Below are 286694 nucleotides of genomic sequence, written 5' to 3'. Positions count from 1 at the left end.
CTTAAGACCACCAGCAGGCATCAGCACTGCCTTACTGGAAAAACTACGGGAGGCTGCCAGGCCCCTACTCCATTTCCATCACCTGTGGGCCTTTAACTAACATTATTTTCACTGCCACCAGCAGCTTTTGCCACTGTAGTGACTCATCCCAGAAGTGCTCCCCCACACAATGGCAGCACCCTTTACAGCCTTTACAGAAGGTAGAAAAGTGGCTCAGACGGGAGCCAGGTAGCAGCCATCTTGTATTTCCTAAAATGCAATGCCTGTTCCCTTAGCAACTGTGAAATTTAATGTATTCATCAATCTGGAGCCCAAAGGAGCCCAGGGCAACAAATACACCTCCAATTTCAAAACAAAAACAAGGCACAACTCTGTGGCAACCTTCCCCCAGGCTGGGGCCCTCCAGAGATTTTGGAGCAGATCCACCACCCCCGCCCTCCCCAATAGGCCTTAGGAACAACGTTTCTCAAACTTAGGTCCCCAGCTGTTGTTGGACTACAATTCCCATCATCCCTAGCTAGCAGGACCAGTGGTCAGGGATGATGGGACCCAAGTTTGAGAAACACTGAAAACACCACATTTAGAAATGGACATTCAATGATATCTGTGTAGGGGCCCCTATTCTAAACACATAGAAGAATTCTATTTTCATAGCAATACACTTTCATAGCTGTAACAAGTGCAGAAGGTGGCTGCTAAGCACAACTAGGAAGCCTCATGTAACACCTGTCCTGAGGGAACTACACTGCTTACCTGTTCTTTTCCAGACCCAAATTGTCCTGAACAATGGGGTAAAATGTAAAGGTAAAGGGACCCCTGACCATTAGGTCCAGTCGTAACCGACTCTGGGGTTGCGGCGCTCATCTCGCTTTATTGGCCAAGGGAGCTGGCGTACAGCTTCCGGGTCATGTGGCCAGCATGACTAAGCCGCTTCTGGCGAACCAGAGCAGTGCACGAAAACGCCATTTACCTTCCCGCCGGAGCGGTACCTATTTATCTACTTGCACTTTGACGTGCTTTCGAACTGCTAGGTTGGCAGGAGCAGGGACCGAGCAACGGGAGCTCACCCCGTCACGGGGATTCGAACCGCCAACCTTCTGATTGGCAAGTCCTAGGCTCTGTGGTTTAACCCACAGCGCCACCCATGTCCCGAGCAATGGGGTACCTGGCAGCAAGTAGAACTGATCTATACAATTCCACGGCATATGCTCACCCATAGCATGGTAGGCTAACAAGTCTGAAGTCCAGTCAGGCCAGGTTCCTGCCTCTGCAACCAATCCAGAAAACAGGGCACCTAGCGGTCAGTCCCGCACAAGCACAGTCCCAAAGTGTTCCCTGAACAATCCAAGCCATGATCCAACCAACTGAGTAGACCCAGCACCTCAGCTCTGCTTCCCTGATTGCAGCATCTGAGCTTGATGAGACATGTGACCCTCACCTGTCCTGAGCCTACTCCAGCTGAGGAATCACAGGCTTCCTCCCAGAACTAGTGAGCCCCACCTGGCCAGCTAGGATATCCCAGCTAGGGCACACCCTTGTCTGCCTCAGTCTCCTAAAGCATTGATCCTGCTGCTCCTTAAGCCTCAGAGCCCACCATGTTCAGAGAGACAGGGACCAGAGACTCTGGCTATGGTGATGCGTCCTACTGCTCTAGTTCCTTTGCACTGACCCCCCATCCCCCTCGCCACCCTTTCTACACCAATCTCTCCTCCATCTCCAGCTTGCCCCAGTGTGTCCCAGTCACGGCTACACCCTTCACAGGGATCCTCTTCCTCCTCCCTGCTGTCCTGCCAGTTCATTACACAAGTGAATGTCTTGTCTTTCATAGAATTGTAGAGAATAGCATATAAGAGCCTTCTTGGTAGTGGCCCACAAGTATGGAATTCCCTCCCTCCAGATGTGTGGCGAGTGCCTACATTGTACAGCAGGGGTCAGCAAACCTTTTCAGCAGGGGGCCGGTCCACTGTCCCTCAGACCTTGTTGGGGGCCAGATTAGTTTTTTTTGGGGGGGGGGAATGAATGAATTCCTGAGCCCCACAAATAACCCAGAGATGCATTTTAAATAAAAGGACACATTCTACCCATGTAAAAGCATGCCGATTCCCGGACCACCTGCGGGCCAGATTTAGAAGACGATTGGGCCAGATCTGGCCCACGGGCCTTAGTTTGCCTATCCATGTTGTACAGATTTAGGTAACATGGGGATGGCCTAATGCAGTATTCTACATCTCGTGTAGTTTTGTTTCGTTTTGTGAAGGGCAGATAATAAAAAAAAAACATACTAGATAAATCAGTAAATAAATAGGCATCCACTCACAGAAGAACAGGTGGGAGACAGGTCAATGTCAAAGTCAACCAGATAATATTACTAAAACTGATTAGGGAAATTGGCAGTGTGGAGACACTTATGCATCAGATCTTTGTCATCAAGGGACAAGTGAAACAAGATGCCTTTTTTGCAAAACGGAGTCGTTTTATTTATTTTTTTACTAATGAGACCCACAGCGCACACACATCCAGCCTAACATGTGACAATATGGAAAAAGATTCATGTGGTGCCTTCATCTGCCCCAGATGCAACAAAACATGTTTCTCTACAGCTGCAGCAGGCTCTGTAACCTTCCAGCAATTTGGTTTCACCCCCAAGATGCCAACCAACCAGTCTTGTTTATGAGGCAAGTCCCTCTATCTGACAAATATGATAATGGCAACAATCTTCTTCTAAATTAGACCCATAATGAGAAAGAAAATTATATTAACTCAACTGTTGTGCCATTGCAGTTGTTGCGTATTTTCTCTGGTTCAGATTTCTGTCTATTCATTGGTGTTTCTGTTTGACAGAAGTAAATAACTGAAGTTCACGGTAAATTAAAAATAACAAAAGGGAAATATTGAAACCTCTGGTGTGGTGGATAAAGAGGATTCAATAAAAATGTCAAAATTTCTGGGATATGCTGAGAGCCTCAGGCCCAGGGCAACCAGCTAAGGAAGCTGTTATGTTGAGACAACGGATTGTAAATAAACTCATGTGTGGCTGATATAGTCCTGGCTGTGTTTGAGAAACTGGCCTGTCATTAAGTCCCTTCAATTCTCTCATAGTGACACTTGATCCTCACCATGATTCTATCCTATATTGCTATGTTGCTGAAACCCAGTGACAACAGAAGAGAAATGCCGCTCTTTTTCCTTTGACGTGACCTCAATTAACATACCCAGTTAGAGTTTTAAGCACAGATCTATCTGCTGGTCTCTGAAGCAGTGGTACTCCTGACCCCAGCCGGTCGCGAACTCCCGGCAAACTCTGCATGCCTGGGTTTTTGTATTTGAAATAGTTTCATAAAACAAATTGGCCGCCGAGTGCCTGTGATATTATGGTTTTTCTTGTGGTCACACCAGCTGGGCTGTCATCCGTTTATTATAACAAATTAAGCAGATTCATGGAAAATGAATAATATTCTGTGTTTGTAAAAGAGGCCTTGTCCAAAGACCGTCCAGGCACCTATATACGTAATTTACCACTAAATTACCCACTAAGCCATAGGGCTGAATTATGGGAGGCAGAAAGGACAACCAGCAAATGGGATTGATCTGTTCTCGGTTCTGGGTGATGGCAATCAGATGCCGATACCATAAGGTCATTATACAAATCTGTGGTTGCATTGCATTGGGGATACTGTGCACAGTTCTGGTTGCCTCGCCTCGAAAAGGACATTGAAGAATTGGAAAAGCTTCAGAAAAGGGCAACCAAAATGATTCAGGGGACAGAGGACCTCCCATATGAAGGAAGGTCGCAGCATTTGGGACTTTTTAGTTTAGGGAAAAGGCAAGTAAGAGATGAAACAATAAAAATCTATGGCATGATGCATAGGATCAGTGGCAGAGCGTGCCTCAGTCCATCTCCTATGTACTAAGGCTATTGACCCAGCAGGCATAAGGTCCTTTATGTGCAGTGCAAACAACAATGGCATCTGATGGCTTAGCCTGCTGTCTTAGGTTAGGAGCTGCATTAAGACACCAGCTGGACTACACTGCGACCTGTTCCTGCACACAGTGCTTACAAGGGCCTCTTCTGCAAACTGAATAAAAAACGAATCACTATTTTCTCAGTTGTGCTGAAGCACTACCCCACCCCCTCAGCTCAAACACGTGTGATTTCCACAGCAAGCTGTTTTCGCAGCCGCTTGATGCGTGATGTTTAGCCTGCAACATGATGGTCTCTGGATGGGGGGAAAGTGCACAAACATCACATCTGAGATGCAGCAGAAGTGTTTGTTTTGCTATGATGAACAGATGGATTAGACTGCTTCCATGGCCCTGAATCGCTTTCGAAGCTGAACAGAGCAGAAAACAGATTTCCCCTCTGGTTAAGGTGCTGGTTTGCCCCCTCTAAGAAGTTTCAGAAGTCATCTCATTCCTAGCGCAGGATGGGCAAATCTGTTAATTTTGGTTTCTCTTTGGTCCCATTCACACCGCAGATTTAAAACACTTTAACGCCACTCATGGCTTCCCCAAAGGAGTTAACTGTAGTATAGTAAGGGCACTGGAAACTGTAGCCTCAACTCTTCCCTTGCATCTTCTTCCATTGAGTTTATGCCCTCCTCTGTACACTGAGCATGAAAACCGAAATAACTGAGAGTGGCATCGTTACGAATTTGTGGTTGCCAGACCTCTTTAACCCCTGATTCCAGCAAGTGTTAGAATATAAGCCTGAGTGATGGGCCATTAAGAGAGAACAAAGGAAAGGTAGTGGGCCATTAAGAGGACCAATGAAAGGGGGTTCTGTGCTAGATGACAAATGGGTGGGGCTCCTCCTGCAGCTCTTACATAGTGAGAAGGAGAAAAGTCAGGGTATAAAGAGTTTGTGTAATGTGAACTATAAGTAATGTGATCTATAAATAAAGCTTCAGGCTTGAACCCAAGGCTGTGGCTATGGGAGAAGCAGGAACCTTTTGGGGTGTTGATGCTGCGAACCCCTCCATCGTAGGCTCGGGTTGTATATAGGTGTAGATAAACCATACATGATAAAGACACCAGAGTTTCTGCTGTGCCTCATTTCCAAAAGGAAACAGGGACCTTGGGTGAGTACCCGGAATCTTGCATTGCTCGGAGTTTGGGGCAACGTCAGGGGCGTATGAAGGGGGGCAGTCCACCCTGGGCACCACTCGGGGGGTGACAAGATGGCCCAGCCCCCCTCCCCAGCTGTAGAGCAGCCAAGGGCGTGCACGCAGTTAGTATGGGCGCCGCTCACATGGCCTTTCGCATGGCAACTGTATGGGCTGCCACGCATGTGCAATCCATATGGATGTCATACGTGCGCCGCTGGGTGGTTTGCCCCACCCCTCGGCGTCTCGCCCCGGGTGCTGGAGAGGGTTCCTCCGCCATTGTGCAGCATGTAACAGTATTTATATCCCACCCTTCCTCTAAAGGAGTTCAAGGCAGTGCACCCTTCTTTCAATTTTAATCTCACAACAACCCTGCAAAGTAGGTTAGACTGAGAGATGGCAACTGCCCCAACTTCGCTCGGTGAGCTTCATGGCTGAGTGGAGATTTGAACCCTCGTCTCTCAGGTCCTGTTTCTTCACTCTAGCCACTACAGCACTCTGGATCTTGGTCAGTAGTCACTTAAGTCAGGGAGTCTTGGTCGGGGAGTCATCTTCCTCATCCTCTTTAGGAAATTGGCTTGGGTCACTGTGTGTATAATTTTCAGGTTCCTAATGAATCATTTTTTAAAACCCCAAGGAAAAGGGTTTGAGAATCTTCTGTAGAAGCCTTGCCTAGGTTATCTTGCTGTAAAGCTAACAGGAGAGACTAAAGCTTACCGCAATTTGTCGGGGTGACAGAGTGAATTAACCATTTCTGACTGGGCTCCAGTGCTAAGTTTGTCCTGTCTTGGGTATTGTCTTGGCTCATGCATTTGTTTTAGCTGAACCCAACGCCAGCAGATAACAGATGGTGAATTCCCAACACTTTGTATAAAACTTAGCCGCCCAAAGAAGTAGCAATGGTGCTTCCATTTATTGCTGCAGTAACTTAAGGTCCTATGTCTGCTAAGGAGCAGGAGACGGAAAGAGGCATTGCTGCAGGAAAGCTTAAAAGCATATGCTCTCTCTCTCTCTGTGTGTGGCTTGATAGCTTATCTGCTTCATTAAGTCTAGCTGTTTGTAGAAGGAGATTACCACCCCAGCAGCATGGAGCCAGCAGAGGCTGCAACTCAAAAAATGGCTTGAGTTGAGAGGCGTAGATGTTTGCCTGCATCTCTTTTTACAGTGTGATCCTACCACCTGGACATAATGGGGCCTGACTCTCCCTGTGGACTTCCACCATCAGCAATGACTGTTTTTGTCATTCTTGGACCACTCACAGCCTTATCAATACAGCTTTGCGAACCAATGTTCTGCTTTTGAGAGAGAGGGAGTGGGGGAGGAGAGCTGTTGCTGTTCTGTTAGAAGGCCCTTGAGTGCTGTTGCGTTCAGGTCTTGCTTCTGCGCTCTTCGTAGGAATCTGGTTGGCTGCTGTGAGGTGAGGATGGTGGATCAGATAGCCTATGGCCTAATAATAATAATAATAATAATAATAATAATAATATTTTATTTATATCCCGCCCTCCCCAGCCGAAGCCGGGCTCAGAGCAGCTAAAAACAGTGAAAGTAACACAGTTTACATAAAATCACAATCAATTAATTGAAATACATTCTAAAATCAATTCAGAATCAAATTAATGGCAACCATTGAGCTAGAGTTCTATGAGGATTACCAAAGGAGGGAGTCAGACTGTGCCTTGGCCAAAGGCCTGGTGGAATAGCTCTGTCCTGCAGGCCCTGCGGAAAGATGTCAAGTCCCACAGGGCCCTGGTCTCTTGTGACAGAGCGTTCCACCAGATCGGGGCCACAGCCCAAAAAGCCCTGGCTCTGGTTGAGGCCAGCCTAACCTCCCTGTGGCCTGGGACCTCCAAGATATTTTTGTTTGAAGACCGTGCGACGTACCAGGAGAGGTGGTCCTGTAGGTATGAGGGTCCTAGGCCATATAGGGCTAGCATATATAGCGCCATATAGGGCTCTGCAGCCCTCTGATCCTGCAGAGCTCTTCATATATTAAGATGGGCTGCCGCAGTTTGCTGGCTTACGTATGTTTCCATCTTATTGTGTTTTCTACAACTATTGGGCATGTCAGGTCCAACCCATTTTAACTGGGTATCACATTTTCCATCCAACTCACTTGTGAAAGAGTTCCAGTGGGCATAATCCCTGCCCCCACTTGTCATCCTCACAATAACCCTCTGAGCTGCATTCTCTGTCTTCCCTCATTCCTATGCATAGTTCACTACACTCATTGTTCCTCAAGCTCGGGTCTCTTGCTGTTGTTGGACTACAATTTCTATAAACCCTGACCACTGGTCCTGCTAGCTAGGGATGATGGGAAATGTAGTAGGAGGGTATAAGAGAAAGAGTCAGTCAGTGTAGACAATACTGACCTAGAGGGACTGGTATTTTTACGCTGTCAACTGCCCTGAGATCTACAGACGAAGGGCAATATACAAAATGGTTATTATTATTATTATTATATTATATGGTGGCATCCTAGGTTCCTGGGTTTTATGGCCCCAAAAAGGAGGCAATGGGAAGCTTATATGGGTGAGAAGTGTGATCCTGTAGCGTGGTTGAAGAGGCCGCTGTTGGAGAACTTGCCAACATTTTCTGCAACCTTGTGGGAAACAAGTATACCTAGTCAAAGGTCTCAAGAAAAAGGAGACACACAGACTACTAATTATGGACCAGCTGCTAATTATAGACAGTGATACCATCTTTTAGGCTAGCTAGGCGTCAAGTTAAAAAAAAAAAATCACCCAGAAATCCTGTGAGCATCCCCTGGGGGAGGAGAAGAGGTGTACGATTATTTCTGTTACATCAGAGATGGCTCATATTGCCAGCAGCGAAGAGGAAGGAAACATTGGTTGACAGCCCTCAGATGAACCAGTTCACTGATAGTTTAATGCAAGTCAAATCTGTATCGCTCCCAAGTCCAGACTCAGCATTTCCAGATGTTCGGGAAGTGTATTAACTCAGCTGCCTGTGCTGCAACATGAGTATTAGCACAGATTTCCTTACAGGAAATTAATATGTGGGTTCTTGCAGCTTGCCGGATCCGCTGCCGTTACTAAGGGGCTGCGATGCAAAGCACTCTTCCCTTTGAAAGACCACTGCTAATCCCCTATTAAAGCTTATCGAAGTTGGCGGTAATCACCACAGTTACGGCATCTGCTTTCACGTGGCGGGCTGAAGGCCACGAGTTCAGGTGGTTTTAAAAGGGGATGAAGAAAATGCATTGAGACCCGTCCATGGCTATTGGGAATGACGGCTAGCTAAATGACCCTCCCCGTTCAGAAGCCATATTCCTCTGGATACCAGTTATTATCTGTTATTATTGATTACATTTATATTTCACCTTTTCTCCAAGATACCATATTTTTCGCTCTATAAGATGCACTTTCCCCCTCCTAGAAAGGGGAAATGTATGTGCGTCTTATGGAGCGAATGCAGGCTGCGCAGCTATCCCAGAAGCCAGGAGAGCAAGAGGGATCGGTGCGCACTGATCCCTCTCACTCTCCTGGCTTCAGGGATAGCCACGGAAATCCTCCGGCGTGCAGCGGTATTGCTCCTCCCGCTGCGCTCTGGAGGCTTTCCGTTGCTTTTGCTGAAGCCAGGAAAGCGAGAGGGATCGGTGCGCACCGATCCCTCTTGCTGTTCTGACTTCGCTTCGCTGGAGAGGTGCTGCGCAGAGAGGGAGAGAATATTTTTTTTCTTGTTCTCCCCCTCTAAAACTAGGTGCGTCTTATGGTCGGATGCATCTTATAGAGAGAAAAATACGGTACTCAAGGAGGCGTATATGGTCCTTTCCCCTCCCCATTTTATCCTCACAATAACTCTGTGAGTTAGGTTAGGCTGAGAGATGATGGTTGGCTCAAGGTCACTCACCCAGTTTCCAGACTGTGTGGGGGTTTTGAATCCTGGTCTCCCAGGGCCTAGTCCTGAAGGAGAAAGAGGCCCTGTTCTAATGAAGGAGGAAGAGGCCCTGTTCTTATCTTATCACAACAGCCCTGATGAGACAGGCCCACGTAAGCCCAGGCGGTGATCACGCTCCTCACATGCACAGTACTAACCACAGTCACGAGCTTCCCTGCTGATAAGCACACCCTGAGCATGCGGTGTACATGACTTGGGCACGAGCACAGTCAGTATGTGGGGGGGCTGGACACATGAATGGGATAGGCTCAGGGGGCTGAACAGGGCGGGGAAACCAATGTATAAAAGGCTTTGCATGACCTGTATGTGTGTGCCAGACTTTGGAAGCAATTCCGCTGGTACCTGCTGCGCAGTAACCGAATAAACTTTTTCTCTGTGGAATCACACCCTGGCGTTGCTTAACTCCTTCATGCTCCTGGCGAGGGTACGAGGTGACTGGACCCAGACCCATAGGTAAAGAAGGCTACAGTCCAACACCCTAACCTCTACAGTACACTGCACTGCTACCTCAGTTGTTGAACGGAGGTACATTAGGAAAAAAGCTGTTGCCCTCGTGCCCTACCTGTGGGATTATAATAATAATAATTTTATTATTTGTACCGCACCCATCTGACTGGGTTGCCCCAGCCCCTCTGGGCGGCTTCCAGCGTATATAAAAACATAATAACACAGACACTGTGTTCTGGATTAGCTGCATGCTTGTAATGCTTCAGAAGAACATTTCTATGTATAATTCCAGACACTGCCAGAGGATGCGGGAGCAAGCAGAGGCATGGCTGTGGGTAGTTGCACTGCATAGATGGAGGAGATTCGTCGTGGGTGCCTCTAACTATCCATTCTACCAGTTGCTTCTGCTGTTGCTACACACACCAGAAGGCCTCTCAAAACACATGATGGCTGGTTCAACGGCTGCCACATGAACTGGCTTGAGTAACACTGAAGTCATTTGGATGTCAACATGGATGGGGCTGCCCAGGCATAAGCAGTGAGCTTTTGCCTAAATTTTACCTCCAGTAGAATCTGGCAGAAACACTACCCTGATCTTATCTCCAGCTGAGCAGCCCACTGTGTGCACCTTTTCAACAGAGAAGAACACACTGACCTAGCCAAAATGGTGGAATCATTTTGCTTCCCCAGAGGAACCTGAGAAGGGAACCTTTTTGCAAATTAACCCTCGTTCAACCTTTAGAGAGGGGGGAGCACATTTTCGTGGTATCTACTGTCAAACAGCTGTTCCCCTGCTTTATCAAAGCAGTCTCTGTCCCCAAGTACAGCCTGTTCTGTCAGAAATATCACCTCAGACGCGAGGAAGAGGGTGCTGTCGTAACTAAGAAAGCGTTGCATTACGTCTCTCTTCTAAGATAGGAGATAAGGAGCACAGCAGCAAATGGATTATCTTTTCAACAGCATTGTGAATTAAGAGCAATATTGTTTTCTGTGTAAAGCTCTTGAGCGTGAGCTAAGAACAGCTACTGGTAAGCAACTGAGGCAGATTGGCGTCTGCTGAGGCAGTTTCATATTGCTTTGACATGCTTGTGCATGCCCAAGTTCTTGCAAGGCCTACTGGTTTTTCTGTCACTTTTTAAACTACTAAGATGTGCATCCGGGAAGATTTTAGGTAAGATTCTGCTGCATCTAATTCCACCCGCCCTTCCGGGAATAATTATAGAACACTGTAATTGCTATGCTAGCCATGTGCTGAACACCATTGCTCCATGTCTCATCAGTTCCCTCTAAAATTAACCACTTGATCTGCACAACCCTACATAAGTTGACTCAGGAATAGGGATGGGTGAATCTGTTCATTTCAGTGTCTCATTTTTCCACGTTTCCATATCGATTAACCTTTTTAAAAAATCCTTGTAGAAATCTTTTTCGCATGTTACTGCAAATTTATCAACCCTGCCTGCTAGGCACACTTTACAACCTTTCTCCTTATATAATGCATTTTTGTACACATAACTGGAGAACTGCATTGACAAAATTTAGAGAAGTGTGAATTTTGAAGGTCACTGCATTTTGATAAGTGTACTGTTTTGGGAAGTGCAAATTAAGTAGGGTTTACTCCTACTCAGTATTTTATTGAGTTTTCAAAGTTATTTTGACAGAGATATGTAAGAAAAAAATACTTTCGCAAAACATATCCAGAAATAAAACAATACAAAGTTTCTTCTTTTTTGTTGCCACAAGTAGTGAAGGCAGATAAATACATAGAGAGTCAGACCTGGCAATTGTACAGCAAAGTGGAAATAAAATTAGGTGTTGAACCCACTTGATAACTGTCTCTTAAAATAAAACTACGAAAATGACCACCTGTTTATCTGTTCACAGATGCATTTTAGAACCAAGAACTCGGAGTAACACCTACGGATTTCAAAACATTTGCATAACTAATAAAACTGTGAGCATCCATGGGTTTTTATGTTTGTATAAGAAACAGAATCAAACCATATGGCAAAAAGCAAGGTTTGCTTTTAAATGCGAACTGAATCAAATCCCCCATCTCTACTTGAAGAATAGGTTCCACTGAGTTCAGTGTTCCCTCCTTACCTTGCATGTTTACTCAGAAGTAATTTGCACTATGTTCAAAGGGTCTTTTTCCCCTAGAAAAAGTATGTTTAAAATTGCGGCCAAAAGCATGCTTAGCATTCTAGCTGAACCATCAAATCCTTTGCATGTTTGCAGACAAGTATGTTTCACTGTATTTAGAAAGGCTTACTACCAAATAACTGTATGGAGGGTTCCATTGTGCCTTCTATACTATTCTTCATATTTTATCTAAAGTCACTAGATACCATCATCAGGATATGAACAAATCTATTTAACTCAACAAATGGAAGCTAATTAATGTGTCCACTGTTAGTCCTACTCAGGGCAAACCCACTTAAATTAATGGGCTAAAGTTAGCCATGTTCATGGATTTAAATGGGTCTACTTTAAGTAGGGCCAAGATTGGATATAGTATCACCCACAAGTTATGAATTCCCCGTCATTCCCCCCCATTTGTTTGCTATTGTTTTCAACAACAAAATTCTCCAGGAACTCATCCACAGCTGCTGGGGGGGGGACTCCCTCCCAGTAACAGCTGCCAGAGAAAGAAAGGAGGGTGCTGTTTGCAGGAAAGATGCCAGCTGCAGACAGCTGTGCATCGGTGCTATCTGGACAAGTCAGCTTGCATTTTATCAGTATATACAGCTTCTGTTGGCAAACACTCCCCCTGCTGTCTTAAGAGTTCCACCACTTTTCCATTTGCCACCTGGATGGGGGCAGAAAAGGTTTGGCCTGCAGCCATTCACTTCATTATGAGGTTGTGCCAGCCTGATGCAAAAATGCAGCTCCTGAGCTGTAGGTGTAGCATCCAGAGTCTCGCAGAGCTGAAGGGGAGCAGATGCTGTCCAGGCGCAGGGGACTTTTTTGATTTCAAGGGCCTCATTCCCTTCTGCACAACCTTACAGGGTCCACATGCTTTAGTTGAGATTCCTGCATTGCAGACGGTTGGACTAGATGATGATGATGATGATACTGATACCCCGCCCATCTGGCTGGGTTTCCCCAAACACTCTGGGCAGCTTAGAGTACATAAAAAATTGTAAAATTTACATAGCTGTCATTCACAGGTGACTGCAGTTATTGATCTCAGTTATATATTTATAAATATATAAAATACAGGGCTCATGTGCTGTGCTTAGAAAGCACAAGCCCTGGCAGTTTCCTGCTTGACCCACACTTTCTAAGCATGGGTCCAAGGAGTTTTCTCCTTGCCCCACTTCTTTCCAAGGGAAAACCTGCTCTTTAGCGATCTATCAGAACAAATGGCAATCTGGGGAAAACTCAAAATTCCTGTTAGCTCCGATTGAGCACGAAAGAGCAGGTGACCTTTGGGGTACCTTCAAACTCTAAATTTTATGATTCTCTGCCAATGGTTGGCAAGGGCAGAGAGAGAAAAAAACACTCCTGGAGTGCCTTTACTGATTTGAAATGTGTCTTCAAACTGCGATGCCTTGTTTGTCTGAACGTGAATCTCTGACTTTGCATGGCTTGACTATAACACAGCCTGCATTCATGTCTATTCCATTTTTATGACGTTTCCCCAACTGTTGATTTCTGTATTTGAGCAATGGAAAAGCCACTTCCAGAAATATAGTGGAATGCAGCTCAAGTTTAGCATTCATTTTCATCTTCTTTGCAAACAGATTTTTTTTTTTTGGAAGCAAAGGACATGAAAATGAGCACCAAATTTACACTATATCCCATTCCAGAAATTGCTTTTGCGTCATGTGGAAGCTCAAATGTATAACTTACCAGTTAGGAAGAAGTGATGAAAATAGAATAAACTGCCCCCCCGACCGCAGCCCTAATGTATAAAGTCACATCCAATGCCCTGCTCACTTTTGAATTGCCCAACATGTGCCTGTTATGCAGCCAGAATTTTGCCAGTGAAGGGAACGCAACTCCCAATCTCAGAAAAGGTTCTTCACCCAACTTAAGACAATGATGTCTTTGTGTTTTGGTTTGAGAAGAAAGTTGGTATCCCCTGCACCTTCTGAGGAGATGACAAGAAATACCATTGCTAACCATGAGCAGGACACTCAGGACTAATCTACACTAGTGAGTTATGATGTTATAAATGCGTTATAAAAATGTGACACCAGGTGGCGCTGTAGAGCAGTCAATGGAAAATTGCATATATAACGGGATTTCTTTTCTTAGCTTTTTTAAAAGATCAATGTAGAGCCAGCCTGCGTTCAATCTGCAACACAAAGAGCCCTGCTTCACTTGCCATAGAGCCATAGAATTGTAGAGTTTGAAGGAACCCCAAGAGTCACTTAGCCCAATGTGGGGCTCGAACCCACAAACCTGAAATTAAGAGCCTCATGCTGTGTTGAAGCAGTTTAATGGCACATGCACCAGTAGCATAAAAAATCATTTAAAAAAATCACAGTAGTGAATTATTTGGGGAGTGATCCTCCAGAAAAAGTGGAGGTCCTGGAGGTCCTTCCCAGTTTCTTTCCCAATCCAATTCCCTGCCATCTGCTGCAGAAAAATAATAAAAAAGAAACCAGACTTTTCTCTTTGCTTTTTCTCTCTACACTGCCCCCCCACCAGCTGCATCAGGGAGTGGTGATGAGATCTGGAAAATGGGATGGAAGGGACAATGTGAAGCCAATCCTCCATCCCAGCACCACTGCTGCACCTCATACCTGCTTTGAACTGAAAAAGCAGACTGGGAGACCTGACGACAGATCTCCAGTGTTGCGTTTGTTGCAGCCCTTGGCGTCGCTTCCGAAAGCAAACACATGCTCCTTAGCCAGGTTTGTGGTGCTTAAGAGGCAAGAGGTTACAGCTCTCTCGCCGCCTGCACAACATTCTCCCAGTCTCTGAAAGGAGATGAAGTATCTCACATTGAAAATTATCTTCTCCAGTTTTGGTCCAGCCAGTTTTGGTTTCCTGTGTGTGTGCGCAAGGGGGGGCAGGCAGCTTTACCAACCACACATAACCCTTGTACTGTTTCCCACACTGCACTAAACTGACACCAGTATTTTTCCTCCCGAGTTAAAATATTTGCCACACACGTCTGAGAAACTCCTTGGGAGCATTTGGGCACGAGGAAGATGACACCCCTGGGACAAAATTACCCTAAACTGTGTAATTAAGAATCCTGGGATTTATAATGTTTCCAAGGTCAACTTACATGATCCCTGCTGCTCTCTTTATGTATTTTTCTCTTGGGTGGCAAGTGTTGTGACATTTCAGAAGGCTGGTATTAAGTTTCCCTAAACCATTTTTTCCCTTCCACGTAACATTAAAAGCGGGTGAAGGGATTTCTGCTTCAATTTCTTTGCTTTTTGAAAATCGCATTCTACTAAATATCTACAGCTAGCCTAACATTTAACACAGCTGATGGATTATATGCAAGCCCACCATTTGTTAGGATTCTAAGCCCCCCTTTCTGGCAGGGCCCTTAAAAGAAGCACCATTTAAAGAAATATTTTTATGTATTGAAGGTTCAGGATGTTTTAAAACATTTTATACCTTCTTGCAGCTTCCTAAGCCAAATATTACACTTATTGTAGTGACTGCTGAAATGCGGCTACAAATTACAGAGCTTTTGTTTTAGCACCAGTACAATGCTGTGGAGCCAGCGTTTTTCTTAATTGCCATCTTGTTTTATTAGATGTTTACCGGCCTCTCTCTACCTTAGCTATGGCATCTCTCCCAAGAGACTGCTAGGAACAAACAGCAGTTATTTGCTTTCTCATTATTTCCTAATACTTCAGACACCTGTCTGAGAATTCTCTAAATGGCTGCAGTCCTGAGCTCCTCAGGGATTGCCTGTTCTAGAAGGTTATCGCCCTAGATATTCTGCCAAAACTATGCTGGGTATTCCCTTCTTCCTACGAAATTGAGCAGGGATTAGGCTTTGCTATAGTGCTGGCAGACCAAGGAGAAGCACCAGGCTTTGTTATGAGGAAGCATGCAATAGGGTTGGGAAAGCTTTTTCAGTCACAGGTGAGGGGCAGAGGCAAAAGTGGTTGGAGCAATAGATGGAATATATACTTCTCTTTGTACAGTAGGTTGCATTCTCTCCAGGCAAAACAGTGAGGTTTTGACATGCGTATGTCAATCCAACATAATCATGCTGTATCACCACTGCTGAACTCAAATCTACATGCCCTCTCTCCCTTTAGGAGACTAGGAAGATGCCCAATGTCTTGCTTGCCCCACAGCTCCTATTGATGTTTATGGGCCACCTTGCTTCAAAACTTGTGGGAAGTGATTTGGTTCATTGTAACAATTTTACTTGGAATCACAGCAGCTAGATAATTGGTAGAGTACTTTTTAAAAAATAAAATTAAATTAAAATCACTATTAATTACTTAACACCTCAAATATTCTGTTCAGGTAACAGGAGTACGAAAGAATACACCAGTTGCTGCAGATGTAAAAACGTGCAAATTCACACCTACTGAACCACTAAGAAATTTTGCCTTCATCTTTGTCTATACTAGGACTGGTCTTTTAATTTTGTACATCTCTCACCCCCCAATAATAAAGACAGCTAACCAGATTACTTAGATGACAGTATTAAAACAGAGCATAAAGCATTGACAGATCACAAGACATATCTTTTGTAATTCAGCAGAATCTGGGATGTGCTCAGTAAACTACTTCACATTTTATGTTGCTTTTATTACTAGATTTTGAATGCAGAATATTTTTACAAGAGGGGCTGGGAAAGGAGATATTGGATGAACGTGGCAGAAATCAGAGGGTTTGGAGAAATGAGATATGCAGACACAGGTCTCCAGCCACAAGGACCAGTGCTCCTTTTGGCTGCCCAGCCCTCTACAGGATGTTGTAGAATTAAAAAGAGAAATACGATGGCAGTTAGGAGCTTTTTTCAAAACACCCATTCTCCACAAGCTGACCAGCACCAGCATCTGGACTTGCCACTACTGTACTGATTACCGAAACTTATTGAAACCAGATGAAAATCTGGTATTTTATTTCCCAAGTGCCAGTATGGCAAGACCACTTGCTGTACTTCTGTGCAACCCACACGGAGACATCTGAAAAATCTTGTTTGCGTATCTCCCACTCTCCTTTCAAGACATACTCAAGTGCAGTTTCATTGGACAGCTGTTCTTGCCCTTCTCTGACTCATGTTAGATTGCAAGAATCAGCTACACTCAAATTTGGGAAACCTGTAAATTAGGATTCTATCACTTATGAGACCAGCAACCAACTCAGAACAAAACTAGACATGGCATAGCTTTTCTTATTATTTTAACAACCCTTGCTGGGGGGAGGGGGGGAGAGGCAAATTTGAACCATGGTGCCTTGAGGACTGTTGGTTTTTTAAACTGTCTCCCCATGACATTTTGTTAATTAACTTCCCTCAAAACAGGTTTTCTGTCCTGCAAGGGAAAGCATGTTAGTACGGTATCTGCAAGGTCACTCACTCCCCTGCCTGGCAAATAGCAGGTTCAGGAGGGCAATTTCAATTAGAACAGCATCATGCAAAGGGTGGGGGAGAGAGAGTTTAACCCCTTCTCTGCACCACCTTCTCAATCCAATTAATCCCCCTCTCCATAACTTGACTTTTTATTATTGATTCTTTTAAAGTATCACTGATCCTAGCTACTTATTTCCTGCATCGTGATTAATTGTACTCGCAGAGGGGAGCTACCCGCTTTAAGCATGGTTTCAATTTGCAGTCAAATCCAGAGCTTGTTAGATCCAGTCCTATGATTGTTGACAAGCATGACTTTTACAGAACCTTACAGACCTACAGACCAATCACTCTAGTTGGCAACAGTAAAACTTTGGCCAGGAACTCTGTCATTCCATTGTGTCAAATAGCATTAGACATTATTACACACCACATATGCTTTAATACAAGAGTGATTCCATTTATTACAGGGGAGGGGGTAGTATTAACTGCAATAATACAGTATCAGTTTTTATACAAAAGGCTACTTGGGTTCATGCTGGATAGCCTGCAAGAACCAAAAGGCAAAACCAGCACATCTGGGAAAAGGTCTCCCACCATGACATTTACTGTAAGCGCGGCAAATGTCAACCTTAGTATAACTGAAGTTCTACATAACAGAAGAACCGTTTTAGAGACAGTTTTCATATCAAAATGTTCAGATATTTGTCAGCCAAACACACTCCCAGGATTCCTCAGAACGCCTACTTGGTGCAATAATGGCTGTACCATCTAGTGACCATGGCCTGTATTTTGGTACAGTACTGAGAAAGTTAACATAACTTAGTGTGGTAACTGGTACCAAACTTCTACTCTCTAAGCCACCACTTCCAGAGCCAGAAAGCCATTTTGTTATAGTTCTGCAAAGTAAATACAGTTTGCTCATTTTCTGACACCCAGTTTATTAGTTCCAGATTTTCTGTTTCCTGTTGTTGCAGTGGCAGGCCAGCTTTCAGCTATTATGTTCCATTGGATTATTCCATTTCTGAGCATGCTGCCCAAACAGCAATGTAATTCACTGAACAGTTAAACAAACATATCCATTTAAGATATAGTCACCGCAATGCAGTTCTGTCTGAAGATAACACTATCTATGAAAATCTAGCACAACTCGAATTAAATGCTACCTTAAGGCTCAACCTCGCCTACTACAGAGGCCGCAATAGACACCGCCTTATCAGTAGTAGTACAAAACAAGTCAATATAATGAAATAAAAGGACGAATCTACTTGTCTAAAAGACAATTCACTGTACACATTTTATTTACAGTTTTGTACACTGTCTTAATATGAATGGGACTGCGTTTCTATTCGAGCTGTTCTTAAACCAAAGCAAAATATAACCTAAGGAATACAAAGTGTTAAAATACAGCATAAGATACAAAAAACAGGAATACTATTTCTAGTAAGGAATGTAATTATGGTGTTACATTTTTAAAAATCCACAATTATGTTCAGGAAATCACACAAACATATCACTGATTTGACTTGAAATGCATGAAACTCGTAGCAAAGCTTTGATGTTACAAAATAATTACCAAAGAATGCACAAAATTAATGTTTATTAAACCTTTTGTCATATTCCCAGATAGATCCTTCACCAATGTTACATGAGCAAGAACTGAAATTAGAATATCACTAATGTTATCAGAGAGGGAAACAATAAATTAAATCTAGCAGCCATCAGCATCCATTACAGCAAAGACAATGCTGTATAAAGAAATATTTGCTAGAAAAATGTATGCATCATACTATTCTTTCAAACCAGCAAAACATGTTGCATACAATGCAAAGGTGAAAAAGTAGTAGTTTCTTCCCCTGTAGAAATGGCACTGTTTTTGGGATATATTTAATATAATATTTACTTTCCTAAGAAGCATCACAGAGTGGGCTAGGGAGACCTTTATGGTTTCAGTGGGCAAATTGTACTGAAATTCTTTGATTGGATAAAGGTTACTTCAGCCAAAAATGGGGGAGAAAAACAAACACAGAAGTACAAGACAAAAGCAAATGAGACTTTCACAAATTTAGCAACATTTAGATGGAAATCAGATTTAAATGCAGTCCACTCTGCTTTTATATAGAGGCTTTGGTTCAGCTCCCAAATCTCGATTGCTTGACGCAGTCTCCTATGAAATACTCTGAAGGTGTCTTCTTAAACAACAAACCTATTTTTAGTGGTGGAGCCGCTCTTAGTAGCTGTGTCAGCATGGGACTGATAACCAATCACTATCTTTGGAGGAAGTCCTAACCTTTCTTTGTACACTCTCCTGAGAAATAAAAACATAAAATATCTGTTTAAATAGTATTCAACGGAAGAGAACAAGATGCTAGCTTCACATATGAAAGCTCTCAAATCCAAAAATTTCAGAGAGCTTTATATTATTTTAAATACTAAATTGGCTGTTATAAAAATCTCAAACATCTCAGCAGTCAATTCATACTGTTTTCACATATTCTCCATTTCAACTTTATCTGCCGAATAACTGATGCTACCATCTGACAAATCTAACTGCTCTTCATTATATCCATAATGAATCACCAGGACTCACTATCTTGTAACTTTTTTTAGTAAGCTCTGACTTATCTCTACTTTCAAAGAAAGGCTATTACAGGCTGAATGTCCCTTAAAACCATCTGTCTCCCACTGGCAGCTCACAGCCCACCCCCCCTTAAGGTTGGTAGCAGCTGTGACTTCAGCATCATTTTATTTATCTCATTTAGGCTATTTAAGGAAAAAGGCAGAAATAGATCCAAGGGGGCAGAAAACTCTTTCGCCACTAACAGCTACATTAAGGAAGGAAGTTTGGCAAGTGCAGCTTATCACACAAAGGTGAACGTGCACACCTGCCAAATTTCATCTTCTGCACAACAATTACAGGTGAGAAAGCCCCGATTACATCCTTTGAATAATGGGAAGCTGGTCTCATTTTGTAGGCTGGAGGTCTGGACTGAGATCACTGTCGATTTCAGGGATCTTCAACCTTTTCAGACCCAGGACTCAGTTTTAACAAGCATTCGGGAACCCATTATTTAACCTTTTACCATATTTGCATGGTGACTGTGCTACTGCTGCAACCCACCTTGAATCCGGCCCGTAACCTAGGGGGTCCAGACCCTCCAGCTGGCTTAGATAAAGTTAATTCATTCACTAGCACACGCACAGCTGTAAGTCAGGCATATTGTAGTGCATTTCTCAAAATAGAATCCTATTCCAATACTAATTGCAATGCTTCACAAGCCTACTCAGAGATCCCTTTGTACCATGTAAGGGTGCTTAGGTTTGCAGCCAAAATAATGTTTGATTCTTGACATGACCACAGCTATCTCATAACATTTGCACAAAGTTTTATTGGCTCTGACACAAAACTTCTATTTTTAGAGAAACGTGGCCAGTCTTAACTTTACAGAACACCTTTGATTTATTCAACCCATTCAATAACAGCAATTACAAGTAACTAAGTGTATGTCCAATAGTGGACAATATGCTGTATGCACGATAAATGCAGATGCTTGCAATCACAGTTTTCCTTTCAATAAATACTCATTCCAAAGTCTATGTATTTCCAAATCCATGTTCATGTGGTTTCAATGGATTTAATATACTTTCATAGAATTTAAATATACTCTGAATTAAACCTCCTCATTCTGTAACATGTAGAATATAAAGTCATAGGGTATATTTCATGCTTAAGCAACACTATAATCTCCAATCTTTTGCAACTGAAATTAGTACCCACTGTGAAACTGTCCAGAAACAAACCATTACATCATACTTGTGAAAGAGTAACAGTTTCAGCTGAACATTCCCAAGAGGATGGAGTTGTTTCAATTTCCTTCATTATCCTTGGTATCAATGGAAACAGGCTGCAGATCTATGCACATTTACCTGAGACTAAGTTCCACAGAACAGAGTAAGATTTCTGAGTAAAGATTATGAGAATGTATAAGATTAGGCTGCACATAGTGGAACAGTGTAGGCATCATGATTAGCCATGGTTTACAGTGATGGGAATGAGCTGCAATAAGTTTGGGGCTTATACATTTCCATTCCTTCTCCAGTGTGGCCATGGAGGAGATGGGATGCTCTTGCTTCCATTTGCAATTAACTGCAGTTTAGCATTACATCCATACTCTTAACAGTGGTTAATTATGGTTTTTTTTTGGAAACAAACAAACTTCATATTACATGCTTTGAAATTTGCAAACCATCATCAATATTAGCCAGTTAGTTGGATTTGGACAAAACAAGCTACCTTTCTTTAAAAAACAAAAAAACCCTGAAGTAAAAGCTTTTGATCTTCTCCTTGGAGTAACGCTGGAGGAATTGGAAAGTGTCTGTGCAACATATTGCAACATATTGTTCCTATCACAATAAGCCATGGTTTATAGCAGAGGTGGAAAATCACTTTTGTCCACTGGGCTGGGTCAAGAAGTGGCCACCCCTCTGTGGGCCGTTTCTGACTGTCAGGCAAATCCACCCACTTGTAAATAACCTGTTGTCATGGTGTCAAGAGGACCTGAGTCTGCCAGCCATCAGCAGGACTTGTATTCCGTGCTCAAGCCCTGCTGCAAAGGAACAATTGGGACTATACTCAAAGTCTCTTGATTGTTCCTTTGTCACCATAGCTTTACCAATCCCACACCTTTGTCATAGGGTGTCAGGTGATCAATAGGTTGGCATGGCTGGACTTGTAAGGCTCCTAATTTGACCCACAGATCAGTAATTCCTTCTGCCTGGTTTATAGCGATGTCTGAACCAGCTCCACATGTAGGGTATTCTTAGGAAGACAGTATACTGCAGTTTATTCAGCATAACTTACCCTATATGTGTAACAGCGTCCCTGTTTTCACATTCAGTAGTCCATATTGCTATTTTATCACCCTTGGCTCTAACATTAACAACTGCTCCACATACATCATCGCTGTAGTCATCAAAGGACTCTCCAATAAGGCACAACAGCTATAAAAGAGTAATAGACCATTAAACAATCTAAATAGAAAAAGACAACCAAATGAATGGAAGAAAATGAACACTACATAAGACAAGAAACTCTTCAACACTCCCAAGATAACCAATAATATGAAAGCATTTTCAACTGTCTTTGACAGGAAACCAGAGACCACCACACATCGGCTTTCTGAAGAACAATGCAGGCAATCCCCGATTTGTGCATCCACAGGCTCTTACCTGATGAGATTACCACTAAGATCAACCTGTTGCCAAGTGTTTGTAATAGAGTGAGCCGCAACTTACACCTAATTTACTTATACACAATTTACTTATCACAACCGTACACAGATGAGGGAAAGTAAATAAATATATGGAGAGTGGGGAAAACCTGTTGTTCCTTCTCTCAATTTATTTCCCATACTGGGCAGGTCATGGGTACATTCTAGGGCCCTCCTGCAACTTTCCCAGGGCCCAATAAGTAACCCTTTGCCTTGTGGGGGCAGAGGGTGAGCAGTTCCAAAGGTTCCCATCTTTGTACAATTTTGCCTTTGGGCACGGACCCCAAGAACTGAACCCTTGCATAAGTGGTGGGCCCACTGTACTCTTTCTTGCCCAGATGCAAGTTCGGTCTGTTTCATCTACCATAGATTTAGAATTGAGATAGTTCTTTGTAGTTGTTCAGTTAAGAGCTGGGTGGTATCAGGGTATTGATGGCAATCAGTTCCAAACTCTCAGCATCTTCAATTATATGTTAGAAACCACTGGCAATAAACTGAGCTCCAGATAACACACTGTCAACTTGAAAGGGCAGAGCTACAATTAAGGACCCTTGGATGGAGAAAGAAATCAAATTACTCAGGAGCCAGACCAAATATCCCTACTAGCCATCTAAACTGGTCCACCGCATCAAAAATAACAAGAAGTCCAAATGTAAATGGGCATGGAGATAAAGATGTGGCATTCTCCAAAACCCTGAACACAATGTTAATTTGCCCAAGGCAAATGAGGCCAAAATAATCTATGTAACTGCAACAAGAGGCACCTTCTGACACCCTGGGCCAGAACCATGTCACAAGCAAGTCAGAGACCTGAGTGATTTATCAGAAAACTACCAAACAAATTTGTGTCAAGTCCTATTTACAGATTACTCATACGTAAGGAATGCACATGTTGAAGCAGGAGGCATGTTGGCCCCACCATTGATTTTGTGTCCCATGGCTAGCAACCTCTGAAAAGGAGTCCTGTGCTACTGGGTGCTACATGCAAGCAGCCACTCATGCTAAGGGGCTCCTTTTCGGATATCAAGAGCCAGGGAATGCAAATTTAGGGCTGCGATCCACATACAAAAATGCAAGAGTAAGTCTACAGTAAACTGCAAATTCCTTCCACTTTGTTAAGCCCTCATGTGACAACACAAATCCTCTCAAAACAAAAGCATCCCAACAGGATACAATTTTACTCAGATGATGAACAACTTCCTTTGTTGTCTAAAACAGTGTTTTTCAACCACTGTTCCACGGCACACTAGTGTACCGCGAGATGTTGCCTGGTGTGCCGTGGGAAAAATTGAAAAATCCGAAAGATTTTTTTTAAAAATTCCAATTTTCGCCCACTAGGCGGGCGCCGAACTGTGTCCTGGGTATGGGGGTGGGGTGGGGTTTTTGACCCCACCCTTGGCCAGCAGGGGCGCCAATTGGCGCTCCTCAGGGGGACACCCTCCACTTTTCTGATGTCCGGGCTGTGATTGGTCCAGACTCCAGCCTGGACCTATCACAGTAAGACATCATCTTCCGACTTCCTTCCCGCCCGAGCACAGTTTGCGCAGCAGCGGAGAGAAGAAGACGTCGCGACTCAAGTCACCAGGAGGACCAGAGAAGTTGTCATTCTATTTCTCTTCAGTCTCCACTGAATGCCTTGACTGGGTTAGGGACCCTTATAGCTCAGCATCAGTTGGTGGAAAGGACATAACTGAACTGAGACAAAATCGTGGCTTCAAGCTAAGATTTGCTGATCTACCTTTGGACAGTTTTTGGTTGGATACTGCCAAGGAGTTCCCCCTTCTGGCAAACAAAGCTATTTTGACATTGCTCCCATTTTCCACTACATATCTGTGTGAGATGAGCTTTTCAAGCATGATTGCTATAAAAACTAAATACAGAGAGAGACTGAGAGCTGTTGACGAAGAGCTATGTGTGTGTCTTTCTTCGATTCCAGCCAGAATATCAGCTTTGTGTTCAGCCAAACAGGCCCAGGTTGCGCACTGAATAAAGTATTTTATAATTTTTCATATTTCTGTTTACTTACTATTTCACAATAAAGTAATTATAAAATACTTTCTTTGTGTTTATTTGATTCCTATTCAAGAGAATTACTTTATATACAGTCAATATAGGCACAGAGTTAAATTTTTTAACATTTTCTAATGGTGGTGTGCCTCGTGATTTTTTTCATGAAACAAGTGTGCCTTTGCCCAAAAAAGGTTGAAAAACACTGGTCTAAAAGGTCTACAAATAGGTACAGTCATACCTCGGGTTGAAGTAGCTTCGGGTTGAGCGTTTTTGGGTTGCGCTCCGTGGTGACCCAGAAGTAACGGAATGCGTTACTTCAGGGTTTTGCCGCTCACGCAGACACTCAAAATGACACAGGTTGCGTTCGCTTCAGGATGCAAACGGGGCTCTGGAACGGATCCCATTTGCATCCAGAGGTACCACTGTACTATGACATACTCAGTAGAATTCAGCATGTGTTGTCCTCTTTGTCCTGCAGTTATTCTACCTGTTGCATAGTTTTCAGTGCCATTTGGGGGCGTTTGTTTATGATTGCAAGGGGGAAATCCTATCTATTCCCCTTCATCAAATCAGAATTAGCACTACCACCTCCCCACAACTCCCCGCCTCCCAGGGATTCCATAAGCTTCACAAATACTTGGGGCGGACCATGTTAATGAACCTGGATTCAATGCCTAAGGAACCCATTACACCTTGAGCTACTAGTGATCTAAGCATGACAGACACAGCGTCTGCACAAGTTGTTACACCACCACTCACAGGTACATAGAAGTGGCAACTGATGAGTTCTTCAACATGCCTCCTCCCTTCAGGAATTTTGAAACAGTTCATCTCTCAAAATTAAGCAGGACAAAATAGCACAAAAAACTTACTGTCTCTAGCCAGAAGCGATCAAGGTCACTTCGTCGCTGCTGTTTGTTTAGTGTAATTAGCCACCGTCCTCCTCGTTTATTCTTCTCATCTTCCCACATGGGCTCAATACCATCCTAAAAAGTGCAATTTCAGCAGAAAACAATAAATCTAGATAATGCACAATGCAATATCACTCCATTTTTAATGCAGCATTTGAGCTCAGCTATTCTCATGGCATTAAGATTTTAAACTCATTTGTCTTAATACCACCTGCAATACAATGGGTTGTACCCAACTAAATTATCCTGTTGGTGCAAGAAATTCCAACTGCCTAACAGGACCCCTCTGTTCTGAGGCTTTCCCCAATTAACTGCAGTAGACTGGGGTGGGGAGAGAAAGGCCTCTTGCTTTTGCACTAGTGGAAAGACTTCGTTGGATACTACCAATGTATGGAAAGACTTTCCTACTGCCAGAGAAGTTTCAGGACTAACTAGAAAAAGGATTTCATTTATAGACAGTAGCATGGAAAGAGGCAGTGTGTGGCAAGGCAGCCCAGAGACATTTAAGATTAGCAATTCACACTTAACTCAAACAGCTAAGTTCACTAGTGTGTGCCTGAACACATTATAGAAATCAAGTGTCAAGCTATGAAGGTGCAACAAGGAAATACTAGACTCTGTGGAGGTGGAGTAGTGTGGTTTACATACAGTCTTAAGACATTTTAAGACAGGGGACCCAAAACATTATTCATAATAATTAACAAGCTAATACTTAAGTTTACTCTGCATACCTTAAACAGTGAGTAGTCACAACCGGGCATTAAGTTACTAGAGAGCTGGATATGGTTATATAACCTATTTGGAAAAAGTAAAACACAATTACGAAAATGAACTATCACAAGCAGTGCAGATTTCACCACGATAAATCAGGCTAGCATCTTAAATTTTAAGGTGCTTTAATTAGGAATATAAACTTATTCTCAACAATTAATTTCACGGCATGGGGGGGGGGGAATAATTAAAAATTAAATCCAGTCACATGTGTATAAGGAACGCTGACAATGTAAGACAATTGCTTCTACATTTTTATTACCTGAAATGTTTAGACAAGGGTTGCTAACCTGTGGTTCCCATTGGACTCAACTCCTATCAGCCCCATGGTCAATTGTCAGGGATGAAAGGAGTTGTAGTCCAGCAACATCTGGTGTGTCACAGGTTAGTCATCCTGACTTAATAAGCATAGCTCATAGGAGTCCCCAATACTTGATAGGTACTGTAGCTGACTGTTTATAGTTCTCCTACGTTGGTGTTAATTAGTTTCATAATCAGCTACTTTTTCTATTAAAAAACTCTGAAGGATTTTTAGTCTGTGCCTGCAGAGATTTTCCTGAATTGTGCTTCATCTGTCAATTTTAAAAAATCAAGGTATTTGCCAGATCCCTTTCATTCAACTTACTAGGTTCCCTCTTTTTCCTTATGTCATCCTGCATAATGAACAGAAAGGGGAAAATTCAAATTTCATGTTTAACTGAGTTTTGAAAAATGCAGTATAAACCTTCCCACAGAGGCTCTGAGCTAGTGTACAGGCTGATTTAAAAAGCTACACATTACTATAAAGAAATACTTCAAGAATGAATGAGACCGGCATCTAAGAAGCTTCACTTACGCCCAAAAATCTTCAACAGTATCAAACTTTGAGATCAGACGAAGATTTGCTTGCCAGGTTTTACTTTTGTCATTTTTAAAGAACCAGAGCGCCCACCTGAAAAAATATTGATTTCTTGTTAGGCTACTATGTTTTATTATCCAGTGTCCTATTACGACTAAGAATAGTAAGGACTTAAAAATCATACAGCATAGAAGAAATTTAGGAAAGAAAATTATAGATAGCAAGAATGCCCACAGGTTTAATTTTCAGATCCCACTGAACTGGGCAAGGTACTGAGGCTCTAGATCGCAAAGCTGACGGAGAAAGAATTTGATGGAAGGCCAATATTTATATTTAGATATAATGAATGCTTACCTAAGAAAGAAAGGGGGGGGGGAGATTATAAATACTGTTATTTCCAAAATTCAATCTTCTGAAAACAGAAGAGCTTAGTCATGCTGGCCACATGACCCAGAAGCTGTCTGCGGACAAACGCCGGCTCCCTCGGCCAATAAAGCGAGATGAGTGCCACAACCCCAGAGTCGGCCACGACTGGACCTAAAGGCTTTACCTTTACCTTGTGCAAGTTACCCTCTCTGATCCAAAAGTCAGGGCTGCATGTATAGTGTCTAAAAATGTAAACTCCTGGTGATCAGGTGCATCAAGACTGGATTCAGTCCACCATTGCTGCTGCTTCTCACTAACTGACTGATCAATACCACCTTAGCTTTAAAAAGAAGTGCTTTGTGCACAGTGCAGCTGCTATATATGTACTTCTTTGGATGGGGATACTGCTCTAGGCAAAACTTCAGAAAGCACATAGAATCAACAGACTTGAAGAGTTGCCGAGTATTGTTCTGTGAAGTTATACATTCTACTCAGTCAACCACTCAATATCAATATTCTTATTTCACTAGAGCTATTTGGGGTGTGCTATTTTAAACTACTCTTGAAAATGCAACAGAGCTTCAATACATTCAGAAATATCTGAGCTATCCAAATTAGAATAACCAGGAACAATGTTTTTACAGGGTCACACTGACCTGGGACAAGGAGATTTGATTAGAGAAATTTGGGGGGAAGCAACCTATTTTGGTAATGAGAACCTAACACTACACCAGCACCATCGTATCTTTTACCAGCTGTAACTCATCTTAAAAGTGTCAGGAAATTGCAGCAATGCAGGTCTTTCAGCAAGAGGAAGGGAAAAAATCGTAAAGCAGGATTAACAACGGACTAAAAAAAAGGTAGAATCTCTTGCTCCTAGCAGTTTATCTCCTGAAACAAGAAAATCTGTAAACTGAAGCCACTAAAATTCTAAAAGCACAGATTTCATTACACATTCGTATGTGTTTTAAGCTATGAACACATCATATTCTGATATCTATGTTACAACCCTCTCAGTGCCACATTATATTATTAGTTGTAAACCCACATATTGTAACACTTAAGAGACAATATAGTATTTGCTAAGGGGTAAACAATGGGATCGGATTGTGGTCTATATGCTCTGTATCTGGATTTCCCAGAAGTATCTGACTCGCCCTGCTGGCAACCAACTCTTGGTCTGATCCAGCCAGGCTCTTATGAGAACTGCGTTCTCACCTAAGGCACTGAGTAGGTCAAATGGACATCAATAATTAAAAGACTATTCCCTTAATCATTCACAGTTAAATGAAGTGAAATATAACTTTCAAAAGTTTTATTATCAGTATTATTAATAAATATTTTGTTTATGATGGTTAAGCAGTATAAAAGATTCAGGTAGGTAGCCGTGTTGGTCTGACACAGTCGAAATAAAAATAATAAAAAATAAAAAATAATCCAGTAGTACCTTATAGACCAATTAAGTTTGTTCTGATATCTGAAGTAGTGTGCATGCACACGAAGGCTTATACCAGAACAAACTTAGTTGGTCTATAAGCAGTATAAAAGTCTTCTTAAACAAAACAAAGGCAGTCCTCAGAACGCAGCCCATATTTTAAAAGTTGAAAAGATTACTTCAGAAAAGGTTAAAGCAGATTCTAACTTGGTTCAAATGAAATACGTGCGAGAGCAGCCTAGAACCTTTGAAAGCTTTCTAGGAAGGTAGAAGTGTTACCTGCAATGCTGAGGTATTGCAATTCAAGTTATGAGAAAGGAGATTCCGACTAAATATCAGGAATAATTTTCTGACTGTAACAGCTGTTTGACAGTGGAACAGACTCCCTTGGGACTCTCCTTACATGGAGATTCTTAAGCTCGATGGCCACCAGTCATGGTTGGACTAGATGACTCTTGAGGTCCCTTCCAACTCTACAATTCTAGGATTATATGAAATGTTGTGGGCATCCATCTGTCTTAAGAGACAATGGAATGTCCTTCTGGGGCGAAGTCAAACCCCTGGAAAATCACAGCACCTGCTGTGGCTGCATAGACTAGAAACTCATAACTGGTTTTCCAGTGTTCTTTTTGCTGCTTTAACAGTACTGAAGTGTCCTCTCCAGGGCTGCCCCTCTTCCGTCCTGTTTGAAACAAGAGCTATTTATCATGCAGCAATACTGCTGTTCAAAGCTCTACACCAGGGGTCTGGAACCTCCTGCCCACAGAACTCCTAATTTGAACCACAGGGCCATTCTTCCCCAGCCATGCTCACTGTACACCATATGACATCATGTGTGGTACAGGTGATGTTGCATCTTCCAAGGGGCAACCAGGAATGTTATTGAAGGTCAGCAGTCAGTCGACTCCCAACTACACCAAATGTAAGCCATGCTCCTGATTATTCCTTTGCATTCGGCACACAAATTATCACCAAATTCAAGCCATGCTGCTGAGGTTAGGTCCATTGTGTGCACTACAAGTCAGATCCCAGCTGCTTTACAATCTTGTTTGCATGGTTGTAAAGGTAGAAGGCTCCCCTTTTACAATTTCTTGAAATACATCCACTTTATACTCGTTTAGTCCATCATAAAGGTTAGATTTTTATTTTCATCCTTTAGTCAAAAATTGCAGTAAAACAAGTTTTCACAGGAATTTGCAAACAATGTTTTAAATGTAATTCATATCTGTAAGTTATAATATTCTATTATATTGTTCAGAGGAAACATGCCTCACCTGTTTTGTAATGGATGCTTAACGTATGGTTCAGGACTGACTACCTCCTGGCTTGCTGGTGTCTCGGTTTTCTCTTCTTCTGAAGTCTGAGGGTTAGAAGTGGTTTCCTATATAAACAAAGTACAAAGTCGACTTGTTGCATGTTTACTATTCTGATAATACTATGTTGCATAGGTTTTCCTTTTTGCAGGGTAAGCACATCCAAATATACTTCCAACTCCTAATAATAATGAATTTGACCATGATTTTGCAAATGTGGACACTGTACTGTACCATTAGAGTTAGAATAGCTTCTTCATGTGGAGGACAAGGGTATTCTTCTCACACAGTTGTAGGTACATAAAAGCAGATTATCAGAATCAGGGCCAGCCCAAGACATTTTGAACCTGAGGAGAACCACAAAATGGGGCCCCTTTCCATGCCAGAGAAGGAAGAATGAGCGAATATCTACATAGGGATTTGCTGCCCCTGTGGATCCTGCCAGCTGAGGCAGGTTACCTTGCCCCATGGGTCGGTTGGCCCTGATCAAAACTACCACTTGGCTCAGGATCTCTATGGATTTCTAAATGTGTGGAAATGTCACTCCACAATGCAACATCAATTTCCTTTACTTAACAAAATCCATACACCAACCAATTATAATAGAACACCCAAGTGGTTTATAAAAAATAAAACATTAAAATTGTAAAAGACAATTACATTTGTTTTGTTTTTTTAAAAGCAAACTATAATTACTATTTCTCAGTGAACATCACATAGTCGGTTCCATTGCAATTAGGCTTCATCCTAACTCTCAAGGAATTTGTCTAGATCCAAAGGGCGACAAGATCTTGAACACTGATACCAGTGTATGACCCTATCTGGTCATAATGTAGTACATACTCCATTTGTATATTGTACAGGGGGTTACATTCCACAGACGGCACATATACACAAAAAAATTGTTTAGTCGAAACACCCCGCTGAAACTGCCCCTGTACAAGCAGTCTTACATTCCAGAGTTGGCGCCTAACAGGTCTTATACACACCCCTTTTCCGCCTTGGTTATTGGGCTCTAGGAGGCTCTCTCACAAACTTTGGCAAGATGTCGCAAGAGTCTCCCAGAGTCCAGTAAGAAAGGAGTAGAGTGTAAAACCTCTTTCCGTGTTAAAAAAACCCTGCACAAAAAGAGCTTTTAAACTCTGCCTTTTATTAATTTGTACAATGTCAACTAAACAGCCACCAACCATGTAAAGTCGTAATTGTATAAGGTGAACATGCCTAATTTGAGAGTCAACTGTAAATTAAATTCGCAATTTCAGTGGTGCCACTGCCGCTCTGCTAGATTTTTAAAAGCTTTGTAACATTTATTTCTTTGTTTTTATTTATTCTTTTTATATCCCACCTTTCTTCCAAGCAGCTCAAGATGGAGTACAGAGTTCTCCATCTCCTCATTTTATCCTCCCAAGAAACCAATGAGGTATCTTAAGTTGAGAGAATGTGACTGGCCCAAGGTCACCCTGTGAGATTCATGACTGAGTGGAGATTCAAACTCTGGGATCCAAGTCCAACATATCACACTGGCTCTCTTAACCACTAAACTGCCCCAACATATGAAAATATGGCGGGATTAAGTAATTATTGGGTTCTGTTATGCCATTTTCTATCCTAATTTGCAAGACTTGACAATATGATGCTGAAAGCTGTTTACTAAACTTAAGACTATACACAGCTACAAGTTCGGACCTTAGTAAATTTGAGACCACACAGAAACAGGAGACACAACGGACTGGATCAATATTAGGCTATTTGATCTTTGTTCCCACTGAAATCAATGTGCAAACTTACTCATAAATAATTTAGGTCCCATTGATTTCAGCCTATCTTAAGTAAGAATCCAGTCCAGTGAGTCAAGAACTCTGGGCAGTCCCAAGAAATGTGGTCTTACTACTAGTTACCACTCCTCAACAAATCAAGATTCTGAACCTGAAAGGAAGCTACTTCTAGAAACTGAAGATGGTTTAAAAAATAAAGGCAATTATGACAATAAAAATTTAAAATTATTTGTGTCAAATAATGCTGCATTGCCAGATAATCCAAGTATCTGTCTGCTGACTAACAATGGTCTTCAAAACTATGCCAATTAAAATTAGTAAACAGAAACAATTTGACACTGCCAGCACAGGTACTGATGAAACACTTATATATCACCTGCATTCTTTGTTGTAATTACATGCTCTAATCTGCCCATCACACTCTTCCTTAAGAATGCCTTTGAACAATCCACATCATATAGTCATAATCTCTTCAGCTAGGAATCCAAGTTACTCATATCCAACTGTGGCAACTAGCAACAAAATTAGTGCTGGTGAATAAAACATTACAGATACAAAACTAAAGACTGAATACTTACCCTTCCAATACTACATGGTCCAAAAAGGTTTTCAATCATGGTGATGAATACCTTGCAAAATACAGTACTTTAAAACAAGCCCCCTTCAAATACCCCACATACAGTTGTGCTTTGGACGATGATGAAAGTGACAAAAATGAGGAACTTGTTAAAACTGGGAAATATCAGAAAATGAGCTTTCAAAAGTGTTTGGGTACTTATGAGTATGAGTTTGGGTACTTAAGATTATTATAATTATGGATCACTCCATAGTTATTCTGTTTCTTTGATGCTTAGGTAGCAGCTTGTATTAATGTGTATGGACTAAGAAAAATAATACATTTTAAAACTATGCCTACTCTTGAAAATTAGGTTAGCAATAGAATACATTTTCCTAAAGGCAACTGCAGAGGGGCATACTGAATTCATGCTACAGCCAGGCAAGACTCAGTCCTTCAAAAGGTTGCTATTCTAAGACACAAGTTTAACTTGCTGCTGCTGCCTATATACAGTGTCAGAACCAATTTACAGGGCTACTTGGCTCATAGCCTGAGTTTCCCCCAGCACAAATGTTGCTAAATGAGCTGTCATAGTCCTCCACCGCACCCCCTCCCCCAAATCCTGCTTTTGAACGTTACCACTCCACCCACATTGGGATAGGTGGCAGTGACAAGCAAAGCAATTTCTTGTTTTGAAATAACGATTTAAGCGATCTTTTGTTCACGACAAATGTGTAAACCTAGGGTGTCGGGTAGGGAGAAAGAAAAAGAAAGCAGACACCAAGGTGTGGGGGTGATTTGTATGGAAGAAGCTCAACTTTGGACCAGTCTTCCGTTAGCAAGCAACAGATTCCCAAGGGCTTTAGGCGAGGTCTGGGGAATCTGAAAGCTTGTTCTTCCTAGCCGATCTTAAGGAGCGCCCCATGGCCACGTTTCCCTTGCGAAATACTGGTGTGAAAGAAGGAAGGCGAGAGCGGCCGGCGTGCGCATACTAGGCCCGGGACCCCCCGAAAAAAGGTGGCGTCTTCTACCTCAAGGACGGGGGCGGCACGAAACGCTCTCGGGGTGCGGAAAGAGAAGCCGGCGACCACTAGGCAAGCCGGCCTCAGCCCCAGCCTAAGAGAGGAATAGGCCGCTGAGGGAAACGTGGGGATGGGGGAGGTGCCACGGCGCCGTGTGGCGCCTAGCAGGGCAAGAATTGACGAGGGAAGGAGAAATAGGGAGGTTTTTGAGCGGGGCGGCCGAAGAGAGAAAGCGGCGGAAGCCTCTGAGCCGGCACGCGACGCCCCCGACCACGCCAAAAACGAAGAAGTTAGGTCCTCGCCCCCCCCCGTAGGACACGCTCTCGCCCGCCTCCCTCCCCTCACACGGGCCCTCTCGGGTCTCCTCTCTCCCCCTCCTCACGCGACCCCTCCCCTGCCGCCCCTCAACGCCCCCGCCCAAGCTGTGACGGCACAATCCCGCTCGTGCTCGGGACCCGCCTAGACCCCCCCCCGCCGCCACGCGCCCCTCCTCTCCTCTCACCCGCCCCCGCCCTCCGGCCCCGCTCGACTACTCCCCTCGAGTCACCTCATCGCACGCGCCGGCACCTTCGGCTCGCCGTACACGCGCGCGCGTCACACAGACACACACACACACATTGCCAGGCCGCCGCCGCCCCTTCCCTTCCTTCCCTCTTTTTTTTACCCCTCCGATAGGATATTCTCCCTCCGCCACGGTCGCCTTCTGGCCCCCGCCAGGCCTTTCCCCGGCCCCTCCGGAAGCCGAGAAGGAAGGCGCTGGGTCGGAGAGGGAGGAAGCGGGAACGAGGACACTCACCGGTTCCACCGTCGCCATCTTAGATCGCTCTGATCGTACAAGCGCGGAGGGGAGGGGAGAGGTAAGAAGGGGGAGGCGGATAACAAATCAGGTTCGAAAGCGATTGGCCGGCGGGGCGTCACGTGGGGGCGACGGCCGTTTTGGCGGCTCGGCGCGTGCGTGCGTGGGGTGGGGGCCGCTGCGGGGAGGGGTCGGTGTCCGAGGCTGGAGGGAAGGTGAAGCGGTGGCTTCTGGGAATTGTAGTCTTCGGTGAAGTTCTTTCCCCCACTTCCTTCCTTCCTTTTCCCCTCCTCCTCCTCCCCGCCTCCCCCTTTCAGGAGAGACAGTCACGTGGGAAAGGCAGACAGGGGCATGTCAGGCTGAGGCGGCGCTGCTCGGAACGGCAAAGTGACCCCTAGAGTCCGAAAGCGGCAACTGCAGAATCTGTCTGCGTCTCGCCACTGAGGCTTGGCCGGACGGGCCGCTTGTTCCCCTTTCTGTCCTCGAGGTGTCAGCATGTGTGATGCAAGCCCCTCCTCATCCCTCAAGTCACCGCCATTCACATCCCCATCCAAAATCTGATTGGTGGGCAACAGACGAGTAATCCACCGGCGCGGCTGCCTCACCATTTCCACACGTGATAAAAATATTCACATTTATCCGACAATTTACCGACCTGCGGCGTCTAATCGGACGAGGCAGCCCGTCTGCCTTGATCTGTGTGCCAGAAACAAGCAAAATGCACTGAAATGCTATAGACAGCTCAGTCGGTAGCACATGAGACTTACTCTCAGGGAAAAGATGCATCGCAGGGGGTTGGACTTCATGGTCCTTTCCTACTCTACATTTCTATGATGGTTATTTTAAGGTGGTTCTTTTCTCAGCCTTAAAACACAAGCCTCCCTAAAACTCAGGAACAGGGATGCTCATCTGCAGAAAGAATATTTTTCCTTCAAGGGGCTGGGGGGAGGAGGGTAGTTGTTGGCAATTCCATGGATATTTCTCCACACTCTGTAATACGTAAACAAATAGTTAAAGAGGAATGCTGGCATCCTTCAGAGATGAGGCACTCTGCTTCACAATCAAAGGCAATCTGTCGTTAAATCGACTTTTTAAAACCTCCTGGCTAGAAGAGAAAAGCATTCTGCAAACTTGGAAGACTTAATCATCAAACCCTTAAAACAATGTGTTCCATTCAGGGGAAAGGCACATAATGGCCATTTAAAACACAAACCAACGTTAGCTACCTGACTTTAGGACAGATTTGTGTAATACAGGAGTGAGACTTACACACCTTCTGCACCATGGTGTAACTTGGTAGGTGGGTTCTTCCACAATTTTAATCACATTTTAAAGTCATCTAAGAGAGTCATCCAAAAGCCTGCCAGAGCTGGCCTGAGGGGCTGTTGAAAGTGACATTAAGGACTTCTAGGGAAGGCCGTTGGAATAGTCTTTAGCCTGCTAGAGGCCTCCAGATATACCTCCAGAAAACTGGAGACATAGAATAGATGCCCTGTTGGCAGTATTCCACTTGGTATGTGAAGCAAAACTGGGGTATGCCAGGGGAATCTAAGGATCCTAATCCCCTTCACTAACACATCCCCCCAACGAGCCCTGAATTACCCTAGCTCTGGAGTCGATGTAGTTAATTCCCTCCCATTGACCACCAGATCCCTTCTCATTAAAAGTTGCTGCTCCAGCTTCTGCCCTGGCCACAGCAAAGTAGCAGGATTTAGGAAGCGGTAGCTCTGCCATTCCGTGACTATAATCAGAGTTATAATCTACAATCACATTATGCTATGTGAAATTTGCCAGTCAATTGCTTTGCATGACACATCAAGCTCTCCATGGCAAAACCAAGCATATGGAAACAATCAGTTGAAATCCCTAAAATGTAACGTTTTGTTTTTATTCATATATTTAAAACATTAAGACTGCCATCTTAATTACATGTATGTAGGAGTAAGACCCATTAGAGTAAGTTCCAGGCAGGTTGGTATGTGAAGAAGAGCTTCTTCGAGCACTTGGGTTTCCAGTCAACTGCTGGAAGGTTGTATCAATTTACTTTGACAGTGCACTGTTGTTAGTCAGGTTCTCATTTTACTGAAGTGGGTGTTGTGTAGTTAGATGGTTTTCAAAACAGACATTAAAATAGGACTCTAAACTTCTAAACACTTATGTAGGAACCAGGGCAGGGCTGAAAACTTACAAGTATTTTCCTGGGGGTGGGGGAAGCTGGACAAATCACAATTCAGCACTTTCCAGCTTTTTGGTAGATGTGCTGAAAATCATGTTTGTCTCCAAAGTGATCATCTGCACTGCTCTGGCTTCCCTTAGTTAAAAAAAAGATATACATTAGTTATTAGGTACTTATTTTCAAATGCCCTTGGGGTGGGAGTAAAATAAGTAATATTCTTTTGCATATTTTAATTTACAAACTTCATCAATATGCTGTCCACTGAAGAATTAAAATCTACAGTGGACCAATAGCTAGAAGTCATGATGTATTAAGTGTTCATAAAGTTATATATTGATTCACTGCAACTGAAAAAAGAAAAAGATACCTGTTTGCGTCTGTCAGAAATTTTCAAGGCATGCTGATTCTCCCACCCCCCTGTATACTAGGCATGCATTTTATGCAACTGCAAGTCGTGGTGATGTTGCTGCAGCATGCGAACATAGTGCCTATTTGACAGCAAAGGTTGCAAGGATTTTAGCTGGGGCAATCAGAATAAGATCCACTATTTGACTTTTGATTCAAAACCCTAAAATGTATTTTATAAATTGACTTTTTATTTCTATTCTTTGTATATTGTATTGTTGTTTTATTGCTATGGCCGATGGCTGACGCAAATAAAAATTCATTCATTCATAGTGCCTGTTTGTACTGGAAGTTTGGAAAGAAGACATTTGTATTATGCAGATCATTGCATGAAGCATTTTGGAGCTGCTAGAATCAATTTAGAAACACTAAGACTAGCTCATGTTGCTGGGGAACAACTGATTTATTCATCGGATTTTCAGGTGAGCAGATGCTGTTGACAAGCTCGGACTGAACCACAATGAAGGATGGGATCTATTCACATACATATTATTATGCAGGCGTCGGGACAAGACAAGCCTAGGAAGAATTGTATTCCATTATTATTGTTGGTAGGGCGAAGCTAAAGTCCCATTGGTTTGAACAGGATTCACAACTAAATCTTTACCAGTATTCAGTGGCACTTTCCCATGCATAAGACAGTGGTGCGATGCAATCTTCTGTAAATTTGCTATCGGGCATTACTGTGTTTAGTGAGGCTTACTCTTAAGTAAGGTTAAGTTTTGTTGGAATGTGCCTACTCGCTTTTGCTGTGAAACTAGTACAAATGAATGTACTGTACACTGTTCACCCAAACTAGACAGTTCTTGTTGCCCCTTGAGCAATTGAACCATGAGTGTTTTATTAGAGCTCCATCACTTTGGAAGGTTTATCAGGAGCATTTGCAGCATTTGTGAAACCCTCGTGTAGTTTGTGGTCATGATCCAATGAGGATTTACATTCACTAAAGCAATAGTGTGTCAGGGTTTATAGTTTCCTCTTCAGCATCTCATCCCTTAAGCCATTTCCATCCTGCACCATAAACTGGTATAATTTTATTGTATCACGCCAGTTTGATTCACGAGACCACTAGGTGGCATACAATTCAAAATCCATAATACAAGCAGTGGCACAAACAAGACGCAACCACAGTCGTTACACAGTGCTTATAGCTGCCCTAAAATCTTTTATTAAAATGAGCCTGGCAGACCTCTTGAGAGGGTGTTCTGGCATGTGGTTGCCACCACAGTGAAGGCCCTGCTTCTAGCAGAAACCAGTCTGGTTTTACATAATGAAGAAATCTAACGCAGAGCCATCCTATAAGATTGTAGTACATGGGAAGGGGGAAGCTTAAAATCTGGACCCTATGAATCTTTATTTAGATAATTCCTTCCAGGTAAACGTTGCCCTGAATTTTTGTTTTACATAATTTGCTTTTATATACTTTCACATGGGTGTTTATTGATTTTAGTTTGCATTTTGTTTAATGTTACTGTTTGTTTTTGATATTGTATATCCCTTAGAAATTTGTAAAATATTAAGCATTTATACATTCTAATAAATAAAGTGAATTGCAGCTGTTTATATTCTGAGTATGCATGTGTGAGAAACGATTTAGAATCATAGAATCATAGAGTTGGAAGAGACCACAAGGGCCATCGAGTCCAACCCCCTGCCAAGCAGGAAACACCATCAGAGCACTCCTGACATATGGTTGTCAAGCCTCTGCTTAAAGACCTCCAAAGAAGGAGACTCCACCACACTCCTTGGCAGCAAATTCCACTGTCAAACAGCTCTTACTGTCAGGAAGTTCTTCCTAATGTTTAGGTGGAATCTTCTTTCTTGTAGTTTGGATCCACTGCTCCGTGTCCGCTTCTCTGGAGCAGCAGAAAACAACCTTTCTCCCTCCTCTGTGTGACATCCTTTTATATATTTGAACATGGCTATCATATCACCCCTTAACCTCCTCTTCTCCAGGCTAAACATGCCCAGCTCCCTTAGCCGTTCCTCATAAGGCATCGTTTCCAGGCCTTTGACCATTTTGGTTGCCCTCTTCTGGACACGTTCGAGTTTGTCAGAGTCCTTCTTGAACTGTGGTGCCCAGAACTGGACACAGTACTCCAGGTGAGGTCTGACCAGAGCAGAATACAGTGGCACTATTACTTCCCTTGATCTAGATGCTATACTCCTATTGATCCAGCCCAGAATTGCATTGGCGTTTTTAGCTGCCGCGTCACACTGTTGGCTCATGTCAAGTTTGTGGTCAACCAAGACTCCTAGATCCTTTTCACATGTACTGCTCTCAAGCCAGGTGTCACCCATCTTGTATTTGTGCCTCTCATTTTTTTTTGCCCAAGTGCAATACTTTACATTTCTCCCTGTTAAAATTCATCTTGTTTGTTTTTGCCCAGTTCTCTAATCTGTCAAGGTCGTTTTGAAGTTTGATCCTGTCCTCTGGGGTGTTAGCCACCCCTCCCAGTTTGGTGTCATCTGCAAATTTGCAGGGGAACTATATAATAAACCTAATTATGAGTGGATCTGAAAACAGATATGCACCTCTGAATCATAGTCTACATATCCATAATTCATGAAATGTGGAAGGAATGGGAGGGGGATGTTGAATACATCCTGTTCTTGATGTACTCCCATTATCCAATGTATTTTTGATTAATCTATTATTAGTGACTAGACAAAAAAAAATAAAGAATATGTTTTATTATGCACATGCCAGCATTCTGTTACAACTGACAAGATGGAGTTTGAATGCCACTACTTTAATTTGGCTTCAAGATACACCCCTTTCTGTGAATTTTCTCTTTATTTTTTCATTTTGTGGAAATTTTTGTGAAAAACTAGAAGAGCATGGCTACGTATATTTCAGGGCTTGGAGCCAAAGCCATTAATATTTTTATTGGAAGATATTATTTGACAGTGCAATTATGTATTTTTGCATTCTTCATGCTTCACAACATTTTCTATACATTACGTTTGCATCTAATCTGTACAACCCATTTGTTTCTTTCTTTATAGTATTTCTTACCTGCCCTTCACCATGAGGTCCCTGGGGTGGTTGCAACAGTATAATATATAATATACTGTTGCAGATATGGAGTAACAGTTTGGGGGGCCAAGGCACCTTTAACAGAGTTAGTCAATGTTAGAAATTAATAAAATGCTAAGAATTTGGGACTTTGAAGGGAAGACACCAGGACAGTAGAAAAATACAGGCTAAGCTCCCTTGCCAGGCCATGGTCTCACCTGAGGTAAAGGTGAAGGTACCCCTGACCGTTAGGTCCAGTCGCAGATGACTTTGGGGTTGTGGCGTTCATCTTGCTTTACTGGCTAAGGGAGCCGGCGTACAGCTTCCGTGTCATGTGGCCAGCCTGACTAAGCCACTTCTGGAGAACCAGAGCAGTGCATGGAAACGCCGTTTACCTTGCCACCAGAGCGGTACCTATTTATCTACTTGCACTTTGACGTGCTTTTGAACTGCTAGGTTGGCAGGAGCTGGGACTGACAGAAACCAACATCAAGTCTGCATCTCAGCAGGCTGGGACAGAGGCACAGAGATGGCGTGCAGGATGCCTTGGACTCCAATACTGTACTGCTGTGGGGAACAAGCCCTTCTTGAGATGTAACGCTCTGAGCTCTTTCCAAAGTAGACCCAGGTGTAAATATGTGTATGATAAACTAATTCATTGCTCCTTGATTCCCGTGGAAATGATCTGGCATGAGCGCTGGGAATCCCCTGGAATTTTGCTACTATTCAGCAGAGATTGGTGGTGGCGCACAACCTTTGTAACAATAATATTAAAACTGCAAACTTAAAATTATATTAACAAGTAAAACAGTTATTTCTCTCTTTCCCCCCTCCACATGTAATTCCTTGTGATTGAAGTAGAATATCTGGATAAAGGGAAATAGTGGAAGACAATGAAGTTCAGCCAAACATTTGCTTCCTTTTTGATGCAATTCAAAAGACAATTTTTAGTGGACAGCACCCTTAGGTCAAGGGTCAGTTTTAAAGTACTGGGGTCCAAAGTGAATGTTAGCATCAAAATGGTGCCGTATCTGGTCTGCTAGTCATGGGTTACCGTTAGCCACCACTGCTGTAAGATGTAACACTTTACTTTCAAAGTAAAGCTATTTAATCAAATCAATCAAAAATTCTATTATGAAATCTTGCATATCTGATTTTCTAAACACCGTTTTGCTGATTTTGTTTTTTAAACACTCGTGCTTTTTGCATTAATAAAACAGCCAAAACAACACTGTTTACAACACGCATGTACACGATCCAGCCAAAACAAAGCACTTTTAATCAAGTGTCAATGATTTTAATGGGAAAGTGCATAATACTGAATATACTGGTGAACATAAAACACAGAGAAATGCATTGCTTTGGGGGAAATTACTTGCAAAACTGCACATTAGCCAAAACTGCACATAAAAACCTGTGCACTAATGTGCTGGTGAAGTTTCTTTTTCTTTTTTAATTGCAAATTGCTGCAAAACGTGAAGAACTGAATATAAGATGGGGCGGGGGGGACACTGAAATGGACAGATCTTACACTGGAAGCTGCGGGGCTCTTTTCTGAAGCTTCATCCCATTGACCTCCCACCCGCTTTGGTCGTTCCTGCCCTCAAATCGGTACAACTCCCACCGCAGCCCTTCTTTTCTCACCACCACCACCGCTACTCCGCCGCCAGAACCTGGAGAAGAAAACAAGTCCAGCAACCCGACCTTTTCTTCCACCATCAAACTTACAAGTTGGAAGGCCCTTTTCGGGGATCCGAAGAGGATCCCTCGTGCTTACATTCGGGAGTGAGAGGCGCCGGGGCGCACACGACTCGGGAGTTCAGCCTCGGAGCTGCGCGTGTCTGTGGAAGGGAAAGGCACTCTGCACATGCCCAGAGGCACGCCCTCAGGATCGCCCCTGGGCTGAATGCACCCGGACACGAAGAAAAGGAGGGAGGCAAATATATATATATTTGCAACCGAGACTGACTGAAATGACGACGGCTCGGCCTACCCCGTCCCACTCCCGCCCTGCTCCAACCACACACCCACACACCCCGCCTTTTGTCGGCCTGCTCCGCTCTCGCCCAGCCGCCGGAGGAAGCGCCTACCCAGAGCGGGCAAGCGAAGGCAGGGCCGGGCCTGGAGCTCCTCCCCGTTTCAGTCAGCGGAGAGTTCCGCCTTTCCCTCCTCCCTTTCCCGGTTTGCCGCCGCCTGGCTGGGCCGCTCTTGTGGCGGCGGCGGCGGTGGCTCCTCCAGCGAGCAGCATGGCGGCCGTGGAGGCCCGGGTGTGCGAGACGTCGGGCTGCAGCAGCGAGGCCAAGCTGCAGTGCCCCACCTGCATCAAGCTGGGCATCCAGGGCTCCTACTTCTGCTCGCAGGTAAGCCCTTGCTGCTGCCCGCGCGCGAGACAGAGGCGCGCGGGCTGCTGCTGCTGCTGCTCCTCCTCCTCCTCCCAGCCCAAGACGCGGGCTGGCCGGCGTTCCCACGTTCCCTACCCGCTGAGGGAAAACACGGCTGCTGCCCGCCTTCCCACAGTTTCCTGGGAGGGGGTTTTTTATGCCCGCGAATGGCTACCAGAGCTCCCGCCGCAGCTCCTCCCGTCCTCCCCGAAAAGCAGGTGGCGCATGAGGGCTGGGCCTGTCCCCAGGCAGCCCGAGCACGTTTTTTACTCGGAAGTAGCTTCCCAGGGGCCTGCTCCCGAGCCCCCTTTGCAAGCAGGACTCTCTCTCTCTCTGCCTCCCAAGTTGGCCTCCTTACGCCCTCCCCCTTGGGTGCCCTGGGAAACGTCTGAACCACACAGACACGGGTTTTATTATTTGCTTGTTTCCATGCTCTCTGGGGGTTTCCTTCCCTCCCCGCCCCCGGCAAAAATAGCGCCCTCCTGTTGTGGCCCTGGGTTTCTTAAACAGGTCGAAATGGAGAGGTGGGGAAGGAGCTGGGTTTGGGGGCCCCCATTCTGGACCAGGGGAGCCTACGGAGCACCGCTGCCTCCCGCTGCAAACAGGCCACAGAAATGCTGAAGCGGTTCTTCCTTTTGTGTGTCCCCCGTTCTGTGTTTCCATGTGCAACAGCTGTTTTTATCTATTTCAGCTCTGTCATCACGATTTGCAGGGCATTTTTCGGAGAGAAAGGGGCTGGGTATGATGGCTGTGTGTGTTTTCCCCCCAGCCTATCTACAAGTAATTGTTTTGGTGCTTCAGACATTTTTTTTTTATTGCAGAGTGGATTTCGCTTCAGGTTTGTGCTTCAGAAAAATATAGAGAACTCTGTTTTTTGGCGGTACTATTCGTGCACAGTGTGTTTCAGCGTGAGGTTTTATCAGAGCCAGGACTCAGTCCTGGAACTATTTTACTTTTTAATTGTCTCACTTAGTCCTAGATCATAATTGAGAAAGGTGACTCTGAGCATGTGTGGGGAACATTACTTTCATCATTTATTTGCATGCATAGGTTTGCAGTTTGTCTGACTTGTGAGGTTTTCGGTCAGTTTGAACTGTGGCACCTTTATTTTTCAGAAGCAAGCCAGTTTTTGCCCATATATGGGTTAGAAGTGTGCTTTGTCTTAGATATCTAGGGTATCTGCCTCATGGGAAATTTAATCACTGAGATTGACACACAGCCTCTTAACTAATATTTCAAAAATTCACACTTGATGATTGGCTTTGACATTGTACTGTGCTAAAAGTTTCATGGGTTAATTATTTAACATGCATCATGTGGAGTTGTTTCTTTGGCCATGTGACACAACTGTCTTCCTGGTTATAGTCATACATATTTGACTTTGCAGATTTTAGTCCTTCGGAGCTAAATTTCTTGGAAAGAATGAAATACGGTGTAGTCTGATGTTGACTGACTGTATTTCCTAATATGCTGATTTCAGGAAACTGTAATTATAAATGCGATAATAATAGATTTTCCCCCTCTTAAAAGAAATGTAGAATGCATGAAGTCTTGCAAACCCCAAATCATTCAGTCTCTCAAACCTCAATGGCATTTCCATTGATTAAAAGAAACACAAACAATATAAAGTGCCCAAAGACACAAACAGTAAAATCTTTTTGTTGTGCCTTGTACCATTATAATTACACACATAGCAAGAGGTGTGATAAAACAATATTTTAAAAGAGAAGTACTTGAGTCCTGGAGATATAGGCTTACTACTTACCACTTAATTTCTGGGGTTAGAAATATATCAGTGTTGTGTTCAGCTATCTCTGAATCTTGATGCTGCAACATAATACTATCCTAGAGTTGAGAGTTCTAAAAAGACAGTTACTGCAACTTAGTGTTGCCATTCTAGTTTCTCAGGCTCCTAAAAGCTCTGAGTGATAACAGCGGTATCTGTTTACAGTGACCTTTAATACATTGAATGGCTGATAGGAATCTTAAGTGTGTTTTGATTTTAAAATGACTAAATTTTGCACCAAAACAACTAAAAGAGCACCAGGTGGAAGAGTAATATTAATAAGATAGAAATGTGAGGACGCAAGTCAGACAATTTATCCAAAGAACATACGAAGTTGGCCTGCTGGATCCAGCACCCTGTTCTCACATTGGCCAAACAAGATGCCTGTGCTCTGGCCAAACAGACAGCGCTCTGCCTACCTGCAGTTCTCAGCAATCCAGAGGCACAATTACTGGTAATTCTCCATTTAGACCATTATTGTCTGCACTGTGACAACAGCTCTCCAAGGTCTCAGGCAGAGACCTTTCTCTTTACTAGTTGACGCTTAGAATTGGGAATACTAGGGATTGGACTGGGACTATTTTTTTTAATCACCAACCAGACAAAAGAAGCAAAACTTGAAAGATGTCTCTCTCTTCACACTACGTGAATGAACATTAAAATGGTAAACATGAGTGTAAAATGATGCAGTTTGGGGCAGAAACCCTCCAGTATCGCATACACGCAGATGGGATCTGAGCTTATACCTTCTATTTGTGTCTGAATAGCTATATAATCAAGGATACTTGTACCTCAGCGTTAGATGTAGGCAGAGTGATATAGCAGCATCATATGCTCCCAGACCAGCTCTTTGAGATTGACTAGATCAGCCTTTGTGAACCTGGTGCCCTCCAGATGTTTTTTGATTATTTCTATCAGCCATAGTCAGCATGGCTGTACTGAAACTGATCTAGTTCATTCAGTGGTGCTTTGAGTTCAGTTTTTCACGTGTCAATTCTCATCCACCTACATGAGACTGATCTGCTCAGTGTCCACGCTTGGAAGGTTGGACTTAGAACCCCAGTCTGCCAGGTCCAACCTGCTATTCAACCCATTGGCTCCGAATGATCGAAGCCTGTGTTTGGAATCATAAACTTTACAAAAACACAAGTCCGTGCTGTAATGTGAAGACTTAGGCTTGTGCAGATCTACTTTGTTTTTATTACTAGAACCCAAAGATCTACCAACCAGAGCCAGTTAGTTATAATGAAAGGACAGGGTGCATCCAAGCACACGATAAATTTTGTTTTCAGTACCAGACCACAGTCATTTACGATATATAGTTAAGTTATTCATATACCACTTTTCAGGCAAACCCCCACAAGCTGTTTGCATTGAGTTATTATAGAATCAAAGAATCGTAGAGTTGGAAGAGGGACCCCAAGGGTCATCGAGTTAATCCCCCTGCAATGCTGGAATCACAACCAAGACATCCATGACAGATGGCCTCCCAACCTCTGCTTAAAACCCCCCAGTGAAGGAGCGTCCACCACCTTCCGAGGGAGTCCGTTCTACTGTCACACAGCTCTTACTGTTGGAGTGATTAAAAATAAAAGTAGCATCATTTCCCCCTTGTAAGGGTAGTTGGCCCATTTGGAAGAGCTGCAAAGTTTGCAGTGGTAACTTACGTTGGATCAGCTCTCGCTGACACAAGAATGCCCATTTACGAATGTTGGGGAACTGGTAGCAATGCCTTCATGAGTTAGACACCACAAGAACAGAAAATCTCATCTCCTAGTAAACGAAGTGGTAGGAGATGACTCATCCCTTGTGTTATGTTTGAAAACAGCCTTCGGAAGGACCTTGAGTTAATCCAATCCAGCATTATTTTTCAGTGGGATAGGGATGAGTTGCATCTGCTCTTTTATATGTAATGTTTTTACTCTTGCTTTTACACTTGTTTTTAATGTGTGTTTTTGTAAGTCTCCCAAGCTTATCTTTCTAATAAATAAAATGATAATACAAAAACAACCCTGCTGCTGTTAAAAGCGGTTCTCTTGTCTTTTAACGCACTGCTGGTAAACAGAAACATAAGCGTTCAGTAGGACTTTTTTTAGGACATGAACGCTTTTTGCGTGTGACTGGTGGACTGTATTCCTGGCACCCACATTATACATGGGTCTGTATTGACCTCCCTGCCACACAATGCAGGAATAGATTGTAGCCACTGTCTTAATATGTTAGGAGCGTAGTCCAAAAAGAGCAAAGAGAACACCCAGCCTTTTTATTAGTTGGTACTGCTTCTGTGTGAAACAGGCTCCACCGCTGCTTCATGTTTAGTTCTGTTAAAGATTGTGGGAGCAGCTTTAAGGATGTTGCCTTATTTCTTACTGGAAATGGTTCTGGCCTGCATAACAATGCTAATATGGTTCCTTCATCGTATCTGGAACTTCAGAGTCCCCCTGATCGCCCACAGTGGGACAGATTCCGTATTTTTCTATAGCAGGGAGGGGATGAGTGTGACAAAAAAAGGAATGTTTTTGAGTAAAGAAAACATGAGTAATTTTGACTATCGCTGTCTTGGCAGCTGAATGATTGTTTTTAAGTTTGTGCGCAGAGGTGGAGATGATGCTTCACAGGCAAATAATGCTTGCTTGTTTTTTGAGGGTGATTAAAAAAGGGGACAAAAAAAAGCCTTTGGCATTATTATTATTATTAATTTATTAAATTTATATGCCACCCTTCATCTGAAGTTCACAAGGCGGTTCCCATGGAAGTGAATTCCCTTAGTTGTCTAAATAAGTTTATGGAGGATAACAGGAGTGGGATGCGCGTCTGTCTCAATTCAAGGGTTGCAGTGTGTGTCAAGTTAATCTGGTGTTTTGTGTGAAGACACCAGTGTGGAAAAGGAGAGGGCCTGGGGGGAAAAAACCAGCCAAAAGGTTCAAATCTGTCTCTCTTTATCAGTAGCTAAATGGTGTCCTTGAGCTAGCTGAAGCTGCTTCTGGAGGTAGCAAATAAACAAAATGGAAAATCTTCCGGTGTCATAAATCCCATTACTTTTCTTACAAGAATGGGAAAATGGGACAGTTTCACCATAACATGATAGCTGCTGGTGAAATAATCACGTTTGCTCTTGGTAATTACATAGCGGGAGATATTCACTTGATTCAACATGGCTTCATGTGCACATTTGACCCCTTTTGGAAGACGGAAAGGTGGGCATGGCGAATGGAAGCATATAAACAATTAGATTTGGTGTCAGTGCTAGATTTGGATTTTGCAGCTGGTATGTGAGGCTCAGGGAGGGGTGGCACCTGCAGACAGGAGAGGAAACGGAAGCATCCATACACAGTCTGCAGAGGGAGTTAAGGGATTGTGGAGCTGGCAGTGGTGCAATCTCCACCCATAATATGGCTGATTACTTGTTTGGTGCTGTGAAAATATTGTTCAGGGTGGATTACCATCAATGTAATAATGGGAAAGCATGGAGTACTAAGAAGGTTCTCCTCACCTGTGCCATTGGTCCTTTTGCCATGGAGTTATTCTTCTGTAATCCTCTGGGAATTGTAGCTCTGTGATGGGAACAGGGGTCTCCTAATAGCTCACAGCACTCTTAACAAACTATGTTCCCCACGATTCTTTGGGGGAACCCATGAACTGTTAAAATGGTATCACAGTGCTTTAAATGTGTGGTGCATATGTGACCTCTCCAATTAACATACTGTGTTTGAACTGAAATTGGATTTCTTAATGATGTAAACATACTCCTGTCTACTTTATAGTCTATGTCTTGTAGCTTGCAGAACTACTTTATATGATTTAAATATATTGCAAAGCATTGCTAACTTTATACCACTTGCCTTTTTCTTTTTTCTTTAAGGAATGTTTTAAGGGAAGCTGGGCTACTCACAAGTTGCTACACAAGAAAGCAAGTAAGAAAATACTTTTGCTTTTATCATACTCTTTTGTTGCCCTGACTTGCACAGAGTTATAGGGGGTGGGGAGGGGAGGGTTGTAAGCCATTAATCCAGCCCCTTGTTCAGTGCAGTTGTTCCATTGTTAAAGCATTCCAGATGGCTTTCCAGCACTTGCTTGAAGACCTTCAGCAACAGAGAGCCTGGCCCCCTTTAGGTAATCTGTCCCACTGTGAACTGCTCTTTCTGTTAAGATGTTTATCTTCATGTTCAACCAAAATCCACTCTCCTGTATCTCAAGACCATTAGATAGGGAGAGAAAAGTTCCGTGAGTGTCAACTTAAGGCCAGTGTGAAGATGGGTGCTCCTTTATTAGGCAGTACTTTTCAAGTCCCTCACAATTTTGGCCCAATTTTCATTAGGCATCGACCTGTTGATTGCGATCAACCAGTTGGACATAGCTTGACTATACCACTTCAAATTGCAGGTATGGACTTGCATGTAATTGCATGCAACTCCATACAGCACACATTCCCTTCACATTCTCTCCAAACAAAAAGCTAGGTGTTGTGGGGGGAAAGGGCTTTCAATTAGCCTTCTCCCTGATGTGCTTCCTTTCTATGTACACTAATCTTTTTTTGTTTATTTTGTTATTTGTTTGGATGGGCATTCAGTTACATGTGAGGCTATATTGTCGGAAGCGGTGTAGCTCAGACGCAGGTTTGAAGCTTTAGTTCCTTTCCCCCCAAAAAACCTTCTGTTTATTTTCCGAGTCTCCCATGCATTCAATCTTACCCAGTGTGAGTGGGTGTGTTACTGGAGTTTTGACTTTTTTGTTTCTTAACCATTGCTGTTCTTCACCGCATCAGAAGTTGCTTCTAAATAGCTGTGAAGGGTGTTGGAATATTATTAATGGCCAATGTGGTTGAGAGAAGCTGATGCAAATAAAAGCACAGAAAGTGAACAGAAAGTCCGTGGCACTCGTGGAAGCCATAAACTTTCAAATAATGGATTTGATCTATGTTCTGGTTGTAGTTGCAATCTTGAAATCTAGGTTAGGTTGCTTATGTATCATATCTTAATCCAGTTTCAGGAGCCTTTTAACAAACCAAAAAAAAAGTAGATTGGATCTGTATTTCAAGGGAAAAGCAAGCTTAAAAAGTCCTATTCTAAAGGAAAAGGAAGAGTTATGAATATACTTCTCTAATTCATTTTTGACAGATATTCCTTCTGGGTTTTTTTATGAAGTTGGTTGTCTTATAATTATAGCATTATTTTGTAATTTTGTTTTGTTGGGTTTTGTTTTTTTTTGCAGAGGATGAAAAAGCGAAGCGGGAGGTTTCTGCCTGGACTGTAGATGGTGACATTAACACAGATCCCTGGGCTGGCTATCGATATACTGGAAAACTTAGGCCACATTATCCACTGGTAAGTAGCTGAAATAACTGAAATGGTGTATCACTTTTAAATCCTGCTGGTGATCAAACTGCAGTAAGAAAATTTCTTAGCAATTATGCTGCCCAGTTGGAAAAATGGTAATAGAACTGTAATTTTGTAAGACACTTACACAATTCCGGTTGTTAGGTTTTCAGGGGACAATATGCAGCAAAAAAAAAAAAAAGTCAAGGCACTATCATAAATTAGAAGACAGCATTAGGAGAGTATAAATTAATCCTATGGAAGGAGGACAAAGGAAAGGAAGGGGGCGGTCAAATCAATTTTAGCTGGATATTCAATAATTTAATAGTCATGTTCTCATGCTCCATTCCCCAGCCCACAGATATCTTTCAGCCTGCAAATGGCTGAGCCTATACTGCTAAGCAGCAGAGCAGTTTGATGTGAGTAGATCTGATTTGGCAACACTTATTGGTCCTCTACTACTAAGAACCTCAAAGTGTGTCGTGGGATTTGGTGCATATAGCTCATTTTGTGTTGGAGAAGGTGGAATGGGGGCAAAGCAGGGAGACAGAATCTCTGTGGCGGTACTGCAGAACCAGAGAGCTTGCGGAATGTATGTATGTGGGACACGAGTTTAAATACAAAGTTGGCTAGCAGGTAACTCTGCTCTTGCCTTTGTGCACTGAATGCTCTGTGGAAGAGGGTTTTCATCCTGTAGTAGTGGGAGATTAAATTCATCTGGTGTTTCAGTTTTTGAAGAAACACTTGATAATAAAGGGTAATCACTCCCCTCTGCAGTAGATCTGATTAATGTAACAACAAGCACAATCATTTTGGGGTTTCCCCAAAAGCAGTGTCTTGTGATTTCTTTGCTCAGAAATTATTATAGTTTATTCAATATCTATACTGCCCTTTGCCAAAGTTTACAAAGTTTACAGGGCAGTTTACAATATAAAAACACAAAAATACAAACCATAATAACAAACAAAAATAATAACTACCTGTTCTTACTATTAAATAAATTCCTCAGTTGGTGGGTTTGCATTATTAAGATATAGTTTCTGAAACCATAGTTTGTTTGTTTGTCCAAACTCTGCTCAGCTTAGCTATGGTTTGTTTACTACCAAAAATCTGACTCTATAATCTGAAGCCATGGTTTTATTGTTGGGGAATAAATCTTGTTTTGTTTGGTGTTTTGTTATGTTATAAGCTCTTGGCTTTAGACAATGGATATCAGATAGGCTATAAATATAAATACATTTAAATCCCAATTGTTCTTTATTTAGATGCCAACAAGACCTGTGCCGAGTTACATTCAAAGGCCGGATTATGCTGATCACCCGCTAGGTAATTGCAGATACAGAACAATTCTCACTTTTCAAACTTGCGTTTGATTTAGGCTATATTAATTTTCTTTCAGAATGGATTTGTCTCAGATGGGTTTATCAAAAGCTAAGCTTATTTTTAGCAACCAGTTCCTTTAGAAAACAAGGCTTCAAAAAGCACTTAAAAACCCCAGTGAAGGTCTCAAACAGTGATGTTTCTTGAATCTCCAAATCTAGCATTGACTCTATGCTCTCACTGGATAGCAGAAATTTAGTATATAGCAGCAGTCCATGCTGTTTCAGCCATAGTTTCTAGCTAGAGAACTGTGTCAAATGAATTGCTTGGGGAAAAGGTAAGTTTGGGGAGAGGTTCCCCCCCCAAAAAACATGTTTGAATGGCAGCTTGATCAGAGTCCATTAAAAGTGGGGTATCACATGGGATATGCAAGGGAACTATAGCCCCCTCAGACATCCCCTTTAATGCTCACCAATACTCTCGGCTTTTTTTTGTTAAATATGTGGAGAGGGTTTGACTTTTTTGAGGGGGCAGTTTCTGTCTGTGTTCAATTTGTTTGGTGTGTGTGTGTAGAGGTGCTGATTGTTTTCTGGGGTGGGAAGTGGTGAAAGCCTGTACACCATTCTTTGTGCTTCCATGAATTCGTGTACAGTGGTACCTCAGGTTACATATGCTTCAGGTTACAGACACTTCAGGTTACAGACTCTGCTAACCCAGAAATAGTACCTTGGGTTAAGAACTTTGCTTCAGGATGAGAACAGAAATCGTGCTCCAGCAGTGCGGCGGTAGCTGGAGGCCCCATTAGCTAAAGTGGTGCTTCAGGTTAAGAACAGTTTCAGGTTAAGAACTTAAGAACGGACCTCCAGAACGAATTAAGTACTTAACCTGAGGTACCACTGTATATGTTGCCCACAACAGTTTCCTAGATTCCTAATGTGCCCCCAGGTCCAAAAAAGTTTGGAGACCCCTAAATAATATATATAAAACATTTATTACTTATACCCTTCCCATCTGACTGGGCCTCCCCAGCCACTCTGGGCAGCTCTCAACAGAATATTAAAAACACGATAAAACATCAAACATTAAAAACTTCCCTAAACAGGGCTGCCTTCAGATGTCTTCTAAAAGTCAGATAGTTGAGTCATGTTGAGTTTCTGCTAGGCTTTTCTTTCACAATGGGGGGTGCAAATATGGTGGGTGGGTAGTCAAAACGTGAGAATGAGGAAGAAGAAAAGTCACTTTCCCAAGTGCTGTTTGGTATGTGGGTTTTGTGTCCCTTTATATCATAAACATCTTGTCATGCATCTCCCTCTGCATACTTTCACCACTAACCCATTGTCAGGCATTTCTCTGCTACTCAAAAGCTAAATGTTAATACTGCCACTCGGGGGGGGGGGGTGTGTGCTGGGTTTTTTGGGGCGTATGTCATTTTACTGCTTCTCTTGAAAAGAGCTATTTCAATTACATTAGCGCAGGTTTCGGGATACGGGAAACTTGCATCCGTTAACTAAAAATTATTATGACTAGGTAATAATTGACGTTTCTCTTTAGGCATGTCTGAATCGGAGCAGGCTCTTAAAGGAACTTCTCAGATAAAAATTCTTTCTGCAGAAGATACAGAAGGGATGCGAATAGTGTGTAGGGTAAGTCTATTTTGGAAGATGTTATAATCCCAACAAATCTTAAGAGGGAATAGTTTTTGCATGCTTGTTTGAGTGAAAAGCACAAATAATTTGAGGTGTACCCAAAAAGGTGAAATCTTACCATATGTAATGAATAATGTTGAGCATGATTTCTGGTAAGGTCCATATCTCAAGAGTTGCCAGAATTGCATGGCTTTGTGTATAACAGTTTTTTAAACTGTACCCTACATTTCATTTTGTTTTGTCAAGATTTGTACGTGAAATTCTGGTTAATGAATATTTTAGCCAGCATGATGACTTTTTAAATTTAGACACTAATCAAATGTTTTATGCATGCTTTAATATGTTCGTTCTGAACACCCCATGCATTTGAATTAGCAGCATTTATAAAATTTCAGAAGAAGCTACTAAAGTTCAGTTAATTTCTTCTGTTTTATATAAATGGTGGTTACAAAAGCTGTGTGATTGCTGAGTGTCTACCACTTATTTTCTGTCTCCTGGGAGAAAGACTTCATGGGGAGGAAATCGCATTTGGTATTGGTCGTCCCTTCTCTTATCACAATAGAATAATAATAATAATAATAATAATAATAATAATATAATTTATTATTTGTACCCCGCCCATCTGGCTGGGTTTCCCCAGCCACTCTGGGCGGCTTCCATAGAAATAAAAAATACAGTAAAATATCACACATTAAAAACTTCCCTGAACAGGGCTGCCTCAAGATGTCTTCTGAATGTCAGGTAGTTATTTATCGCTTTGACATCTGATGGGTGGGCGTTCCACAGGGCGGGCGCCACTACCGAGAAGGCCCTCTGCCTGGTTCCCTGTAGCTTTGCTTCTCGCAATGAGGGAACCGCCAGAAGGCCCTCGGCGCTGGACCTCAGCGTCCGGGCAGAACGATGGGGGTGGAGACGCTCCTTCAGGTATACTGGGCCAAGGCCGTTTAGGGCTTTAAAGGTCAGCACCAACACTTTGAATTGTGCTCGGAAACGTACTGGGAGCCAATGTAGGTCTTTCAAGACCGGTGTTATGTGGTCTCGGCGGCCGCCCCCAGTCATCAGTCTAGCTGCCGCATTCTGGATTAGTTGTAGTTTCCGAGTCACCTTCAAGGGTAGCCCCATGTAGAGCGCATTGCAGTAGTCCAAGCGGGAGATAACTAGAGCATGCACCACTCTGGCGAGACAGTCCGCGGGCAGGTAGGGTCTCAGCCTGCGTACCAGGTGGAGTTGGTAGACAGCTGCCCTGGATACAGAATTGACCTGTGCCTCCATGGACAGCTGTGAGTCCAAAATGACTCCCAGACTGCGCACCTGGTCCTTCAGGGGCACAGTTACCCTATTCAGGACCAGGGAGTCCTCCACACCACAAGAACTTTTGTCCCGGTTCATGGTCTGTCTTGCCCCATCTGTAGCTTTCAATGAATTAGCAGTGTTCTACTGCATACTTTCTGATTGCTGCTATTTCATTCCTCCTCTGGCGTGGGCAGAATAAACAAACCAGAAAGCCTTGCACTTCTTGTAATGTCTGAATGAGGGATCATGGTTTGCCGCTTCCTAGGAAACCACAGTCCGTAAACCAGCAACAAACCATTGCTTAGGGTTGGCTAGTGACTATGGCTTAAGGAGCAGCATGGCAGATCCCTGGTTTGGACATAACAGGATGTCAAGGCCTTCTTCATTTGTTTTTCTTGCTCACTCTAGGGGAGAAGCAAAGTGAGAGCTGTCGGCCAAAGTGTAGTAATTCTCTGCTTGTTCATTGGTAACCTCTGATAAGTCGGAAACCCTGACTTGTTATATGTGAATGTGGCCTCTGTTTTGATGATAACTTCTGCTTCTTTGTCTTGCAGCTTGCTAGAGAGGTATTAGATGTTGCTGCCATGATGGTAAAGCCAGGTGTAACTACTGAAGAAATAGACCACGCTGTTCATCTAGTAAGGATACTTCACTGAGCTTCTGGATTTTTGTTTCTGCTGTGCCTTTATAATTGGTATATTTGGTAACACGCTTCCTTGATCTTCCTGTGCAGTTACAACTATACATACTCCATCGCTCAAAGCACGATTTCCATTTCTTAAAGCAACCTGAGAATGCCAAAGGTTCTCCGGTGTCATTTGCTTCCATATCTGTAGCCTCTGACATTCTCTAATGGGCCCAATATAGTATTGTAAAATGTCCTTCCTTGCCCACCTTCTTTCCTACCAAGTTTGCTCTGTAAACAGTAGTTGTAGGATGTGGCATTCTTCTGCCCTGTATGCAACTCTGGCACATATGCCAGGACATTTCAAGGAGGCTGTAAGCACTAAGGTGCAACTCTACCCATCCTCCCACTGCAGTGGAAATAGTTTTTTAAATTATTAATAGAAGTTATCTCAGCAGGGTTTCAGACTTGCACATTGCTGCATTAAGCGGATGAAATAATTTTAAAGAAAAGTAAAGATTTTAAAAATATGCATAGCATTTAAATGGCGCTGTAGTTCCAGGGGCTTCAGATAAGCTTTTAAAATGTTCTTATAAGGTAAGTCTGTATTATTGTACCTGCATTGAACATAGCTGCCTAATACCAGGTCATATTATAGCCTATGACAGCAGGTCTGGGTCTCAGACAGAGGTCTTTCTACTTCATCCTTTCTTGAAATGGAGATGTTTAGAATTGAACCTGGACCTTTGGTATGCAGAGCTTGTGCTGTGGTCCTTCCCCATGTTGCCTGGTGCTGATAACGCTGAGGTTGCAGGTTCGATCCCTGTATGGGACAGCTGCTGCCAGAGACCAGGCTGAGGAGTGCTGCTCTGATGAGGAATGGTGGGAGCCTCCCCACCCCTCTGCTCCTGACCAAGATCCTGAAGCTGCCCAGGAGCAGTGGGGCAGTATAGATTTGGAACAGTGGTTTGTAGAGGGGCATAGTTCTGAAGGCAAAAGTTGGGAAGAACTGGGTTGGGGAGTGAACAGCAAAGTGAAGACGAACTGGAAGAGAGAGAGAGCCAACAGACTCTCTCTCGCTGGAAAGTGTCCAGCCTATCAGTCCAAGGTCACGTAGAGCAGATAAGGTGGCTAAACAAAAAGCACGGTAGTTGTGAGATCAGGGTGCAAGACGGAAGTGACTGGGGGGGGGGAAGTGGGTGGAAACCTTAATTGGGAGCACCTTCATTCTGAGAATGGCTGCTCTGTTGGTTTTCTGCGATCATTAAAGCCTCTTTAAATGGTAAGGGACTCTTTTCACTTTGTCCTGCTTATCTACGGCCAAAGGGAGGGAGGAAGCCGAGTCCCTGGAGCCTGACAGTTGCATATTTCTGTATTGCAGGGGCTTGGACTAGATGATTCTTAGGTTCCTTCCAACTCTAGAATTTTATGATTCTATGACTTGCCTAAATCTGTCTGGAGTTTGTGGTATGGGGAACATTTGACTTGGAGACTTGTTGGTTCAGAGCTCAGTCCCTTGGCTACCTCAGTGCACCAGCTCCTGAATTCACAGCCAGGGGCAGATTATTCTCAAAAAAACATTTAGATTTCCCCCCCTTGTGGATATGTTACATGGAAGCATGTAATGTGCATATGAGTCAGACAGCTGTTAATGTAGGCTAGAGTAGCAAGCTGTGTTTCACAGGACTGTTTGGTTAAGAAGACCCCCATGTAATCCAGAAGCTTAGCACAGCACTGAAACATTTGGTCTAGGAAAAGGTTACCAGCCCATTCCTAAATAAATTGACTTGGACATAAGTCATGCTGGTTTGGTGGATCATATTTCCATATTGTCACACTTAGGCCCCTTGCCTTTGTCCTAATTCCTTTAGAATAATATGAATATTTCAAAATCTCTTTCAGGCTTGCATTGCCAGAAATTGCTATCCTTCCCCGCTGAATTATTATAATTTTCCTAAGTCTTGCTGCACGTCAGTAAATGAAGTGATCTGCCATGGAATCCCAGACAGGCGACGCTTACAAGAGGGTGATATTGTTAATGGTAAGAAAACCGATTAAGTAATTTTAGTATCCTTTTAAAAACTTGGTATGATGTTTGGAAAGATGCCACTAATGAATAGGACTTATATTTCGATTCCCCCACCCTCCTTGGAAATACAGGTTGGTCTTACTGTTTGTTTGTTTTTTAAATTCTAATGGTGAAACTCATTTCTCTTTCTTAGGTGCATGTAAGTTAAACTGTAAGCTGTGCTGCTGGGGGTGGGTGTGTTCTCCATAAAATATTTCTTTTTTTCTATTATGCAGAATCAAAGCTGCAAATGAATATTCTATATGGGCTGTGTGAGCTGGGCTCAGGCGCACTGATACCTTTTGCGGCCAGTACTGCTATACATCCTGGTGTATGATAGCACAGCGACCTTAAAGTAGATGGAGGAAATGTGTGTGGTGGTGGGGGGGGGGGGGAGGAATTGCAACAGTGCGTTCTAAATATCTTCCAATAGTGGCAGGATATAATTCATTGCATTGCCTGTTGGCTCCCTACCCAAGTACTTTGGCTTTTCAAGTGATTGGTCTTTGCCTTCCTGCACGTCTTCTGAAATCATATTGGAATAAATAATGAGTTGTTCTGGAACTATTGTGGAGTGAGCTCCTTAAAATTTGCCTCCTAAAGTTGGACCCTGCAAAGCTGTGGGTACTAGCCAACAAAATTGTCCCATTAGCCCAAAGACTTCTGCCTGTGCAGTGGGACTTCTTCATGTGTGCTCCTGTCCCTCCCAAAACTGTTTTGAGGCTTTCCCCAGTCTTCTGGAGAAGATTTTGGGGCCGGGGTAGGGCTTGAAGGAGAGGAGGGTTTTGTGTTAATGGAACAACTTCATTGGATGTAACCCTCTGACCTCAAGCCCCATGAAGTTACCTTATACAGTATGCTTGTCTCTTTACATGGAGGTTCAGTTCCAAGGGTTACATATATGCATGAAAATAGCCTATACCCAAGCCCTTGTAAGCTGCCCCACAGTTAGTGGGATGTGGAGAGTGAGAACTGGCACACTGAGCAGGCCTTGCCCAGCAAGCAAGGCAGAGAGCTTAAATGCTCTTTTTGTGCTTGGTAGGGACGCCGGTGGCGCTGTGGGTTAAGCCACAGAGCCTAGGGCTTGCCGATCAGAAGGTCGGTGGTTCGAATCCCTGCGACGGGGTGAGCTCCCATTGCTCAGTCCCTGCTCCTGCCAACCTAGCAGTTTGAAAGCACGTCAAAGTGCAAGTAGATAAATAGGTACCGTTCTGGCGGGAAGGTAAATGGCGTTTCCGTGTGCTGCTCTGGTTCGCCAGAAGCGGCTTAGTCATGCCGGCCACATGACCCGGAAGCTGTACGCCGGCTCCCTCGGCCAGTAAAGTGAGATGAGCGCCGCAACCCCAGAGTCGGTCACGACTGGACCTAATGGTCAGTGGTCCCTTTACCTTTACCTAACCCAAGCAGACCTGGTGCGAAAGAGCTTTTATGCTCTCCATCTTGCTTGGGAGTTGACGTGTGCAGTTTCAACCATCTTGTCTTCAGCCGTGTATGGTTGGAATCGCAGAAGCCAAATGCACGTAAGGTGCAGGCTTATTGTACTGAATCAGACCAGGAGTGTGTCTAGCACAGTGTCCCTTCTGACCAGCAGTGAGACATTTTAAAACAGAAACTGTGGCCAAGTAAACTTATATCTGTCAAGTCTTATGAGAGGTCTTTCTGCACCCCCTTTTTAAAAGCTGGAGTTGATGCAGATTGACCCTGGGACATTCTGCATGTAGAGCAAACGCTCTCACAGTGAGCCTATGGCTCTGCTTTTCCACTCTTTGTTTTCATCCCCAGATCCTAGGGCAGTAAGAGGCCTATAGCTTGTCCCATGAAGTCCACCTGTCTCAAAGTAGAATTGTCTCCACATTAACTCCTACAGTTTACGCACATCATAAACCAGGGCATTGCTGTCAAAAGGATTTTTTTATTGACTACAACCGGTTGTTTTTTGCCTTAAAGTCCCACCTTCCTTCTCCAATATCACAATGTTACCCATTCACTCTGACCTGTCTGCGGATAACACAAGTCGATTTGCTGTGTAATCCTTTGCATGCCTCCTTGGAAGCACTGCGTTCATGGGTGCTTACTCCTAAGAAAGTGTGCATAGCCTTAATGTTGTCAGAAAAGCTTCTTAATATAGCTTCTCATTCTCTCTGTACTTGCTGGTTTTATGGCATCTTTCCTCAATATAATCACATTTCTTTTATAATAATTTTAGGGTCAGAAACATGAAATACAGGAAATGCAATGTTTTCTCTTGTTCTTTACAGTGGACATTACTGTTTATCGTAATGGTTATCATGGGGATCTCAATGAGACATTTTATGTTGGGGAAGTTGACGAGGGTGCAAAGAGGCTAGTCCAGACAACATACGAGTGCCTAATGCAAGCCATTGATGCAGGTAAGGGCTGGCTGGAGCCTATGGCTTCATGTCTCATTTTTTCTTTCTTGTTTTATCTCTGACATGCAACTGATAGATATTCTGGGCGCTGTTTCATTATGGAGTGTGCCTTAATCCAAGGTAATGCACTGTGCCAAATCACTGTCAAAAGCTATACCTTCAGTGCTGCTGAATGGCATACAAAGATCAATCTGGAGTGATTAATTGCAATAAATTACTTGAATACTCAGGCTTGAATAGACACATTTATGGAGATTCAGCTACAAAAGAGGTGGAGCATCAAGTTCAGGATTTCTTTCTGGATATCTTGATAGCTGCAGTCTGTTTATCTTGTCAGATTACAAAGGCGTGATAAATATTAAATAAGCAGAAGTGTTTGAAGGCATACTCTGAAATTTATCAGCTTTAGGCACGCTATAAGCTTTTTGTTTTGATTTTGTGGGATAGTCTGCAAATACTTAGTAGGCCAGACAGTGAGCTTTGACAGTTAAACGCATTAAAAAGCGTAGGTTGCACAGATGACTGGAGTTATTTCCCATGAAATGTTTGGCATTTGCAAAGGTTCATTTCTTTATTATTTTTAGCAGTGAAAGCTAGATTGGAAAAGATTACCAGCATAACTGTCTGAATATCAGAATTTAAATCTTGCATTTCTGAAGTATTAGATTAGAATTCCCTCCCTTAGAATACTTTTCTGCCGTAAGATCTCCTTTGAGGAGTAGTGTTTGCCTGTTGCTGAATGTTCTTGTGCACACAAAGGATCATTTCTCCTGGGCAGAAATACAAATAATAACCTTTGCCTTCATCAATTAGCTGATCCTGTTTGTGTTCATTTTAGTAAAGTAACATATGACTTACTTTGCAGTGAAACCTGGTGTTCGATATAGAGAGCTGGGAAATATTATACAGAAACATGCTCAAGCCAATGGATTTTCCGTAGTTCGGAGCTACTGCGGGCATGGGATTCACAAGCTTTTCCACACAGCTCCCAATGTGCCACATTATGCCAGTAAGTATGGGCAGTTTCTGCTGCTTCTCAGTTGATAGCAATCATTAAGAATTAACTATTCCATGCACTTCCCCAGACTAAAATAATGAATTCCCACATCCTGTGAGCTGTAGCCATAAAGAGCTTTTGGGGTAAGTTTTACAGAGATAGCAGAGGTACATGCTTCACATAGTTCAATTCAGATTGGCACAAGAGTGAAAAGTAGCCTCCTTCTCTAATCATCCTTGTGACAGCGATTATCAGCTTAAATATGCCTTATTATAAGTCAGAAGCAAGGCAGTAAGGCAGCCTTCTCTAACCTGGTGTTCTTCAGATGTTTTGGACTCAAACTCCCATCAACTCCAGCCAACATGTCTGTATTTGTTGGGAGTTGGAGTCAAAGATATATAGTGGGCATTAGGTTAAGGAAGGCTGTAGGAGAGTATTTGCTTTCCATGCAGGGAGCCCCAGTTTCTGTCTCTGCTATTCCCAGTACAAAGGATCTAATGAAACTGCTGCCATTTGAAGCAGACAGAGCTGGGCTAAAGGTCTGCCTGTATGAAGCCGCTATATATTTATTGATATTATTATCATCTCTGTATATTTGAAATGGCATGCAAAGACCACCAGTTCAACAATAAAAGCAGCAGAACAATTAAGGTTGTTGTTGTTTAAAAAAGAAGAAATCTAATAACCTAAGAGCAGAAAAGGACAACTTAAAATAGTGCCATCCCCACTCAAAACCAACAGCAATAAAATTACAAAACAAGTGAGTTGCAGCGGACTTTACTTCTTGTGGAAGGGCAGTCCACAAAGAAACACCACCAGTGAGAAAGGACTCTCCCGAGTTGCCACCCACCTGCTTTTTTTTACCTGGCTGGGGCATGTCCTCTGTGAGACTGACTTCACAATATTGGCTCCACAATTTGGTCTGTGCTCCTGTATAGACCACACATGTATCTCCTCAAATATAGCTAGAGCCTTGGTCTCAGGAATAATGTGAAATCGTGAGCTGTTTAGCTAAACTGTGGATCATTTTAACATCAGACCCTGAGCCTGCTTCGAAACCATGGTTTCTTTTGGATTTACAAACCAGGATCTGAAACCACAGTTATGCGGCTGATTTGCAAACCACAGTTTGTGCTAAATGGGACTGGTTGTGTTCTGAATTGACAAATGACTTTGGGCCCATTACTTCACCTAAAGAGGCTGCTGCTCCATGGAAATGGGGCAGGAGTGAACTTAAGCTGAGCGTTGAGCAGATGGGAAACCAAAGCAGTCAAGCGATGGTTTGCATGTTGTAAATCAGAACTCAAAAAACCATAGTTTGACCTTTCAACACTATGGTTGGCACAAACCACAATTTTGTGTTGCATTCCAATCCAGAGGTAGAAACAAAATTACCATTAAGTTCCCATTACATTTTATCTTGTATCTCTGACCTTCTGCGAACTCTTACACTCTCTTGATCCCTTTTGCCTTTTCAGAAAATAAGGCTGTTGGTGTAATGAAGCCTGGCCATGCGTTTACAATAGAACCAATGATCTGTGAAGGTAATTATGCAGCTGTGGATCTAAGGGATGTTAATTCTGATTGCAGCCATTTTTCTGAATGACTTTTCTTGGTCTCTACTCAGGAAACACCTACAGGGTTAATGCTTCTCAATGCTTTGTGGCTCACCTATAACTTATTTACTACAACAGCAATTTCCTACTGAGCATTGCTAAATAATGTCTTTGCAGCATGTACTGTATTCCTGGCATTACAACTTGTTCATGTGGGCACAAAGGATTATATCACCTGTAAAGTCATCTAAGTGAAATGTTAGCAGTTCTTAACAAGGTCATATGAACAGTCAAATTCTTCCAAAAACATTCGAGGTCCAATTAGACACCAGAAAAGAGCCGCGCTGTTGAGCATCATATTTCTTAAAAGACTTTACTTCAAGAGATTCTGAGGTGGTCTTTGGTTTTCTCAACCTTTTACCTAGTGTCTACCTTTTTGTGTAACAATTACATTTCAGAGCATTTTCAGCCATTGTTAACAGATTTGGTAAGGTAGAATCTCTATTCGCCAACCATTTTGCACAATGCAGACCTTAGTTAAATTAAGGCGATAGTTTGTGCTGTATTATTGATTCTTTTATTGGCCATTCTTTTTATACTGGAATCACTTTGATATGCCTCATAGAAAGTGGTTCATAAAATAAATAACGAATAGACGAATGAATGGAAGCAATATGCTGGGATAGTATATTATGAGTGTCAGCAGGATGCCCTAGTCAACAACAAAAATGGAAGTGAATAGAGGAGGCGCAGGAAGAAAAGACACAGGCATCAAGGCTATTTGTACAAAAGTAAAAAAACAACCCAAAACCTAAAATTGCTGATCAAAGACTCCTTTAAAAAATGTATGACGTCCTCCCTCCTTTAAACAAGAAATTCTAAATTTTTGCATTCTTCTCATTAGGTGGGTGGCAAGATGAGACCTGGCCTGATGGCTGGACTGCTGTGACGCGAGACGGGAAGCGTTCCGCCCAGTTTGAACACACACTTCTGGTCACAGATACTGGGTGTGACATCCTAACCCGCCGGCTGGATAGCATTCGCCCTCACTTCATGACTCAGTGCTAGTGTAGACCAAGCTGCGAAGCCTGAACCCAAGCATCTCTTCTGCTCTGTACTATGTGTTTCACTAAGAGTACAGGCTAAAAGGGGGGGGAATTTATCACCTGTTTTTCTTCTTCTTGACTGTAGGTAGGAGATGCAGCCTTGCATTGAGAGGTTAATGCCGTAGGCTTGAAAAGCAGGGAAGTTTGAGAGCCCCAGTCTGCTCTCCTGCCACCCCAACATTGTTTGAACTTTTCTCTTTTTTTCTTCAAATCATTGTCCTTATGGTACCTCATTTCACCCCCTCAGCCGGGCTTCTGTCACTGCCGCCGCTCTCAGTAGCCACACACAGCTTCTTTTCGTGGTGGATGCAAGGATTCAGAAACAAGCCTTTCTGTTTTTACAATACCTGAGAGTTTAAACTTTTTCTTGTTCCAAAGACAACCCTTCCTTAGCTGTTTAAATGGACTGGGCTTTCATCTGTGTATAATTCAGAGGTGGAATTTTCTACTTGAAAATGTTGAATCGGAATTTTGTTCTGTCTACCCCTCTTCCACCCTGTTGTTACTGTATATGGAAGTATAATATCTGCCTGTTAATTGATGGGCCTGTTTCTCTTTGGCTGGCAATTGCTACAGGTAGTTCTCTGTCTAAGGGGGCTGGGGAGGGACAAAATTACTGAAATGCTGCCCTGTGCAGGTTTTTTTTTTACCAAAACATGGCCTCAAGACGGGTAGTGCTTGGCTGCCAATGATGTTCCAAGGTTCGCTTTGAAGCAGCTAGTTTTTAATTTTAGATAAGGAATGAGATTGAAATGGGGAAGAGTTTCTGTTCTCCTGTGTGCATTCTAAAGAAGGGGATGTCCCAGAAGTCCAAGACCAATCTCTTTAACAGCTTCTTTCTAATCTGCAGTTCATTTATGTGCATGTAACCATGGCCAAGTGGTTGCCTGCCATGCAGACCACTTGGTGCATGGTTTCAGTTAATATTACAGAAATTGTGACATGCTACTTTGCAGGAGCTGGATCAATGGCTCTGTGTTTGGATTGCTACTTCTGTTCTGGATACTCCCATTCTGAGATGGCCAAAAAACCACCTCACTGGATTGAAGGAGAGATTTCACCAAGTAGTCATGAGAATTGGTCTATATCAAGTGTTCGACTCCCCCCCCCCCCCGTGCTAGCGGACTACAACTCCCATCATTCTCTAAATAATAACAATAGTAATAATAATTCCCAACCACTTTAGCCAATGGGGAGGGATGATGGGGATCCAAGACTGAATACTGTGTCTACAGAATAGAGAAAAAGTTGCTGATCCTGTTTTTATTTTGCAGTCTGACCACCTTTTCATGGCTCTTTGTGGAAATTGTGCGATATTCCAGTTAGCCACTGCAGTTGTTTCACCAAAGCAAATTGTTCTAAGCAAAGATAATGCACTTGAAAGAAGCAAAAATTGGCCAGCCCTTGAAATTGCTTGTGTTCTTAGGCCAGGTACAGTACGGTCAATTCTGGCATAATTTATCCTCCCACTTTTTCCAGCGGTAACTTTGTAATACAGATCTGGGAGATACTACTACTGCTGTTGGGGAAGATTTGTTTCGTTGGGCTTAGGCAGTTGCTGCTGAGGCTTCCATTACACAGAGAAAGGTGGTTTTTCAACCACATTTTCTTGCCTAGTGCCCACTCTAACCTTACAATGTTGGGAGTTCAGTAAACTAGTGCAGAGAAATCCGGTCATAAAATCATGGGCACAACATGCCACATTTCTACTCTGGTGTCGGACATCTTGTCAGAAGAATTGCAAGGAGTTCTAAAAGCCCTCAGCATCTTACCCATGTCAACAGCACATAACTTCAGTTCTTTAGACAGCTTAGGGCGGTTGTGAGTAAACTCAACAAGAAATTGAAAGAAATCTTTCCCAGAGTGCCTCAGTTCTTTTTTCTTTCTGAAAGTGTATTGTTGGGACAATGTTTTTCATTCTGTAATGTGTTTAAGAGGCGGTAAAGTGACTCAGAAATGTTACAAGCACTTTCGTGCATGTGCAGAGATTTTAACAAAACAGGCTGCAATATATCTTGAGTGGAGTTAACCAATGTATGCAATACATTTAAGGAGATTAAAAGTCTGGATGGTTGACCCTGGAGTCTATTTTGCCAGTTACTTTTAAGCAGTATAACCTACTTCTCCCTTTTAATCTTCTCCATGATTAAAGGATTGACTTCAGCTCATGGAATTAAACCTAGCGATTCTTCAGGGAAACCATTCAGTGATGATGAAATAGGGTATGTTCAGCCCTGGGCCCAAACTGATCCTACTACATGTGTTTTTTAATGTACATTTTCAATCTGCAAACAAAGTGGAATCAGACATAGTGTTCTTTCCTGAATGGTAGGACAAGCTGGCTCACCCCCGCCCCGCAGTAAGACAAGCTGCCTCCTCCCTCATGAATTGCAAGCAGCTCCATAAAGACTTAACGGTGAGAAAATCAACTGGGCAGGGGAGCGGAATGTTCTACATTTTAATCTTGCAGAGCAAACCAACTTTTTGCATATGCAAAATCTTCCCGCTGGTATAGATGCAGCTCTCTGAATAGCCCAGTTCTACCTTTTTAAATATACAAAATCTTAGCTAGAAGCCTGGTAAGTAATTGCTGAATTGGGGTTTGGCTAGCAAAACAACCCATGAAGGTGAAGGCAGGAATTTTGTGTGTGAGAGTTTTTCCAGCTCACGCAAGCCTAAACCATAGTTATACAGAATAATGAAATGCAGGACTATATGGCAAATGGTGCTATGAAACTAGGATTTATTCAGAGTAGAGCCACTGAAATTAAGGAACATGATTTGGGTCCCTTAAATTTCAGTAGATTAATTTGCACATGTAGATTAATTTACCACCCTCGCAAAAGTGGGGGGGGGGGGGAAGGATGAGATGCAAGTAGAACAGTCTTTCTTCAAAGCTTAAAAGGAGTTAGCAGGAGTTACTGCATTGGGGGGTGGTGGTCTTAAACCCTCCCCATATATTGTGCTAGTATTAATCCAATAAATGGGAAGCTTGGCATTTTTAAAGAGGGCGCTGCTAAACTTGCCTGCCTTCACTTTGCTATGCTCAGGGACGAGCCTGTTTTGGATACTGGATTCTGAAGAATGGGGGACTTCTTGCTGCAGGGCCTTTTCCAGAATTTTTGATAAGACAGAGTACGCAGTTGAAGTAGCCCAGATCAGAGTCCATTTCTCCTGTCAATATTCAATCCTCGTAGACTGAAGTTCTCAAATTGCAGTGGGTGATGTCATAGCAACTGCTTTACAAGAAGCCAGATTTGAAATCGAAACCATCAACTTACCCCTATTATGAGAGTTGTAGCCACTCTGGTTCAGGTGCCATTTCAATATGACATCATAGCTGCATTTTTTTTAAAAAAAGTAAGCTAGTGGGGCAAAGGGGAGACTGCGCTCTGGAGCTCCTGCCACCTGCTATTTCGGGGAGGGGGTACACCTGGCCCCCTGCATAACCCATTTGGCCCCAAGTTTGAAAGCATCTTAGCCACAGACCTGCAAACACTAGCTTCTGTAAGCTGGCAAAAGCTGATCTGTTTCATCTAAAACAAAACCCTTGACATGTCCTGACCTGCAACAAGAGAGTAGCTATTTTTTTACTGGTAGCATGCCTTTCCCACTCTCCACTTAATTCAGTCCAGGTTTGAAATAACACCCTCCAAACTTGCATGCTATAACCTGGATTCATTTAAGAAAAGGGGACAACGCAGCTGTATGCCTATGTAGGAAAAAGGTTTTAATCATATTCTTCTACTCAGGTTAATACGTCCCAATTGCAGGATATTTTAGAACAAAAAGACACTACTTGAGTTCAGTCTAACAGCAGTCAACAAACTGTTTAACTGCAGAGATTTCTGGCACTTAGTGATACAGTAAGACATGAACAGATACTAGCTGTGTCTACGATCAGCGTTTTGTTCACATTGTCAAGAGCAGGTGATGCTTCTAACTGGAACAGCTTTTCCTAAATCATTTTTGACCAACGCATCCTGAATTACTGTTGCACCGAGTTGAACTGCGGTGGAAGTTTTCTTCAGGCTTCTTGAAACTTCAGGACACTTCGGATGCTGCAAGAGTGAAAGCAAAGAGCTCAGATCATGAATTTGATTTGTACTGTCAAACTTGATTTGATCTTATTTAAGAAAACTGGTACAGTATCATGCAGCCTTCTGCAACATGGTGCCACCATTGGTCACACTGATCCTATGGGCAAGGCTTCGAGTAGGAGAGACGCTATTCACTCCTGATGATCATGGGGGCACTGGGGCAGCCACTACAAAACATCACAGGGTTGTTTTGAGGAAAAGAAGACTGCTATATGTTGGCAGGATAAAGGGAGAGAGAAACTTACCAAGGAAAAAGAAATCTTTCTCAATGGTTGCTTTTACAATAAATATGCACCCTCCTGTCCCAAAACATACAATTTAGGTAACTAAAAGGTAACTTCTGAGTAGACATATATGGGGCTGTGCTGTCAGAGATGCTGTCATTCTAAAATCTGTCCCAGCACACAATATATAAAAAGTAAACTTGTTGACAAACAGCAGACAGTACCTACCTCTTTCCAGCATGCATGAGTTCAAAAGCTTCATTAATTTTGTTAAACGGTAAAGTGTGAGTCACAAATTCATCCACTTTTATCTTTTTGGACATGTATTCCGCTACCAGCTTCGGAACACTCTCCACACTCTTCCAACCTGTTAGAAAATGAAATTATTGTGTACCAAATGTGATGTGACACAGCAAGATGGATGAAGCAGCATTACAACAGTAGTACAGTGGTACCTCAGGTTACATACGCTTCAGGTTACAGACTCTGCTAACCCAGAAATAGTGCTTCAGGTTAAGAACTTTGCTTCAGGATGAGAACAGAAATTGTGCTCCGGTGGCGCGGCAGGAGCAGGAGGCCCCATTAGCTAAAGTGGTGCTTCAGGTTAAGAACAGTTTCAGGTTAAGTATGGACCTCCGGAACGAATTAGGTACTTAACCCGAGGTACCACTGTATCTGTGTCAGACAAGGAAATCTTAATGATGCAAGCCTGAAAGAAAACTCTCTTTTCTCTCTCTCTAAGCTAGAAAGGGAGAGTTGTCTCTTGGCTATCCTTGGCATGCTATATTACTGCATTTGTAGTGTGGCTGCAGCAGCAATAAGAAACCTGGAGCCTTTCAGATGTTGCTGGCATGGCCAATGGTCAAGAAAGACTGGAGTTGTAGGGCAGCAAAATCCGGAAGACCACAGGTTCAGCACTCTATGGTGCAGCAGCCTTGGGATTGTCTGTGCACAATACTGAACTGACTACCTGAAATTTGCAGGGCAGTAACAAGCTACCTGCATTAAAATTGCAGCAGACACAGGAATGCTCTCATGTAAGAGCCGGACGTTTGACTTTCAGGTTTGCAAACCAGAACACCTACTTCCGGGTTTGCGACGTTTGAGTTCCAAGTTGTTCGTGAACTAAGCTCTTCGAAAACCAAGGTATGACTGCATGTATAACTTAAAGATACCCTTTACTAATGAAGATAATCATCCAGAAGATACTTAGGAACGTATTGCGTTAAGAAAAATTGTGGAATCTCCTCTAGGCTTTTTCTAAGCAAAAAGTCTACATGGGCAAGTGCAATGTGTCCTTTTAAAAATGGGATATTCTGTTTTGGATTGGCGTATAAGACTGGAACACATGTCTCTTGCAATTTTGATGTCCTCTCTTAATGTCCTGATATATACATGAAAGGGTTATGCCACAAGTTTGCTAGCCTTTTAAGATTCATGGGAAATGCACAAGAACATATTGTGACTGTCCAATGTAAGACAGGTTCATAAACACCCCAGCAAAGTTATACCTCCAAAGGCAGTCCCTTTCCATGTTCGTCCAGTGACTAGCTGGAATGGACGGGTGGCAATTTCTTGACCGGAAGCAGCAACACCAACTATGACACTCACTCCCCAACCTTTGTGGCATGCTTCCAAGGCTGCTCTCTGTGGGACATGAAAGAAAGAAGGAGCAAGTGATACAAACAAAAGAAGTGGATAGGTGGAAGAGAAGCATAGTTCAGTAGCAGAGCACATGCAGACAATCCCAGGTTCAATCCTAGCATCTTCAGGTAGCAGGAGATGGGAAAGAGCTGCTGCCAAGGTAAACAATGCAGAGCTTGATGGACCAGTGGTCTGACTTGGGATAAGGCAACTTCTGGGTGACGCTGTGGGTTTAACCACAGAGCCTAGGACTTGCCGATCAGAAGGTCGGCGGTTTGAATCCCTGCAACAGGGTGAGCTCCCGTTGCTCGGTCCCAGCTCCTGCCAACCTAGCAGTTCGAAAGCATGTCTTTTTTTTTTTTAAAAAGAAAGCATGTCAAAGTGCAAGTAGATAAATAGGTACCGCTCTGGCAGGAAGGTAAACAGCGTTTCTGTGTGCTGCTCTGGTTCGCCAGAAGCGGCTTAGTCATGCTGGCCACATGATCCGGAAGCTGTAAGCTGGCTCCCTCGTCCAATAAAGCGAGATGAGTGCCGCAACCCCAGAATCGGCCACGACTGGACCTAATGATCAGGGGTCCCTTTACCTTTAATGTTCCTGGAGAGATGCTCCAGGAAACAGTATATTTAGAAGGAATGATTGGTAGGCTGCTCAAGAGATCACCAGTTGCAAATATTTAGAGATGCAAATCCAGAACTGGCTATGGATATTGGCTATGGCATCTAAATGCAACCTTCATGGCTGCAGATCAGCACAGAGTACTGGCAGAGGCTTCCCAGTTCTGGAGATGGCGTTGATGGATGCTGGTCTGACTAGACAAAACAGGCCTTCACCAGGCATTTCTGATGACTTTCATTATGCCTTGGCTCCCATCCATGCCCCCCCCCCTCGCCACATTCCAGGCTCCGCGCACCCTAGGGTGCTACCTATGGACAGACACACTTACCATGACACCAACGTTACCGATGCACTCAAATGAGTAATCTACTCCTCCATCTGTCAACTCCACCAGGACCTCCTGAATGGGCTTCTCAAAGTCCTTGGGGCTGATGCACTCTGTGGCCCCAAATTCCTTGGCTTTTGCAAATTTGTCCTTGTTGAGGTCAATCCCGATGATCCGGGATGCACCTGCCACCTTGCAGCCCATGATTACTGCTAGCCCAACTCCACCCAAGCCAAAGACAGCACAAGTAGAGCCAGGCTCCACCTGAAAGAAAGAACACTCACTTGAAGGAGAACAGTTCTTAACATCGAAAAAATAACAGCTCTGTCTGCTGCAATAAACCAGCCTCTGGCAAATGGCTCGTTGAGCTGAGTTAAGTCTGCTCTTAGAATTAACAGCCATCCTACTTTGAACTAGTAACACAAGCTAAAATCATTGCTTGCCTGTCACTGCCCATCTCAGATAAGGAAGACACATGCCTGATAGTTAACTCTTTATTGGCTAGAGAAATACAGCAGCTCCCCCAGTGCTCTGGATACACATTCTCACACACCTGCAGCCTCTAAGCAGCAGTCCACAGGTCTGAGCCCTATGGAGCAACTGCAGCAACAGTGGGGACTCTCCTCCAGCTTATATACCCTCCCCTTGACGGATTGCATGCCCACAGCCTGAGACTTCTCCTGCATGGAAGTCACTGCTGCTCTTCCCTTTTCAAGCCCCTCCTGGTTCTAGGGGACAGCAGGGTGGGAGAAGGTGGGGAGTCTACTGACCTGTCCTTCATCTGAGCTGTACCTTCTTCCCACACGCCTGCCTTCGCCTTGAACTGCCCCGACTCCCCCTGGCTCCTGCCTTGTGGACTGTGCCAAACCCCATAAATCACTGGTCCACTCTCCTGGGTCACTCCCCAGCCCCCTGCCCTGCCTCTGCCACACACTCTTCAGAGCCCTGCCAGTCCATGACACTGGCTCTTCTAACTCACTGGTTGGATCTCCAGCCCCACGGGCTTAATTAGGCATGCAAGGTCTTTTTCGTCAAGCCATACTTAATGCCAGGGTGGTGGGTTTGAGCCCCACATTGGGCAAAAGGTTCCTGTTGGACTAGGTGACCCTCATGGTCCTTTCCAACTTTACAATTGTATGATTCTATACCCACCAGCTGTCAGATGTGGGGTAAGTAAAGACGTCAGAGGGCCGAAAGGGGGCATGCTGACACAGCCAATTAACTGCCCTGTGCACAGTGCTTTGCAAGCCCTGGTGGTCAGCTGATCAGACCCAAATCACAATTGCAAGCAAATGTTACTAACAGTGGTCTCTGCCAAACTGGTGCAAGTGAGCAGATGAGGGCTAAAACCCTTTTCCTCCCCAATGAAGTCTCCCAAGGGGGCGGGGGGGGGGGAATTAGGTTTAAGGGAAGGTTCTGCCGCTTAATTTGTTTTATGAGCTGTTTGCACTGCAAGGAGTGGCAGAAGCAGCAATGGCATGGAGGTGAAAGGCAGTTCATCAGCACCCCAGCAAAGTTATACTGTACCTCCAAAGGTTTAACTTAACTCCTGTTTAAACAAGCTGTGCTTCTAACTTTCAGGACAGGGATGTGGAGCCACAGCTCGGGTATGGGGCGGGGGCGGGAGGGCTGTAACTTCCTGTACTATATTTTCTCTGTTGTGTGTGGATTATATGGCTGGGAGTGGCGGCCGAGACCATATAACACAGGTCCTGAAAGATCTTCATAGGTTCCCAGTACGTTTCCGAGCACAATTCAAAGTGTTGGTGCTGACCTTTAAAGCCCTAAACAGCCTCGGTCCAGTATACCTGAAGGAGCGTCTTCACCCCCATCACCCAGCCCAGACACTGAGGTCCAGCGCTGAGGCGGTTTCCTTGCTGCGAGAAGTGAAGTTACAGGGAACCAGGCAGAGGGCCTTCTCGGTAGTGGCACCTGCCCTGTGGAATGCCCTCCCAGCAAATGTCAAGGCAATAAACAACTATTTTACTTTTAAAAGACAACTGAAGGTGGCCCTGTTTAGGGAAGTTTTTAATGTCTGATGCTGTATTGTTTTTGATATTCAGTTGGAAGCCGCCCAGAGTGGCTGGGGAAACCCAGCCAGATGGGCAGGGTATAAATAATAAATTATTATTATTATTATTATATAACGCTACTCTGTGCTCAAGAGTCAGAAAAAAATCAACAGGAAGTCAGGGACCCCAACCTTTGCAGTGTTCAAGGCTGCTCCATAGCCTGTAGAAACCCCACATCCCAGCAAGCAGACTTTGTCCAAGGGAGCAGAAGCATCTATTTTCGCCAGAGAAATGTCTGCAACAACAGTGTACTCCGAGAAAGTGCTTGTCCCCATGAAGTGGAGAACCTGCTTTCCTTTACACGTGAACCTACTGGTACCATCGGGCATCACTCCTTTTCCTTGGGTGACTCTGCAGAATAAAATCAGAACAGACGTGTTGTTTAGAGAGCACGTATGGTCACACCAAAAAGCAACAGGCCCATCAGAAAAAAGAAAAAAAAATCATATTGGGGCCATACCCATATTAAGCCAACCAGAATATAGTTTCGGGTGCTTTGCAAGACTTGACAATCAGCTGATCGCTGCTGCTTTATGGTGCCTGCAGACTCTCTTGGCTGAGCCAGGTCTTTTCAATGCCACATGTGGCATCACATGTAAAGCAGGTGGGTGTGGTTTGGCCAAAATGGCCTTGCAGGCCAAATGGGGAGATCTGCCACACCTTATTACGTTTCTGCCTATGTGCCAGAGAAATTGAGAAAGGGATACAGTCTCTGTCATTCTACACAAAGCAAGAGACTTCTCCAGATGCCAAGCTCTCTGCAAAGCTCAAAGAATTTGGAAAGAATTTGCGAAGCTTAAATAACTTGCACTTTGTTCTGGGCAACTGGGAGCTGGCGATCACATAGAAATTAGTGTGTGCTTTTGGCCATCTGGCTGTTGCATTTGTGAACCTCTGGCACTGAAGTCCGTGCTCTGTATGACAAAGGAAAAGATTGGGGGAGGGGGAAGAAGGGGAGAAAAGGACCAACCTTATTTTCTGGCAGAGATTAGTTTTAGGGTTTAAACAAAACTTGCATTCTCCACATTGTGGGATGTACAAAGGGATTACTGTGTCTCCTGGAAAATACAAAGAGTTGGTTTTTTATTTTTTAAAAAATGTTTCCAATACTGTTAACTGATAAAAAGCACAGTGTGTTAAAACTAGATGTTCCATTAGAGCATGACATACTAATAATTTTATACAAGTGGCGTGTTTTGTGCTCCCGAATTGTTCCAAGGCAACTTCTGATGCAAAGCAATGGAAATATTTCTGCTGAAGGGTTGGCCGAACTACGATGAGCCTTAGGGTCCTTGCATCTTAAGCAGAATCCCCTTACCTGGTTTGAATTTGGTCACTCCTTCCCCAACACTCTCCACAATCCCTGCTCCTTCATGGCCAAGGATAACAGGAAAACTCCCTTCAGGGTCAGCACCACTTAGAGTATAGGCATCCGTGTGACAAACAGCAGTGGCAATGATCTACAAAGTCATGAAGAACAATCAGATTCAGCAGATTATTCGACAGGCATTGTGTTTTCAGGGCACTGGAGTTGTAGGGCAGCTGAGGGAGAGGCGGCAGGCGGACAGCAGGCAAACACTGTGCTGCCCGAAATGGCAGCGTGGGTCTTGCGCCTGTGCTTCCCCCTCAGCCGCCCTACAGTGGCGAACTGCGTGGAAGCTCCCTGCCCCCAGGGTGTCCACGCGGCTAGCTATGCCTCTGGGTCAAATATCCTAGTCCCTAATGGTTTAGGGCAAGCAATGTTGCAACTATTTCATTACCTTGATACGAACTTCATGAGCTTTAGGTGGTCCAACTTCCACCTCCTCAACGGACAGTGGTTTACCCGCTTCCCAGGCAACAGCTGCCTTGCATTTGATAACCTAAATAAGAAATGGAAACAGTGCACAGCAAGCTTGTATAATGAGCTTCGTTCCTTAGAGGCTGAAGTCACACACTACAGACGCTTCAGAGATGACACCCTGTCGGAACTGGGGGAGCTCAAACTGGACCTTTGCTGGTTAACAGATTGTCAAACAGCTCTCAGAGCTGCTTGTGTAGGCATTTGTGATGGTGGGGGCACCCTATTTGTTTACTTGCATCATTTACAGGCTGCCCCATGGCTAAAAAAGTTATCTCATTGGCTCACATGAAAATAAAAGCAGTTGAAAAATGCGAGCGCAAAAGCTACGGTCTATGAAAGGCCAAACAATGCTAGCATCTGTAGAACCTGAGAGATGAGGCAAAATATACAGGCACAGTTCCTCTCATTTCCATGAAGCAATAGGCCTTCCATGTTTTACCTTTTTCTCCCGCCCATCCCAGGGGAAATTCCTGCAAATACCCAGGCAAGTAGCAGTGATGAGAAGGTCTACCTCCTCAATATGTTTGAACAATAAGTGAAAACTACAGCAAGTTACTAACCCGATAGAAATCAACTCAATGTAATTTGGTGATTATTGAACGTAATCCTGTTTGCTACAAATGGAAGTGGTTGGTACATTTTATCACCTACAGCAGATGGCAACTACATACTGGGCAAGTATTATGAGGCAACCTATTGGTTTTTCTTAATATAATTTATATAATGCAATTCAATTCTTAGCATTTGTTACTAAAAATGTAAAGATAAAACTGATAATGGCTCCTATTATTAGTGTGCCCAAATCCTCTATGCAAAATAGCAACAGATAAACAAAACTCCCAGTGTCACTGAAAAGAAACGCATGCTATTTGTCCTGTGTTGCATGGCTGCAATGTCCTAATTGACCAATTAAGAGTGCAAGAAGAGTAAATGAACTTGTTATACAACTTGTTCATTCCTTCAGTGACAACCTCTTATTAAGCACAAACACTACTGCCATGGATGTTTTAACTTTATTTATTGTATATCCATATTGTACACTTTTGTAATAGAAAAAGTATGTAAAAACTGTAGCAGTAGTGTTCCTGCTAAACATAAGGTTAATGTGTGTTTATGCCAAGGGACCAGTCACAGAAAATTTAACCAGCCCTAAAACTGGTTAGTTTCTCACAGAGCAAAGTTCACAAAGATCATATGCCAAGTAAAATATTTGCATTCTTCAATTTCCCCTTCAGATAGGGAATTTCAAGAGTGAAATATGGAAAAGGTATTAGTAAATGATTTACATATTCTGCATAAAAGGGTTTTGGAAATAACAGTCAAAATGAAGTTTTTATAGGAGGTACTAGTTAGAATCTGGTACAGTGTATTACATGATATGTGTAGCGTAAGAGCAACGCAAAGACTAGTTTTATAACTTATGTAGGCTAAAGGAATCCGGACCATAACGTGGGCCGCCGCCGGAGCCCTAGCGGTTAATCTGTGCCAGTCGCTTTCCCCTGCGTTTTTGTCCCATCTTGACGAATTTCCCTGGGGCGCACCTCTGCAAGTTTACCCCCGAGAGCAAGGGCCGTTGACTTAAGTGGAGCTTACTTCCGAGTAGAGTGCGCACTGGGGCGCGACCTCCAAGTTGGTGCCTTTCTGCCGGCGCCTCGTCGGAAGTAACGAAAACACAAAGGGCGCCCGGGAGCCTAGCTACGCCTCTGCTCGCCCGTTGCAAAAGGCTCTCCCCCCGCCCCCAGACCCCTAAATTGACCCCGACTCGGAAGCTTTCCAAGTTCAGACGTGGGCTTGCAATCCTGCGCGCTTCCCTGGGAGGAAGCCCCACCGAGCGCCGACGAGGAAGCACGCTCGGCCTGCAAGGGAAAAAGCAGCGGCGCGCTCCTTCGCCGTGCCGCGTTGCCTCCCGTTTCCTTTGCACCCGCAGGAGGGGAAAGGCGCCCGCGCTGCTTCCCCGGGGAATGTTCGACGGCTCCAACTTACCCCGCTCGCCATCAGCCGCGCTGCTCCGCCGCCGGCAAGTGCCCCTTTCTCGCCGTCCGCGAAGCAGCTGCCGAGCGACTTGGGGGCATGCGCGCTCCTTCGAGAGCCGCCCTCCAAGCAGGGGCGGGCCGAGGAAATAGGGCGCTGCTCCCTCGTCTCGCTCGTCTTCTTAGGGAGAATTGCAGTGCCCTCTGTCGAAGGATGCTCGTTCAGGATGAATTCCGCTTCAGGAGGCTGCGATTGCAAGCGCAGCTCCTTAGGAGGCGGGGGAAGTCCTGCAGAAATCTGTGGGGCTCGAGCAAACGTTTAGGAAGAATCACCGAAAGGGTAGAGTTGGAAGGGACCACAAAGGTGAAAGGATGACCACAAGGATCATGTAGTCCCAACTCCCCTGCAGTACAGGAATCTTTTCCCCAACGCAGAGCTTGAACCCACGACCCTGAGGTGAAGAGTCTCGTGCTCTCTTGAGCTATCGGGCTGCAAGGTTATTGTCGTTTTGTGGTTATGAATATCTAGGCCTCGGCTTTTCACTTTGGTATTTTCCCTCACAACTCTTGTTTCCATCTGGCCCCTCAACTGACACATCCATGACAGGATTTTGAAACTGGCTAAACTGTCGGAACAGTCAGAAGTACAACCAGAGCAGCTTGGAGATTCAGAGGCAGATTTGTTCCCCAGTAGCTGGACTAGGCCATGGGAGTACAGTGGTACCTTGGGTTACATACGCTTCAGGTTACATATGCTTCAGGTTACAGACTCCGCTAACCCAGAAATATTACCTCAGGTTAAGAAGTTTGCTTCAGGATAAGAACAGAAATTGTGCTCCAGTGGCGCGACAGCAGTGGGAGGCCCCATTAGCTAAAGTGGTGCTTCAGGTTAAGAACAGTTTCAGGTTAAGAACGGACCTCTGGAACAAATTAAGTACTTAAAATACGAGGTACCACTGTATTTTTAGGGACGCGGGTGGCGCTGTGGGTAAAGCCTCAGCGCCTAGGACTTGCCGATCGTCAGGTCGGCGGTTCGAATCCCCGCGGCAGGGTGCGCTCCCGTCACTCGGTCCCAGCGCCTGCCAACCTAGCAGTTCGAAAGCACTCCCGGGTGCAAGTAGATAAATAGGGACCGCTTACTAGCGGGAAGGTAAACGGTGTTTCCGTGTGCTGCGCTGGCTCGCCAGATGCAGCTTGTCACGCTGGCCACGTGACCCGGAAGTGTCTTCGGACAGTGCTGGCCCCCGGCCTCTTAAGCGAGATGGGCGCACAACCCCAGAGTCGGACACGACTGGCCCGTGCGGGCAGGGGTACCTTTACCTTAACCTTACCACTGTATTTGGTTCCATTGGAGGTCTGGAGAATTTGGCCTGAGGTTGACTTCGAGGCTGTTGTAAGCAACTGCGTCTCTTAAATCTTCAGAAACTGTCAGCAAACATCTTCAAGGCCCCAGTGTAAATACCAGTATTCCCTCATGTACATAATATCCCCCTTAATACACTAACAATCTTCATTCATCCTGTCCAGTGTTGGTGTTCATCTCACTCCTAAGCTTACTATACTAGCTACTAGGTTGTTTTGAAAGCATCCCGAGTGAATTGGTGTCGGCGGAATATTAAGGAAGCGTAGATACCTACACCTGTGTTTATACAAAGTGACACCTACACAATCCAGCAGCCCTTAGTTTTCCTTGCTAATGGATGAGGCCTGAATGTCTTTACTTCCAGCTCTCAAAGAGTCCCAGGGCAACTCACAGTTAGACACTGGTGGTTTTTGGAGTGGGTGGGAGTGGAGCAGGCTCCCTATAGCTACTCCTGGTAGTTAGTCCTAGATAGAACAGTAATCTGAGGTAGTGTGGGAAATTAAAATGTAGACTAGATCCAGCTGTCTGGTGCTGCTTGGGGAAATGGTTAAAGCAGGTTTCAGTAGTAAATCCTGCCAAGGCAGCTAGGTGTTCACGTTGGCCCCAAATGCTACAATAACTCTGCCTAGTTACAGAAGTCATATTTCCACTTAATGAACCATGCCTCAACTTTTGGAGAAATATTATTTTGGCATAGAACTTCCTAAAGGCCAAAAGTATATTGTTATAGGATTGTGGTGGTTGAGGTAGCTTGATTGTCACTTTTGGAATTCCCTCTCAGCCAGTAGGTTTATATCCGTAAAACTGGATTCTTTAGAAAGAGAGACTGCTAAAGGGTGAAACCATTATCTGTGGAGTTAATGGCTGCAAACCAAGTTTGTAGTATCTCTTTACATGACTAAAAAATACAGTGGTACCTCGGGTTACAGGCGCTTCAGGTTACAGACGCTTCAGGTTACAGACTCCGCTAACCCAGAAATAGTACCTCGGGTTAAGAACTTTGATTCAGGATGAGAACAGAAATCGTGCAGCGGCGGCGGGAGGCCCCATTAGCTAAAGTGGTACCTCAGGTTAAGAACAGTTTCAAGTTAAGAACGGACCTCCAGAACAAATTAAGTTCTTAATGCGAGGTACCACTATATAGGTGATGGTTCCCACAGAAACTACTAATAGCAATACTTCCAGAAGGTGGGTTAAAAGGGTTAGAATCTTCCCTTCTCCTCTGGTTAAAAGAGATATCATTGGTGTGCAAAGGATAGCAATAGTCCTGGACCAGTCTTGTCTTGAAGTGGGTTAGGAAGAGACAGAGAGGTTTACCTGACTTGCTCTCTGTGCTGAATCCAAAACTATGGCATCGCGGGGCTAAAAACCTAATGGAGGAGCAAATTATGTTAATGTGTTAATGTTGTGAGTCTTATGCTCAAACTGCCTTTGTTTGTAAGTAAAACCATATATCACAAATACACTATCTCCAGTGATCTTCATTCCAAGAAAATGAGCTACCACCACAAAACCTCTTGCTGCTTGGAGATTGGAGTAACAATATTATTCACGTGAATTATTATGTCATTCCATCTTTTTAAAGTTGCCACCTTTTCCCAGGCAGAGTTATTCCACCTTTAACAGCCTCATGTAATTTGGAAATTCAACTCTGCAGTTTTTCTGATCACTTTTCTTTTGTCAGGAAAAGATGCTCCCATTGGATTTGTGTTTCTTGTGTGCCTATTAAATACACAGAGGCTTTTACCAAAAAAAAAAAGGGGGGGGGGAGAAGAGCTAACCTAAATCTTCATGTTATTTCTGATGAATATGGAATATAGAACCAAAATGCAGTTGGCTGTTACTTAAGCTTGGGTATGAGAACATGTCCTGTGCTATGAAAGTTTTAAAATGGCATAAAATTACCATATATTATAATATCAGTTTACTTATTTATTTCTCTGACATCTACTAGTGTTAAAATAACCATAAAATCAAGTTCTTGATTTTTATTTTCAGGATGAAATATTGAGCTTCAGAATCCATACGAAGAAAAAGTTAACGGTAGGTGGCACTATAACATTCTAGATAAATTATATTTCAGTCACTGCAGTGTTATGGCTTTTAGGCTTCCTGAGTTTAGAAAACCTTTCTGTGTTTTGTGTTGTCTGCTGAGGAACTCTTTGCAACTACCACATAAACTCTGAAAATTGCAAAAGATTCTGGGGTGTGTGCTAGGGTGCTCACAACTCTCCTGGGGAGCTAGCTCTACCCATCTCACTCTTCCATTGTCTCCCGAGACAGACGGATGCCAACAGTAGACCCTGGAAGGGTAGAGCAATAGCGGTGAGCAATTAAATGTCTACCACTGCTGTTCTTCTCAGTGAGGAGCCTCTGATAGCCTTTACCTTGGGAAGAATATAATACTGACTTCCAGTAGATTTGTAATGAGAAATGAGTCTTAAGCACTAGGTGTCCGCTTCATATTTAAACCTATGCAGTATAGCAATTTGCCTCCCGGGTGGCGCTGTGGGTTAAACCACAGAGCCTAGGACTTGCCGATCAGAAGGTCGGCGGTTCGAATCCCTGTTGCTCGGTCCCTGCTCCTGCCAACCTAGCAGTTCGAAAGCACCTCAAAGTGCAAGTAGATAAATAGGTACCGCTCCGGCGGGAAGGTAAACGGCGTTTCTGTGTGCTGCTCTGGTTCACCAGAAGCGGCTGAGTCATGCTGGCCACATGACCTGGAAGCTGTATGCCGGCTCCCTCAGCCAATAGAGCGAGATGAGCGCCGCAACCCCAGAGTTGGCCACGACTGGACCTAATGGTCAGGGGTCCCTTTACCTTTACCTTTAATGCTGCTAGTCTACAATTCCCATCACCCCTGATTGTTGGCCATGCCAGTTGGTCCTTCTTAACCCCTTGACAGGGGCCTAATTTTGCTCAGCTGTTTGTTGCAAACAAGCCAGCAACACTTTGAGAATCAGTTTGGTAGGGATGTCAGAAGCTGGTTTGGTTATACTGAGAGGAGTTTAGAAGTGGTACTATGGAAAAAAAACACACAAAATGCCATCACCCTGAAGTGAGGAACTTATTGCAAATGTTTTATTGTGACATCAGATTAAATCTATTGTTTTCACACGATAGCTTTAACAGAAAAGTGATTTTGTACACAAGTGACCCTACACATTTAGAAATGTGATGTGCCAACACAATATTCATATGTAGATATTAATTCATGAGTGACACAACACAACAGGAATTGTCAGTTTTAATAGGGACCTGACAGTACAGGAACTAAAAAAGTTGCTCTAAAGTATTACAGCTATGGCTTAGAGATGTTGAATTCTATGCTCATGTATCACAAAGAAATGCTTTTACAAACAATGTCCAAGGGGATACATTAATCAGAAGTCAGTGGGGCAGATTTGAATAAAGATCACATTTTGTTGGGCTTCTAGTCCTCCGGCGTTTGTACTGGGTTCTTAATAAACCAATACAGTTCGGTTGCTGCAAAACAGGTAAAAAGCAAGAGGGGGAAATGTATGTGTTCATTAGCAAAAGGGACTATACTAAGCATCTGTTACTGGCCTATTTCTGGTGATGCAGTTAGGCTGGTTGCACACCAGGGGTTTAGTAGGTAGAGCAGTTGTTTTGCAGGTTCAATCCCCAGCAGCCCCATCCTTTATATGCCCAGCTGAAGAGGGCACAGAGTCCTCTCCCCAAGACTGCTGATTCCTTATGTGTCTGTGGTGCTGTTTTTGCTAAATAAGCAACAAAACTTAAGAGTGCGACCATAGGAAATAAAGGGAGTGATACACATGTATGTGTGAATTTGCCCCAAGAGTTTCGGGTTTGTTGTAATGCCTTACCTTTTCCCTTGACGCATAAGATCAAATGCTTCGTTGATTTTATCAAAAGGCAAAGTATAAGATACAAGTGCATCCAGGCTGAATTTCCCTGCCATGTAATCCAACACCAGGTTTGGTACAGAATCCACACCCTTCCAGCCTGTGAGGGGGGAAAACAAACAGATTCAAAACTGAATTCCTGATTTTTTTTATATGACACTGTTCGCAAATATGCCAGCATGTTGACTGGGAGATGTCGTACAACAAACCTGTTTTCCCCAAAGACCAGATTTATTGTGTAAGGAAAACTATATGGAAATGCACAGAAAAGTGTGGGATCAAGCTTGCTCTGACACATTATCATTTAACCTCCCTGCAAAAAAATCAGAATGAACGATTTTAAAAAAGCAAGTCATCATGAACTGCCCCCCAACTGCATGGATGATCTGAATGCCTGAATGTTGTTGTGCCAATTTTTCCTCCTGTTTCACCACCCACTTTCCCAGCTCCTGGGGCACACTGCGCATGGGCCCACACTCTAGAATGATGTCGAAACAGGTTTTCATTTATTTCTCAAAAGTGGAACAGGCTGTTCCATTTAACATCCACCAGATATTTGGATTCCAGAAATGGGAGGCAATTCAATAAAAACATTCCAGCTGTTATGTTCTTTGAGGTTGGCTCAGAAAGAAATATCATCCAGATCTGGGAACATTTGAGCAATTGACAATAAATCACAATTATTTTGTACTAATTGCTTTGGCTGCCTTAAAATCCGCAAAACAATTGAATGATTAGTAGGAATTACTGGGACTAAGGCATTTTCTAGTACGGTGGGACAGTAACTAAAATCTGTGTGGCCCCATTCCCCATTAACTTTCTATTTAGTACAAGTCTTGTTGCCTTTCTATTTAGTGTCTCCTTTGCTTAAGAAATCTCTAATGCTCCAGTGAGAGTTTATGTAATCTGAGATAATTCTTTTACTTTCAAAAGACCTTTAAAAGCCACTGAGAAAAAAGCTTGCATGCTCTAGAATGTGCCATCGATGTGCCACTCTTCTGAGACTTCATTCTCTTAAGTCAGGGGTCACCAACCTTTCTGGTGTAGTGGGAAGATTTGGGATCTTGTGAAAGTGACGTGGGCACCACTTACAAAATGCATGCTGTGGAGTGTGGTGCATCACAAAATGACTGCTTTGGGTGTGTGATGTAATGAATGCCACATCAAAAAGAGCAGAAAAAAAGACATAGGGCCACACAATGGTGAGGGAATATTCCCCCATCAGTGGGGACAAAGGAATCTATTTCACCACTACATTTGCTCACAGAGAGAAGCTGTTTGCACCTCTCCTCTGTTCAGAACAGACAGAACAGGGCCTGTGTCCAGTTCTAGTATCCAAAGAAAAGTGGGCATGTTTAAGGTAACATGTTCAATATAGGAGAGGCTGAGCAGGCAAACAGGAACTGAAGAGAAAGAGCAAATAGTCTCGAGTGTTGCAGGTTTTTTTAGCAAACTTTTTGTGGGCATCGCAGGAAGTGCTGGTGGGGACACTGGCTCTCATAGAAACACGTTGCAACCTCTTCTTAAATCATGAATGGGTCAGCATGAGATGACCCAGTGCCAGAAACTGATCCTGATCCTGACACGATCCGTATACGGACCAAAAGGGTTTCAGGCAACATGCTTGTCTGTAGTCCAGTACAAAAATGTAGAGAAATGTAATACAAATAATATAATGTAATATCACAGGGTGGTGAACCTGTGGCCTGCAGGCTGGATCTGGCCTGCCAAACCACTGCAGGTGCCTCACTAGTTCCTGGCAACACCTGTATGTGCAGTCCAGCTCAGCGAAGGAGAAATCACCCTATCACAATTCTGAGCTGAGCAAGAAGATGGGCTGGATTCAGGATTCAAAGCAGCAAGAGGGACAGAACACCTGTAAAATGTGTTTATGACAAGCTACAAGAAAACAAGCTGTGTTCTGTCACCCCTGCTCTTGCAGATAATTAAAGCAGTGCTGCCCATCTTGATCATGGCAATACTGAAAGGGAAAATAAAATAAATCAATTGTGCAAACTTAGAAATAGCTATGCAAGTGTTATTTCAATCCTAGATACTACTTCAATGCCATTTCTGGCATTTATATACTGTTAGGGAAAAACTAACCTCCGAAAAAGGTGGCGTTGATTTTCCGGCCCATTATCAGGTCCAGCGGAGAAACAACGAATCCTTCTTCACCCACAGCCACTCCGACGATTACACAGGTGCCCCAGCCAACAGTGGTACAGCAGAGAGCAGCTTTCTGGAAGGCAAAGGAAACTAACAACCCAGTCCTGCTTATAATTAGGAGCCACAAAGTCAGCTCTGCCCATGAGTTCAAATGGAGTTACAACATTCCCAGTTGACTTTCACTGGCTTCTGCAACATTTAAAGAGAGGGCTTCCAGATGAGTGCTTAGCGTGGAATGGATGCTCTTTATGCATGCTAGTAATAAATATTAGCAGTGTGCACATGATGTTATCAGCATCAAAATAGTAGCCTATATTTGCCCCTTCTTTTACTCTTGATTTACGCTTTCGGAAAGAAATACTATGAATAATAATTAAAAATCTGTTCCCAAAATCCATTTGCAATATTTCATTTGCAAATTAAGTCCCTGTCTGGGGAAGCACCCAGAGTTATATGCTGCAGTTGAATGACCATTTGGCACCAGTGCATTGACAGGTTTCCATTTGCAGAGGTCTTACCATCTCATTAAGGCAAGAAAGTCTTGTCTCTGTGTTGTGTGCATTGCAGAAATATCTCCTGTCACCCACCAGGTATGAAGACCCCCTCTCTCCAGTTTACATGACACTAAGCATAGCCTGTCCCCCTAGCTACATTTTACATAGAGGTCCTGAAGGCATTAGGCAGGTGGAAAGATGGCTCTTTCGAGTGCCAGTATAGTCCAGCTTTACCACACACCTGCTATTTCTGCTTGTTTCTGAACAGTTTACCCAAACCTATGTCCTTACTTAGTTTCCACCAAGTTCTAATGCTGGTCAGCCACGTAGCCACTCTTATATTTACCTATGCCAGGCCCAGTTCAAGATATTTTGGCACTTGAGGTGAATCACAAAATAGTGCCTCCCTTCCTGCCATGGGAGAAGGGGAGTGTGAAGTTCTACATGAGGTGCAAGAAGAGAATAAAGATCTACATTGGGATCTGCTACCCCTGTCAATCCTGCTGCCTGAGGCAGTCGCTTCACCTTGCCTATTTAGTGGGCTGGCCCTGACCTAGGCTTACTATATTCAAATAGGAATATATATTAATATGCTTACAATGATCATATAGGAAGCAAAAACCCAAAAAACTCAAAATCGCATCAGATAGTAAATAAGATGTGACAAATGGGAGAGACAAACTGCTTCCTTTGTTGAGCAGCTGAGTTTTCTATGACACTGTAAACAAAAAGTGAGGTTCCCTAATGGGAACCTGCAAGTCGGACCTTGGTGTGATGTGGTAGTTGCATTAGTCTAGAACTCAGGAGACCTGATCAGCTTTAAAAGACAGACTTATGAGTTCTCTTGAAGAAACTAAGCAAGGCCACATTCATTAGGGATGGATTTTGAGAAAATCTGGGAATTCCTGGTGGAATTTCAGGAAAAGCTTAGATAAAATTGAACAGCTTTCTCATTACAGTTGCTGGATTTTGCTCATCCTTACTTAGAACATAATATTTTAGCTTTCCTGCTTTTATTACCAATCTTTACTGCATTGTAACTTTATTAAGTGAATGCTAAAATACGTACCATTACTTTTATGTTTCCAATGCACTCAATGGCAAAATCTACTCCTCCATCGGTCATTTCAGCTATAACCTCTTGTATGGGGTTCTTGAAATCCTCAGGACTGAGGCAGTCAGTGGCTCCCAGCTCTTTTGCTAATGCAAATTTGCTTTTGTTAATGTCAATCCCAAAGATACGAGATGCTCCAGCTGCTTTGCAGCCCATGATAGCAGAAAGGCCGACCCCTCCCAAACCAAAGACAGCACATGTAGATCCAGGCTCAACCTAGAATAACATGAGAGAAATTCACATGGAACTATTTTTAATATCTGGATTTTCTTTTTTAACAAAGAACCTCTTATCTATTTGGCTGAAACAAAAGTAAACCACAGGGTGGGTGGAATTTCCTCTTCTACACAACTATTAAGGGAGAGAGCCCTGCCCCTTTGTGCATCCCCCATGCAAAAATAAACAAAATCCACCCATATACAAAACTAAATGTAGAGAGGAAATAATTTTCTACTCTGGTCTTCTTGACATGATAGTTCCCTCACCCTGCGACATTCAGTTAGCTGTGCCTCCACTTGCAGTCTGAAGTAAAACTGTTGACACAGCTGTACCACTGCAGAGAGAATTAGGCCCAACTTAATGTAGGATGACCAGCCTCATATAACCAATATGCTTAAGTCTAATACAGTGTTTTTCAACCTTTTTTGGGCAAAGGCACACTTGTTTCATGAAAAAAATCACGAGGCACACCACCATTAGAAAATGTTAAAAATTTTAACTCTGTGCCTATATTGACTATATATAAAGTAATTCTCTTGAATAGGAATCAAATAAACACAAAGAAAGTATTTTATAATTACTTTATTATGAAATAGTAAGTAAACAGAAATATGAAAAATTATAAAATACTTTATTCAGTGCGCAACCTGGGCCTGTTTGGCTGAACACAAAGCTGATATTCTGGCTGGAATCGAAGAAAGACACACACGTAGCTCTTCGTCAACAGCTCTCAGTCTCTCTCTGTATTTAGTTTTTATAGCAATCATGCTTGAAAAACTCATCTCACACAGATATGTAGTGGAAAATGGGAGCAATGTCAAAATAGCTTTGTTTGCCAGAAGGGGGAACTCCTAGGCAGTATCCAACCAAAAACTGTCCAAAGGTAGATCAGCAAATCTTAGCTTGAAACCACGATTTTGTCTCAGTTCAGTTAGTTCCTCCTGCTCCTGTAAAGTCATGTCCTTTCCACCAACTGATGCTGAGCTATAAGGGTCCCTAACCCAGTCAAGGCATTCAGTGGAGACTGAAGAGAAATAAAATGACAACTTCTCTGGTCCTCCTGGTGACTTGAGTCGCGACGTCTTCTTCTCTCCGCTGCTGCGCACACTGTGCTCGGGCGGGAAGGAAGTCGGAAGATGATGTCCTACTGTGATAGGTCCAGGCTGGAGTCTGGACCAATCACAGCCCAGACATAAGAAAAGTGGAGGGTGTCCCTCTGAGGAGCGCCAATCGGCGCGCCTTCTGGCCGAGGGTGGGGTCAAACCCCCCCCATACCCAGGACACGGTCCGGCGCCCGCCTAGTGGGCGAAAAATTGAAATTTTTTAAAAAAAATCTTTCGAATTTTTCAATTTTTCCCACGGCACATCAGGCAACATCTCACGGCACACTAGTGTGCCGCGGAACAGTGATTGAAAAACACTGGTCTAATAAATGCATGAAGAGGTTAATACCATAGAGTAAGCTGTCTAGCCTGCTTAAGCTATGTTGCTTCCTTTTACCTTGGGAATAAATAGATAATCAAGCTTTTGTCTCTGTCCCCCCAGCCTACTTGAGAATTCAGTGTGTGAGGAGGGCTGAGCTGGTTGCTCCAGCTCAGCTTCATGGCTTTCATAAGCCTCTAATGTGTTCCTGTACCAATAGTTTAGGAACTTTCACCACTTTGTAGCTAAGCTACGTTTTACTGCCTTTGCAACTTTTCTGATGGATGTATAGAAGAGCAGATGAATCTGACCTTTGGAGAGTTTGTAAGTAAACACATTTTTTACTTATCAAATGCATGGTCTTTCCCTAAGCTGGGGAAAGTGGAGCACTTTGGAAGGAACTTCTAAATGGGACAGTTTTGGAATTCACTTGGAAGGGCGTATCTTAAAGCGTTTACAGCCTATATTTCCATGCTTTACTTTGCTGCATATTTTGTGATTTTAAATCTCTGCTGGGGTTCTCTCATCAAAGAGTACTTGCCCCAAACTTGGATCTTGTCTTCCGGGAAATTCTTCTCTTTTTTGAATCAGCACTTAAAACTAGTAGTCTGAGCACGTCTTGCTTAGCAAGGGGTTGAAGTAAAAGGCTTTTGGGATCCTGCCAACTGCTTATTTTTGTAAAGATTCTAGTTGGCCTTGACATGGCAAAAATGTTGATACCTCCCCTCCCCCTGTTAATTATTTTTTAAAAAGTAAGACTTGAGCCATCATGAACTCACCTTGGCAGTATTAATAGCAGCCCCATAACCTGTGGAAAAGCCACACCCAATCAAACAGACTTTATCTAGAGGAGCAGCAGGATCAATTTTGGCAAGAGAGCTTTCTACCACAACTGTGTATTCGGAGAAGGTACTGGTTCCCATGAAATGGTATATCTGCTTTCCATTGCACATGAACCTGCTTGTGCCATCAAGCATCAGGTCTTGGTCAGAAATTGGTGTCTTTGCTTTGCTGAAGAAGAAAAAAACAAAAGTGAAGTATGAACATCCATGGGCATCCAGGATTTTAGTTGGGGGGGGCAGGCCTTCTGTTGGTGGGGGCAGGTCTTATGTTGGGGGAGGGTAGAATCTCAGTTACCTATGTATTTTCATTTTTATTGATTGGGGGGCAGCTGCCCCTCCCTGACCCCCCCCGGCTACGGCCATGTTAAGATCCAAATTTGCTTATTTAACTTCTAAGTATAAATACTGTATGCATAAAATTTCTACACACATAGCTCAATCCTCCATCTAGATAAGCAGCAAGCATGATCAGAGTTCAAGGATACATTCCAGGCAGGCAAAAAAATGCTTGAGAAGGAGGTGAAACAGAACCAGTAGCAGGCATGACTGGGGAGAGTATGTAGGTTGGGGAGAGTCCCAAGGACGAGATAGAGAGGTTTGGATGTATCTACACAGATACATCCCCGAAACAATATATACACAAGTGGGGTGGTAGATAGGGCAGAGATGCTGTGCTAGCTTACTGGCAGTTGGGTTACTCTTCCTCACCATGAAGGAAGCGGTAGGGAGGTTGTCACAGTGTAAATATATTGGAAGGCACACTGGATTGGCTCTGGTGCATTTGCACTGTGCTTAGCTCTCTACTGCCTCACTTGCTTTCATTTTCCCTCCTGGTAAGGAACAGGTTTTGGCAATATTTCTACTGATGGCTTTGCAGCTCACTTGCTAGGTAACCTAACCTAGGTTACTTGCATAATAATAATAATAATAATAATAATAATAATAATAATATTTATTACGGCCATAGGCCCATACAGAAAAAAACAAGACATAAATAACAGCTTGTGCACGTGGGTAAAAACAGCCGCTAAAACACCACTGTAACAATAAAATACTATGAGATGGAATGACATACTGCGCCTTAATTAGCTTGTAGTGCTCCTTGGCAACGCTTTTGGGTAAGGACAGCGACCAGAAACCTAGCCACTTTCAGGGTCGTATGGGTATCCTTATCCTGCAAGATTTGGGCAAGGTGGAATTTTGGTGGGGTACCCTCTAGTTTCTGCATGATTGATCCCAACAAATTTGCCCGTGGCCCGTTGAACAAGGGGCAAGTGAACATAATGTGCTGAAGCGACTCCGGCGTCTCCTTATCACATTCGCACATGGCTGAGGCTTGGCCCTTTGAGAATCTATGTCTCAGAACATTGGAGGGAAAAACGTTAAACCTCGCTTTGGTGAAGGCCAGCCTATGGGCAACAGTCGAAAGGGAGGAGAGGTATGATGGAACGCAGTAAGTTAAAGTAATACCAATGTTCTGGGGCGAACAAACACCTCCCCCCAGCGTATAATTTCGCTGTAAATCGATGTCATCCAGTCTTTGGCGGATCAGTCTTTGAGCAGTGATTTGATCTAGTTTTAGGGAATCTAAGGGAGAGATTCCGTAACTCAGGAGTTTGGCATGAATTCTACTAGTCCAAAGGCTGGAGAATTCATCTCGCCATAAGCATTGGACAAGGTAATGGTCTGGTAATCTATGCCACAATGATAACCAATAACTGAAGACTTGCTTCCACAGGCAGGTTTCTAGGGATGCGATCTTCAATTCTAGTCGCATGGCTGCGTTACTTACGCACAGGGGAAGCATTAGGATCCGACGTAGGAATTGGTTTTGCAGAGTCTCAAGAGGAGCAAGATCTGTCATCACGGCCCAGAGCGGGGCAGCATAGGCAAGCGCGGTAACCACTTTTGCCTTGAACACCTTTAGGGCCGAGGGAACATGCAAAGCTCCATCCGAAAAGAAAAATCGGAGGAGCGCATATGACAGAGTTTTGGCCTTATTAAGTAGGTGTTGAATTTGTGCTTTCCACCCCAAATTGTATTGAAAAATAACTCCTAGGTATTGAAATTTTAGGACTTGCTCTATTTTTGCTCCGCCAAGCTTCCATTCGTATAATCTCCGACTTCTGGTGAAAATCAGAATCTTAGATTTAACATGGTTGATGGTTAATTGGTTGAGTTGACAATACGTGGCAAAGATCTTCAGAGCTCTGGTTAGTCCAACACGTGTATAAGATAGAATTACCGCATCGTCCGCATATAAAAGGAGTGGACAGCGGTAATCCGCTAGTCTAGGCGCGTGTGTACTTGGAGATGAGTTGACTAGGGGTGCTCGCATGTCGCTGATGAATAGGTTGAATAGGCAGGGAGCCAGTATACATCCTTGGCGCACTCCCTTGTTTATTGGTATCGAATTTGTGAGGTCGCCCGCAGGAGTAAGTCTCACTCTGGCATGGGTACCTTCGTGGAGCTGACTTATAAGCCATAGGAGTCTTCTATCAATGCCCTGTTTCGCAAGTTTCTCCCAAAGAATATTTCTAGGAACGCTGTCAAAGGCTGCCTTTAGATCTAAGAAGGCAGCACAAAGGTAGCCCCGGGGAGGGGAGGAGTACTTCCGTGCCAGATGGTAAAGAACTATCGCATGATCAGTTGTAGAACGTTTAGTTCTGAACCCTGCTTGTTCATGGCCAATCTGGTTAGTCTCATCTACCCATCGCGATAGTTTAGTCAGCAAAAAGCTGGCATAAATTTTCCCTATGATCGAGAGGAGGCTGATGTTGCGGTAGTTTTCCGGCTCCATTGGAGAACCTTTTTTATGAATTGGTACTATAATGGCCTCCTTCCATATTTTGGGGATGAGACCGGAAGCGTTGATTGCGTCGAAGGTTTTGGCCAAGATGCCAGCCCACCATTTTGGGTGTAGTTTGATGGCTTCAGCAGGGATCAGGTCGGGCCCAGGGGCTTTGCCCGGTTTCAGCTGGGCTATTAGCTTAGCTATTTCGTCAGGATCGGTGGAAGGCCAAATAGGTAGGTGGGAAAACAGATGCATCAGATGGTCGGAGGGGGCATCTGCCTGTGAGAAACATTTCTTCAGGAACAATTCCCATGTCGGTGCTGGGATGACAGCCCTTGGGTATTTCCTCGCCCTTCTATTAATCAAAGACCAGAATTCCCTGGATCTATGTGGCTTTGAAGCAGTAATCAAGGCCTGCCAGCGATTTTGTTGCCACTCACGTTTGGCAATTTTCTGCGTGCGTTTGTAAACTTGCTTGGCTTGTGCATAACTAGCTGGCAGAGTAGATGCATCAGAGGTCTTATATACATTATATATAGCACGAAGGCGCTGTCTTGCTTGTTTGCACTGAGAATTATACCAGGGGGCACCGTAAGTATACTCGTTTCGATTTAATATTTTGGGTGGTAACCTGAAGAAGGACGTAAGATCAGTCGTATGATGGTGGAAGCGTTTCAACACTATGCTATGCTCATCTGAGGCAGAGCCTATGTTGGAATGGGGCCCGAGGATTTCTTTTTGAAAGAATTCCTGATACCTTTGAGCCTGGGTCTCCGACCATTTGATTCCTCTTACTTGGAGAGATTCGTTGGTTACCATCTGGGTCGCATGTCTATGGGCCTCCGACTGCCAGTTCAGGGAAAGCTTGGCTACCAGAGGAAGATGATCACTAGATTGTACATTCTCGATCTTAAAGGTGGAAATACACTTAAGTAGATCACTGGAGACCAACAGGTAATCGAGGACGCTGTTTGATTTGACGCTCAGGTGAGTGAAATCCCCTGGAATATCAGGGAGGCATGTGCCGTTTAGGGGGACCAGATTTAAACGGATGGCCATTTGATAGAGGAGTACTCCAGCCTCATTTGCTCGTTGGTCTTTAGAAGTTCTCCTCATGATATGTTCCAGATCATAATTATCAAGGTTTGGGGTAACCCACCATTTAGCTTTGGTCAGCGAGTCCCAATTTGCTGCTGTGCGGGCGTTAAAATCGCCACCTATTATGGCCGGGGTGTTTGGAAACTTAACATAGCATGAGAGCAAATGCTCTTCTAGCGAGCCCCATTTAGAGCCCAGTTCGGAGGAAGAACCCCCAGGTGGCAAGTAAACATTTGTAACTAGAAGTGAGATCTTTTCCCCCTCAATCAGCCCGGTAAGGGCGTAAGGAGGCAAGGCCTGTACTAAAGTAAATTTAGAATGTAGGTTGAGGGAGATGCCTATTATTAGGCCCCCTTTGGGGCGGCCTCCTTTCTGAGAGGGGCAGGCAGGGAGTTCTAGAAGCTCAAAGCCATTTAGGGCAATTTTCTCTACTTCCCACGATTCTTGGAACAAGATAATATGAAACAGGTTAATATACTCCAAGAATTCTGGGTCAAGTTTTTTTCCCCTCCAGCCCGCAATGTTCCAGCTGAGGACTGATAGGGGGGAGTTCCTGTTGTGACCAATTCGCTGTCATTTCGGGGAGAAATGTGAGTCCTTTGGAGGCAAGGCAGACCCCACAAAAAAGTCAGTTATTTTACTTTGCATGGCAGGCACCTGCTGAAGGTACCTAGTCTTAAAGTTGGTAGTGAGGTATTCTGGCTGGGGCGACAAAACGGGTCTCCCGCTGGCTAACCCAAGGGCGGACACTTCAGTGGGAAACTCCACTGGATTTGCTGAGACTGCCCCACCGCGAGGTCCAAAGGTCGCCGATGAAACCATTTGGTTTATATGTCCGGCTGGGTCTTCAATCAAATCCGGGCCATTTTTTGATGTAGGTGGAGCACTCCCCTGACCTGGTACTGGCGAAGGTACGGGGGATGCTCGGCGTACTGGTACCGTTTGTATGTCGGGTCTATGCCGCTCAGGGGAGTATGAAGACTCCAGTTCCGGCATTGATGGATTAGATGGTAAGGAATTGTTTTGGTGGAAGGAACTCTGAGTTACACTCCTCAGCGGGGGACTCTTGGAGGGCGAGTCAAAATTTATCAAGAGTTGGGATGAGAGGCCAACTTGTGAGGCAAGACCTGGGTCTGCCAAGCGTCGGTGGGTTTTGCCCACAAGAGGGGGAGGCATGGGTTTAGGAGCTGGACTAAGGTAAGGAAGACTTCCTGCTTCCTTAAAACACGACTCCGAAAAGCTGGCAGGGATATCCTGAAAAGTGGGCAGGACTTTTCCGTTCTTCTGGACATGTATGAGCTGATGATTTAGTACTTCTAGTCTATCAATTATTTCTTGTTGTTCTCTCGGTGGAAGGTCGCCAAAGGTGGCTAAAAGCTCTCTTTCCTCCGGCGGGGTCAGAGAATTACTTGCGCCAGTGGGTTTCTTTAAAGCTCGTGGGGGCGTAGGGTAAGTCCAGTTTCGGTACGGGTGGATGTCCTCCGAGAGAGGAGGCTCGATGTCCCGAGGTACTCCTGACCTCTCCGACAGAGTCTGCTCCGTGCCGTGGCCGGCAAGTAGAAGGGGGTGGGTCATGCTATCCATAAAAACTCTTGTTGGGATGATATCATACCTAGCCAAGAGTGATTTCTGCCTGATGATAGCTGAAGGGATCCTTGGAGAGTAAAACGCAAGCATCACTTTCTGTTGCCTGAGGTGTTGGTTCAAAGGTAATACTGCAATAAGATCGCATTGTGAGATTTCTATGTTTAGGAGATTGCTTAGATGCTTTTTAACTCCACTCAGAGTAAGCCACCTTGGTGACCCTGCCCCGATGTTTAGGCAGATTTTCTTAGGTTGCAGGGACAACGCTTGATGTTTCAGTGCAGGATTTGGTTTATATTTAGGGATCACACTTCTTTTTTTGGTTGGAGGTAAGGACCTCTGGCACTTCAAGTCCCCCGTATCTACAGTTGGTTTAAACTCTGACCAGAGGTTATCAATTTTCTGTTCGAGGTTACATAGCTGGGAGGATAGCACATCAATCTTCTTGAATATGCAATTAAGGGTTCTGACCACAAGATGGAGATGTTCCTGTTGTTCTTGTCTTGCGCAGTCCTCAGCTCCAGCGTCCTGCACCACCCTCAATGGGACACTCCCTCTTCCTCCAAGCTTGCCGTCCGTGGTTTTAGTCTGAGGTAAAAATAATTCCTCTGGTGTTGACGTCGTTTCTGGAGACGTTAGAGGGTAGAAACGGTTCTGAGTTTTCACCCCATAGTAGTGTTCAGTGGGGTCACTCCGTTTGCCAGACACGGGGGGGTCGGTTTTTAATTGTTTGGCTCTTGGGGAGGACAGAGCCTCGTCACAATCCCTTAGGCGTTTGCCTTGGCCCATCATTATGAGTCTTTTAAAATAGCAGTGCTTAAAAGGTAATAAAAGGTGGTAGAAATAGAAATACAGCTGGCTGTAAGCTGGCGGAAAACCAGTAAGTCAAAGGCTGCTTCCAAGGCTGCCGGAGAATACAATTATCTGCTCATTAAAGCTGATTTACGATGCAGGCTTTACAATTATCAGCAATGTGAACTCCTGGCATGGGTTCCAGCACTCTGATACAATCTTCAGCAAGAACTTGAAAGGCTGGGTGCCACAACACAGATTTTAGGGAGGATTCGAAATGAACTCCGGCAAATGCGTCTTACCTCGTCGCCATCTTCGACCGGAAACCTCTACTTGCATATATTGCTTGCCTGGTTTATTGAGTTGGCTTCAGCCGGCTCCAGAGTGCACATGTGGGCAAACAATGTGGCAGCTGCAGTAATTGGTGCCTCAAATAAATTTACTTGAAATGTGTACCTGATCCGTTCACAGAGGTTAGTTTTGGGACTCAAGCAGAACTTGCACTGTCCACACTGAGGAAGGTACAGCGGGATAACTTTGTCACCTAAACAAAACAACAAGAACGCATGCAGTATTACATTTATTTCTGTTATGAACTTCGGTACAAGGCAAGCCTTGGGCTCATGAACTCTCCCCTCTCTTCTAGCCTGATCACAAAGCCATGTTCAGATGCTTTTGCTTCCATTCTTGATTAACTGCAGCTTGTCCTGTTGTCTACAGTTGAACAATCTGTGGTGGATCTGATGGTTTGAAATGGTCTAGCTGTGAGTCATGAACCTGTCTTGCTTCAAACAAACCATAGTTAAGATTAACCACAGCTTAAGATTCAAGTGCAATGTTAAACTGGGTAATTCAAAACAGAAGTGAAAGCTTCCTCCTCATACCAACACAAAGGGAAGCATGCTGTTTAGGAGTTTATATTGACAATGGGGAATATTTTCCAGCCTAAGGCCTGTGTTCTTTCACAGAGAACCTCCCAAGGGCCACATGTCAACGTGGGCAGAGCAATAGATACGATTCTTACTATATGACAGCATAATAGGCTACATTTGAGCCATGCAAAATCCAGAAGTTTCTACATTCACACCTTCCAAAAATGTTCAGCTGAAAATTGGGGTGTGTGTCTTTTGGTGCTGCACTGCTCCGCAAGTCAGCTGGCTGCCTCCCCTGCCATAGCCCCTACTTGCCAGCTTCTCGTATAGGCTAGCCCCAGTCAGCAATCTCACTGCACTGTTGGGGGCCAGTTGAAGTTTTGAGATTGTTTTCAAAGGCGAGTTCATGCATGACAACAGGGATGCCAACTTGAATAAAATATTGGGGGGGAGGTACGCCCCACCCCACATAATCGATGACATGACGCAGTGCACGCACACCATTTGAATGGTAATGCACATCAACTTTGCAGGGTCCCCAGTCCCTTCAAATATTTTATTGGGGGAGGGGAAGCCCCCTCAGCCCCTAGGAGTTGGGCTCCTATGCCTGACAATAAAAACACTCCTTTTTTGAACAGCCGTTTAAAGCAATCAAAGCCCTTCACGTGCATTATATAGTTGCAATCCTTACAAAAATTCTGTAAAATGCAGGCAATCCTATAAGGTACTTCCTGTTGCAGTTGCACTCAGACTGAGAGAGTGTGGCGTGCCAGAGGCCATCCAGTGAGGTTTTGGAAGATGCAACATCTGAACCAGGAACTTCCTTTAGCCTACTACAGTTTTAAACTGTTTAATTTTTTTGATTTAATTGTTGTAACTCACCCTGGGACCTTAGAGTGAAGGGAAGGTATTGATTATTTAAAATAACAACAACAACAACACCATCACCACCACCACCTTTCAGGCAGTTGAGCATCTTAAAAAGAGAAATGGGCCAATGGCACGGAGGACAATTTATAATGTATCAGTACCTGGTTTAAATCTAGTCACACCTGGACCAATGCTCTCTACGATTCCAGCTCCCTCATGGCCTAGTATGACAGGGAAAAGGCCCTCTTTAAAACTTGGACTCATGGCATGATCATCTGTGCGGCACACCCCGGTGGCAATAATCTGAAAGAAAGACATAAAACACAAGTTGATAACTTAACTACATGGTGTGGTGGTGATGATGCAGATTCACACTCATTCTCCTTCATAGGCTTCCATATTCACTACTGTCTTTTCCCACTGGCGTGGGAAGCCAGTGTGAGTGTATCGGGGAGAGACCTTTCCAAAATGGCCTCCATGTTGTTGTTTGCTGTAAGTTACAGTTGACATTATTTCAAAGCTATGCTTCTAATGTAAGCTGTGGGGTATAATAAAGATGTTTCTCAGATCTTTGGATGCTCACCTTAACTCGTATTTCATGCTCTTTTGGAGGGGAAACTTCAACTTCCTCAAGGGAAAAGGGTTTCCCTGCTTCCCATACAATGGCAGCCTTGCATTTAATAACCTGGAAAAGAACCCATTGAACTGAAATGTAAGGTTGGTATTAATGACCCCTGAGCTCCCCCGCCCCCACAGCCCTGTTATTTTATAGTTCTAAGATCAGATTCTGCATAAAAAGAGACTGCTAAAGACAAACTTCGCCTAGCAGTTTACCTTTGGCTAGGTGAATGGGCTTTTGCACAACTAAAAAGATGGCAATAGAAGCTAGTAGTTGGAGATCCTTGTGGAAAGTGGCATGTCTTTCTTCAACCCCATCTCCCCTGGCTGGAGGTGATGCCATCAAGTGGTATGTGTGTGTGTAAAAGTAAGAGAACGTATGTTTGGCAGTAACAGAACCAGGTCACTCTGAAAGAGACAGAGGCCTGACTTGTTCTTTGTGAAAACCTGGTGCCTACAGCACTGAGAGTTCCTCTAGAAAGCTAATGGGGGGACAGGACCAGTTGCAATGTGAATGCTGTGAACATTTCATCTTAGCCTGTAAATAAAACCTGTTGCAGAAGTACCATCAGTCTCTGGCTACCTCATTAAAAGGAAACCAACTCCAGGGTTTTTTTTTTAATCTATTTCTATATCTAATCTATATCTATATCTATATCTATATTCCAATTATTAAGCAGGTTGTCAATAAAATAAATAAAAACAGATCCCCTGAAATGTAGTTTTAGGGCTAAGCAATTGAATGGTTTTTACAGCAAGATACTTTGAGGGCCAGTCTTGACATGTGCTTAAATATGTAGCAGACGCCTCCCCACCACCACCACAGTGGTATCAACTGGAGACTTTTTTTCTTAGGTTCCTAGTCATTGGAGAGGAGTCCAATCTCCATTCCATTCAAGGCAAGGGAGAAAAGAGGTAAGCTTCTCCTTCCCATGTGTTGCCTTCACCGTAGGAATCAAGCTCTCTCGTCCCTGTAATTAGCTATGGAAAAACAAGATATGTAGCTGCCTGTTAGGTATGCCTAGGTTGGCCTTCAGTCTCATTTGAGGGGGAAACTATCGTACATTTTTGAAAATTAGCCATGTGAAATGTCTTACATGTGTCGAGACTTCAGAAGAATGTGCTGGGGTCAAATCCAGTCCAAATCTAGTTTTTAGCACTTGCCAAAATTATGTTGGCTGACTCCTATTCCCATTGTTATGTTGGACACATCCCATGAACCAGCTGGACGTGGATTGATTTCTACTGTGTGTGAATTGCCAAGACCATATCAATCCACTCTTAGCTGTATTACAAAATACACAACAATCAGATGATATCCAGATGTGAACAGGGTAGCTGCCTACATATTACTATTATTTGGTTTGATTTATAACATGCACTTCCTCCAAAATGAGGAAAAGGAAATTTCACCCAGAAAGCATAAGTGCATCACCCAAAAAAAGGACACCAATTTGCATTTGTTGATTTATATGGATGCATGCTAATTTAGAAATAGTTACTGTGCTATAAAGAAAAAAATATTTCATCATAGCAGCCCAGGTGCTGCTAAGTGTTGATGGGCAAGTTCAAGACCCCAGTTCTGCCTCCTTAGGGTTCTTTATCTTTAAAGGGTTCTAGGGTTCTTTATCTCTCACTCTGTCTCTGTCTCATTGTTCTGCATGTCTGTGGAAAATACTAGCCATGAAAGCATCTCTGAGCTGGCACTTCTCTTTATTAAGGACACTCATGGGAGGTCAAGCCAGCAATGGTTGCTATCCAAAAATCATCAAGGGGTGTTCACAATCAAGTTTTAAATTTGGAAGTGAAGAGACAGATACTGCAATCTGTATCTGATCTGTGTATGTGTCCTAAGTCATAAGAAATGGTAACTGGGCTGGAGCATCTTCTCAATGGAAATAAACCTTAATAGGTTGTTTTTGTTGTTTTTTAAATAAATGCATAAGAATGCGGAGCTTTCTGGAAGAGGGAGGATGAGAAGAGGGAGGATGAGAAGTATGGGGGGCACTATAATGCTTTATGTGTTGTCTTTGGCCATCCACTAAAGTACTACCCAGATATCAGTCTCCTTTCCCTTCTCTTCCCTCTGCCTGCAAGCAGCTCTGCTGCAGGCCTGTGTTAAGAACCCTACCAGTAAGCTGCAGATAACCCTTTTAATAAACCAGATTACCAACTAATGCACAGGGCCTGAATTCAGTAATCAAGACTGACCAGATATACAGCTTATAAAAGTAGAGCCCTCTAGAGCAGAGCACATCTCCTTTGACTGCATCACTGGGTTGAATGACTAATGAGAGCAAATCAGGGTGAATGTGGGAGAAATGCACATTGCCATCAGTGGTGGACCTTGGGGTCTCAAATTTCAGTAGCTCCCTGTGTGACACCAAAAATTGGCAACCCACTCCTCTCACACTCTATTATAAATAATAGTTGCGGTGTCCCCTGAGGCACTCCTGAGGCTTCATGCCCAGTTACAACCAAGCCAGTTGTGCTCCCCTAAATCCACCTCTGTTGCCGTATAATTTCCATGCAAACAAATTGGAATGAATGCATAATAAAGACTGGCTTTAATCTAACATTTGCAGAAGCTTTGTGCAAGCAAATCACAGGGAATTCTCAATAAATGAGTTATCTGGAGGGTCCCATAACCACCCTGTCCAGCACTAAAGGGAGAAGACAGCAGTGCATGAATCAGCATGGCTGCCAGTGCACACCCGTTTCTTACTTTGCCAGCAGTGCTCATACTTCGTTCCTGGGGAGATCAAGACGAATTCAGCTGGGATCCCTTGGGGTCAGTGGCTCTGTGAAGGAAGCAGCTTGTAGAATCTGTGTCTTGGGAGGGAAGATGTGGCCTAAATATCAGCTGGAATTCCTCTTCTGCCACTCTCTCACTTTACCCTTACCACCTGCTCCCTCTTCCCTCCTACCAATGGAGGTGTTCTTGTTTTTAAGCCCTCTGTCCTCAACCCATTTCCGCAATTATAACTTTATATTTTATTTGTATCTATGCAGCCAACATCCTTTCCTCCTTATACCTAGACTTTCAGCGCATGCAAACATATAATGTTCAGTAGCGTGTCAGTGCAAACAACTCTAGTGACAGGAGAGGCTTTAGCAAAATTAATGGTGACAATGATACCAGCTCTTTACTCTGGAAATGAGAGTGGGGTGTGGGGGAACTGTGCTGAAAATAAAGTCGCTGTAATATGAACCTCACCACTACCCTTTGCTTATACAGTGGTACCTCTAGTTACAAACTTAATTTGTTCCGGAGGTCCGTTCTTAACCTGAAACTGTTCTTAACTACAGGCGTGCTTTCGTTAATGGGGTCTCTTGCGTGTTATGCCACGCCACCGAAACACGATTTACGTTCTCATCCTGAGGCAAAGTTCTCAACTCGAGGTAACTCTTCCAGGTTAGCAGAGTTTGTAACCTGAAGCGTTTGTAACTCGAGGTACCACTGTAATTGGTAATGTAATCCCAGCACTCAGAACTACTTACCTGAATAGCAAGTCTATTTGAGACTGACTTGGAGATCATATTCAACAGTTAGATCAGCTGATCATCACTGATTTTGCCTTTTAAGATTAAGTTTCTTGCTTACTCAAAGCAATGTTAAGCACAGCACTATTAAGAAAGAAGCAACCTATATCTGAATTTTAACCAGAAAAAGTAAAACAAATTGTTCTTAAAAACCCCTCTTACACATCTGTTTTGATTGAACAGTTTTTCTGCTTCCAAAATAGCAGCCAAGAAAGAGTGATCGCACTAAATTCTTGACTCCAAAGTTTGCAAGGGGTAGAAGGACATAATTAATTGGCCCCATGGAGTTCATTTTAAGTCAGATGGTTTTTGTCTACAATTTGATGCATTCTTACATGGGAGTAAGTCCCACTGACCTCATTCATAGTATCATAGGATTGTGCTGTTACTTAGGTAACCAAGTGCATATCTGAAAACAGGGATGGGGAACTTGTGGAGCTCCAGATGTTGAAATATAGCTCCCACCATTCCTTACCACTTGCCACGCATGCTGTCAAGGAATGATGGGAGTTGAAGTCTAACAGCATCTGGAGGGTCATAGGTTCTCCATTTCCTCCAGCAGTGGGGTGGGGGTTGGGAGACTATACTTATCCCCCCCCCCAAGTTTAGCATGTAATTCAGGAGCCGACACTGATCTGCTTGCAAACTCCCTGGACAATTAGGTGGGGTGTAATGGTCAAGGAAGACTGGTCCCAGACAAGCTGAAGTAGACTTGGTGTCATTCCTTATAGTCACTGCCAGCTTTCCAAATCCAACATATGCTACATTTAATGCACTTACAATTCTACTTCCTGCCTTCCCACTCAATGGGGAAAGGTTGGTGGAGGTGGAGTGGAAGGGGCTGTTGTGAGTGGGGACACTCCTCCTATTTATGTTTTAAATTTCCTGTTCAAGGCATAGCATATAGATAGGGCTTAAGTGCTACATTGCAAGAGCACCATCTTGGCTGCAGCAATAATAAGCTGATCTCACTGGTAATTCTCACTCATCTAGGCCTTTAGAGCAGGCTTAGGCAAACTTGGTGCTCCACATGTTTTGGGACTACAATTCCCATCATCCCTGACCACTGGTCCTATTAGTTAGGGATCATGGGAGTTGTAGCCCCAAAACATCTGGAGGGCTGAGTTTGCCTATGCCTGCTTTAGAGCTTCTGAACAACTTAGGAGGATCATAGGGCCATAGAAACAGACCACCCTGAGTCTTCCAGGTGTAGGGCAGTATATAAATTCAATTAATAATAATAATAATACTCAGTGTTTTTTCTAAAAAAAAAAGTATAGGGATACTCTCATTTTGATTCAAGAAAATCACCATTTTATAGCTGAAATTGGGAAAAATAAATAAATGGACAAAAGTAGATTCACAAAATGTTTAGGGGTATGCGTACCCCCTGCATACCCCCAGAAAAAAAGGACTGATAATACCCATCAACTGCTCTGGAAAAAAGGAGTGGAAGCACAGAATGGAAGCATTTGCATGGAAGAAAAAGCATGTGGGTTGTGGAAGGATGTGAGTGATTAAACTTTCTTTTACTTGTTGCCACAGCCACTTTGCACATCAATGGGAAACATGGGCCAGGCAATATTGTGGGGGTTTTTTTCTTGCAAGAAGACAGTGGCCAAAATCTCAGTTCCAACATCTATGGTATTTGCAAATATGTCCCCAAGCAAAATGGAAAGATAGTTTCCTTACCTGGGCCTGCCCTTCTGGAAGTGTCCTGTCACATGCATATATAAGCACAAATAATATTGCAACACGGGGATTAAGCACTAGGACAAAAATATTAATATTCTGCTTCAATAAATATTTGTTGCAAAGGCTGGCTTATCACTGGTCAACATGGTTTTGAATGAGCCACCTGCTTGAATGTTTATTTTCCTACATTTTACTTTCTGGCAGGATTCCTCAGAATATATACGATAATATTGATTTAAATAAAAATATTTTGCAAACTAAAGCTTCTAGTTCGTGCCTGTTGTTGGAGAAGGCCTCTAGCAGATATGAAAATGTGATTAATTTCTTAGGAATTTTCGTTTACGACTAAAGAATCACATACATTCTCACTTTGGCTGAGATTCAGTGCAATGTAGCATCTTGTTGGGGTAATCAGACGTCAATTTAATATTTTTATGTCGCCGCTCATAAGTCCTTTGCTTTACCACTAATTCATTTCCTTTAGCATCTAACTAATAATAATAATAATAATTTTTTATTTATACCCCGCCCTTCCCGGTTTAAAAACTGGGCTCAGGGCAGCTAACAGCAAATATATAAAACATTGATTAAAATGTGACTTAAAGCACTGAAGCACATTCTTTTTGTTCTGTGCTGTGTACTATCTCTGATAAGCCTCTCATTGCCCACCTTATCTGTTTCAACTAACATTGATTTTCATGTTGCTTTATATTATGTTACGTTCCATTTATGACCTTGGGATTAAAGTAATTATGTGGGATATGTTTATGGGCTTCAATTGGTTTCCATAGTATGTTCCTCAGTGAACACGACCTTTTTATCTGACTTGCTCATGCCTTGCGTGTGGACTTCTTGGAGATATCCCTGTAGCCATTGTGGGAAGCAGGAACATTATCGCAAAGGTTACAAAACAAACTCAGTTTTATCTTTAGGTGCCATCACTATTCACTTAGCTTTTAGTTTTGTAAAAGGAGGCCAACATTGCACCTGTCTTTCTGTACAATTGTGAAACACTTTAGCGTTAACAATGGTTTATGTTTCCGTGCTATTGTATTGATTCTAGAGTTTCTTCTCTAATCTGTAGTGACCAAACATTTCATGGCAAAGAGATATCTGCAGCCCAGCAACATTTCAACTTGTTTCAGCAGACCCAGATGACAGCTGGGAAAACAAGACTTTTGGCTTTATTGTCTGTTATAAAGCAAAAAATGGCTTGTTGATGATTTCCCTCAGGAATCCCCCCCCATTTATGGCAGCTTTATATTCAAGTTTATGACCACTTTGAGGAGAGACATATTCACACTAAATGTGTGTGGCGAATGAATGGAATTATTTGCAAAAAGTGACAGGGTTCTTGTTGCTACTATGTTGTATGCTATTTGTTGTCCTGATCACTGCCTAACATCCATTAGACCACCAGGATTTGTGCTCTTCCTAGTTCATAATGAAGGCAATGAAGGAAATCAGGAGAAAGGTATTTGCACTTCCTTTGCAGTCATACCAACTGCTCTGACCACTTGTACTGTTTCCTGCTCCTCACTTCTTCAAGTGGTGAGAAATCTCAGGGATAATACCACAATAAAAGAGGGGGCCTGCTCCCACCAAAGTTGGTGAGCATTTCCATTCAAATAGTATGCGTGCGCCATGTCATGGGCTTACCTCCCCCCCACAATATTTTATTCAAGTTGGTACCCCCAGCTTGAGGGATGGATAAATCTGCCAATTTTGGTTTCCTTCAATTTCTCATGTTTCCAGTTTCAGATTTTTGCAAAATTTCCACTTTTTGCATTTTTAAAAAGTCCACATGAAAGTCCATTAGTATTTCAGTGTACATTTCTTGAAATATAAACATTTTTGCAAGCTACTGCCCCTAATCCCATGCATTTTTGCATTTTGTTTATGTGAATATGTGTGTTTCATTCGTACTCTCCCTAAAGCAGGTATAGGCAACCTTCGGCCCTCCAGATGTTTTGGACTACAATTCCCATCATCCCTGACCACTGGTCCTGTTAGCTAGGGATCATGGGAGTTGTAGGCCAAAACATCTGGAGGGCCGAAGGTTGCCTATGCCTGCCCTAAAGCAATGCAATTTTGTATGTTGTTTTCGCCAGTGTAATCACTTTTATGCATACTTTCCCCTTTTATGCGTAATCCAGCCTTTGTGAACAGAAAGCCCCAGTTTCGGTCTGGTATCTCAAGGCAGGGCCAGGAGAGAACCCTGCCTGTAATCCCGTAGAGCCGCTGTCAAGCAGTGTAAACGATACTGAGCAAGGTGAACCAATGCTCTGTCTCTCTAAGGCAGCTTCCTATGTTCCTATAATCGCTAAACCTGTCATTGGCTCTGGTACCACCTGTCATAGGTGCCATCTCACGCCGAAGATTGTGGGTGCCCACAAAAAGGGCTTCAACTTTGCCCATTGACTTTGGTGGGGCCCAGACCCCACAAATATATTATTGTGGGTGCCAAAGCACCCACGGCCCCCTGGACTTGGCTGCCTCCTGCTGTTGGTCTCTCTGCCTTCTGCCCTATCAGTTCCAGTGGATACTAATCACCAACCATGTAGTTTGGCCCCCAGGGAAGGTCAGTAATGGTGCAGAAAGCAAAATCACCCCACCTAGCTATACAGTTCGTAGTTAGATATATCACAGGAGTGGATTAGACCACACAGAAGAAGAAGCACTTCCCACCTGGCCACGTCAGCTTTGAACTGGCTCATTGTTAAGGATTAAGCAAGTTTACTCTTACTGTTAAAATATACAGTGATCTCATTGCTTTTGCAATAGCTTTGTAGACAAACTGTAGCATGTGTTTTGCTCTCCCTTTTTTCTTCTGAAGTGAAACAAAGAGCCAGGGGTTGGATTTGCAGAGGAATTATCAAAATGTCCCTAGCTAATGTAGCATAAAGCAGTACAGAAGATTGCTTAAACGTTACTATGTACTCTAGGTCACAAATAAGATAAAGCCTCTGTCCTAAAGGATATTAATAATATCCTGGATTATTACAGTCCAAATATGTGGAATAAATACTTGTTTGATACAGGCAGCATATTAGCTGACACAAGAACAGGAAAGCATCAGAGACTGCCTTTAACTTTCTAGGTGCATGATTCTGACTTTACAATACACTGGTACCCCAGAGGTCGAACTGAATCCATTCCGGAAGTCTTTCCCAGCCCTATCAGGAGATGCCAGGGATTGAATTGGGGAGTTTTGCAAAGCAGATGCTGTACCACTGAGCTCAGGCCCTTCCCTCTGTAGTCCCATCCTTCCTTGGCGCAAGTGGCATGGAAACTGCTCCCCTGTGGCAAGAGCCCATGTTGCTGAGGTCAACATTTGAATACATATGGATCCTTCTTACCCAACTGTTGCCTAGTCAAAGAACATCCCTTCCTCAACCACAGGACCACGCAACCAGGTTAAGAATAGAAGCACTGATTTGGGCAGCTAACCAATATGATGTAATGTTTCTTATTGCGTTATACTATTGTTTTAATGCCTATTTTAAAAATCCTGATTTTAAGCCTCCTTTTACAAACCACTAGGCCAAAAGATGAGATTAAAGTAAATTTATTTGTTGCGATTATGCACCAACCATGTACAGTCCTCTGTGTGGTTTATAGATCCAATAATTTCTGGCCGGTTGGAAACCATAATCTATACATGAAGGGGGTTTAGAAAGTTTTTGAGGTCAGCAGTAAGAACTTTTAAACAGAAAACAAATGAAAGTCAGTCCACAACATTTAGATTTGGTGGGAAAACAGTAGTCCATGCATGCTTGCATGCCATGGTTGAGGAAGCCCAATCATATCAGAGCTCAGATGGGTATTTAGAACGGTATGGTAACATGGAATAAAATTATACTGATTTGAGTGCATTTTACATCGTGACATTTTAGGATGCTGTTAAGTTCATATATTGCAACACAGTCATTGTGGAATCTTTCTGACAGTAGCTGCAGCCTATTTTAAAATATTGCATCAGTATAGTTTGAGCTTCTGTTCCCTAAATGACCTCTAAAAATACTACAGCTTTAAAACAAAACATTTCATATCTTTAAATGGAAATAGAACTCTAGCAGAAAGTTACAGTAAATATTTACATACTGTGAGATTATTGCTGGACAAAGATTTTGCTTAAAAAAACGGAAAGCCTTAATGGTTCTTATAGAATGTTTCCTTATATAATTGGAACAGCAAGGCCTGAAATCAGTCACAAGTGTTGCTGCTGCAATGAGAGTAGAAAACCAAGCACTTAAATGAGGGTTGGAGGAGGAATTGGTTTTACGTTTAGAATTTGTAGTTTCTACTCCAGGAGAGCTTGGCCTGCATTGGGTCGTCTCTTGAACTGAAGACCTAATTATGTCTGAGACCGTTATTCATTATGTGTGTGTGGAGAGGGGTTTGATTTAAAAAAAAAAGTGCAAGTAAAACACTTATTTCCCAGTATAAATGGGTCAAGTCTCATGTGGTAGTATATTTCCGCAACATAATGTTGTAAATATTAGTAAGTAACTATATTTATTCAGTTAATTCATTGTTGTATACTTTAGGAAATGTATAGAGTCGCACCTTGGAAGCCAAACAAAATCTGTTCCGGATGTCCATTCGACTTCTAAGATGTTTGACTTCCAAGGCGCGGCTTCCTGCAGCCAATCGGAAGCTGCGGAAGCCTCGCCGGACGTTTGGCTTCCAAATGAACGTTCGCAAACTGAAGCAGTCACTTCCGGGTTTGTGGCACTTGGGAGCCAAAACATTTGACTGCTAAGGTGTTCGTCAAACAAGGTACGACTGTACTTAAAACATAGAAGTATACCCTAAACTTCTGTGATTATGTACACTCCTGTATGTATCTGAGTACATATAATATTACAATATAATAATGAATATTATGTGCAATCATTTTTCATTTTTTGTAGAATTGTAAAAAACAAAACAAAAACTCCCCCTAATTCTTTATTGAGATCAAGTATTAAGACAGAAACTGGAAGGAAATATATTTTGAGGATGAAAAGAGTACCCCATGCTCCTCAGCTAGTCCACTGAGTGTGTCTGTGAAGGGTGTGTGTGTTAAGGGTGACCGTGTGTCATTGTATGTGCATCTGTCTTAAGCAGGGGTCCTCAAACTATGGCGTGCGGGCCGGATCTGGCCCACCAGGGTCCTGAACCTGCCTCTGTCTTTATTTTTTTATAGACGTAAAACCGACTCATCAGCTCAATGGGGCAGCCCCACATTGCAAGCACCCAACCAAAAACGGAGGTCCCTTTGAGGCATGCAAACCAAACCAAATAATAAAATAAAAATAAAGATGCAACAGCAACGGCGGGAATGCAATGCGCACGGCGATGGCGAGGCATCTCCCACCCCACTCAGCCTCCCTCTTCCTCCCAGCTGACAAGATCCTGAGATGCTGCATCCACTGCTGGGAGAGGCGGGGCCTACGAGCCTTCTAGTTCTGACTTGGCGTGACTTTCCTCCTTCTAGTTTCGGCGAAAGGTGCGCCGACCTGGATCCAGCTGCAGCTCCCTTAATTCCCACTCCCAGGCGCAGCCATCCTTGAGTCACGTGCAATTAATGCTTCCCTATGTTCCTCTTAGACTGCGTTTCTCCCTGCCTTGTGAGTGCTGTGGGGGAGGCTCCTCGGAGGCAGCGTACAAAACCCATCAGCACGTAGGTTTCTCCCTTTGCTGCCCCTCCCTGGTGTTTATGTGGGAAGCAGCATGCACAGAAATCATTATGTAAAAAAGAAAAATTGACTCTGAGTGCAGGCCCATACTTCCCATTGAAATACTTATAAGTTTATGTTGATAAAAATCGTTCTTCATTTTAAATATTGTATTGTTTTTCCTGTTTTTGTGTGCACTAGAAATAAAATATGTGCAGTGTGCATAGGAATTCGTTCATTCCCCCCCAAAAAAACCTATAGTCCGGTTCCCAACAGTGTCTGAGGGACAGTGAACTGTCCCCCTGTTTAAAAAATTTGAGGATCCCTGGTCTTAAGGGTGTGTATGAAGAGTATGTGTTAAGGGTGTGTTTAGCCCCATCTAAGTTTGGGTTTGGCTCCACCCATTGCTGGAATGAGCTCCCCAAGAGCTTTCTATCCACATAATCCAACACTTGAAAAAATATTCCTCATGCCTGGTATAGGGGGTCCTCTTACATCAGGAGTTCAGTTGTGTTGTTGGCAAAGGCATAGCACCCAAAACTCTTGATTTTGTGGAGGCAGGCAGAATCCCAGGCCTGGAGTCTAAAATGCTACATTTACCAGGAAGAGAGGGAGCAAATGCCCCATGAAGTGAGCCAGTGGTACTTGCTTCCTAAAGATGAGGAATTCGTGCCCATGAAGCTAGGTGCCAGCAGGAGGGTGAGAGTCAGTTGGGGTAGTCTCCATCCCACCTCCTCCCTTCCTTGGTGCCATTCAGTGACAGATGCTGCCATCACACTAGATGACAGGTGAGGGTAGCCCATAACACAGCGAGCAAGCAAGCAAGCAAGCAAGCAAGCAAAGAACAGATTTGCCCAGTGTGTTCCTTCATCCCTCTCTTACTCACCCAACAAACAAAATGGCAGAACTGACTGTGTATTGACAATAGCTGTGATGGGTGATAAAACATTTCCAGTGGGCTTGCCAATTAACCTTGAGCACATATGTGTTATTGTGTGTGTGTGTGGGGGGGTTGTCAGCTTCCCCTTATAGTATGCGCACAGTAACAAACAAATGCCCAATGCTTTAAGAATGAATTCCATTTTCTCTCTTGTCTGCCACTGTTAAGCTGTTTTTCAATGTCAAAACATACACACTGTAGTGTCAGGAAGTAAGAACTTTCTGATTTCTTACAGAAAGGAAGTAAGAACTTTCCCATTTAGCTGTTGCCATGGCAAAGTGCATAGAGTACATGGCAAGATTAGATCTTTCTCAGGAAAGCTAACAAGAACAGGCATGGTTCCTGTGTTTAAGAGAGGCTCAACTTCTATTGTTTGAGAAACGACAGGAAGGATAAGAGTTCACCAAGAATGGAATGCTTCGCCTGTTAAGCATTAGAATCATAGAATTCTGGAGTTGGAAGGGACTCCAGGGCCATCTAGTTCAACTCCCTACAGTGTAGGAATCCTGCCCACAGCCTTCCCCAAGTGGCTCGAAACACCAACCTTCTGGTTAACAGTGATTGTTCATGCGAAATAGCTAGGGCATCTTTTTCAGTCTTCCTCTGAAATCTTCACCAGAGCCAGTGATTCTGTTTTTCTGAGGTTCGGCTGGCCATCTTCCCCAACTGTGTTGCACACCACCAAATTGCGGTAAGTTGTCTGGAGGTCATGTAGGAGCTTTGCTGCCCCACCCATCTAGGGAAGCAAGAGACATTACAGTGGTACCTCGGGTTAAGTACTTAATTTGTTCCGGAGGTCCACTCTTAACCTGAAACTGTTCTTAACCTGAAGCACCACTTTAGCTAATGGGGCCTCCTCCTGCTGCTGCGCTGCCGGGGCACGAGTTCTGTTCTCATCCTGAAGCAAAGTTCTTAACCTGAAGCACTATTTCTGGGTTAGCGGAGTCTGTAACCTGAAGCGTATGTAACCCGAGGTACCACTATATCATAATTCAAAGACACAGCCTAGTGAAACACTCAAGGAGAATGCAAAGCAGGACTGGTGAGCGGTGTGCCCTGTGTCAGCAGCAGGCAGCATGGTGGGGCAGCAGAGCTCCCCTGACCTCCAGACAACTGTGTCACTGCTTACTGGGGTACGGTGGAGGGGAGAGCAGCATAGTGCAAGCTCACTGGTGGAGCCAATCTGACATTCCTGCTGGGGTGTTTGCACCACACTGACTTCCCCACCACCTTGCCCCTTCACCTCTCCTCCCTGTCAGGTCAGGTGACCACTATTATCCTACCACACTGCCAGCTACTCATCTGGGCAGAGGTTATGTGACTGAGGAGGGTGGTTTCTGAAGGTGGGTCCTCAGGGCCACATAAAGAGGTGGGGGCACATTTGGCCCCCAAACCTGAGTTTCCTCACTCCCATACTGCTACCTGTCTGAATGTATGTTTTCATTTTCCTAAATGAATTTTACTTTTGCTTAATACTTCATTTGTTTTTATCCTGGGTTATTCGGGAGCTCTGAAATTCACCAGTGCCTCCTCCCTCTTGAAAATACATTATTTTTAAATAGAATACAGAACAGAGCTAAAAGCAGGGTGGTTGGAACACCACCCCAAATTTAAAAAGGCACTCGTGGATCTATATCACCTTTAATCCTGGTGGTTTTAAAACCCCTTTCAATGGTGGCAGCCACCCTATGATTAGTGTTGGCATGACAGCTTGTTGGCCTTCAGTAACTTGTAACTGTCAAAGGTCACACCAAACAGGCTCTATGAGAGGCAAATATGCAAAGATGACTTAAACTACCTGGTGAGATTATGCTAACCCATTTTCACAATTGCGGAGCTTGAAGCACTGATACATTTCCATTCATTAGCTGACTTTTATGTCTGAAATCCGTGGATCATATTCAATTAAAAGCTTTAAACTCCCAAACAGTGGCTGTTTTACTTGCCTCTTAAAAGAGTATTTGAAAAATATCTGGCTATGGATAATATTATGTTTCAGGGCTGAATATATCAGGAGCTACAGAGTAAATAATATCCACAGGCCAGTGACGTAAACTAAAAATCAGCCATACAGCTGGCTTATAGTTAGTGAAGATCAAGTTTCAGCTCTGAGCTTGTTAACAAGTTACACAGCTAAATATATACCCAAGCCACTAAAGGAGACATCAGAAATGGGTGGTTGTAAAGGTCTGTTTATTCAGCTATATATGTCCTTTTTTGGCTATTAAAGCCAGTTAGTAAAGTTAGTAACAAAAAGGAAATAGTTTCCATAGTGTAAGTAGCTGTACTCTCCAGATTAGGGATGGGGAAGAAATCTGAATTGGTTTGCATTTCAATGAGAAGCTGCTTCCTTCATACTTTTCGAAGGAAAAGACAATTATCCTTTGAAATTCCCACGTCTCTGAATTTTGCGATGTAGTTCTCCAACCAAGCAATGTGCACTAAAATGCATATATTAGGAGAATATACTTGAAGAAATGCATGTATTAGTCAAAAACTATATACAAAAATGAGTATATTAGGAGGAACACACACTAAAATGCTGATGAATTTTCACGAGTACTTTTTATAAAACGGCGAATTGCTGCAGAGATGTGTGGAATTCAATTTAAAAGTGAGTTTCTCTTTTGAGTTTTCCCTTTTTTCCAAACTGACAGCTTCAGCCACATCTTCTCCAGATGTTATTGGACTACGATTCCCATCATCCTTGACCCCTGGCTATGCTAGGAACAGGCACCCAACAACATCTGGAAGGCGCTGCATGCCCCCCCACTCTTCACTAGCAAGTGCTGTTACTGCTGTTGCTACTCATTCTAAAAGAAAAAGCACATTATACAATTAGCAGATCATGTCTGTGATGCAAAGAAGGAATTTACATGCAGGCAAGTTTCCTCTGAAGTTTCTTTTGAGCCTCTACTCGATTTACAAACTGGCCTTTCTCCTCAAGAGTGGGAGCCACTGCACAGAAAGTTGCAGTCAGTGCCAATGGAGAGGCCTCGCTCTTTTGGCTTGCAAGCGATGGACTCTCTACAGCTAAACTATTGCTGCTTGTTTGCTTTCTGTTGAGCTCTTGGGGAACATTTTAAAAGCCTGCTCTGGGGCACCCATATATCCTAAGATGTCTGAGGAAATGAGCATGCGATTGGGTGCTGCCTACAGAGTTCCTAGTCTAATCGACCAGCCAGGATGGTGTTCATATAGGCCTTGCTGGAAAAAACAAGGATAGTACCTATCAGCTGTTCAGGAAAGGAACAAGGTTGTTCTTCTTGCTCTCTAAGTCAGCTAATAGTGTTATCACCACTCATGCATACCTAGCCCGTCCCAGATGTAATGAGTCCCACTGAGATGAGAAAGAAGCATTGTCAATTGTGCCAAGGAAATGTCTTGTCAAAGGGTCACATTGTAATAACGACCCACCCGCAGGGACAAAAGGTCCAACATAAGAATCTAGGATCATATCCCTGTTGGATCAGACCGAGGGTCCATCTAGTTCAGCAGTTCTCAACCTGTGGGTCCCCAGATGTTGTTGGGCTACAACTCCCATCATCACTGAGCTCTGGCCTTGCTAGCTAGGGGTGATGGGAGTTGTAGTTCAACAATATCTGGGGACCCACAGGTTGAGAAAGGCTGATCTAGTCCAATGTCCTGTTTCACACAACAGCTAACCAGATGCTTCTGGGAGATGCACAAGCATTGGACCTCTCTTGTTGGGGCTCTTCATCAATTATGGTATTGATCTGTTATAGGCTGTACTCAGGGGTGGGTTATACTTGGAGCGATATGGTGTTATTTATAGGGATATACTCACCCTAAATCTGGAGGTTTCATTTAGTTATTATCCTCTGTAGCCCTAGTCAGAGAATTTGTTAGTCCAGCACTGAGTGAAAGGTCTAAAGGGTATTATAAGTGCATAGGCTGCTGTGAATGGGAACCCTGATCATGCAGAAAGGGTCAAGGTCACAAGCAAACTGTATATTTAAAGCACACATAAAGCACATTGTTTCTCCCCAAAAAATCCTGGGAACTCTAGTTTGTTAAGGGGTCTTGGAATTGTAGCTCTGTGAGTCGTGATTGTTAAAGCGGTGTGATAGCGTTTTAAATGTGTAGTGTGTTCACAATGGCTCATTGCAACAGGTGATGGTGAACTGGTTGGAAAGTTCCTAGCTGGACACCAGAGGGCTCCAGCAACATCTTAAAAGCACCTGCACCCTGCATTTGCAGGGCTACAATAATGGATATAAGGGTTACATGTTTCCCCTACATTTGCTTCTCAACTCTTACTGGTTGTAAACCCTCAACCATTTCAATAAAAGCTCAGTTGAATTTGGGGAGGGATGCAAATGATCTGCAGGATGGCAAGCTGTATTCAGCTGTGGCCCCTCTTGCTAGATGCTTCTGGAGGTTTAAAACAACAAAACACAGCGAATACTGAAAGAGAAAAGGGAAAACATTAATATAACTATGAGAAAGCACCCTAGCAAAATTCAGTAGACATCAGGAAATATCATAGCAACAGCCTTGACTCTGCTTGAATACTTTATAGCTAGGGCTGGCCCAAGACATTTTTTGGCCTGAGTCAGAGGACAAGATGGTAGCGCCTCCCTCCCATTCCATGTTCAGAAGCTGACCAGACTGGCTACTGAATCCTATTCTGACACAGATGATGCAACTGCATCCATCATTGTGCCTAAGGACAACAGGCTAGTCCAGGGGATGTAGGTCTGTTCACATTGCACCAAAAATTTCTGTCCTCCAGCATCTTCCCAGTGCTGTGCATCTCCTGGCATCTGCCACCTGAAGCAGCCATCTCACTCTGACTAATGTCAGGGCTGGCTCTGCTTATAGCTCTTAACAGTCTGTATACTGTCATCTGAGGCATTTTAGATTGCTTTGATGAAAGTCAAATTCTGACGTTTCCAAAGCATGTAAAAAGGAACATGAACATTTTCACCTTTCACTCCCCCCCCCCCCGCCATGTGAGATGTGGCAATTTCTTTTGACTTGAAGACTGACATGGAGATGAATGTGTTGGATTTAGATCAGGGAGACCCCAGTTCAAGAGGAATGATATGGCTGGGAGGTTGGCATGATGCAAATGAACCAGCAGGAACACTGAATTGACTCTGCTGGGGTGTTTTCACCACACTGACCTCCCAGCCTCCTCAAACTTCCACCTCACCCCTCAGCTTTTGGGAGGTCAGCCAAGTGCTGCCACTCCACCATTATATCTGCTACTGATTGAAAGGAAGGAAGGGGCAAAGTCTAAAAAATAAAACATAGAACCCATACCTTTTTCCTGTATGTAAAAGCTCAAAGCCTTCGGCAATTTTCTCAAAGGGCAACGTGTGACTTATTAATGCATCCGTATTAAATTTCTTTTTCATGTAATCAGAAACCAGTTGAGGGAGAGCATCTTTTAACTTCCAACCTGGGGTGGGGGGAAATAAAAGAACATTGGATCAGCATGCAAGCTGGATGCTTATTATTTTTAAAGAACAGAAAATGTTGGGGTGTGTGAGCTATAAATTAAATTTTTTTAGAAGATGAGGATAACTCCTGTTTATAAGTTAAGAAAATAAGCTTAATAGAATCAAAGGCCAATGGGATGGAGGTATTTAAGCAGAGGCTGGAGGGCCATCTATCAGGGTTGCTGTGGCTGCAGAGAAGCAGATTTCAGCTAAACATTAGGAGAAACTACCTAGTATAGGGAAGCAGATTGGCTCAGTGGGTGATGGGCTTCCCTAGGCTGGAGGTATTTGAACAGAAGCTGAAAGGCCATCTATCTGGGATGATGTGGCTGTATCCCTCTGCAGATCCTGCACTGAGGAGGGGGTTGGACTCGGTGACCTTCAATGTCCATTCCAGTTCTATGGATTAATGCAGTAGCTGCCATATATCACCAACTTTAACCAATCCACACCTCCAAGCAAGCATCCTATTAATTTCTTTCCTGTGAGGAGCAGAGTTGGGTCGATGGAGAGCTGTGATCCTGCAGGAGGTGCCCCAACAAGCACACAGGTGCCATGGCCCAAATGGCAGGATTTAAGGGCAGTGACCTGTTTGGGATACACAGAAAAACGAGGTCAGAAATGGAAATGGTATTGCAATATAAAAGCATATGGACATAATAGCCTGGTGGATCAGGCTAGTGTCCAACTAGTCCAGCATCCTGTTCTCACAGTGGCTAACTAGATGCCTGTGGTAAGCCCCAAAACAGGACCAGAGTACAGCAATGCTCTTTCCTCCTGCATTTTCCAGCTAGTAGAATTCAGAAGCATATTGCCTTGAACCATGAATCCTCTCTTTGTCCTCAGAATTTCCCACCTAAATCTTTTACTTAGTCCCAAGCAGCTGCATTGCTTATATAAGGAGAGATCACAGATGTGAGCCCTAGGCTGAACAGGAGAGCCAAAAAATGGGGATGTGAGCCCAAGTGATTAGCATCAAAACAGAAAACATACCACAATGTCTGTGCGTCCAATCACTTCAAATGCGTAGTCCACGCCAAGACCTGTCATCTCTACCAGAACCTCATTCATGGGCTTCTTGAAATCTTGAGGAGCAATGCATTCTGTGGCTCCTAACTCTTTGGCCTTAGTAAATTTATCTTTGTTGATGTCAATCCCAATAATCCTGGATGCTCCAGCAACTTTGCAGCCCATGACAACTGACAGACCGACACCTCCCAAGCCAAAGATGGCACAGGTAGAGCCTGGATCAACCTGCAAATTGATAAAAACTGCATTAGGGACTTCCCAGAACACAAGTGATGTAGCAGGATTGAGGATCTGGGAGGAAGGAAGACTGGCAGACTGGAAGAGAAGACCTGGAAGATCACGGTTCAGATATCCATTCTGCCATTAAGCTCACTGGGTCACCTTGGGTGAGTCACTGGGAATATTGTAGGACCTAAACTAGTTGGGGCATATGCCACCTTGAGCTCCTGAAAGGAAAGATGGGATACAAAATATGTCATGGACTGGTTGGATGAAGAGGAATGTTGGGAGGAATTAGCTGGAGAATCACAAAGAGAGGAAGACTCAGAGCCTGGGGTGTGGTGGTGGGACAATGATGAGTGGTCACAGGGAGAAGAGATGGTGTCGGAAGCTGAAGAAGTAACAGGGTTTAGTGAGCTGTGAAAGTTTGTTGCCCAGAGAAGTCCAGAATCAGAGGGAGAAGCTAAAGCTGGGAGGTGACCGGAGATACACCAAGAGGCAGAGATGAATCAGGCTGGTGAAGAGTCATGGGTGTCTCCCCCTCCTGCTGTGACATGCTCCCTCCCCACTTATCTCTCAGAACCAGAAGAGGCATGAAAAGGGAGGAGAAGAGGTTAGGTTCACACAGATACAGTCTCTGATTGCTTGAGGGAAACTCTGGAAAGGGGACTTCTGGGGAGTAAAGCTGGCGAACTAACAATGCCTGGAAAGTAAGATCAAAACACAGTGACCTACCCAAACAACAGCCTTTTGCTGCTTCCTTTTAGAGGTACTGTTGGGAGGCTTGACCCAGTGAGAGCAGGGAAGTTCAAGTAGCATCAGCTGGTTTTTTTTGGAAAAGTGATCTCTGAAGGTGCCTCTCTTCTCCAGCAGGGAGTAAGCAAACTCTTGTTTCACTTATTTGAGAAACAGAAATGTGAATTGATTCTTACCTTGGCACAATTGACTGCGGCTCCATAGCCAGTAGAAAACCCACAGGCAAAGAGGCAGACTTTATCCAGTGGAGCATCATTGTCGATTCTTACAATGGAAACCTCAGGCATAACTGTGTATTCGGAGAATGTGCTCGTCCATAGGAAGTGGTGGATCTGTTTCCCTTTGCAGGTGAACCTGCTGGTCTTATCTGGCATCAAATTTTGAAGAGGTTCACAGAGGCTGTTTGTGAAGATTCAGACTGGTCTGTATCATAAATTGGACTAAATACTAATTTTCCATATTACTAAGAAAAACAAATCTTTAATAGAAGATGCCAGATGAACTTACTGGGACTTGAGGCAGCAGTTAGCTTTAGGACTTAAACAGCAGCCACACTCTCCACACTGGGGAATACAAAGAGGAATGACTTTGTCACCTTGTGGGAAAACAACAAGGACAAGAACAAAGTTTAAGTTCATAGGCTTATTGTTCTATTCAAAGGCCATGAAAAACTTGTAGCAATAGTATTACAGAAATACAGAACATACATGCATAATGTAAGCCAACATCCATGATGTAAGGGAGAGAAGTTACCAGAAACACAAAGAAACTCAAATCCAGCTTGATTTCAGATTAAACCTCCAAATCGCCACAACAATTTATAGTGATTTTATCTAGAGACTTCCGGGTTGGCGCCTCTGGCAATGGCGGATTTCCTCTGATCGGGAGGAATCCGCTCTGTGGAAAACAGGGTCTGAACCGCCACGGCGATGGGGAGACCCATCAAAAACCACAGGCGGGAGAAGCCTGTGGACGTGGGATTCAGCTGGCACCTTTGCGCCCCCCCTACTCGTGGGGAAACCCGGTTTTGGGGATCCGGAGTGACGTGGGGTGAGTGGCGCGGTGCTTTGAATCGACTGCTTCTTTCACGGAGTGAAGCCGCATTGCTGTTGCCGGAGAGCGCTGACTTTTTCCTGTGGATGATTGGATTTTAAACAACTGCCCGTGAGTAGAACGGAAAATAGGATTAAGAAACTTTTTAATTTGGCACTGAAGCGGGAAGGTCTAAACAGGAAGTCCGCCTTCCGCTTTTGTAGATAGATTGAAGCAAAGACACGGCAAGCTAGAGTTTAGAAAGTCGTCTGTAAAGGATCAAATTTTCATCATTTAAAATTACTGAACCCCCCTTGGAAGCAGGAGAAGAGGGGGGAACCCTTTTTAGACTGTTTAAACCTGCAGAAGAGAGAGTAAAGAAAGGCAATTTCCCACCGTCTTGAACCTGGGAGCGGGGTGTCAGGACAGACGCTTTGGGGAAGTTCATTGACTATGGACAAACGTTTTTGACAGATAGTTAAAAGAAGAGAAACATATTGATTCCATTGTTCCCCTTCGCATTTAAAAGGAACAAAATATTGACAAAATATCCGAAAAAGGAAAACTTTGTTGCTAGATCTGCTTTAAAAAAAAAAAAAGATGGATACAAATAGAAATTGTTTCCCCTAGAGGGAGCATTAAAGTCGAACTGGGGAGCTTTGCAGCTGTGATAGATTAAGATCGTGGGACCAGACTTCGACCTTGAACAAGAATGTGCTCAGAGGCTCTGGTGCTTGCCTTTTGCAAAACAAGTGCTTTATTGGAACAGTTACATGAGAAGATGGATTTGATGACTGTTGCGATCGGAAATTTTGGACAGGCAGTGGGTACCTATATAGAACCCACTCAGGAATTAATTCAGGAATGTGCTTTGACAGATCAGATGAGGGAGGAGGTTGTTGCTGGACCTCGGGTGGCAGAGATGGAGGGAGCTGTGGCTCAGCAGGAACATGAGTTGTTGGATTTGACGAACGAACCTGGAAAAAGTCAGATTTGGAGGGATGGAGTCCAGTTTGGCTTGGAGATGGGGGGCTGGATAGACCCCCCTAAGCAGGGAGGTTTTGACCTTTCAAGTCTGGCTTTGGGCCGGGGGGAGCTCGGAGTTGTGGGGGCCTTTAACTTTGGAGGGACCTTGAAACATGCCTTTAAATATCACATGGATTTCAGTGTTGACTATGGAAAAGGGGCTGACTTGTCGAGAAGGGACAAAAATATTGTCAAGCTGGAGTCTCCCCGAGTGAAAGGAGCAGGAGACAAAGTAAGGTACAGGTATAAACATGAAGAAGACCTGCGGAAGGGACATGGAAAAGACTTAAGAGCCTTGGATATAAGGTCACCAGGTTGAAGGACTAGATGGATGGGATAGAAAGGACTGACAAAACCCGAGACCAGGAAGAAGAGATGATGGATGAAGATTGGAAGAAAGTTTTAAAAATTTATTTAGAAAAGTATTGTAAAATTAATGAGTATTAGAAAAATGTTGGAATGAAATTATTTGGCTTTAGCTGAAATGTTAAAAAGAATTATGTAAGAATATGTTATGGTTAAGAGAATTTGGTATAAATAAGATTTAAGTTTTAAGTTTTAGGGTTTTTTATGGTAAGATAAGGTTAAAATAGATTAAGGTAATTTAATGACAGAATATTGTGAAAGATGGAAAGGATTTGCTGAGATAATTAACAACTAGAATACAAAAAAGGGAGGTGTGAGGAGGTCGATAAAATAAGTTAATGATAGTTAAGGATCTGGGAATATGGGATTTGTTTTTTAATTTTTTTGTTTATTTTTGCTTTTTGCTTTTGATGTATTGTGTGTTTTGTTTTTTCTTTTTGACTTTGGTTTTTATTGATTTGTATTGTTTAATTGTTACTTTTATCTACTTTTTTCTTTCTTTTTCTCTTTCTCTTGTTTTTTCCTTCTTTTTTCTTTGTAATTTTAAAATTCTTAATAAATATCATTTTAAAAAAAAATATAGTGATGTTATCTAACCCCCTTTTCCTGATTTATTTGTAGCCAGTACACAGAGGGCTCCTTTGCACTTTAGGAAGCTTTTATTGTCAACCAATAAAGCCAAAGCATTTCTGCCAGGGTGTACTTGCTTGCTTGCTTGGGTGAGAAACACAGTGATATTAACAAGGAATGTTGGAAAAGGATAAATGTATTTCCAGGGTTGGCATTAGTGCCCAAAGGAAATCTGATGGTGGGCAAGGATTCTTAGCATATGCAATCTCTTCTCCCTCCCCCAGCATATTTTTTTTTAAATTGAAGCTTTTTCATAATACAATACAATAAATGAAAACAAGAACAAAAGAAAGAAAAGAAAATGCAAAGTCATCTCTCAAAGGTAGCTCTTAACCCTTATCTCACACAAAAAGGAGCGGACCCTCGCAGCTCTCACCTGGGAGCTTCCCTTTATCCCACCCCCGCCTCCCACCCTGCGTGCTCTTTCCTTGCCTGCCTCTCACATAGGGTCCTTCACCAACCCACAGTAGAGGACACCAAAAGGAAAACAGAAAAGGGGGGGGGGAGCTTGATTTCAGATTGAACCTCCAAATCACCACAACATTTTGGGCCTTGATTGCTGGGGCTGATGTGTAGTCAAGCTATTTACACCATGCTTGCAAATCCTAGTGGTGTCCAATACACAGGCACTTCTGAGTTTCTGATCTGCCCCATCCTTACCTGGCTTTACAGAAGTGACTCCTGGTCCAATACTTTCAACAATTCCAGCTCCTTCGTGACCCACAATAACTGGATAGTCTATGTTTGGGAAAATGCCTTTCAGTACATGATCATCCGTCCTACAGATCCCAGTGGCCACTATCTGCAGGGGGAATGCAAAATATGATTCCAGTACTTTCACTGCTTCCACCTAGCACACATATTCATCAGGAACTGGCACTGAATTTTTTTGTCTCTGTCATAAACATGGGTCTACAGGTGAACAGGAGATCATGCAGATACCCTGTTAATACAAGTGCATCCCCTGATGGAGAAATAGTTTGGAAACAGAGCCCTCAAAGAATCAGGTATTCACAGAGAGGACCAGCTCACATGGGAAGTTTCAGCAAGAATGTTACCCACTTGATCTCGTTCATATTTTACTAACTGTGATGCAAAGGACTAGCCAGAAATACATATTCGGAGGATATGATCTAAAGGCACATGAGGCTACCGCTTTGAAGAAGCTAAGCAGGTCCCGGTATGGTCAAAGCATACCAGGTAAATCATCAGATGGTATTACGATATGGTAAAATTGTGCCTGGGTTGACTTATTTCAGACTGCAGCTGTGGCATGATTCAGGGGCTGGAGTCATATCACTGGATAATCTTTGTATGAAAGATAACAGGGAGAATCTTTCACTGTTAATCTTGTTTGAACTTGCTCGGAGCTTTTGGATATGCATTGCTTCTTACTGCTGTGTAAGTTTCAAATGCAATCACACCAAAACTATTGTTGAAATTCTGCACAAATCTGATTGAGAATTTTGGAGGATCTTTCTTCTTTTGCATGGAGTCCATTCAGTTCTGCCAAGAGCTGCCTTGTCAATAGACACTGGTGAGGAAAGAATAACTTCTGGGTTTTAAGTATAAGTCTTCCAGAACCATTCCTCCACCACTCAAGACTCCCCTATCCAAGCTTTCAGAGTTTAGGCACAAGATCCTCAGCCACTACAACAATGAATGAAAGCACCTTCCCTTTTGGAATAATATATTTTACCTTCACTCGAATTTCATGACTTCTTGGTGGTGCAACCTCCACCTCCTCCACAGAAGGCATTTGGCCAACTTCCCAGATGATTGCAGCTTTGCATTTAATCACCTGTGGAAATGGAGTTAATGAAAACAAGATCAAAGATGAATTTCAAAGGCAGGACAATATGGGAGGAGGCTTTCCCTCAGATATTAGGTCCCAAACCACTGAGGACATAAAATCTAAGCCTTAGCAGAGATCAGTTGTCCTCATCCTGTGCTATTACTTGCCAAAACAGCATGTTTTGCTGCCATTTTACTCTTCTTTTTAGCATCTATGTGACAGTTTTTCGTTCCTTTTAAAAGTAATGGTACATTCACAGTTTTCCTGAGTTCAAATGTGAGATTGGAGGAGAGACACAGTTTGGCCAACTTTCCCCCCACCTACATTCTGTGTGCTGTTTTAAAAGATGATAACAAAACAAACACATCAGAAAACAAGGAGAGTGATTTCCTCGGTCTCCACCTCTGTCCCCTCTGCACCCAACCCCTGCAGTATAACAATTGCATCCAATCTCTGGCTCTGTTTGGATAAATTAATCCAAACTAAACATCTGTATTCCACTGCTGCTGGCAACTACAGGAAAAGGGGAAATAAGAAATGGAATTGGAGTGATATGCAGAGTGTAAGGCCAGCTAAACAGAAAGGAGAAAGTAAGGAACAATAATGTCACAGGAAACGCAAGACATTATGCATTTGCATTTGATCACCTGTGGAAATGGAGCCAATCAAAACAGGTCAGAGATGAATTTCACAGTGTACCTTATAATGATTCAGTTAAGATTGCAACCTTAGAGTTGCTCTAGTCAGCATGGAGTTTGCCACTTGCGCAACCTTGGCCCCAAGGCCTTATTTCAAAATTGCTCTCCAAATTATCAGTTCAGACTGCTGGCAAAAATAATCTCTCCCTCTTCCAACAAGACATTATGTATTTGCTCAGTTTGCAGCCTGGCTCACCCTAACAGCTTGGGGTTCATACAGGGGTTGCCTGGACTATGCTATACCATTGGTCCATCTATTCCAGCGAGAGAGCAGGGCAACTGGCATAATCCAGCAGGCTTGTCTTATGTTCTTAGTTACCACTCTTCAACCCATCCACTTGAATATAGCAATTCTGTCTTCATACAATCCAGTCTGTGCCCTTCACCTCAAAATAGCCACGCAAAATAAACAGATATAGAAGATGCTCAGATAATAGTAACAACAACAACAACAATTTTTATTACCTGCACTACACTAGCAGGTGCCAAGTGTGTTACAACCATCAAAAATGAAAAAGCAGAGATACATGCCAGATACCCTCTGCAATTTCCACACAAAACTTTTTTGCCTCAATCTTACATGTGTTTGCTCAAAGTAAGTCCCATTGTGTTCAATGGGACTTACTTCCTAGTAAGTATGTTTAGGACTGCAGCCTTGCTGTGAACTAGGTTGTACACCCAGAAATGTGTACAAGAGAAGCGCTTGTCTTTGTCACCGTTTCCGTTTTGGTGCAGTTTGCCATATACTACATTATTTGAGTCACTGTTGGCTATTTAACATAATTTATGTATCTGTTGTGGGCTTCAAAAACAACAACATGGCGCCATTGCCACTCTTAAGAGAACAAGGCAGAAGTTCATGGTGAGCTTAGGTAAAGGTAAAGGTAAAGGTACCCCTGCCCGTACGGGCCAGTCTTGACAGACTCTAGGGTTGTGCGCTCATCTCACTCTAGAGGCTGGGAGCCAGCGCTGTCCGCAGACACTTCCGGGTCACGTGGCCAGCGTGACGAAGCTGCTCCGGCGAACCGGCACCAGGGCAGCACACAGAAACGCCGTTTACCTTCCCGCTATAAAGCGGTACCTATTTATCTACTTGCACTTAAGGGTGCTTTCGAACTGCTAGGTGGGCAGGAGCTGGGACCGAACGATGGGAACTCATCCCACCACGGGGATTCGAACCGCCGACCATGCGATCGGCAAGTCCTAGGCGCTGAGGTTTTACCCACAGCACCACCCGCGTCATGCTGAGCTTAGGTACCTCTTTTGTAGAAAAATGGCACTGATCGTTTTCATTGGATTGGAATGGATTATATTCACTGGATTGATTTCCAACCTGGATATGACACAAACTTGCAAACAGTTGCAAATTCTGCTTCCATTTCGGAGAGAATTCTCCGACCTCCCTACTGGATTCTGATTTCATGCTTCACCCTGTTGTTGCTGATGAAATCTCAACAAGTGCTTCGTTCTCGAAGTGTGCTGGTCCAGGGGGGAGGTTACCGTGGGGCGAGGTCCAGGACCTGAGTCGAGGGTCGGCAGACAGTCCTGCACGGGGGAAGCGGGGTCCACAGCGAGGAGCTGGGCAAGGACAGGAACTCTGGGGGAACTGGACTGGGTGCTGGCTGAAACAGCTCTTCAACGACGTTGCTCCCGCAACCTGGGACCGGGCTGACTGGCCTTTATCTTCTCTGAGGCCAGGGCCTCTTCTCAGCCTTCAGGCAGGGCCACCAAAACTCGCGGCTTACCAAATGGGTGGTCCGATACTGCCCAAAGTGTCCCGCTGCTGGGGCATCATGGGTCATCCGGAGAACCTTAGCCCGCAGTGGCCCTGGCTGAATGTACAGGCGACCGTGGTGCAGCAGAAGGCCCTGATGCAAGTCCAGCCCCGGATACTGGGGGCATGACCCTTTGGCCAGTTCCTGAAGTTGTTCCTGGGCCCAAGCGTCGACCCGCTGCTGTTCCCGCCCCCGAGCCTGCAGCGACTCAGCCTCCTGAGTGGCCAGGAACGCAGCCGGTGGTAGGATCGTGGTTGGTACTGCTTGCTGTACCGTGTCTGCGCTGTCTTCAGGTTTCCGGGACAGGGCATCCGCCTTCTGGTTTTGGGAGCTAGGGATGTAGCGGATCCGGAACTGGAACTGGGAAAAGAACAACGCCCACCGGATCTGCCTTTGGTTCAGCTTGCGGGTGGTCTGGAAGTACTCCAGGTTCCGGTGGTCGGTTCTCACCTCCACCGGGTGTCGTGCCCCCTCAAGATGGTGGCGCCAGACCTCAAAGGCCACTTTGATGGCCAGTAGTTCCCGCTCCCACACGGTATAGTTACGCTCCGCCGGAAGGAGCTGGCGGGAATAGAAGGCGCAGGGTAACAGTGGCGCATCAGGTCCGCGCTGCTGGGACAAGACGGCACCGAGAGCCGTGCTGGAGGCGTCAGTCTCTACCACAAAAGGTCGAGAGGGATCAGGATGTTGCAAGATCGGCGCTCTCTGGAAACAGGCTTTCAACCCCTGAAACGCCTCCTCCGCCTCCTTGTCCCAGGAAAATGGCGTCTTGTGGCGCAGAAGCCAGGTCAACGGGGTGGTACGATGAGCATAATCTGCAATGAAGGTCTGGTAATAGTTGGCGAACCCCAGGAATCGCTGTAGGTCCTTGCGGTTCCGAGGTGCTGCCCACTCCCGAACCGCTGCCACCTTCCCAGGATCCATCTGCACACCATCTGGAGAGAGTCGGTGACCCAGGAAGTCCACTGACCGCTGATGGAACTGACACTTGCTGAGCTTCGCATACAGGCGGTGCTCCCGCAAACGCTGCAGCACGGTCCGGACATGACCCTCGTGGATAGCCTTGGAGAAAACCAGAATGTCATCCAAGTACACCACCACGTACTTGTCTAGCATGTCTTGGAACACGTGGTTGATGTACCGTTGGAACACCGCGGGCGCGTTGCACAATCCGAAGGGCATAACCAGGTATTCGAACTGCCCATACCAGGTCCCGAATGCAGTCTTCCACTCATCCCTAGCTCGGATCCAAATTAAATTGTAAGTCCCCCAGAGGTCTAGCTTGGTGAACATCTGCGCCCCTTGCACCCGCTCCAGCAACTCCGAAATAAGGGGCAAGGGGTACCGGTCTGGGATGATAATTTTGTTCAGGGCCCGGTAATCATGGCAAAGGCGAAGCTCCCCACATTTCTTCTTAACGAAGAGCACTGGCGCAGCGGTAGGCGAGGTAGAAGGCCGAATGAACCCACGCTCCAGGTTCTTGCGCAGGAAGTCCTGCAGTGCTTCGCGCTCTGGCTCCGTAAGAGAGTATAAGCGACTCACCGGCAGGGGCGCTCCAGGCTGGAGGTCTACTCCGCAGTCAAAAGACTGATGCGGCGGCAGCTGGTCTGCGGCCCCCGTTTCTCGAACATGTCTTGGTAGTCAGTGGGGAGCGTTGATGCAGCCTCCTCAGTGGGCGCGGCTGCTAGCATCTCGGACCGAGCATGGGGACATGGGTCTGGGAAATGCACAGTCCGATTGACCCAGTCAATCTGAACATTGTGAGCCTCCAGCCAGTCCATCCCGAGCACCAGGGGGAACCGGGGCATGGAGGCAATGTCCAAAGTTCACACCTCCCGGTGCTGCTGGAGACACAAGACCAAGGGCTGGGTCTCCCGAGTGACGGCACCTGAACGCAAGAGCCGTCCATCAATTGCCTCCACCTGTACTGGTTCTAGCTTGTTCTGAAGTGGCACCTGGTGATGAGCAGCAAAGGCAGTGTCCATATAGGAGCGGGTTGCCCCCGAATCTACCAGAGCGTGGGTAAGAATCCAGGGCCCACTTGGAGGGTAAAGACGCACCGGAACCATGAGATGTCGCAGTTCCAGTGGTGTGGGCCCCTCTTGCATGGTTTGGGACCCCAGGTTGCCAGGCCTTTCGGCTACCGAGGTTGGCGGTTTCCCTGCGGCTGGCATCTTCTCGGGACAGGACCGGGCGTAATGTCCACTCCCACCGCAGTACAGACACAGGTTCCCCTCCCGACGCCGCGTCTTCTCCGAGGGGGAGAGGCGAGGTCGCGCAGCCCCAAGCTGCGTTAGCTCGTCCGGCAACTCGGCTGTGGCCGTGGACCTGCTGGGAACGACTGGCGCCAGGAGCCAGGAGTGCTGGCGGTCCCGGGCCTGGCGACGGTCCTCCAACCGATCGTCTATCTGCAGGCTCCGCTGAATGAGGGCGTCCAGCGTGGTGGGACGATCCATCGTGGCCAACTGATCCAGTATCTCGTCCGACAGTCCCTCAAGATACTGTCCCAAAGTGCAGCGTCATTCCAAGACAAGTCCTGCGCCAACAGCCGAAATTCTGTGGCGTAGGTGGTGGCTGTGGACTTGTCCTGTCTCAACCGACGAATCGCCCGATTGGCTTGGCTCTCCTTCAGAGGGTTGCCGAACGCAGTCTCTAAGTGGTTACAAAACCCCACATAGTCTGTTAGCAAAGGAGAGTCTTGCCGAAGCAGTGGCAAAGCCCACTTGGCCGCCTGGTCCTTTAACAAACTGATCAAGAAGTGCATCTTGGTGCGGTTGTCAGGGAAGTTCCAGGCTCACCCCTGAATATACAACTTGGCCTGGGCGAGGAACATGGGAGAGCTGGCCAGGTCCCCATCAAATTTTTCTGGCAAGGCCACTGGGTACTTGCCTGGAGCTGGGGCGTCGGCCCCAGGAGCTGGTAGGGCGTCCAACCGCTGCTGAAGCGCCGTAACCACATCGCTTAGCTGCTGAACGGTGTGGGTAAGGCCTGGTTCTCCTGGGCTAATGCCACCAGCGCAGCTGCCTGGTCAGCCATGGCCTCTGGCTCTTCCCGAACGCACCCCAACCAAGGGGGAGTGCGGGTGTGGTGGGAGCAAACTGTACTGGTCCAGGGGGGAGGTTACCGTGGGGCGAGGTCCAGGACCTGAGTCGAGGGTTGGCAGACAGTCCTCCACGGGCGAAGTGGAGTCCACAGCGAGGAGCTGGGCAAGGACAGGAACTCTGAGGGAACCGGACTGGGTGCTGGCCGAAACAGCTCTTCAACGACGTTGCTCCCGCAACCTGGGACCGGGCTGACTGGCCTTTATCTTCTCTGAGGCCAGGGGCGGTCCCGGCCCCCAGGAGACCTGCCTCTCCTGGCCTTAAGGCGAGCACTCCTCCTGGGAGAAACCAGTTCCCTCCGCCTCTCTGCCCTGAGCCTCTGCAGTTCAGGAGAGGCTGAAGGGTTACTGGACCCAGGGGGAGACTCACCTGTAGGCACTGAGTCCTCAACCACCTCCGGAGCCAGAGTGGATTCACCTGGTGCCTGCTCCTGAGGATCCGGCACAGGTGCAGGTGCTTCAGAATCAAGGCCCTACCCCAGTTCAGCCGGCCCTGGAGACGGGGACTCCTGTGCAGGCTGGGATTCCTCCGGTTCAGCCTTTGAATCAGATTCCTAGGCCATCACACGAAGTTTTCCACAGTGGGATATAGGCACGAATTAGTTTGATACAACAACCCTGAAGCATGGGCATAGCCAGGATTTATGTTGGGGAGGGCAGGCTTTGTTAGAATTCCTGCTCCGTGATTACAGTCATGGAATTGTTGTTTTTCACATGATGTGGTATGTTTTGACTCCACAGAGTGGGAAGTGATGGAGACAGGATGTTTGTGTTACTGTGTTCCGTGAAATGGGACTATTGTCCTTCATTCTCTCTCTCTTTGCTGTCTGATGCTAGAGAGAGAGGGAACCATGTTGCAGTGCTCCGTGTGTGTTTATATGTAAATAAAGTAGATTAGCCAAAATGCTGAGGTCTGTCATGCGAACTGCAAAGACTTTGCAGATCCCTAAGTGTGCCAAGGTCTGTTGGCATCGGTCGCTGTGATTTTTGGGCTGAAGAAAGCTTTTGAAGTTCCCGAACATTCAACCAGGAGGGAGAGAACATGCCAGTTGGGCATGTGTCTCTGCCAGGATCCTACTCGAGTGTAGGACAAGCTCCTGACAGGCTTCATGTTACGGGGGGCAGAACCTCAGTTAGTTAGGTATTTTTATTGATTTACTTCATGGGGGGGGACCTGCCCCCTGACCCCCCTTGGCTATGCTCATGCCCGGAAGTCCTTTGCTGTGTATCTGTTCCCCTCACCAGTTTTGAGCCTTCTGTTTCATGCCCTTAGGCTTCATTCATATTAAAGAAACACAAAAAATGGGAATTTGGGTATTACAGGAGACTGCACTGTCAAGAATCCCACATACATAAAACCAGGGTGGATTTGATTTAAATCACTAGTCAGTAAGACTTGAAAAAAAGTAAGTAAGTAAGACTTTTTGGAAAAAAATCATTGATTTTTATCCACCCTGCATAAAACTGTGTGTAGTTCATGATAAGCTGTGGATTCTTGCATGACTGTTGCACCACAAGCTATTATAAAAGTCTCTCCTCGAAATACAGCTCTTCTGAGCTGTTTAGCACTAACAGCAGCCTTTTCTGAATCTCTGCCTCCAGCATTCAGTTACATAGTTATTGTGGTATGCAGTTAATATACCAGAAGAGTCAAGGTCCACACCCAGTTCTTTCGTTTATAAGGCACTTTATAAGTCTTTTTAATAGTACATAAGCTGCATCATTTAATCCCCATTAAATGAAGAATAGCTTCTGCCATGTATGGGTAAACGTGGGGATTATTCCCAATGTTGAACCTGCAACACCTCAGGTGAGATTTGTAGCCCTGTTTCCAGGTAGTATCCCTTCACAGGTTGCAGGTAGAGGCTTGCTTGACCCCTCCTCTGTACAAAACATTCCTGGCACCTTCAAAACAGGTGTGTAGGGGAGAAACCTAGGCTGGAGAAACTGTTCTCTGCAACATCCAGGGATGGGGAAGGAATTTGATCCTGTTTCCTAATTAGGACTCATTTAACCCAAACACAGCTGTTTGAATTTTGTGCTTTTTTTTTTTCATTTTGCAGTCTGTTTTCCAATCGAAAAAAGGTGTACAAAAATGCAACTATTAGGAGGGAATGTGCATAAAAAGTCATTCATAGATGTGTATGTTTGTGTGTGTGTGTAAAAAATAGTTCACTATATTTGGGCAAATTGTTTGCAAAAAGATTAGTCAAATCTGCATACATAGATGTGTTTATTAGGAAAAAATTGCACTGAAACACTGACAAATTATCATGAGGATTTTTTTTGTAATCACAAATTGCTACATAAATGTGGAGAACTGAATTTCTAGCTCTAGCTCTAGCTCTAGCTCTAGCTCTAGCTCTAGCTCTAGCTCTAGCTCTAGATATACAGTGTACACACACACACACACACACACACACACACACACACACACACACAAAGAGAGAGGGATCAGTAAAGATAAATGTGTTTCTGGTATAATGTCTTAAAGTTTGCAAGGGTGAGAGACATCAGCTCCAAATACAAAACCAGTTGTCATATCTCACTCCTGCAAATTGTTTCCCCCTTACATTGCGCTAGAAGGGCCATGAGGGGGATGCAACACCTGCACTTCATGTTGACATATTTGTTGTAACATGCAAAGCTGTCCAAAGGTTCATGTCTTACTTCTCCCTTTAATATGAAGAACATTGTGTTTCTTTGAAATGGTGCACACTTATATCTCCAGGACACATGAACGTGCATAAAACACTTCATCCGTTTAGAATCAGGAATGTCACAAAGCTCAGAATGGAGATATTTAAGGAGCTCCCTGTAACCTCGGGTTACAGACACTTCAGGTTACAGACGCTTCAGTTTACAGACTCTGCTAACCCAGAAATAGTACCACGGATTAATAACTTTGCTTCAGGATGAGAACAGAAATTGTGCTCTGGCGGCGCAGCGGCAGCAGCAGCGGGAGGCCCCATTAGCTAAAGTGGTACCTCAAGTTAAGAACAGTTTCGGGTTAAGAACGGACCTCCAGAACAAATTAAGTTCTTAACCCGAGGTACCACTGTACTGAGTTGTATGGCAATCTCTCTTGTTATGATACTGCCAGCAGGTATCACATCTGGCTGACTCTGCTCCTTCCTACTCTCCTGCTTGAAATTCTTTTAACAGGGCACCTGAGTCAGATTATGACCTATGGCATAGTACAACTCTAAGCTTTTGCATCACACTTTACAGAGCTTAATTTCCACCGCAGATGGGAGATAAAAATACTGACTTGTAAATCAAACTAGAGAGTATGCTTTCTGAGGCAAAAGGCCAAGAATATTTGCATAATTGAAAAACGGAGTCTTCTTATGCACTGATGCAATTAGATGCAAGACAATGTCAAACAACATATGCTGCTGGGAACACTGTAATTATATACATGCATCATTATACAAATGACAGGTTTCTTATCAAAATAAGTTGGTAAGGTTTGTAAAAATATTTTATCTCTATATATGTAATGGATTATTTAAAAATAGTAACTTGGGTAAAGCTTGTAGATTCCAAACATGAGCCTGCCAGTTGTGGTTGAGGCAACCTTTAAATCCAGAACTTCTTCCTTTATTATTTAACGCCTACACAATACAATGCCAGCTTTTTAGCATTGTCGGGAAAATATAACATCCTGCTCTTTGTCTCCTCCGCGTATATCAAGCAGGCTCATGTTTGGAATCTACAAGTAGGAGATAAGTTTTTCCAGCTTGGTCTTTGCAGCTGTGAAGTGAATTTGCAAAAATAAAAATCAGAGGAGGTGTCTCTGCTTTGGCAATGGGGATGTAGCAACACTTAGCTCTTTCCTCTTCAAAGCAATGTAGCATCTGTGCAAATGCAAACATTAGCATGTTGTGTTTAGATAGATTTAGATAGACTGAGCCATAAAAACAGTCTTCCTTACCTTTCCTGCAGTTGCCATGTGTCTGGATCGTGACTTTCAGTCTTCCCACAAGTTTACTTCTTTACAAAGGACTTCTCTTCTTGCTTATCACTGCTTGCCTAATGCAAGAACATATACACAGAGTACTATTTCCACCACACACACACACACACACAGAATGTGTTATCTATGATAGGCCATCTGGGAAAGGGGAGGGGCCATTTCCAGCTGGCATTCAAAGTTCTTTCCTTGGCAAATATTTAGCTTAAATCAAATCCCCCTAGAGCTGCCATCTAAAGTTAACTATTAAGAGCTAGCACAATATTGGATCCAAAAAGAAAAAGGTCAGCTCAGTTACAGATTTTTTGACTAAGAACTTGTACATACTAGTAAAAATCATTCTGGTCCGTGTTCGCTTTCTCAAATTATTTATATAAAATAGAGCATAATCACACACAGTGCATTTACTCAGATGATAAAAGCCCTTAGGGTCAAAACTGGGAGAGAGAAATTCCATTACAAGTTTTTGAAGAATATCTGTTAGTTTTGTTCTCATGCCAACTCTCTCATGCCATCACGAATCTCTCTCTCTCTCTCTCTCTCTCTCTCTCTCTCTCTCTCTCTCCTTCTCCCTCCCTCCCCCCTATCTATTTCCCATGGCTGTATGTATACAGAGTGAATCACATTTAAGTGGAGGGGATGCCTGTAGTGAATGCAGTTCTTGCACCTCATTTGCAATGCTTCCTCCCACTTGCGTAGTTTCCCCCTTTTCTGACTGGTCTCCAGCTAAAATTTCTAGTGTAGATATAGCCCTGCCCCGCCTGGGCACCTGGACAGAAGCAACTCCTTCCAAATCCCTTTAACAGGATACCCCTGAGCTCTGGAGAGGCAAGCAGATGTCTAAGCTGCCAAAGTTGTGACAATTGCTATGAGGTAGGCAAAACCATCAGAGAAGGCCAATTAGACCGATGGACAAATTCCTGCCCGGCCTTGAATATGGCAACCAGCAAAGTCCATTGCAAGGTCAAGCACAGCACACACAGCACACAAAGCATAACAAATAGGTAGGGTGAGTAGGAGATTTGACCAGAAACTGTGTGGGGTGGTGGAGGCTGGTGGTAATTTATACCCAGAGGGTGGACCAGAGAAAACCTGCTGGCTCAGTCTGTTGTAAACAAAATCTGCCCTTTTTCCCTTATGGGGTATCCAAGAGCCTGTATAGAGTCCTTACGTGGGTTCCCTATTGGTAGGAGAAAATAACAGAGGCCAAACAGAGAATACTGAGAAGCAAAGCGGCTAGTAAGCCTGATCTTTATTGATCTGTTGCAACAGGGTGCTCCCCTCACACGCAGGAAAGGAGGAGGACCCAGAACAAAGGTGTGCCTGCCCTTATATAGACATTTTAAATTCCCTCCCCTGGAGCTCAAGACCACCCCTCCATACATCATACATACCTCACAGAAGGGATAACCCAAGACCACCCCCCACAAACATCATACCTACATCACAGAAAAGGTGGTCCACAACAGAAATTTGAATGTTGTTTTTCCTGTCTCCCAGGTTATCTGATAATGCCTTATCTGATTGCCTTTCCTGGTAGTCTGTCACCCTTTGAAATGGTGATTACTCATTCCTGAGACAATGGGAAGGCTCCCTGACCCCCTCCCTCCTTGCAGAGAAAACATTTGGTCAGCTTGGGAGTCAAAATGGTTTCAGGTCGGTCTTCCTGTGTTGATCTATGTACGTGCTTGGTTGGTACATTCATGAACATTTATTATGTATATATAAGACCTTAAATTTTATTATTAGAAGTTGGGCCCACCCCTCAGGAGGAGCCAGCCTTGCACCCTGCCCGTGACTGGCCAATTTGTGGGCAGGCTACAAATCCGACTTCCTGACTGGCGGGAGAACCCTTTTCGAGGTCACGGCGGCCAGGAAAATCTCCAGAGCAGATGTTAACTGTTGGGTCATGGCAGAGGTGCCGCCTGACGAAAGAGGGTGAGCGAATTTGTGCCAAGGAGATGTCTTGTTGAAGGGCCACATTGTAAGAACAACAGGGGGTAAAAGCAGCCGCACCTTGTATTGTATGCAAGTTACAATAATGTATATAAGGGTTAAATGTTTTCCCTGCATTTGCTTCTCTTGTTGGTTGTAAACCCTCAACCATTTCAATAAAAGCTCAGTTGAATTTTGGAATGGATGCAAATGATTTGCAGGATGGCAAGCTGTATTCAGCTGATGCCCCTCTTACTAGATGCTTGTGGAAGTTTAAAACAACACGGCGAATACTGAGAACGAAATGGGAAAACATTAATGTAAATATAAGAAAGCAACCTAGCAACATTCAATAGACATCAGGAGAGATCATAGCAACAACCTTGACTCTGCTTGGAGACTTTAAAAAAAAAAAAAAAAGGAATCAGGCCTTTATTTATGAAACTGCACAAATTCAGCTACACAGATAAAATAATCACATTGATAGACAGTAAAGTATTTTCTGTTGTATGACTCCCCATTGTATTTTATAAAATTTTCAAAAATTTCACATATACATTCCAATACATAAAACAAAAGAAATAATTATTATCGACTTCTCATCCCATTTTTCACGGTGTTTTTTATTTTACCCCTTAACTCCTTGCTCTTATACAATAACAATAATACAATAATCTCTAATTGCTTGTGGTTCAAATCCTTCTCGCAAATTCATCATACTATAATATTTCTTTAAATAGTCCGAAAAAGGCTTCAGTTCTTCCACAAAACAGTACTCATTCTCTTTTTTTAAGCTGTTTGCTTTGCTGATTCTGCATAGTCCATCGCTTATCCATTCTTCTTTGGTGCGAACCTCTTCTTCCTTCCATTTTTGTGCACAACGAATCCTAGCTGCTGTCGTTACATACATAAACAGCTTAATCATCTTTTTGTAACTTCTGTCCCTATAATCCCTAAGAGAAAAGCATCAGGTTTTTTTTGTATGATCACTTTAAACATCTTTTTTATCTTGCTGTATATCATTTCCCAAAATATCCTCACTTTCTTACAAGTCCACTCTATAAAAAAGATCCATCTACTTGAGGAACCTTCTTATACATTTTAGACTATTTGTTAGGCGTTAGATACCATCTATACATCATTTTTATATAATTCTCTTTTAAAGCATATGAAGCAGTAAATTTCATGTCAATTTTCCACAGCTTTTCCAATATATTCATTTATATATTATGTCCTAAATCTTTAGCCCACTGCATCGTTGCTGACTTAACCCTCAACCATTTCTGTTGAATTTGGAGAGGGATGCAAAGGTACTTATCCAGCTGAGGCCCCTTTTACTAGTTGCTTCTGGAAGTTTAAAACAACAAAATGCAGCGAATACTGAAAGAGAAAAGGCGAAACATTAATATAAGTACAAGAAAGCACCCTGGCAACATTTAGTAGACATCAAAAGAGATCATAGCAATAACCATGACTCTGCTTGGAAAATCTAAAGCTGGTCCAATAGATTTTGTGACCTCAGTCAAAGTACAAGATGGCACCCCCTCCCTCCAATTTGACCAGAAGCTGACCAGACTGATCACTGAATACTATTTTGATTGAGGAATACCATTGTGCCTGAGGAAAACAGGTTAGCCTAGGGGACACGGCATTTCACGTTGCACCAAAATTCATGTCCTCTGCCTAACGATAGGGCCGGCTCTGCTTAAAGTTCTTAAGACATGTGTTGCGATTCTGTATGCTGCCAACTGGAGTATTTTAGATTGGTTTGATCAAAGTCCAATTCTGACATTTCCAAAGCACTCACAGGGTGCCTTTGGACCAGTCACTATTTCCCAACTTAACCTACTGCACAAGGCTGTTGTGAGGGTAAAAATAAACCACAACAATATCATTGGAGGCAGTAGCAGACAGCATGGTGGGGGGGGGGCAACATTCCATGGGCCTCTTAACAGTTGAGTCGCAGCTGCTTACTGAAGCAGTTTCAGCTTAGTGGCAGGTCATCTAATTTGCATGCAGAAAGTTCCAGGTTTTATCCCTAGGTAGGGATGGGAGGGTCCCTACTCTGAAATCCTGGGGGGCTTCTGCCAATCAGTCTAGACCAGGGTTTCCTAAACTTGTGTCTCCAGCTGTTTTGGGACTACAACTCCCATCATTCCCAGCTTACAAGACCAGTGGTCAAGGATGATGGGAAATGTAGTCCAAAAACAGCTAGAGACACAAGTTTGGGAAACCCTGCTCTAGACAGTACAGTGGTACCTCGTGTTACATACGCTTCAGGTTACAGATGCTTCAGGTTACAGACTCCGCTAACCCAGAAATAATACCTTGGGTTAAGAACTTTGCTTCAGGATGAGAACAGAAATCATGCTCCAGCGGTGCGGCAGCAGCAGGAGGCCCCATTAGCTAAAGTGCTGTTTCAGGTTAAGAACGGACCTCCAGAACGAATTAAGTTCTTAACCCGAGGTACCACTGTACTGAGCTAGAAAGACTACTGGTCTGCCTTAGTATAAGGCAGCTTCTTATGTTTTAAGGAGAGGGAGAGGAATGAGATGGCTGGGAAGTTGGCATGATGCAAATGCACTAGTAGAATCACTGGATTGGTTCTGCTGGGGTGTTTTCACCACACTGACCTCCCAGCCTTCTCGACCTTCCGCCTCACCCCATAACTATCGGGAGGTCAGCCAAGTGTTGCCACCCTATCATTCTATCTGCTACTGATTGGAAGAAAGGAAATGTAAGAATGTAAAAATAAAATAAAAAATAGAACACATACCTTTTCCCTGCAAGTAAAAGCTCAAAGCCTTCGGTAATTTTATCAAAAGGCAATGTTTGAGTAATTAATGCATCCATATTAAATTTCTTGTTCATGTAATCAGAAACTAGTTTAGGGACAGCATCTTTTAACTTCCAACCTGGGGCAGGAGAAATAAAAGAACACTGGATTAGTCAGCAAGCTTGATTATGATTATTTCCAAAGAATATAAAATGTTAGGATGTGTGAACTTTATTAAAAAAATTTTTTTAGAAGATGAATATAACTTCTGTTTATGTTAACAATGTAAGATTAGTAGAATCAAAAGCCAATGGGATGGAAAGGAAGGACAGAAAATGCTTTTAAAATAAATAAAGACTGCCCCCAAATTTAGTCTGCATACCTATTATGTCCACCAACACTTTCCCACACTATCCATCAACCTCATATTTGGGTTCCTCACTTGCACAGATTTCAATAGGTCTTCAGACATTGCATTGGCAAGTCACCATATAAATGGGTCTAGGCACCCATTTTGAAACCTCTAGATTTCACTTACATTATTTTGCTGCCCACCAATAAGGATGGCAACTTTCACTGGAGGTTTTTAAGCAGAGGTTGGATGGATGTTTTAGCTGAGTTTCCTGCAGTACAGGAGGTTGGACCCTTGGGGTCCCTTCCAAATCTACAATTCTCTGTTACTCCATTGGGCAGAACTAGGATCAATGGGGGAAATTGCAGGGAAGCAGATTTCAGATAAACATCAGGAGAAACTTCCTGATCACAAGAACTCTTCAACAAGGTCGTAGGACTGACTCAGTAGATGATGGGTTTCCCTGGGCTTGAAGTAGAGGCTATTTAAGTAGAGGCTGCAGGGCCATCTGTCACGGATGCTGTGGCTGAATCCTGCACTGAAGATCCTGCACAGAGCAAGATCTACACTCAGTGACCTTCAGCATGAATTCCCGTTCTATGATTCAGTGCAGGAGCTGCCATGTATCACCAATCCGCACCTCCAACCAAACATCCTGTTAATTTCCTTCCCGTGAGGAGCAGAATAGGTTCGACTGAGAACTGTGCCCCTGCAGGAGGTTCTCCAACCAGCACACAGGTGCCATGGCCCAAATGGCAGGATTTAAGGGCAGTGACCTGTTTGAGACACAAAGAAAAACAAGCTCGGGATAGGAAAAGATAAAGGAACATAAAAGCCAGGGTCCCATCTAGTCCAGCATACTATTCTCACAGTGGCCAACCGGATGCCTTTGGGAAGCCCACAAACAGGACCAGAGTACAGCAGTCTTCTTTCCTTCTGCATTTGCCAGCAAGTAGAATTCAGAAGCATATTTCCTTCAACCATGAAGCCTCCCTCAGTCCTCTGAATTTCCCACCTAAAACTTTTACATAGTCCCAACCAGGTGCACTGCTTAAATAATGAGAGATCAAAGCTGTGAGCCCTGGGCTGAACAGGAGAGCCAAAAAATGGGGATGTGAGCACAAGTGATTAGCACCAAAACAGAAAACATACCACAATGTCAATATTTCCCGTCACTTCAAATGCGTAGTCCACCCCAAGACCTGTCATCTCTACCAGAACCTCATTCAGGGGCTTCTTGAAATCTTGAGGAGCGATGCATTCTGTGGCTCCTAACTCTTTGGCCTTAGTAAATTTATCTTTGTTGATGTCAATCCCAATAATCCTGGATGCTCCAGCAACTTTGCAGCCTATGACAACAGACAGACCGACACCTCCCAAGCCAAAGACAGCACAGGTAGAACCAGGCTCAACCTGCAAATTGATAAAAACTGCATTAGGGACTTCCCAGAACACAAGTGATGTAGCAGGATTGAGGCTCTGGGAGGAAGGAAGACTGGCAGACCGGAAGATAAGAGGCATAGAGAGACAGAACTGTGGTGTAGTGGTTATGGTGTTGGACTAGGACCTGGAAGATCACGGTCCAGATCCCCACGTAGCCATGAAGCTCACTGGGTCACCTTGGGCCAATCACTGTATTAGTCCAACATGGGAATATTGTGAGGCTAAATGTTGGGGGGGACGACACACCATGTATACCACCTTGAGGTCCTGGGAGGAAAGAAGGAATACAAATATAATTAATATAATTAATAACCAATTGGGCAGGAATCATTGAAGAGAATAAGGGACAAACAAGAGAAACAAAAGAATGCAGTTGGGAGGCTGGGATAAGGAACAGCCTCGGATAGGGAAGGAGGACCTGTGTTGCACTTCAACACCCATCACCCCAGGCGACATGGCCATTCAGAATGATGGGAACTGTAGTCCAACAGTGCCTGGATGTGACATGTTCCCCATTGGTGGCCTATGAGGTCGAAACACACTGACTTACCCAACCATCAGCCCCTTGCTGCTGCTTTTCAGAGCTACTATTATGAGGCTGGACCCATTGAGAGCAGGGAAGCTGAAGTAGTATCAGCTATTTTTGCATCTCGGAATTGTTACAGGAAAAGTGATCCCTGAAGGTGCCACTATTCTCCAGCAGGGAGTAAGCACACATTTGTTTCACTTATTTGAGAAGCACAAGGGAATCAATGTGAATTGATTTTCACCTGGGCATAATTGATAGCGGTTCCATAGCCAGTGGAAAATGCACAACCAAAGAGGCAGACTTTCTCTAGTGGAGCATCATTGTGGATTTTTGTGATGGAAGCTTCAGGCACAACCGTGTATTCGGAGAAGGTGCTCATTTGTAGGAAGTGGTGGATCTGTTTCCCTCTGCAGGTGAACCTGCTGGTCTTATCTGGCATCAGATTTTGAATAGGTTCATAGAGGCTGTTGAGGAGATTCAGACTGGTTTGCATAATAAATTGGACTAAATGCTAATTTTCAATATTACTAAGAAACACAAATATTTAATAGAAGATGTCAGATAAACTTACTGGTTCTTGAGGCAACAGTTAGTTTTAGGACTTAAACAGCAGCTGCATTCTCCACACTGGGTAAGACAAAGAGGAATGACTTTGTCACCTTGTGGGAAAACAACAAGGACAAGAACAGTTTAAGTTCAAGTTCATAGGCTTATTGTTCTATTCAAAGGCCATGAAAAACTTGTAGCAATAATATTAATGAAATGCAGAACATACTTCCATAATGTAAGCCAACATCTATGATGTAAGAGAGAGAAGTTACCAGAGACACTAACAAACTCAAATCCAGCTTGATTTCAAATCTCCAAATCACCACAACAATTTTTATTGATTTATACTCTTTTCCCCTGATTATTTTGTAGTGTACAGGGCTACTTTGTGTATTATGAAGCTATGGTTGTCACTCAAAGGAAACAGAAGCATTTCTGCCAGAGTGTACTTGCTTGATTTTGTGAGAAACACAGTGATATTAATAAGGAATATTGCAAGAGGTGTGTCAATAGGGAAGCATATTGTTATTTTTTTTGGGGGGGGTGCTCCTCTAAACCCTAGAAATTAATATATGGTAGGATTTTGATTATTTGGAGTATTGAAGGAAAGATTGCAGACCAGTGGAAAAATCAGGCTAAGATTCCTTTCCAAGCCAGGGTCTCTCCTGGGATAGAGGCATTAACATAACAAAAGGCATTGAAGGCCCATCTAGGAGGAATCTGGGCAGGCAGAAGGTTGCCAGGATAACTTGGTGTGAAGTGACAGGAAAATATAGTTTTTAGCAAGGTGTGCAGGGAAGAAGTGGGTGAACAAAGTCTGGGATCCATCTTGGGCAGACTGGCTGAAGGCTGGCTGAAAGATAAGCCTTTGACTCCAGGGCTGCACTTCTGTGCGATGACAATGCTGTAAGATTTGGACTCCCTCTATGCACTGAAGATGTAAATAGGTGAATAAATCATATTTCTTAAAGCTACAACAATCTCTGCCATGTCTCAATTCTCCAAAGGAACACAGACCCTGGCTGAGGGCCTGGAACCTCCTGGAATCATGCTATCACTCAGCAGGAATAGGGGATGGCATTTGTCCAACATTTGTAACACTATTTTCATGCATACCTTACATTTCTGATGGGTACTTGGAGAAAGAGATTATTTGTAGTATATAATGTGAACAACTCCCACCATCCCTGGCTATTGGCCTTGATTGCTGGGGATGATGAATGTTGTGGTTCAGCAACATCTGGGGCCCCAAAGTTTCCCCATGCCTACATTAGAAGACAATTTGTAGTGAAGCTATTTATGTCATGCTTGCAAATCCCAACGGGGACCAATGCACAAGCACTTCTGAGTTTCTGATCTGCCTCATCCTTACCTGGCTTTACGCAAGTGACTCCTGGTCCAATACTTTCAACAATTCCAGCTCCTTCGTGACCCACAATAACTGGGTAGTCTATGTTAGCAAAAATGCCTTTCACTACATGATAATCCGTCCTACAGATCCCAGTGGCCACTATCTGCAGGGGAAATGGAATATATATTATTTCAGTACTTACTCTGCTTCAACCTGGCGCACATTTTCGTCAAGAACTGGCACTGAATTTTTTTGTCTCTGTCAAAAAAATGGGTCTCCATGTGAACAGATGATCGTGCAGATACCACATTCACACAACTGCAGGTATTCGCAGAGAGGGCCAGCCCACAAGGAAAGTTGCTTACAAGAGTTTCAGCAAGAATATTACCCACTTGATCCAGTTCAGATCTGACCCAAAGGACTAGCCAGAAATACATATAATCTTTGTACGAAAGACAGTAGGGAGAACCTTTCACTTTTATTCTTTTTTGAACTTGCTCAGAAGTATTGGATTTCCTTTCATCTTATTGCTGTGTACGTTTCAACTACAACCTCAACAAACTATAGTTGAAACTCTGCACAAATGTGGCTGAGACTTTTGTGGAATCTTTCTTCTCCTGGCAGGGAAAGAGCCACCTTTGAGTTTTAAGTATAAGTCTTCCAGAACCATTGCCCCACCACTCAAGACTCCCGTATCCAAGTTTTCAGAGTTTAGGCACAAGATCCTCAGCCACGGCAATCGTAATTCACAATGAATGAAAGCACGTTCCCTTTTGGAATAATAAGTTTTACCTTCACTCGAATTTCATGGCTTCTTGGTGGTGCAACCTCCACCTCCTCCACAGAAGGCAATTGGCCAACTTCCCAGATGATTGCGGCTTTGCATTTAATCACCTGTGGAAATGGAGTCAATCAAAACAAGATCAAATATGAATTTCAAAGGCAGGACAATATGGGAGGAGGCTTTCCCTCAGATATTAGGTCCCAAGCCACTGAGGACTTAAAATCTAAGCCCCAGCAGAGATCAGTTGTCCTCATCCTGTGCTATTATTGCCAAAACAGCAGGTTTTGCTGCCATTTTACCCTTCTTGCTGCCATTTTACCCTTCTTGCTGCCATTTTACCCTGTGACAGTTTTTCGTTCCTTTTAAAAGTAATGGTACATTCACTTTTTTCCTGAGTTCAAATGTAAGATTGGGGGAGAGACACAGTCTGGCCAACTTCCCTCCCACCTACACTCTGTGTGCTGTTTTAAAAGATGATAACAAAACAAAACACATCAGAAAACAAGGAGAGTGATTTCCTCGGTCTCCACCTCTGTCCCCTCTGCACCCAACCCCTGCAGTATAACAATTGCATCCAATTCTGGCCACCTCCAATCTCTGGCTCTGTTTGGATAAATTAATCCAAACTAAACATCTGTATCCCACTGCTCCTGGCAACTACAGGAAAAGGGGAAATAAGAAATGGAATTGGAGTGATATGCAGAGCATAAGGCCAGCTAAACAAAAAGGAGAAAGTAAGGAACAATAATGTCACAGGAAACGCAAGACATTATGCATTTGCATTTGATCACCTGTGGAAATGGAGCCAATCAAAACAGGTCAGAGATGAATTTCACAGTGTACCTTATAATGATTCAGTTAAGATTGCAACCTTAGAGTTGCTGTAGTCAGCATGGAGATTGCCACTTTCACTCTACAGCAGGAGTGCGAAACCTTGGCCCCAAGACCTTTTTTCAAAATTGCTCTATAAACTATCAGTTCAGACCGCTGGCAAGAATAATCTCTCCCTCTTTCAATAGCACAAAGGAAGGAGAAGAGAGGGAGGGATGGAGAGGGAGGAGGAGAATAGCCGAAAGAGAGATGGGAAAAAGCTGGTTCTGACCACTTTTGGCTCCGGTCCTGCCCACTGGTAGTATGTGACCCCTGACAGATTACGCCTGAGGGAACGTGGCCCTCAGTTGCCAAAGGTTGCCCATCCCTATCACATGACTTGCAAGTGTCACTAGACCAGCACACCTGTGCTCCCAAAGTCTACTGCCTACAAACACTTTAGTAATGCCCAACCCACACCAACAAGGATGCCATTTGATGCTGTAACAGTTAATGGGGTTCAGTAAACAGTAGCATTCGAATAAATAATATTATGATCATTATTGGACAGGGCTTGTATTTCAGTAACAGAAGACAAGCTTTTAATACAAAAGCTTCCAGGTTCAGTTCTCTGCATCTTCAGTTAAATGTAGAAAAGACCTCCATCAAAGACCTTGGGTTGGACTCGATGGCCCTTGTGGTCTCTTCCAACTCTATGATTCTATGATTCTATGACCTACGAGGGCTTCTTTCAACCAGCTAGTGCCAATTTCCTGATGTTAGTAAATGAAATATCAACTTCAGGTCAATATAATTATTTGAAACTGACAGTCTGCATGACTATGTCAAACCATATACATTTTTTGGGAACACTGTAATTATAACATGCATTGTTATAAAAAAATGGCAGGTTTATTATCAATATAAGTTTGTAAGGTTTTTAAAAATAATTTATTTCTATGTATGTGTCAGGGAACTGACATGGGAGCTAGAGGCAGAGGGAAGGCTCTCAAATGATGCTGGAGAAGGGCCCAGCAGGGAGAGAGGCAGCTCCGCAGATGGGGAAGCAAATCAGCGCAACACCAGGGATAAAGGGGGGCTGATGGGGGAATCGGCGAGAGGGCTCCAGGACTCTTCACTGGACACCAGCGGGGAGAGCACGGGTCCTCCTCTACCCACACCCTCCCTGTGCAGAAGACTTCCGCGCAGAGAGAGTAGGAGGAGACTGGGTGTCAAACAACTTTTATGTTGGAAGAGATTTAAGAAACGCCCACTGACGGATTCTGCTAGCGACTGAGGCAGCCACGAAGTGAAAGGCTGCCCAGACTGAAAGGTTTAGCAAGGCAACAAAGCCAGGAGAGGCGGCAACTTACGCACGAGCAACCCATACTCATTACAGTATGTAATGAATTATTTCAACAACAATAATAACTTGTGTAATGCAATCTAATAGTTGAGGTAACCTTAAAACCCAGAACCTCTTGGTTTATTATTTAATGCCTACACAATGCAATGTCAGCTTTTAGTATTACTGGGGAAATCGAGTGTCCTGCTGTTTGTCTCATTCACTTATATCAAGCAGACTCTTGTTTTGAATGTATAAATAGGAGATAATTTTTTACATCTTGGTCTTTGCAGCTTTGCAATTTGCACAAATAAAATTCAGAGGTTTCTCTCCTCTGGCAATGGGAATGTAGCAAAGCTTAGTTCTTTCCTCTTCAAAGCAATGTAGTAGCTATGCAAAAGCAAACATTAGAATGCAGCGTTCAGATCGACTAGACTGAACCATAAAAACAGTCTTCCTTACCTTTCCTGCAGTCGCCATGTGTCCAGATCTGGCTTTCAGTTTTGCCACAAGCTTGCTCCTTTACAAAGGACTTTTCTTCTTGTTTATCACTCCTTGCCTAAAGCAAGAATGTAGAGATACACAAACAACTATTTCCTCCACCACACACATAATGTGTAATCTATGATAGGCCAGGGTCCATTTCTAGCTGGGATTCAAAGTTCTTTTGTTCCTGGCAAGTATTTAGCTGAAATTAATTCCCCCTGGAGCTACCATTTAAAGTAAACTAACATTACGAGCTAGGACAATATTGGATCTAAAAAGAAAAAGGTCAGTTCAGGTACAGACATTCTGACTAAAAACTTGTACATACAAGTGAAAATCATTCTGGCCCATGTTCTCTTGATCAAATTATTTAGAATAGAGCATAATCACACACAATGCTTTTTACTCAGATGCCAGAGGCACACACTTTTTACTAATGCATAAAGGAGGGAGTGCAGAAGCCGTTAGGGTCGAAAACTGGGAAAGAAATTCTATTACAGGTTATTGAAGAACAGGCAAATCCTCACTTTTGCGTGCTCGCGCATACACACAGCACCAGGAAATAATTAAACAATTTATTTCGTAGCCAGAAATGTCGTGAGACACCTAGAGAATCCTTATGGTTTTCTGCGTGTCCTCCAGCCTCCTGCAGGCTCCAGAGCTCCCAATTCCTGTTGTGGAATTTACCAGAAGGAAACTAGTGTATTTTCTTTTGTGTGTTCTTCTCCTACCCAGTGCAGGTGCCTGAGGGTTATTTGAAGAGCTTAATAAACAGTTGAAGTTCACATTTCAAGTGGTTTTTACAAGGGAAGCCAAAAACTTGAAGATAAGCCTTGATCTGCTTTCTGCCCTATAGGAGAATACGGACTTCCAGATTGCAAAGATCACTGCATTTGGCAGAACAGATGTTGGCCATATAACCACCGGAATTGCTATTATATGTTTATCACATCCACCCTCCAGGGACTTAGGCAGTAAATTGCCTCTCTCCCATGTTATCTTCACAACCTTGTCCTGGAAGGATATTAGGCTGAATGGCAGGGCAGAGTGTAGTGATTGCCTCAGGTGGCAGATGTTGAGGGATGGGGAGCTGACAGAGCAGTGAGAGTCGTGAGCCCTTCCCTGTGATCTTTAAACTAGCTGCTCTCAGGTGTGGTGAACTCAGTCCCATTGTCAATGTTGAAGTAAGGATCAACCAGCCTGGTTGGCTTTTGTATCAAGAACCAATCTGCTATCACTGGTCAAACTCTTGTCTTAGACCCCTCTTTAGCTCTGTGGCCTATGGAAACAACCTTAAATCCCAAGGTCAAAACAAAACATTAGTATGGTTGTCATTAGTGGCTGCGAGAATGACAGTGGCTCAGCTTTGGAAATCTTCTATTCTCCTTTTGCAAAGTTTGGCTCTAGTACTCTCAGAGTAGCTCAGCCACCACTGAGGTGTGCTTTGGGTATGGTATCAATTCATCCATTTATATAAACAAAATTGTGGGAGTGCTCCACCCTCTTGTCACTCACATGTCAATGTGGAGATTTTATCTTGGTGTAGATTAACAAAATTAAAATGTGCTTATGATGTGCTTATATTGATCTGTTTTGTGCTGCAAGTCTGTGTCAGCCCTGCAAACTGCACCAGTGCTTTGGAAAGCGGTTATTTGCTTTTATCCTTTTGTATGTTTTGAGATAAATAAATTTAAAAAGAGAACTAATTTGGACTTAAGGATAGTTCCCCCCCCCCCCCCCCGGACATTCTGGCAACAGATTTTCTGCAGAGCTTTCATTTATCGCCAGCAAAAGACAAATCAACATAACATTCAAATGAAGTGAATGATCAAGTCCGTTTTGAAAAACAATTCCGATTTGGATTTCAAACCGCCTTTGGGCTTCCAAGCATGAATTAACATTTTTCATTGTTTATTCTGCACGATTTCCTCTCATTCATAGATCTTTCATGCTCTTCCACTCAAGAATTCCAAGTGGCGCTGTGGGTTAAACCACAGAGCCTAGGGCTTGCCGATCAGAAGGTTGGCGGTTCAAATCCCCGCAACGGGGTGAGCTCCTGTTGTTCGGTCCCTGCTCCTGCCAACCTAGCAGTTCGAAAGCATGTCAAAGTGCAAGTAGATAAATAGGTACCACTCCGGTGGGAAGGTAAACAGCGTTTCCGTGCGCTGCTCTGGTTCGCCAGAAGCGGCTTAGTCATGCTGGCCACATGACCCGGAAGCTGTACGCCGGCTCCCACGGCCAATAAAGAGAGAGGAGTGCCACAACCCCAGAGTTGTCTGCGACTGGACCTAATGGTCAGGGGTCCCTTTACCTTTACCTTTAGTGGCCCAAACAAACAAGAACTATATCTTTATTCCTTGATCAGCTGTCCTGAAGCAGTGCTTGAAGTGTGAGAAACAAGGAAGTGGGTAGATTTCTTTCAGATCAGATCAAACAAAAGCCTTTGTCAGATGTTTCCACCACCTTTCCATTACCTTCTTGTGAGGAAGGGCAGCAGCGGTACGCTCTCTGGTCTCACCACCTTCCATCAGTTACCACTCTTGCCGATCTCCACATGTTGAAGGCTGAACTTCTGCCGTGAGAAAACCTGCTCTACCAGGTTTAGAAACCATCAGGGTTTTATACTGCAAAAGGAGTCTATGAGTGTATGTGAAGGGAATGCTTGTCTTTTGCCTGATTCTCCTTGTGCTTCTCCCTGTCTTTGCTCCCCTCAAGATCCCCCCAAAATCCTTAGATCAGTTTAACATATGGAAAATAATCTAGCCCAAACCCCTGCAATGCAGGAATATATAGTTGTCTCATACAGGGATCGAACTAATGGTGCATTATCAGCACCATGTTCTAACCAACTGAGCTAAATAGTATTGAATCAGAACGAACTGTGGAAACCTCCTGCACAGGACAAACGTGTCCAGAGGAGGGCAACCAAAATGGTCAAAGGCCTGGAAACGATGCCTTATGAGGAACGGCTAAGGGAGCTGGGCATGTTTAGCCTGGAGAAGAAGAGGTTAAGGGATGATATGATAGCCATGTTCAAATATATAAAAGGATGTCACACAGAGGAGGGAGAAAGGTTGTTTTCTGCTGCTCCAGAGAAGCGGACACGGAGCAATGGATCCAAACTACAAGAAAGAAGATTCCACCTAAACATTAGGAAGAACTTCCTGACAGTAAGAGCTGTTTGACAGTGGAATTTGCTGCCAAGGAGTGTGGTGGAGTCTCCTTCTTTGGAGGTCTTTAAGCAGAGGCTTGACAACCATATGTCAGGAGTGCTCTGATGGTGTTTCCTGCTTGGCAGGGGGTTGGACTCGATGGCCCTTGTGGTCTCTTCCAACTCTATGATTCTATGATTCTAAGTCCGATGCTGTTTACACTTGTACTACTTATTATTGAGATTGTTGGCTGAACTTGGCAGTATATCATGCACCGGTCCTGTGGTGGGCAAAGAGTTGTTGATTTAGTCATAAAATATTGTGCTCTTTACACAGTAGAGACACGGCAGGGGCTAATGTATCAATAAGATAAGGAATATGAGCAGCAATAAAGTATCTTAATATTAATTTAGATAAAATTGATGCACACACCTGTTCTTAATGACTTTGACGCATTTGCTAATGCTTACTAATTATTTACTAATTGTAAGAATTGTATAACAGACTTGGGAGATTTCTCTGTTCAGCTTTTGGGTTTTGACCTGGGGGTACTGTCCTCCTGCAGGAGAATAAAACAAATAATTTCCAGGGTACCTCCTGGAAGCCTTGCTGGTTTGCTTGTGGTCTTGCCTGTTTATTTAAGATAGCTAAAATCCTACCTAGGATGAGCTGAATTTGCGTTGTTGTTGTTTTAAAGTTGCAGAATGATGCAGGAACAGGATACGAGAGTTATGAACAAACCCATAAGAAACAGATCTAGACTGATCTTTCCATCCCTAGATAACAGCTTTCTGTTGGCTAATTTAAATCAGCTCTGGGTGCTCAGAAATTGTATGTTTTGTTTTCTGTGTATGGTTTAGATTTGAGAGCATGATTTGGGATCTCTAAGCATCCAGAGCGAAGTGAAACCAGCTCACTGTCATGAACCTTGCTATATTTGTTTGTACCATTTCCACTCCCATAATAAAATGTATGAAAGGCACTTCATGTCATTTGCCAGCAGTTTTTATAGTGTATTTGTTTTTGTTTATTTTTTAAAAGCAACCACATTTGGAAGAGAGAGAATTCTTTCTGAGATGTTCCAGGCTGAAGGCATTTGGGAAGCTTCAGCTAGCCAGCAACTCAAAACACCAAGACAATACGAATGCTGAAAGAGGAAAAAGTAGGGTTAACTTTGCAAATCCTTTTGCTGAAAAAGCAATGAAGCAGAGTTTATTTTTGGACCCCCATGTGATCATTAATTTTTTGTTCAACATACTGTTGGACAGATGTTGCTGGCAACTTGGAGCTGAGGAAAGGGAGAGAAACATGACTGCAGTCTGCTTCTAGTAGTACAGTATCCAGTATCCAACAGCATTTTGGCGAGGTGGCAAATCTCATCTCATTATGTGGCCACATGCGACAGAGAACTGGCACCTTAGATAGCTGCAGTTACCCTAAGATAAGTGTACTGAGTTTTCATACACCACATAGATATATTTTTATATGTGTTTGTGGTACAGAGCAATCCAAATCCCCTTTGCACCAAGTGTGGTGGGGAGGTGGGGAGGGATAAATTGGGATACCAAGATGAAGGTCTACAAGGCTTGTGTGTCAAGCACGCTGCTTTATGTAAGTGAGCCATAACTTACAACCATCAGCAGAAACCTCGCAATGCCTTACACATGCACTGTGTCAGGAGGATTTGGGGTAAAAAGGTAAAGGTAAAAGACCCCTGGATGGTTAAGTCCAGTCAAAGGCAACTATGGGGTTGTGGCGCTCATCTCACTTTCAGGCCGAGGGAGCCGGCGTTTGTCCAGAGACAGCTTTCTGGGTCATGTGGCATGACTAAACTGCTTCTGGCGCAACGGAATACCGTGACGGAAACCAGAGCGCATGGAAACGCCGTTTACCTTCCCTCTGCAGCGGTACCCATTTATCTACTTGCACTGGCATGCTTTCAAACTGCTAGGTTGGCAGGAGTTGGGACAGAGCAACGGGAGCTTACCCCGTTGCGGGGATTCAAACCGCCGACCTTCAGATTGGCAAGCCCAAGAGGCTCAGTGGTTTAGACCACAGCACCACCAGCATTCCCGGATTTTGGGTACCACATGGCAGGACAGAGTTTAAAACAAAGGTGTGCTCTCCCAAGTCCACATTCCCAGCATGTTTGCACTCCTGTCTCAGAGATGTCTACGCTGGCTTAACCATGTCCACAGAATGGAAGGTGGCTGGATCCCCAAGGGCGTGCTCTATGGGCTTCAGGCACTAGGCCCATTGGCAGACCAACTCTGCATTACATAGATGTCTGTAGACGTGACATGAAGGCTGGTAACATCTACCCCACCATGTGGGAATCCCTTGCAGATGACTGCAGTGCCTGTAGACAAGGCAGTCAGGTTGTGTATCCACAGCAGTTTCCAGAGGAGGAATGAGCTCTGGGAGGAGCAGAGAGAGAAGAAACACCACAGTGCATTTGCAACAGCACAACTGGATGCCTTCATCTACCCCTGCTGCAACTAAACATGTCTCTACAGCCACAGCAGGTGCTGTAACCTTCCAACAATTTGACTTCACCCCCAAAGGTGCATTCTTTCACTGTCTCCTGAGACAGACAGATACCATTCCTCTGCCCACTGCCAAGGCCATTGACGGTGGGCTAATGCCAGCATTACTTTGCTGCTGCAGAACTGTGGTCAGAGCTGGTGAGGCATATTTGACAAGAAGAAACTGAGACTTTAGAGTGCTCACAGAGTTGTTGCAATCACTAGAGCAGGACAAACTTTGTATGCCTCCCTTGGGGGAAGAGATTTATAAAAATGCACCTAACTCAATAGAGCATCTCCCAGACCCCTTCCAGCTCTATAGCTCTAGTAGTATAAGCCAAAGGGGTTCTGGTCTACCTGGGAGGGTTGAGATCAGGGTTTTATTGAAGTAGGTCTTGCAATGTCCAGGTGTGACTTAGCCACATTGTCCTATAAATATCAAAATACTCTTAATTCCCAAGTAGTCATTGGTGCCAATCCCTTCTTCTCAGACAAATCTCCAGGAGGCCAGTTCCTCAGAATGTCAGTGGCTTTAAAGAAAATTCTGCAACAGAAAAAAAAGGAGGAAGAAGTTCTGCAAGTACTAATAAGTCACAAATCTCACCTCTTCCCTGCATGAAGCAAATCAAATCCTTCGCTGATCTTGCTGAATGGCAAGGTGTGGGTTATTAAAGTATCTGGCTTAAATTTCCCCTCCATGTAACTGGATACCAGCTGAGGGATAGAATCTTTCATCTTCCATCCTGGAGAAGCAACAAAACAGCAGTTGGAAGCAGCAATACTTCTGAATACCAGTCGCTGGAAACCACGGGAAGGAAGAGTACTCTTGCATTCAAATGGTTTCCAACAGGCATCCAGTTGGTCACTGTGAGAACAGTGTTGGACGAGACGGCCATTGAGCTCATCTTATGTTATCATGCCAAGCACCACGACCCACACAATGTTTATCACCCAGAATTTTTTTTCATGCCATAAAAATGACTCAGCAATACAAGGCTTGTGATATTCTCAAAGTCTTATAAAGCCAAAGATAGGGCAAGAGGACAGTCAGAAAACACGTGGGTTGCTACTGCCTATTCTTTCAAGAAAATAAAGGGCAGCAACAACCAGTCTTTAAAACAAAATTTGGTTCTGGCAGGAACCCATCCTGCAGCTCCCACTTCTAGTCCAGGAATTCTTACAGATACACAGCTGTAGCTGGTATAGCGAGACTGAGCTACCCTCCAAACACAAAAATTGCTGCAGCTTATCTGGACAGGGCTAGGATGGGACAGGCAGGCAATGGCAAGGGGTGCGTAGGCCGAGTGGAATGATGGCTGAGAAGGAAAGGGTTAAACAGCCTCCCTTCCTGGCCTGGGAAGGTAGTAGTAGGTGGAGAGATTCACATATGCACATGCATTCTTTATTACACCAATTCAACATTTCAGCCCCTTTCCAGGGCCAATTCTAAGTGCAGAGTTTAATTTTTAACACCCTACACGGCTTGTGACTCCAGTATCTAAAGGAATGCCTGTATATGGATTTTTTTAAATATTTAATGTTTTATTCTCTTTTTATACAGTACATATTGGAAGCCACCCAGAGTGGCTGGGACAACCCTGTCAGATGGGCAGGGTACAAATAAAATACTAATACTAATAAGTACGAATCCATGCCCTGAGATCACCATCAGGTGTCGTTGTCTGTGTGTCTCTGCAAAGAAGTGGGGCAACAGTATTTACCTGAACTCCATCTGGTTGTGTCACTGCTTACCGGGAGGTGGAATGAGAAGACAAGGCCAATATGGTGCAAATACACCAGTGGGAATGCTGGATTGTATATACATACATGCTGACCTGATTCCTCCTACTGAACCTCCCAGTAAGCAGCAGTGATGTGACCAGCTGGAGGTCAGGTGAGCTCCGCCACCCTACAATGTCCCCTTCTTTCATGCTTTAAAGATCTTCTATGGAGGCCCTTCTTGCCAATCTGGGTGGAAGCACATTGATCAGCCACCTGGGAAAGGACTTTCTTAGGAGTGGCACATAGACAGAGTTATTAAACAACTTCATAACCTATTTAGGGTTTCACAGTACTAAACACAGAAACTGGGAAATGTCCATACATCCACATGTTTGCTCATTCATGGTGCATCACCATACCTCCAATGAAGCTCCCTTTCAAGGTGCGTCCTGTAAAAAGCAGCATTGGATCGAAGGAGAGCCTAGAGCCTAAAGGAGGCACACCAACCATCACGCAGACTCCGCAGCCCATGTGACAGGACGCTAGAGCAGCTGTCTAATCAAAGTAGGGGAAAAATTAAACAGGTTGCTGTCATGCAAAGGAACATTTTATGATGCACTGCAAAATAGTTAATGCAGAATAATGAAGTAAGGGTTGTTGTTGCTTCGTCATGGGTGTTTATGAGCCATCTCTTTCATCTTACAAATCCTCTTCCCTCCCTCTTCCCTTTGTGTGCTACAATTCCCTTTTTCCTGGTTTGTTGAGCACTAATTGCACATTGAAATTTCTTCCAAACTGGCGAACTATGGTTATCAAATTGCAAATTGGAGCCAGAAATCTTTTGACTAAAAACAATACATACCAACGTATCCAAACACCCAACAACCTCAAATGCATAGTCAACACCGTGACCTGTCATTTCAACCAGCACTTCCTGAATTGGCTTCTTGTAATCCAGAGAATTAAGGCATTCTGTGGCTCCCAGTTCTTTTGCTGTTACAAATTTGTCTTTGTTAATGTCGATCCCAATGATCTGTGAAGCTCCAGCTGCTTTGCATCCCATGACCACAGAAAGACCAACTCCTCCCAAACCGAAGACAGCACAGGAGGAACCTGGCGTGACCTATACAGCCATGGAGAAAAGAGGACAAGGATAAATTCCAGTTGTGGAATAGGGTAATGTAGGCCATATTTCCAATGGAAGAAGCTCATGTCTATTACACAGACCAAAAGAGTCTACCAAGGAACACAAACGGAGCACAGGATTTCTCACCTGGGCTGTATTGAGGGCAGCCCCATAGCCGGTGGAAAATCCACAGCCGAAAAGACAGACTTTATCCAGAGGGGCATCATCATCAATTTTAACAACGGTTGAGTCAGGCATGACTGTATATTCTGAGAAAGTGCTGATCCAAAGGAAGTGGTGAACTAACTTCCCCTGGCAGGTGAATCGGCTGGTTTTGTCTGGCATTAGATTCTGTGGCTCAAGAAGGCTGTTTCAAAGAGATCGGGATTTGTCAATAATAAAAAGCTGTGCTGCATATTGCAGAAATAGAAATACAGGAGAAATTTCCAGAACAACTCACTGGGTTTTTAGGCAACAGTTGGTGTTAGGTTTCAAGCACGATGCACATTCTCCGCACTGAGGCAGACAAAGAGGGATAACTTTGTCTCCTAGAAATAAAAGAGGCATAAAAATATAGTAGATAGAAACAACCTAACAAAGGGAGTCTGCATCCATAACCAGTGCTCAGTGAAGGGAGTGAGCTATGTATCAAAATACTGTGACCACAGCATCACAAGGCTTTTTTTGCTACAACAAAGACTCATCAACAAATGCTCCAGCCTGCTGTCCACTTCAGCAAAGTAAACAAGAAGCCTATTATTCACTCCTTGGAATAAAGTGGCAAAACTTCTTCTGGCACATACAACTTCAGGCTGCAGCAGGTAGTTCTACATCGGGAGTGGGGAACCTACGGCCCTCCAGACATTCTTGGACTCCAAATCCCATCAGCCCCAGCCAGCACAGCCAGTGGCCAGGAATCATGGGAGCTGCTGGAGCAAGGCACCCTCACACCCTCCCATTAGCAGCTGGGCAGTAGGCGCATGGCTTACTCAAGAGAGGAAAGTTGTTTCCATGGGAAGTGGTTTCCATTCCATGCTGGCTTGAGCCAATAGCAGTTGTAGTCCATTAGGACATTAGGTTGGTGGAGGCTGCAATAGGGACTAGGGTGTTAAGTCAGTCCTTTTAAATTGGCACTGCCTGCATATTGACACACATCCTTTACTCAATGTTATTGTTCAGAAAAATTTAATTTAAAAAAGAGTCTACAGTCCAGAGAGGAAGGAGCACTTACGTAGTGGAAACATTCAAAGATTAGTGCTGGTTCACCAGGGATAATCTCAAATACAGTAAGAGTTACTTGAGCAAGCATAGATTTTACCACAACTGTGCATTGTCAAATTATGCTGTGGTGCTTTAGAAATATATTGATAATACATCTAAAATCCTTTTATGTACCTGGCTTCACGCAAGTCACTCCTTCACCTATGCTCTCTACAATTCCAGCTCCTTCGTGCCCAGGAATGACAGGATAATTGACTTTAGGGAAAGAGCCTGTCAGAACATGGTCATCAGTTCCACATATCCCTGTGGCTATTACCTGTAAGAGAAAAAAGTGCATTTCTTTGACATTCCCTGTGCTCTATTCTATATTCTGTTTACTCCAGCCCAGCTTTTGACACCCTGCAACATGTGGTGTCTGCAGCCAACAGGAGTTGTAAACCAAAACACCTGGTGAGCATCAGGATGGTGAAGGATGCTCTACTCCAAAGACTTCTTGGGTTTCCATTTGCAGTGATTTACAGCATAATATTAAGGTTGGAGTTAGGGATAGTGTAATGGAAGTGAAAGGCACCAACTTAATACAGATCAAATTCCTACTGAACATCAAGAAGGACTTTCTAACAGCAGTGGGATGGACTCCCTCAGGAGGTTGTGGGCTCTCCTTCCTTGGAGGTTTTTAAGCAGAGATTGGATGGCCAACTGTTATGAGATTCCTGCATTGCAGGGTGTTGGAATGGGTGACCCTAGGAGTATCTTCCAACCACACAATTCTATGATTCTATGAAATTTGCAATCATTTCAAAGTTATCATGTAAGACACAAAGTGCTATGGTCACTGTGCTCTGTAGGAGAGGACCTGTGATAACACTGCATCAGGAGGTCAGTTCCATACAATGCAGGAATCGGGCCTTTAGAGTGGTGGCACCTTTCTTTTGGAACTCCTTCCCCCTATAAATCAGAAAAACACCAAGTCTATTGCATTTTCAGTGACTATTGTAGACCTTCCTTTTCCAACAAGAATTTTAAGTGATGTTCTTCTATATTTATTCTTATTCCTACTTATATACTGCTTGAAATGATGCAGTCTAAGCAGTGATATACGACTTTATTGTTAAATCACTTGGTGATGTCTTATTGGAAGTGTTGCAAATCAAACAAATAAACACATATATGATCAGCAGCATCAAATTAAACTGGAATGAAAACTCCATACCAGTCTTAAATTTCTCTTAGCTTACCCATCACTACCACTGCTGACTCACAAGTGTAATAAAATCTGTACAACCTTTTCAGAAACAGCTGGAGAAACAGAGCAACAACAGACACAAGTCGTACATTGATAGGAAAAATTATCCACGTAACGGAGGAGCATGGAAAAGGCTACAAACAATTCATCTACCTTAACACGAACTTCGTGAGCTTTTGGAGGGGCAACTTCCACCTCTTCAATAGAAAGCGGCTTCCCTACTGCCCAGGCGACAGCAGCCTTGCATTTTATAGTCTGTAAAAACAAGGGAACAATGAGATACTCAATCCAATCCCAGGGCAGGGCAAAAAGGAGATAGGATTGGATGAAAGTGTATAGTTGCAGGTTGTAGCCTAAATGGAATCTTGTTTGGTGCAGCAGATGGGACTTTGTGAAAGGGAAATCAGAGAGAAGCTGCTGTGGTGGGTTCATCTTCTACTTCAGTGGGGAATGTAAAAGTATAGTGTCCATCTCCAGGGTGTAACCTGGTATCTCAATATAGGCCTAGAACAGAAGCTGGGAGTTGTAGTTAAGCAACATCTGGGAGTCGCAATACTCTTTCTTGCATTTTCTCATTGAGAGCTCTCCGGGGCGGGGGGGAGATGCATTTCTTTGCCACAATAAATACAACCACAAGTACTGTACTGAGACAGACTCTTGCTCCATCTTGCTCACTATCATCTGCTACACCAGGGGACAATGCTCTCCATTTTTTGCCGTACTCAAATTCTCACCAGTCCCAGCCAACAGGGGCAATGGTTAAGGATGATAGGAGATGTAGTCCAATAATATCTGGAGGGCACCATGTTGGCTGCCCTGTACTGCATTGACTGGCAGTTCAGCCTTTGCCATACCGGGATAGTGCAGTTGGTAGAGCATGAGACTCTTAATCTCAGGGTTGTGGGTTTGAGCCCCACGTTGGGCAAAATACTGAAGGGGGTTGGATTTGATGACCCTCGTGGACCCTTACAATTCTGTGATTCTATCCCAGTGTTCTGTAGATCATTTGGACTACAATACAGAGAGCTGTAGTTCGAAACATCTCAAAACCCACTTTCGTTTTTTGTTTAAATTAACTGTTATTCCCCATTTTTAGGCTAAAATAAAACAGCAATATCTGGAGGGCACCATTTTTAGGCTGGGGAAGTTTCTTATAGCTGTCTGCTAAGAAGTCCGGGAATGAAGCCTAAATCCTTGCACATGCAACTTTGTAAGACACATAAAGGTTGCGGTTTAAATGCAATTATTTTTTGATCACGCAATTGGTGATCATACAATTCTGCACGCGGCTACTTTCCCCTTTTCATCCGCTTCCACAGCCAGAACCTGGGAGCAATCAAAGCTTCAAACCATATCGTGACCGGAACCATGAACTGCAAGTGGACGCATGCTTAGTCGGAAGTAAGACCTACTGAGTTTAATGACACTCCTGAGGAGGTGTGCGAAGGCGGGATTGCAACTTTATGAAAGGGTAATCCTTCAGCGCACAATCCGAACCGTGTCTACTCAGAAGTAAGACCTATTGAATTCAGAGGAGCTTACTCCCAGGTAAATAGGGCTTGGATGGGCTTGCAGCCTTTCGATATGAAAGAGAAACTGCTGTCTTCTTACTTTCCCAGGAGTGTCCATGCTCGCGCGTTCCTTTGCGCACAGAAATCCGCTCGCCTCTTTTGCAGAGCGTCTCCGATTCCGAGTTTGGAAAGCGGAAACAACGACTAACCCCGGTCTCTACTTGGGTGCATGTTTCTCGTGGGAACCTTGAGATTCCTTTAGAACAAAAGCGTAGCGGAATGGGGCCACGTCCCTTAAACTGGCCCCTTTGTCTGCCGTAGACCTACCGCCAGGGACTCTGGGGGATGTAGTCTATTGCTTAGCCAGTAGACGCAGACCCAGCACGTTTCCTAAAATGCCTCAAATTTCCCCCAATAGGGAAGCCTATATGAGAAGATGCGCGCCAATGGTGAGAGGTAACAGGCAGAAGGCGGGGACGAATATTTGCGCAGGTTTGCACTCCTGGCCTTTGTTTTGCCAGACACGTGTTATTTTAATCCCTGCACGGTTTTATTATTTTATTGGGAAAGATCCCTCTGTGTTTGCATGCTTCATATATTATCTGTTTCAGCCTGTGTTCCAAGGATAGGTGCTAAAGGAGTTATAAAAATAAAGGATTTTTAAAGTTTGTATCTGCAATATGACACTGTTTTGTGGTGAATAAAATTTGGTGATGGTTTTGTTCACACGCTACACTGAAAACAAGTACAAGCTGTCTCTACATATCCACAAGCCTTTGTGTGAAAAAGTGTCCTATTGTTTGACGTTGCGTGGGATGGGAACAAGAACAAATGCAGACTGGGATCTCTTTTCTAGATCCACACTGAAAACTTGGGCATCAGGGTGGAAATTAGCCCCAAAGCCTCAGCCCCATAACCATTGCAGCAGTGGGGTGCAAATTAGCTTCCTGGCTTGTGTGAATGCATAAACTCTGCTAGCATAAGAAGAGCAGATCACACCAAATACATGCCTAGCCTGACATCCTCTTCCCCAAAGCATCCCAGATGCTTATGGGAATCCCAGCAGCAACACATTAGGGCAATAGGCCTCTGCCTTGGTTGTTCCCCAGTGATGGGAGTTCAGAAGCCTGCTTCCTCTGATCCTGAATTTAGCATGTAGCCATTCTGACAAGTAGCCACTGAGTCTAAATCTTCCATAAATTTGTCTAATCCCTTTTCAAAGCAGTCTATAACCATCCATATAGAAATGAATGCAAAGGAGGCAAACATTTTTTGACAAGGTGTAGCAAGAGGTGGCAGCCTCACTTGGGTAGGTTCTCGTTCTATTTATTATTTTTCCCTGGCAATGAGAGAGGTTTGGTGAGCAAGGCATGGTCTTACTTGGCTCGGTGATCGCAAAAAAAGGCCATTTAAAAATACAGTGGTACCTCGGGTTAAGTACTTAATTCGTTCCGGAGGTCTGTTCTTAACCTGAAACTGTTCTTAACTTGAAGCACCACTTTAGCTCATGGGGCCTCCTGCTGCCGCCGCGCCGCAGGAGCACGATTTCTGTTCTCATCCTGAAGCAAAGTTCTTAACCCGAGGTACTATTTCTGGGTTAGCGGAGTCTGTAACCTGAAGCGTATGTAACTGTCAGGGAACTGACATCGGAGCTAGAGGCGGAGGGAAGGCTCTCAAATGATGCTGGAGAAGGGCCCAGCAGGGAGATAGGCAGCTCCGCAGATGGGGAAGCAAATCAGCGCTACACCAGGGATAAGGAGGGGCTGATGGGGGAATCGGCGAGAGGGCTCCAGGACTCTTCACCGGACACCAGCGGGGAGAGCACGGGTCCCCCGCTACCCACGCCCACCCTGCGCAGAAGACTTCCGCGCAGAGAGAGTAGGAGGAGACTGGGTGTCAAACAACTTTTATGTTGGAAAAGATTTAAGAAACGCCCACTGACGGATTCTGCTAGCGACTGAGGCAGCCACGAAGTGAAGGGCTGCCCAGACAGAAAGGTTTAGCAAGGCAACAAAGCCTGGAGAGGCGGCAACTTACGCACGAGCAACCCATACACATCACAGTAACCTTAGGTACCACTGTAAAAGAAAGTTGATTTGTTGTACTATGGTGTGGCGATCACACAGGGCCCCCAGACGTTTGACGGTCTATTGACCCTGTGCCACCACTGTGATTGCTTTCTTCGCTGCCACCACCCCGCTTCTCACGGTGACACACGGCGTCCAGACAGTTGTTAACATTAACAAATAATCAAGTTTATTTTTAAATGCAGGAACAAGCGTATAGTTTCAGTTAATATTTCTCTTGTCAGTTTCTTAATCTTAGTTCCTAACAACTTCAAACTGATTATTCCCAACTATCTATCTGACTCCACCTAACAATTCCTCTCACTCTCTCACAATACAACTCTACCAACCCACTGCCTATTCCTCCCTCTTCCTTCTCCAACTCCCAAACCTCAACTCCCAACTCCCAAACCTCAACTTTTACTCCCTCCTTGCATTCTCACTGGCCAATCACATCACACACATTTTAACCCTTTCCTTATGACCCATCCTAGGAGGCAAACGCCACATTGGGTGACAGAGGGATTTCATTCATGGGACAAACAAATTGATGCTGATAATCAGCCCTAGAAAATGAGTGGCAATGCCAAGTATATTTGGTGACTCCATCTTGCTCCATCTATAGGAAAACTCGCAGCTGCAAGGCACCAGGGAGTGGGATTGTATTTCTATGCAAATTGTGGGAGCATGGATATGAATTGGGGCCATAGTAGAGAGCAAATGGTTAATGTCCCCTTGGCCACATATTAGGGTTCCAAACCAGATGGGTATCCCTAGAAGAGCAACTTGAATGGGGAAAAAAATCCAGTTCTTTATCGAGTATGAATTATTGCCAAGTTTGGCCCTCAGAGTATTACACAATTTTTGCAAATTCTCAGAATGCTTAAAATACAACACACACAGAGAGAAACATATGTTTCTGATCAACCCCTGAGTTCTCTTGCTCCTTTTTTGGGTGGAGGGTGCTGTGAGGGGAAAGATGGTTCTCCAGAAGAAACATACTTTTCCTCAGAAACAGAAAGAAAAACACACCATTTTGGTCACAAATGATTATGGGGTTGAGTATCTTGATTACTTTCACCTTGAGGGAAGGAGCTGCATATATTCTTATGGATTGGGTGCCAATAAGAAATACTATACATTGTGAACCGACAAGCTGGAATGATAACATCAACATTGCAAAGCGTATTGTATTTTTCTTGTTAGTTAGGAAGTTGAACCGCCTCAAAAGAGCAAATATTAATGCAAACAAAGCAAGGCCATTTGTATGGATCCTGGCAAGAACAAATATGACTAGAGGGTGAGGCTTATTCCAAACTGAGCAAGAGGTGTAATAACTGTAGGAAGGCTAAGGCAAACTTCATGTGAACTGTTCCTTAAGCCAGAGATGGGGAACAAATGACCCCTCAGATGTTGTGGGAACACAACTCCAAACTATAGAGTTTGGGTGTAATCTTCGACACCTCCCTTTCCATGGAGGCGCAGATTGCAGCTACAACAAAGGCGGCATTTTTCCATCTCCGCCAAGCTAAGCAGTTGGCTCCTTACTTCTCTCGCCCTGACCTAGCCACTGTGATCCACGCGACGGTCACCTCCAGACTGGATTATTGTAACTCGCTCTACGTGGGGCTGCCCTTGAGACTGACCCAGAAACTCCAGCGGGTGCAGAATGCTGCAGCGAGACTCCTTACGGGGTCTTCGCTGCGAGATCACATTCACCCGGTGCTATACCAGCTGCACTGGCTCCCGGTGGAGTACAGGATCAGGTTTAAGGTGCTGGTTTTAACCTTTAAAGCCCTATACGGCCTAGGACCCTCGTACCTACGGGACCGCCTCTCCTGGTATGCCCCACAGAGAAACTTACGGTCTTCAAATAAAAACATCTTGAAGGTCCCAGGCCATAGAGAAGTTAGGCTGGCCTCAACTAGAGCCAGGGCTTTTTCGGCCGTGGCTCCGATCTGGTGGAACACTCTGTCACAAGAGACCAGGGCCCTGCGGGACTTGACATCTTTCCGCAGGGCCTGCAAGACAGAGCTGTTCTACCAGGCCTTTGGCCAGGGCACAGCCTGACTCCCTCCCTCGGCAGTCTTCGCGGAGCTCTGGCCCAATGGTTGCCAGTGGCTTGAATTAATTAATTTTATAATGAATGATTTTAGAGTGTTGTTTGTGCTGTACTTTTGTACTGTTTTATTGTTGTTAGCCGCCCTGAGCCTGGCTTCGGCTGGGGAGGGCGGGATATAAATAAAATTTATTATTATTATTATTATTATTATTATTATTATTATTATCATTCTTCACAAGGGCTGGGGGAGAAATTTTAAGTTCATATTTAAAGCCAAGTGTATCAATTTGATATATTTTGAAATTCACATTTACCCAAATTTTGTGATAAGCTCTACAACCTACCAATGCCTGCAAGAATGCATATTGCAAGTCTGGGGTAATAGAGTTTAGGGGGTGCAAGAGCACTTATAATGGCTAGAGTTAGTGAATGTTAGCAATTGCTAAATGGTAGAATTTAGATGACCCTAAAGACCCTGATGCTGGGAAAGATGGAGGGCACAAGGAGAAGGGGACGACAGAGGACGAGATGGTTGGATAGTGTTCTCGAAGCTACTAGCATGAGTTTGACCAAACTGCGGGAGGCAGTGGAAGACAGGAGTGCCTGGCGTGTTCTGGTCCATGGGGTCACGAAGAGTTGCACATGACTAAACGACGAAACAACAGAATTTAGATAATATTGGGAGTATTGAAGAGAAGATGTCAGGCCAGTGGAAAAAAATACAAGCTAAACTCCCCTTCCAAGCCAGGGCCTCACCCAGCATAAAAACAACACAGGGGCACACATTCCCAACATCCCTAGCCGTGCTTGGCCCTGCCTGCTTCACCCTGGACCTTTGTGTGTTCATCATGAAGGTCTGAAAGAAGATTCTAAGGACATTCAGCTAAATACCCTTAAAAACATTCCTATGATCAGCACTCCTGACAATGTGAGACTCCAGAACATGTGGGGAAAATGCTAAGGGCATTTAGCTGAATGTGCTTACTCTCCTTTCAGAATGTCGGGGTATAGAAGTTATGCCCTTACGCATTTGGGTAGGTGTCTGAAGAGACTCTATACAATAGGGTTTGAAATAGTTACATTTCCTAACCAATGAAGCACATCTCATGAGACCTTCGGGTATAGGGCGGTATAGAAAATAAATAAATAACATAAATAAATAATATAGGCCTCACTAAAGTTTTTTTTAAAAAACCTTTTGATAGGTTTTAGGATTATCTCAGTTATTTCTTACTGTTTATACTTTTATTTAAATATGCAAAGATGACAAGCAGCGTCCCTTCCAACTCTATGATTCTGTGAAAGGTGCCTGGAGAAACAGAAATATTAGTGATGGAAGTCCACTGGAATTCATAACTATTTTTATTAGGTGTTTATGATATAATCCATACAGTTTACCACTCCTTGCAATATAAGGCACCAAGCACACCCACCCTGGAATTTAAGCAGCAAAAAACTTGTATTATTTTGCCATTGCCAGAATTTCATATCAGAACATACAAAAATTACAGCAATTTTCCTTAAGGAGTTCTCAGGAAATTGATATCATTTGTGCATCACCGAGAAACCTCCATATCCTATATTTATTAACAATGTAAAACGGTACCAAATTTATTTCTGTAAAGAGATTTCAAGCATGTATACTCCACTGGGTTGAGTGTGACTTTCTCCCAAATATATATAAGACAGCTGCCTAAACTGTCCAACCTCTCACCTTTGAAATACATGATAATAATTATTTGTGTTGTTGCTTCATTAAACAGGATATTGATAGTTTGAATCGCAACCTAAGATTGTGTTTATGGTAGTTTTCTTCTGTTGCATTTGGAGGAAAAACGTGATGGTCTTGGGATAGACCTACGTGTTGATAATGGAGCATTGCCAGTGATGACATTGCAGAGTCCAGTCATTTTCACATATGTCCTACCAGGCAATGTGGCAATCTGAGCTTGCAAAGGTCATTGTCTTGTATTCTTCCTCCTCACCATGGACTTTAAAACACCAGGACACTGCGAATACTGAAACAATAAGAAACAGTTTTAAATGGAAGGGTGATAATATCTGTTAGATTTTTAATGTTAGTAGGCTAATATTTCAGTAGGTTTAAGATCTTGCCACAACTTTCTAAGGAAAGGCTTGATCTGGTTGATATTAAGGGAAGGTGATCTTTTAAGCACCATCCATTCATCTGTTTATTACCCACCTTCTGCCATCGTGTTCCAGGTGGGTTACGACGTTTTCAAATTCAGTATTAACACAATTAACACAACTTACAGTCAGAGGAGCAGAAAAAGGAAGAGTAGATAGCATACACAGTGAGTAATTTTCAGAGTAGGGGGTGGAGAGGGAAGTCTGAACCTGTACAGAAATAGGAAACCTTTTTTATAGTTAACATTTTATTAGAAGGATTTCATTTATAAAGGAATAAAGTGATAAAAGAAAAAGAGAAGAAAAGGGTGTGAAAAAGAGGACATACGAACCCTGGTGATAAGCCTATAAAAGTGTTTCCGAGAAAAAGAATTGCACAAGAAAAAACACGACAAGTCGATTCTATTCATTTATGCCATCACAGGAAGCTGAATACAAATGCATATTTCTCCCTAACAGAAGCATCAAGGTAAATAGTTTGTTGATGTAATTTAATTGCCCCATCCAAAACAGTATCAATTTCAGTTTATAAATCAATTGTTGCTCAGCCTAATGGGATGCAGATCGACCACAGTTGTGGTGCAAGTCTTGCTTGTGAACATCCATATTTGCATGGATGTACATTGCATTGTTTCTTCATGGGTTTCATTGTCCCATTTAGTTATTCATTTTCATTCTTTGAGGTGTCCATTTCCCCATTTTGTCTTCTGTTTCTTTGTACATAAATAGCTTGTGCAACTTTCAGTACTAGAATCTAACCATGATCAAGTCTTCTTGGCCTTGTGCTGCTTGGAGCCAATCTGAGTGGAAGGAGTTGAGCCAGCCACTGAGGATTAGCTCCTAGGGTCATTCTGGAGAAGGTGGATGAGAACAACACCCAAGAGCAGTTGCTCTATATGCTCCCAAGCTATGCAGTTGTCTTCGGTTTCAAGACAGTGATGTGCAAGTTCTGTTGTGGATAATGGAACTTCAAGGGCAACATAGCTTGAGTCACTCCAGAGGAGGATTGTGTAATCATATAATGACTATGGCTATGACTCTCAGAAAGGTACCCTGCCTCTTCCACTACACTTTGAGGGGTGGGGGTGGGGAAAGGTCTTACCTTTTTCCTGAACGCAGCAGTTCAAAGCCCTCGTTGATTTTATCAAAAGACAAAGTGTGGGTAATTAGTGGATCCAGAGCAAACTTCCCGCCCATGAAATCTGAAACCAGCTTGGGGACAGCTTGTTTGCTTTTCCATCCTGAAAACAGTAAGTGCACAGTGAAGATATGGTACTCTAATTATAATGCCATAAAAAAGGAGCAAGATGTTGGTTAAAGGTCTGGCAGTCCCACAAATTTATAGCCTGAAACCGTCTTTGAACTTGGGTTATGCAATGAGATTGGCCTTGATGTTATGACAGATCTGTGGGTGGGAGGGAAATAGAGGAGATAGTAACGTAGTAATTATGGGACAAGAGCTTGTGTGGAAAGCCTACAGAGGGCCAAACTGTATGAGATCTTAAATGTATTTTCACATGGTAAGAGCATGATTTTTTTTTTAAATCTAAATTGCATTGCTGGGGGTGGGGAAATAATGAACAAATCAAGGTGTTTCTCTAAATTTGTGTTATGCCATGCTCTCAATGACAGACGTTTTATGGCACAACCCGCTGCCACCCCAAGCTATTTTGTGACGGGTGCCCTCAACACTCTCTCAGAATTTGAAATGTGCCCTTTTGATAGGAAGCTAGTAGGCCCATACCTCCAAATATAGATCCTTTCCAAGTGCGCCCCGTGAAGATAAGCATTGGAGGGAAGGTAATTTCAGAAGCTGAAGGGGGCACTCCAACAATCACGCTGGTCCCATAATTCATGTGGCAGGAAGCCAAGGCAGCAGTCTGGGGGAAATCCAAAGGCATGACTCTTGAATCAAGCCAAGGAGAAATACCATCCATGATCACCTCCCATGACGCAGTCAGAACTCTCAAAGATTTTTCTGTTGAAAGCATATTAATAGCAGTGGAAGAAAACATCCCTGTCTTTTCTTCCTCCCATGTCCAGCTACATACACACTCTGAAAAGCCTGTTTGGATGGTTAGGGCCTTCTGAAGAATGTGGGAAGGGATTTTGGGGGTGGGCTTATGTGGGAGAGAAGAATCACCCAAAAGGATCATTCTCACCCCTCCATTAGCGCCTCATGCCTGAGTCCCATCTCACATTATTCCATAAGTTACCTGATCAATGGGTGGAGGATGTTTAAAACTCTGACATGTTCTACTGTCTCAGAACCCAAGGCCCATGCTGCAACAGATTATCGGATCACAACCCAGTGAAAAATAGGAACCACTGAAGAACGGGAATGCAGGAAATTCCATCTTCCCTTTTCAAAATAGGACAGTAAAATTCTGTCTTCATGCATGTACCATGGTGTCTGTGCGCCCAATCACTTCGAATGAATAGTCAACACCTTCACCATCTGTCAAGCCATACAACACTTCATTGATGGGCTTCTTGAAATCCATAGGGTTGACACACTCTGTAGCTCCCATCTCTTTAGCTTTGGGAAATTTATCCTTGTTGATGTCGACCCCGATGATTCGGGAAGCTCCAGCTGCTTTGCAGCCCATGACAGTTGAGAGGCCAACTCCTCCCAGACCAAAAACGGCACAGGTTGAACCAGGCTCCACCTGAAATCATAGAATTGTAGAGTTGGAAGAGACCATCTAATCCAACCCCCTGCACTACTTGTCTCTCTCTTTCGGTATATGATGGCAAGGGTGTTCCCCTGGGCAATTGGTTGTGGATGGGATTGCTCCTTGATGTTCAAAGCATTCAAGAGAGAGGTGGGATGCTGGAGAACTACGTCTGTAGCAAGAACATGAGTGCAGGTCATGAGTTTACATCCAGTGGATTGGTGGGTATTTGGTGGCTTTGCTATTTTATATTGTTTTGATTCATTTACAGTATTGACTGTGCTTTCACCTGGTTCTGTGCCAGAGCCCCAGAGCCCACCTGTCCTCCTCTTTTTGTCTAGACCTGCCACAAATTCCTCACACTGAATATGAGCATTACCAATGTTTAATCCTTACCTTTGCACTGTTGATGGCAGCACCATAGCCAGTAGAAAACCCACAGCCAATCAGACACACTTTTTCTGCAGGAGCTGCAGCATCAATTTTGACCACCGCAGACTCATGCACCACGGTGTATTCTGTGAAGGTGCTTGTGCCGAGAAAGGTGTGGAGCTGCTGGCCTTTGTAAGTGAACCTGCTGGTGCCATCGTGCATTAATCCAGAGGCGGTAAGGCTAAAAGATGAAGAAAGGAAAATCGTGCTTTGGGTTGTGTTTTTTTTTTAACCCAACATATGCACTGCTGGTGTTTCTAATACTGTTGCAAATAACAACTTCAACTCACTCGCCCATTTTGCACAGATTGCCTCTGGGATGTTTGCATGTGCTGCATTCTCCACATTGTGGGGCAAAGAGTGGGATGACTTTGTCTCCTGGGAATGATGAAAATACCATCATTAGCCTGCTTAAAATATTCAGGAAATGCTTTGTTGGGGGCGGGGGACAGTACAAAATTGGGGGGAGGGTTTGAGGAGGGTCAGTTGGAGGTAGGAAGTGAGAAATGTCCCTATTTTCATCTGAGCAATGTTGGAGGGAATGTCATGAACATTGCAGACTATGGGGTGGCATCACAGGAGTGTCAGTCCGTCCCTTGCTCCGTGACCCAGTGCCCCTGCCGTCTGCCACATCGGCAATCTGGGGCAAACCGCGGGTCATCGAGACAGTCCTCCCCTGCCCTGGGGAGGCTGCCAGGGCTAATTACCCCCATATCAGCCCTGAATTATCAGAATGGCTGAATTCCGATCGTGTGGGATCCGCCATTTTCCACCGCCAGAAACAGAAAGCCCCACCAGACCCTAAAGACCCTCTTGGGCAGGCATCCCCAAACCCAGACCTCCAGATGTTTTGGGACTACAATTTCCATCATCCCTGACCACTGGTCCTGTTAGCTAGGGATCATGAGGGTTGTAGTCCCAAAACGTCTGGAGAGCTAAGTTCGGGGGTACCTGCCCTTGGACATTCAAATCAGTAGAAGGGGCCCTTTCGGTAGTTCCTCTTTCATCAACATTTTGGGGTATTGGCAGTATAGCAGTCCTGGTCTTTGGCACCTGAGAATAGGGACTACCCTATTCTCTTGACTGCAATTTGTTTTAAATTAATATTGCAAGTTTAAGTAGTTGTGAACCACCCTGGCAAGTGATAGTAGTAGTAGTAGTAATATCAGCAGTTAAGTAAAAAATAACTTTGCTGACTCCTATTCAGAAATGTCTAGTAATTGATTCCAAATTCTGGCATTTACATTAAAAATCTAGTCATTGGCCCAGAGCTGACCGCCCTTCCCTAAAGAAAACACTTTCTCGGTCATTCTTCCACCAGTTGGTTGGCTCTCCTAGTTTCGTTTGATCCTTGTTGACCAATGCTGTGAGTTGATATTTTCTGGTTGCACTGTGCTTTACCTTACCTGGTTTCACACAGGTAACTCCTTCCCCAACGCTCTCCACAACACCAGCTGCCTCATGACCAAGAATAACGGGGAATTTTACCTGCATTGCCCCACTCAGCCCATGGTCATCGGAGCGACAGACTCCAGACGCCAAAATCTGGTTTAAAGGGGAAAGTTTTTTATTTTATATTATTTTTTAAAATTCAGTTCATGAATTGCTTCCCATAAGATATCTCAAAATGATATCTAAAAACATAAATAATAGAAACAATTACAAACAGATCAACCTATACAAATATTTAAAACAATCAAATATAATTTCATGTGTGAAAACAATTTCACATCTACAATTTCACATCTACCATATTTTTCCGTATATAAGACACCCCCATGTATGAGACGACCCCTATTTTTTGAGCCCAAAATTAAGAAATAATTAATTGCAACATTCTGTGTATAAGATGACCCCCAATTTTAAACTTAAAAAATCTGGGGGGAAATATAGTCTTATACACGGAAAAATACAGTAATTCAGACTTAGTTAAAGATCTCCACTTGACAGGATGGGGTGGGTTTTTTTGGAAAAAGGAAGTCTCTAATTGACACCCATCATCCAATAGCAAAACTAACAAGGCAGCTTTTAAGTTTCACCTTAGTCCTAGAAACACCCCTCTCATGATATTGCTCACAATCCCTCTCCTGCAGCAACTTGCAGGGGTTCAAAACTCTCCCACATTTCCACATCAGTTTGCAGGTTTTTGTTTTAAAGTACTCATGAAAATTCATCAGGATTTCAGTGCAAATTTCTCCTAATATAAACATGTTTGCATGCAATTTTGCCTAATATGCAACAGTGCAAAGCAACGTTGTCTAATATCAAGCATATTTGTATATTATATTCATTAATACTGGCATTTTTGTGCACATTTTACACCACTATATGAATTTTTACACTTATTACTTGGCATTGCAAAAGTTGGAGAAGTGCGAATTTTGAAAAATGGGTGTGTTTTGGTTCTCATAGGAACACAGGAATCTGCCTTAAACTACAATTATGACAATTAATCCAGAATGCAGCTTCCAGACTGGTGACTGGGAGCGGCCTCCAGGACCGTATAACACTGGTCTTTAAAGATCTACAATGACTCCCCGTGTGTTTCCAAGCACAATTCAAAGTGTTAGTGTTGACCTTTGTTGTGATTTTAATATTCTGTTGCAAGGCACCCAGAGTGGCTGGGGCAACCCAGTCAGATGGGTGGGGTACAAGTTGTTGTTGTTGTTGTTGTTGTTAATTATACTGAGTCAGACCATTGGTCCATCTAGCTCAGCATTTTCCACACTGACTGAAAGCAGCTCTCCAGAGAGTCAGACTAGGGACTCTCCCACACCTGCCTGGAGATACCAGTGATTCATCTTCAGACTTTTTCAAGCAAAACAGCTGTTCCTCCAGGGCTGCAGCCCTTCCCCATTCTCATATTGTTTTTGAAAGCATAAATTAGGTAGATTTATCTTTAAGTGCAAACTGAATCAAATTTCTCCATCCCTAGTGCAGATACTAACAATCTGCAGAAATGCCATTTTTGGTTTGTCTCTCTTACCTTAATCCGAACTTCATGTGCCTTAGGTGGGGCAACTTCTATTTCCACAATACTAAATGGTTTCTTGACTTCCCAGACAACAGCAGCTTTGCACTTAATGACCTGAGATAATAGAATATCATACAAAACATGAAAACAATTTACAGTGACAGCTCTGATTTCAATGTCCTGTTAAATAATAAAAGAGCATATACTATTTTTTACACGCAGCTAACATTGCAATCCTGTGCAAGTTTAATATTTAATATGCGCCCCAATACCAGTGCAACTTTTCTAGTAAATGAGGTGCTGGAACTCACCATGAATGCCTCCTTTGTTCTCTTACAATGGCAATGGCACCCATCTGAGAAGTGCCGGAATTGAGTTCTGGTGAGTTCCAGCTGAAAAAAAGCCCTACCTATAGCCAAATTCTTCAGGGTGGCTTACAATTAACCTATTTTTATTTTTTGTATTTATGCATCTTGGGGCTGAAATAGCAACTTTAAAAGAAATCATCTACTTACTTTCCCTGCAGTGCTCATGATGTTGAGCTTTGTAATATACTGTATCTGCTTCCTCTGTGTCGTTTCAGAACTTCTAGTCTGTTCTCCTAGAAGTACAAAGGTTCTGCTGCAAATATTTGGCTTATCTTTCAAATAAAGTTAATCCTTCCCTAGTTCAATGCCAAGAAATGTGGCCACTCCTCTACGTTCAGTTTGATTCCACCTGCAATTTCACAACTTTGAAGGAAGTAGGTTAAGAGTCCTCAGCTGCGGTACATTTAGATTGCACTCAAGAAAATAAGTCTGTGAAGGGTGGGAATTGTAGAGATGCATTGTGTGAGCCACATGCCCCCATCACCCATGACCATCCTTGACATAAACACACGGGACATGTTGCTTGGGTCAAATATTGGCACAACTTTATTGATTACACATGGAGGGTTTGGTCAGGCATTGGGAAAACCAGTTTAAGTGCCAGCCCGCCTGTATATCAGTGGGCTCAACTCAAGGCAAAGAGGCTCCTAATGACACACATCAAGTACGAACCTGCCTGGGCTTCAGAACAGAAGCCACTCCTTCCAGATCCCTTTGCAGGGTTTCCCAAACTTGGGTCTCTAGCTGTTTTGGGACCACAATTCCCATCATCCCTGACCACTAGTTCCTACTAGCTAGGGATGGTGGAAGCTGTAGTGCAACAGTAGCTGGAGGCTCAAGTTTGGGAAACACTGCTTTAATGGAATATCGGTTTGCACTTGAGAAGCAAGCAGAGGGTACAACCTCCCCTCCACCAAAAACTATGGTTTACCCAATGCCTTAACTGCCACCCAAGCCAATAGGGTTTGCCATCACACCATTACATCTGCAACCAAGCCTTGAAGCCTTCTGAGATGTCAGTGAGCCATGCATTATTGCTAGATTCAGATAGATGCACCCCATTGTGCCTAAACAGTGGCTCCTTCTCAAATGTGATGTTCAGGTGCTAAATTACCCTTCCGCCCATAGCCTCTACTTTGCGCCCGACTGCGTGGTTCGCCTTTTTGTAGCCTTGTCAGTTTTTGCAGGAGCTGGAATATTCCACCACTAATGCTGTTCAAGAAGTTCCAACCAGCAAATAGCCATTAGTGAGTACAGGGATTTAAGGGAACCCTGGTCATTGCATATGATCCAAATAAGATCTGTGCCCTTTAACATCAGGGGGAATGACTTTTCCAGCCTAGCCTTGTCCCTGAAATTCCGGTTTTCCAAGTGCAGGGAATATCTTGTGCGGAGGAAGATTCAAGCAAGCCGCAACCTGTGAAGTGGTGCTGCCTGGAAACAAACTTCACCTGTGGTGTTAGAGAGGTAGAAGTGGGCTCAACCTTAGGAATCATTTCCACAATTACCCACACATAGCAAAAAGGTATCCAGGTACCTTTCTTCATTTCATGGGCTGTAAATGGCACAACTTAAAATAGGATTGTGGATTCAGAAGGGCCCCAAAGCACCATCTGGTCTATGTAAAACCTGTCAGATGAAAGAGAAAATTGAGCGTGGGCCTTTATTAATGGCATTTTATGATGGCATTGATATCAAGTATTATTTTCTGTGCCTGCTAAAAACATTCTTGTTTAAACAAGCCTGCCCAGATGCTTAGAAAGTTGATGTGGATTTTAACCACCCTTAGTAGGTTAACTTTTTGCATATTTTAAACTACTGTTGTAAAGATTTCTCAAAGTTATTGTTTTATCTTTGAGGTTTTGTTTCATTTTATCAAGCAATGTATAAATTTGTTTTCAAGTAGTATATAAATTTAATGGAAATGACATTAGTAATTTTGCTATATTAACTGCAGGCTGCAGCAAAGATTCAGAAGAAGCTGCTTTCAGAGAAAGACAGCTCTGAAGAGCTGTGTTTCAAACTTTTATGTTAGCTCGTATCACAATAACCGTGCAAGAAATCAGTTTATTCTAGGAGGAGGTGTGGGGAAAGAGGAGACCTATCCACATATGGTAGGAATGCAGTTACAGATAGGTAGCCGTGTTGGTCTGCCATAGTCAAAATAAAAAAATTCCTTCCAGTAGCACCTTAAAGACCAACTAAGTTAGTTCTTGGTATGAGCTTTCGTGTGCATGCACACTTCTTCAGATACACATGGAATGGTAGGAATGCAGATTTCCTGCAGCTATTGCTGGACAAGCACCCAGTTCTAGCATTACTAAATATTGGGCAACCTGCGGGCCTTCAGTTGCTTCAATGGAAACTGGTATCCCTCAGCAGGCTGAATGGACGTGGAAAGCTACTGGAAGATGAAGGGCTTTTCGGTGAAAGGCTGGCTTGATAAGATATGGGTTATAGCCTCCTTGGAGCACTGGGTGTGTCAAAACAGAGTCATTAAAGGTAATAAACTTAATGGAGTAGGATAGCCCTTTCCTTCGTATGCAAATAGAGATGGACATTTGATTCAGCCTCCATTAACACAAATTACATTAGGGAGGATGGAACACTATTTGAGAAATACATACTTAGAGATTTCCTGAGAATAGTGCATGAACACAATCTTTGAACAAAATACTTTTATTTCTGTACGATGAATGGCAAATGTGTGCTTTGTACGTCCTGTTTTCTTCTTTCATGCTTTACTTTGTGAAAACGGCAATTTTTTTTAAATTAAGAGCAGAGAAACAATCCTTTTTCATATGATTTTAAAAAATAGAAATCAAAGCAAAATATTAAAACCTTGATTCAGAAAAACAGCTTTTGTGTGAAGAGACTCGCTTCCTAAATCAGGAACTAGATGCAGATGATGCAGACACATTTGTCTTGTACGAGGTATTCAGTACGTCCTCCAACCCATTTACACTGTACAATGTGGTTATGGGGTGCCTTTTTGTCCCTAATGCACAGCAGATAAAGAACTGGATTCCCAGCCATTGACACAGGATGTGTCCATGCTGCTTTTTATAACTGTGCTATTATTATTATTATTATTATTATTATTACTATTACTATTAAAAAATGTGTGTGAGAGAGTAAGAGAGAGAGAGACAGAGAGCACGCAGCTGTAAACTAATAATTCAAAAGACCTTTAGAACAGAACAAAGAGATGACAGCTGTACTTGCATTTGAATCTAAATTAGCACCAGCATGCAAAACAAAACAAAGCAAAAAAAAACCAACGGGGGTGGAGGGAGACACAGAGCTTGCAAATCACATTTTCTTGCTTAAGGGCACTAATGTTTAACAGGAGGTGGATTGTTGAGATTTCTTGTGACTTGGCTGAGCCGAAAGTTCTTCACGACAAAGGATAGTGGGATAAAGGGCACTTCCATAATGTTACTACTTTTGGATGGGATTGAATCACATCCTTGAATATCCTGGCTGTGGATCCAACTTTTTGCAGTAAGGAAGGTGATGGAGAAATGCAACAGAGACTGCAGATTAACACTTGCTTGATGCAATGTTATCTAATCTCTCCACAAACAAATCAGGCTGAATGCTCATTAGTTTGTCCAGATTAAGGTGGTTGGGGGTCTTGGTGCAATACCCCCCAAGCCCCCTTCCTCCCAAAAAAGGAATGCATTAAATAAGGTATCACAAAAAAAAAGTATTGTAGTATCTCATAGTCCTTAACTCTTTCTTTGCGTTAGAGCACAGTGGGTGTTTTGGGCACCGCAATCTCACAAAATCTTGCGCCGCAAAAGTGTGCATCGGAAACGACAATATTAGTGAAAAGAACATACAGAAATGCCTTGTATTGTTATATTATATTGCTTGCAAAAATGTGCATCACTCAAAACTGCAAACAAAAAAGTGTGACTAGCAGATAAGACAAACTACAAAGAATTTGGCTGCCATTGTGGTACAAAGGAAACACCATGCTTTCCAGATTTGTCAATGGGATTACGGAGGTGTCCTGATGTAGGAAATGAGTATCTTCACTCAAAAGCTGTTTTCCTGGATCAAGGTTTTAATATTTTGCTTTGATTTCTATTTTAAAAAATCATATGAAAAAGGGTTGTTTCTCTGCTCTTAATTTTTTTAAAAAATTGATGTTTTCTCAAAGTAATAGTAATAATAATTTCTCAGTGTTGGCACCCGCCCTGTGGAACACCCTCCCACCAGATGTCAAAGAGAAAAATAACTACCAAACTTTTAGAAGACATCTGAAGGCAGCCCTGTTTAGGGAAGCTTTTAATGTTTAATAGGTTATTGTATTTTACTGTTTTGTTGGAAGCCGCCCAGAGTGGCTGGGGAAACCCAGCCAGATGATCGGGGCACAAATAATAATTTATTTATTCATTTATTTATTTATTCATACCCTGCCCATCTGGCTGAGTTTCCCCAGCCACTCTGGGTGGCTCCCAATCGAGTGTTAAAAAGAAGACAGCATTAAATATTAAAAACTTCCCTAAACAGGGCTGCCTTCATATGTCTTTTAAAAATAGGATAGCTGCTTACTTCCTTGACATCTGATGGGATGGTGTTCCACAGGGTGGGCGCCACTACCGAGAAAGCCCTCTGCCTGGTTCCCTGTAACCTCACTTCTCGCAATGAGGGAACCGGCAGAAGGCCCTTGGCGCTGGATCTCAGTGTCCGCGCTGAATGATAGGGGTGGAGACGCTCCTTCAGGTTATACAGTACTGAGGCTGTTTAGGGCTTTAAAGGTCAGCACCAACACTTTGAATTGTTCTCGGAAATGTACTGGGAGCCAATGCAGATCTCTCAGGACCGGTGTTATATGGTTCTGGTAGCCACTCCCAGTCACCAGTCTAGCTGCTACATTCTGGATTAATTGCAGTTTCCAGGTCACCTTCAAAGGTAGCCCCACGTAGAGCGCACTGCAGTAGCCCAAGCGGGAGATAACTAGAGCTTGCACCACTCTGGCGAGACAGTCTGCGGGCAGGTAGGGTCTCAGCCTGTATACCATCCTCCAACTGCCTCCAGGCACTCACACCGGACATTCACTGCCTTCACTGGTTCTGATTTAAAGTAAAGCATGAAACAAGAAAACAGGACGTACAAAGCACACATTTCCTATTCATCGTACAGAAATAAAAGTATTTTGTCCAAAGATTGTGTTCATGCACTATTCTCAGGAGATTTCCAAGTATGTATTTCTCAAATAGCGTTCCATCCTCCCTAATGTAATTTGTGTTAATGGAGGCTGCATAAAGTGTCCATCTCTATTTGCATATGAAGGATAGGGCTATCCTACTCCATTATCACCTTTAATGACTGTTTTGACACACCCAGTGCTCCAAGGATGCTATAACCCATATCTTATCAAGCCAGCCTTTCACTGAAAAGCCCTTCATCTTCCAGTAGCTTTCCACTTCCATTCAGCCTGCTGAGGGCTACCAGTTTCCAATGAAGCAACTGAGGGTCCCCAGGTTGCCCAATATTTAGTAATGCTAGAACTGGGTGCTCTTTCCCCACACCTCCTCCCGTAATGTACTCCTCTTGAAATGCACAGGTTTACCCTGTGCAATTTGATCAGGAACCAATGCCATCTCTCTATTGCCTTAAAGGTTGCTTCCTTTCCGTAGGCCGCCCAGAGTGGCAAGGGAGTGGCAAGGGAAACCCAGCCACATAGGATTAGTATTATTATTATTATTCCTAGATTATGACTGACATAGTTTATAACAGTGTTTTGCCTAAGTTTTACCCCACATAGCATTCCAGGGGCGGACTTTGGTCTTTAAAATTTCATCGGTGCCCAGTGTGAGGCCAACTACATTATAGTTGAGATACCTTGCAACACCCAGTGCAGCAGAACCGTCACGATGCCCTAAATCTGCCTCTGCTGGGTGTCTTCTGAAATATTCTGCCCCTTCAGAGAGCCCTAGCAGAGATATTTGCTTTATAATGAGAGGAAAGGTTTGCTAAACACATCTAGCACTGTCACCCTGAATACCTAATAAAGCCTTATATTTCAGGCAAATATTAAACCCATTGCCCTTGACTGATTTCTAAAGCATATTGACATTCAAGTAAAATCAATGATTTGTCAGTACGCCTTTCAACCGATGTCAGCGACTGGGCTAGGCGACTGGAGCACTTTCAGAGACCTTCCAATCCTGGAAAGCAGGTCCCAGTGCACTGGACCCACAACTGTGCATTGTGAGCACCGGACTCATGCAGAGTATAAATAACGCGGAAGCTAGCTGTGAAACATAACTCCTTTTATTTCTAATAGTTACTAGAAACTAAAGAACTGGCTTGCATGAATGTTACATCTCCCACTCAGCCATCTAGTCACTACATAGATAAGACTCTCTCCACACACAGAGTCAGGCAGTTACTCAGGAGCGGAAGAGTAGAAGAGCACTTTCCGCCCCCTCCTTTCTCAAAACATCAGATCAGGAGATTCTGTCAATAGGAGGGGTGAAAATATCAACATGATTAAGCCCGGCATTTAGCCAGTGGCTATTTAGCTTTGCCATTGATAGATAGACTGGTAGTAGTTTTGTACCCACCAATTCTTAGGAATCTCTGCAGAGAGATTTCAAGCTACTGATTTACAGTATGTATATTCCACTGGGTTCAGTGTGACTTTCTCCCAAATATATATAAGACAACTGCATAAACTACCCAACCTCTCACCTTTGAAATACATGATAATAATTATTTGTGTTGTTGCTTGATTAAACAGGATATTGATATTTTGAATCACAACATGAGATTGTGTTTATGGTAATTTTCTTCTGTTGCATTTGGAGGAAAAACGTGACGGTCTTGGGATAGACGTACGTGTTGATAAAGGAGCATTGCCAGTGACAACATTGCAGAGTCCAGTCATTTCACATATGTCCTACTAGGCAATGTGGCAATCTGAGCTTGCAAAGGTCATTGTCTTGTATTCTTCCTCCTCACCATGGACTTTAAAATACCAGGACACTGCGAATACTGAAACAATAAGAAACAGTTTTAAATGGAAGGGTGATAATACCTATTAGATTTTTAATGTTAATAGGCTAATATTTCAGTAGGTTTAAGATTTTGCCACAACTTTCTAAGGAAAGGCTTGATCTGGTTGATATTAAGGGAAAATGATCTTTTAAGCATCATCCATTCATTCTGTTTATTACCCACCTTCTGCCATCGCGTTCCAGGTGGGTTACAACGTTTTCAAATTCAATATTAACACAATTAACACAACTTACAGTCAGAGGAGCAGAAATAGGAAAAGTATATAGCATACACAGTGAGTAATTTTCAGAGGGGGGGTGGAGAGGGAAGTCTGAACTTGTACAGAAATAGGAAACCTTCTTTATAGTTAACATTTTATTAGAAGAATTTCATTTATAAAGGAATAAAGTCATAAAAGAAAAAGAGAAGAATAGGGTGTGAAAAAGAGGAAATAAGAAGCCATGTGATAAGCTTATAAAAGTGATTCCAAGAAAAAGAATTGCACAAGAAAAAGCCCAACAAGTTGATTCTATTCATTTATGCCATCACAGGAAGCTGAATACAAATGCATATTTCTCCCTAACAGAAGCATCAAGGTAAACAGTTTGTGGATGTAATTTCATTGCCCCATCCAAAACAGTATCAATTTCAGTTTATAAATCAATTGTTGCTCAGCCTAATGAGATGCGGATCGACCACAGTTGTGGTGCAAGTCTTGCTTGTGAACATCCATATTTGCATGGATGTACATTGCATTGTTTCTACATGGGTTTAGTTGTTCATTTTCATTCTTTGAGGTGTCCGTTTCCCCATTTTGTCTTCTGTTTCTTTGTACATAAATAGCTCATGCTACTTTCAGTACTAGAATCTAACCATGATCAAGCTAATCTCTCTGTTTTTGGCCACATTTTTTTTTGGTAGATGAATAAAGCGTAGACTTCATTTTAAATCTAGGTCTTATTGGGGAGGGGGTGTTGGAGTGGATGAGTCTTGAGTTAAACTGGAGAGGGGTTGGGGGATGTGTACGCAAGACCAGCTCACGCTACAAAGGAAAACCTGGTCACCCAATATAGTGATGTCATGTGATTGACAGGTCAGCAAGCCACTGCAGTCAGGGGATCTGGATCCAATTCCCCCCCTCCCCACATTGTACAGAAAAACTCTGCAATGCAACATTGTGTTGGAAGTCCCATATATCCATTTTTAGTCTGCAACGCAAACAACCTCCAAGCTTGAGTCACTCCAGAGGAAGATTGTGTAATCTTATCATGACTATGGCTATGACTCTCAGAAAGGTACCCTGCCTTTTCCACTACACTTTGAGGGGTGGGGGTGGGGAAAGGTCTTACCTTTTTCCTGAACGCAGCAGTTCAAAGCCCTCGTTGATTTTATCAAAAGGCAAAGTGTGGGTAATTAGTGGATCCAGAGTAAACTTCCCCCCCATGAAATCTGAAACCAGCTTGGGGACAGCTTGTTTGCTCTTCCAACCTGAAAACAGTAAGTGCACAGTGAAGATATGGTACTCTAATTATAATGCCATAAAAAAGGAGCAAAAGGTTGGTTAAAGGTCTGGAAGTCCCACAAATTTATAGCCTGAAACCGTCTTTGAACTTGGGTTATGCAATGAGATTGGCCTTGATGTTATGACAGATCTGTGGGTGGGAGGGAGATAGAGAAGATACTAACATAGTAATTACGGGCCAAGAGCTTGCGTGGAAAGCCTACAGAGGGCCAAACTGCATGAGATCTTAAATGTATTTTCACATGGTAAGTGCATGATTTTTAAAAAAATCTAAATAGTATTTGCTGGGGGTGGGGAAATAATGAACAAATCAAGGTGTTTCTCTAATTTTGTGTTATGCCATGCTCCCCATGACAGACATTTCATGGCACAACCTGCTGCCACCCCAAGCTATTTTGTGACTGGCGCCCTCAACACTCTCTCAGAATTTGAAATGTGCCCTGTTGATGGAAAGCTAGTAGGCCCATACCTCCAAATATAGATCCTTTCCAAGTGCGCCCCGTGAAGATAAGTGCTGGAGAGAAGGTAATTTCAGAAGCTGAAGGGGGCACTCCGACAACCACGCTGGTCCCATAATTCATGTGGCAGGAAGCCAAGGCAGCAGTCTGGGGGAAATCCAAAGGCATGACTCTTGAATCAAGCCAAGGAGAAATACCATCCATGATCACCTTCCATGACACAGTCAGACCTCTCAAAGTTTTTACTGTTCAAAGCATATTAGTAGCAATGGAAGAAAGCATCCCTATCTTTTCTTCCTCCCATGTCCAGCTACGTAAAGGTAAAGGGATCCCTGACCATTATGTCCAGTCGTGACTGACTCTGGGGTTGCGGCGCTCATCTCGCTTTATTGGCCGAGGGAGCCGGCGTACAGCCTCCGGGTCATGTGGCCAGCATGACTAAGCTGCTTCTGGCGAACCAGAGCAGCGCATGCAAATGCCGTTTACCTTCCCGCCATAGCCGTACCTATTTATCTACTTGCACTTGGACGTGCTTTCGAACTGCTAGGTTGGCAGGAGAAGGGACCGAGCAACGGGAGCTCACCCCGTTGTGGGGATTTGAACCGCCGACCTTCTAACTGGTAATTCCTAGGCTCTGTGGTTTAACCCACAGCGCCACCCGCGTCCCTGCCCAGCTACATGCACACCCTGAAAAGCCTTTTTGGATGGTGAGGGCCTTCTGAAGAATGTGGGAATGGATGCTGGGGAGTGGGCTTATGTGGGAGAGAAGAATCACCCAAAAGGATCATTCTCACCCTTCATGAGCCCCTCATGCCTGAGTCCCATCTCACATTATTCCATAAGTTACCTAATCAATGGGTGGAGGATGTTTAAAACTCTGACACGTCCTACTGTCTCAGAACCCAAGGCCCTTGCTACAACAGATTATCGGATCACAACCCAGTGAAAAATAGGAACCACTGAAGAACAGGAATGCAGGAAATTCCATCTTCCCTTTTCAAAATAGGACAGTAAAATTCTGTCTTCATGCATGTACCATGGTGTCTGTGCGCCCAATCACTTCAAATGAATAGTCAACACCTTCACCATCTGTCAAGCCATACAACACTTCATTGATGGGCTTCTTGAAATCCAGAGGGTTGACACACTCTGTAGCTCCCATCTCTTTAGCTTTGGGAAATTTATCCTTGTTGATGTCGACCCCGATGATTCGGGAAGCTCCAGCTGCTTTGCAGCCCATGACAGTTGAGAGGCCAACTCCTCCCAGACCAAAAACGGCACAGGTTGAACCAGGCTCCACCTGAAATCATAGAATCATAGAATTGTAGAGTTGGAAGAGACCATCTAATCCAACCCCCTGCAGTACTTGGGTCTCTCCTTCAGTATATGATGGCAAGGGTGCTCCCCCTGGGCAATTGGTTGTGGATGGGATTACTGCTTGATATTCAAAACATCCAAGAGAGAGGTGGGATGCTGGAGAACTACGTCTGTAGCAAGAACGTGAATTCAGGTCATGAGTGTACATCCAATGGATTGGTGGGTATTTGGTGGCTTTGCTATTTTATGTTGTTTTGATTAATTTACTCTGTTGACTGTGCTTTCACCTGGTTCTGTGCCAGAGGCCCAGAGTCCACCTGTCCTCCTCTTTCTGTCTAGACCTGCCACAAATTCCCCACACTGAATATAAGCATTACCAATGTTTAACCCTTACCTTTGCACTGTTGATGGCAGCACCATAGCCAGTAGAAAACCCACAGCCAATCAGACACACTTTTTCTGGAGGAGCTGTAGCATCAATTTTGACCACCGCAGACTCATGCACCACAGTGTATTCTGCGAAGGTGCTAGTTCTGACAAAGGTGTGGATCTCCTGGCCTATGTAAGTGAACCTGCTGGTGCCATCGGGCATTACTCCAGAGGCGGCAAGGCTAAAAGATGAAGAAAGGAAAATTGTGCTTTGGGTTGTGTTTTCTTTAATCTAACATTTGCACTGCTGGTGTTTCCAGTACTGTTCAAATAACAACTTCAACTCACTCGCAGAGTTTGCACAGATTGCCTCTGGGATGTTTGCATGCGCTGCATTCTCCACATTGTGGGGCAAAGAGTGGGATGACTTTGTCTCCTGGGAATGATGAAAATACCATCATTAGCCTGCTTAAAATATTCGGACAAGCTAGTACATACCACAGGCTTGGGGAACCTTCAGTCCTTCAGATGTTGCTGGACTATGACTCCCATCAACCCTAGCAAGCATGGTCAATGGCCAGTGTGATGGGACAGCTGAGCTGAGCCAAGACAGCCAACCAAAGTGGAGTGCAAGGAATCTTGATTTTCTTTTTTTTAATGCTCTGTGTGTCTGTTTCTAATCTTGCCCCTTTCTAAAATTTATCTATTGCAGTGTGTTTTTCTTTTTGTAAATCTACCAAAGAATCAAATCCGGTCAGGATTAAGGGGTTTTCTCAAGATGGTGGAGGGCATGTGTACAGTGTTGCATTGGTGCAGTGCTGATGGCACTACCCTTCCTCTGTTGGGAAATGCTTTGTTGAGGGCGGGGGACAGTACAAAATTGGGGAGGGGGGTTGAGGAGGGTCAGTTGGAGGTGGGAAGTGAGAAATGTCCCTATTTTCATCTGAGCAATGTTGGAGGGTATGTCATGAACATTGCAGATTCTTGTGCAGCTAGCTGTGAAGTGGGGAGGGCTGGAGGGCTGAGTTTGGGAGTACCTGCTCTTGGACATTCAAATCAGTAGAAGGGGCCTTTTTGGTAGTTCCTCTTTCATCAACATTTTGGGGTGCTGGCAGTATAGCAGTCCTGGTCTTTGGCACCTGAGAATAGGGACTACCCTATTCTCTTGACTGCAATTTGTTTTAAATTACGGTAGTATTGCAAGTTTAAGTAGTTGTGACCCACCCTGGCAAGTGATAGTAGTAGTAGAGTTGTTGTAGTAGTAGTAATAATAATATCACCAGTTAAGTAGAAATAATGTTGCTGACTCCTATTCAGAAATGTCTAGCAATTGATTCCAAATTCTGGCATTTACATTAAAAATCTAGTCACTGGCCCAGAGCTGACCGCCCTTCCCTAAAGAAAACACTTTACTGGTTATTCTTCCACCAGTTGGTTGGCTCTCCTAGTTTTGTTTGATCCTTGTTGACCAATGCTGTGAGTTGATATTTTCTGGTTGCACTCTGCTTTACCTTACCTGGTTTCACACAGGTAACTCCTTCCCCAACGCTCTCCACAACACCAGCTGCCTCGTGACCAAGAATAATGGGGAATTTTACCTGCATTGCCCCACTTAGAACATGGTCATCGGAGCGACAGACTCCAGACGCCAAAATCTGGTTTAAAGGGGAAAGTTTTTTATTTTATATTATTTTTAAAAATTCAGTTCATGAATTACCTCCCATAAGAGATCTCAAAATGATATTGCAGTAAAAACATAAATAATAGAAACAATTACTAACAGATCAACATGTAGAAATATTTAAAAGCAATTAAAAATAATTTCATGTGTGAAAACGATTTCACATCTAATTCAGACTGGTTAAAGATCTCCACTTAACAGGTTTTTTTGTGTTTTTTGAAAAAGGAAGTCTTTAACTGATACCCATCATCCAATACCAAATATAACCAGGGAGCTTTTGAGTTTCAAGTTGGTCCTGGAAACACTCCTCTCATGATATTGCTCACAACCCCTCTCCTGCAGCAACTTGCAGGGGTTCAAAACTCTCCCACATTTCCACATCAGTTTGCAGGTTTTTGTTTTAAAGTACTCATGAAAATTCATCAGGATTTCAGTGCAAATTTCTCCTAATATATACATGTTTGCTATAAAGATCTACAATTACTCCCCATGTGTTTCCAAGCACAATTCAAAGTGTTAGTGTTGACATTTGTTAATATTCTGTTGGAAGTTACCCAGAGGTGCTGGGCAACCCAGTCAGGTGGGTGGGGTACAAGTTGTTGTTGTTGTTGTTGTTGTTGTTGTTGTTGTTGTTGTTGTTGTTGTTATACTGAGTCAGACCATTGGTCCATCAGCATTTTCCACATTGACTGAAAGCAGCTCTCCAGAGAGTCAGACTAGGGACTCTCCCACACCTGCCTGGAGAGACCAGTGATTCATCCTCAGACTTTTTCAAGCAAAACAGCTGCTCCTCCACGGGCTGCAGCCCTTCCCCATTCTCATATTGTTTTTGAAAGCATAAATTAGGTAGATTTATCTTTAAATGCAAACTGAATCAAATTTCTCCATCCCTAGTGCAGATACTAACAATCTGCAGAAATGCAATTTTTGGTTTGTCTCTCTTACCTTAATCCGGACTTCATGTGCCTTAGGTGGGGCAACTTCTATTTGCACAATACTAAATGGTTTCTGGACTTCCCAGACAACGGCAGCTTTGCACTTAATGACCTGAGATAATAGAATATCATAACAGTATTTCTGTATGTAACTGTGCAATCCTATCCTGGACAACCCCCACCCCCAATAAAATGTATATACCAGTTGATTCTACAAAACCTCAAAACAGTTTACAGTGACAGCTCTGATTTCAATGTCCTGTGAAATAACAGAAGATCATATACTATTTTTCCACGCAGTTAACATTGCAATCCTCTGCATGTTTAATATTTAATATGCGCCCCAATACCAGTGTTATTTTTCTGGAAAAAGAGGTGCTGGAACTCACCATGAATGCCTCCTTTGTTCTCATACAATGGCAATGGCACCCATCTGAGAGGTGCCGGAATTGAGTTCTGGTGAGTTCCAGCTGAAAAAAAGCCCTGCCTATAGCCAAATTCCTCAGGGTGGCTTTTAATTAGACATCTTTTTACAATCTTCACCAGGGCTTACTCCCTGGTTAAGTTATTTAGGATTGAAGCCCTGATGACCACTGAGCTAGTTTTCAACTTGCTGGATGTTTCTCCCTCCCCAGTTGAAAGCATGTTTAACATTCACTGGTTTGATATTAATGATGGTGTTCCAGGAGGAGGAAAATAGAAGAAACTTTCAGGAACCCCTAAGATGAAACTTCCAAGAACTTCTTGGATGAACTTCAAGGAATGTATTTCTCCTGCTTATAGTACAATAAGCCTATTTTGTATTTTTTTTATTTTTATTTTTTATTTATTTATTTACGGCTATTAGCCCATAAAGTATGTACAAACATAAAAGCACAGAGGCATAAAGACCGATATATTCGGCACCAGAAGGTGAACACCATGATGCAGGGGTGGGTCATTGAGCAGAGCCAGATAACAGCTTGGGGCCCGGAGAGCTCCAAGGGACGGATCCCAGAAAAAGGAAAACTGAAGACGAGATCCGACATGCACTCTCTTCAAAACTGTCCGATTAGTTTTTGATGTTGTTGTTTTTGGTGGTTTTTGTGTGTGAGATAACCGCATTCAGGAATCTCGCCACCTGCAGAGTTACAGAAGGATCTGTATCCTGCAAAAGTAGTGCGGCATGTGACTCAGCAGGCCTGCCAACCAAGCGCAGTAAAGCAGGACCCAGGAATTTAGTCCTGGCTATGCTATGTAGGGGACAGTTGAACATTATATGTGGGAGAGAATCAACAGTTTTCCCGTCACACACGCATAGCGGAGACACCAAACCCTTGGAAAATCTGTGGCTCAGCAGGTTCGATGGAAGGACATTGAACCTTGCACGAATAAATGCAAGTCGGTGTGGTACAGATGAAAGAGATGACATGTATGATGGAAGGCCAAGTGGTGGGGTTATTCTGTGATACCTGGGGGAGCAGACACCCCCACCCCCGGCGAGGTTGTGTTGATTTTCAATGTCTGCTAATCTTTGCTCAATAAGTCTTTTGGCTGAGCGTAATATTTTTTAAAGCTATTTATGCATCTTGGTCTGAAAAAACAACTTTAAAAGAAATCATCTACTTACTTTCCCTGCAGTGCTCATGATGTTGAGCTTTGTAATATACCGTATCTGCTTCCTCTGTGTTGTTTCAGAACTTCTAGTCTGTCCTCCTAGAAGTACAAAGGTTCTGCTGCAAATATTTGGTTTATCTTTCAACTAAACATAGCCCTTCCCCAGTTCAACACCAAGAAATGTGGCCACTCCTCTATGTTCAGTTTGTTTCCACCTGCAATTTCACAACTGCAATTTCACAAGGTTAAGAGTCCTCAGCTGTGGTACAATACACCATACATTTAGATTGCACTCAAGGAAATAAGAGCTGTATCCTCCATGAAAATTCGCTTTAATCTTTTCCAAACTGTGCAACGCATCCGTTGCGGATCCCACCCCATGGGCAACTCTGGTCCGTGAGTCTGCTCTCAGCAGGGCTAGCACTGTGTGTGATTAAAGATGATAGCAACTAACAATGGTGATAAGAAAGCCCAAACAACCCCTCACCCCGATCGTCGCAAGCGTGGCCGTTGAAGATCACATTGTCGTTTTTGAACAGGGACTCTAGGGACGAGTTGAAATCACTCTCCATCCTTCTGTTGGAATCGGAGCTGCTGTCGGAGCTGATCTTGATGACGCTGCTCGTAGTGAGGTCCATCTTGACATAAACACACGGGACACGTTGCTTGGGTCAAATATCGGCACAACTTTATTGATTACAGATGAAGGGGTTGGTCAGGCATTGGGAAAACCAGTTTAAGTGCCAGCCCACCTGTATTTCTGTGGGGTCAACTCAAGGCAAAGAGGCCCCTAATGACACACATCAAGTACGAACCCCTTGCAGGGTTGCTGCCTTGAGGAGTACTCTGGCCCTTCCTCCCTCCTGCCTGGGCTTCAGAACTGAAGCCACTCCTTCCAGATCCCTTTGCAGGGTTTCCCAAATTTGGGTCTCTAGCTGCTTTGGGACTACAATTCCCATCAATTTAATGGAAATGATATTAGTAATTTTGCTATAGTAACTGCAGGCCGCATCCAAGATTCTGAAAAAGCTGCTTTCAGAGAAAGACAGCTCTGAAGTGCAGCTGTCATCTCTTTGTTCTGTTCTAAAGGTCTTTTGAATTACTAGTTTACAGCTGCATGTTCTCTGTCTCTCTCACTCTCTCACACACATTTTTTAAAAATAATGATAATAATAGCACAGTTATAAAAAGCAGCATGGACACATCCTGTGTCAGTGGCTGGGAATCCAATTCCTTATCTGCAGTGCAGTAGGGACAAAAAGGCACCCCATAACCACATTGTACAGTGTAAATGGGTTGGAGGACGTACTGAATACCTCGTACAAGACAAATGTGTCTGCATCATCTGCATCTAGTTCCTGATTTAGGAAGCGAGTCTCTTCACACAAAAGCTGTTTTTCTGAATCAAGGTTTTAATATTTTGCTTTGATTTCTATTTTTTAAAATCATATGAAAAAGGGTTGTTTCTCTGCTCTTAATTAAAAAAAAAATTGCCGTTTTCACAAAGTAAAGCATGAAAGAAGAAAACAGGACGTACAAAGCACACATTTGCCATTCATCGTACAGAAATAAAAGTATTTTGTTCAAAGATTGTGTTCATGCACTATTCTCAGGAAATCTCTAAGTATGTATTTCTCAAGTAGTGTTCCATCCTCCCTAATGTAATTTGTGTTAATGGAGGCTGAATCAAATGTCCATCTCTATTTGCATATGAAGGAAAGGGCTATCCTACTCCATTAAGTTTATTACCTTTAATGACTCTGTTTTGACACACCCAGTGCTCCAAGGAGGCTATAACCCATATCTTATCAAGCCAGCCTTTCACCGAAAAGCCCTTCATCTTCCAGTAGCTTTCCACATCCATTCAGCCTGCTGAGGGCTACCAGTTTCCATTGAAGCAACTGAAGGCCCGCAGGTTGCCCAATATTTAGTAATGCTAGAACTGGGTGCTTGTCCAGCAATAGCTGCAGGAAATCTGCATTCCTACCATTCCATGTGTATCTGAAGAAGTGTGCATGCACACGAAAGCTCATACCAAGAATAACTTAGTTGGTCTTTAAGGTGCTACTGGAAGGAATTTTTTTATTTTGACTATGGCAGACCAACACGGCTACCTATCTGTAACTGCATTCCTACCATATGTGGATAGGTCTCCTCTTTCCCCACACCTCCTCCTAGAATGTACTCCTCTTGAAATGCACAGGTTTACCCCGTGCAATTTGATCAGGAACCAATGCCATCTCTCCATGGCCTTAAGGTTGCTTCCTTTCTGTAAGCCACCCAGTGGCAGGGGAAACCTAGCCACATGGGATGATGATGATGATGATGATGATTATTCCTGGATTCTAACTGACATAGTTTATAACAGTGTTTTGCCTGTGTTTTACCCCATATAGCATTCCAGGGGCGGACTTTGGTCTTTAAAATTTCATCGGTGCCCAATGTGAGGACAACATCGGCCCCCTTTGCCTTCTGTTCTGCTCAATTGACTACATTATAGATGAGACACCCTGAAACACCCACTAGGCTCCATGTCCAAGCAGCAGAACCATCTCGATGCCCTAAATCTGCCTCTGCTGCGTGTCTTCTGAAATATTCTGCCCCTGCAGAGAGCCCTAGCAGAGATATTTGCTTTATAATGAGAGGAAAGGTTTGCTAAACACATTTTGCACCGTCACCCTGAATACCTAACAAAGCCTTAAATTTCAGGCAAATATTAAACCCATTGCCCTTGACTGATTTCTAAAGCATATTGACATTCAAGTAAAATCAATGATTAAGCCTGGCATTTAGTCAGTGGATATTTAGCTTTGCCACTGATAGATAGACTGGTAGTAGTTTTGTACCCACCAATGCTTAGGAATCCTGAGAGTCAAAAAGAAAAGAAAAATGTTGCATCATCTTGTAATGTTTTATTATGTTTTTATAAATGTTGGAAACCTCCCAGAGTGGCTGGGGCAACCCAATCAGATGGATGGGGTACAAATAATACTATTTATTATTATTATTATTATTATTATTATTATTATTTGCAAAAGCCTGTTCCTTGATATCAGGAATCATCATGCAAAACTTGGTCACTGTCTTGCTTCAGATGAAAGCAAATGTAGGAATCCTAAGTCCACTCACATGGGCAATTGCAAAAGGAAAGTCACAACAAATGAGGCAAGGTCCAAACAACAACAATAACAACTCCAAGCTCAAATGTTGTAACCAGACAAGTGGCACATCAAGAAGCTCCTGTAAGGATGTTGTTGTGGCATTTCTGCCAGAAACTTGAGAGTTTAAACCATGAGTCTTCAGTGTCCAAAATACACTGCTGCAGACCGCCTGGAGTGCCTCAGAATTTTGGTCTACTCATGAGGTGTAGCTTTTTCACAAGGAGCCCCTTACTCCTGATGAGCCTTTGTTCTTCAGGCAGGCACTCCAGTGTCTTACAGCTGACCTTTAGATGCTACAGATTCCTTGGACTCAGTGGCAGCTCATCCTCTACCTCTGATACTGTTTCTGGGACCCCTGTATCTTGTGGAGGGGGTTGGGGATGCAGTCACCTCCGAAGGTCCCAGATCCTCCTGCTCCATCTCCCTGTTCATTGACATAACCTGCTCCCCTGTAGCATCTGCTTTGGGGAGCAGCAGATCCACCTGCAAAGAGGATTCCTCCAGCGGGGGCATGACAGTTACAATATCTTAAGAGGTATTTTGAAAGGTTCGGTCCACAACTCCCTGCTGAGCAACCCAGCCGCAACCATTTGCCTCCAGACTTTCTGCTGGAAGTACAGTAAATATCAGAACTAACAGTATCTGGGAGGAGAATGATTTTCAGCAGAAAACTGTGGTGGGGTCCCAAACTGGATTAGGAATATGTTCTGGATTGGAGGTTGCCCTGCAGCTGCTTTGCCTTCAAAGTAGGCACAGTGTAGTAAAACCACAAATAATGTAGCATGTATTTTGACTCTGTGAGATGATTAGATAGAGAGATAGATGATAGATACTGTATTTTTCGCTCCATAAGACGCACCTAGTTTTTAGAGGAGGAAAACAGGAAAAAAAATATTCTGAATGAAAGAGTGGATGTGGGATTTTTGGGGTGCAGGCTGTAGCCATAGACATGCTATGTGATCTGATGGTGAATTTGGGATGACCCAGTGCAAAAATCCTGAGGATCCATGTGCTTTTACCCCCCCCCGGCAGCCTCCTTTATCTCTAGAGTCCCTTATGTCCCTCCCGATCCCTTGCCGATTAGCTGCTCAGTGGCTTTGTTTCAACACCCCCTTCCCTCTTGTTTGCCTTAGTGTCTTTTCCTTAGCTGGAGCAGTTTTTTGCTCCTCCTTTTCTTCTAATTTCTCTCCTCATTGCTTTAATCTTCCTGTCTCCTCTCCTTGCAAGTTTATTGTCTTTACCTCCCCCCTCCCAGGCAGTCTCCTTTATTGCTAGAGTCCCTTATCTCCCCTCCCGATCACTTGCTGATCAGCAGCTTTGTTTCAACACCCCTTCCCTCTTTCTAAAAAAAAAAAAATCACGATCTGCTTTTTGCCCCTGGGCAATTCGGCTCCAGGGACCACGCATTCGCTCCATAAGACGCACAGACATTTCCCCTTACTTATTAGGAGGAAAAAAGTGCATCCTATGGAGCGGAAAATACGGTAGATGATAGGGCCACCCCACGCCCACCCCATTGAGCTTCATGGTTGAGTAGGAAGCTGAACACACATGTCTTCATTGGATCCAACATTCTTTGCATTGGATCTACTTTTGGAGAGCTGACAGTACTGTCGGTGTACATGCTCCCCCCAGCATGATTTCTGGTCAAGCTACCATGGAAAAAACTTCAGGCAAGCGAAAGGAGCTAACCTATGTCCCTCCAGATGTTGGAATCCAGCCCCTCAGCCCTAGCCAATGTGACTAATGACCAGGGAGTGATGGAAGTTGTAGTCCAGCAACATTCGGAGGGCCGCAGGTTGCTCCCTTTTATCTACTCCTTTCAGGTTAGAAAGGTTGCCAAATAGCTGAATTGCAGAACTCACAGATTCACGCCAGCTGAATACAGGAAAGTTGTTTTATTGATTACATATACACGCCAAGGGGAAAAAAAGACACATCAAAGAGCAGAGACAATGGTAGAAAGGAAAACAAGTAAGGTAAAATCAGGCTACACCTAAGTTTGCATGGGTTCTAATACAAACTGTTACTACAATCTTAAATCATCTCTTGGCAAACTTAGGGTCAACATACAGATGGCAGGGGCGACTGGGGACATGGCCACCCGACATTTTCATAAACATTCCATAAGTTCTCGGCAGCTAAGCCAATGCATAAGGAGGCCCTGTTTCAATATACTGGAAGCAAAGTCCTTACAGCTGATAGCAACAAAAGTTTCAGAAATGATAACCTGCTATTAGGCCACGTCTTTCTTTCATAGACTTTATCACATGCTGAGATGGGAATTAGCAAGAACTTTGGTCTGGATTCAACTAAACGAACATGCTAGCGGAAACCAAGGCAAGGGGATCTGCTAGCAATTTACCCTCCCCTGCGCCCTCCGCACCTTCTCAAAATTCACTCTGGAGCATCAGGATAAACCCCTAGAAAAGTGCGGGGTGGGGGGTGGGAGAGGGAGGTTATTCCATCTGGCAAGCAAGAAGTGCTTCCACTGTCAGAACAATCATAAGGTTGAATTCCTCCCATTATGAGAACCTTTGTGTCTCATGACTTAATCTGGTGCCTAACCCATCTCTCTGTATATATAACAAGTCACTTAAAAGATTATCTAGTACCGGCTTTGCCTTTGGAAACAGAAATATAGTTATTTTACCGTAAGTATAATCTATTGTAATGTGATTTATAGTAGCACTTTTTTTTACTGGCAATTAAAAAACTTTAGCTAGACTTTACTGCGCCCTTGAAACAATTTGTATAATTAATGTAGATACTGCTAAATTAAGGCACTTTGTATACAGCTCCGAGTGATGAAAGGTGCTTTATAGAAATAGATGCAACAATTGCTCTGATCCAGATGGCCATTCCGAGTACTCAGATGCATACATTGAGCTCTTCTGGTGAGGTCCCATTCATGTAAAATGCATATTATCAATGGAGAACTAAATTGCACGTGCATCCATTTGCATGCACAAATAGTGCTCAAAGGAAAGCTTTTGTACATGGAGAAATTCTACACATGCATCTGAGTTCTTCACCTATAAGTAATTTCTAGATCAGAAAGAGAGTTTACATGAAATCTTACTCAAATGCCAAATGGATAAAATGATGTATTTTTAATATAAGTTAGTCCAATATAACATGTCATTCTCTGGCTGGAAATGAAAGTCATAATTATGTTTTTTTTGAAAACAGTAAGAAACTCAATATTATGTCAAGCTCCTTAACACCTGATAACTTGAGAACTGTGTTTGCAGTAGTTTTCATTTATTTGGAAGCACAAAGAGGCTACTGTGCAGAAAATACCTTACCAAAAGAAGGTATTAGATTACCTTTGGCCATCACCTGGTCAACTAAGCTCTCAAGCATGTACATGTTTTCAACTCCTTAGCTAGAGAGAAAGCAAACCTCTTCAGATTTGGTCCATTAAGCAAACATGAGGACAGAAGAGAAGAAAATGAAAACATAAACAAACTTAGCACTCATATTGATTATAGACATTGGGAGTAGTAGCTTCCTCTATTGTTCCCTCTGTCATCCTTCTTCTCACCCCAAGATATTAAAATGTCAAGACAGTGCGGATGCTGAAACATAAAAGACAATATATATATGATTCTGATAAGCCTTGTTTCCCAGGTACTCAAAGAGAGCTGCTAGAATCCTACTGTCTCCTGTACTTTCCCAACCTGCCTTTGCAGGATATCAGTGACTACTAGCTATGATGTCTATGTTCTGCCTCCACTGCTGGTGGCCATATACCTTCAAATACTGCTTACTGTTGGGAAACTGTGTATGTGCAGCTACTCACACAGAATCAATTAAGGTTTGGCAGACAGCCAGAAGGCAATCTGAAGGAGTAAGTCCACCTGGTGATAACAGAGGCTCCCTGATTGGTCAAGATCTCTCAAGGGAGTGATAATTAATGGCCTACTAACTGGAATGTGTGTGTTCAGTGGTTGAGTTCAGAGTTCTGTGTCAGTGTAGAAGTTGTGAGTCGTGTCAGGGAGAGCTAGCATAAGATCTGTGTTCTGTTCCTGTAAATAGTCCACTGCATATAATAAAGACCTAACTACAAGTTCCTGGTTCCTGCTTCGTCTATCCTGTCTGCAGCCAAGTCGCCAATTGCTTCCGTGAATTCTGCGTGTACACTGCTAGGTCTGGCTAAGGTCCTGCAACTAGTCAGAAAGTTGTGAAACTCCAATAGGTTTTGCCAATATGGTTTCCCATATACATCTGGTTGGTCACTATGAGAACAATCTGCTGATGAGCCTTTGACCTGATCCAACAGGACTCTTCTCATGGGAGAGAGAAGAGTCAAGGATGTTTGTCTTGTGCACATGGTAGTGGTCCACATGCAATCAGAAAGGGCCCAGCCATTAGGTAGTGCGAGGCCACTGCCTCAGGCAGCAAAAGCCCCCCAAGCAGCATACCCATGGGTTCCCCGCCTGCCCCACCACCTCCACCAGTGGCAGAGAAACAGAACCGATTTGAGGCAAGACAGCGCCCATTTTGGGTGAGATCTTGCCTGAAATTGGCACCAGCGGTGACAGTGCTTCTTGCCAGCAGTGGATGCAATGGGGCACAGGGTAGTGGTATAGCAGGTGGCCGCAGGAGCAGATAGGTGGTGGTGACAGCAATGACAGCAGAACTTCCAGGTGTCACATAAGCAGAAGCAGCTGCCTTGTCACAGGTGAGACTGTTTGTCCATCCATCGGAACCTGGTTAGTTTGGCCATGACCTGATGATAATCATCTTGTTGTAACACAGAGGCAGGCTTCTTCACTGGTAGAACCAGTGTTGTGGAACGCTCTGCCTGCTGAAATACGAGACACCCCATAGGTTCTGGCATTTTGCTACCTCGTGAAGATGCATCTCTTTAGATAAACCTCCTGATCTCCAGACCTGAAGCTCCGGATCTAATAATTTCAGTGCTGCTTAATTGATAAACCATTTTAATGCATTTATTTTATTGTGCATTTTAATTAGGTGTAAAGAGATATTCTATAATTGGTTTGTAAACCCCTTAGAAGCCATTTTGTCAAGTAAGCGATATCAATACAGGCAACCCCCCCATTCAATATGTGTGCAACTGTGCACATGTGCATTGTGCCAAACCCAGAAGTGACACAAAAACATCACAAAAATGTCAGAAACGGGATGTTTGCAGGCTTTTCCAATGGTGTTTCAAATATATGCAATTTCACTGATTTGCACAGTGTCTCAGAACACAACCCCCAGGTAAATGGGGGGGGGGGGTTTGCCTGTATATAAATAATAAAAATAATCATTTTGGCCAGTAGTCTTTTCTCTGACTAGTGACAGTGCTATTCCAGAGCCCCAGACAGGGGGCTTTTTCCTGCTTTTTCCTGCTATGCCACCTGATCCTTTTTTGAAAGATTGTAAACCGAACCTACACATGCAAATTAGATGTTCTGCTATGGAACTTACAGACATCATCCCAAACCCATCACCTGTATGGAGGCAGCAACTGACATGGAGGCTTCCATTCACCCCAGTTAGTCTTGCCTGATTGGAAATCTGCAGGTAGCCCCACAAACTGTACCCCATAGTCAAGGAGAAGGTATTTAAAAGTACAGCTAAGAAAGAAGAAAAAAGAATCACCTCTTTCCTGCCCGGAGCAATTCAAATCCTTCATTGATTTTTTCAAAAGGTAGTGTATGGGTTATTAATGGATCCAAGATGAATTTCTTCCCCAGGAAATCAGAAACCAGTCTGGGGACAGAGTCTTTGCTCTTCCACCCTGAAAACCAGCAAACAGGGAAATATCAGGCAAAATGCAACATGGAAATAAGAGCAATACAAACTGTGAAACTATTTCCCTGAAGTTTTACTGCAAAGGACTCCTGCTTCCTTGAGAAAGAGCCACTAGAGCCCTTATCCAGGACTGTTGCGGCCCCAGCCATGCTGCCAGTAGCAGATGGCATGGTGGCACAGATACATTTACCCAGTCTCTTGGTAGGTGAGTTGCTGCTGCTTACCAGGAAGGGAAGGGACAAACCAGAAGGGAAGGCAGAGCAGTGCAAAGGCTGGTAAGTGCATTGATTTGGGTACACTAGTGCATTTAAACCATGCTGACCTCATTGCCACTTCCCCTTCTTGGTAAGAAGCAATGACTCACCTGCCAGACATCAGGTAAGACTATGGTCCTCCATCACACTACTGCCTGTCGGCCTCCTCTGACTCAGGATAAGTTCCTTGTTTTACCTCTGTCTCACCAGTCTTGAATAAGCTGAATAATACAAAATAACTAGCCAGCCAGCTCCTCCCGGGAAGTGGAGCCCACTACAGTCCAGCTTTGGTCATAAGGCTTCATCTGACTCTAACTCACTGCAGGGACAACTTCTCTTGTAACTGTCTTGGAGCTGTCCAAAGTGCTGAATGCTCTCTGCTTGGCTTGGACTTTAGACTGCTTCCCCTGCGACCGTTCAGGCTCCCACTTGAACTGGACAGCCTGTTCCTGGATCCAGCAGTTCACTGTTTCTCACCCCACCCTCCTTCCCAACTCTAAGAACCTCCAAGAGAAGCTTGAATTAGTACTGAGAAGTGGGGAGCTATCAAGTATGCCAATGGAACTCTTGTCATTGGCAGCTGACAACAGGATTCAGTTGTGTGCTGTTCCTGGGTTTGGAGGTACAGTTTGTACATTTCTGCATTAACTATCCCAAAGCACACTCAGAAACTCACCGCCATGTCCAAAATTATCCCTTTTTTGTGGACATGAAACTATCCAAAATTTTAACCTGCATACATGGAATTAATATGCTTTTTGGGGGGGGGGAGCCCACAATCATACCTCCAAAAACAGATCCTTTCCAGGTACGGCCTGTGAAAAGCAACATCGGGTCAACAGCAATTGTAGAGGTGGAAGGAGGCACTCCCACAATTACACTGGTCCCATAGTTGCTGTGGCACGATGCCAGGGCAGCCGTCTGAGGTAAGACACAAAGACATGGCATTTCGTTATTTGTTTCACTTACAAAATGTGGTGATGACAAAATAAAAGCTCTCCCCTGGCCTAAATAGTAAAATGGGACAATGGTTAAAAATCCCAAAGCATCTGAATGTCAAAGCTTTCATTATTGTTTTTCTTCTCTTTCCCTTGAAAAATGTACTCTTTGAATCTTGTAGATAGGGATGCTCGAAAGATTTGGTGACTAAGAATTCTGATGTATTTTGACCTGATCTGCATCTCCAAGACTACCGTGTGAATCATAAAGTAATTGTCCTTCGGATGTTGTGTCTCCCAGAATTTTGGAATACTGTTCTCAGCTCAGCTCAGAGAGAGAGAGATGTGATAGGCAACTGTAAGTGTAATGTCAGACTAGGGATTTGAATCACCTGGAAGAGGGAATTTACAGTAATATCTTGGTATGGAAGTATCTGCCAGTCTCTCATTTTCCCCACACTTTTCTACATTTTGCAGCAATTTATGGTTTATTTCATTTTTTAAATCCTCATGTAAATCCACTGACATTTTGCTGCTAATTTCTCCTAATAAAAACAGGTTTATATACAGTTTTGATCAATTTTTGCAAGCCATTTCCCCTAATATAATGCATATTTATATGCTATTTCCCCAATATCTTCATTTTGATGCACACTTTCCCCTAATACATGCATTTTTCTAAACATTGGTTGGAAAACTGCACTGCAAAATTCAGAGAAATGCAAATTTGAAGGAGAGCTGTGTTTCTGTTTGCATAATGTTTTAGAAAATGCAAATCTGAGACATTCAGCTTTAGATGCATACCGAATCAAATTTCTCCTCCATCCCTTTTCATGTGGCACAGCCTACCCTCAGACATCAGTCATGCACCACAACCAATTTTATATTTTGCCACGTATTTGTTCACCCAGGACTTTCTCAATCAATACTCCTGACTGTACTGATCTATCCCCAGGTTGGCTATTTTAATTCTGCCTTATGGGCACTATTTGGCAGTCCAGTTTCTGAAGTCACATACCATGGTGTCAACACGCCCAATCACTTCAAACGAGTAGTCTACACCTTCACCATCAGTCAAGTCAAACAGCACTTCATTGATGGGCTTCTTGAAATCCAGAGGGTTGACGCACTCCGTGGCTCCCATCTCTTTAGCCTTGGGAAATTTATCCTTGTTGATGTCTACCCCGATGATCCGGGATGCTCCAGCTGCTTTGCAGCCCATGACGGCTGAGAGACCAACTCCTCCCAGACCAAAAACAGCACAGGTTGAACCAGGCTCCACCTAGGAAACCATAAGATCAAAAAAAAAATAATTGTTGCACAGCTCGGTAGTCCTAGTATATCTCAGTGTAGCATACTTTTCAGCTTTTGTTCAAAATACAATTTTACTGGTGTGGAAAAAAAATATGTATTTTAACTTCTCAAAACAGGGTTTGGGCAATAGGTGGGCAGGGAGCTGTTTCCATCCTGCTCTGCTAATTCACCTGGCTTTTTGGTCCCTTCCAGTAGGGACCAGCTTAGAATTTCAGAAATAAGGGGCATTTAAGGAGCTGTACCCTCTGAAATATGGTCCTTCTAATGTGTGGTACAAAAAGTGTAAAATATGGAGCTATCCTTTGTGTGTTATGTATTCTGGATCCCTTGAAATGGTAATTCGCAGACTTTGGTTCCTGAAATCCAGGTTTATATGATACCTAGAACACATCAGAGGCCTCTATACCTTGATTTTAGAACACCTGTTTTGGCTCAGTACAAGGGATGAGGCAAGACAAATGCATCCTGACTCATATACAAACGGTAGGTAAATGGCAGAACTGAGCAGACCAATCTGTCAAGGAAAACACAAATAATTGTATTTGCATCTAAGCCTGTGGTTCTCAAACTTTTTTCTCCGCATCACACTTTAAGAATAAAAATTTGCTCATGCCACACTGATTTTTTTTTTATTGATAAGAAATGCACTGGAAAACAAAAAGAAACAACTCCTAGCAGTGCTTGATTTATAACATAGAACACAACTACTTTATAAGATGATCATGGGACATCCAGAAAGTATAAAACAATGCAGCTACATAAGAACATAGACTCTAATTCTAAATGAGCCTCTTACATGTATACACAAAATATGTACACAAAATCAATGAGAAGTATGAGCTTGCTTTGGCCAGGTAATTTCATTTATATTAGGTCTAATTTGAGACAAACAAACTCATGTCCTCTCATCTACACAATGAAGCCTTTCGCTTTCCTGATCATTCATATTTGTCCAAGTTGAAAATGCCTGTTCACACCAATATGCTGTGGAGAACAATATGTTGTGTAGAAGAATAGCCAATGCTCTTTGAAGAGAGGTGTGGATACTGCTTCTGTTTGTATATCCCCCTCCCCCAATATTTTGATACTACAGTGGTACCTCTGGTTGCGAATGGGATCCGTATCTGCGCAGGTGCGCGGTGCGATTTTGCACTTGTGCGCATGCGCGAAGCACAATTTAGTGCTTCTGCACATTTTCAAGGGGCAAAACCCGGAAGTAACCCTTTCTGGTACTTCTGGGTCACCACAGGACGCAACCTGAAAAAATGTAACATGAAGCAAACGTAACATGAGGTATGACTGTAGACTAGACTAGACTAGACTAGACTAGACTATACTATACTATACTATACTATACTATACTATACTATACTATACTATACTATACTGAAATGCTTAAATGTTTCTTTGATTGTCCTTGAATCTTCCCTCTGCCCTTGGCATCCTCTCCTGCCACACCAATGTGGCATGCCACACCTTTTGAAAAGCACTGAGCTAAGAAGTGGATATACTTGTGCTCTACTAGAACTCACCTTGGCTGTTTGAACGGCTGCACCATAACCGGTGGAAAACCCGCAGCCAATCAGACACACTTTTTCCAAAGGAGCAGCAGCATCAATTTTCACCACTGCATTTTCGTGTACCACAGTGTATTCCGTGAAGGTACTGGTGCTGATGAAATTATGAAGGCTTTTCCCTTTGCAGGTGAACCTGCTGGTGCCATCGAGCATTAATCCACGAGCCTCACTGAGGCTGTTGAAAAGAGACAGGCAGAAATGGGGGGAAAAATAGATGTGACCTTAATGTGCATCTTAAAATGCAAATGGCACCACCTGGTTGTGTGTATATAACAGTTATTGTAGTTCGGGTTAACTCTTTCCTTGAGGAAAATCCTCCCTTAAATCGTTATTGTATCGGGAGGGAAGCTTCTATCAGAGGCAGTGCCAAATACTGGCTATAGTGCCCAATGGAAGCAGGTGAAGAACAAAGTGAATCAGTACCAGTGCTTGGAATGAACTAGTTTAGTTTAACGAAGTTCACTGAATTGACTCAAAAATCTCTGAACTACACAGAGTGAACTGAAGATGAATTAGATGAGAGGCAGTGTGGTGTAGTGGCTAGAGTTTTGCCTAGAACCTGGGAGAAACCAGGGTCAAATCCCCACTCAGCCACAAAGCCCACTGGGTGACCTTGGGACAAACCCTGCCTTTCAGCCTAACCTACCTCACAGGGTTGTTGTGGGGATTAAATGAGAAAGGAGTACACCATGTACACCACCTTTGGCGGGAAGGTGGGGTATAAACACAATTAATTTTAAAAAAAAGTAGTTCCTTTTTAAAAAATGAACTGCTCTGATTAATATAAGGAGATGGAACTCTACCTTGTGTTCCTGCCTCTTTCCCTTTGTTTTAATTTAAACAACAGCCATTAAATTATGTCAGAAAAACTGTATAATAATAATAATAATAATAATAATAATAAACTGAAGCTCACTCATGTTCAGAACAGAGGTTCCCTTTGGTACTTCGGCAAGAAGTGCATTTTCCACATTGTGGAACAAAGAGGGGGATTACTTTGTCTCCTGTAGAAGAAAATACACAAATAGTTAAAACTTTTACATGAGACCCCATAACAATGTAGGAAAGCACAACTCAGCAGCCACTTAAGTAACACAACACTGGGAAGAAGGACTGCAGTGTCATCAAAGAACTGTATTAAAACTTAATTTTTTTAAAAAACCACACATATTCATCATAAACTGGACAATTTGCATAGTGCAAAGTCAACCTTCTATTTGCTTGCACAGGTCAAAAACGTTTACACTGTGATTTGCAAATATTAATTTTGCAACAACTTCTTCAGCTGAGACACGGATGGCCACAAGTGTTATCATGTGAGAAGTAGCCCTCAGGGTCTCATGTGAAAGCCCTCACCCCCCACTCTTCATACCTGGTTTCACACAAGTCACTCCCTCTCCAACACTCTCTACAACACCAGCTGCTTCATGGCCCAGAACAATCGGAAAAGGCATAGCAAAGGCACCGCTGATCACATGGTCATCTGAGCGACAGATCCCTGTGGCCAGAATCTGCACAGAAACAAAATTGTGCTTCAGGAGAGGAGAAATCATTGTGTTCTTTTCCTGTTTGGACATTAGATATTAACATATTTCATGATAACTCTTTTAGCACCTGGCTGTTACCTGTGGAACAACATCTTGCAGCCTAGTGATGAAAAACATGTGACCTTCCAAATGTTGTTGGACTCCCAGCTCCCATCAGACACTGCCAGTATGGACAATAGTCAGCGATGATGGGAACTGGAGTCCAACAATCTCTGGAAGGTCACAGGTTCACCATCCTTGCTCAAGGCTCTTGAATAAAAAATGTTCACAGAAGGGTTGAAGGAACTCAGATTCCCCTACAGCAAATGATGAAACCAACAGTTAGATAACCTTGCATGCTTGTATTATTTTATTTATTTTTTTTGCTAAACCCATTTAATATGTATGATGTACTCCTTAGGAGCTGGAATGATAATATTTGCTAAAACAGTGGCAAGCAAGGAAAAATGGAATGTCTAAGGCTGTATACACATTCAGAACACATTTCCCCCCTCCAATTCTGGACACTGTTGTTAACCCCTCACAGAGTTACAATTCCGAGTAATCCTTAACAAACTACAGTGCCCAGAATTCTTTGAGGGGGAAAAATGTGCTTTGAAAGTGCTTTAAAGATATATACAAAATAAAGGGTCTGTTTACCTTGGTTAAACTCGTGGCCTATCAAAGACCACCATTACATCATCAAATGTGTGAAGTCTTGTTATATGCTCTTTATTAAGAGCATTCTATATCTCTAATGTAGACTGTGACTTCCTGAATTTGATTTCATAAATGCTATGTAACTGTAACATTTTGAACTATATCTTGTGTTTTTCAATAAACAAAGAACAACATTGCAAGGATGAGTCTTCAGTCCATGTAGCATCAACGTGATATGTCTCGTTTACCTTAATGCGAACTTCATGAGCCTTCGGAGGAGCTACTTCCACTTGCTCAATGCTCAGAGGTTTCTTAACTTCCCAAGCAACGGCTGCTTTGCATTTAATGACCTGTCAAGATGATAGAAGATATCAAATCACTTTTGTTATTGTGTGTTACACTTGAGGCACCTTAGATCATAGCTGGAAGATGGACCTCTGAGGTCTTCTAGTCTATGTTCAACGTCAGAAAGGTCCAACCAGTGAAGACAGGAGCAGGAAGAGCAAATAGTCTCTTGTGCATTGCAAATTTTTGAGGATATTTTCATTGAGACCTTTTGCAAGTGCCATAGGAAGTACCAGTAGGCACTCATGGGCACCCTGTTGGCAAACCTTGCCTAGCATAGGAATGGAGAAACCACAATGAATAACAGCCGAGCGGCTGCTGGAAGCTTGCTCCTACCTTCCCTTCATCCTATGACCTCTGCATCTCTTCCTTTTAGGTATGGAGAACCTCTGGCCTGCTGGCCCAGTTTATATTTTATATTGACATGCTCATTATGACATTTATGAAACATTGTCTGTGTATTGGGATTTTCATTTGGTCTGCTGAGCTTGGAGCTGCACATTATTATGAATATGATGGTAACATTTGTAGGCCTTAGCTATTGACTGAAGTTAGATGGAGTTGTGTAAACAGTTCTACTTTTCAGGGAAATCAAACATTCACTCCCTTGAAAAATTGCCCATAATTTTCCCCTTGAAAATTAAGATTCCATTTGCTAAGCAATCTTATAGCAATGGGTGACACTGAATAATATACCAAAAATATTAAAACCATAAAAATATCAGAATATTCAGCTGCTGCTGAGTCTTCAAAGACCTGGAAGAAAGAGTTACAATAATGAACAAAATTAAGATTTGGGGTAAGATTTGCAAGTTCTCTGTGAAAGAAACGAATTGATTCAATATACAACATAAGTTGGGAGGGATGGAGGAAATGTGTGAGAAAAAAACAGTTTCCAGATGCAAATCCTGCCAATTTTTATTGTGCAAAGTAGTTTATTTTCAAGAATTAGCAATGGTCCATAACTGGTTAATGGCAAAATCTCCCCCAAATTAACTTCCAATATTAATTATTGGACAAGCCTAAAGAAAAGTGCCATATACAAAGGCTAGCTTTCAAAAACTGAGTGGATTAACTATTTCCAGATGCGTATCTAGGAAGAGTGCTTTAATTATTCAATCTGTCATGCAACATAGCACATTTAGAGATCCATACAAATAGAAGGAAATGTGTGTGTGTGGAGAGAAGCCCTTTCCTTATCCTTTGGCCCCTTTGGAAAACTCAACAAACCTTCTGCACCTGTCATTGGGAGTAGAGAGTGCAGCTGAATGGGGCACAGCTGTGGGCAGCCTGAGGAATTACCTTCCACCTTGGGCCTGCCCATAAAAAGCAAATCTAGAGTGAGAGATGAGGGTGATGTTGCCTTCTGTTTCCAGGGTCTCGTCTGATATTTGCAGGTGAGCTGTAAGTTTGTTTGGGCTCTGGGTGAGAAGGCTGAGAGAGAGGGTGTGTCAGAAGGAAAATGAATTCATATTGAAATATATGAATTAATGTAACATTTTTTATATGTAACTGTATATTTTTGTAATATTTTGTTTGTCTGATGTTGCTTCAGTTTTTTGTACACTGCAATTAGAGAAATTTTTAATCTATTAAGCGTTAAATACCGTATTTTTTGCTCTATAAGACTCACTTTTTCCCTCCTAAAAAGTAAGGGGAAATGTGTGTGCGTCTTATGGAGCAAATGCAGGCTGCGCAGCTATCCCAGAAGCCAGAACAGCAAGAGGGATCGCTGCTTTCGCTGTGCAGCTCTTGTTGTTCTGGCTTCTGAGATTCAGATATTTTTTTTCTCGTTTTCCTCCTCCAAAAACTAGGTGCGTCTTATGGTCTTGTGCGTCTTATAGAGCGAAAAATACGGTAATCAAATAGACTTATGCAGAGTTATGAGACAGATTTTGGTATTTTTCTTGTGGGAAGGGATTATAGGACCTCTTATGAGAGAGCCAGTGTGGTGTCGTGGTTAGAATTTGTAGTGGTTAGAGTATTGGGTTAGGATCTGAGAGACCAGGGTTCAAATCTCCACTTGGCCATTAAGCTCACTTGGGCCTGTCACTGCTTCTCAGTCTAACCTATCTCACAGGAGGAATAATTGAGGAGGAACTACAGTGTATGCCACCTCCTTGGAGAAAAAGGTGTGATATAAATTCTGTTGGTTTTTTGTTTTGTTTTTTTTAAAGTGATGCTAAAACAACTTTTAGCCTGGAACATGTCATTGGCAATACTATTAACGCAGAATAGAATGTAGAAGGGAGGTATTTTCAAATGAGATGATGAATATTCTTGCCAGCACATATTTTACACTGGAATTTCATATCTGGCAAATGCAATAAATGTGGTGGTGTGTTGTTGTTTTTAGTAACCTCATTTAAATACAACCAGTAAAAGCTGCCTAAACAACATCCAGTATCAGTTCATTTACTTTATCTCTTTTGCAGAAAACTGCTTCTTGGCAGGACATTCTGTAATAGTGAAGCAATCCCCACACCACTAAATATGTATCATCTATCTGACATGCTGTCTTTGGGAAAATTAGTCTTTTTTTTTTAAGCATGTCTGCTGTTATTGTAGGCAACATTAACTTTGGGAATCCAGAACTACTGAATACCACAAACCACTTACTAGAGTCTCCTAGTTAAATGGTTCGTTGAATTAAATGATAAAAAGTGCCATAGGTATTTGTTCATAATAGAGTGTGAAGAAATACAACTTTTTGTATATTCCTTTTATTGAATTGTATCCAACTGTCTGAGGAGAACCATTTGACTAACTTGGCAGATCCACTTAATTCAACAGGTCTATTCTGAGTACAGTGGTACCTCGCAAGACGAATGCCTCGCAAGACGAAAACGCGCAAGACGAAAGAGTTTTCCGTTTTTTGAGTCGTTCCGCAAGATGAATTTCCCTATGGGCTTGCTTCGCAAGATGAAACGTCTTGCGAGTTCTTGCAGGTTTGTTTCCTTTTTCTTAAAGCCGCTAAGCCGTTAATAGCCGCTAAGCCGCTAATAGCCGTGCTTCGCAAGACGAAAAAACCGCAAGACGAAAAAACCGCAAGACGAAGAGACTCGCAGAACGGATTAATTTCGTCTTGCGAGGCACCACTGTATTACTTCTGTCAGATACAACCCACTGAGTTTATGAGAGGAATAACAGAGGTCTGTGGAAGTACAGAAGCATTTCCATGATCCAAATTGAGATGTTGAATATCCTTAAGTATTCTTGTTAAAAATCAGTGGTGTGTGCATTCCTTATACTTTAGTTTATTTCCACATTGTGAAGTTCTGCTTATATATGTAGAAGAAAGCCTTATCTGTGTATTTATTGAAGAAAATTGTGTTTCTTGGCAGTGCATTCAGGAAAATACTCAACCGTTTCTAATAAAACAGGCATATTATGCTTTAAATTATTTGAGCAAAGAGTAGCTGCCTCGGAACTGAAATATAAGAGGCCTGGCTTAAGAGTCTGTAGTATAAGGCTTAGACACAAAGGTAGCAAACACAGTGTGAGTTGTAGTCCAGCCACAACAACTCTCACCATTGGGAGTCCTGAAACATTGGGCTTCTCACTTTCTCAGTCTAAACTTCCTCCAGGTTACAGAGAAGAATAATGGGAGCAACGGGAAGAAAACCGTACACACCTCCCTTAGCTCCTTGGGGAATAGTTAGGATTTAAATAAAAGGTGGTGTTCATTGTGAGCTTAATATCTGCATATGTGAATTATGGTGCATCTGCGAATTATGGTGCTAGACGAGACTCTTGAGAGTCCCATGGACTGCAAGAAGATAAAACCTATCCATTCTTAAGGAAATCAGCCCTGAGTGCTCACTGGAAGGACAGATCCTGAAGCTGAGGCTCCAATACTTTGGCCACCTCATGAGAAGAGAAGACTCCCTGGAAAAGACCCTGATGTTGGGAAAGATGGAGGGCACAAGGAGAAGGGGACGACAGAGGACGAGATGGTTGGACAGTGTTCTCGAAGCTACCAGCATGAGTTTGACCAAACTGCAGGAGGCAGTGGAAGACAGGAGTGCCTGGCATGCTCTGGTCCATGGGGTCACGAAGAGTCGGACATGACTAAACAACTAAACAACAACAAAAATGTGTTCCAGCTGAAATCTCTCCAGAAAGTTTTAACCCACAGCCATCAGATTTGCACCTTCATGGATTGTTTAATACATATATTTTTTAAAAAACGAAATACTTTTCTCAATGTGTTTATGGGAAGGTCCATGGCTTAGTGGTAGAACATCTGTTTGGCATGCAGAAGATCCTGGGTTCAATTGCCAGCGTTTTCTGGTGGGGCTGGGAGAGAGCCCTGTCTGATATGCTAGAGAGCCACGGCCGGTCAGTGGAGCTTGGTGGACCAAATGGCCTGACTCTGCCAGAGGGCAGTGCCCTATGCTGCAATGGAAGGAGGAAGAAGATAGGCAAAGAACTTTGAGGTGCCTTGAAGATTAAAAAATGATGAAGTGGACTGCGCAGCAGGAAAGCTTGTGACGGAATAAATGTTGGAAGTCTAAGGTGCCACAAGACTCCTTGTGAGTTTTGCTGCTAGAGATTAAGACTGCTAGCCCTTGTACATAGAGCAATCTCAGTCCTATAAGCATAGCTGTCAGCGTTTCCCTTTTTAAAGGGATATTCCCTTATTCCAAATAGGATTCCTCGCAAGAAAAGGGAAAAGTTGACAGCTGTGCCTATAAGATCATGAAAATAAGAGGTATTTGGGGCATAATGTATGCACTGCTTTCATATGAGGGAAGCTTAAAAACTCCAAAGTGTGGCAACAATCCAGCAAAAGTGAAGCACTGTTGAAGTCCCATTGCTTCCAGCAAGAATGAGTTAAGCATGTATTTTAACTTTCCAGCTATAATTGGTAGAAACATAAGCAATGGCTAGGTATTGCTGCCCTACTTGTATTTTAACTTGAACTATGCTTTCTTTCTTTTTTCTTTTTTAAAAACCTTTTGCTTTCAAGTTTCCATTAGCTTAAAACGAGCTTTCAGTGCAGCAGCCTTCAACATAACACGTTTGTTGGATACTGTTGTACAGTACTTTCTTGTTCCTTCCCAAATCGGTGGGCTCTTCCTGGCGCATAGAATCATATAATTTTAGAGGTGAAAATGACCTCAAGGGTCATCTCGTCCAACTCCCTGCATCCATGAATGTTGCTTCTCCAGCTATTTGTGTTTTTAATTTTATAAGTTTTGTGATCACTCCGTTGGAGTTTTATCCTTTTCAGCCCTGACTTTTAGAATCATTTTTTAAAACTATATACAGTATATATAATCTCAACTGATACCCATGAAACAAATTTACAATTACAGAAAAAAAATGAAAAGGAAATTACTTTAAAAATCATTTGTGCAATCCAATATTAATTCTGGACCATGAGCACCAGTGAATACTCAGCGTTGATTTTTCTACTTACTTTGCCTGCAGTACTCATTGTGCTTCTTCCTCAGTTTTGCAGTCTCTCCTGCTCTCTGCTTTCTTGGTTTAGCCTGAGCAAATTGTTGGACAGTTTGCTTACCCAGTTCCTTTGCAAGCTACAACTGCACAAACACAGTTTGGTGCCTTTTAACCAAACCCACTTATTCTTAAATCCCACCCCAGAGCCCAAAAAGGAGATGCATTAGACCCCTCCTCTGCTATGATACACGATTCCACACTGCAGCTTAGCAGCAATGGAGATAAGGCTTATTAGAAGTTGATTGATGCTTATCAAGGTGTTTAAAACAGTGCTATAAACAAATATCCACGCAGATATGTGCCAAATTAAACAGCATAAATCCATCCTGCTCTAATCACAGGTGCATCTAACATAGAAACCATTCATTCAGCTCCAGAGAGGAAATGAAACTAGATATAGGGTGTCTAGCATGTTACACTCCAGACCAATTTAATGAGGGGATGAAGAGGCAGCACTATGCCTGTAGAACCCAGGGTTGCTCACTTGGCACCAGTTTTGATGAGTTTAGATACCTGGTGAAAATCTTATATATGCTAGGCCTTTTATTGACGGTTATTTTTTTAATTGCCATTCATGCGTATCAACTGTATTTTCTGTTTGTTTTTTGGTGAGTCTTTTGCTCTTTTTATTTTTAACATACTAATGGCATTTTGTACCAATTATTAATTTGTATGGAATACACCTCAGTTTTGCAGACCGAAAGGCAAGTTAAATCTTTTCAGTCAATCAAACTTTGGTAGGTAGTAGAATCACAGTAGGTATGTCCAATCAGAAGCTGTGATGGTCAGATCTGTCAAGGTCGGTTTTGCTCCATTTCTCAGTTTCTGCATCAGTTTGCAATGCTATTATGAGCTTTCCATCTGTACAAGCATTGCAGCTTGCCAGGCAAAATGACCCCCTCTTGCTGCTCCCAGTGCATGTCCTAGACTCTAGAGGATCTCCCAACCTTCCCCTGAATCCATTTGGGGGTCATGGGGGGAGAGGGGGAAACCCCTGTTGCACAATTGGAAGTCCTTGCACAAGACTTCTACTAACTGAGCTCATTAAGTGAATCCTGCCCATTGAGTTGTATTCAGCTAACATATACTCAGAGTAGACCCACTGAAAGTAATAGCTCCAAGTTATTCATAGCTATTAATTTCAGTGGGTCTACTCTCAGTAAATTAGTTGACAAGCCATTGTTCTTTTTAAAAAATATTTATTATTTTCAGTATATAAATATAGTAAAAAAAGAAAAGATTAACAATAAAAACAAACAAAAAATAGGAGAAAAAGAAAAAAGATACATACAACATATTACCACTTAATTAATTAAAATTAAGTACCATCCATCTTTATAAACATAGTATTTGACTTCCTCGAATCTCTTCCATCTGAATTTCTTAGTAATTATATGTAGCAGTTTCCAATATCAGTTTCAAAAAACCATATCACAGTCCTAATCATATTACATAGCTTTCCTCATCGTACATTTCCTTATTTATAAATTTAATTCCATTTTAATCCTAGGCCTAATTGTTTCTTTCAAGTGGTTACATATCTTTAATATTACAATACTTATTCAAATAGTCTTTAAATTTCTTCGAGACTTCTTGGTGTTCCTCTTCTTTCTGGTCGCAGATTCTGCTGGTGACAAGCCATTGTTCTTTTCTAAACATTTAGCTGAATAAAAAGACTGGAAGTTTACTTTTAACTGGGAGCTGGGAGGCATAATGTTTAAATGTTTAATGTTTCACGACTGCGTAGCTCATAAGGTTTTCAGTTATGACAGCTGGCACTAGAATCAAGCTTTTATATAGCTCAGTAGAAATCCAAAAGGTCAGGCGGTGACAGTGGTTGGAGGGTTCTGACGAGAGACAATAAAAGGATAGGAACAGCACTGTTGTAAAGAGTTTTTAGGAATGTGAGATTTCCTCTATGTGGCAAGAATGGCGAGTTTCTGTTGTAATCACTCAACAACTGGCCACTGCTGTTCTTTTATACCTAAGTATGTGAAATTGAAGGTCATTTATTGACTCCTCAGCAGCTTTTTTCTTAATCAGTTGTGATCGCCTCTGGAATCAATTAAATAAAATCTCTACTGGTAGAAGATTACTGATGCTGATGTGGGAACTTCATTCTGAGACCAAGATTCAGATTAAGTTAAACCTTTCAGGTTCACTCTCAGATCCACCTGTCAGGGATACTTATTAGCCCCAGCATTGTCTTAGCACTTACGCCAAATCTTGAATAACTGTTTTAAATAACAACAGTAATTATGTACCCCCTAAATTGGGAACCAAGAAAGATACAGTACTTATGTAGGCTGTTGACATTATTGAATTGTCCCAACTACAACATGGGTCAAGAAGACTTTTGAAACATTTTAATCAATTGGCAGTGCAAGAAACGCTAAAGATTAATTATGAAAAGACAAAAGCTTTTGTTTTTGCCAATACTAATAATTTTATTTATATGCCGCCCATCTGACTGGGTTGCTCCAGTCACTCTGGCAGCTCCCAAAAGAATACTAAAAACACAATAAAGCATCAAATATTAAAAACTTCCCCATACAGGGCTGCCTTCAGATGTCTTCCAGAAGTCAGATAGTTGTTTATTACCTAGGTTTAAAAAACACAAGAGGCAAACTGATGGGCACCCCATTGAGCAGGTGAAATCCTTTAAATATCTAGGTTCACGCTTTTCTTCATCTGGGATTTGGAATAAACACTTCATAAATACAAATAAATTGACCATTAACACACTGAACTCATTTGCTGTATAAGATATAAGAGTGCTGAACCGTATAAAAAAGATAATCGGATAATCCTTGTCAGAATTTGATTGTGTGATTCCCTCCTCCCCCACTACAATGTTCAGTAAAGAAGGCATGCTATTGTATAGCTCATTTTATTCTTTTGTTTTTATTCTGTAAAGCTTCCCTTGCAACTTTTATTATAGGGAAGTCAGTAAATATCATAAATAAACATATTAACAGTTTGAAGCTGAGGGAGAAGATGCTGAGCCTGTGTGTGTGTGTGTGTGTGTGTGTGTGTGTGTGTGTTTTACTGAGTAGGATCAGCTCTAGACTTTTGGGTGCCTGAGGCAAAGTACAAAATGGTGGCTCCATCTCTCCATGTCCAGTAGCTGCCTGAATGGACAGCTGAATCTTGTTTCAGTACAGGCTATAGGACAGTGTCCTCCATCGTGTTTGAAGTCACCAGACAAGTTATGGAGGTGCAGGGCAGGCCAGGAACCACACATAGGTCTTTCTCCTCCAGCACAAGAGCGCACAGCCAGTAGGCTCAGTTGCAACAGCCAAGGGGATGCTGATGTTGCCCCCCCTCCCCTCACTCTGTCTGATTGGACCAACCTTTTTGTTGAGAACGGTTTCCTCCATGAAAACTGTTGTGCTAGAGCCAAATTATGTCTGCTATCACAGTAACGGAAATTTATGAGTCTGTTTTCCACCTCACGTCGTGCATTTGGCCTATCATGTCTTGAGCCCACCAATCATGGTGGGATGTAAAATAACAAATACATATTTGCATTGCTGTTAAGTTGTTCCTTTCATCTGCTCATGATTTATGGAAGGGTTTTTTGCATGATATGATCATAAGGTGGTAGTAAAGAGAAAAGTGGAGGAAAATATTTGGGAAGACATTTAGAGAGGGAGGTACTCAGCTGTACGGTTGCTAGGCTGCAGACTTTGGCACCAAGGCTCAGGTTTTTGAGTTCAATCTTGGTGCAGCTGTTAAAATCTCAAGGCCATTTGATAATCTGGCAAAACTACACACTTGATAGTCTGCCATGCCTGCATACTTAGAAGAAGCTATGTCCAAGTAGTGAATTGGGGAGGAAGATTCAGTTCAGTTTGCATTTTATTGTGAACATACTTAACTGGCAGTTCCTAAAACAACACCCAGACCAAAACACGGTTCTCCTTCAGAACTCATACTTCCCTGAGTGTTGCAATGCAATTCTCCAACCAAAAAACTATGGGCACCAATGCACATATTAGAGGGGAAGTATGGGGGTGGGTGGGAATTACATCTGTTTAGTGAAAATAACATACAGAACGGCATCATATTAAGGAACATGTCTTGCACAAATTTGTCAACATTGCATACAGAGTAAGTCTTTTAGGGGAAATATGAGGAGGGTCAGGAGCAGGATCCTGGGGAGGGTTCAGACAGGTTCCTGCCCCTGCTTTTGCCTCCCCTGGGGGGAGGTGTCTAAGAGTCAGCTGGATACTTAGTGGGCACTTCCTTCACCAAGGACATAGAGATGCCAGAGCCAACGCAAACAAAGATGTCCTGCCCATGCACAGCATGCCTGCTCACTTGCCCAGAGCAGAAACACCTGTTGTCTGCCACTTAATGATTGTGCTTGCTGCACTCTTCAATAGGAAGGAGCAGGTTTGTGGGTAGCCTGTTGGGCCAACGGCTGAACTCTGAACTCGCACTTAGCCATGCAGTGTCTTTAACCTTTGCTTTGCCCACGTCTATGCATTAAAGAGTTTGGCAGAACCAAAATCCTGAGTGTGAGCTCTTCCTCTGACAGGGAGGGCCAGGACACGGTCAAGTATTTGAGAAGACCTGCACAAAGCACTTTGCAAGCCCTGGGGTTAGCCTGAGCACCCAACAGTGATGACATACCATAGGGTTACCTGTCTTTGGATCTCTGACATTTGTTATCTTCGTGTGCTTGAGAAAGTAGTATCAAAGTGCAATGTCAGCACATTAATGTATAACTAAATCAATGATTAAACCTGAAATATTTCCCCCAGCAATAGGGCTTGCTAGCAACGTACAAAATATGAGGTTTGAGTTAGTGCCCCCCACCAAATATTTCTGATCCGGTCTTTAAGATGTATTTTTGTGCTCTCACACACCTTTTACATATTTATCAAAAAATATACATACATGCAAGGGGAATGACATTCTGTTCTTCACTGTGAACAGCTGCCGAATAGATTTATATAAATTCATTACCAACCATGCCATTTTCAATCCCTCTCCTAACATGGCATTTGTCTTTTTCACTGCTGTCACACTCTGAGTTCATGTTTGCTTTGAGCTTTCCTCAAGAGATTCCTTATTTTCCTGTCATTTCACTGTCATTTCATACCGCATGTAAAACAGGAATCCTTTTCCTCCAACATTCATAATGCTTTACTTACTCAGTATGCTTTACTTACTCAATTGACATTCATTTGCCATTTTGCAGACTGTTTCTCTAGTTTGAGGAAATCATTTTAGACCTTTCATCCACCTATATGTAATTCAAGAATAAAATAAACTTGGCTACTTAACTGCTCTACCCTTCTTTAGGTAAAGGTAAAGGGACCCCTGACAATTAAGTCCAGTCATGAACAACTCTGGGGTTACGGCGCTCATCTTGCTTTACTGGCCAAGGGAGCTGGCATACAGCTTCCGGGTCATGTGGCCAGTATGACTAAGCCGCTTCTGGCGAAGCCAGAGCAGTGCACGGAAACGCTGTTTACCTTCCCACTGAAGCAGTACTTATTTATCTACTTTCACTGCGTGCTTTCAAACTACTAGGTTGGCAAGAGCTGGGACTGAGCAACAGGAGCTCACCCCGTTGAGTGGATTTGAACTGCCGACCTTTCGACCAGCAAGCCCAAGTGGCACAGTGGTTTAACCCACAGCACCACCTGCGTCCCTCCCCTTCTTTAGCTTGGTGCAATTTAACACTCGTGAAGAATCACAGCAGAGTTTCATGAAGGACCCCTACTGCTTGGTTTCAAAAACTGTCCATTTATCCGTAGACTTTGCTTTCTGTCATTTAACCAGTTACCAATCAATAAAAATATACTCTGCTCACAGGGTGTATGACCTGAAGGCACATTAGGATAGCCACTTTAGCCACTGTGTCCACATGGGTTGCTGTCTGGGAACCACAGGTATGCTGCATTGGGTTTCATGATGAAAGAAAGGAGGGCTATAAAACAGGAAATTAATGAAATAAAAGGGCCCAACCTTCTAAACCCATACTGCCATGATTAGTCAGGAGCCCCTGGCAATGGACTCTGTTAAAGGTTTATTTGAAATGCAAATAGATCATGCCCACCAAATCGCTCCTATCTACATGTCTGTTGACATAAGAACATCGGAAGAGCCTTGCCTGGATCAAAGTTGTGATTAAAATATGCCTGTGCATTGTTCACTGTGGAGTTGCACACAAATGCAGGCTGAGGTTCTCCAGTTGCCTTTCCTAGCTATTTACCCACCATGGTGGTGGCTCTTAGCCATCACTTCTGTTTGTTTTCCCCTTGTGTAAACAAGTTCATAACCTGTAGCAGTCTGTAACATTTACACAGCCTCTTGGCTGCTTGCATAATGCTTGCTCAATGAAACATGCATTGCTGTAATACATGGGTAGATAGTGAAGCGTCCTCCAGAAGTTCTTGAACTAAACTTATCGTTCCTGACCATCAGTCATGATGGGAGTTGGAGTTCAACGCCCCTGCGACCCCTGCTATAATTAAATCTAACGCAGAGTTAAAGAGAGGTCCCCTCTGTCATTTCTGACTAGCTAGATAGGTTACACATTATTGGTTGGGGGTGGGGGTCTTGCTCCATATTTTACATAATGTTATGGAATGTCTTTTTCTGTGTCAACACAGCCTACTGGTCTGTGGGTAGAGGAGTTCCACTCACCTGACTGCTCTGCTGTTTTCAGAGTGGCCCATACAGAATTCTCATACAAGTTCTGTTAAAATGAATGGAACTTTCCTTGAAGCAACACAACAAAGCACTGTGGTTTGAGTGAGCAGGTCCAAACTGAAGCTGAAATGATTGAATTGATAAACTGCTGGCATAGTTTTTGGTCTCCCTCTTCACACATAGGAATTTTGCACTCGGAGGCAATGGAGCTGAGTTTTGCTAGGTGAGACATCATATTAACAATAGCACACCCTCCAAGTGTCCCTCTTTTCCAGGGACAGTTGTGGAATTACAAAAGCCATCCTGGCTTCTCTCTCTCTTTTTTAATACTTTATTTGCAATTTAATCAATAAAATAAAAAAGACATTTTTCTTATTACAAAAAAGAAAAGGAAAAAAGGCATTGAACAATAGGGGGGGAAAGAACAAGAAAAAAACTGGGAAAAAGAATAAAAATAAAATATTTTAAGGAATACAAACCATCATCAATAATATTATACACCCTTATTTCCTATGTGGTTTGAAACCCTGATTTATTTAATGACTTCCTTCCAACCCTATGCGGTTCCTTCTCTCTCATATATTAGTTTATCTGTCTCCTATATAGATCCGTGACGCACCTTCCTGTTATCTCTGTGGAATTTACTCTATGTTTAACCAGGTATAATTGTTGTAACCGTATTTCAGCATATACTTTTAAAACGCATCCCATTCTTTTCTTATCTTATCTCCTGGATGGTTTCTTACTGATTCTGTTAATTTTGTCAACTCAAGATACTCGCATAATTTTAATTGCCATTCTTCCTTAGTCGGCAATAAGTTACTTTTCCAGTATCTCGCAATCAGGATCCTGGCTGCTGCTGTAGCGTAGAGAAAAACCTGATCTTTTGGGATGTGTGCTGTAAAGATACCTAATAAAAATAATTCTGGTTTGTTTTTTTAAGAATGTGTGTTTCATCATTGTGGCGATCACACAGGGTCTCTGGACGTTTGACGGTCTATAGATCCCTGTGCCACCACTGTGATCGCTTCTCCGCTGCCACCAACCCGTTTCTCTCGGGTACACACTGAGTCCAGACAGTTGTTAACATTAAAAACAAATAATAAGTTTATTTTATAAGCATTAACAAGTTGATGGTTTCAGATAATTTTTCTTGTCAGTTTCTTAATCTTAGTTTCTTTACCGGCCTATACCTTTCTAATACCGTCTAACTGATTATCCCAACTGTTTAACTGACTCCTCTTAACAGATTCTCTCACTCTCTCAAATCAAACTAGCCCAACCCCCACAGACTTATCCTCCCTCTCCCTTCTCTAATTCCAGACTGACTTCTTAACAACTCTAACTCTAACTCCTCCCATTGGGTTCCTATTGGTTAATCATTTTACACTTAGTTAACCCTTTCCTTATGACCCAGTATGATGTCACACACCTAGGAGGGCAAATGCCACAATCATTTTTTTCAGCTCTTCATATATCATGTCCCAAAGTAATTTAATGGCTTCTCATTTGATCCTGGAATACCCCTATTTTCCCTGCCAGCACTGCCACTAAGCTTGGGAAAGAGGATGAGCCGATGCTTGTCCACAGCAGCAGCAATGGACCATCCCTTTGCCTCTCCAGTGGTCACCACTGCCAGTCTCCTCCCTTGGGCAGCTCATAGTGGCTGCTGGAGAGTGGGTGAGCAGGAGGAGAGGCTGCCATCACTGAGATCCAGCCTTGCATAATGCGCCGGCTCTAAGCAAATCAGTCTCTTAAGCTTAAGCCAAGAAAGAGTATTCTCTATAAGATTGAATATCAATATACGTATCAAGACTTTGAGATTAGACCACTGAAGAAGTCCGGAAAACTATATTGGGAATGTGCTACCTGCAAGCCCCAGTTAGAGAGCCCCATTGGGGGCAAACAGCGGCCTCTTGATTACTTGGACTGCCAGGGCGAAACAGGTGCAAAACGTCGGCACCCTATCTCTATCTACAACTCTACTAGCATCTCTCGGTATTGTGAATATCACCGAACTTACCTTTTGTTGGTATCTTCATGAACTTATCTAAAAGACTGAGTTAAGCATTTGAAAAATCTATTGAAACCAGACATTATAAGTTCATTTTAGGCTGGGTAGTTCGCAAGTCTTCGTGGCTTTGTTTAGTGTTTTGTATTTTTCCCAGAAGGTTGATAAAATATGTATAATTATTGTTCTGTGTATATTAATCGCCAGTGTGTTGCATGAGTCGCACTACTGGCTCTGAGGTGCAGGCAGAGGGCATGGCCCCCCTGGGCGGGAAGAAAAGGGGAGCGAAGCACAAGGAGTCTTGATTATTTTTAAATAAAAAAACTGCTTTGCACAGCCACATCCAATCTTGCCCGTTTCTAAAATTTCTTTACTGGTGTGTGTTTTTGTAAATCTGCCAAAGAATAAAATCAAATCGGGATGAAGGGGTTTTCTCAAGACAGTGGAAGGTGTGTGTGTGTGTGTGTGTGTGTGCTGTGTCTTGTTGGTGTGGTGGTGGCAGCACTTGCTCTCCTGCGGAGGGGGAGCCCAAAAATGGGGGGTTGAGGAGGGTCAGTTGTGGGGAGTGAGAAATGTCCCTATTTTCAGCTAAGGTATGTTGGGGGGTATGCATTAGGTCCCTTAGGTATCTTTTTGACTGTGGGCCCTGCTAAACCAAAGCACACTCTACCAAACAATGCTCCACTTTCCCCATGATCCAGTGGCCGAGGTGTGCATGCAACGTGCCTGATGTGCACATGATCCTTTGCAGAAGCTTCCTCTTTCATTTCAATGGGTTGTAGCCAAATAATTTCTACTCAGGGGAGACCCACTCAAATCAAGGGACCTAACATTTCCATTGATCTCCCTGGGTTTGCTCTAGCATTGGATGCAACCTAATGCCTGGATCTACTTTGCTTGCAGAAAAGTCCAGGTTCAACCCCCTGCATCTTCAGGTATGGCTAGGAGGAAGAACAGATCCTGAAGCTGAGACTCCACCTCATGAGAAGAGAAGACTCCCTGGAAACAACCCTGATGTTGGGAACAAGGAGAAGGGGACGACAGAGGACGAGATGGTTGGATAGTGTTCTCGAAGCTACCGGCATGAGTTTGACCAAACTGCGGGAGGCAGTGGAAGACAGGAGTGCCTGGCGTGCTCTGGTCCATGGGGTCACGAAGAGTCGGACACGACTAAACAACAAAAGGAGAGAATTCTATCTGAAACCCTGGAAAGCTGAGCTAAGCAGACCAGTGGTCTGACTTTGTATGTTTCTGAGGTAAGGGAGTTTAGGGGCCAAGCTTCTGGACATAACTCAATTCATGATAGAGGCAAGTCCTAGAAGTTGATAGCTGCTGGATCATTTGCTAAGCAAAGCCTCTTTCCTAGAAGTCTGTGCCTTTTGGTTCATTTCACACAGGCAATAATTAATCTTGTAGCAAGCACAAACTGGAATAGGTCACCCCGACACTGGCACTCAGTTCTGCCAAGGAATAAGCCTTCAGGGTGGGTGAAGTGTGTTCTTCATTTGTTGCTGTGGTTTTTTTTGTTTTCATGGTAATGACTAAATATGTAGCAGTTTTACTGTAATTTTGTTTTTTGTTTTTATCTTCTACATAGCTTTGTGATTTTAATGAAAAGTGTCACTAAAATCATTCTGAATAAATAAATGAAAGGGTGTACAGGGCTGGTGAATATAGCATGCTTGGATTCCACATAGGAGACTATTTGGCTGGAAACTTAGCTCAGATCAACACTTGCCAGGGTTGTGTTTGGATTTCTAAGTAATCACATGTCTCTAAAATAAGCTATCCTATCCAGTTGGCCTATGAATCTTAGCACTTTGAATGAAGGCAATGGAACTACTTCTAATGTTACATTTTCCTACTATTGGGAGTGGAGAATCCATGTTTTAGGACAGATTTGTGGGCATACTCTGATTCGGCTCGTGGAACTTTGCTGCAATGTGGATTGTTCATTTTTAAATGGTGCTTTTTTATTTTTTACTCTCTGCATCTACAGGAATTCCCAAACACTCCTACGGAGAGAAAGATACTCGATATTGGGATCAGCCCTGAAACACCAGAAGACTGCATTGTCATCTCCACTTTTTGCTCCTCTTATAATGGCAATAATGTAAATCAAGGCCATGATCAACATTTTACCAGTCTCATAAAGAAAGCCAAGGGTGTTAATGCATGTTTCCCCACTGCTACTGCTCTGTGGTGGTGTTGGGGTGTGTTTCACCAAGATAGTAGGGAAGAATTAAATCTCCCATCCCTATTCACTGTGGGTCTGTGACCAAACACTCCCAACCCCTTAAACTGGTATTTATTCATTTTTAAAACCCTAGATGTGATTGCTAATCACATGGTTAACATAATACAGGGGTGGCTGACCTCCAGATGTTGTTGGATTCCAACTCTAATTAGCCAGTCAACATGACCAGCACTCAAGGATGATGGGAGTTTTGGGAGTTGTAGTTCAGCAACGCCTGGAGGTTGTTACTAATATGCTCCACTTAAGAAGCCAGGAGAGGACATTGCAAGGCAACAGATCATTCAGTGGGTAGAGAAAGCTTCAAATGGCACAGAACTTTGGTATCTCTTTGGAAGGGATCAGACAATGTTGGCTTTTGGGGTGTTATCTTGTAACCATGGATTGCTGTTATTGGTTATTCAGTTTGGGGGAGCAACTCAAAATGTGGGGTTCACAGCACAAAATGGACCAAACCAGCACAAAACTTTGGCATGCGTTTGGAGGGGATTGAAAATTTCAGGGTCACATGTTAATAAAGCTGGTTGAGAACAACCTACAACACCTGTGAGAAACCTGCTCCTACAAGGCTACAAGAGTGGTGAAATGTTCAACCTGTAAAATCTTGCAGGGCATGAAAGAGCACCATCTAGTGGTACTTTGGGCTGCATTGGAATAGGTGCTGGGTTTCCTATGGCAGTCATTTGAATGCCCTGTGTCCAATGCAGAGCCCCGAAACGAGTGCTTTCCCAAGAGATTAAACAAGAGCAGATCTGTGAAATGTGGCGGAAATTTCAGGAATTCCCCGTCAAACACAGAACTGCCAAAAAGTAGGGTTAATGGGTGTATGCAGGACAGTCCTCTGTTTGAAGAGCTGTGACTTCTTTTTGAAGGCATCCTCTGTCTGAAGGGCTGTGCCAAGCTTTGTTCCAGTTTAAAGATAAATAACCCGAAGGAAGAACGAATAGGAGAGGCTTTGAAGTAGCCCATCAACAATTGACACCTGCACAGCAGACTGAGCAAGCACACAGGTGAATTGTATTGTTTTCCATTTAAATTATAATAATTTCTAAATGTGCACCTATACATATAAATTAGCACGTTCAATATTTTTTGCAAATATGCATCCCCCTTTGTCCTTTTTGTGTGTGTCCGTTGTACCATGACTTGCCAAGATTTGTTATGTTGTGATGCCAGAAAGAGCCTTCTTGGTGGTGGTGCCCAACTCTGAAACTGAAATGTATAGAATTATATCTGTCCCAATGCTTGTTTTGGGCAAAAGGAACTGTCACACATGGTACCCTCATGCTAACAGTCAATGTACATAGAAAGAAATAACTGTGGAAACACACCAGACTTTATAGTCAGTCTGTTGTCTGTATATTTTCCTGAGTTGCGTGCTTGACATCAGTCCTATGGTAAACCACATTCCTTATTTAGGAATGGTTTTTTTGTTTGATATCCATTTGATGATCCTGTGCAGGCTGAATATTTATATAAATATCTTTGCAGTCCCAAATGAGGAATTATCACACGGGGTCTTGCTTACTTTACTGTATTGATTCTGTGATAAACACTGTAATAATTCCTCACTCACCACTGGAAATGTATTTATTTATAGAGCTGTTCAGCTTGCACAGGCTCACTTTACCGTAAGCAAGAAATCACATGCATGCTTTACGCTTGTATGAGGCTGAAAGATGTCATAAAAGAAGGGAATGTATACAGAACTCTGGAGGGAAAAGATTCTTAGATTCCCAATGAAGGCTTGGTGGCCCCATTGTTTGACTTTTGAGGAGATGTTCAGGGAAGAGAGAAGCCAGTGAGGAGAAAGAGAGCAAAGCACAAGTTGAAAGGTCCGGAGGCCTCAGAATGGCTGAGATGAAAACTTGATATCGCAGGGCAAAAACTGCTTTGCCCGGTCAGTTAACTGACAAATATTTTATGTTCAGCACAGAAGAGCAAAATGTGTCCCTTAGGTCCATGTGTGTTGTCTCCTCTCTTCTTCCCTCATTAGGGCTCTCTGGATGAGATGCTGCTACAGGCTGTGGTACCAAGAATAGCGGCGAAGAAAATAGAAACCCATTAAGATGAATATCAATTTTAAAGCACAACCTGAGCCTCAGCTGATCCCCCTGGGAACCCCGCGGCAAGCGGCAAATGAGGGCTCTTCCGGGAAAACAAGTTACTTTGTTTGCAGACACTCTCCACATCCAAAGACAGTGTGCCACATTAGAGGTAAACTCCCCCTGGAAGGGCTAATATGGCCAAGCCAAACTCTGTATTCATTTTTTGGGTTTCCAGAACAAAAACATTCAGGTGGGGCTTTATTCCGCCTTCCTGACATTTTCTTACCTGTCGATTTTTGCATCTCACATGATCTTTCACACGACTTAAAACGCCGCTTCTTGAAAATCTAGTAGAATCTAGCAGAAGCCTAGTGCTTATTTTTGTGTTGTTTTCAGAAAAAACAACAACAACCTGTTTGCAACCCCGTGAACTCGAAAAGGTGTGGGAGTTTTGCTCTGTCATTTTCCTACGGGTTTCATGATTGCACCACTGCTGCTCATGTGATGAAATCTGAGGTGGTATCCTGGCATATGCAGCTCTTTCCATGTGTCTAAAATTTAGCATGACATGGTAGCATATTGCTCAAGAAGCCACAATTCCAAAACACTGCAGATACTGCAGTGTAAAAGGAACATTAGAAACTGGGACAGAAGTATGAGCATTAAAACTAGGAAAACTAATACTATAATCACCACATCTGAATGTAGCCTAAATGCAGGGGTTTTTAAAATGTATGTTCCTCTTTTTCTGAAGGGCAGAACTCTGCCCTCCCATAAAGCCTGCTGCTGGTTTGAAGTAAGATTCAACAGCCATTGCAGCCAACTCCTGTACATGGACTGGGTAGGGGACTCCATTTTGTTCTGCACTTCAGGCAGAACCATAGCTGTCAACTTTTCCCTTTTCTTGCGAGGAATCCTATTCGGAATAAGGAAATTTCCCTTAAAAAACGGGAAACGTTGACAGCTATGGGCAGAACTGCATGCAATTCTGAATCACCTCGTGTTGGTTCCGACATAAATCTGCATCAGCTGATGGCTGTCAAGCCTTGTGTGTGAACTGTCTCCATAAAGCTATGGCGTGTGAATGAAATCAAAGCTTTGGAACAAACAAACACGGATCGACTCATTCACAGGTATGATTTTATAATCATACAATCAATATTCATGTAGGAGCTAAGTGTTGTATAATCAAACATACATGCATATATGAACCAGCCCTAGAAAACTATAATACTCTAGTTCAGGATTAGAGATGGAAGGATCTGTTAGTTTTGGTTCTCTCAGTTTCTAGTTTGTCCAGTATTAAATTCCATTCTCCACATTTCTGCAGCAATTTGATGTTTTTCAAAAATCTCTCGTAAAAAATCATCAGCATTTTACTGCAAATTTCCCCCAATAATCCCCCAGTTTTGTATGCAAATTTGAGTAACATGCAGTTTTGTAATGTACAATTCCCCCCCCTAATATAATGCATTTTTCTGTTTTTAAAAATATCTCATTTTTTTTGCCCACTTTTGCATTTTTGCAAATGCCATTGAGTTGGAGGATTGCATCGCAAAATTCAGATTTCCACTTGAAAGATGGCTGTGTTTCAATTCTGACATTGCTTTAAAATGTGTGGAGTTGATAGATTTGCCTACAAAAAGGATCCGAATTCTCTACCATCCCTATTTGAGACCCCCATTTCCAGTGTATCCCTGCTTCAAAACCAACTGCAGAATTTGGAAAATGGAAAATGCGTTCTTTCCCCACCCAGGACTAAATGATGCGCCTGTCTGTGTTGTCAAAGACCGAGGATACAATGAAGGACGCTTCGTTGACTCAAGCACAGAACATGCTCAACTTCTCAGAAACACTGTAATGCCCACTGACAGCTCTTTTCCCAACAATACCCTGCCAAGCTTGGTACAAACCCCACTTAGAGCGAATGTTGGACGTAAGTACCCCCGGTTGCTTACACAGATATAGCATGTCTACTTCAAAACCACAATTTGAGAGCCTCAATGGCACCCCTTTGGAGGCTTCATCTGGGGCAAAAAGCTTGGCTAGCTCACCCCCAGCTATGGTTCTGCCTTTATTACCCCCTCCTCAAAGTGGACCCTCCACTAGATTGAGTTGCTGATGAATGTAAAGGTAAAGGGACCCCTGACCATTAGGTCCAGTTGTGGACGACTCTGGTGTTGCAGCGCTCATCTTGCTTTACTGGAAAAGGGAGCCAGCGTACAGCTTCCGGTCATGTGGCCAACATGACTAAGCCGCTTCTGGCAAACCAGAGCAGCTCACGGAAACACTGTTTACCTTCCTGCTGGAGTGGTTCCTATTTATCTACTTGCATGCTTTTGAACTGCTAGGTTGGCAGGAGCAGGGAACGAGCAACGGGAGCTCACCCCGTCGCAGGGATTCGAACCGCCAACCTTCTGATCGGCAAGCCCTAGGCTCTGTGGTTTAGATCACAGCGCCACCCGCGTCCCATGCTGATGAATGTACATATCTGTAAATTCTATGCAAAAATTTGGTTGACACAAAAACCACCATGGTATCCTGCCACCTGCACTGGAGGCATCCTCTGCCCTCCCATGTTACATAGAATTCCTGTATTTTTCAAGAGGTCTCACTAGGCTTTAATCCTCTATAATCTTAACATGAAAACTCATGAAAAATCCCTCTATTGCATTTCAGAGCTTATGAGAGACGAAATTGCAGAGCTCAAGCAAAGAACAGGAAACACCCCGCTTTTAAAGAGAAGGGTAACGAGCCAAACTACTGCTGGTATTTGTAATTGAAACCATCAAGACTTCTTGGAGCATCTGCACTCCTGTAGAACACTCCATTCATGATTTGGGGTTTACCTTATTTCTGGGACTGTAATATGCTTTAATTGTTTTTAATTCTGAATTTTAAATTGTCCTAACCTGCTGGTGAAGGGCAGATGACAAATTTGAGGTTGGCAGTGGCGCTTTGAACAGTTACCTCAAGCCCTAACCTAATCTACTTTGCCTGAACAAAGCGAGAGCCTTTACAGGCAGACGCCTCTATTCTTGTGATCATGTAAAGTTCTCTGCTTCTATAGTGAAGGACATTTGCAGACATGCACGTGAGTGTGCATTGGCTGGAGGCAAAGCTTGCTATACCCATTCTATACATGGATTCAGCACCTGTGTATACTGAACACCTGAATAGGGCTTAAGAATGGGGGTTTGTTCATCTTTTTCAGCTGATCATGAATCCTGTAGGATCCAGATGGCTGAAAAGCATTTAAAGGGTTCAAGGTGCAAAACCCCATCAGTTTTCTAGAGAAGACAATAGCAAGAGAGCCATTGCAACCACAGCCTTACCCTTATACTCAAGCAGAGATGGACCATACAGACGTAGAATCCAGCTCCCATCACCCCAATCATCAGCTATGCTAAATCCATTAACATTTAGGAAGCCACAGGTTCTCCATTCCTCCAATGCACAATGTAATGATTATTCCAGATGTATTGGAGGTGATCAAAAGCAAAGCAGTACAGAAAGTTGGGTGGTGGGCTTTGGGGGGCGGGGGGCTTTCTGTATTTGTCTCTTTATATTCTGCTTTATCATCAGGACGATCCTTTGAGGAAATACCTTGCAGAAAATCCACAAAATAGGATTCCTCCAGAGCACCCTCTTTTACCTACCCCGGGTACACATTACAGGCCAGACATCATCGAGAATATGAATTATACCCCTACTTACCTGGAACAGGAAATAAAAGTAAGATACCATCATTAAGTGATTATGTCATGTTATTACATGCTTCTGTTTTAACTGATAAAAAGAGGAGGATGTCATTTAGTACATTTAGGTTGCAGTACTATACATGTTTACTAGGGGGTAAGTTGCATTCTGCGTAAATATGCATAGGATTGCACAGCCAGTTTGAAAACCACCAATCTGTTGAATAATAATAATAATAAATTTTATTTATACCCCGCCTCCCCAGCCAAGACCAGGCTCAGGGCGGCTAACAACCAATAATAAAAACAAGTTGATTAAAATACTACTTAAAAAAGAAGATTAAAATACAACATTAAAACATTAAAAGGTGGCAATGATGGCCCGTAAAAGAGAGGAGGCCATTTCTGAGATTTTGAAGTTGCAAGCTCCTGAGTTTTACAGAACTCTTCACAAAGCCAATGCTGAAATACAGCTACTTTCAAAATTATCCAAATTTTGTGATGCAGGTCTCCAGTCAAATGGTGTGTACAAGAATGCATAAATTACAGGGAGATGTGTGTAACAATGCATGCATCTGTGAATGTAACATACAAAATGCATCATATTAGGGGAAATTGCTTGCAAAAATGTGTACTTTTGGGAGATTCACACCTAAAAGGCTGTAACAGTGCCTGTTCGGCAGATCAAAGTGGTTGATGGGCATGTAAAGGGGCAAGACAATCCCACAAGTAAACTGGCCCTAGGCTAGTAAGGGCTTTGAATATGAGTAACATTTGTTGCATTTGCTGCCCAAGCATTGGTGCTGCCACCACTGCATTGGTTTCAGGGGGCAGCAGGCAGGCAGTCACCATGGTGAGTTGTGTACCATACCCCTTGTTGGGTGCCCTCTGAGCTATCCTGTTCCCTCAGGTGTGGTGAAGGACACTGTCCCCTGGCTGATGTTTAAGTGCCACCCCATTTGGCTTCCGTATGTGTAATTGGGGTGGGGGTGTCATAAGAACAGAAGACGACACTGCTACATCATGCTAATGGCCCATCTAGCACAGCATCTTTTTCTCCCACTGGCCCACCAGATGGAGAGCCTGCAAGCCAGGACCTAAGGGCAACAGCACTCTTCCCATTTTAGACAGGAAAATGTATTGCGGCAGCCCTGACTGCAGTGCTTCATCGGTCTGATCTGTCCTCCTCCTAGATCTTGGAAAGGCTTCGTGATATTTTACAGACAGACTCGCTTGCAGAGATCCAAACCTGGTTATCAAAGGCAACTCTAAAAGGTAAGGAAAGAAAATGTGATAGTTGCACATGGCTGAAGTGTCAACTGACTTTGGGCTGCATGCGGCAGGCAGGACACACCCCTCTTTGTATATCTGTCTTGATGTATATAAAATCAGATTATCGTTCCCTTTGATACCAAACTATTGGATGAATGCCTACCAGTTTAGAAGTGTCAACCCCAAACACGGTAGCAGTTTTTGCATACTTGAGGGATACTGAATATATAACAGAGGAGGTATCTCTCTATCCAGCTGTCACAGCTAAGCCAGCTGTGGCATGGCAGGAGGTTCTAAAGCTCCCACAATATCTAGGGATGTTTCAGGATGGAAGGAAATGAACTGACACCTGCCCAACCCAATATACCTCTATATAGCCCAGAGCTGTCCCAAGACATTTTGCTGCCCGAGGCAACCTACATTCATCCTCTCCCCACTTCTATGTATGGAAGCAGTTGATTCTTACTTCAACACTTGCATCCTCCACTCCCCGAGTGACGCTAAGGGGGTCCCACTAGATTAGAGGGTGGTAGCAAACTTTTATGTGAGGAGAAATTCCCAAAGCGCTCTGGTCACAGGGAATGAGCCCCCAGATCCTGCCACCTAAAGTGATTGCCTCACTCCGCCTAATGATAGGACGGGCTATACAATTCTCAGGTTCTGGCCTTGGACAAGAAAATGACCGCACCCCCCGGCCTGCACCCATGCTTTATTTATGTATAGCATTTTACCCCCCTCTTCAGCCAGAAAAGGTTTGCAGAGCAGCTGGTCTCTTGGAACAGCCTTGCACCACTCCTCTTCCCTCCTGTTTCAGTCTGATGCAATGGCTGCTGCCAGGTGACAGCTGATAGGAGGACCACCCCAAATTAGATTATATTTAATTTTCACACATCTCCCACTGTTGTGATGATTTAACAAGAAATCTGCTGGAAACCAAAGAAGGGAAAAGTGCTCTTGTGCTTGAATCCTGCTTGTATGTTTCTCACAGGCGTCGTATGTGTTATATTTAAAGAACTTAATATTTGTTTAAGAAATATTATGGAGGGGGAACCTGAATGGAGAAAAACCTGGAATGCATTTTATTTTCATTAGATGGAAGAAGTAGTAGTATCACAGTTATACCCTTAAGATTAAGATCTTGGATATTTTCAATACTTTATTCACAAAGCATGTTTAGTCTGTGGTGCACACACAGATATGCCCATACGATCCTCTCCTATTTCTGGGAGTGTTCTTCCTATGAAATAGGCTTGTGTTGACCTTTCTCTGCCATCGGAAGAAAATGGGGAGTAGCCTTTCTATGCACAGAGAAGTCCCTGACATATCCATTATATTAATATTACTACCTGGTAATGTTGTTTCAGAGAAGGAGTTTGTGTCCAATTTCATCCGTTCCGACGTGACCAGCCGAGATCTGCTGAATTATCAGAAAAGGGCACTGAAAGAAGCTGACGTAGAGGCTCTGAGTTTACGAGATATGCTGAAAGCTGAAAGAGCACTTCAGAATAAACCAGCAAGTGAAGAGAGCCGGCGCAGGTAAAATTGATAATGCATTGCCCTAGGTATGGTGCTACGTGGAAAGCCGCCAGGTTGGTCATTTGCCTTGTTTGCAGCATGGGCTGGGATTATTCACAACTAGCACTTTTTGCTCACCATGGATGGTGATGTTGAGATCTTGTAATTTACACAAGTAAAGTAGGTTGAGAAAGAAAAGGAAAAATCCATGTCATTTCCAAACCACCAAAAGGTATTTGACCATTAATGTAAGCTACTGGCCAAAGCATAACTTATGACGAAACCAGCCTGTGTTGGTTCTAACAGGAAATAATCCAAAAACTTCAGGTCATATCTTAAAAGCCAGCTGAGGATAATAAATCTTGGTGGGGAACCATGCAGAATTGTGCATTTATCCAGGAAATCTGCTTTCTATTGCATTTCATTCAGTAGTAAAATTTTGAATGAGAGATACTGTCTCAGGCTACAACTGGCAGCACCTGTACTCTCTTGCGATCGAGATCAGGCAGGCGTTTTCACTGTATTATCTTTTAAGCCCCTGCTTAAAACTTTTTTTTTTTTTTGCAAGTCAATCCGGACAAATATATGATGGAATTTTAAAAATTCTTTTTTTACTGTTAATGTTACTAAATCTTTAAAATGTTTAATTGTTTTAACTGTGTTTATTGATAATTTTACTATTTCTTGTAAACTGCTTAGAGGTTTTACTATGATCAAGTGGCATTCAAATTTTGTTAACTATAATAAATGCTAGTTTATCTTTGCTCCTGGGTCCTGAACTAAGCAACAGCCACGGCAATAAAGAATGTTGAAAGTGGAAACCACAAATTCCTGTCTTAATACTTTCATTAAAAAGAAAGAAGTGTAAGAGCAGGATCATTGTGTTGTATTTCTGTTCAAATCTGGATTATCTGCACATTGATTTTTCTCCTGCCTCCAGCATCCTAAAAAAAAATTGTACTGTACCTCATACTATGCAGAATGCTTAATATTGTTCCAATTTCATGGAATTTTCTTTCAGCTGATATTAGACAGGCCACCTCCTTGCTGAATTCTTCTTAAAATTTCAGCAGGCATTTAAAGTCACTTCTGATTTTATAGTTTTTAACCAATATTTACCTTTTTGTCTTTACTGTGTTCACTGTGCACCACTTAAAAGCCATTGTAATTAAACAGTATATAAACTGTATAAAAAAACCTAAGACATCTTCTTTCTTTTTTAGGCTTACAAGCAGAGGAACAGTATCCAGTAAAGGTGAGAGGCTAGTTATGTGTTGTACATTTTCATCCAGAAAAATAAGACCATGCTTGCAAGAGACTGATCTCATATGGATTAAAATTAGTTGAGAGGAAGCCACATCATCTTGCCTCTTGACAGCATCACACATAACTGCTGTCATAGTGGCATAAATGAGGACAGCTCTGTCATTAGATGCATAGACAAAAAAACCTGCAGTTCAAACGGCCTCGGCCCAGTATACCTGAAGGAGCGTCTCCACCCCGATCGTTCTGCCCGGACACTGAGGTCCAGTGCCAAGGGCCTTCTGGCGGTTCCCTCACTGTGAGATGTTACAGGGAAGCAGGCAGAGGGCCTTCTCAGTAGTGGCACCTGTCCTGTGGAACGCCCTCCCATAAGATGTCAAAGAGAACAACAACTACCAGACTTTTAGAAGACATCTGAAGGCAGCCCTGTTTAGGGAAGCTTTTAATATTTAACAGACTATTGTATTTTAATATTTTGTTGGAAGCCGCCCAGAGTGGCTGGAGAAACCCAGCCAGATGGGTGGGGTATAAATAATAAATTATTATATTATTATTATTATCAGTGCATTAATGTAGCTTTGATTTTCACAATCTCTTTCAGACAGGGAGAGAAGTACACACACAAGAGAGAAAATCCGAATCCCAACTTCTGAGACTCTAGAGCGTTCCCCCAGCAAACTCACAGTTCTTCAAAGTCACCCCCACAGTCCTGCATTATCCCAAAACAGCACCCAGTTGCTGTACAACAAGGCTTACTCTAAGAGACACAACGCTGCTTCAAGAGGTGAGGCCCGATTTCAGAGCATCTGAAAACCAGCACAATGCTTTTCTTGGAAGATAACATGTACAGTGAATCTCACACAATTTTTTCCAAAGCTCTAAAGTGTCATTTTTGTTGTTAGAAAAAGTTTATAGCCACACTATTTAGACCTTAAGAGTTTTACCTGCTAAACAGGTTTTTGTAAAGTTTAAACACACATACACAAAAAACTGAATGTTAGAACACTGGTAAACAAAATGCTAAATAAACATTTTGTTTTTAAGAGTGCATGTCATTGTGTCTTGGTAATTGATATGAAAATATATCGTGGACATTTTCATTCTTTCTGAATACAAATGATAGAAGTGATCTATTTCTGCATAATCTTCAGAATTTTGAATATTCTTTAAAATTAATGCACTGCAGGTCAACATTCGAAAAAATAAGTCAACAGTTTACAACTTAGTACAGCTCCCCTGGGCTTCATTCAGGTCAGTAACGCTTTAAGTGGCTATAGTATAGTCATTCAATAGCACTCCAATCTGCTGGATTTTAGTGGAGTTCATATCCATGTAGTTTGTTAGGACTGGGGTCAAGACAATTCATTAAGGGAGCCCCTTCTATTTGGCTGTTCCGAGAGAATCCAGCTATTTACTCGGATCAGTGATATTAACCCAAAAGCCAGAATGAAAGGAAATGCAATACGCTCTCTCTTTCTAACAGATTTCAAATGAGCATGCAGCATGTAGCCAAACTATGGAACTCACCGCCTCAAAAGGCAGTGATGGCCGCCATAACTCAGAACAGTGCTGATGGACTCCATTGTCAACATTCTGGCAATTCAGTTGCTGAGTGCTAAAAGGCACTTTTTAATACCTACAACCTAGGTTTCGAGTTGTGCCACCTAATAGACACGTCATACCAGTGCCGAGGGACCTATTAGCCACTAAGCCAGTTTTTAAGGTCTTGTTACTTACATAAAAGAAACACCTGCTTACACACTTTCCCTTAATTTCTCAACCCAAGAAAGTTTTAATATTGTTGGTGTTAGTGTTAAGTGGTATATAAATAGTATCTTCCAGTGTACTTGCCATGAAATCTATATTGTAATTCAGAGCACTATGCACAAATGATAGGTTTCTGCAGGTGCATGGATGGGGAGGGCAATCCACTTTCTCTTTCGGGATACAGCTCCTTGTGTCACTTCTGTGAATGGTTCCCCGGCCTTCAGAAGCAGCTTGGGGAAAATCGAGGGGCTACAGTGAGATGAGGGCTGGAAAAGCCACAGGGCACATATGGAACACCATATATTGCCCTTTGGATACTGATGCACAGCCATCTGTTTATTTACCCTAGCATAAAGTTGCAGGAGGAAAAATAATGCCTATGCCCTCCAATTCCCCTTCCACCCAATACCCATGTGCACCTGCTCTTTTGCTGACTTGAGTTTCCCACCAAAAGAAGAACCAAAACAAGTCAGAGCACAGAAATGATAGCCAAGACTATTCTGGTGAGGTGGTCACATTTCATTGTACAATAATAGTGATATGGCCCATCTTCAAACTCTTTCCCCCAGACACTAACAGCTGAGTCTGCAGTCTTCAGGATCCTGTCTGTCTGGGGCTACGGAAAAGACTCAGATACACAAATCTAAAGTCATAATAATTTAAATAGCCATACATCCATGTCAAACACTTCATAAAAGTGTGCAGACTGCAACCCAATATTCCTGGGCACATATTTATATAACTTGCTCTAGGGAGTTATTAAACATGCCATTGGAGATTTTGTTCCAAGTCATTAAAATGAAAAACCTCTACAATGTACAATAAACAATCAGTATGTTATGGGAACTGCACATAGTCAACTGTTTTCTTAAAAGGTAGTTAATGCAATAGAGACAGCAAATAAAGTAGACTTCCATGGGAACTTTAATATTAGTTTTAAAACAGATCAGACCAAGATTTAGTGGTTACCAGTGCCAAACAACCAGAGCAGTCTGTTGTGAACATGATGCAGATGCCATTAGCAAGGCAGGGAAAGTTATGTGGGTTAGCTGGTGGTATTCTCTTACTGGAAAGATACGCAAATTACATGAGATGTGCAGCACCCCCACAAACATTTAGTGCATTGCTTTTTATGAGAACAAGTGTGGTATTGAAAACAGTGTTAGATTTGGGCTCAAATCCCTACTCAGTCATCAAACTTGAAAGGTGAATTGGCCATGCTGGCTGGGGCTGATGGGAGTTGTATTCAATCATCTGGAGGGCACCACGTTGGGGAAGGCTACTGGAAGCCACTCATTTACTCTAAGTCTAATTTAACCTGCCACTTCATTCTTAAAATGCATTGCTAGATAACTGAAATGATTCAGCTGGCCCTGGAAGTTCGCCCTTAGCAGCTCTGTTACATCAGCTTCTCCTTACAGAAATACAAAGAGGAGAAGTATTTCTTTCAGTGCATATGTGCATATGCTATTTATAACATGAAGACTACAGACACAAACAGGATTGTACAAATCATGATCTGCTTCTTTTTTTAATGGGACAAAATTAGTAACATAAAATGCATTAATGAAAGTCTTATAGCCTAAATATCATAACAGAAAATTGAGAGTGATGGCTAAATGAATGCCTCAGAAGACAGGAATTAAATTTGAATGGAAAACTGGTTGAAACTAGCAAAGTTATGTATTTAATACAAAACTCTGTGTTCAAGGATGGGGAAATCAGATACACAGGTATTAATACGGAACAAGTGATTTGGCAGTAGTACTTGTGAAAACAATCTTGGCATGGTCAATAAAAAGCAGAGGTGCTACTCAAACTTAAAGCTCCCTCTTCTGGCAAATATTAAATAAAAATAATAAAAAGAAATATATATATCAGCTTCCTTGGGAAACAAAGTTTTCTTTAAACGCCCTTTAGCAGGCTAAAAAGCTACCAAAAATCAAGTATTTTCTAACTAGTACAAGTCCAGATCTGGCAAATAAAATTAGTGCTTGATACTAACAGATAAGCTATGCAGCACTGCATAAACAACTGTACACTGCAAGGACAGCAAACCATTCCCATCTTTCGATATTAAATATTTAAATTAAATTAACATCCAGAGATGCTTATTCGCTATCTGAGATTTCACCTTGTACCATTTCTGACTTCTGCAGCTTGCACATGGTGGCTTCGGTTGTCTCATTTAGTGGTTTGGCTCCTTTCCGTTGTGGCAAAACAGTGAAAAATGCTTCCTCCCAGTCTCTCTTTTCCAAGAATGCAAGGATGATTTCAAACACTGCAGCAAAAAGATCACATGTTCCTTTAAGAATAACTGAAGTGTCTGACAGAATCAGAAATTTATTGAAGTTATGAAACTAAATTTAATTATAACCTCTGCAGCAAAAATAAAGGTAATTAATCATACACAGAAAGATTCAACAAGCAAAGCTTTCACACCTGCCAATATTATATAGCATTTTCAGCTATGCAAGTAGTCAGCATGTGTTTGCTGTGTAGGAAGCAATTACCAAGTTTCCCCTAGTATTTCTTGTTTAATTGTCTAATCGTCTATTTATGGGCGTGGCAATTAACATCCATCAATTGAGACATAATAACTGGGGGAGGGGAGTGGTGTGCATTGTTTGCTTAGTTTCTTAGACTTTCAGGTGTTATCATTACTGCTGAAATCCAGTGGATGTGAAGTTGAAAAATAAAAGCTAGTTTCTTGTTCTGAAAAGTTGGCTTGCTATCAAATAGTCAGCACATGTGGCAAGTAATGGTACTGGTCTCTGACATTTATGAAAAACATGCCTACTAGTAAATTTGGAAACATCTAAGAATTAGTGGAAATTAAAAAGAAAAAGAAGCATACAGCTCACTTTATGTATTTTCAAACTGTAATAAACATGAGTGGGGCAGCGCGAAACAGTTTTAGAACTCTGAAAAATCAGAGCCTTAAAACGTGGAGAACCTCCAAAAGTACTGAAGGCTCCCCACTGCACTGTCCACATGTGAAGGGTGATGACAACAAAGAGTAAGAGCTAGTATGCTCATCCGCACTGCCTGCTGCCACATTTACTATATGCAGCTTCATAATCCTTCAAGAGGTCTAGAGTACTACAAAGCCACTACACACAGGTGAATTACTGCATTACCTGTGGCACTAGACCAAACGACTGTGTTTTCTCTCTCTCACTGCTACAAAAATATTATTATTACTACTACTACTACTACTATCACTAATATTATCTACTGAATCACAACATGTGGGTGCTAAGTTAAAAAGACATCTGACATAATGAGATAACAGATGACAATGATCTCAGATGAATGCCACAAAGAAAGTATAGGCAAAAATCAGAAAGGTCCATATTTAAACCATCAGCTTTTAAAAGGAGAACAAAGGAAAGTGTCGTGCATTTGACTATACACACACTTATTCTTCAATGTTTCATTTTTTGTTTACTTTCATCCTTACCATGATTGACTGCCAGAACTTTCCGACTGTTCATTTTCACAAAGATCCCTAGTGGAAGTTGTGCATGACTTATGCCTTCTTCTTGTGCTCTTTTGTATGTAATGCCCTGTAATAAGACACGGAAGAAAAAAGTAATTAATTCTGATTATCAGATCTGTACATTGTGAGTTTCACAGAATGTTAAGAGTTTTGTCATATATATATATAGCTGTGAGTACATAGAAGAAATCATATGGCACAACTAAAAAAAGTTCCATACAGCTTATATATAGTTTGTTTCAAATTAGTAAAATGTTTTGCAACTATATCCTAAGAGGCTTTACTGTTTGTGCCTTATGTGTGTTCAAACAAATAACTTGATGCAATTCATACTCAAGCAGGCAAATACAGCTCATTTACAAGCCGGACTTTTCAAGACACCTGCAGGTCAGAGGTTGCACAAAAATACTGGAAAATTCGCTCTTAAGCAAGTATTTCCCTGAAATTATTCTGTGTGCTTTAGTTGCATGCCACCTTCTTATCGATGAGAAGACCCACTATGAACCACTCAGATTTCTAAAGGAAGAACAAGATAATTAAGTGCTTGGTATGTTTACTATTATCACCCAACTGCTTGCTCTATTTGTATATTCTAAATATGTTCACTTAAGCTTATGTTCAGCATCTCTATTTCTTCCAAACACTTGGATATGCTACTTGGGAGTCTATTCTTAGTTACTACCATTACTACATTAAATATGATTAAAATAACCATCACAGAGAATGATCTGTTAATATCAGCAGCAACCACAGAAACACTGCTGATGTGGGCATTTGCTGTAGCTGTTTTAGGGATCATACTGCAGCATAGGCTGCAAATGCCAAATTGTAAATTTCATGTACAGAATGATGGAAGGGGGAAGAAGAAGAAGAAGAAGAAGAAGAAGAGTTTTGGATTTGATATCCTGCCTTTCACTCCCTTTAAGGAGTCTCAAAGCGGCTAACATTCTCCTTTCCCTTCCTCCCCCACAACAAACACTCTGTGAGGTGAGCGGGGCTGAGAGACTTCAGAGAAGTGTGACTGGCCCAACGTCACCCAGCAGCTGCATGTGGAGGAGCGGAGACGCGAACCCGGTTCCCCAGATTACTTGACTACCGTAATCTGAAGCCAACCTGAAAACTCAGTATTCCTTCAAATTTGTTTTATGAGTCCTGGTGCAGGGTGATTAAATGCACTGTAAGCGCCTCACATCATACTTCATCAGAGAACAGTGTAGCTTTTTAACCCCTCTGCTTTTCCAGTACATCCCTCATGCACAGAAAGATTTCTCTGGCAAGTGAAGTATGATGATTTATTAATGTCTTCTCTTCCTTCCCACAACTGTGGGGCAGTAGATAGTCTGTCTTTCTTAGTTTATTTGCCTTTAGTTTGACCTCTCTGTCTTTCCAAATATAAATTGCTGACACAAAAAATTTGCATTCCAAATTCTCAGTCTGATGTGACTGGCTACTGAAGGAGGCAAAAATGTGCAGAAGCAACCACCAATTCTAAAAGAGCAAAGCCAAAAAGGGGGGGGGGGGGCTTTTAACAGAATGTTTGCTGCTCAGTTTCAAAGCATTCAATGAGGAAGTAACTCAAGAATGAAAAATCCACTACTTTAGTAGATGTTGCCAGGTGCCCAGAAAAGCAGCAGCCTGCCTTTCACATTATAACACAAAACAGCAGCTTAAAATAATCATGTTCCATAGCATTCTATGCACATTAACGGAGTTCAACGGGACTTCTTTCCAAGTAAAGATACACAGGATTCCACACATTAGTTTTCTACCTTGTGATGATTGTGATCCACAAGGCCTCCAATGACATAGGCTTTGGACTCATCTAGTTCACTCAGGACTTCAGGAGAGTCCGATGTAAGGTACACAAGGTCTTCTTTCTTCATCAGTTCACTATAATGTTCTGATTTAATGTGGATATCCTTCAAGATACAAATACACACAAATGTATTAAATAAATTGTCTAAATATTCAAGGACTTTCTCAGAGAACCGGTCAAAGTGGTAGACACAGTTACAAAAAGCAGCTACATTCGAGACTGTTTTTTCTACATGTGCTATAATGTGGTGGGTGTGATTTTAACAATGTCTCTGGCTCTACTTGGAAGACTGGCTGAGATTTTTACTTCCACCTCCAAGGCAGAAGGAAGTCAATCAGTCTGTCTCAAGAGAACCTGCCCAACATTACATCTTGAGCAGATCCTCTGAATCAAACTACTTTCTTGTCAAGAAACATGTCCCAATCAGCCTGGATACAGAGCAGAAAAACTTGATTCATGGCTGGCTTCAAAACAGCAGAATTTTTTTAAAACAGCAATTGAAAAAGCTGCAACAAGGTCCTTTTGTACATATGCTCATTCACTTAGGAACTGCAATACTGTTCTTTTCTTCAAATTTATCAATCTTCACTTATAATTCAGAAACCCAGACATAAACAAAGCAGCCTTCTCACTCAAACTACCATTTCATAACTGACTGGACAGAAAATCATCAGACAAAAAAGGAGGAATTAAAAGAGTTCACGACACAATCTAATAAGCTAGAAATGATGTGGTTGAGAATTCCCACCTCATGTGTTTCCTAAAAGCTAGTAGTGATGTGGTTGCAGCTGCCAGACTGGTGACTGGGAGCATATGGCTAGAACCATATAACAACGTTCCTAAAAGATCTACATTGGCTCTCAGTATGGTTCCGAACACAATTCAAAGTGTTGGTATTGACCTTTAAAACCCTAAACAGCCTCGGCGCTGTATAACTGAAGGAGCATTTGCACTCACATCATTTAGCCCAGGCACTAAGGTTCAGTTCCATGGGCCTTCTGGCAGTTCCCTCACTGCAAGAAGTGAAGTTACAGGGAACCAGGCAGAGGGCCTTCTGAGTAGTGGCACCTGCCCTGTAGAAGGCCCTCCCATCAGATGCCAAAGAGATAAACAATTATACAACTTTCTGAAGACATATGAAGGCAGCCCTGTATCAGCAAGTTTTTAATGTCTGATGTTTTGCTGTGTTTTTTATATTCTGTTGGAAGCCTCTCAGAGTGGTTGGGGCATTCATTTAAACACACAAACAAGGTGAAAAAGTGTTCACAACAAAAGGTAAGCAAATCTGAAATTGCTAGTACCTTCCAGTTTACCCATCCTTTGTCAGTTTCATTCATGTTGTCCTTCAGCTGGCCTCCATGGCTAGTCAAGTAAAACTTTGGAAGACAAAAAGGCAAAAGAAGTGTATAATGTTGACTGCTAATATCTAACTTCTAATTAGGTACTCCTCCGTCCCTAACAATACAAACATATATTATTTTTGAAGGTGTTCAAATGAATTTTGATTATTTTAGCTTTATTAGTTTGAGTAAAACTCAAAACAGGATTTAACAAAACAGGATTTTGCCCAAAATGTTCCACAGCAAAACAAAACACACAAGTACTCTAAAATATTAACTGCATGACAAGATTATACCTGTTTTTAGGCATACACAGATATTTGCACTGTCATCTTAATAATATATTGAAATGGAAGTCTGACAAAAATACTATCAAATTATGTCTATGTTATTAAAGAATATATTTTCATTTTTGGAAGGAGTGGCCTTTCACATTTCATGTATATAACTAACCGGCCCGAACACAAAAATCAGAAAATAGTTTACAACAACATACCTGTACAGGATGGAGTGCTTTGCGATTTTCTGCATAACATCTCTGAATTTGCTTGTGAAGTTTCTTGACATCCTGTATACAACACAATTTGTTTTTATATTTTCCTTCAGAGAAAGCACCACAAAATGCTTTAACCAAGAGATTCAGAGACGCTAAAGAGAGAGAAAGGAAACTTTTAACTGACAAAAAGTTATTTCTGAATAGAACATTTTTGGAAAAGAAATATTAAGTCACTATAAAAAATAACATTGCAATTAAATAATTTTTCTAAGATCTCACATATTCACTATTGTACTTTACTTAAAATTCATCATGTTGAAAATAAAAATTAATACTAATTTACAAACAAGTTAAAACTGAAAAGGAAATATCTAAGCTGCAATTCTATGGGTGCTTATTTGAGAACAAGCCCCTCTGAAATCAGTGGAACTTTCTTATAATTAAGTGTGTACAGGACAGTAATCCTAGCCTAACCACTGTAATAATTAACAGTGATGCACAACTCCTAATAGAATTAGAAGGAATTTCTTCACCATGTGCTTTCAACTGCCATTCATTATTAAGTACAGTAGAACAAACATTTTTATTCTTGGAATTAGTCAACTAAAATAGTATTTAGGAAAGTGAGATGCAAATGTCTCCAAGCCTATTGGACACCAGTGGTACTCACTAAATACCAGGGTTACATACTACCCACTGTTGTAAAACAGAAGCATTATACATTAGTTTCAATCTCAATAGCCTTATTTTACTAACATATATGTATGTCCCTATAGCCCTACACCAAAGCTTTCCAAACTTTTCATGTTGGTGACACACCTTTTAGACATGCATCATTTCGTGAGACAGTAATTCAGTTTTACTAGGAAACCAGAGATTAAACTACCGTATTTTTCGCTCTATAAGACGCACCAGACCACAAGACGCACCTAGTTTTTGGAGGAGGAAAACAAGGGGGGGGGGGAAATTCTGAATCTCAGAAGCCAGAACAGCAAGAGGGATCGCTGCGCAGTGAAAGCAGCAATCCCTCTTGCTGTTCTGGCTTCTGCAATAGCTGCGCAGCCTGTATTCGCTCCATAAGACGCACACACATTTCCCCTTACTTTTTAGGAGGGAAAAAGTGAGTCTTATAGAGCAAAAAATACGGTAACCCCTTTCTAGCCCTGGGAGGAGTGCAAAGAGTGTACACGCGACACACCAACACGCGACACCCAACACACTAACATGTGGCAACACACAGTTTGGAAAGCTCTGACCTACACTATTATAGGCATACCCTAATAACCAAACAAAAGCACCCTAAGTAACTTGCTTCTGAAAAGTATAACTTTCATTTACCTTTAACTCCATTAAATTGTCAAAACTGCAATCTATAATAAGGCGAAGGGTACTAGGAACAACATCTCTACGCAAACGTTTCCTGAAACTTCCGTTGTTGCTAGATTCCAACTGAGACTGGCGCTCTTGTTTTCTCTTCAGGCGTTTTTCTTTACGTTTCTGTCTGAAAGATAGCAATTTGTAAACACCCAAGTGCCATGGTATTAATTATACAAAGATTCTGCACATATATGCAACATAAAGAGATGGTAGTAGAAGAGTTAAGCACTCTAGCTCACCCATCTTGTCTCAAATGGCTTTTAGCACTAGAGTACAAACACTTTTATACAGTCTTTCTCTTCAAGTGTTTTGTGTTTTGACCTGCAGTGCTCTGGCCTCTCTGACTTGCTGTCTTGTGCCCCTGCACTCGCAATGCCTAGTTCTACATACACACCCTTTCTTTAAATGTTCATCCATTTCATCACCTTCATCCCAGGGGAAAGATTTGCTGTTATCCTTTTCCAAGACAAATAATAGCTTTACTCTTAGTCTTTCATAAGCAACTGTCTATAAAAAATGATTTTTAGAGAAAGCTGCTGCTCAAGGAGAAACAGTTAATCAACACAGAAGTACAACTGAACCTATTCTGCCTTCCAGTGTCTTGACTGGGACAAAACAAAAGCTTCACACAAACTGCAGCACAGAAAAAATGGAAGAGGGATTTGAAGAGAGTGTTGGTTAAAGCTCAAGAACTCCATTGCAACTGTTAGCCATGTTGTGGGATAGAAATGCCAAGGTCAAGAAGAATAAATGCACAATTTCCTTCTTCCATATCTGAATGATGGAAGGCATGAAAACTAAAACATGATACACACATTAAATCATATGTGAAATGTATTAGGTTCCTGTGTCTCATTTATTCTAATCAGGTGATTATATCAACTGCCTAGTGTAATGTAAAACAAACATAGATTTTGCAGTAGTTTCTAAGCAGGTTTTTATCATGCAATCCTGCATTTAAATAAATGTTAGTTTTCCCTAACACGTTTTTTCACTTCTCCCCACAGTAATGGGAATAAAAGAAAGGGCATGGGAGAAAGAAGTCCACTTCTGATCTTTTCTTTTATACAAATTGGGGATAGAGAGAAGAATATAACCCGAACCTGCTCAGTTATTAACCCACACTTGTAGCAAAAAAATAACCCATACTTGCGCAAGTTTCTTTGTTCTTCCCACTGTTTCTGTTTCATTAGCTTCTTTCTTTGCCTCTTTGACATAGCTTCAATATTCTCCATCTTTTCCAGTAATTCATTTCCCATTTGATCAAGGTTGCACTTCCCATCTCCTTTTACATCAGTAAGCTTGGATGCCTCAAGGTTTTCTGGTAGCATTCCTGATGACATGAGCTTTCTAACTATCTCACTTTCCTTTTCCCCCTGAAGATGCTACAAATGTTGGAATCAATATATTGTACAACTTCTGCTTCCAATACTGTGGATAAAATAGAAGATTTAATATTATTTTAAAAGTATGCATAGAAATCTTTGTTTGTTAGAACTATAACCGCAGACAAATTTACAAGACTAGGAATGTAACATATTGTTTCCAACCTATTTTCCTATTATGTTGTAAATGAACCAACATGGAGGATAACAAGAAAACAAAAAAAAGCCACCATTATATTTCTAAAATCAGTATGCTTTAATGTCAAATCGGTGGTTATGAACAAAGGATAGCACACGTTTAAGGCACGAGGCAAACAATCTGTCACCTCAAATAAGCCATACGATGGGCAGATGTCCTAAACTGGCAAGAAGCTTAAGGAAGTGTGTTCAGTTTGTGAAATTAAGAGCCTTGAGGAGGCTTACTGAAGACGGACATAATTCGCTGCGGAAGAAGCTTCAGCCAAGTCCGCCTCCTCTTTTACCTGAAGCTGCGGCCTCTGGCCTTTTATGTTTATTTTTACGACAGCTTCAACCCATTTGTAGCCTCTTAAGACACTTGGAGCTGCTCTCGCAGCGACAGACTAAACGCGGCTAAGCCGTCTGTGGATTCACTTGTTATTATTATTACTGTTTAAAAAGAGAGAGAAAAGCCCAAGCGTTTTAAAAGGTGTGTGTGTGGGGGGGGGGGGGGTCCGTTATCAACAGCTTTCCCTTCGCTACCAATCGCCGCCCTGAGGCGGGTGGGGAGGGAGGGAGGAAGGAGCGCCCGGCCGAATGCTGAAGCGGGGAGGGATACGAAGAAACGCGGCTTCCCGCGCTTAGGAAACAGGAAAGGAAAGGAAAGGAAAGCACCTGCCTGCACCCGCGCGCGCCAACCCGCAGCAACCGCCACCAACAAACGCGGTGGGCCGCGCGCCGCCAACCGTCTCCTCACGCGCTACCTCAGGCTGAGCGGCGGAAGCGGGAGATGCCGGCGCGGGCAGTGACGCAAATCCCCTCGCGACCACGGGCGGGGCTCAGGGAAGGAAGCGACGGGCGGGCGAGCGACTAGCGCGATGTTTTAGGGTCCTAAGGTTGACGCGCCGACGTGTTGCGGCTTGTACTTTAGCTGACCTCGTCGCTGCCTGCGTGTGCCCGGCTTTACCAACCTATACGAAAGTTAACACGGCAGTGTTGGGAACACGCTCTCTCTCTCACGAAAAAGAGAGAGTCGGTGTTTCTCAAACTTGGGTCCCCAACTGCTGTTTGACTACAATTCCCATCACCCCTAGCTAGCAGGACCAGTGGTCAGGCATGATGGGAGTTGTAGTCCAGCAAACACCCGAGGACCTAAGTTTGAGAAACATCGTGAAAGAGAACCTCCATTTTCAGAGGCAGTGTTTATCTGGGCAGTTGCTGCGGGGGTGGGGAGAGTAGTGGGTCAGCCTTACTTGATGTTATGTACTGAGTTGACTAAGATCCAAAAGGCAGCAGTCTGATTGGTCCTAGAACAATAGGGTCCAGAATGCAGCAGTCTGATTGGTCCACAGGAGCCACCCAATCCAGCTCCTGGTGGAAGTGAATCCGCAACCTGATTGGCCTACATGATAATCCTGAAATTAGCCCATTGTGTAAATAATGTATATAATGCAGACATTCTGGGGGAACTTCCATTCATCCTCACTACTATGAGCTGAATAAAGAGCATGAAATCCACACTCGACTATATATACAGTGGTGCCTCGCAAGACGAAATTAATTCGTTCCGCGAGTTTTGTCGTCTTGCGATTTTTTTCGTCTTGCGAAGCATGGTGTCGGGAAAGTTTTGGAAAAGCTTCAAAAATCACCAAAGTCTTTAAAAACCTCAAAAAAGGCTACCACACCGCGTTCTATGAGTTGCTCCTCGAAGTCAAGTCGCAACTGTATTAACGGTGTTAAGAAAAAGGAAACAAACTTGCAAGACGTTTCCGTCTTGCGAAGCAAGCCCATAGGGAAAATCGTCTTGCGAAGCAGCTCAAAAAACAAAAAACCCTTTCGTCTAGCGAGTTTTTTGTCTTGCGAGGCATTCGTCTTGCGAGGTACCACTATATTTCACTTGAGGACTTATTGGGAAATAGTGGTCGAGTGGCTCTCTGCTTGCACAGCTGTCAACTTTTCCCTTTTTTATATATTGAAGGATGCATTGCAGGGGGCGGGTTGGACTAGATGACCCTTGGATCTCTTAAGATTCTCTGATATGGGAGGTGTGTGTTGAAACCAGCCACTGTGTCACGTTAGTCCAAAAGCATGAACACATTGGGAGCCGTTCTCTTGCGTAAAGATAGATAGTTGTGAGAGTAGCAGATGGGTGGATTTCCTTTATTACATTTTTATCCCATTGTTCCACCAAGGAGCTCAACCTTCGTTTTATCCTTTCAACAATCCTGCGAAGTAGTTATCTGAGAGATGGTGATTGTTCCAGTGTAACCCAGTGAGCTTCTTGTCATGTCTAAGTGGTGATTGTGAACCTAGATCTGCCTGAACTAAATTCAGCACTCTGGCCATTAAACTTCTGGCTCTCAAAACTTCTTAAAGCTGCAGACCTGACTTCCCCCTACACCTGAATAGAACCAGATTTAAACCAGCACTGCATACCACATTGTCACAGCTCATCCAGAACCAACCCATTTTTATGTGTTACATGGTGAAAGTAAGCATGGGAAAGAAGGAAGTTAAAGAGTTATTTCATATCAGCTTTATGAATCGTAAAAAAATGTGATCTTGTGCATCATTGTGTGTGTCTTTAAATTCATGTGGTGGCACAGCAGATTTAGGACCACAGTGCATGATGTGTAGCCTGCTTGATTTCAAAAGTCCACGCTGGCCAGTGAATCTGCAGCTTTATTGTCTGATTAGATAGAAAGTGTGTTATGCAAGTCTTGTCTTTCCCAATCAAATATTTTCTGGGAAGAATACTGTACTAAAGTTACTGTATCACAGCAGAAGCAGGCAATATAAAATGAAGCTGTGTGTTATGTGTAGTGCATGTTAAAGACATATTCACCTAGCTCTTGAAATAAAGCATATGAAGCCAGTAAGCGTATTTATATATCGTAGCCATAATATATATTTCATATCAATATGAACATATAAACATTTATCTTGTTTCAGCTTGATATGCTCATTCATTCCTGGAATATGAATAGTTTTAGATTTAGAACAGTATAGTTTTTGTTCTGAGTTTCAGTTTTTTCAATTATTAGTGTGAATAGATCATCATTCAATAATCAAGGCATGTTTTCAAAATAACATAATATAAATTAATGCACATTTTATGCTTTTTAAAGTGAAATCCTAAACATGTCTACTCAGAAGCATATTGTGATGGCCATTAGCTATAAATTTCCAGGTAAATCAGTATAGAACTACATCATTAATAATGGTCTTTGGGAATTTGATATACCATTGTAAAGAGATTAATCTTGTATCATTTATTTAATTATTGTTTCCTCACATTTTGAATAAAGTACTAGTGCCTCAGAGTCATTTATTTGAATTAGAATTGCCAATCATAAAGTACTGTGAGAACATTCCTATCGCTGCAGTCAAAGAGTTACATAAATGTATGGTAATTTCCATTCTATACAAACCATTTCTGCTTGGCTGAAAAACAGTTAATTTGGAATGACAATATAGAAATGACAAATATGCAAGTGACATTTGCCCCACTAACTGCTTACTTTGTCTTCTGTGAGGAGTAGAATGAGAATGTTTTATTGAAGTCAGCATGGTCAAAGGAAGCACAATTAGTTTTATTAGGTGATAATGGTAGTACATTTATTGCTTGGACTCTGGAAATTTATGACAGTGGTCGTACTTTAACCCTAGAGTACTGGCCACCACGACTTAACTGAAGCGTACCAGAAGAGACCATCATGCAGCCTTTGTTCAAATCAAGGGTAATAACTGCAATTACTTGATTGTATAGCAAGTTCATCCTGAAACTATGAATGCGGTTGTTCTCTGGAAGCTCTTCTACAGAGTAATGTGGTCACTTCTGATTTTCTTTTCATTGGAATTCTATGGAGCTGCCTTATCCTCAAGATCAAACTCCATGGTTCACTATATACCATATTATTTCCAGGATCAGATGCAGTATACCTCGGAATAAAGGGAAACAACAGTTGGAGAGGGCTGGTGTCCTCACCTTCTGCTTGTAAGCTCTCCATAGACATCTGGTTAGCTGCTTGCCAGATCAGTTGTTGGACTTGACGGGTCTCCATTCTGATCCATCAGGGCTTTTATTATGTTCTTACATTCCAGAGATGTTACCATGATTCACATGGTGTGAATGGAAGGTGGCTTGTATATTACAAGGTTTCTGAGCACCTATAGATCAGCTTTCCAGTTGCCCCACTTTTCTTCTCATAATGATTGTCTCTCAAGGACATATAGATTATATTCTCAAGAAGAAAACTGCCCGTGATCTGTGTCCTCTTTCCAAAGCCACATTCAGGCAGCAGCTGTGGAACCTGATGACTTTTGAACAATGGCAGTCAAAAGAGTAATGCGCTGATCACTCACAGAATCCTATTCCAATTTCACCCAACTGCCAACATGCGTGTGAGCATTTGTGTGCATTTCTGAAATATTACCTCTGTAATAGAGGAGGAACAGATACTTTCTGGTGAATATGCCATTATTCCTTACCTTATAGAGATTTTAAACATGAACTAAGTGTTGAGATACAAGCTAAGCTAGCATGGCAGAGAAGCACACAATTTCCCCCTTTTACAAAGGTGTCCCCCTCCTCCAGTTTTCATTGGGGCTGCAGCATGCTGGAAGGGGAGGCTTAATCCTCTCCCCTACAGCTGCCATCCTGTCAGAGGAAGAGTTTTCCTTATTCCCCCCATGTAACCCAGCTGTTAGGGTCATGAGTGTTTTGGTTCTGCAGTTTCTCCACACATCTTGCACACCATAAATGAACGAATCAGTCAAAATGGAAATAATAATCCTGGCCAGCCTTTACAGAGGAGTTGTAAGAATTTACAGAATTATCCATGTGAAGGATGATTTTACACATCAATGGGCGAGACTGTAGGATGTTTTATCATCAGATGGTGAGAGGGCATGGAGGAGGGGTTCTGTTCAACAACAAAAGCAAAATTCCCACATAGCATGTTTGAAGTAGCTCTTTGGGTCCCAGCTGAAATGTCATTAGCATTACCTAGCGAGCATGCCCTCACCTGACCCTAATTTGATTTTCAATATTGCCGGTATTAATTAAAAACAGTTATTCAGAAAAGCAGACTTTCACTGAATTGGAAATAAGGAATGATGTGAGAAAAATGTGTGCAATTTTTGCCAGTGGTGGCAATGAAATATGTGGGGAGGATGACACAGGAAGTGCAAAATAGGTTATGAAGTGAAACAATCTGCCATACAGGGGTGGCCAGTAGGGTGGCACCGTGGAGCTGGCCTCCTAGCAGCAGCGTTACTCCCACTTCCCAGGGTGTTGTGGTGAGGTTGGAGCAGTACAGATGAACTGGCAGAGACAAACTGGTCCTTCCACTCATGCACCTGAGCTGCCTCCACCTCATCACTGCTCTGCTTGTCCCAGGAAGGAACAATAATGCTGCTGTCAGGCGGCCACCCCTGCTGTTCTGTATTGCTCAAGTTATTTGGGAAATGAGGCCATGCAATGCAGAGGGCTTTTGGTCCATTACAAAGAACCCTAAGAGGAAGAACAGATGCCTTGAAGTTGCCTTTCGATAGTCAGCACCTGGACAACAGACTGAGCAAGGCACACAGGTCACCTGGTCACAATCTTTCCCAATGTGGTCTGATGTATTCTATTTCGATTAGGTCCATGTGTCCTTTTTTTCCAGGACACGTCCTCTTTTTCACGGGTAAAATTTCTGTCCGGGTAGTTTTTTTAAAATTTACCAAAATGTCTCTGGCTAAACAGTGGTACCTCGGGTTAAGAACTCGTTCTGGAGGTCCGTTCTTAACCTGAAACTGTTCTTAACCCGAAGCACCACTTTAGCTAATGGGGTCTCCCGCTGCCGCCGTGCCGCTGGTGCGCGATTTCCATTCTCTCCTGAAGCAAAGTTCTTAACCCGAGGTACTATTTCTGGGTTAGCGGAGTCTGTAACCTGAAGCGTCTGTAACCTGAAGTATCCGAGGTACCACTGTACTTTCTGGATGAGACATAACTGGTGGTTGAAGACTTGCTTTCCTCTTTTCTTCTCCTGTCCCCTTCAGCAATACATCACAGCTTCGATAGCCTACATATAGTAGGGGTATTTAAAATGAGAGTCGTCATGGCGTCCTCTTTTTTGTTCCTCAAAATATAGCAACCCTAAAATTAAAATCATTATTTCTAAATTTGCAATTTCTATATGAATTGGCATTTACACACTTCTTTGGTCCTTTTTAATGGTAAATTTCCTGTCTCTTTTTGTTGTTGTTTAGTCATTTAGTCATGTCCGACCCTTCGTGACCCCATGGACCAGAGCACGCCAGGCACTCCTATCTTCCACTGCCTCCCACAGTATGGTCAAATTCATGTTAGTAGCTTCGAGAACACTGTCCAACTGAAATATACTCAGAGTCGCAAAGTGATTTCATGCTCTTTATTCAGCTCATAGTGGTGAGGAGGAATGAATAAATGTCCCCTCACAGTATCTGCTTTATATACATTATTTACACAATGGGCTGCACATGATTGGCTAATTCTGGAATTCTACTGTAAGCCAATCAGGTTGTGGATTCACTTCTATCTGGAGCAGGATTGGGTGGTTCCTGCCAACCAATCATACTGCTGCATTGTTCTAGGACCAATCAGACTGCTGCATTCTGAATCCTATTGTTCTAGGACCAATCAGACTGCTGCCTTTTGGATCCTATTGTTCTAGGACCAATCAGACTGCTACAGTTTGGATCCTATTCAACTCAGTACATAACACCCCTCCCCTCTAAGTTCCAGTCCTGCCCGGGAGGTCGCATTCATAGTCCTCAAGGTATGCCGGCGGCCTACGTGTGCGTTGTGGCCTGGGGTGTTCCCTGGTCCGGGCTCCGGGTTCTGGCTCGTGTTCCAAGGATGCTGGCTGTGATGCGGCTGTTTGGTCTGGTGCAACCGGCTCGCTCAGTCGTGGTTCTGGTTCCGGTGTCCTTTCGGCCTCACGGGTCCTCTCTGTATTTACTGATTCTGCCTCTCCTGCTGGCCCCTCCTGCTCTATGGGCCTCACTGCCCCGCTGTTCCCTTGGGACTCCTCTGACCTGTCCTCCTCCTGGTTTTCTCCCGGGAATCGTCGCCGTATCTGGTCGCAGTGGCGGCGCCAGCATTGCCCCCCATCCGTTAGCACCTCGTACGACACGGGGCCAGTGACCCTGGTGATTGTGGCGGGTACCCATGCTGGGCCTGCCCCAAAATTCTTTGCGTACACTGGGTCCTGGGCCTCGAAGGTCCGGGGGTTCCTGCCTTCCCCCACCACTACCTCATCCTGAGCTCTATCGGGGTGAAGGCGGTCCAATCTGATTGCAAGGCGCCGACCCATTAGTAGTTCAGCGGGGCTCCGGCCAGTCGTTGAGCTGGGGGTGCTGTGCTGTGCTAGAAGGAATGTGGCAAGGCAGTACTCCCAGTCCCCTTGCGTCATGCGGCGAAGGGTGTCCTTGGTGGTCCGCACCATGCGTTCTGCTTGGCCATTGGTGGCAGGGTGGAACGGCGCCGAACGGATGTGGCGGATGGCGTTCTGCGCTGTGAAGGTTTGGAATTCTCCTGACGTAAATGCAGTCCCGTTGTCTGAGACGAGAGTGTCAGGGAGCCCGTGGGTTGCAAACAGCCTGCGTAGTACCCGGATGGCTGCGGACGTGGAAGTGGACGGTACCAGTGCGACTTCCAGCCATTTGGTGTAGGAGTCCACCACTATGAAGAATGTTTTCCCCTGAAAGGGGCCAGCGAAATCCACATGCAGGCGTGACCATGGTGCTCGGGCGGACTCCCAGGTCGGTGAATCAGTGCATACTGGTAGCTGGCAAGGAAAATTGACCACCTGAGGACGCGAGGAGACAGCACTTGGGGGGTCTGCTTTTCGGGGGCAAACAAGCCAAGCAACGGCTTGTGGTCAGTCACCACGGTGAAGGGCCGCCCGAACAAGAAATCATGGAATTTTTTTACTCCCTTTACGATTGCCAGACCCTCCTTGTCGATTTGCGAGTAGTTCCGCTCGGTTGTGTTGAGTGTCTGGGAAAAGTACGCCACCGGTACCTCTCTTCCATCCGGGAGTTGGTGCCCCAGGACAGCTCCAATGCCATAGGGTGAGGCGTCGCATGCTAGCACCACCGGCAGCCTCTCGTCGAAGTGTGCCAAGACCGAGTTTGAGACAAGCAAGTCCTTGACTGCCTGGAATGCGGCCTCCTGGCGCTGGCCCCACACCCAAGGGGCCCGCTTGTCCAGGAGTCTGTGTAGGGGCTCCGCTACCGCCGCCTTGTGGGGAAGGAAGGAATGGTAAAAGTTCAATAGTCCCAAGAAGGCCTGAAGTTCAGTCTTGCTCTTGGGCGCTGGGGCATCACAAATGGCCCGTACCTTGTCCCCAGTTGGGTGGACCCCTTCTGCGTCCACCATAAATCCCAGAAAGTCCACCTGAGGCACTCCTAGTAGACATTTTTCCCGCTTCACCTTGAGACCCGCCGTCTGGAAACGGTGCAGAACGGTGCGGAGGCGGTCCTCAAACTCCTCTGGTGTGGGGCCGGCAATCAACACATCATCGAAGAAGGGGGTGACGCCAGGAATCCCTTTAAGGAGAGAGTCCATTATATTCTGGAATATGCCTGGTGCCACGCTGACACCGAATTGCAGCCGCTTTACCCTGAACGCTCCTCTGTGCGTCACAATCGTCTGTGCCTCTGCTGTGGCCTCATCTACTGGCAGCTGTTGATATGCTTGGGCCAAGTCCAGCTTGCCAAAAATTTTCGACCCAGCCAGGGTGGCAAGGACATGGCTGACCACTGGCACTGGGTATGCGTGGGCCGTGAGGGCCTTGTTTATGGTACATTTGTAGTCTGCGCAGATGCGGACCGAACCATTAGGCTTGACGGGTGTGACGATTGGGGTTTCCCAGGGAGCATTAGGCACCGGCTCCAGCACTCCTTGCTCTACGAGTCGGTCCAATTCCTCGTCTATACGGGGTTTCAAGGCGAACGGGACCCGGCGGGCCTTGAGCCTGACCGGTCGTACTGCGGGGTCAAGCTGTAGCGCAATGGGGGGGCCCGTATACTGTCCCAATTTCCCATCGAAAACCCCTGGAAATTCCTTGCATATGGCGTCCACGTCCACTTGTAAGCTAGTGTGGTTCACCCCGGTGACAGCTAGCCCCAGTGGTCCAAACCATGCCAATCCCAGTAAGCTAATGTAGGGGCCCTTGACCACAAGCAAGTCCAGTTGCCGCGTCCGCCCTCGGTATTGCACCCTGAAGGTCCCCACCCCCATTGTGGGGACCTTACGTTTCTGGAAGTCCCGGAGGGTGAATGGGGCCGGCCTGAGTTTGGGACCCCCAGTGGGACACAGTTTCCTTAAGGTCCTTGCCGAGATTATGGATCGAGTTGAACCCGTGTCAAGCTCCATGCGGCATGGGGCCCCCTCTATCTGTACCTCTACATAAATTTTCTCTACGTTGGGGTGGGGCAACTGGTATACCTGGAAGTCCGTGAGCTCCGTCGAGTTGCCTTGGTGCGTTGGGCCCCGGGACCTGGGGCTCTTGGATTGGTCATCTGATGCCTGGTGTCGGGTGGGCCGAGCCCGACACACCCGGGCGATGTGTCCCGATTTTCTGCACTGCCTGCACTCTGCGTTGCGGAAACGGCAGGTCCTCCTCTCGTGACTCTCCCCGCAGCTTGCGCAGTTCCCTCCTTCTCGTCGAGGCAGCTGTGGTCTGTGCGCTGCTTGAGTGCGCTGCTGTACTCGGTGCACCTCCTCCCTGTCGGATCCTGAGTCGTCGGTGAGGTCTTCATGGTGGACCCTCGGTTGGGATGGCAGGCTCGGCCGTGCCTCTTGGGTCGACCTCTCGGCAGCTTCTGTTGCCAGGGCCTCCTCCAGAGCGACCTGGAACGTTAGGTCCTTCTTAGCGTAGAGGCGCCGTTGCAGCTTCTCATCCTTCAGGCCACCGACGAGGCGGTCACGAAGCATGTTCTCCAGCTCTGAGAAGTTGCAGAACCGGGCGGCTTGGCGGAGAGAGGTCACAAACCCAGTTATGGTTTCCCCAGGGGCTTGCCGCTTTGCGTAGAAGGCATTTCGACGAGCCACCACTGAGGGCTGCGGCGAAAAGTGCCCCTTCAGCTGTTCCATTATTGTTTTGTATGGAACAGTAGCGACGTCTTCAGGCGCAAGGAGAGCCCGGGCGATTTCAAACGTCTCCTCTCCGCAGACGCTGAAGAATATCGCCCTCTTCTTGGCGTCTTCTTCGTCGGTGACCCCTTTGGCTTCTAGGAGGAAGGTGAAACGGGAGGCGTACGCTTCCCAGTCTCCAGATGCTGGGTTGAATGGCGAGAAGCTGCTGTTGGCTGCCATTCTGAGTTCCTTGTGCCCCGGAGCTGAAGCCTGGATACACGGTGCGAGGCAGCGGTGCGGCAGTTGGCGGTGCTGCGGTGCTGTGTGTGGCAGTCAGCTCAGCGGGATCCCACCTTCGTCGCCAGTGAAATATACTCAGAGTCGCAAAGTGATTTCATGCTCTTTATTCAGCTCATAGTGGTGAGGAGGAATGAATAAATGTCCCCTCACAGTATCTGCTTTATATACATTATTTACACAATGGGCTGCACATGATTGGCTAATTCTGGAATTCTACTGTAAGCCAATCAGGTTGTGGATTCACTTCTATCTGGAGCAGGATTGGGTGGTTCCTGCCAACCAATCATACTGCTGCATTGTTCTAGGACCAATCAGACTGCTGCATTCTGAATCCTATTGTTCTAGGACCAATCAGACTGCTGCCTTTTGGATCCTATTGTTCTAGGACCAATCAGACTGCTACAGTTTGGATCCTATTCAACTCAGTACATAACACCAACCATCTCGTCCTCTGTCCTCTGTCGTCCCCTTCTCCCCTTGTGCCTTCAATCTTTCCCAACATCAGGGTCTTTTCCAGGGAGTCTTTTTGGCAAAGTGTAAATGGTCTAGACAAAGAAGAAGTCAGTATGGTACTTTCCCCCAGAAAGTGCTTGTCTGTCCTTGACTTCCTATCGTGCAGCCTACAGGCTTTGCATTGACCAAATTTACAAGGAGATGAACTAAGTCATATATGAGCTACATGCCAGCATGTATTTTAGTAAAGAACACACACCTGAGGAGAACAATGAAACGTCAGAATGCCACCAGTTACCTCAGTTCTTAATAATTAACTGGAAAGGCCTTCAATGAACTTAGTACCCAAGTGTGGAGTTTGGAATCTGACCCTTACTACATCTAGATAAACATTATTGTGACAGATTCCGAAGCCCTCTTTTCAGGCTTCACTCCAATCGGAGCAGTTCACTTCTCCATAGCCTTGAAATATTTCACAGTATTACAGCTGTTAGACAGGGCAAGCATGATTCTTCTTACTGTGCTTTTCCCGTGCATCATTTCCACCTACTCAGCATCTGTGAAAGGTAAGTTACTTATTTAGATAATATTTTGTTATTTCCTTTGGTAATTTTGATGAAAAAGGGGGCAGTAAAGGGTGCCAATCTGAGACTCTTTGCTTTTAGATCATATTAAATTTGCATTACGCTTAGATCACCCAACTGTGGCTCGTGAGCCATGTCAAGAGCAGCTTTTCTGTAGTTTGAAAAAGAAAGTGCCAAAGGCATTTATATTATCAGTGTATTTGTCCCTCTCCGGTGGAGTCTGGATCTGGGCTTCAATTCTGTAGCCATTAACAGGGATCTATATGGAAATGGTGTTAGGAAAGTGGCGCTGCCATTGTAACCCCACTAACCTGAGAGTAAACCTGACTGAATGCACTATGAATCCCTACTGAATAGACATGGTTAGGATTGCAATGTGCTTTTATTAATTTAGTCTGCAATGTTATACCCACTTACTTGTTAGGAGTGAGTCCCATTGAACCCAATGGAGTTTATTTCTGAATGTATAGGAATGTATTGTTCACCACAGTTCTTGAATAACTGTGTATAATAGTTATTATAGTCATAGAAATAATAGTTATTAGCTGAATAAATATTTAACACCCCCCCCAAAAAGCCAGTATAAAATTAAGCTGTTAAATATCTTCGTAAAAATAGTCTTCTTACAAAGATTGGAGATAATACTCTGACACTAGACCAGATGTTGCTTTTTATGACTTCCAAAAGATTATTATTATGCTCATGATTATGAATTCATTTGAATCACTTTATGGGGTTCATATCAAGAGTGCTCACCATGTTTGTATTGTCAATCTGCCTTTGAATAACATTTAAGAAAAGAAAAGAAGACTCCAGTCCATTTGGGCTTTGAATCTGGCAGAGTTCTGAGGATGGAATATTCAAAATTCACCTCTAATTGTGTACTATAACAAACCCCACCTGTCTTCTTCAGCTCTTCCATGCTGCTGAAAATCCTGAAGTATCCTTTCATAACAGTGATGTGTAGGCAGTCTGCTGGCCCTTGCAGATGGCAGGCTAAATTGATGGGAGTGCACTCAGGATGACAGCTATGTGATATGACACCTTTCTGTGACGTAGAGGAGGATGAAACTCCACTTTTCCAATGTCTAGGTAAACTCTAGGTCCATAAGTGAAATGAAAAAGTGGCTTGCTACCTTCTTACACATGAGGTCAGCCAGGCCATCCGTCTACATAAATACAATGTGCACAGCTACATAGCACAAGGCCCAGAGTAAGAACTTCTATGAGCTTTTACAGCCAGAATGTCCCCTAGACTTTGAGACTAGAGATCAGAACATGAGTTGCAATCAGTCCTCAAAGAGGATTAGGAAGATATGCTGACTAGGTTCAATTCTCAGGACAAAATGGCTTTCGGTTTTCCATGAATGGTCGTTTAGTACAGAACGTTTAATGATAAAAGATGGGAGGAAAGATAATTAATTTTGATACTTTGTGTGAGGATTTTTCTAGTCACCATTTTGGTTCCAGGAATTCTCAAAGGCCCATGGGATCTCTTCAGAAACCATTTGGTGGATCCCTTAGCCCATGGGCACCTGTGTCATGACCTGATCCTGCCCCTATTCATACAGTTTCTGTAGTGTAGTGTCCCTGTCTAGCCTTCTGCTATCTTTCTCGGTTCACCACTGGGATTCGCAGTCCTAGACCCTTTCTACATTCTTACTTTTGCCTCCACTTCTCCCCTGAGATAAAGCTCTCCTTATTCCCCCCTCCTCCTTTCTGCTTGTCTTTCTCAGTCCGTTCTCTTCATTCTCCTTGTTTCCTTCTAGACCCCCCAGGCTCCCACTCCAGCTGCCTGGGGCCTTGTTTTGCAGTGTCTGCAGCCTCTGTTTTATGAGACTTCTTCCTCCCCATTTCTAAGCCTGTTCTGGTCAGCCAAGCAGATACTGTCACACTGTTGACTCTCAACACTTTGCTTTTACAAGGCTGCTTTCCGCTTGCTGCACAGAGAGAAGGTTGTTCACCCTGTTCTACATGGGGTCGCACTGCTTGAAGGCTGACATTCACAAATCTTAGGGTGCTTATTGACCCAACGTTGTCATTAGAAGTTCACATGACCTCTGTGGCTCAAAGTGTCTTTTATCAGCTTTGGCTGATAAAGGTCACTAGCTATGACCATAACTGAATGGAGATAGCTTGGCCACAATTACCCATGCTCTGGGAACCTCTCTTCTAGACCCTTGCAATATCACCCCCAATCTCCACAACAGTGCAATATTCCCGAGAGATCCAGGCTCTTGTCTGGGGTCTGTGTTTCATTTTGGACAATGAGGCATAGCAGAGACTGTGGTGTCTTTTAGGACTGGGCGATTTATCGATATATTGTCCAAAAGCAGTTTGAAGTCCATATTGTGATATCGGTTTCATAGTTTTTGACCTGGCAATATATTGCAAATCATGATGTGTGTTAGGGCTGGGCAATATATTTTCCAAAACCAGTTTCAAGTCCATATCATGATTTCGGTTTCATAATTTTTGACCTGGCAATATATTGTGAATCATGGCGTGTGTGTTGGGGGAGGGATTGCTATGCAAAAATCACAATGTGGGAAAACCGTGAAGCCAGTCAATGCCTCAACATAACTCCATCGTTATTTCAGACATTGTGTGATATATTGGTATATCGTGGTGTTTAGCTGGTGATATATTGCCCAGATATTGCCCAGCCGTAGTGTCTTTATGATATATGGTTTATTTACACGTATGCACAACCTGAGCCTAGGATAGGGGGGTGCACAGCATTGCATTCCAAAAGGGTCTTGCTTCTATCATAGGCACAGTCCTGGGTTCAAACAGGCATGAGACATCCTGCCTGTTGCCCCACAGCTTGCCTTGCTTTCCCACTCACATAAATCCTAACTTTTCAGTAGGCAGCTGCCTAGATTGCATTGCTGCTTACTGATTCATAAACCTTTTCCCCTTAGAGCACACCAGGCATACAATACAGCAATCCTGAAATTGTACTACTTTCCTTTGTTCTTCTACCGAACCTTAAGCTCAGGGAGGGACTTCACCCATCTTTCCGGCTGGCACAGAATCAGCTTTGTTAAGCACCCATCTCCATGCACCCTTTGTTTGCTTAACCATTATCAGGCTGGCCTGGACATGGGAAGCTGAGCCCAGCTATTAAGGGTCTGGCTTCCAGTTTAGCTCTCTAAGCATTGATTAAATTCTAGCACTTACTAAATCCAGTCAGCCAGAAACTCTAGCTCTCAAAACCCCATATCAGTGTTATACACAGGGCTCCCTATGTTTAACAGACTTTATGAAAACAGGCTTCTCTCATGAATAGTGAGCAGTGGAAAGAACTGAAAAGGTCATGGTTGTGCATTGCTGCTTCTCTATTTCACATTAAGTACCAAAAATAACCAGCTTTCTTTAAATATTTCTGACGTATAACAGGGTTTAATGTATCTCTTCCTCTAAGAAAAGATTCTGTCAGTTGCTGCCACAAGGCTCCTCCATAAGCATGTTTATTTAGAAGCAAATCCCAAGTTGAAGAGACAGAAAGTACTGTGCACAAGCTTTATATAGTTTACATAAACTTTATGTAGTTAAGTGTATTTATAAAAAGGTCCCATTGGAGCAATGTGTGAGACAGCCATACTCCCGTGTATAATCAACTAAGGACTGGAGTGGTTTGGTAACACTTCTTTCATTTAAAAAATGAATGTTGTGCTGGTGGCCAAGACAGTGGTCCTCATCAGCGTTACGTAATGCCTCATCATGTTCTTTGTTTCTCTTGCTTCAACCACAAACAGAGCTCAAGCACCTATTCCTGCCAGGCAAAAGCACCCAAAAATAGCGCAAAGCAGGAACAATAAGGGAGAATGTAATCTCTCATACCTGCATGCTGCTTCTGTGGACAGCTATAATACTGCTCAAGTATAGTGGATTTAGGTGGTGTCATAGGCGCCTCTACCCTATGAGCCAATTTGATTCCCTCCCTCCCTCTCTTTCTTTTTTCTTTTCCTTCTCCTCCTGCGATGAGGCTACATTTTAATATTTTAATGTTCCATTATTTTAATGTTGTATTTTATTTTTGTTTTTAAGTTGTAATTATTCATCTTGTTTTTATTATTGCTTGTAAGCCGCTCTGAGCCCGGCCTTGGCTGGGGAGGGCGGGGTATAAATAAATAATTATTATTATTATTATTATTATTATTATTATTATTATTACCCACACCTGTGACAAGCCCCATCGGGCATTCTTGCAGCCTGCTGCAGGTGTGGGAAAGCATGGCAAGGCTTGCTGCAGCGAGGCCAGGACACACAAAGTTGGGAGGGGCGCTTCGTAGTATCCCAATTTGGGGGAGGGAGCCTAAGGTCCCCTCAGCCACAGGGAGTTGGCACCTATGGGTGGTGTGGTCAGATGAGGGCTGCCATCTTAAACCTTCCTTCATCTAGGTAAGTGCTTCACAAAATTCCATGCTTACAAAAATCCCTGAATTGCAACAAGTGACGCTGAAGCCCATCAGAAGGGATTTTTCTTTCTGTTTTTCTAAATCCCACTACAGTGGTACCTTGGGTTACACACACTTCAGGTTACAGATGCTTCAGGTTACAGACTCCGCTAACCCAGAAATAGTACCTCGGGTTAAGAACTTTGCTTCAGGATGAGAACAGAAATCGCATGGTGGCAGCGGGAGGCCCCATTAGCTAAAGTGGTACCTCAGGTTAAGAACAGTTTCAGGTTAAGAACGGACCTCCAGAATGAATTAAGTTCTTAACCCGAGGTACCACTGTAATTCCTTTCAGCCTGAAAGGTTCTACACTTAGGCAGGAATAACCAGCTGCACCAATATAAGGTGGGGGACACTTGGCTTACCAGCAGTACATGATTAAAAGGATCTAGGAGGCTTAGTAGACCACAACATGAGTCAACAATGTGATGCTGCAGCAAAAAAGAGCTAATACTGTTCCAGGCTGCATCAATAGAAGTCTAGTCTCTAGATCAAGTTCCACTCTATTCTTCCTTGGTCAGACCACACCTGGGATACTGTGTCCAGTTCTAGGTGCCACAGTTTAAGAAGGATACTGACAAAGCTGGAACATGTGCAGAAGATAGTGACCAAGATGATAAAGGGTCTGGAAAGCAAGCCTTATGAGGAATGGTTGAGGGAGCTTGGTATGTTTAGCCTGGAAAAGAAGAGACTAAGAGAAGATGTGACAGCCATGTTCATATATATGAAGGGCTGTCACATGGAGCAAGGTTTTTTTCTCCCACTCTGGAGGGTAGGACATGAACCAGTGGCTTCAAGTTACGAAAAAGGAGATTCCAACTAAACATTCGAAAAAAACTTTCTGACACTAAGAGCTGTTCGACAGTGGAACAGACTCCTTTGGGAGGTTTTGCACTCTCCCTCCTTGGAGGTTTATAAGCAGAGGTTGGATGGCCATCTGTTATGTATGCTTTCGTTGAGTAGCAAACCTAGTCATTCCCAAACAACTATGATGACAGAATACATTGTCTGCATCCCTTAAGAACAAAGCAAGCTGTCTTTTACTGAAGCCAAGCCATTGGTCCATCAAGCTCAATGTTTCGTACACCAGGAATGGTCAACCTTTTCAGACCTAGGACACACTTTTAAGCCAAACATGCATTTGGAGACCCAATTCTTAATCTGTTAGTTGCATCTATTTACATGGTTGCTGTGCTCCTGTTGTGACCCACCTTCCCAGGTATTGAACCTGGGAACTTCTGCATGCAAAGCAAGCTCTCTGCCACTGAGCTACAGCCCTTACCAGGGCGGGATTTAGGTTTGATGAGGCCCTAAGCTACTGAAGGTAATGGGGCCCTTTATATGTCTAGCTGTACTTTGTCAACAACAAATTGTCACTGATTTTTGTGTTGAATATTTGCTATATGGTAATTTATGGACCTAATAGGTATCTAAAGTCACTTGCACATAACAAATAGGAGCCTACACAACACAAAACACTGTTGCTGCATGCAGGTTTTATTTTATTTGCTTTTTATCTTATATTTTGGAAATGTACATCCAGGTGGTTTTTTCCTTTAAATTTTTTTGGGGCCCCCAAGAGAGTGGGGCCCTAAGCTATAGTTTATTTAGCTTATACGTAAATCCGGCACTGGCCCTTCCCTTTGTCCACATTAGCTGTCTCTTTGCTCTGCTGCAATCTTCAGTTAGAAGCAGTTGCACTGAACTCAGGTCACAGAGAGCAACCTCTTCCTGTGTGTTGCCTAGGCAACCAGACAAAGCAAGATGCTAGCTTTCACATAACTCTGTCCTTAACACCCAGTGTGCCCAGGCAAGCACTCTCTTCTTTTTTGCTGAAAAGAACCAGACAGATAGTGAAGACTTCTCTAAACAAAGAATAATTAGGTTTGATAAATTCTATGCGGGTGGCGCTGCGGGTTAAACCACAGAGCCTAGGGCTTGCCGATCAAAAGGTCGGCAGTTCAAATCCCCGCAATGGGGTGAGCTCCCGTTGCTTGATCCCTGCTCCTTCCAACTTAGCAGTTCGAAAGCACGTCAAAGTGCAATTAGATAAATAGGTAAACCAGCGGGAAGGTAAACGGCGTTTCCATGTGCTGCTCTGGTTCACCAGAAGCAGCTTAGTCATGCCGGCCACATGACCCGGAAGCTGTACACCGGCTCCCTTGGCCAATAAAGCGAGATGAGCGCCGCAACCCCAGAGTTGTCCGCGACTGAACCTAATGGTCAGGGGTCCCCTTACCTTTACCTTTACTTGAGTAGAAACACTGGCCTCCCCAATCCTCACATACAGGCAAACCATGTTTTTGCTGGGTTAATTTTCTTGCACATTGAGGTTGCTTGTTTGCCCTCTCCCTTGAGTTCTGAGAAGGGCTTTGAAATATTTCTGCTACCCCTACACCCAAGGAATCAAGGGCACCAGGCAGATTCTGCCCAGTTCCAAGTCTTCTTAGGGTGGGATCACAATGTCTTTATCCTGAATCACCTGCCCCATAAGCTAGAAAAGTATCAGCTTTGATTGTTGAATCAAACACATATTCCTGGTAACCTAAGAAATCTTCCAGTAGGAGGCCTTAGGAGGTTATCAAGAAGATGGCAATCTGAATAATCTGATGGTTAGTGTCAGAACTGGGCCAAGATTAACCTTTCTTTTTATTTTGTATTTATATTTATTAAATTTGTATAGCACCCTTCATCTGGTTCACACATAAAAATATAAGATAAAAACAACAAAACAAAACAAAACCATAATAAAATTAAGAACCCCACCCCCAACCAATAAACCTTCCTCCAAACCCCCATATTTCTTCAGGAAATCCGGTTTCATCTGCTTGGAAATATTCCATCAGATTATAAATATGCATTGCTCGCTACACATTAATATTATTTTCTAATAAAGCTGTTTTTTTGATTCGCTGAGATTACAGCAAATTATGAGTTGTTACCAAGCAATGCATTTTAATAGTATTTTCTAATAAATAGCTTGCTGCTTTTTTTATCTTTTTAGAAAAAAAATTCTAAATTTACAAGAGCCAGTGCAAGCTTACGATCTAACCCAAGCCAGCTAGTGGTTAGCACATGTTGTGCATGCCGAGAGTACTAATATAAGGCACAGGCCCTGACAGCTGTCCCAATTCAGGCAGCATAACTTTGTGTATTATACGACAGTATCATGATTTAATTATAGACAGCCGTAATGGCAGACACTAGGGTTGCAAGTCAAGCTGTATATCTACCCACTCCTTCCTGCAAGAACCCAGAGGCACACTTGACCCTAAGTCAGTATATCAAATACTGTACTAAAGTCCAGGTCTGGCACTATTTAAGGAGATGGGAACCCAAAGGGCATATGATTGCCCTTCTGCAAATATATCAGAAGGGGGGCAACAAAATCAAAAGGGAAATCAGCTTGGGTTAAGTAAGTTCTTTTGAATGTTAAGAATGGATGGCTACGAAGAGGACATTTGCACACTGATGCTGACTTTTAATTGTGCATTAAAACTGGGAACCATTTTGGAAGACCAAATTTCCACGTGTTTCGAGGGAGAACTGGAAGGCAGCACTTCTGAGAGAAATTACTAATGTGAAATACTAATCCTAGAATTGCAAACCCTCTGACATTTTTTCTGATGAAAATAGGGATGTCCTATATTATTATTATTATTATTATTATTATTATTATTATTATTATTTTGCTGTTTATACACCACCCATCTGATTGGGTTGCCCCAGCCACTCTGAGCGGCTTCCAACATATATAGAAACATAACAAAACATTAAACATTAAACAACTTCCCTATACAGGGCTGCCTTCAGATGGGTCGGGGCTCAGAGAACTCCATACCCTCCAACATTTCTCCGATGAAAATAGGGATGTCCTAAGGAAAAGGGGCACATTCTAGGATCAATTCCAAAACTGGGACGGCTTCTGTAAATCCGGGACTCTCCCTAGAAAACAGGGACATTTGGAGGGTCTGGAATTATAGAATTGGAAAGGACCCTGAAGACCAACTTGTCCAATCCCCTGCCATGCAGGGATATGCAGCTGTCTCGTACGGGGATCGAACCTGCAACCTTGGCAATATCAGCACCACACTCAAACCAACTAAGGTTGCCTGGCTGGCAAACCAGAGAGTCCGTCTGACTTTTAAGTTTTCTGCTGCGCTGGGAGAAGAAGCCAATGTGGTGGTGTCAGTAATAAGAGAAGCTGCTGATACAGTGACTCATGGTTGGCCCTGCTGGCCAGTCAACAGCTGTGTGCTTGTACATTGCTGCCTCAGCTCCCCCACCCCTGCCCCATGGCCATCTCTTGAAGTCTTCTGCTGTAAAGGTGGCTGGGGGCTTCCCCACCCAGTAGCCGAAAACTACCTCCCACTCCACCTTTAGCGGGGGACTTGGAAGGTAAAACGTTCTCCAAGTTGCCAGACTAATAATAAGGGAGTGTTTTTGAGCACTCAAAGAGTCTTGTATCTTCATCTAGCACTCTGGACTTAGGGACAGGCATGTCGAGGCTTGTGGAGGGCATGACTCAGAGAGAGGCAGGCTGGTGCGTCATCTCTCATTTTTAAGCAAAGCTTTAGGGAGAAGAGCATGAGACAGGCAGTTTGGATTTATGTTGGTCACTGACCGTGTGCTTTCCACTTTTCTTTCCCCACCCTCACAGGCCACAATACTGGTCCACGAATAAACAATGACAAGTTATATAAGTTCACCTACTCCACAGATGTGCTTCTAGACAGGGTGAAAGGCTCATCCCTGGAGAGTGCGGGCTTCCGAATTTCATGTGGCGTGGATGTCAACTTAGTATGGAGAAATCCTGATAATGATGACGATCAGCTGATTAAAATTGCGGTAGGCAAGCAGTGGACGCAAAAGGACGAATTTAATGTGTTTTCTGCCAGTTGGTTTAAGTAAGAAAAGTGAACCCCATGTATAACGTGGGAGGCAGAGTTAAAATTGAGTTAATTTTTTCGCTCGTGTAAACAGTAAATACATGCTGCATTTAAGTAACTTAAGATACAGTCTTAAGCATTCAGGGTTGCACTGCTAAGTTTACATAAATGGAAGTATGGCCCAGTATATTCAATAAGTTACTGGTTCCCACCCCAATCACTGAGGGTCTTAATAATGGTGTGCTAGAGGTTGCATGCTTTTTAATTGCATTTTATTTCTTCTTTTCTTTCTGATATATTTTATTGTATTGCAGTTGGGATTCCATAGACTGTAGTACAGTAAAATACAACATAAGAGAAAAAAAGAAGCAATGGAACACAATTAAAAACCAGTTTGAATATTTTATGCAATAGATGTGCCGTCTCCCATCTTCAACCACAAATAGACAGGCACACCATGGACCGCTGGTGGTCTGTGAATCACAGTTTGGATACCCCGGCTTACGCTTCCAGTAGGCAGAGTCAGGTTGCTGCCATAGACAGGAGATGGTGGGGGTGGAGGGCAGAGAATGATGGCAGGGTATTGGAATTACTGAGAATTACCACCCTTAGTCTGCTGCCCTCAGGTAAAGGATGCTGTTACACTGCCGGTGTTGAAGTAAGAGTCAATTGCCAGGCTGTTTGGCTGGTAGAATTGATGGGGGAGAAAATCCTGTCCTTTGCCTCAGGCGGTAAATTGTCTTGGGCCAGACCCAGATCAACGAGATATACTCCCAGATGAGCACATTTAACTGTGATGCCCTTAACACAAGGTACTCTTGGAATGGAAGTTTGATGAGACACCCAGAGATCTTAATGGGAGAATTTCCAGTGCCTGAAATTTCCAGTGCACCAAAGTCAGATGTGGGGCCACTGGACATGATCACACCCTCCCATTCCATGTACAGTAGCCACATGCACAGTAGAAGATGTGAAAGGGCATAAAATCAGGGTGTCTTATTATATGGAAGACCACATGTACACAGTTGTGTGCAGGTACGTCTTTCACATCTGCTGAATGTTCAGAGGCTAAGGTGGGGGCTATAGAAATATGAAGGCCAGTCATGGGGTCACTGGGCACAATGCTATTTTCTCCTCCCTAGAGTGTTTTGTATACCCCTAGAAGGAAGGTATGATCCTGTGTATGGGTCATAACTTAGAAGTACGCTTTGTGTGAATAAGACTCCAGGTTCTGTCCCTAGTATTTCTAATTAAACATATCTCTGGCAATATTAGAATCCAAAAGATATCTGAATAGGCCTTAGTGGGCCTTATCCAACGTTAGTCATACTCCTCATAGACCTATTGAAATTAGTGGATATGACCAACTTGGCTCCATTCATTTCAGTGTGTTTGCACTGAGTAGAAACCAGTTGGATACAATTCAATGTTAGAAGAACAGCCTGTGGCAACAGTAATATAAATTCCACATAGTACATTGGATTACCGCAGAATATGCATACTGAAAGTAAATTGGAGTGGGTGAGGTGAAAATCTCAGTAGGTAATCTTCCCCTGTCAGCAGAGGTGCCAAGCTGCCCCCAAGATTGAGGGGGCCAGCCTGCGTTGTGTGTGTGTGTGACATCAGGCACGCAGTGCGCATGTGTTGTTGTGTCGCCTGGAGGAGGTTGAGTGCTCTGGATGAGCCGGCCACTGAAGCTGTGCCACGCTCAGCTCTCTGCTCAGCCTCTTCCACCACTGTGACTGCCTGTCAGGTAAGTGTAGGTGTCTTCATTCTGCCCTTCCCATTTGCTTTTTCAGATTACAGATGCAAAACTTGAAAACGTGCATGAGCGTCCAAAAAAGAAAAACATTTTCGAAGGAAAAAATACAGCTGCAGTCATTGGAAAAGAGCACCTGGCAGCTTTAAAAAGGCCTGTAGTTCTGCAGTGGACTCGTGGAAAGGTAAGGAGTGATTATTTCACAGTCCCTGTCCATTCCTTGAACATATTTACACATAATCTCTTCACTTCTTGATATACAGTGGGTTACAGACGCTTCAGGTTACAGACGCTTCAGGTTACAGACTCCGCTAACCCAGAAATAGTACATTGGGTTAAGAACTTTGCTTCAGGATGAGAACAGAAATTGTGTGGCGGCGGCACAGTGGCAATGACAGGCCCCATTAGTGAAAGTGGTACCTCAGGTTAAGAACAGTTTCAGGTTAAGAACGGACCTCCAGAACGAATTGAGTTCTTAACCAGATGTACCACTGTATTGTGTTAGGAAAAGTGTAGGCTCCAAGGCTTATTAGCCAACGCTATGTCATAACTTGTGATGTTGCTTTAATGATGGAAGTTGAATCAAGTGTTAGGCAGCTGCAGCAGCAAGTGGGAAGATCACAGGTCAGGGGTGAGATAAGGCAGGGCTTGAGGTGACTCTCCTCCAGTGCTTTTTTTCTAAAAAAAAATGTTTAGGCGTACTCTCATTTTCCTACTCATATTGAAATACAGCCCCTCAATGAGGCCAAACTTAGATTCACAAAATGTTTAGGGGTATGCGTACCCCCTGCATCCCCCCAGAAAGAAAACACTGCTCGCCCGGCCTCTATACCTGGTTTTAAGCAGCACAGGAAAATAGATTTTTCCCACTTGTATCACATAGGATATTGCTTCACTATGATGACACAAAACACTGCTGTCACAATGGTGTAAATCTTTAGCAGTTGGATGCCCAAAATAGATAACAGACTTTCTTGATGTCATCGTTTTTAGAGGTAGAAAAGCCCTTTTCTTAAGCACTAGCTAAAGGTGCAAAGTCTTGATTTAAGTACAGATGTAGCAGGACTGTCTGGCAGGTCGAAGTTCACTGTGTTTTCGACACGTCTCCATGCCGTTGATTTGGTTACTGTTCATTTTTGCCTGATGAGGTTAAAGTACAAGATATACGTTATCTTGAAATTCTGCTGGGGTAGTAAGAGAGGGATGACTATAAAACGTGAGAGCATTCTATATCGTTTCCCCAAGACTATAGCACTTTTCACACAACTATTATAAGGGTTCTAAAGGTATGGACAGTGGATGCTGCCTTGCACCAGGTCAGAGTCATCCGTCTAGCCCAGAATGTCTACTCTGACCATCAGCAGCTCTTCAGGGTTCAGACAGAGGCCATTCCATCATCGGAACCTTTTTAGATTGGAGATGTCAAAGATGGTACCTAGGATTTCCTGTACGCAAAAGTATGTACTGTGAGAAAACCAAGCATTTATTCCCCCATATGTACACAACTGTCTAAAGATTTTTTCATGTCACAACTGTCTAAAGATTTTTTCATGTCATCAGGCCTGAGTTCTGGATGACAATTTTCAGGTGAAAAAAATATTCCACATTGTTGTTGTTTTCCCTCTTCACTCAGGTTAAGAACTTCTACTCCTACGAAAATGAACCTGCTGTTATTCAGAATCTCAAGAGAGGCCTGGCTAGCTTGTTTCAGATACAGATGAACTCTGGGACTGTCAATGAGGTACTGCATCATGTTATGCAAGCTGCACAATCTCTCAAATGTTCACTGCTAGTATGAAATATATTTGACTTTGCACACAATACAGAAGCAAATGTGTTATTGAATCAAAGAGCTAACCGTAAGGCAGTTAATAACCTCTGCCTAAGGCCCAGTCACATCACCCTCGGAAATGCCACTCAGCAACATGTGAACAAGTGCATGGTTGATGGTTTTAGTTCCTTAATTTTTGTATGTGTGTGTGAAGTTTTAAGACCCATATGGATTTTATTGTACTGGTGTCAATATCATGTCTACATTGGCCCTGACACTCTGGCCCAGAGGCTTTTAGGTATTCCAATGTGATAACGCCTTTGCCATTTTTTAATTGATTAATATTTAAATTTTCTAGGTGGATATTTCCGGCAAATGCGATGTTACTTACCGGGCTCAGGAAAATGAAATCACTAAAATTAAAGCCTTGAAATCTTGTAAATTAGAACGGACAGGATTTACCAGCCACAGTCAGGTATAGTATGGATAATATCTTCAACACATACTATAGGCATGCGCAGAAGCACTGAATCATGCTTTGTGCATGTGCAGAAGCGCCAAATTGTGTGACATGCGTGCGCAGATGTGGCGCTGCAGGTTATGAATGCTGCAGGTTGCAGACATTCCTCTGTCACGGATTACGTTCGCAACCCGAGATTCCACTGTACATGTTTCAGACCATTGGTTCAATGCAATTTCTAACTAAGCAGTGTGTACTAAAATGCAGATACTGGGACAAAATATGCATAATATTGAATATACTAGTGAAAACAACATATGAAAATGCATTATATTAGGGGAAATCGCGTGCAAAGATGTGTACATTAGAATAAATTTGGACTAAAATGAGGACTTTAAAAAAAATAGCAAACCTGTGTGTATATCTGGGGACCCTGGCCTAATCACAATTGTTCATAAAGTCATTACACATGCAACTATACTGTAATTATAATCATTACACATACAACCATACTGTAGTACATATCTAGCATACCATAGCTATGTTTTGGCATATTTTGCGCTGACTTTGTTTCTGCATTTCCTGGTCCTAACAAAATTATATTTCAGCTTTTTGACATCAGCCAAAAATCAGTTTCTGCCACAAAGTATGTGCTGGAGGACACTTTTATTAAATCAGTGCGAGCAGAAGAAAATCACATTTTGAACGTGAATATTCAGCGAGCAATTGATGTGAAAGTAGTTTCGAAGTAAGCTGGCTTGTTTAACTATTTTGCAGAACATTTTTAGTGGCGAAATGATATGTTTTATAAGCTGCTACCCTTTGCTGCCATCCCAAGCGCCGTGAATTAAAGCAAATACATCAGTACTTTGAAAATTATTTAGTATTGTGTGGAAGTTAAGAGTTGTTGTTGTTGTTTAGTCATGTCCGACTCTTTGTGACCCCCATGGACCTAATTTGATCATTGCTTTCATCAGTCTGTTGCATTTCTTCCGTTTCCTCAATCATTGGCAGCAAATGTCATAATCCATGTTACAATTTAAAGAGCCATGTGATCTTGGAGGCAATGAGTCCCGCCCCCCCGCCACACTTTAAACTGAGTTTCTTGGACTGCTGCAGCTGAACCCAGTGTCTAAATGCTTACTTGTATGGTGTGGCCTGTCACTGAATATAGAAACAGTCTGCTTATTGCCATCACTTGGCTATAGAAAGCTTAGAATGTGAAAGTCTTTAAGTCCCTACTTACACATGGTGACATGAAGTAATGCATACAGTAATAATTACAAGCTACTGTTTGGGATGGAATTGGGGATATATATTAAGGTGGCCATCTGCAGAAAAGCCAGGGCTTTTGAACCTTTAATAGCTTGCATGATACATTATGCCTACTGAAATTCCCTCTTCTACACAACTATTAGCACAGCTATTAAAGGTAGAGAAGTCTGGCTACCTGGATATGTCTTCAAGTTGCAACCAAGATGTAAAGCTCTGTTTCAATATGTGTACCTAACAGGCAGAAACTGGAACTGAAGTCAACGGAAGCTGGCCCAAGAGTGATGGCTGGGAAGCAAGTTGCTAAGATTATTAAGGCTCTGGATTCAAATTACGTTGCAATTTCACTTGCAGCAGAGCCTGTCTCGGATGAATGTAAAAGTTGCCCCACAGTAAGTAAATAAAAGAGCAAGTTGTGCATGCCTTAAGTTCAAGTTCATAAGTAAAAGCACTCCTTGAAAAGAAATTACTGTTTACCAAGATGTTAGTGAGATATTAGATTTGTAATTATCGAACACAGACATTTTCGGATTTATCGAATATTCTACAGCAACTTGGCTGACCTCATGACACCGCAGCAACACATTAAGGCATGTTACATTGTTTTATCAGTCAGTGTTATCTGCCTTAATTACTGTTAGAATCAGGTCTCACAAATGTTATGCTTGCTACTAATATGCATTTTTAATGGGGCGAGAAATGTACCCATCTGTGAATGCCAAAGCTGTGATACAGCACAGCTGAACTGTGGTATAATATTTGAAAGATCTTGTGGAAGAAATGGCTGTAATTCTAAAGAGCCATCCCTGATCCCATTGAAGTCTTAATTGGGCTGTGTTTGACCTGAATGCCAGGTCAATAAGGGCTTACACACAATGTTGAGTATGTCATCTGTAAAGGTAAAGGTAACCCTGACCATTAGGTCCAGTCATGACCGACTCTGGGGTTGCAGCGCTCATCTTGCTTTATTGGCTGAGGGAGCCGGCGTACAGCTTCCGGGTCATGTGGCCAGCATGACTAAGCCGCTTCTGGCGAACCAGAGCAGCACACGGAAACGCCGTTTACCTTCCCGCCAGAGCGGTACCTATTTATCTACTTGCACTTTGACGTGCTTTCAAACTGCTAGGTTGGCAGGAGCAGGGACTGAGCAATGGGAGCTCACCCCGTCATCTGTAGTGCTGTATAAAGTTTTATTTTTTTGTACTGTGGGGGGGGGGCAGGTCCATTATGAATCAGAACCACTTGACCACATAGCATAAAGCGGGAAATTTTTAACCTTCTCCCTTACCTGCCATAATCCCAACAAAATTCCTCTTCTGCTGTCATCAGCAACAGAAAAACACGCACCTCTTATTGGCACCAGTGTTTCCCAATTGTTGTGTTAAGAGCTGCTTTATTACTGTTGGAAAGCTGTTATTGTAAGCAGCCCTGTGCTTCATGCAGGGAGGGGATTTGATTAGGTTATTTGACAAATATTGTTGTAGTGTGTCTTTTGCAGTCAGCTGCATGCTTCGTTTGCTGTTTAAAACTATGAAAAAGCTGAACCAAGGTATTGTTAATTAAGTAGAAGAGGCCTTCTCCTTGTCCTTGTTGCTTTCTTGGTGACTTCTGTGGCCGCTGGTACCTTCTATTCAATTGTTCTGTCTAGCAGAAGCCATTTAGATCTATAATTACAGCCATACTCATCTGGGGGCCTTACAGAGGGCTGTAAGGGGAAGGGGGCGTCAGATTGTTATGGTAAACCTAAAGGAGCTCTTCGTATTAGCTCTGCTCTCTCACTGGTTACTGTATTTTACTGTAAGTGCTATGAAAAGATTGGGGTTATAAATAGAGTATGGTATTTAGAGGGACAATAATAGTATCCAGCAGTTGCATATCTCAATGCGTATATTAATATCACTCTGTTATGGCATGTAGCACAGCCTTACATATACCAAAGTCCCACATCTTTCTTTTTTTTAATGATATTTATTGAAAGAATTTTTTTTTAAGTTACAAAAGAAAACAAAGTAGAAAAAGAGAAAAACAAGCCACTTCCAACCATACAAATACACAAAATAAGAGAGAAAAAAACAAAAATACACCACAAAAATTTAAAAACATTTAAAAACAAATCCATTATTCTCAACTCCTCAACTGTCATTACCCTCTTTCCTTGACCTCCTCCTCCTCCCCTTCCTTGTGTCCTGGTTGTTAATTGTCACAGCAAATCCTTTCCATATTTCATAATATTCTGTCATTACATTACCTTAAACTATTTTAATCTTATCTTACTATAAAAAACCTTGGAACTTAAAACTTAAATCTTATTTTTACCAACTTCTCATAACCATAATATTCTTACATAATTCTTTAAACATTTTTACTAAAGCCAAATAATTTCATTCCAACATTTTTCTAACATTCATCAATTTTATAAAACAGTCCTAGTAATCAAAAAAAGAAATAAAAACAAATCCAATGTTCATCCAGCGTCCCTTCCTCCTGGTCCCGGGTTTGTCAGTCCTTATTATCCCATCGATCTGGCGCATTAACCTGGTGACCTTATATCCGAGGCCCTTAAGTCTCTTCCATGTCCCTTCCGCAGCTCTTCTTCATATTTGTAACTGTATTTTCCCTTGTCTCCTGCTCGTTTCACTCGTGGGAACTCCAGCTTAGCAATATTTTTGACCCTTCTCGACAGATCAGCCCCTTTTCCATAATCGACACTAAATTCCATGTGGTATTTAAAAACATGTTTCAAAAACCCTCCAAAATTGAGAGCCCCCACAATCCCAAACATCTCACGGCCCATTGCCAGACTTGAAAAGTCCAAACATCCCTGCATAGGAGGGTCTATCCAACCCCCCATTTCCAAACCAAACCAAACCAAACCAAACTTTTTCTTTCCAAATCTGGCTTTTTCCAAGTTCATTTGTCAAATCCGAAAGCTCATATTCCTGTTGGGCCTGTTCTGTCAGGGCACACTCCTGATTTAATTCCTGGGTGGGCTCCACATATTTTCCCACTGCCTGTTCAAAATTTCCCACTGCCTGTTCAAAATTTCTAATCGAATCAGCCATCAAATTCGTCTTCTCATGTAGCTGTTCCAGTAGGGCATTTGTTTAATAGAAAGCACACAACAGAGCTTCTGAATACATTGTCCTGCAAGGTCAGATGTCTATTCCCACGATTGTAATCTGTAACAGCTGCCAGCTCCCAGGAGTTGGTTACAGTTTCACAGTCTCCCTCTAGGGGGAAAACTTCTATTTGATCTTTCTTTTAAAGACAAGTCTAGCAACAGAGTTTCCTTTTTTCAGATATTTTGTCAATATTTGTTCCTTTAAGGTGCGAAAGGAAACAATGGAATCGCTATGTTCCTCTTCTTTTAGCTATCTGTCAAAAGCGTTTATCTCTGGTCAATGAGCTTCAAACGTCAGTCCTGACACCCCGCTCCAGGATCAGGACGGTGGAAAGTTACTTTACTTTAAACTCACTTCTGCAGGTTTAAACAGTCCAAAAAAGATCCCCCTTCTTCTCCTGCTGCCGAAGGGGGGTTCAACAATTTTAAATGATGAAAGCCAATCCTTTAGAGGCGATTTTCTGAGCTCTAGTTTACGTTGTCTTTGCTTTATTCTGTCTACAAAGAAACGGAAGGCTGACTTCCTGTTTAGACCTTCCCGTTTCAGTACCAAATTGAAGTAAAATTTTTAAGTCCAATTCCTTTCTGCTCGCAAGTCCTTATTATTTTTTTTTAAAAATATTTTATTAAGGATTTTCTTGTTTTACAGAAGTGTAGTGCCTCGTATTTTTTCCCCCATGTAACATTTTTACAAATCCGTTTCATTTGTTGAGGCATTAGGGGGAGAAGGAAAAAAAGAAAAAGAAAAAAGAAAAGGGGGGTGGAGAGAGGGAAGATGGGTGGGGGTGGGGTCGGGTGGCGGTGTTTCTATTATGTTTAATGTATGTAGAGTTTGGTGTCAGCGTTGCTTGTGTTGTTCACTTGTGTTCCTTTGGTGGTGAGAGAGGTTGGGGTTGGCCTAGGGTGTGGTTGTTTGCTTGTGATTGGCTGTGGTGATCTTTGTTTTCGTGTGTGAGTGAGGTGGGTGGGTGTTTTGGATCAGGTTAGCCATATTGATTTGTATGCTGTTGGTGGATTATTGTCATTGTCCTGTTGGGCTGTGTATGTGATAAATGGGAGCCATACCGGGGTGAAGGCGTCTTCTTCTGTTTGTCCCCGTGTCAGTTTCAGTTTATTAGTTTCGCAAGTCCTTATTTAAAGTCCAATTGTTCAAAGTTTAAGTACTCACGGGTGCTTATTTTAGAAGCCAAATTGTCCCAGGAAAAAGGCAGCGCTCTCCGGCAACGGCTGTGCGGCTTCGCTCCACGGAAATAGCAGTTGACTCACAGCACCGCGCCGCTTCCCCCTCTTCACTTCAGAGCCCGTTAGTGGGTTCCTTTGCGGGTTGGGGGGGCGCTAAGGGTGCCTGCCGAGTCCCTTGGTCACAGGCTTCATCCGCCTGTGATTTTTAAAAGGGTCCCCGCTTCGCCGTAGCGGAAAAGACCCGTTTCGCGCAGAGCTAGTCCCTCCAGTTCAGAGGGAGTCCGCCATTGCCGATGGCGCCACCCTGGAAGTCCCCAAAGTCCCACATCTTGCCTCTTTGTCAGCGTTTCTTAAATGTTTTGAAGCCTGCTCCAATTCCACCCTGCTTCTGAGTGTATTCTACTTTACGAGATCCCAGTATAAGATGAGATTCAGAGAGGTGCATGTGGAACGCCCCATGAACATGAGGGCTTTGAAGGACCTACCTTGCCTTTGCAGATCCTTGGTCCTTCCAAGTGTTTCATTGGAAACTTAGAAAGTCGCTGCCTCTGAGTCCTTCCAGACTCAGCAAAGGAAAAGCAATCACACAGTCACAAAGCAACCAGCAAGGGAAAGAGTGTGAGAGCAGGGCTGGATCTAGACACGTCAAAGAAGTGATTCAGTTAAACACACTGCAAACTCATACAGGGAAATTTGGTAGGGAAAGACAGAGCTCCACAGTGCCATCTGGTGCCACAGTGTTATATCACATATACAACACATGTAAAACACTTTTTCTTTACGAGCCCAGCTGAGTCCCAGGACAATTTTCTCCCTTTCCCTGCACCACTGGATTCAAGGAAGCAGGTTAGGATCATAGCATTTGCTTTTTTTTTATAAGATATTTATTAGGATTTTTAAAATATTACAATAAAAAATGAAAAAGAAAAAAAACAACAAAATAAAAATGATTAAAAACACTCAGATTTTCTATTACTTATTTTTCCTTAGCTTGTTTCCCGGACCTCCTCATACCTCCCTTTTTTGTATTCCAGTTCAGTTTGTTGGTTCAGCAAATCCTTACCCTCTTTATTTATCCTAATCTTTAGTCTTAAAATAGTAACTTTAGATTTTTATCTCTTAACAACCCATTTTTCATAATCCCTTAAAGCATTACAGCTGGAAACCACTTAATTTCTATCCTACATCGTTCTAACATTCATTAATTTTACAGTATTTCTGTAGATAATCTTTGAACTTCTTCCAATCTTCTTCCACCGACTCAGGATCATAGCATTTGCTTTCTGAAGCCAGCTAAATCTGCTTATACCTTTTCAAAAGCAATGAATTTATGAATGCATGAAACTGTTATGTACAGTCAGACTACTGACCCAACTAGTCCAATATTGTCTATTCTGATTGGCAGGGTCAAAGGCAGAGGTCTTTAAAATAATAATAATAATAACAAAACCCTGCTACCTGTTCCTTTTATCAAGCTGACTTTTGGTTCGAACTGATAGAGCATGGCATCTTATAGGATTCGATTTGAGTATCCTGACAGCAAACAAAACAACAGCTGGTAGCCTCACATAATTTCTGGGCCAGATCCACTCCCACCATACTGTTTCTCAGCTGGTGACTGCAGAAATTTGCTTGAGGCATTGGGGATGTGGAAGGAAAGGAGTTTGGCTGCCCCCACAGTGTTCCTATAATCCAAAGACCACTTGCATCAAAGAAAATCAGTGGAACTGTGTGTCAGCCTTTACTTGGAATAAGGCAAGGGTGTGTCCACAGCAGGGAGCCAAGCCAACCAGTTCTGTCTTGGTTGCCAGTAATCAGATGCTGCTGTAACTGTAGCCATGCAAGCCAGAGTTTGCTCGCCTACAAGCGAAGCATATCTATAGCGTCAGATATAAATAACACAGCTACATTTCAGAATTTTGGGTTGTCCATAGTTGCACTGGACAGGTGATAGCCTCTGGGGGATGGTGGAACAACCCATTTCACAGTTTCATTGAACAACTCTGGTCTAGATATATGTAATTACAAAGCCCATAAAAAGGATGAAAGGACACACTGAATTAAAACTGTGAGGTGAAACACCACAATGGAAAACAGTGTCATTTATTTATGAGTCCATCTATCCTTCCACAGTATATTGTGGTTTTTTGTTTTTTATTATTTTTTAATATATATATAAAATACAGATTACAAACACAAGCCCCCAAGTTCACATTATATTGTTGACCATTCTAAGCTTCACTAAAGCCCTGTTGATCATTGTGCTGCACATTGATAGAGAGGTTGGAGAATTCTGATGGGAATGGGAACAGAAATCATCACTTATTTGTCCCAAGTCCGAGACAGACATCAATCCAGCACATACAATCTGTATTTGCCGTTGTTGCTTTCAGTCTGCAAACAATACATAATTGGTTATATGCCCCCCCCCCCACATTTGCATTACATTTCCTTTGCATTGAATGGGGTACGATAATGTAATAACAGTGTAATTAAGTACTTAAGTTATCTAAGTTATGTAATTTTGCCATAGTGGATAGTGGGACAAGCTGTAGTTTTTGGGAAAAGGTGAGCAAACGGAAACAGTGCTGTGTGTTACAAATACAGAATGGAAAATGATGCCTTCTTGCACATTAGTGACCACCATTTGAGATTAATAGTCTCCACCTGTGTTCTGGGTCATTAATACACCCCTGCTGAGCATTAATCCACAGGAAATAGCCTCCACCTCACTCATAATTACCTAATGGCTTAGCTACAATTCATGGAAGATGAACTCAGTACTGCTGAAATTGTAGGGCTATTTGTGGGTAGCAACACAGACCTTATGGAGATAGGATATTTTAGCAAAGGCTGAGCTGGTATTGATGTGGTTTCCCGATAAAGAGAGCTGAAATAAATATTGTTGAGGGAAAACAGCTGCACCTTTTCTGAGGAATGCTATAGATAATGTTAGATAACAGGAGTGGAGGCATGACATGTGAGACCACAGGCCAAAATACCCACTCTGTTTCTTTGTGGAAGGTTGTTTGAAATGACAAAGCTCAACCTTCTGTTTTTCTCATGATTGTTTTTTCTCTCTATGTTTTTAGCTGTTATTTTTTATCTGTAAGCCGCCTTGAGTCCTTGTCAGGGAAGAAGGCAGATTTAAAATGTTGGTTGGCATCTAGGCAGCATATAGTTCATAATTTCTGCAGGGCAATGGGAATCCATTGCTGTGGCACTAGCTTTGTGCAACATGGATAGTTCACCCCAGTGCTTAGAGTGGGGAGGGGACAGGTTTATTTCTTTTTCATATTCTAATATATTTAGGTCCTGCTTATTCTATATAAAGGGACGTGGGTGGCGCTGTGGGTTATACCACATAACCTAGGACTTGCCGATCAGAAAGTTAGTGGTTCGAATCCCCATGACGGGGCGAGCTCCCGTTGCTCGGTCCCAGCTCCTGCCAACCTAGCAGTTTGAAAGCACGTCAAAGTGCAAGTAGATAAATAGGTATCACTCCAGCAGGAAGGTAAACGGTGTTTCCGTGCGCTGCTCTGGTTCACCAGAAGTGGCTTAGTCATGCTGGCCCCATGACCCAGAAGCTGTATGCCGGCTCCCTCGGCCAATAAAGTGAGATGAGCGCCGCAACCCCAGAGTCGGCCACGACTGGACCTAATGGTCAGGGGTCCCTTTACCTTTATTCTATATAAACTAATGGATAACAAACTGCACCTAGAGATAGTATAAAACATAACATTATATAAGGTATAAAAATGCTCATTGTGTTGAAAGAGTATACAAAAAAATGGCAGCATCAAAAAATGGCAGCATCAAAAAGAACATCAGCTGCAGATAAAAATATTTATGTATCTGTCAATCATCACCCCAAGGCGCAATGAGCTGAAGTAAGACTTGCTGTCCTTTCAAAGCCAAGCAAATATGGAACTGGACTGAAAAAGCATGGAATCACCACTACAGAAAAGGTCATGTGTATTGTATCCATTCACTATACATTTAAAGGCCACCCCCCCCCCCCAGTGTTCCTTAACAGACTGTACTTGCTTCCTCATTGCCTCCCAATTAGTTCTATGGAAGACATGGGACAGGCTGCAACAATAAGGTATGGGGAGACCAATGTGTTAAAGTTGTCCCTTTCATTTCAGCTACTGTCAGAAAACATGCAGTTGCGTTTTTGACCTGTTGCGATCAGCACATAGAAATACTAACCAGTGGGGAAGATTTACCACCAATTTTGTCCATTTTTGGCAGCTCACTCAGCAGTGGAAGACTATCCGGCCACAGATGGAACCCGAAAACCTTTCCAAAGCTGATGCTGTGAAAGGATTTTTGTCATTCATTCAGAACTTGAGGAAAGCTATGACAGAAGAGATTCTTCAGATTCTGAGAAGTGAAAGCAATGTGGAAGTCCTGTGAGTTTCTGGCAACCTATTTTTCCATCTCTAGCATATCCATCTTAAATGTGTGAATACACAGAAGGAGAATCAACACGTTCATTTAGGTTTATCTACCTAGGTGGAATCTACACATACATAAAAACGCTGTGAAAATGCTTTTTAAAAAAGCGTTTTGAAAAATACATTGAATTTTTCATAGCTCACTGTCGCCGTCTAGTGTCACATTTGTATATTGAACTTTACAAACACATTGAGAACGTTTTATTTGTAGCTGTGTAGCTAAGTCCCTAAGCTACAACAGCTAATATTTTCTTCTCTTTGACGTTAGCAGAAAATTAAAGCACTGTTGTAGGGGCCTTGCTTCTATAATAACCTTTGGCACAGTGCTCAGGCCTGGAGACCCTTTTAAATTGCCTCGCAAAGTAGAAACCTTTGTGGATTGATATAGATGCAGTGTCCCCAATCTCATCGGGGCATTTAAGAGACTGGAAGTAGGATGTGGAATTGCGGCAAACCTTCATTTCCAAGGAACAGCGCCTCAACCACAGTGACTGCTTAAACAAGCTCTTTCTTAGCTAGGCTTCAATACTTTGCTTTTAAATCCAGCTTCAAACCCTGGTTAAGCAGATAACCTGGTTGAAGTTTGTTGTTGTTGTTGTTGTTTAGTCGTTTAGTCGTGTCCGACTCTTCGTGACCCCATGGACCAGAGCACACCAGGCACTCTTGTCTTCCACTGCCTCCTGCAGTTTGGTCAGACTCATGTTCGTAGGTTCGAGAACACTGTCAAACCATCTCGTCCTCTGTCGTCCCCTTCTCCTTGTGCCCTCAATCTTTCCCAACATCAGGGTCTTTTCCAGGTAACCATCACTCTGCCAAAAAAAAATGCCTTACAATTTTTAATTTTTTTAAAAAAATCCCTTCCCTTTTCATACAGTCCCCAGTTGGTTGATGCTGTAGCCTCTGCACAGACCTCAGCCTCTCTGAAAGCTATGCTGGATTTCCTGGATTTCAAGAACAAGAGTGGATCTGTCCTTCAGGAGAGGTTCCTCTATGCCTGTGGATTTGCTTCTCATCCCAACGAGTTCCTACTCAGATCTCTAATTGTAAGTCTCAGTGGTGGTAAAGGGAACATTGGTTTTTCGTGCTCAGAAAAGGAATTGCCCAGTCTTTCAGAAGAGCTGAAGATGAGCTCATGAAAGTGTGGAGAAAGTGGACAGAGAAAAACTTTTATCCTTCTTTCTTCACACTAGAACTTGGGGACATCCAGTGAAGCTCAGTGTTGGAAGAAAAGTACTTTTTCATACAGCATATAGTGAAACTCTGGAATTCACTCTCACAAGGGATCTTAGACAAATTCATGGAGAATAATGGTATCAATGGCTATGAGCCATGATGCCTGTGTTCTACCTCCACTGTCAGAGGCTGTATTTATTTGTTTGCAGTTGTTTCTGAATGGAGACTCGGTACAATGAAACTAAAAATGAGTTAAAGCAGCCTGCCTCTGAAAGCCAATTGCTGGGAATCACAAGGGAGAAAGAGTGTTGCAGACTTCCCATAGGCATCTGGTTGGCCACTGGGAGAATAAGATGCTGGACTAGATGGGCCATTGGCCTGATCCAGCGGTCTCTTCATACATTTTAAAAACAAGACCATAAGGCTGATATATTATGTACTTAACATGGAAGCAAACCCCACTGAACTCAGTGCTCTGATTTAGCCCTCATGTTTCTGTACCACGAGCCTCACTTTCAACCGAGACAATAGCAAGGATGTGTACTCTTGTGAGTGGATGTCCTGACCTGCCTTGTGAAGCAGTAGGCTGGGCTAATTATTTGCAATGGGAAGCAATTCAATATGTCATTTATCCCTTCTCGTCCAGCAGATTGCCTGCAGCTCTTTGTGGAGATATTTTCACGATGGCTGTTTGGCTATTGCACATGGCGTGGCTGGGAAATGAGTTCCTTTTCAATAAGGAACTCCGTTTTCCACAACCAAACCTCAGAGTGGAACACAAAAGCACCTGAGATTGGTCTGAAACACCACCAGCTTTTCCTGGGAAGGAATAATCCTGTGGGAAAGGGAACCCAGTGAAACACATCTGAGGGGGATTGACTACACATCCAAGGGTCAGGGCTAAGAGGCAGAGACCAATAAAATCTTTTCTTCTTCATCATATAACAGAATACATATAACAGCCAGATCGGCAGCAGCGAAATCCGAGAAACAGTTGTCATCGTTATTGGGGCCCTCATCAAAAAGCTGTGTGACAAGGGAGGCTGCAAACTGCCTGTATGTATTTTCTTCTTGGTGCTGGAAACAAAAGCAAATATGAAGCTCCATCCAAGCTGACCTCTTTGTCTGCTTCCATCTTTCTGGCTTCTTTCATGGTGTTCCTTACATCTGGAACAGCCTTTCAATATTTATGCCCCAAGCCAACTCCCCGCTCATGAAGCATTTCTTTCTCAGAACTGTTCTCAAATCATCCTTATTTTGCCTTACCTGCTCTTTCGGTGTAATTCACCTGTTCCTTCCTCGGACCTCTCTCTTGCCTGTCTATCCCAGGTTTGTCCATCTGATGAAGGTTGCAAATCCTCTGAGGTGAAGAGATCATGTCACTTCCATATTCTGTACAGCAACACAGCACACTGGTTTACATAAAATCTAATATTGTATCAGCAACAACAATAGCTTTTGCTCTCATGGGTGTCTCTTCCCACCACTGCCACCACTAGCCCCTCCCTAAATGGTAGACCTACTTGATTCTTTGCAGTGATCTCAAGGCTGGGTGCTGTGTTGATAATAGTGAGTATATATTGCTAGATTTTATGGAATCCGGTAAGGAACTCATTCTATCATCCATCCATCTATCTATCTATCTATCTATCTATCTATCTATCTATCTATCTGCTGTACTCCTAGGTGTAATTTTGCCAGATTTCCCAAGTATCATTATCATTGATTTACTACCCAATCGCATGGATTCCCCACTCCCACTCCCGCTACCCCCTCTATATAACAGTGTTTTAGGAAGTTTTGCATTTTCTTTCCAGGCTGTTATGGAAGCCAAGAAGCTGATCTCTGGAGGTTTGAACAGGGCAAAGACAGCTGATGATGTGAAGGTCTACCTTCTGGCATTGAAGAATGCTGTTTTGCCTGAAGCTATTCCAGACCTTCTGAAATACGCTGAGTCGGGAGAAGGCCCCATCAGCAATGTTGCTGTTTCTGCTCTGCAGAGATATCACCACTCTTTCATTACCAGTGAGGTAAAATAATAGAAAATTGCCCAAAGAAAAGATGGCGCAGGTGGACATTTCAAATAATAAGTGTCTTTCTCTGCCTGATAGTCCCTCATTTAAATATCAGGTGTTTCTAAGTAAGATAAATATTCCATTATTATTATTATTATTATTATTATTATTATTATTATCATTCTATGTCCTGAAGAGTCTGGAAAGACAATTTTGAAAGCAACCCCAAAGTCTTTCCCATAAGCCTCATTGACAGATATTTTGGGGACATAGGCAAGGTAGCACTAGGTCCTTGTCCTCTGCCCTGGACCAGTGAGCAGGATTTGCATTGTAGGAGACATTTGTCCATCTATCCATCTGCATATCACAAGAAACTGTAAAATGCTATCTCAATTTCGGCTTATAGCCCTAAAAAGAATGAGGCTCTTTCTAGAAGGGGTGAAAAGAAGAATTAGGTGGGTAGTTATATGGGAATTGTATCTATCATTCACTCCTACAGCTTCCAGGTAAGACTCATGACTCACATGATTTCCCATCATCCCCCCCACCTCCCAGAACAAGCTGCATGTCAGTCAGAAATTCTTCCTGATTTTACTTTCGCATCCAGTCTGGGGCTGGATGAGTCCCATTGTTTTGGACTGGTCCTAGTATAATATTCATGAATTTTCGTAATATACTTGTACCGTATTTTTCGCCCCATAGGACGCACTGCCCCATAGGATGCACCTAGTTTTTTTGGGGGGGGGGGAAATAAAGAAAAAAAAATTATTTCCTCCCCAGGCGCGGGGCTGGCGCGGGGGAAGCCCGGGCTTCCCCCGACCCCAGCCCCGAGAACAGCCTGCTATCCGCAAGCCTAGGGAGCCCGGTGGGAAGTTGCGCCAGTCTCCCCAGGCTTGCGGAGAGCTGCGTGAAGCCCGGGCGCGCTCTTCAGCGTGCCCCAGGCTTCAGAATGCAGGCAGCTCTGCGCAATCCTTGGGAGACCGGCGCGACTTCGCACCAGGCTCCCTAGCGTTGCGCAGAGCTTCCTGAAGCCTGGAGAGCGAGAGGGTTCGGTGCGCACCGACTCCTCTCGCTCTCTAAGCTTCAGCGAAAGCCTGCATTCACCCCATAGGACGCACACACATTTCCCCTTCATTTTTGGAGGGGAAAAAGTGCGTCCTATAGGGCGAAAAATACGGTATATTGTTCCTTGAGAAGCTATCCCACTGATCTGTTCTTATTTATTGGTGATATACTTCCTTTTCCTGCTTTTGTTATGTTGCCAATTATGTACAGGTGATGAAACTTGACTAGATTGTGTCCCCATTAGGTGAAGAAAACCATGAACAGGATTTATCACCAGAACCATAAAGTTCACGAGAAGACGGTACGCACCACAGCAGCTTCCATCATCTTCAGCAACAATCCTTCCTTCATGGAAGTAAAAAACCTCCTGCTCTCTATTGGAGAGCTGCCTCTGGAAATGAATAAGTACATGCTTTCGCTAATCCAGGACATTCTACGTTTTGAAATGCCTTCCAGGTATATCAAGTTTCATTTGTTATTTATGTTTCTCCACTTGCCTGTGCATAGTGTTGTTTGAGGGCAAAGGCAAGAGCACTATATGGTGGGGTGGGAGCTGTACTGGAAGCATTTCCACCATGTTCAGTATAAATCCACCTTTTTAGACTGGGGGGGGGGGGGAGGACTCAGAAGAAACTGCAAAGTATTGAGGCAAAAATATCTGTCTGGTATTTAATGGATTGGTTGTTTTTTTCCCTAAAAGAAGGGAAAGACAGCAGATCTAACGTTTAAAATAATTTCATTATCGTTCTCTTTATAGGTAAACAACAAAAAATGCATTGAGATGTTAATTTTTCATTTCTATTGTTTTTATTATTATGCTAGAAAATCCAGGATCTTTGGCCTAGAGCAGGCATCCCCAAACTCGGCCCTCCAGCTGTTTTGGGACTACAGTTCCCATCATCCCTGACCACTGGTCTTGTTAGCTAGGGATGATGGGAGTTGTAGTCCCAAAACAGCTGGAGGGCCAAGTTTGGGAAACACTGGCCTAGAGCCCTTGTGGCAATGCCACATTCGCTGCCTCCCTCAAGCCTCCTCACCACATCTGAATATTCCTATAATTGTTATTCCTTTACTGTTCTTTTAACCAGTGAATTTCTTACATAAATAAGCAACTTCATCTAACAATTTCCTCCAGTGGTTCTTATGTAGTGATTAGAACTTTACAGAATCATCAGTGATTTCAGCAACTTTTGTCTTAAGACCTTTTGCAATTTGTAGGCCAATATAATAATAGCATTTTTATCTTCTGGTTGTGGTCTTTTGATTACACTACTCAAGCAACACAAACCTTCCCATTTGCTGCATGTTGCCATTTGTAGAAGATATTTAATTTTCTGATGGTTAAGGACACTTTTTTGTGTTTCAGCAAAATGATCCGCAAAGCTCTGAAGGATATCTCCATTCATAACTACGACCGATTTGCGAAAACAGGTTCTTCCTCAGCTTTCTCGGGTTACCTAACACGTAAGCGACTAACAAACTAGATAGTAGGTTTTAATTACATTTATTGACACTCAGTTTCACCAGAAATCCTTACAACTTGTCTCTCTGTTTAATCAAGGTTCTCCGGATGTGTCATCCATCTATAGCCTTGACATACTCTACTCTGGCTCTGGAATCTTAAGAAGAAGTAACCTGAATATCTTTCTTTTCAATAAATACGCTCAACTTCATGCCAACCAGGTAAGTCCCATGCACTACTAGAGTAATAACTCAGCAAAAAAGTATAAGTGTGCAGCTTGGACATAATGTGGTCGCTCCATTATACCATACTGTGAACCAATGTGCTGTAGCAGCTGGTGGGTTGAGCCCCTCAAATGGAAATGTAAGAAGCTGCCTTATAGTTTGGGGTCAGACTGTTGGCTAGGTCAGTATCCTCTGTTGTGACTGGCAGAGCCTTTCCAGGGTTTCAGGCAGAGGTCTTCCTTATCAGCCTCCTAATCAGAGATGCAAGAGAATAAACCTGGGACATTCTGCATGCACTCAGCTACGGTGTCTCCCTTAAGAGTGTTTGTTATAGAAGTAGCACTACCATTTTTGTTTGAGCTTTTGTTTTTTTGATGACAGTGGGAGAGTGTTGTTGCACTCATATCCTGCTTGTGAAATTCCCACAGTCTTCTGGTTGGACAATACAGTCATACCTTGGGTTACAGATGCTTCAGGTTGCGCTCTTTCAGGTTATGGACCTCTGAAACCCAGAAGTACTGGAACGGATTACTTCCAGGTTTTGGCGGTTGTGCATGCACAGAAGTGCTAAATCGCACTTGGCGCATGCGCAGAAGCGCAGAAGCGCAACCCGCGCATGCGCAGACACGGCGCTGCGGGTTGCGAATGTGCCTCCCACACGGATCACGTTCGCAACCCGAGCATCCACTGTACAGGAATAGATGGCCCTTTTGTCTGATCCAACAAGACTCTTCCTATGTTCTTACAGAGGCTGTGTTTATATGTAATACTAAACCACAGTGTAGCCCTAAGTGGATGAACCTCCACAAGCCCAAGCCCAATGCCTGGCTTGCATGTTCCTTCCCTGCCTTCTCCTCCTCCTGCTTAGTTCTCCCCCGCCCTCCTATGATGGCATTCAATTTCCTCAAATCCTTACTGTCCAAACAAACCAGGAATCCTGTTCTAATCAATTTCAAACTAAGACAACTTCAAACTATGAGTTATCAGTTTGCATTATTGAACAGAGTTATTTTTAATCCAGAATTCCAGATTTGTATATAACACTAAGATGACATTCAAGGAAAATCGGCAGTCATCTTGGCAGCTTTCCTCTGGTCACAGTGGAGGTGTACAGTCATACCTCAGGTTACAGACGCTTCAGGTTATGTTTTTTTGGGTTACGGACCTGCTGAAACCCAGAAGTACTGGAACGGGTTACTTCCAGGTTTTGGCGGTCGCACATGCACAGAAGTGCTAAATTGCAACCCACGCGTGCGCAGATGCACCACTGTGGGTAGCGAATGCTGCGGGTTGCAAATGTGCATCCTGCACGGATCATGGTCGCAACCCGAGCGTCCTCTGTACTATGCTCTGACTTTCTGAGGGCTCACCCAGTAGCATTGAACCATGATGATTTAGCATTACATGTGAACCAGTCTAGACAGCAAGTGTCCAGATGCAAAGGAGAACAGGCCTATTCCATCTAATAGTTGTGCAGAAGAAGGAATTTCAGCAGCTGCAGTTTTTCACACCCTTGGATGAAAAAGCCACATTGATAAAACTTTCTGTGCAACTCTGACCTAAAAGGAGCCATGCCATGCCTCTCTTTTGGACACCTAGATATAAAAGCAGGGCATGGTCTGGTGGCAAATTCTGCAGCTACCTTGTGGACTTTAAAGAGGTATGGATGGCATGTGCTTGCCTGCAAGTGGTCATCATTCATCATGCAAGCTGTGTGCTCCTATCTCCTTTTAGGTGGTGATTGAGGCTCAGGGCCTAGAATCCATTATAGCTGCATCTGCTGATGAAGGTGAAGAAAATCTAGAGTCCTTCGCTGGTGTGTCAGCGCTCATGTTCGATGTTCAGCTTAGACCCGTTACCTTTTTCCAAGGGTATGGCGATCTCATGTCTAAAATGTTCTCAGCCACTGGAGACCCCATAAGTGTGGTGAAAGGACTCATCCTTCTGATGGATTACTCACAGGTGAGTTCTGCATACCGGGCAATTAAATAGCTTCCGTGCATAGATAATATCCTTTACTCCCCATTTGACATGCACTTACGGGGAGATCACAAGTAAGAACAACCAGAACTGCATTAATTAATTTTGACTGCAATCCTGTGCAGGATTTGCTATTTTGGAGCAAATTCCATTGAGCTTGATAAGAATTGCTTCTGAGTAGACAAGCATAGAGTTTGGATTTGATATCCCACTTTATCACTACCCGAAGGAGTCTCAAAGCGGCTAACATTCTCCTTTCCCTTCCTCCCCCATAACAAACACTCTGTGAGGTGAGTGAGGCTGAGAGACTTCAGAGAAGTGTGACTAGCCCAAGGTCACCCAGCAGCTGCATGTGGAGGAGCAGGGAATCGAACCCAGTTCACCAGATTACGAGTCTACCGCTCTTAACCACTACACCACACTAGCTCCAATAGGGTTGCTGTGGGCTTGTCCACACTTCTGCTTGTCCCTTGCTTAGGAAGAATGGGTCCAAGTAGTTTTCCGCTTGTCTCATTCTTTCTAGGCAGGGGTCCGAGTGGTTTTGCCTTTGGCCTATTGCTTTCCTCTAGAAAATCTGCTCTTTAGTGCTAAATTGAAGCAAAGCCAACGGGAGTGTGAGAGGGGGGTGGGGAATTGACATTTGCTCCAGTTCTGTGGGTTTTCCCAGGGAAAACAGCAGAAAGTGGAAGTGTGGATGAGCCGTCTATATTCCCATTGGCAGGAAGTGGGAGATGCTATCCTCCCATTAAGTTATTCAGAGTCTACATGCAACCAACTGACAAATGCTAAGCTCAAATGCTTAAACCTCATCAAGGGGAGAAATCACTGACATTCATAGTTTCACAAAAACAAGAAACAAGCCACATTTTTTATAACTGTGCTTAGATGTGACGTAACACAATACACCATTTTATGTATTGCTGTTTTCCCCCCAGTGTTTTATTTCTTATTCACCATATGATTGCATATTCCGAAGTGCATGTAGTCATGGGGAAATGTCAGGTATTTTTCAACCCATGGCAACAGTTTCCTGTAGCATTTGATTGTATTTCATTAAAATCTCATATGAATGAGTACTTTAAATCTCCCTTTTTGATATAAATCCCGTTGCTGCAACTAAGTGTAATTGAAAATCAGATGGAGTTATGAATCTAGACTAAGATTCATATGTTTGTTTAGAAATGTACAGAGAGCCACCATTACCCAGTATGGTTCTATCGAGTATCAGACAAGGACTAGGGCAAGCCAGGTTCATATCCCCATTTAACCATGAAGCTCCCTGGGTGATCTTGGGTCAGACACTCTTTTCCAGCTCAACGTACCTCACAGGGCTAGTGTAAGGATTAAATAGGAGGGGGGGTCACAGGAGCAAGCCCTACCCCCAACATACACACACATAAAAGAAAGAGGAATCTCTGCCCTTTCCCCAGGACTAGAGCAGCTCCATGGCTAGTAACGTGAAGTCACATTTATTTGCTTATATTTTACAAATTTATAAATCACCTCATAGCATGAAGCCATGGGAGTGGTGTGCAGGATAAAAATAGAATAAAGCAGAAAAACACAAGCTCTAAAAGCAAATGAGCCCAATGTGCAGATTTGCTATTATTTAAAGCATCTTTAAAAATCTGTCTTGCTGAATTACAATAAAAAACCTAGCCTTTCCCCCATTATTATTATTATTTTAACAAAGCAAAGGGCAGTGGGAAAAAGTGCTCTTTTCAGTGCCATCTGCTTCTCCCATTTTATACACCTTCCATTTTGATGGGTCTTACTTCAGCGTAAATTGTGCATCGGATCTGGACACATCATGCCTTGTCTCAGGCCATGTAGTATGGCTATATTTAAAGTTAATCTGATTTCCAAGTCCTGTGAACTTTAAAATCTTGGCTGTCTATCAGCATTCAAATGAAATGACTTGCTCTGACCCTGAGCTATTATCACTTCCAAAATTGACTCAGTGCGATGGACTTCCAGTCCAGCTGTAAAAGATTCTGACAGCTGTGAGCCTCAGCCTTGGCAGAAAACTCTGTGAATGCAACTATCTCCTCCTGCCTGCCCATAAAGCTGTATCTCCAACCAAATTCTGCAGAAAACCATTTGGCACTTCTTGCAACAGCTCTTTTGCACAAATTCTTGCTGCAGGTGGCCTAATACTGGAGAGAAGTGGTTTCTTTTTTGTGTCATCCCAACTTCCTCTAGAAGGCATGCAGGGGTCAGCAAACTTTTTCAGCTGGGGGCCGTTCCATTGTCCCTCAGACCTTGTGGGGGGCTGGACTATATTCTGGGAAAAAAATATGAACGAATTCCTATGCCCCACAAATAACTCAGAGATGCATTTTAAATAAAAAGCACACATTCTACTCATGTAAAAACATGCTGATTCCTGGACCGTCTGTGGGCCGGATTGAGAAGGCGATTGGGCCAGATCCGGCCCCTGGGCCTTAGTTTGCCTACCCATGGCATAGAGAGAGTCTTGTGATTAGCAACCTCAAGTTTTGCAGGCATTCAGATAATCTCATGCAAATGGGGCTTGAATTTTCTGGATTGGAAACTTAATAATAATAATAATTTTATTATGCCACCCATCTGACTGGGTTGCCTCAGCCATTCTGGGCAGCTTCCTGCAAGAAATGCTGAACTGGCTGAAGAGGCTGAATTGAGTGGAGATACATGCTTGTTTTTTAAAATGTCTCACTTTCCGCACAGCATTAACAGCATTCCCAAGAGATGCATTTTGGTCTGAAAGGTGTCCCTAAGGCAACTCCTGGTGTGGTGGTCTCACGCTGCCAGCCTTATCTATGGTTACTTCTGTATTTAGCTGGCAGTGCAAGACTTTCACAACCAGATGATTGGAATTTGTGAATGGTAGTTGGTAGCTGATGTACCTTTCTTACATAACTTTTCCTGTTCTGTATGGGATTTCTGTGCCAGAAGCTGATCTTTCTTAAAAGCTGTTGGTGTTCCTGCAGCAGGTCAGGGGGAAGAAGATTGTCAGGAAGCCTGTGGAGAATTCTCCTATGTCTCCTATGAGAGCCAGTGCGGTGTAGTGGTTAAGAGCGGTAGTCTCGTAATCTGGGTAACCGGGTTTGCGTCTCCGCTCCTCCACATGCAGCTGCTGGGTGACCTTGGGCCAGTCACACTTCTTTGAAGTCTCTCAGCCCCACTCACCCCACAGAGTGTTTGTTGTGGGGGAGGAAGGGAAAGGAGAATGTTGGCCGCTTTGAGACTCCTGAAGGGGAGTGAAAGGCGGGATATCAAATCCAAACTCTTCTTCTTCTTCTTCTTAAATGCAGTGTAGACAAGGACCGTAAAATCTATTTAAATCTGTAGGTTAAATATGCCCTTGACTTTAGCCCCATCACTTCACCCTGTTTCTGAAGCTAAGTCAAGAAAATCAAGACAGGTCTTTAAAATATTTCCATTCCTTCACATTCTGCTCTTAAACTCATGCTAAAACAGTAATGATGTAAGCTTAAATAATGCCCAATCCAGGTAACAATAATTCAACAATAAAGAAGAACCTAATTCACAAACAAGTAAGCAATATCACAATAAAACCAGTTAAGAACAGATTTTAAATATTGGTCATATATTGAATAAAACAAGAAATGTTCATTGTGCACCATTTTGCATCTAGGTAATTCAGCTACAGTCTGGGCTGGTTTGCAGCACGGAATTCCAGGGAGGCCTGGCCATTGATATTTCTGGAGGAATGGAATTCAGCCTTTGGTACAGAGAATCCAAAACCAATGTTAAAAACCGGTGAGATGACCTAACTCCAGACATGCTTAAAGGAAACGCATCAAATGATTTTGTCAACATAGGGAATTTTAAATCTGATGAAAGCGTGGAAATCTTAAAATACTTAGCAATATGAACTGAATCCCTGTTTTAGACAGAAATATTCATGTTTCTTTCTTTGGGGGGGGGACTGTTTTTGTCTAACTGGTTTCAAAAACTATGCTGGCAACGATGCAGTTGTAATCCTTATCAAACTTACCTGGAAGTCAGTCAGTCAGTCCCATTTAACACTCATTTTTTCTGAGCAGACTTTGACTGTCATAGGATTTTGCTGCAAATGTAGAAGGGCAATCACCATGCTTACGCAAAGTTCTTCCACTTCCCCCAAAAGGTGCTCAAGGTTAGGCTTTGTTGAGGTTGTGGGGAAGATATTGACAGCCCTTCTATGTAAAACTGGATTTCATTCGTTGCCATATTGGTAAGAGGAGTTTCTCAGACTATCTGTGGGATTTGAGGATGGCTTTATCAAATTGAGATTCAGAGTGGAATTCGATGTGGCAATTGAATTGGAACTGCAGCCACATGTCGAGTACTCCCTCCCTGCTGTTTAGGCATATTTACTTGTCTTGGGATGTCCTAAGATGTTTTTTTCCTACCACTAGGAGCCAGTGATACAGAGACGTTGGGGAGGTGGCATGATGTGGTGGCCTTACGGACGGGAGGGATGCTCCTGTTCTTTGGGTGCTGGAATGTTATCTAATATATGACGTCCTGGTTTATCTTAATCTCTTCTTGCAGGGGAGCTGTGGTGATAGTCGGCAACATTGTTGTGGATGCACTCTTTGTCAAGGCTGGCATGGAAAGCAGTGTTGAAGCCGAAACAACTCTGGACTTTGTCTCTACAGTGCAGTTTTCACAATATCCGTTTTTAGTTTGCTTGCAGATGGACAAAATTGAAAGTCCTTCCAGGTAGGAAGCAGGGGGAGCTATTTGTCCTAATGTTAACAGTGTACAGTGGTACCTCGGTTTAAGAACTTAATCTGTTCCTGAAGTCCGTTCTTAAACCAAATCCATTCTTAAACCGAGGCAAGCTTTCCCTAATGAGGCCTCCCGCCGCTGGTGCCCTTCTACCATTTAGCTTCAGTTTGTAGACCGATGTAAATTCCGCAAACTGGAACACTACTTCTGGTTTTGTGAAGTTTGTAAACTGAATAGTTCATAAACAGGACTCTTCATAAACCGAGGTACCACTGTACTGTAACTAGACTTAGGGAGGGTTGGCTTAGGAAGGGTGTCAGGAAGTGGATTCAGAGGCTGGTGGGTCTGGAGGCTTCTACCAACCCTGGTGAAATCCTGAAAATTGGCTTCTAAATATCTTTAGAATATGCTGGGTGGGAAGAGATTTTGCCACAAAAATGTGCAGTTGGGCTTATCAGTAAGAACTACTACTCATAGGATAGATACTTTATGCCAACCGAGTTACAATATATAATGCAATATTATTATTATTATTTTGCAGGAGATACTTAATTAAATATGAAAGTCTACCATCAGGAGAATCTTATACCTCCCGGAAAGGAAAAGTGAGGCTGCTGGCTGGTTCCGAATATCCCCTTCACCAAGAGAACTCCAACATGTGCAAGAAAGTTTTCAGTGATCAGCCCGACTCCTCGGAAAGCTGGTTTTGAAACAGGCGCCTGATCTTTCATTTGACCCCAACCGTGGCTGATGTTGGCTTTTACACGTACTGCCGTGCTGGCTTAGGGCCTGAATCTGTGATACTTGAGCCCATGAAAACTTTACTGTCAACTTCAAGAGGCCCAGAATCTTGAGTGCGTGTTCACTGTGTTTACATATTTACATATATTTAAAGAAACCCTTTTTTATGTGACAAGTTAAGGAAATCATACAAATTGATGCAATTCTAGGCATTCATTGAGGGTCCAGTTAGATGCGTTGTGTGGCCATGTGCAGATCTTCCTGAGTCCCTTTGTTTGGTTTTAAAAACACCTGGGGGCAGGCACTTTGGATTGGGGCTACAGTGAAGGAACAGAGAGGGCTTAACCCATTTCTCGCACCTCATTTCTGCAACTTAAATCACTGTTCCTCAGCCATGAAGCTCCTTTTACCCATGGGAAGGGATTGGAAGGGGGGCACTTGTCCTTGTCTTTTCTTGCTTCATAGCAGCATTAGAGATGTAACAGCAGCAATTTAAGTAAAGGACATGATTCAGGGGGAAAGGGGGGGATTTTCCTTTCTTAAATATCACAACCCCATTCCCAGTCTTCCCCACCACCCACCTCCAGCTACTTTTAACCAAAGAAAAAGACCACAGGAGTTCCAATTATCTGATTTTTCCCTGGGGGCCAGTATCACTCTGGCGTTGACATTAAAAACACTGCAAACACACACTGTTTCTTAAGGCAAGAAACAGAAAGGTCTGTGGTTCTCCCAGGCGTTTTTAAAATCTGCACAGTAAAAATAATGATTATTTATTATTTCAGTTGTAATCCTGCCTTTAGTGGAACCCATTTTTTAAAGTGCAGTAGTGTTCCATGCTAAGGTAGCACAAATAAACATTAATACAACCCAAACTGAAACCTTGCACCAGTTCCCGGACAATTCCTGCTCATTTTAATGGGACATGAGCAGAAGATTTAGCTGGATGCTGTTGTGTGGTTTAACTGAAAAACAAAAAATATTGGAGTTAGGATAATGGATGGAAATATGCTAATGCATGCTGTACAAAAGAGATAGAATTGTGTGTTCATAAATATTTTCCATGTATTATACTAACCCCAGGCTTTTTTAATGTACTGTTTGCAAGATGAAGAACAATGCTGTGCATATGTACTTACTTGAAAGTAAATCCTACTGTGTTCATTAGGACTTAGTCCCTAGTTATGTGGTTAAGGATGGAGGAAGACATTTGAATCAGGTCACAGATTTGCACTTCCTGAAACAATGTGAACCAAAACACAGCCATCCTTTGAAATTCACACTTCTCTGAATGTCGCAAGGCAGTTCTCCAACCAGATAATGTAAATGCATATAAAGTTTATATTAGTGTCATAGAAAAATTGCAGTATAATGGAGAAAATTGTTTGCGACAAAACTGTTTTGTAGGCAAAACTGGATATAAAACGTGCAAGGAGAAATGCACACTAAACTACTGACCTATTTGATGTGGAAATATAGGGAACTGGATTTAAGACTGGGGGGAAATGAGATTCTGAGAAAATCCTGAAATTGACAGATTTGCCCATCGTTATTTAGGATTGCACCCTTAGGCTAGTACTCCTTTTCGTTTTGTGGTTTGTTTAATCAGCACTGTGTTTGAAAGGACTTGGGTTGTTAACCTATGTGTTCGTAAATGTTTGCTTATCTTTTTTTAAAAAAAATTGTGTGCAGTTGGAGACAGTTCTGATTTGGGAGAGGGTAAAATCCCAAGTTGTAAATTTGCTCTTCTGAAAGCCAGTAGGTGGCTTTCAGTGGAAATAAACATGGTTCACACTGGTGCTTTTAAATGATCTCATCCTGAAATGTGGTGGAAGTAGGAATGTGTTCACACAGACATCACTCAATTGGGCCAGGAGAGGACAGGACAACATCAGGACTCGAAAGAGCCTCCTCTCTGTCTCACCTTCTAATTACCCTTTTTACAACCTCATGGTTTTGACATAGTGTGATTTTTGGGTAGTCATGGGCCCCATTAATGGTAGACTTGCATTCTGGGCAATGAGCAATATGGCATGTAAATAGATTTAAATAATTCAGTATTTGCAGCTGAGAAGTTGCTGGGGTTTACCTCCCCCTTCTGTAGTTAAAGTATCTACTGTGCATAGAATCACTCACAAAGCTACCACACTGAATTTAGTTTTGTGATGGGTAGAAACCATTAGGGAGAGACTGGATTTATTGGGAGCATCTGCAGAGGATTACAAGGATGACCAAACACCATTGACAAATCTATTTCCTCTAATCCTGAACCATACACACACACATATGCACAGACTGAGTGTAGTTTTTCTGCCACACTCTTGACATCATCTCAAAAATGTTTTACCACCCTAGATGCAGATAAGTGATCATTATTATGATTATGGTGCTATTTTAGGCTGCATCAATAAAAGTATAGTATCCCGATCAAGGGACGTAATAGTACCACCCCGTTCTGCCTTGGTCAGACCACACCTGGAGTATTGGGTCCAGTTCTCGAGACTACAATTTCAGAAGAATATTGACAAGCTGGGCGGCAACCAAGATGATCAAGGGCTTGGAAACCAAGCCTTATGAGGAACTGTTGAGGGAGCTGGGTATGTTTAGCCTGGAAAAGAGGAGGCTGAGAGGAGCTATGATAGCCATCTTCAAGTATCTAATGGACTGTCACATGGAAGATGAAGCAAGCTTCTTTTCCCCTGCTCTGGAAGATAGGGCCTAAACCCAGGGATTCAAGTTAAAAGAAACTCACCATCAGAAGGTTCTTCCTGATGTTAAGAGCTGTTTGGAATGGTATCTCTTGGGAGGTGGTGGGCTCTCCTCCATTGGAAGTTTTTAAGCAGAGGTTGGATAGCCATCGGTCAGGGATGCTTTAGTTGAGATTCCTGCCTTGTTGGTGTCCCTTCCAACTCTATGATTCTGAGGTTGTTCTGCCAGGGCCCAAATGGTTGGCAATGGGGCTGCTGCCAAGCTATTCCTTACAACACCATTCCTAGGTGTGAAGGTCAAAGTACTCCTGTTAAGTTGTAGTGATGGGGATGAGAAGTGGTTTAATTTTGTTTGGAGGGCTGGGGTTGGTACTACTTAAGCAGTTTTATTGTGCTGATAATTTTGTTTATTGGTTGTCTGGCTGTGCAAAACTCTCCTGGCAATTGCAGACCCACTAAGGTATCTGGTCAGCTGTTCCCACACAGAATATTCCATTTTACTCTTCAGGGTTAGTCTAGCATTGCCATAATTATCAGTAAAGTGTCAGATTTTTGGGGAAAGATCTTTAAACACACCACATATAGCTTTGTACCTTATAATCTAGAAGAAACTAATTGCCTTCCCTCATAAATTGGTAAAAAATATTTAGCACAGCAGCTGAAGCTAACAGAAGCAATCCCATACCTTTGATGCAACTGATTTTCTTCACGGCAGTAGGATTTGCAGCTAATGTCATAACTTGGGGGGAAACAAGGTGCTCTCCTGTAAAGGCATTGCAGGATCACGACCTCTTCATTAGGAAAAATGAATGGAATTTGTTCCTGGCTATTCCTCCAACGCTCCACATGCCTAATTCTTCAGAGGTGAGTGGCTGGAGTTGTCCCCCCCCCCCCACTGATAACTGTGTTAGAAAAAATAAATACATACTCCAACAA

The 286694-nt window shown here is 43.2% G+C and overlaps 10 protein-coding genes and 2 long non-coding RNA genes across 35 annotated transcripts; 4 read left to right on the top strand and 8 right to left on the bottom strand.

The window, feature by feature from the left end:
• Window positions 1-17413: 17413 nt before the first annotated feature.
• Window positions 17414-34294, bottom strand: EIF4E (eukaryotic translation initiation factor 4E). 4 transcript variants are annotated; one of them, XM_081021253.1, is made up of 7 exons: window positions 34038-34279; window positions 29850-29956; window positions 26772-26867; window positions 25897-25960; window positions 25127-25240; window positions 21836-21975; window positions 17414-19282 (listed from the first exon to the last, which is right to left on the bottom strand). In XM_081021253.1, the coding sequence occupies exons 1-7, from the start codon at window positions 34053-34055 to the stop codon at window positions 19168-19170; spliced, it is 654 nt and encodes a 217-aa protein (XP_080877379.1). In that variant the 5' UTR covers window positions 34056-34279; the 3' UTR covers window positions 17414-19167. The 4 variants fall into 4 exon arrangements, with proteins under 4 accessions (XP_080877379.1, XP_080877378.1, XP_080877381.1 ...); XM_081021252.1 differs by lacking the exon at window positions 34038-34279 and adding an exon at window positions 32242-33556; XM_081021255.1 differs by lacking the exon at window positions 26772-26867 and having other exon boundaries at window positions 34038-34294.
• Window positions 33965-37234, top strand: LOC308485450. The gene is made up of 2 exons (XR_013990516.1): window positions 33965-34098; window positions 36892-37234. It is a non-coding gene; the product is annotated as an uncharacterized lncRNA (long non-coding RNA).
• Window positions 37235-41806: 4572 nt separating this feature from the next.
• On the top strand, window positions 41807-64196 carry METAP1 (methionyl aminopeptidase 1). Its single transcript, XM_081020949.1, has 11 exons — window positions 41807-41997; window positions 47667-47718; window positions 49016-49128; window positions 50385-50445; window positions 51991-52082; window positions 53933-54016; window positions 55906-56044; window positions 58330-58461; window positions 59327-59470; window positions 60937-61002; window positions 61919-64196. The coding sequence occupies exons 1-11, from the start codon at window positions 41884-41886 to the stop codon at window positions 62080-62082; spliced, it is 1161 nt and encodes a 386-aa protein (XP_080877075.1). The 5' UTR covers window positions 41807-41883; the 3' UTR covers window positions 62083-64196.
• Window positions 64197-65829: 1633 nt separating this feature from the next.
• Window positions 65830-97981, bottom strand: LOC308486004 (uncharacterized protein). Its single transcript, XM_081022229.1, has 18 exons — window positions 97778-97981; window positions 95018-95119; window positions 94596-94737; window positions 93149-93236; window positions 86362-86593; window positions 83897-84157; window positions 82271-82406; window positions 80126-80264; window positions 79754-79763; window positions 74928-75230; window positions 72862-72963; window positions 72420-72561; window positions 72072-72159; window positions 71233-71452; window positions 69033-69293; window positions 67956-68091; window positions 66673-66811; window positions 65830-66181 (listed from the first exon to the last, which is right to left on the bottom strand). The coding sequence occupies exons 1-18, from the start codon at window positions 97793-97795 to the stop codon at window positions 66148-66150; spliced, it is 2553 nt and encodes an 850-aa protein (XP_080878355.1). The 5' UTR covers window positions 97796-97981; the 3' UTR covers window positions 65830-66147.
• Window positions 97982-109069: 11088 nt separating this feature from the next.
• LOC308485313 (alcohol dehydrogenase 1-like) lies at window positions 109070-128897 on the bottom strand. 2 transcript variants are annotated; one of them, XM_081021016.1, is made up of 9 exons: window positions 128725-128889; window positions 119119-119220; window positions 118080-118221; window positions 114873-114960; window positions 114542-114764; window positions 113355-113615; window positions 112814-112949; window positions 112183-112321; window positions 109070-111321 (listed from the first exon to the last, which is right to left on the bottom strand). In XM_081021016.1, exons 1-9 carry the CDS (start codon window positions 128740-128742, stop codon window positions 111297-111299), a joined length of 1134 nt encoding a protein of 377 aa, XP_080877142.1. In that variant the 5' UTR covers window positions 128743-128889; the 3' UTR covers window positions 109070-111296. The 2 variants fall into 2 exon arrangements, with proteins under 2 accessions (XP_080877142.1, XP_080877141.1); XM_081021015.1 differs by lacking the exon at window positions 109070-111321 and having other exon boundaries at window positions 112110-112321; window positions 128725-128897.
• Window positions 128898-132053: 3156 nt separating this feature from the next.
• Window positions 132054-154124, bottom strand: LOC308486003 (uncharacterized protein; the record flags this gene model as incomplete). The annotated part of the gene is made up of 18 exons (XM_081022228.1): window positions 153727-154124; window positions 152269-152370; window positions 151044-151185; window positions 150109-150196; window positions 149796-150015; window positions 149385-149645; window positions 148942-149077; window positions 147405-147543; window positions 145405-145422; window positions 141100-141157; window positions 138491-138592; window positions 137720-137861; window positions 136370-136457; window positions 136040-136262; window positions 134979-135239; window positions 134467-134602; window positions 133475-133613; window positions 132054-132078 (listed from the first exon to the last, which is right to left on the bottom strand). The coding sequence occupies exons 1-18, from the start codon at window positions 153742-153744 to the stop codon at window positions 132054-132056; spliced, it is 2298 nt and encodes a 765-aa protein (XP_080878354.1). The 5' UTR covers window positions 153745-154124.
• LOC308485491 lies at window positions 138608-140326 on the bottom strand. Its single transcript, XR_013990565.1, has 3 exons — window positions 140029-140326; window positions 138830-139965; window positions 138608-138789 (listed from the first exon to the last, which is right to left on the bottom strand). It is a non-coding gene; the product is annotated as an uncharacterized lncRNA (long non-coding RNA).
• A 4974-nt stretch (window positions 154125-159098) lies between the features above and the next one.
• On the bottom strand, window positions 159099-167913 carry LOC308485309 (alcohol dehydrogenase 1B-like). The gene is made up of 10 exons (XM_081021002.1): window positions 167889-167913; window positions 166499-166584; window positions 165996-166097; window positions 164416-164554; window positions 163300-163387; window positions 162974-163190; window positions 162308-162571; window positions 161647-161782; window positions 161005-161143; window positions 159099-159772 (listed from the first exon to the last, which is right to left on the bottom strand). Exons 1-10 carry the CDS (start codon window positions 167896-167898, stop codon window positions 159748-159750), a joined length of 1206 nt encoding a protein of 401 aa, XP_080877128.1. The 5' UTR covers window positions 167899-167913; the 3' UTR covers window positions 159099-159747.
• A 4708-nt stretch (window positions 167914-172621) lies between these two features.
• LOC308486002 (uncharacterized protein) lies at window positions 172622-202367 on the bottom strand. The gene is made up of 20 exons (XM_081022227.1): window positions 202216-202367; window positions 196694-196795; window positions 195632-195770; window positions 195176-195263; window positions 194215-194434; window positions 192387-192650; window positions 191216-191351; window positions 190024-190162; window positions 187976-187985; window positions 184795-184887; window positions 181765-181881; window positions 181257-181388; window positions 179658-179759; window positions 178548-178686; window positions 177380-177467; window positions 177057-177273; window positions 176382-176645; window positions 175357-175492; window positions 174715-174853; window positions 172622-173362 (listed from the first exon to the last, which is right to left on the bottom strand). Exons 1-20 carry the CDS (start codon window positions 202231-202233, stop codon window positions 173338-173340), a joined length of 2568 nt encoding a protein of 855 aa, XP_080878353.1. The 5' UTR covers window positions 202234-202367; the 3' UTR covers window positions 172622-173337.
• Window positions 202368-211146: 8779 nt separating this feature from the next.
• Window positions 211147-235659, bottom strand: TRMT10A (tRNA methyltransferase 10A). Of its 9 annotated transcripts, none has more exons than XM_081021047.1 (9): window positions 235522-235659; window positions 234434-234715; window positions 233246-233408; window positions 231908-231979; window positions 231373-231447; window positions 230025-230174; window positions 228217-228322; window positions 226888-227034; window positions 211147-211199 (listed from the first exon to the last, which is right to left on the bottom strand). In XM_081021047.1, exons 2-9 carry the CDS (start codon window positions 234625-234627, stop codon window positions 211162-211164), a joined length of 945 nt encoding a protein of 314 aa, XP_080877173.1. In that variant the 5' UTR covers window positions 234628-234715; window positions 235522-235659; the 3' UTR covers window positions 211147-211161. The 9 variants fall into 9 exon arrangements, with proteins under 9 accessions (XP_080877173.1, XP_080877166.1, XP_080877167.1 ...); XM_081021040.1 differs by lacking the exon at window positions 211147-211199 and adding an exon at window positions 224267-224983; XM_081021041.1 differs by lacking the exon at window positions 211147-211199 and adding an exon at window positions 224267-224983 and having other exon boundaries at window positions 235526-235657.
• LOC308485324 (uncharacterized protein C4orf17 homolog) lies at window positions 214081-234121 on the top strand. Of its 11 annotated transcripts, none has more exons than XR_013990473.1 (11): window positions 214926-215407; window positions 216995-217174; window positions 217918-217985; window positions 218824-218973; window positions 220130-220211; window positions 221573-221744; window positions 222947-222978; window positions 223592-223770; window positions 224173-224237; window positions 228719-228802; window positions 233882-234121. XR_013990473.1 is itself a non-coding variant. In XM_081021065.1 (10 exons), exons 1-9 carry the CDS (start codon window positions 215260-215262, stop codon window positions 224190-224192), a joined length of 1035 nt encoding a protein of 344 aa, XP_080877191.1. In that variant the 5' UTR covers window positions 214929-215259; the 3' UTR covers window positions 224193-224237; window positions 228597-228966. The 11 variants fall into 11 exon arrangements, 7 of the variants coding, with proteins under 7 accessions (XP_080877190.1, XP_080877189.1, XP_080877191.1 ...); XR_013990474.1 differs by having other exon boundaries at window positions 214929-215407; window positions 223588-223770; XR_013990475.1 differs by having other exon boundaries at window positions 214929-215407; window positions 223588-223770; window positions 228597-228802.
• Window positions 235660-246128: 10469 nt separating the features above from the next.
• Window positions 246129-284858, top strand: MTTP (microsomal triglyceride transfer protein). Of its 2 annotated transcripts, XM_081022191.1 has the most exons (18): window positions 246129-246273; window positions 255415-255602; window positions 257443-257586; window positions 259036-259143; window positions 259532-259648; window positions 260242-260381; window positions 261147-261297; window positions 269463-269623; window positions 270543-270711; window positions 271790-271897; window positions 272659-272871; window positions 274166-274377; window positions 275288-275385; window positions 275483-275604; window positions 277342-277569; window positions 281228-281352; window positions 282130-282300; window positions 282851-284858. In XM_081022191.1, exons 1-18 carry the CDS (start codon window positions 246213-246215, stop codon window positions 283017-283019), a joined length of 2685 nt encoding a protein of 894 aa, XP_080878317.1. In that variant the 5' UTR covers window positions 246129-246212; the 3' UTR covers window positions 283020-284858. The 2 variants fall into 2 exon arrangements, with proteins under 2 accessions (XP_080878317.1, XP_080878318.1); XM_081022192.1 differs by lacking the exons at window positions 246129-246273; window positions 255415-255602; window positions 257443-257586 and adding an exon at window positions 258365-258397.
• The last annotated feature ends 1836 nt before the right edge of the window (window positions 284859-286694 follow it).

The sequence above is a fragment of the Podarcis pityusensis genome (genome assembly GCF_964106645.2).
Source record: "Podarcis pityusensis genome assembly, chromosome: 9".
Taxonomy (NCBI): Eukaryota; Metazoa; Chordata; class Lepidosauria; order Squamata; family Lacertidae; genus Podarcis; species Podarcis pityusensis.
The sequence above is the reverse complement of the archived record's forward strand: the minus strand, read 5'-3'. Positions and strand labels throughout refer to the sequence as shown.

What these genes read in the sequence shown, in the direction of transcription:
- EIF4E (XM_081021252.1), bottom strand. Translation starts at nt 32,280, where the DNA reads ATGATTGAAAACCTTTTTGGACCATGTAGTATTGGAAGG. An exon ending in ATCGCTTCTGGCTAGAGACA is followed by an intron (nt 21,976 to 25,126) that starts GTAAGTTTTTTG and finishes ACTCTTTTATAG; the next exon opens with CTGTTGTGCCTTATTGGAGA. An exon ending in GACGCTGTTACACATATAGG is followed by an intron (nt 19,283 to 21,835) that starts GTAAGTTATGCT and finishes TTTATTTCTCAG; the next exon opens with GAGAGTGTACAAAGAAAGGT.
- LOC308485313 (XM_081021015.1), bottom strand. An exon ending in AACTGCTGCCTCAAGTCCCA is followed by an intron (nt 114,765 to 114,872) that starts GTAAGTTCATCT and finishes CTTCACAAACAG; the next exon opens with CCTCTGTGAACCTCTTCAAA. An exon ending in TTGGACGCACAGACATTGTG is followed by an intron (nt 112,950 to 113,354) that starts GTATGTTTTCTG and finishes TATCCCAAACAG; the next exon opens with GTCACTGCCCTTAAATCCTG.
- MTTP (XM_081022191.1), top strand. Translation starts at nt 246,213, where the DNA reads ATGATTCTTCTTACTGTGCTTTTCCCGTGCATCATTTCCACCTACTCA. An exon ending in TTCTGATGGATTACTCACAG is followed by an intron (nt 277,570 to 281,227) that starts GTGAGTTCTGCA and finishes TTTTGCATCTAG; the next exon opens with GTAATTCAGCTACAGTCTGG. An exon ending in AAAATTGAAAGTCCTTCCAG is followed by an intron (nt 282,301 to 282,850) that starts GTAGGAAGCAGG and finishes ATTATTTTGCAG; the next exon opens with GAGATACTTAATTAAATATG.
- LOC308486002 (XM_081022227.1), bottom strand. An exon ending in GAAAGGATCTGTTTTTGGAG is followed by an intron (nt 190,163 to 191,215) that starts GTATGATTGTGG and finishes GCTGGTTTTCAG; the next exon opens with GGTGGAAGAGCAAAGACTCT. An exon ending in AGGATCTGGGACCTTCGGAG is followed by an intron (nt 181,882 to 184,794) that starts GTGACTGCATCC and finishes GTTTATGTCAAG; the next exon opens with ATGGACCTCACTACGAGCAG.
- LOC308485324 (XM_081021064.1), top strand. Translation starts at nt 215,260, where the DNA reads ATGAATATCAATTTTAAAGCACAACCTGAGCCTCAGCTGATCCCCCTG. An exon ending in ATCAAAGGCAACTCTAAAAG is followed by an intron (nt 220,212 to 221,572) that starts GTAAGGAAAGAA and finishes ATGTTGTTTCAG; the next exon opens with AGAAGGAGTTTGTGTCCAAT. An exon ending in AGTGAAGAGAGCCGGCGCAG is followed by an intron (nt 221,745 to 222,946) that starts GTAAAATTGATA and finishes TTTCTTTTTTAG; the next exon opens with GCTTACAAGCAGAGGAACAG.
- TRMT10A (XM_081021040.1), bottom strand. Translation starts at nt 234,627, where the DNA reads ATGTCATCAGGAATGCTACCAGAAAACCTTGAGGCATCCAAGCTTACT. An exon ending in TGGATCACAATCATCACAAG is followed by an intron (nt 228,323 to 230,024) that starts GTAGAAAACTAA and finishes GTCTTATTACAG; the next exon opens with GGCATTACATACAAAAGAGC. An exon ending in GAAGTCAGAAATGGTACAAG is followed by an intron (nt 224,984 to 226,887) that starts GTGAAATCTCAG and finishes ATTTTCCCCAAG; the next exon opens with CTGCTTCTGAAGGCCGGGGA.
- LOC308485309 (XM_081021002.1), bottom strand. An exon ending in TCATGAGCACTGCAGGGAAA is followed by an intron (nt 166,098 to 166,498) that starts GTAAGTAGATGA and finishes CTATTATCTCAG; the next exon opens with GTCATTAAGTGCAAAGCTGC. An exon ending in CTGCCATCAACAGTGCAAAG is followed by an intron (nt 162,572 to 162,973) that starts GTAAGGATTAAA and finishes CTATGATTTCAG; the next exon opens with GTGGAGCCTGGTTCAACCTG.
- LOC308486004 (XM_081022229.1), bottom strand. An exon ending in CAACGCCACCTTTTTCGGAG is followed by an intron (nt 80,265 to 82,270) that starts GTTAGTTTTTCC and finishes CCCCCCTCACAG; the next exon opens with GCTGGAAGGGTGTGGATTCT. An exon ending in TCGGTAACGTTGGTGTCATG is followed by an intron (nt 68,092 to 69,032) that starts GTAAGTGTGTCT and finishes CATGTCCCACAG; the next exon opens with AGAGCAGCCTTGGAAGCATG.
- METAP1 (XM_081020949.1), top strand. Translation starts at nt 41,884, where the DNA reads ATGGCGGCCGTGGAGGCCCGGGTGTGCGAGACGTCGGGCTGCAGCAGC. An exon ending in AGAGGGTGATATTGTTAATG is followed by an intron (nt 56,045 to 58,329) that starts GTAAGAAAACCG and finishes TGTTCTTTACAG; the next exon opens with TGGACATTACTGTTTATCGT. An exon ending in CAATGTGCCACATTATGCCA is followed by an intron (nt 59,471 to 60,936) that starts GTAAGTATGGGC and finishes TTGCCTTTTCAG; the next exon opens with AAAATAAGGCTGTTGGTGTA.